The 243,793-nt window shown below is 38.9% G+C and overlaps 1 protein-coding gene and 2 pseudogenes across 1 annotated transcript; 2 read left to right on the top strand and 1 right to left on the bottom strand.

Moving 5' to 3' along the window:
• Positions 1-53,203: 53,203 nt before the first annotated feature.
• On the bottom strand, positions 53,204-55,084 carry LOC143658052 (N-acetyltransferase ESCO2 pseudogene; annotated as a pseudogene).
• Positions 55,085-101,330: 46,246 nt separating this feature from the next.
• On the top strand, positions 101,331-219,530 carry COL6A5 (collagen type VI alpha 5 chain). Its single transcript, XM_077130093.1, has 41 exons — positions 101,331-101,600; positions 121,523-121,617; positions 123,751-124,365; positions 130,609-131,241; positions 137,436-137,996; positions 141,186-141,740; positions 143,746-144,321; positions 147,355-147,930; positions 149,560-149,900; positions 150,006-150,087; positions 152,077-152,219; positions 152,482-152,574; positions 154,479-154,532; positions 156,210-156,281; positions 156,637-156,663; positions 156,775-156,819; positions 156,910-156,963; positions 158,808-158,870; positions 159,510-159,575; positions 160,137-160,190; positions 163,431-163,466; positions 163,969-164,031; positions 165,482-165,544; positions 166,593-166,655; positions 169,082-169,144; positions 170,763-170,813; positions 170,927-170,962; positions 173,585-173,647; positions 174,675-174,737; positions 176,967-177,002; positions 177,120-177,156; positions 180,750-180,761; positions 182,821-183,308; positions 190,137-190,230; positions 191,152-191,811; positions 194,074-194,161; positions 196,697-196,905; positions 208,751-209,440; positions 210,810-210,906; positions 211,611-211,840; positions 218,743-219,530. The coding sequence occupies exons 2-40, from the start codon at positions 121,551-121,553 to the stop codon at positions 211,828-211,830; spliced, it is 7,809 nt and encodes a 2,602-aa protein (XP_076986208.1). The 5' UTR covers positions 101,331-101,600; positions 121,523-121,550; the 3' UTR covers positions 211,831-211,840; positions 218,743-219,530.
• A 3,485-nt stretch (positions 219,531-223,015) lies between these two features.
• On the top strand, positions 223,016-223,530 carry LOC143658054 (mitochondrial import inner membrane translocase subunit Tim17-A pseudogene; annotated as a pseudogene).
• The last annotated feature ends 20,263 nt before the right edge of the window (positions 223,531-243,793 follow it).

Raw genomic sequence — 243,793 nt, forward strand, 5'->3', positions numbered from 1 at the left:
CTTGCTGCAGGGCACTGCCTTACTTAGATTCACACTCTTGCGTGGGCTGAGAGCATCTGGTGACTGATCAATATTGAGGTATAAAGGCCAAGCTTCCATGCCACAACTCAGATCAAGGCTAAAGGACCATCTTAGCTCTAGAACTGCCCGTGGGGTTGGCTGAGCCCTTCGTTGGGTCTGCATCACAGCTCAGCTTCTCTCTCTCTCTGCCAAATTCTGCATTCTTTCCTTCCTTCCCACAGGTATTGATCTGCAGGATATGCCTGCATGGTAATCTCCATTACAGAGACTACTTCCTGGCAAACCCAAACCTGTAGCCTTTTTGGGAAGGGAGATCCCTGGGACTGGAAAAGGGAACATGGGAGATTTTTAGAGTGCTCATAATGTTCTATTTTTGAATTTGAGCTGTGTTTTCATAGGTATTTACAACTTTTCATTAAAGTATACATTTATATTTTATGCAGATGCTTGATATTTTATACATCATGGTTGTGCTGGTTTGAAACTATTGTGTTCACTGGAAAAGCCATGTTCTTTAATCCTGATTTAATATTTTAGGGTGAGATATTTTTTGGATTGTTTCCATGGAGATGTGCCACACCCAATTGTGGGTGTGACCTTTATATTAGATGGAGATGTGACTCTGCCCATTCAAGGTGGTCTTGATTAGTTTACTAGAGTCTTTTGAAAGAAGAAAGATTTTGGAGAAAGCTGAGAGCTGACAGAGTTGCAGACATTTAAAGATGCTTCGAGTGTCAACAGAGAAAGCAGACACTAAACACAGATGTATGGAGATGTAAACCCCAGCAGATGTCGCCATGTACCTTTCTATAGGAGGCGAAGCAAGGCAGAACCCAGAGTTGTGTCCTGGAGGAGCTAAGTGAAGGCCCATAGATGCTTAGAGAGGAAACCACTGGCATCAGAAGCTGGAAGTAGTGGAACCAGGAACAAGGATCAGCAGATGCCAGACCCATGCCTTCCCATGTGACAGATATCAGCCTTTTTTGAGTGAAGGTATTAGTCTCTGGATGCCTTAGTGTTGACATTTTTATGGCCTTAGAACTGTAAGCTTATAACTTAATAAATTCCATTTTTAAAAAGCCATTCCATTTCTGGTATATCTCACTCTGGCAGCGTTTAGCTAACTAAAACAATGGTAATCCAGAAATTCTCCAGAAACACAAATCCATTACAGATGAGCTGATATAATCTTCCTCTGAACCTTAATTGAAGAAAATAAAATATATTCTATTTTTGTCTGAGGTAATATCCTTCCTTGGAAGTAGCAGCAGCAGGGGACTCTTCATTAAACATCTGTGAGTGTGCACACTTGAAAGAGATAATTTTTGTATTCCTTAGAAAAGGGCAATGTTAACCAGAATCTTTCTGTTTGTAAAGGAAAAGAAACTGGCCCCTGGTCTCAATTTCTTAATCACATTCCTTGGAGGAAACTAAAAATTGATATCAGAATGTTTGCACTTATTTTAATCCCAGTGCCTTTTAAGAAATAATTTGGTTTTGACTCTTAGAACTTGACAGGAACTTAGAAAGCAATTTATAAGAATAGATGTAGGAAATAATAATATTATCTGTTTATTCATTCAATAATTATTTACTGAGAACCTACTGTGTGCCAAGAAATCTTTTAGTAGCTTTGGAGTTATCAGTGAATAATGAGAAAATCCCTGCCCTTGCAACTTACATATTAAAATGGGTGATACAGAAACAGAGCCATAGTAAATAAACAGCTTATCTAGTGTGTAATAACATGAAAGTGCAATGGAGTAAAAAAACAAGAGTATAGCAGAATAAGAGTATCTGGAGTGCCGGGTTTAAATAAATTGCTGTATTTAAAAGGAGGCCATGGCATGCCTTAATGACAAGGTGATGTTTGAGCAAAGACTTGAAGGAGGCAAGGGAGATGGTCATGTAGATACCTGGGGCAAGGTCATTCCAGGCAGAGGCAACAGCGAACACAGCCCTTAAGCTAGAAATGTACCTGATGTCTTTAAGGAAGAGCAGCCATGATGCTTGAAGTGGTGTAGGCAGGAAGACAAGTAGAAGAAGATGAGGTCAGAGAGGAGGTGAGGGAGAGGGTCATATTGAATATGGCCTTATAGGGGATTATGCTTCACTTATCTACTGCTGTATAATATACCACCCCCAAATTAATAGTTTTAAACACCAACAACATCATTTTGCTTACAAATCTGTAATTTGGGCAGGAATCAGCAGGGGAAGTTCATCTCTACTTCACTTGACATCAGCTGGTGTCACTTCAAGGCTGGAACTGGAGTTGCCAACGATATTTCTCATGTGGCTGGGGTTGTCATTGGTTGGGACCTCCTTTGGCTGCAGCTGTGACCAGACCATTTACATATGGCTTCCTCACAAGGCGGTGGCTGAGTTTGAGGTGGAGGGAGAGAGGTAGAGGGAGAGGCAGAGGGAGAGGGAGGGAGGGAGGAAGAAAGAGAGAGCGAGACCTAGATTTGGAAGTCATGCAACCTCACTTTCTTCACAGTTTGGTTGTAAAAGTGAATTGCTAAGGCTGACTCCTGTGCATTTGGAAGGAACTTAGAACATCTTGGAAGGAGTGTCTAAAAATGTGCAGATATGTTTTAAAACTACTCCAATTTATAGAGTGTTTGGGTTAAATAGTCATTTGTTGCAGGATTTTAACAGAGGCATGTCATAATTTGATTTATGTTTTAAAAGTAATACGTTGTGAATAGAATATAGGAGTTCAAAGGTAAGTTGGGAAGATGAGTTAAGATGCAAGAAATAATGGTGGCCTGAACAAGGGTGGAAGCAGTGGAGTAGTGAGAAATGGCCAGGTTTTTATATATTTTGAGGGTTGATCAAAGGGAATTTACTGACAGGTGTATGATATGAAAGAAAGAGAAGACTCAAGCATGGTCCAAGAATTTTAGTATGGACAACTGAAAAGACAGAGATGAATCAACTGAGGTACAGATAACCATGAGGATAACTAATCTGGTTCAGCTTTGGAAAGGCTGACTTTGAAATGTGTGTTGGATATCCAACTAGAGATGTTGGAAACTTCTTCTTTGACACTCTGACTCTGAGTGATCAAAATTAGAATCTTTTCTGCCTGTTACTTTGATAGCCTCTTAATCCTGATTTCCCGTCAGAAAAGCATCTGCTTGCCAAGTGACTAATACCCTTTAAGAGGGGAGATTTGTTCTTTAAATATTATCGGCATATCTTAATAAAGTATAGACATTCCTAAAACTGCAGCTACATACCTAGAGAGAAGAGAAGAGAAGGAGGTTATTTCTCATGTGTCTCGCCTGCCCTTCCGCCCCCTCCCCTTACATTATGTGAGAATGTGGTTTTCTCAGGAAAGTCAAGCAATTTGTCATAATTTAAAGCCCTAGGGAGTTGATGAAAGTCATGTGAGTCATACCGATGATTTTTGGATTCTGGTCTGATTCAGGATAGGGAAAGAATGGTTGGCTTTCAAGAATTTCTCCACTGTTGATATTTATAGAATTGTGCCAAAGTAGAAAACCAAAAAGGAATGTTATACTACAAATTCACTAGAATTTATGAAATAAATACATTTATGTGAAAAAAAGTTGTGGAAGACTTCCAGTTAAATACGGTAGAATTAATATAATCCAACCTCATCCTCCTCCTTGAAATAATTGCAATGAAAAAATAACTGCCAGGTGCAATGAAAGTTAGACCTTTCTATTTAAAACTTCAAATTGCCTACCCCCAGTTAGGCACTGGGTCATTAAGAATTTCACAGAGACAGCGAGGCAAAGATTAACAGATTTATTGAAGGAATAAAGTATGGAGGAAGCAGGTGGGAGAGTGAAAAGGAGAAAGCAGGTAGGAGCCTAAAATTGGCTCCCACCTGGAGAGTCAGCAGGAAGAACAAGAAAATAGCTCTGGATCTTTGTTCCAGAGCTGTGTCTTAAAGTGACCAGGAGGGAAGGGTGCCCACTAGGTGGTGTGTTGTCCCTTGATTGCATGGGGGCCTGTTGACTTAGGGTATGATAGATTACTAAGGTATTCTCCTTTGATGTGCAGGTGCATGTGTCAGGCAGGGTGAGACACTGCCAGGGGAGGGTGTTAGCAGCAGCGCTGTCTGGAGGATGCCATACTAGCTAGTATGGCAGTTGGTTCATATCTGGGTCCTTGGACCTGCCAAGGATGCTGAGGAGGGGGCTCTGCACCAAGGGTTCCTTTTGCTCTTAGTCTGAAATCCAACATTCCTGCCTTTTTATTTTAATAAAATTGAATTAAGTTGGTGTTGGGTTTGGATTAGTGCCTTAGCTTAGCTCAAAGCAATTTTGAAGGAGTAGGGGTGTTGTGTTCTTTCATTGACTACTTCCTGCGGACAAAGGGGCATAGTTGGGGTGGGGGCAAGGGGGAGAGGGAGGAATTGCTTTGAGCCAAGCAAGGTGTGGTTGGGTTTTTTTGGCATCCCCTTTGGAACGGGTTGTTAGTGATGCTTTTGCTGTGACAGGAGCTGTAGCAGAAGTAGGTTTTCAGAATTCTGCTGGTTGGTCATGGCTGCTATTGACCTGTGAATAAATCTAGACCAATATTGTAAGAGGCAGGGGGCTAGGAGGAAAATTAATAGGAGGATAATTAAGGGTTTAATGAGGGGGAGTAGTATAACTCGTAAAGGGATAGAGAATGAAAGAAAATTTGAGAGAAAGGTAAAGGGATGAATGATGAAACTAGTTGTTATTTTTGGAGAGTTTTGCATTTCTGGGTTTCAGAACTGTTTTGGCATTGGAAAAATTCTGAAAAATAAACTTAATAAGTAAAATTTCATAGAGCACTAGATATTTTTAGGGTTTCTAGTTACACTGTTGGTTGGGGTTTGCCATATTGTGGTAGTTCGCAATATTTGGCTGAAGCTTGCATATGAGTAACCTTCCAAATTGATCTCTTGACTCGATTTAAAATTTTTTAGCCATTGAAATTCTAATTTTTCCCCCCATTTTGGTTAGTTCATCCGTGTCAGGGCCAGGCTCATAGTGCCAGGTCTAGTTGTGTCCTGTGATGCCAGGGCCATTCGTCATTTCATGTTGCCAGTGCCAGGCTTACAACCCTGGAAATTATGTCCCACATTGGCTTAGAGAGAGACCACATTTGAGCAACAGCAGAGATTTTCTGGAGGTGACCCTTAGGCACTAATTTTTTTTTTAACTTTTTTTATTGTATAGTATAATATATATACAAAGCAAAGAAATAGAAAAGCAATAGTTTTCAAAGCACTCCTCAAAAAGTGGTTACAGGACAGATCCTAGAGTTTGTCATGAGCTACCATATGATCCTCTCATATTTCTCCTTCCAGCTACTCCAGAACATAGGAGGCCAGAGGGTTTAAATATTTTTTAATCATTACAATCAACTTTTTTTTCCTTTTTTGTGAACAATGACATGTATACAAAAAAGCTATAAATTTCCAAGCACAGCACCACAATCAGTTGTAGAATATATTTCAGACTTTGACATGGGTTACAATTTCACAATTTTAGGTTTTTACTCCTAGCTGCTCTGAGATACTGGAGACTAAAAGAGATAACAATTAAATGATCCAGCAATCATATTCATTTGTTAAGTCCTATCTTCTGTGTATAATTCCACCATCACCTTTGATCTTTCCATACCCCTCATTGGGGTTGTTTGGGCTATGGCAATTCTAAATTTTTGATATTGAAAGGGTCTGTCACTAATGCGAGGTAGAGAAATGGAACTATCTATTGTTCTGGAGAGGGTGGGCTAGGTTTCAGGACTTATCTGGACCAGGGACCCATCTGTAGGTTGTAGGTTTCTGCTTAGGCACTAATTTTATGTAGTTTTAGTTTATCATTACAGAAATAAGTTTCATGAGGGTAAGCCTTAAAATTGAGGCCGTGGCTTGTTAAATTGGGAGCCCCTCTTGCTTAAGAAAAATGTCAGGAATTCCCCAGGTGGGGAAGCTTAATACTAGCTTTCCCAGTTCCTCAAGGAACTTTGCAAACACTTTTTCATTTTTTTGCCTAAAATACTTTGAAATGCATTATTGCATAATATTAACTTGTACACATTAAGATTTTGTGTTTTGTTCTAGGTTTTATATTAAATAAAGCTAAATTGGGTTGTTTAACTGACTAGACCAATTAAATTAGATAGTGTAAATTTTGGATAAAATAAACATTTTTTAATTTTACACAAAAGTTAAAGCTTTAAAATATAGACAATATTATTTTACCTTGTATATTGATTTACCTTGGTATTAACTAGATTAGTTTGATTACATTTTTAATTGGAGCTTGATTTTTTTCATTTTTTTACAATTGCTGTGTGGATTTTGTTAATTTTTAGAGCTGGAGAATTAAATTTGAGATTTAGGTGTTATACAGATACTTTAAGTTTTAGGGAGCTTTTAGGCTATATAAAAAGTAAAGCACCTTAGAATTTAAAGATAACAAAGTTTATAATATAAGCTTTAACCTTTATAAGCATTTTTAATGAAGTTATTTTTAGAAACAAATTATTAGACAGCTGTTTTATGTTAATAAATTGCAGCAGAAACCCTGCTCTGCTCCACTAGATGTATTAGAGCAGAGCAGTGCAACTGATAATTTGGCTTATTTTTTTTTTTATTTGTAGCCTTTTTAGAACAATTAAAACTATGACTAACAACATTATACTATTAATTAATACCACACAGATTAGTATTAGGATATAATATTGATAGTGAGACTGTAGAAAATCCCTTTCAACCATTGTAATATTTTCTAAACTTTTTTTTATGCAATAGGTTAAGTTATTTTAGCACCTTACTCATACAAAGTGAAAAAACAAAATATTTGTAACAGTTTTATCCTAACAGTAAGAAGACTTATTTTTGAAATAAAGGATAATGCCAACATAAACATTAATAAGGATATTATTCTGATGTGAAATATTTTAGACACAGTACTTGGATAATTAAGAAAAATTGTTTTTAAAGACATTTTACATTAAGAGCATGCTAATAATTTATTTTAATAGAACACAGAAAAAACTTAACCTTCTTTTTGTATGAATACTCAGCTTAACACAAAGGCTTTTCTTTTTTTAAAAATATATGATAAACAGACCTATTAAGTTTTGGTTAGCATTTACTATTAGACAAAATTTACTTTTTTTTTTTTGCGTGGGCAGGCACCGGGAATCGAACCCGAGTCTCCGGGTGGCAGGCAAGAATTCTGTCACTAAGCCTCTATCACACTGCCCATAATTTACTTTTATACAGATTTGGTTAAAAAAATTATTATATTGTTGTTCAATATTATGTAAAAAGATTAATTACTTACAGAAGGTTAGAAAAATTTTTAAGTTTTATAATCTTTTAAAGACATTTTATGCAAGTTAAAACATATTAAACAAAGTTTATTTTTAGCATTTCATTTTTATAAAGTTAAAGGACAAATGTGCATTTATTTGGAATAAAAGGATATTTTTAAGAGTTTGACCTTGAGAAAACAAAATGTTAAAAGTTATTAAGTTTAAAACAATATTTGGTTTTTATTTTAATTAAAGCTGAGAAAATAAAGTTAATCTTTTTAAACAGTGAGATGATTTATATTTCTTTACATCTCCAAGGACATGATGAAGTTAATATAAAGTACAAGAAGTTATTTTGATAAAACACAGACTTTTTGCTTTTTACACGGATTATTTAGAAAAAACTTTTATAACTTTTTAAGAAAACTCAGGCCAAGTTCAAGAAAAATTTATTACTTTAATAGAGAGGAAATTAAATCTTAGTTTTGCATCAGCATATTATTTAATATTGACGTTTTAAAAAAAATTGTAGATAAACCCATTAAATGTTTTTTGACTTTGACCATAATTTTCTTTCTCACAAACCGTCAGCAACTTACTATATCTATTCAGGCTTTGTCCTACATCCTCGTCATTTTGCAACAGCCGTCCATTTTATCCTAAGACAAAACTTCTCTCTCTTTTTTTTTTCCATTAAAAACACATCCTTTATATCCTTCATACTTAAGCCACTACTTTAAGCAAATATTTCACCACATACAATTACCATCAAAATTAAGTTAGTTAGAACAATGCCAAATACTTAAAATGCTTTAGTTAATGTACACTTGAAACATTAATATGCACTTCCTTGAAGCATTAGTGTATTTTTAATTTTATTAAATTTTATGTGTTATTATTACTTAATAATATTACTTATTTAAACTTAAGGAGAACACATTTAAGCAGAACACAACTGCATTTGTATAATTTAAAGATTTATTATTTAACTTCCACCATTGTTTTTATAATGTTTTAAATTATGAAGAATTTCAAAAGTATATTGACTATTAAGTTTTGGAAACTATACTGAGCTCATTGAATTTATCCCAAGTTTAAATTTAGGAAAACTTTTTAATTGGTTGCAGAGACAGAAAGACAACAGGCCTTTTGGTTTTGAAAGTTTTAGGTAAGGGCCATGGAACCCTGAGAGTTCCCATGCTTTTTTTTTTTTTTTAATTATTTTTAATTATTAGATTTAGTTTATTAAAAGTTGTGATCAGGGCCATCATTGGAAAAGTTTGTTGCTTTTTTCAGAGGCATTTTCCTGATAGCTTTTTGCTGCTTTAGGGAAATTTCAGGGGCGGGAGGGAAATTCCAGGGGCAGTTTTTAATGTTCCTATTTGTATACAGTAATAATAAGATTAAAGTTCTGAGTAGTTTAAATAGAGCTCATTAAGAATATTTTTTATTAATTTGCTTTTATTATCCAGAGGTATGAGACTATATATTGAAAATGCATACAGACACAAATAGGAAATTTATTACTTTAAAAGAAAGACAAGAACATACAAATATTTTTGAGAAGAACAAATAAAGGATTGGATATGTTATTTTATTCCATTCTTAGTTTTTGCAGGATGCTTTTAACTGTAATATTTTTAACTTTAATAGTCATGTTTTTATCTTAAATCATAGTGAGGCCAGATTATGTTACAGAAATAAAACTTTTTATAGACATAACCAAATTTTTAACACAGCCGAAAGCTTTTCTTTTTTAGTAACTAGTTATGAACATTTGATTAATATAAAAACAGGAACACACCAATTAATAATTAGACTGAACACACTAGCTAATAAATAGGCATTAACTGCTTAAAACAGACATCAATTTTCACAATAACCAGGTAACACACCAGCTAGCATTAAGACAGGTTTATTTAACTTTATTAAATGTTAATTAATTTTCACATTACTTATCTTTTAGTAGTATAGTTAACAGACAATTTTAGGCTAGGACTTTAAATCCTTTAAATACATTCGGAATGTATGCACCGAATACATTCATTAACAATTAAATAGACATAAAACACTTATCACATTAATTTAGCAATTAACCAATAATTTGTTAGGCTTCGTCGGGGGATGGTTAGTGGGATGGAAGGAGACATGACTGAAGGACAGCTCCGTAGGGGGAGGGGCAGAAGGCTTAGCAGGTTTTTTTCTGAAAGACTGCTCGGGGTTAAAGAGAGTAGTTGAGGGGGTTAATAGCCTCTGCAGGGATGGGGAGGGGAGTCGAACGTTTAGGAGGCCTTTTGTGGAGGAAGAGTATTTGATCTGCCATAAGACCGTGACACAGAGAAGGGGGAAGTTTAAAGGCCCAGAAGGCTCGGGCCTGGGGGATTTCAGACATTTACTGGTCCACTTTAAGGTCAGTGAGAATTTGCCAATTACATCTTAAGGTCAGTGAGAATTTGGCCCATCAAACGTGCCCTCTCCCGGCCAGCGGTTTTGCTGTTTTCAACAATATTGTGGCCAAACTGAATTGCAAAGCAGAATGAGTTTTATGTGGTTTTCTTTTCCCTTTTAATTTGAGTTTATTTAGATTACGGAGTACACACCCAAGAGGAGCCGACTGGTGGGGGAGAAAGGGAAGTTTTGGAGCCGCTGCGGAGTGAGTGATCGTTTCCCGGTTCCCGGGTTTAAGTGCCTGCTAAAGCAGCCTGAGGCAGGCCGGGGTGTTCCTGAGACCCCAGGCAAGATTAAGTGAAACTAACAACCAAGGTCCGTGATCCTAGGTGACAACAAAGCAGGCGTCCCGGTTTGTGGTCGGGGACGAGAAAGTGCCTGCAGTCTTTCATCTTTCCCTGAAGTTGCTTTGGCGGCTGCAAGGGAAAACGATGCTCCCTGAGCACCACGCTCCCTGACCATGAGAAAGTTTTGACTGAGCTCAGATTTTTACGCCGTCGCCTCCCTGAGGGCTGGTGTTCCCTGAACAGCAGTGTCCCCGTGACACCCCACAAAACCCTCGATTTTACCTAGGGCCGGATTAGTTCCAGCTGTTTGAATGCCGTGGCAGTGAGCCAGCACTGCATCGAGATGGTCTGAGCTGGTGAACTCAAGCAGTAAATCGCGTGGAAGCCTGAATGACTGTGTTGTTTTGGGGGGATGGAGTGACTGGGAGGCAGTTCCCATAGCCCCGAGGGGCCAGAAAGCTAAGCCTCCATGGGACCTCGGAACTGTCATGGCACCAAATGTCAGGCACCGGGTCTGTTAAGGATTCCACAGGAGACAGCGAGGCAAAGATTAACAGATTTATTGAAGGAATAAAGTATGGAGGAAGCAGGTGGGAGAGTGAAAAGGAGAAAGCAGGTAGGAGCCTAGAATTGGGTCCCACCTGGAGAGCCAGCAGGAAGAACAAGAAAATGGCTCTGGGTCTTTGTTCTGGAGCTGTGTCTTAAAGTGGCCAGGAGGGAAGGGTGCCCACTAGGTGGTGTGTTGTCCCTTGATTGGATGGGGGCCTGTTGACTTGGGGTATAATAGATTGCTGAGACATTCTCCTTCGATGTGCAGGTGCATGTGTCAGGCAGGGTGAGACACTGCCAGGGGAGGGTGTTATTAGCAGCGTCATCTGGAGGATGCCATACTAGCTAGTGTGGCAGTTGGTTCACAGCTGGGTCCTTGGACCTGCCAAGGATGCAGAGGAGGGTGCTCTGCACCAAGGGTTCCTTTTGCTCTTAGTCTGAAATCCAACACCCTCAATCATTCCAATTTCCCCTTTTGCCTTTTTACTCCAGAGTATTTACCTTTTATCATACCCTATAATTTATACCAATTTATAGCATTTTTTATTTTCTGTTGTCCCACCCTAAATAATGTAAGTTCCACAAAGGCAGGGATTTTTAAAATCAGAGAAGTTGTAGGTTTACAGAAAAATCATGCATAAAAGACAGAGTTCCTATACACCACCTATTATTAATGCCTTGCATTAGTGTGGTATATTTGTTACAATTGATGAAAGAACATTTTCATAATTGTACTATTAACTGTAGCCCATTGTTTACAATAGGTACACTGTTTGTGTTGTACAGTTCTATGTGTTTCTTTTAACTTGTATTCTAGCAACATATACACAACATAAAATTTCCTCTTTTGACAAGTTTCACACAAATAATCCAGTGCTGTTAATTATACTAACAATGTTGTGCTGCCATCAACACCATTCATTACCAAAAATTAACAATCAACCCTAATAGAAACTCTGTAAAATTTAAGCATTAACTCCTCATTCAAGAGCATGGATTTTTGCTTCACGATGTATTTCAAAGGCTTACAATAGTGCCTAAATATGGTGATCACTCAATAAATATTTGTTAATTGAATGAAAATATTTCTGCAGACTCTAGGCAAGACAGAAAATTCTCCATGAACATTACAATGAGGGTCCAAACTGGCAATCTCTGATCTTTGAGTATATGGCTTGCCAAATATCCCATTTGATGCTAAGGGGTAAAAAGAAAGCTAAGATTAAAGAGTAGCAGACATGCCATCTCATGAGAAGCAAGCTATTGAGTGGCAGGGTAGAGGAGAAATGCTGGGAGAACAAGGTCATTTAAAGAGAAGTAAGCACAAAATGATCACATGGAGTGTCTGTGATATTGGCTTCAACAAAAGTCCTGTATAACTCCTGGTAGCTGAGACAAGGGGCAGAGCACCGGAACAGACTGTTAGTGAGAAAATGTGTCAAGGCGATAGGTCTATGTGCTGGTTTGAAATTGCTATGTACTCCATAAAAGCCTTGTTCTTCTAATCCAGATTCAATATTGTAGGGTGGACCCTTTGATTAAATTGTTTCCATGGAGATATAATTCCCTCAATTGTGAGTATGGCCTTTTGATTAGATGGAGATGTGACTCCAAGCATTCAATGTGGGTATTGATTTGTTTACTGAGGTCATTTAAAAAAATAATACATTTTAGAAAAGCACAGTTGTTTTTGAGCTGACAGAGATGCAGACTGTTCTGTAAATGCACAATTTCTCTTATAAAGGAAGAAAAGCTTCTAAACTGGTTTCTATGCTACCCTTCTTACCCTTTTCAAGTCTATTTCCCCCACAAATGAGAGATATATTTGTAAAACATAATTCAGATCCTGTTAATTTCTTGCTTAAAAATCTTCATAGTTCCAATTGTACTTAAAAGAATACTGTAGCCCTCTCTCTCCGCCGGACCGCCGCGCGGCGCACGCGCCCCGCAGCAGCCGAGCCGCCCGACCTCCCTACCCCCTCTCTCTCTCGGCTGGACCGCCGCGCGGCGCACGCGCCCCGCAGCAGCCGAGCCGCCCGACCTCCCTACCCCCTCTCTCTCTCCGCCGGACCGCCGCGCGGCGCACGCGCCCCGCAGCAGCCGAGCCGCCCGACCTCCCTACCCCCTCTCTCTCTCCGCCGGACCGCCGCGCGGCGCACGCGCCCCGCAGCAGCCGAGCCGCCCGACCTCCCTACCCCCTCTCTCTCTCCGCCGGACCGCCGCGCGGCGCACGCGCCCCGCAGCAGCCGAGCCGCCCGTCCTCCCTACCCCCTCTCTCTCTCCGCCGGACCGCCGCGCGGCGCACGTGCCCCGCAGCAGCCGAGCCGCCCGACCTCCCTACCCCCTCTCTCTCTCCGCCGGACCGCCGCGCGGCGCACGCGCCCCGCAGCAGCCGAGCCGCCCGACCTCCCTACCCCCTCTCTCTCTCCGCCGGACCGCCGCGCGGCGCACGCGCCCCGCAGCAGCCGAGCCGCCCGACCTCCCTACCCCCCTCCTCCCCCTCCTGCTCCGGCTGCTCTCCAACCAACACGGTGCCCTCTTCCCCCGCCTTCACCGTGCTCCTCCGCCACCAGCCTCGACAGCCTTGCCGCCCTCACCTTTCCTCCTCCAGAACAACTACTGGGGGAGTGGAGATAATACAGAGCAGCTCCCGGAGCCACGAGGGAAATCAAAGGGACAGCGTACCCCATCCTGGAACGGCTGACTATCTGGGAGAACCAGCTCCGGTGAGATCACCAAGGGGCACGGGCTTTCCTGGGTGGGACAGCAAGCGACCGGAGTCCCTCCCTTCCACCTTCCCAGGCCAGCTGGTAGAATTGGACAGGCGATCCCCTTAGGCCGCGGCGGCTGGTGCCCCCACCACACGAGGCCCCCCGGAACAACTGAGATAGTTGGGTCGGAAATTCCCAGACTGCGGAGAACAGTGACCGGGGGATCCCTTCCAAACACGTGACTCCCCCGTCGGCTGGGAGCAGTGCACTCTCCCGGGCTGCGACAGCTGGCGCCCTCCCGCCACGCTTGGTGCCCCGGGCCGACTAGCTAATTTGGCCGGACGCTCTCCTGTGCTGCGACAGCCGGCGACCCTCCCCGCGTTTGGAACCCCGGGCCGGCTGGCATTCTTCCAAGACGCTTCGGTTGCCGAACCTCCCCTACGGCGAGAGTTTTCCAGAGTTGAGGGACCCACAGCAACCTTCGCTGGTGGAACCCACAGACAGGCGTGTGCCACGTGTGCCACCTACTGGGCAGGATAGGAAGAACAGAACCCAGAGACTGCGCAGAAAAATCTTTCAACCTGTGGGGTCGAACACCCGGGGAAATCTGACTAAATGCCCAGACGCCAGCAGAAGATAACGGATCACGCTCAGAAAATTGAACATATGGCCCAGTCAAACGAAGAAACCAATAGTTCAAATGAGATACAGGAGCTGAAACAACTAATGCTGAATATACGAACAGAAATGGAAAACCTCTTCAAAAACGAAATTGATAAATTGAGGGAGGACATGAAGAAGACATGGGCTGAACATAAAGAAGAAATAGAAAAACTAAAAAAACAAATCACAGAACTTATGGAAGTGAAAGATAAAGTAGAAAAGATGGAAAAAACAATGGATACCTACAATGACAGATTTAAAGAAACAGAAGATAGAATTAGTGATTTGGAGGATGAAACATCTGAACTCCAAAAAGAAACAGAAACTATCCGGAAAAGAATGGAAAAATTTGAACAAGGTATCAGGGAACTCAAGGACAATGTGAACCGTACAAATATACGTGTAGTGGGTATCCCAGAAGGAGAAGAGAAGGGAAAAGGAGGAGAAAAACTAATGGAAGAAATTATCACTGAAAATTTCCCAACTCTTATGAAAGACCTAAAATTACAGATCCAAGAAGTGCAGCGCACCCCAAAGAGATTAGACACAAATAGGCGTTCCCCAAGACACTTACTAGTTAGAATGTCAGAAGTCAAAGAGAAAGAGAGGATCTTGAAGGCAGCGAGAGAAAAACAATCCGTCACATACAAGGGAAACCCAATAAGACTATGTGTAGATTTCTCAGCAGAAACCATGGAAGCTAGAAGACAGTGGGATGATATATTTAAGTTACTAAAGAGAAAAACTGCCAGCCAAGACTCCTATATCCAGCAAAATTGTCCTTCAAAAATGAGGGAGAATTTAAAACATTCTCAGACAAAAAGTCACTAAGAGAATTTGTGACCAAGAGACCAGCTTTGCAAGAAATACTAAAGGAAGCACTAGAGTCAGATACAAAAAGACAGAAGAGAGAGACATGGAGAAAAGTGTAGAAAGAAGGAAAGACAGATATGATATATATAATACAAAAGGCAAAATGGTAGAGGAAAATATTATCCAAACAGTAATAACTCTAAATGTCAATGGACTGAATTCCCCAATTAAAAGACATAGACTGGCAGAATGGATTAAAAAACAGGATCCTTCTATATGATGTCTACAGGAAACACATCTTAGACCCAAAGATAAATATAGGTTGAAAGTGAAAGGTTGGGAAAAGATATTTCATGCAAACAACAACCAGAAAAGAGCAGGAGTGGCTATACTAATATCCAACAAATTAGACTTCAAATGTAAAACAGTTAAAAGAGACAAAGAAGGACACTATATACTAATAAAAGGAACAATTAAACAAGAAGACATAACAATCATAAATATTTACGCACCGAACCAGAATGCCCCAAAATACGTGAGGAATACACTACAAACACTGAAAAGGGAAATAGACACATATACCATAATAGTTGGAGACTTCAATTCACCACTCTCATCAATGGACAGAACATCTACACAGAGGATCAATAAAGAAATAGAGAACCTGAATATTACTATAAATGAACTTGACTTAACAGACATTTATAGGACATTACATCCCACAACAGCAGGATACACCTTTTTTTCAAGTGCTCATGGATCATTCTCAAAGATAGACCATATGCTGGGTCACAAAGCAAGTCTTAACAAATTTAAAAAGATTGAAATCATACACAACACTTTCTCGGATCATAAAGGAATGAAGTTGGAAATCAATAATAGGCGGAGTGCCAGAAAATTCATAAATACATGGAGGCTCAACAACACACTCTTAAACAACAAGTGGGTCAAAGAAGAAATTGCAAGAGAAATTAGTAAATACCTAGAGGCAAATGAAAATGAAGACACAACATATCAAAACTTATGGGACGCAGCAAAGGCAGTGCTAAGAGGGAAATTTATTGCCCTAAATGCCTTTATCAGAAAAGAAGAAAAGGCAAAAATGCAGGAATTAACTGTCCACTTGGAAGAACTGGAGAAAGAACAGCAAACTAATCCCAAAGCAAGCAAAAGGAAAGAAATAACAAAGATTAGAGCAGAAATAAATGAAATTGAAAACATGAAAACAATAGAGAAAATCAATAAGACCAGAAGTTGGTTCTATGAGAAAATCAACAAGATTGATGGGCCCTTAGCAAGATTGACAAAAAGAAGAAGAGAGAGGATGCAAATAAATAAGATTAGAAATGAAAGAGGAGACATAACTACTGACCTCACAGAAATAAAGGAGGTAATAACAGGATACTATGAACAACTTTACGCTAATAAATACAACAATTTAGAAGAAATGGACAGGTTCCTGGAAAGACATGAACAACCAACTTTGACTCAAGAAGAAATAGACGACCTCAACAAACCAATCACAAGTAAAGAGATTGAATTAGTTATTCAAAACCTCCCTAAAAAGAAAAGTCCAGGACCAGACGGCTTCACATGTGAATTCTATCAAACATTCCAGAAAGAATTAGTACCTACTCTCCTCAAACTCTTCAACATAATCGAAGTGGAGGGAAAACTACCTAATTCATTCTATGAAGCCAACATCACCCTCATACCAAAACCAGGCAAAGATATTACAAAAAAAGAAAACTACAGACCAATCTCTCTAATGAATACAGATGCAAAAATCCTCAATAAAATTCTAGCAAATCGTATCCAGCAACACATTAAAAGAATTATACATCATGACCAAGTAGGATTCATCCCAGGTATGCAAGGATGGTTCAACATAAGAAAATCAATTAATGTAATACACCATATCAACAAATCAAAGCAGAAAAATCACATGATCATCTCAATTGATGCAGAGAAGGCATTTGACAAGATTCAACATCCTTTCCTGCTGAAAACACTTCAAAAGATAGGAATACAAGGGAACTTCCTTAAAATGATAGAGGGAATATATGAAAAACCCACAGCTAATATCATCCTCAATGGGGAAAAATTGAAAACTTTCCCCCTAAGATCAGGAACAAGACAAGGATGTCCACTATCACCACTATTATTCAACATTGTGTTGGAAGTTCTAGCCAGAGCAATTAGGCAAGAAAAAGAAATACAAGGCATCAAAATTGGAAAGGAAGAAGTAAAACTATCACTGTTTGCAGACGATATGATACTATATGTAGAAAACCCAGAAAAATCCACAACAAAATTACTAGAGCTAATAAATGAGTACAGCAAAGTAGCAGGCTACAAGATCAACATTCAAAAATCTGTAGCTTTTCTATACACTAGTAATGAACAAGCTGAGGTAGAAATCAAGAAACGAATCCCATTTACAATCGCAACTAAAAGAATAAAATACCTAGGAATAAATTTAACCAAAGAGACAAAAAACCTATATAAAGAAAACTACAAAAAACTGTTAAAAGAAATCACAGAAGACCTAAATAGATGGAAGGGCATACCGTGTTCATGGATTGGAAGACTAAATATAGTTAAGATGTCAATCCTACCTAAATTGATTTACAGATTCAATGCAATACCAATCAAAATCCCAACAACATATTTTTCAGAAATAGAAAAACCAATAAGCAAATTTATCTGGAAGGGCAGGGTACCCCGAATTGCTAAAAACATCTTGAGGAAAAAAAACGAAGCTGGAGGTCTCGCGCTGCCTGACTTTAAGGCATATTATGAAGCCACAGTGGTCAAAACAGCATGGTATTGGCATAAAGATAGATATATCGACCAATGGAATCGAATAGAGTGCTCAGATATAGACCCTCTCATCTATGGACATTTGATCTTTGATAAGGCAGTCAAGCCAACTCACCTGGGACAGAACAGTCTCTTCAATAAATGGTGCCTAGAGAACTGGATATCCATATGCAAAAGAATGAAAGAAGACCCATCTCTCACACCCTATACAAAAGTTAACTCAAAATGGATCAAAGATCTAAACATTAGGTCTAAGACCATAAAACAGTTAGAGGAAAATGTTGGGAGATATCTTATGGATCTTACAACTGGAGGTGGTTTTATGGACCTTAAACCTAAAGCAAGAACACTGAAGAAGGAAATAAATAAATGGGAGCTTCTCAAAATTAAACACTTTTGTGCATCAGAGAACTTCATCAAGAAAGTAGAAAGACAGCCTACACAATGGGAGACAATATTTGGAAATGACATATCAGATAAGGGTCTAGTATCCAGAATTTATAAAGAGATTCTTCAACTCAACAACAAAAAGACAGCCAACCCAATTACAAAATGGGAAAAAGACTTAAACAGACACCTACCAGAAGAAGAAATACGGATGGCCAAGAGGCACATGAAGAGATGCTCAATGTCCCTGGCCATTAGAGAAATGCAAATCAAAACCACAATGAGATATCATCTCACACCCACCAGAATGGCCATTATCAACAAAACAGAAAATGACAAGTGCTGGAGAGGATGCGGAGAAAGAGGCACACTTATTCACTGTTGGTGGGAATGTCAAAGGGTGCAACCACTGTGGAAGGCAGTTTGGCGGTTCCTCAAAAAGCTGAATATAGAATTGCCATACGACCCAGCAATACCATTGCTAGGTATCTACTCAAAGGACTTAAGGGCAAAGACACAAACGGACATTTGCACACCAATGTTTATAGCAGCGTTATTTACAATTGCAAAGAGATGGAAACAGCCAAAATCTCCATCAACAGAAGAGTGGCTAAACAAACTGTGGTATATACATACGATGGAATATTATGCAGCTTTAAGACAAGATAAACTTGTGAACCATGTAATAACATGGATGGACCTAGAGAATATTATGCTGAGTGAATCCAGCCAAAAACTAAAGGACAAATGCTGTATGGTCCCACTGTTGTGAACGGACATTCGAGAATAAACTTGAAATATGTCATTGGTAACAGAGTTCAGCAGGAGTTAGAAACAGGGTAAGACAATGGGTAATTGAAGCTGAAGGGATACAGATTGTGCAACAGGACTAGATACAAAAACTCAAAAATGGACAGCACAATAATACCTAATTGTAAAGTAATCATGTTAAAATACTGAATGAAGCTGCATCTGAGCTATAGGGTTTTTTTTTGTTTTTGTTTGCTTGTTGGTTTGTTTGTTGTTGTTGTTTTTTACTATTACTACTACTTTTATTTCTTTTCTTTATATTGACATTTTATATCTTTTTCTGTTGTGTTGCTAGTTCCTCTAAACTGATGCAAATGTACTAAGAAACAATGATCATGCATCTATGTGATGATGTTAAGAATTACTGAGTGCATATGTAGAATGGTATGATTTCTAAATGTTGTGTTAATTTCTTTTTTTTCTTTCCGTTAATAAAAAAAAAAAAAAAAAAAAAAGATATTAAATTAGGAAAAAAAAAAAAAAAAAAAAAAAAAGAATGAAAGAGCATCCCAACATCTTCTCCACCACTCCCCTGCTCTACTTTTTCAACACACCAACTCACATGTTTTCTTTTTTATAATGTCTTCTCTTCTTGATATCTAACTCTGGATGTTTTTATTATGTAGAGTGTCCAAAGTAATTGATTTAAGAAAAGCATGAATGGGATGTGTTTTAAATCTGTACTGTTCCAATGTAATGAAGGTATATTACATGATATAATCTATTCTCAAAAAAAAAAAAAAAAAAAAAAAAGAATACTGTAGGGCGGGCCGCGGTGGCTCAGCGGGCAAAGTGCTTGCCTGCTATGCCGGAGGACCTCGGTTCGATTCCCGGCCCCAGCCCATGTAACAAAAACGGAAAAACAAAAAATACAATAAAGCAAGAAAATGTTTGGAGATGTTTCCCTTTCTTCCTTCCTTCCTTCCTTCTCTCTGTCTTTCCTTTAAAAAAAAAAAAAAAAAAAAAAAAAAGAATACTGTAGACTCTTTAACAGTCCATTTTCATCTCTGTCACTATTCTTCCTAAAGCACTCATTTTTGCTACATATGAACTTCTATTTATACTTTTCAATATATATTTTAAAAATTTTTAGAATTGCTTTAGCTTTACAGAAAAATTGTAACAATGGTACAGAAAGTTGCCATGTAACTCACACCCAATTTCTCCTATTATTAACATTTTACATTAGTGTGGTACATTTGTCACAAGTAATGAATCAATATTGGTGCACTATTATTAATGTCCTTACTTTATCAATATGTCCTCAGGTTTTCCTTATATTCTTTTTCTCATCTAGCATTCTATCTAGAGTAACAGTAATCATTCATTTATCATGTCTCCTTAGGCTGATAAAGATTTAAGATTCTGCTTCTTAAGAACCACTCTTGGTACCAAGTTGCATTAGTTAGGGTTCTCTAGAGAAACAGAATCAGCAGGAAACACTCACAAATATAAAATTTCTAAAAGTGTCTCACATAACCATCGGAATGCAGAGTCCAAAATCCACAGGGCAGGCTGTGAAGCTGACAATTCTCTTGGCTGTGGCAGTGTCTCAGACTTTCCTTGTGTTTGATGACCTGAACAATTTTAAGGAGTACTGCTCAGGGATTTAGTGTAATGTCCCTCGATTGGATCCATCTCATATTTTTCTCATGGTTAGACTGGAATTATGTGTTTTGGGGAGGAAGATCCCAGAGATGACGTGTCTTTCTCATCATATCATATCTAGGGTATATGCTTTCAACATGACATAACTGCTGATGTTAAGCTTCATCACTTGGCTGAGGTAATGCTTGCCAAATTTCTCTCCCCTAAAGTTACTCTTTTTTTTCCCCCTTTCCATTTTGTACTCCTTGAAAAGAAGTCACTGTGGGCATATTTCATTCTTTTCTTTTCTTTTTGCTAGTTATTCCTCTTTCTCTATTACTTCATTTATTTGTCCTTGACCACTCTACCTTTCTTCATTGTAGATCCAAATTTCTGACCTATATAATTTTCTTTTCATCTGAGAAACTTTTTTTTTTTTTTAACATTTCTTGCAAGGCAGATCTATTAACAACCAAGTCCCTAGTTTTTGTTTGTCTGAGAAAGTCTATTTCTCCTTTACTCTTTTAAAAACTCTTAAATTGTAAAATATAACGTATATACAAAATAAAGAAAGAAAAAAGCAATGATATTATTTTCCCCTCCTTCAGACTCTCAAGGAATTCTGCCAATATTTTTTAATTATCAGCTCACCATTCTCTGAGATGTATCCTGGTATTGCATTAAGCTATAGAGAATTACAAGACCTCGTTTCCTTTCTGGACTCCAGGAGCTTGGGTTGTTTAAATAAGCTATCCAGACAAGTTAATTTAGATTGTGTGTTACAGAAAATTTAGGTTCAATAATAAACATCTCTGCCTTTGGTCTCATACAATAGGTGAAGGTCTAGAGTATGTACACTATTATCTTTTATATTATATCCTAATTTACCATAGACCCAGCCAGATTGGCTTCGTTTTAAACTCTAATTGAGGCCCAATCTCTTTTTTGGTTATTTAAACTGTTATTATATATAGCTATGCTAACTTTCAGGGCTGAAGCACTCCATTTCTGGGTCTTAAGTGTCACAGAGTGTTCTAGTTTGCTAGCTGCCAGAATGCAATATACCAATAATGGAATGGCTTTTAAAAAGGGGAATTTAATAAGTTGCCAGTTTACAGTTCTAAGGCTGAGAAAATACCCCAATTAAGTCTGTAGAAGTGTCCATTCTAAGGCATCCAGGGAAAGATGCCTAAGTTCAGAAAGGCTCATGACGCTCAGGGTTTCTCTCTTGGCTGGAAGAAGATTTCGTGGTGAAATCTACTAGTTTTCTCTTCCGGCTTCTTGTTTCATGAAGCTCCCCCAGGAATGGCATGGGCTCTGGCTTTTGTCATTTTCTGCTTTGTCAGAATCCCCAAAGGTTGCTGGCTGGTGGACTCTGTGGTTTATGAAATGGAATTTTGATTAAAACATGGCTTTGCTACGGCACATACATCCTTTCAACCAGCCCACAGAGTTACTCAAAGTTCTAGGGAAAAACCAACTGATTCATGCATAGCTCAGTGTCTCAGAATCTAGAAATACATTTACAACTTCAGACTAAATGTGTCTGCTAGAAGAACTTACAATCTAAGCTTCCATTTTCTTATCAGTATTTTCTGCGAGAGACCTCAGCATATTTGTTCTTTTGTTTCTGGCTTATTTTGCACAACCCATTGTCCCCAAGGTTGATTTAGCTTATTGTATTCCTCTCAATGTCCTCCTTCCTTTTTGTAACCGCACCATATTCCATCATATAAATGTATTACAATTCTCCATCCCACTCCCTCCATCTATTGGACATCATGGATAATGTCCAAAATAAACAAACCTTGACTTACAGTACCCTCACTTGGTTACTATCAGCAGCACTGTCAATTTTAGACAGTTTCATCAGTCCATAATGACAAAGAACTGACAAACAGCATTACCAACTATCAAATTAAAATTACTCCTTATCACTTGTGTCTCCCCCCCCCCCAATTAGTTGCCCCTGGTAGTGTTGTAGTAGTGTTGATGCCTTCCTGTTAACCACTGGCCATAGCATGCAGTTTTAGTTTGCCCCCTAAACCCCTCCACTATTGACTCTGTCCACTATCAAACCTTTGAAATAGTTCATGTGAGAACTTATTTATAATTATAGAGTTAATCCATGGGATACGTGACACTATACATCCCCTTTCAATCATATTCACCTTCAGTATTGCAATGTAACTTATAACCCCACTATTTAGTTACCACAACTTAAGTCAATTCCCTGGCATTTAGGTTCAACCTCTTTGGGTAGCCTTTCCTGCATCATTAGCTTTTTTGTACCTCTAGGTCTATAATATTAACAGTATAACCTCTGAGATTACCTTTACCAGAGTTGTTCATCTTTTGTGTCTGATTTATTTCACTCAGCATTATGTCCTCAAGGTTCATCCACATTGTCATATGCTTCAGGACCTCATTTCATCTTACTGCTGCATAATATTCAATCATATGTTGTCATGGTCAGGTTCATGTGTCAACTTGGCCAAGTGGTGGTACCTGTTTGTCTGGTTGGGCAAGTGCTGGCCTGTCTGTTGTGATGAGGACATTTCATAGAATTAAATCATGATCACATCATCTGCATCCACAGCTGATTCCATTTGTAATCAGCCAAGGGGAGTGTCTTCTGCAATGAGTGATGCTTAATCTAATCACTGGAAGACTTTTAAGGAGGATTCAGAAGAGACAGGCTCTCTTCCTGCTTTGACTGGCGAGCCTCTCCTGTGGACTTCTTCCAGACCCTCCATCAGAATTGTCAGCTTCACAGCCTGCCCTGTGGATTTTGGACTCTGCATTCCGATGGTTATGTGAGACACTTTTAGAAATTTTATATTTGTGAGTGTTTCCTGCTGATTCTGTTTCTCTAGAGAACCCTAACTAATGCAACTTGGTACCAAGAGTGGTTCTTAAGAAGCAGAATCTTAAAAATGGGTTTTTATGAATGGTTTTCTACTCTAACTGGACTCAAAGGCACTAAGGACTCTGATTCCCATAATCAGAATGACACTCCCAATCAATGGAGTGAGTTGGCAAGAGAGATAGTCAAAATATCACCATTCAATTCTCCTAATGCTTCGCTTGTATGGAGCCAGGCTCTGGGGGATAAGGTTTTTGACACCTCTACAGAGTTTTGTGAAAATAAGAGGTATAGAGATGTTGGCTGGTTGTTGCTAGATACACTGGATACATTAAGGAGTGAAAGGATGGGCTTAAGGCTTCAAACGAGATACTTAAGCATCATCTGATAGATGTAGAAGTTTCTATGAATATCCTGAAGGAAAATCTTGTTTCCTGCAGCCATAGACTTGAGATCTCTGAAAATCAGACTCAGAATCTTATTGTTAGAGTGGCAACTTTACAACATAAACTGAAATCTCAACGTTGCATGGTGTCTGCCATTAAAATGAGGGCATTGATTGGAAAGGAGTGGGACCCTGAAAAATGGGATGGTGACATATGGATTGATAATGATGTCGGGGATGAGGTTGAAACTCTAGGTCGTGGTGAGTCTTCTCTAGATAACCCTGTAATAGTTTGCCCTGAGGACACAGCTGCCCCACCTCCAGCCTGCCTTGAGGAGTTGGCCACCGAACTCCTCTTGAAGGGATTAGCCCTAGAGTGATTAATCCTGTTTCACCAGATGAAACCGCAAATGACTTGGAAGATATTTCTAATTCTTTTCATGACCCACCCCCACCACCCCTCATTTCTTCCAGACCTATAACTAGACTAAAGTCCCAATAGGCTCCTAAAGATGAAGTACAAAGTATCACACATGAGGAGGTACATTATACTCCAAAAGAACTGTGTGAGTTTTCCAATTCGTATGTGTGGCAATGGATTTTAAAGGTGTGGAATAATGGTGGGAGGAATATCAGGCTGGATCAGGCTGAATTTATTGATATGGGCCCACTGCAGAGATTCTGCATACAATGTTATAGCTTGCGAAGTTAGAAAAGGTATTAGCAGTTTGTTTGGATGGTTGGTTGAAACATGGTCAAAAGGCGGCTGACATTACCTGAGGTTGAAATGCCAGAGCTGCCCTAGGATAATGTAGATGAGGTGATCCAGAGGTTTAGAGAGATTGGAATGTTAGAGTGGATTTATCATGGAAAATCTGCTCTTACACTCCAGGAATGTCTGAAGGATGCACATTTTACCAGAACAGTGAGAAATAAATTTGTGAGACTAGTGCCATCATCCCTGAAGAGCTCTGTAGTTGTACTTATCTGTAGCTCAGATATTATTGTGGGAACTGCTGTCACTGAGCGGGAATCCTTAAACACAATGGGGATGACTGGATCCTGAGTTGGCAGAAGCCAGGTGGCAGCACTTAATCACCAAAGACAGGGTAGACATGGCTATTATAATAAACAGCAAACTCAAAGCAGGAGTCAAAATTATATGACTCGCAGAGATTTGTGGCATTGGCTAGTAAATCATGTGGTACCTAGAAATACAATAGAAAGGCAATCTACTACATTTTGTTTGAGCTGTATGAACAGAAGTGTTCTAGGTCAAGTGAACAGAAGTCTAACCTGAATTACAAAAACATGGCCCCTTAACCAATTTCCAGACTTGAGACAGTTTAAAGACCCAGAGCCCCTTGAATGAAGGGAAATCTTCCTCCAAGCCTTCCCCAAGGATATCAACGGCCTTTTACCAGGGTAACTGTGCACTGGGGAAAAGGAAATGGTAGATATTTCGGGGATTACTAGACACTGGTTCAGAAGTGACATTAATTCCAAGGGACCCAAAACATCACTCTGGTCCATCAGTCGGAGTGGGGGCTTATGGAGGCCAGGTGATCAATGGACTTTTAGCACAGGTCCATCTCACAGTGGGTCATTTGGGCCCCCGGACCCATTCTGTAGTTATTTCCCCAGTTCCAGAATGTATCATTGGTATAGACATACTGAGCAACTGGCAGAATCCCCACATTGGCTCTCTAACTTGTGCAGTGAGGGCTATTATGGTGGGAAAAGCCAAGTGGAAGCCACTAGAACTGCCCCTACTGAGCACAGTAGTAAGTCAGAAGCAATACCAGATTCCTGGAGGGATTGCAGAGATTACTGCCACTCTTAAAGACTTGAAGGATGCAGGGGTCGTGATTCCCACCACATCCCCATTCAACTCTCCTATTTGGCCTGTGCAGAAAACAGATGGGTCTTGTAGGATGACAGTGTGTTGTCATAAGCTCAACCAGATGATAACTGCAATTGCAGTTCCAGTTGTGGTATCATTGCTTGAGCAAATCAATACATCCCCTGGTACCTGTTATGCAGCTATTGATCTGGCACATGCTTTTATTTTCAATAGCTGGTCATAAGGACTACCAGAAACAGTTTGCTTTCAGCTGGTAAGGTCAGCAACATACTTTCACTGTCCTACCTCAGGGGTATATCAGTTCTCCAGCCCTTTGTCATAATCTTGTCCGCAAGGACCTTGATTGTTTCTCCCTTCCACAAGACATCACACTGGTCCATTATATTGATGATATCATGTTGATTGGACCTAGTGAGCAAGAAGTAGCAACTACTCTAGACTTACTGGTAAGGCGTTTGCATATCAGAGGATGGGAGATAAATCCAACAAAAACACAGGGGCCTCTACCTCATTGAAATTTCTAGGTGTCCAGTGGTGTGGGAAATGTTGAGATATCCCTTTTAAGGTAAAGTTTAAGTTGCCACATCTGGTCCCTCCTATGACCAAAAAAGAGGCACAATGCCTAGTTGACCTCTTTGGATTTTGGCAGCAACATATTCCTCATTTGGGTGTGCTACTGCGACCCATTTATCGAGTGACCAGAAAAGCTGCTAATTTTGAGTGGGGACCTGAACAAGAGGAGGCTCTGTGACAGGTCCAGGCTGCTGTGCAAGCTGCTCTGCCTGCCACTTGGCCGTATGATCCAGCAGATTCAACGGTGCGGGAAGTTTCAGTGGCAAATAGAGATGCTGTTTGGAGCCTTTGGCAGGCCCCTATAGGAGAATCACAACGCAGACCCTTAGGAGTTTGGAGCAAAGCCTTACCGTCTGCTGCAGGTAACTACTCCCCTTTTAAGAAACAGCTTTTGGCCTGCTACTGGGCCTTAGTAGAGACTGAACGCTTAACCATGGACCACCAAGTTACCATGAGACCTGAGTTGCCTATCATGAGCTGGGTGTTGTCTGACCCACCAAGCCATAAAGTTGGGTGTGTGCAGCAGCACTCTATTGTAAAATGGAAATGGTATATATGAGATAGAGCAGGTCCTGAAGGCACAAGCAAGTTACATGAGGAAGTGGCCCAAATGCCCATGGTCTCCATTCCTGCCACATTACCTTCTCTTTCCCAGACCAGAGCTATGGCCTCTTAGGGAGTTCCTTACAGGGAATTGACTGAGGAGGAGAAAACTTGGGCCTGATTTATAGATGGTTCAGCATGATATGTAGGTACCACCCGAAAGTGGACAGTTGCAGCACTCTAACCCCTTTCAAGGATGTCCTTGAAAGACAGTGGTGAGGGGAAATCCTCCCAGTGGGCAGAAATTCGAGCAGTCCACCTGGTTGTCCATTTTGCTTGGAAGGAAAACTGACCAGGGGTGAGTTTGTATACTAACTCATGGGCTGTTGCTAAGGGTTTGGCTGAATGGTCAGGGACTTGGAAAGACCATAATTGGAAAATTGGTGACAGAAGGGTCTGGGGAACAAGTATGTGGATAGACCTTTCTGTGTGGGCTAAAAACATGAAGATATTTGTGTCCTATGTGGATGTGCACCAGAGGGTGACTTCAGCAGAGGAAGGTTTTAATAATCAAGTGGATAAGATGACCTATTCTGTGGATACTGGTCAGCCCCTTTCCCCAACAACTCCTGTCATTGCCCAATGGGCTCATGAACAAAGTGGTCATGGTGGTAGGGATGGAGGTTATGCATGGGCTTAGCAGCATAGACTGCCACTCACCAAGGCTGACTTGGCTACAACCACTGCTGACTGTCCAGTCTGCCAGCAGCAGAGACCCACACTCAGCCTCCTATATGGCACAATTCCCCGAGGTGACCTTCCAGCTACATGGTGGCAGGTTGATTACATTGGACCAGTCCCTTCATGGAAAGGGCACTGATTTGTTCTAACTGGAATAGACACATATTCTGGATATGGGTTTGTTTTCCCTGCATGCCATGCTTCTGCCAAAACTACCATCCGTGGGCTTACAGAATGCCTTATCCATCATCATGGTATTCCACACAGCATTGCTTCTGAGCAAGGAACACATTTCATAGCAAATGAAGTGTGGGAATGGGCACATGCTCATAGAATTCTCTGGTCATGCCATGTCATGGTCAGCTTCACATGTCAACTTGGCCAAGTGGTGGTACCTGTTTGTCTGGTTGGACAATGCTGGCCTGTCTGTTGCAATGAGGACATTTCATAGAATTAGATCATGATCATGTCAGCTGCATCCACAGCTGATTCCATTTGTAATCAGCCAAGGGGAGTGTCTTCTGCAATGAGTGATGCTGAATCTAATCACTGGAAGCCTTTTAAGGAGGATTCAGAAGAGACAGGCTCTCTTCCTGCTTCAGCCTGTGAGCCTCTCCTGTGGAGTTTGTCCAGACCCTCCATTGGAATCGTTGGCTTCACAGCCTGCCCTGCAGATTTTGGACTCTGTGTTCCTGTGGTCACGTGAGACACTTAAATCAATTTTATATTTGCGAGTGTTCCCTATTGATTCTGTTTCTCTAGAGAACCCTAACTAATACATACCGTGTTCCCCATCATCAAGAAGCAGCTGGATTGATAGAATGGCAGAATGGCCTTTTGAAAACTCAGTTATGGTGCCAGCTAGGTGGCAGTGCCTTGAAGGGCTGGAGTAATGTTCTCCAGGAAGCTATATATGCTCTGAATCAGCGTCTGCTGTATGGTGCCGTTTCTCCCACAGCCAGGATCCATCAGTCCAGGAACTAAGGGGTTGAAATGGGAATGGTACCACTCACTATTACCCCTAGTGATCTACTATGAAAATTTTTGCTTCCTGTCCCTGTGACACTGAGCTCTGCTGGTCTATAGGTTTTAGTTCCAAAAGGGGGAGTGCTTCCACCAGGAGAAACAACAATGATTCCATTGAGCTGGAATCTAAGACTGCCACCTGGTCACTTTGGGCTATTCATGCCCCTGGATCAACAAGCCAAGAAGGGGATTGCATTATTGTCTTGGGTGATTGACCCTGACTATCAAGGGTAAATAGGACTGCAACTACACAATGGAGGTAAAGAAGAGTTTTTTTTGAATATAGGACATCCCCTAGGACATCTTTTAGTGCTACCATGCCCTGTGATTAAAGTCAATGGGAAACTGCAACAACCCAATCCAGGCAGGACTACCAATGAGTCTGAAACTTCAGGAATGAAGGTTTGGGTTACCCCACCAGACAAAGAACCATGGCCAGCCGAAGTGCTTGCTGAGGGTAAAGGGAACATGGAATGGGTAGTGGAAGAAGGTAATGACAAATATGAACTTCGACCACATGATCAGTTATAGAAACGAGGACTGTACTGCTGTTTTGTTCATGTTATACTATTTAAGTTGTAAGATATCAAGTTTAAGAATGAATATTACCCAAGGATTTGCACCCTATTCTGGAGAGATTTAATGTGTTTCCAGTTATATGCAGATAGTTGAATGTTGCTAGATGAAAGAAAAAATATGTGTTTTATTGCTTTTTGTTTAGAAATTAGGTATGGTTTAAGGTGATATGTATAGCTGCCAAGTTGACAAGGGGTGAGCTGTCATGGTCAGGTTCATGTGTCAACTTGGTCAAGTGGTGGTACCTGTTTGTTTGGTTGAGCAAGTGCTGGTCTGTCTGTTGCGATGAGGGCATTTCATAGAATTAAATCATGATCATGTCAGCTGCATCCACAGATGATTCCATTTGTAATCAGCCAAGGGGAGTGTCTTCTGCAATGAGTAATGCTTAATCTAATCACTGGAAGCCTTTTAAGGAGGATTCAGAAGAGACAGGCTCTCTTCCTGCTTTGGCCAGCAAGTGTCTCCTGTGGAATTCGTCCAGACCCTCCATCGGAATCATCAGCTTCACAGCCTGCCCTGAGGATTTTGGTCTCTACATTCCCATGGTTATGTGAGACACTTTTATAAATTTTATATTTGTGAGTGTTCCCTGTTGATTCTGTTTCTCTAGAGAACCCTAACTAATACATTTGTTCATCTACTCTTCTATTTGTGGGCACTTAGATTGTTTCCATCTTTTGAGAATTGTCGATAATGTTGTACGAACATAACATTTGCATAGGTGTGCAAATGTCTGTTCGCGTCACCGCTTTCATCTCTTCTGGGTATATACCGAGTATTGGTATTGCCAGATGACAGGGCAACTCAATATTTAGTTTCTGAAGAATAGACAAACTGTCTTCCTCAGTGGCTGCACCATTATATACTCTGTCCAATAGTGAATAACTTTCAATTTCTTCTAAAAAATTTGTAATTTCTTTTTTTTTTGCAGCCATTCTTGTAGGTGTGAAGTGTTATCTCATTGTTGCCTTGATTTGTATTCCCCTTATAACTAATGAAAATGAGTATCTCTTTGTGTGCTTTTCAGTCATCTGTATTTGCTCTTCAGAAAAATGTCTATTCAGGACTAAGGTAAATCAGTGTACAGCATAAAGGATGATATGGTCTATATTTTGTAACTTCAACTTCTGTGTGAAACCAAAGGAAAAGATGTGTATGTGGTGCAAAATTTATATATTTTTGGTAGTGCACTGTTTGGTTTGGCTTGTATGGTCACTTTATTTGAACCCCGTGATTGCATGGTATCTTGAATAGGGAGTGAGATCTTGTTGGTTTGTATAAGTAAGTAATTAAGTTTCAGTGGCTGAGAGATTTCAAACAGAATTGAGAGGTTATCCTAGAGGTTATTCTTATGCATTATATAGATATCCCTTTTTAATTTATTTTGTATTGGAGTGGCTAGAGGGAAGTATCTGATGCTGTTGAACTGTGTTCCAATAGCCTTGATTTTTAAAGATGATTGTGTAACTATATAGCTTTTATAGTGTCACCATGTGATTGTGAATACCTTGTGGCTGATGCTCCCTTTATCCAGGATATGGACAGATGAGTAAAAAAATAAGGACAAAAATAATCAAGTAATTGGGGGGGTGTGTGACAAGGGGTAAAAAAAAATTGGTTAGATTACAATACAATGGTCAATAAGAGGGAGGGGTAAGGAATATGAGATGCATGGTTTTTTTCTTTTTCTTTTTTTGGAGTGATGCAAATGTTCTAAAAATGATTGTGGTGATGAATACACAACAATGTGATTATAAAAAAATTGAATATGGTGATGAAATATGTGATAATATTGTGAACCTTTGATTGTAGACTTTGGATGGATTGTATGCTGTGTGAATATATCTTAATAAAACTGCATTTAAAAGAAAAGAAAAGTGTGGGTCCATTTTCTAATTAGATTATTCTTTTTTTGTTGAACTTGTATAATTTTCTTTATGTACACAGGATATCAAGCCTTTATCTGATATGTGGTTTCCAATATTTTCTCCCAATGAGTTGGCTGCCTCGTCAAAGTCCTTTGAGGCAAAGAAGCTCTTGATCTTAAGAAGTTCCCATTTATCTGTTTTTCTTTCACTGCTTGTGCTTTAGGTGTGAAGTTTAAGAAGCTACCTCCTATTACTAGATTTTGAAGATGTTTCCTTGCATTTTCTTCTAGAAGTTTTAAGGTACTGGCTCTTATATTTAGATCTTTAACCCATTTTGAATTAATTTTTGTATAGGATATAAAATAGGGGTCCTCTTTCATTCTTTTGGCTATTGATATCCAATTCTCTCATGCCCATTTATTGAAAAGACTATTCTGTCCCAGTTCACTAGATTTGGGGGACTTATCAAAGATAAATTGTCCATAGATTTGATGGTATATCTCTGTACTCTCAATTTAATTCCATTGGTTGGTATTTCTATCTTTGTGCCAGTACCATGCTGTTTTGACCACTGTGACTTTATAGTAAGCTTTAAAGCCAGAACGCGATAGTCCTCCCACTTTGCCTTCTTTTTCAGGATATCTTTAGCTATTCTGGGTCTCTTTCCCTTCCAAATAAATTTGATAATTATCTTTTCCAAGTCTTCAAAGTAGGCTGTTGGGATTACATTGAATCTGTAGATCAGTTTGGGTAGAATTGACATTTTAACAACGTTCAACCTTCCTATCCATGAACATGGAATGTCTCTGCTGTCTATTTAGGTCATTTAAAAATTTCTTTTAGCAATGTTATGTATCTTTCTGTGTACAAGTCCTTGACATCCCTGGTCAGGTTTATTCCTAGATACCTGATTCTTTTTTGTCATTGTTTTGAATGAAATTTTTTCCTTAATTGTCTCCTCCGATAAATCATTGCTTTTGTATAGAAACATTACTGATTTTTGTACATTAATCTTATATCCACCACTTGCTGAATTTGTTTATTAGCTCAAGTAGCTTTGTTGTAGATTTCTCGGGGTTTTCTTAGTATCATGTTGTCTGCAAATAATGAAAGTTTTACTTCTTCCTTTCCTATTTGAATGCCCTTTATTTCTTCCTCCTGTCTAATCACTCCAGCTTGGACCTCTAGTATAATGTTGAATAATAGTAATGACAATGGGCATCCGTGTCTTGTTACACCCGATTCTAAGGGAAATGCTTTCAGTCTCTCACCATTAAATATGATGCTGGCTGTGGGTTTTTCATAAATGCTCTTTATGATACTGAGAAAGTTTCCTTTGATTCTCATCTTTTGAAACGTTTTATCAGGAAAGATTATGGATTTTGTCAAATGCTCACTCAGCATCAATTGATATGATCATATGATTTTTCCCTTTCAATTTGTTAATATACCATATTACATCGATTGGTTTTCTTGTGTCAAACCACCCTTGTATTCTCTCCTTGTATAAACCCCACTTGGTCATGATGTATAATTCTTTTAATGTGTTATTGGATTCAATTTGCTAGTATTTTGCATCTATGTTGATTAGGGAGATTGGTCTGTAGCATCTTGTAGCATCTTTAACCAGTTTGGGTATTAGAGTGATATTGGCTTCATAAAATGAGTTAGAGAGCATTCCTTTTTCCTCAATTTCTTGGAAGAGTTTGAGCAGGATTGATGTTAGTTCTTTTTGCAATCTTTGATAAAATTCCCCTGTGAAGTCTTCTGGTTCTGGGCTTTTCTTTGTGAGAAGATTTTTGATGACTAATTAAATCTCTTTACTTATAATTGGTTTGTTGAAATCTTCTGTTTCTTCTCAAGTCAGTATAGGTAGTTCATGTGTTTCTAGGAATTTGTCCATTTTATCTAACTTGCCCAGTTTATAACTATAGTTGTTCATAGTATTCTCATATGAATTTAAAAATTTCTTCAGGATCCATGATAATGACACCCCTTTCATTTCTGATTTTGTTCATTTGCATCCTCTCTCTTTTTTTCTTTGTTATTCTAGCTAAGGATCCATCAATTTTATTGATTTTCTTGAAGAACCAACTTTTGGTTTTGTTGATTCTTTCTATTGTTTAATTGTCCTTCAGTTTGTTTATTTCTATTTTAATCTTTGCTATTTCTCTTCTTTTATTTGCTTTGGGATTAATTTGCTGTTCTTTCTCTAAATTCTCCAGGAGTGTTTAAGAGCTGTTAAGAACTCAACTTCTGTTCATTCTTATTTTTTAATATAGGCATTTACTGCTATAAATTTCCCTCTCAGCACTGCCTTTGCTGCATCCCACAAGTTTTGATATGTTGTATTTTCATTATTATTCATTTCCACATATTTACCAATTTCTCTAGCAATTTCTTTTTTGACCCACTGATTAAGAGTGTGGTTTTTGATCTTCATATGTTTATGAAAGTTCTTGTTGTTTGGCAATTATTAATTTCTGGCTTTCTTCTGTTGTGCTTGAAGAAAGTATTTGGGTAATTTCAAGCCTATTTTATTTGTAAGACTCAGTTTGTGTCCCAGCATATGACCTAACCTGGAGATCATTCCATGTGTGCTAGACAAGAATGTATATCCTGGTATTTGGGGGTGTAAGTAACTATATATGTCTATTAGGTCTAATTCTTTTATCCCATTGTTTAGGTTCTCTGTTTCCTTCTTGATCCTCTGTCCAGTTCTATCTATATCAGAGAGTGATGTATTGAAGTCTTCCACTGTTATTGTTGAAATATCTACAGCTTCCTTCAGTTTTGCCAATGTTCGCCTCATGTACTTTTGAGCTCCTTGATTGGGAGCACAAATATGTATGATTGCTATTTTCTTTTGGTGAATTGTCCTTTTTATTTATATGTCATGTCCTTCTTTGTCTCTTATGACATCATTACATTTAAAGTCCATTTTATCTGGTATTAGTATATCTACTCCTGCTTCTTTTTGGTTACAGCTTGCATAGAAGATCTTTTCTCTATCCTTTCACTTTCAATCTAATTGTGTCCTTGGGTCTAAGATGTGTCTCTTGTAAACAACATATAGATGGATTATATTTTTAAATCCATTCTGAAGTGAGGTGCTGAAGTCTATGACAACATGGATGAACCTAGAGGACATAATGGTGAGCAAACTAAGCCAGACACAAAAGAACAGATATCATATAATCTTGATATTATGACTCTGGTAAAAATGACAATGTCAAGGCTCAGGTGAGCCAAATGAGTTGCTCTGAATAATAGGCCAAGAAATGATCAGCTACTTCCTCTGACATTTTGCTCTAGTATGATCTGGATGAACATTTTGGAGACAGGTGGGGAAAGTGGTGCTCATCTCCCCACATTACCTCACTCCTGCCCCCTTCTTCTCTCCCTCCTTTCTCCTTTCTTCTTGCCTCTCTCTTTCTATCTCTTTATCTCTATTTCTCTTTTTCTTCCCTAAAATTAAAAAAAAGTGTGAAAAAAATATTGATGAAAACTGATGCCTCTGGGTTAAGTGGTTCTTAACCTGGATTGCACATTATATTTACCTGGGGGAGCTTTAGAAAAATATGCCAATGCCCCAACTCCATCACAGACCAACTAAATCATTATCTCTTATGTAAGGCTCTAGCTTAGAGTTGTTTTAAAACTCCACAGGTATTTATTGTGTAGCCTATTGAGGAACACTTGTGTAGAAACATCATGGAATTTAAGGGCTTCCATTGTATTTCTGTTATGTATGACTTTTGTCTAATTTTTAAAAAAAAGCTTGTCTAAAGTTCTAATTGTGTTTGCATTTTTACAACGGACTTTGTTTCAGCATCTTTTATGCTATTGAGTTGACCAACTGGGTTTTCTTCTTTTATCTATTAATATGGCAAATTATTTCATTAAATTTTCTAGTTTTGCATGATTCATACAAGGTGCATTGGATTTAAAGTGTTGTCCTTTAAATTAAATGCTGGACTCTTTTTGCAATTTTTATTTAAGTATTATTAACTATTAATGCTGAAAATATCAAATCGTAGTTTTCTTTTTTCTTTAGTATCTCTGTCAAGGTTTGAAGTAAGAACTATCTTGGAATCTTAACAAAGGACTTTTTTCACTGGGTCTGAAACAATTTAAGAAACATCAGTCCTCTATTCCATTTCTCCTAAAAATATGATTCATTAAAATAGCTGAGACTTTTGTTCTTTGTGGGGAGGGTAGTATAACTTTTTAATTTTATCAAATTAGAGGTTCTTAATATTTGTATTTTTCAAATCTGCCTTTTTTGGGGGGGAGGAGTGGTGGCGGTGCGTGGTCCGGGAATCAAACCCGGGTCTCCCACATGAAAGGCAAGCATTTAACCACTGAACCACCCGTGCACCCCATATCTGTCTTCTTTTTGATAGTACCTTCTGTCTATCAGATTTGTCATTCTTTCTTTTAAGTAATTACCCATTTTAAATATGCCTAACATTTTGTTCATACATGACAATTCCATTATCTGAAGTTTTGAGGCTCTAATTCTTATATTTGTTGTGACTTGATTTCCATTTGTATTTTCTATTTGATTTTTTTTGTCATTTTTTTGAAAGATGCTGATGGTTTATTTTTTTCAATGAAGTTTTATTGAGCTATATCCACACACCAGACAAACCATCCAAAGTGTAAAGTTGCTGGCTCACAGTATCATCACATAGTTGTGTATACAACCCTGTGCTGGTTTGAAAGTATTATGTACCCTAGAAAAGCAGTGTTTTAACCCTGACCCCTCTTGTGGATCTTTTAATCCCTATTCAGTACTGTAGGTTGGAAATGTGATTAGATTATCTCCACAGAAATAACTGTGGGTATTAACCTTTGATTAGACCAGGTGGGTATTAACCTTTGATTAGCCCAGGTGACCTTGATTGGTTTACTGAAATCCTTTAAAAGAAGATATATTTTGGGGAGAGCCACAAGAGCCAAGGCAGAGCCATGAGAGCTATGAGAGTCCACGCGGCCAGAGACCTTCAGAGATGAAGAAGAAACGCCCCCCCTGGGGGAACTTCATGAAACAAGAAGCCGAGAGTGGAAGCTAGCAGATTTTGCCATATGCCTTTCCAGTTGAGAGAGAAACCCTGAACTTCCTCAGCTTTCTTGAACCAAGCTATCTTTCCCTGATGCCTTCAATTGGACATTTCTATAAACTTGCTTTAATTAGGACATTTTCACAGTCCTACTTAATAAATCCCCCCTTTCAAAAGCCATCCTGTTTCTGGTGTTCTGCATTCTGGCAGCTAGCAAACTAGAACAAACACCATGATAAAATTTAGAACATTTTCATTACTCCAGGAAAGAAATAAAAATAAAAAAGGAAACACAAATCCTCCAATCTCCCTTATCCCCCCCTATTATTGACCCATAGGATTGCTGTAGTACACTTGTAACTGTTGATGAGAGAGTATTACTTTTAACTATAGTCAATAGTTTGCAGTAAGTACATTTTCCCCATATACACTTCTCTTATTAACTCCTTGTAGTAGTGTCATACATTTGTTTGAGTTCATGAGAAAACTTTGTAATATTTGTACAGCTAATTATGGACATTGTTCATCACAAGATTGTACTTCCCCATGTTTTAACCTTCAACTTTCCTTCTGCTGACATGCATAACTCTAATCTTCCTCCTTCATCACACTCACCATTCAACACTTTAATTATTTGCATAATAATGTGCTACCATCACCTCTGTCCATTTCCAAACTTTTAAGTTCAACCTACTTTAACATTCTGCACATATTAAGCAATCTCTCCCCACTCTATAGCCTCATTCTATCGCCTGGTAGCCGATAGTCTATATTTATGTCTGTGAGTTTGCATAATATAATTAATCCATGTGAGTGCAATCATATAATATTTGTCTTTTTTGTGTGTGTCTGACTTATTTCACTTAACAGAATGTCCTCAAGTTTCATCCATATTGTTGCACATTTTGGGGCTTCATTCTTTCTTACTGCTGAATAGCATTCCATCATATGTGTATACCACATTTTGTTTACCCAGTCAACTGTTGATGGACGCTTGGGTTTTTCCATCTTTTGGCAATTGTGAAAATGCCACTGTGGACATTGGTGTGCAAGTGTCTGTTCAGGTCCCTGATTTTAGATCTTCTGCGTATTTCCTGAGGAGTGGGAATGCTGGGTCATAAAGTAACTCTATATCTAGCTTCCTGAGGAAACACCAAACCATGCTCCATAGCAGCTGGACCATTTACTGTTCTGAAGTTATTTGCAATCCAACACTACCTTAGGTGATAATTTTTTTTTTTTTACTTGGGTTATCGAAGATCATGCATAGTACATTTGAACTCCTATCCACTATGAAAGTAGAACTTTGCCAATAAATTCTCGGGTGAGACACTTTTCCCTCTGGCTCAGATCCCAGGCCAAGACAGATACACCCCTTCTCATCTCTCTCTCTCATTTTTTTTCTGAATAAGAGATTCTTGTCTAAGACCTCCTTTGCTGAAAGAGTATCTCTTTGAGAGTCTTGGTATTATGCAGGATTCTCATTCCAAAACCTTGTTGTGTATCGGGTCAATGCCCTGTCTCTGGTACCTCATCCCAGAACAGAAGCACCACTAGGCTTTCAAGTATGTTTGTTTGTTTTGTTTCATTTTTTGCCTTGGAGAATTCTCCCTATTTTATTAAAACATAGATATATGTTTAAAAGGAAGTTAATATATTTCATCTGTTCTAGTTTGCTAGCTGCCAGAATGCAATATGCCAGAAACAGAATGGCTTTTAAAAGGGGGAATTTAATGAGTTGCTAGTTCACAGTTCTAAGGCCAAGAAAATGTTCCAATTAAAACAAGTCTATGGACATGTCCAATCTAAGGCATCCATCCAGGGAAAGATAACTTGGTTCAAGAAGGCCGACAAAGTTCAGGGTTTCTCTCTCAAGTGAGAAGGCACACATGGCGAACACAGTCAGGGCTTCTCTCTTGGCTGGAAGGGCACATGGCGGACACGGCATCATCTGCTAGCTTCTCTCCTGGCTTCTGGTTTCATAAAGTCCCTGGGGGGCATTTTCCTTCTTCATCTCCAAAGGTCTCTGGCTGGGGGACTCTCTGCTTCGTGGTGCTGCAGCATTCTCTGCTCTCTCCGAATCTCTTTCATTCTCCAAAATATTTCCTCTTTTATAGGACTCCAGTAAACCAATCAAGACCCACCCAAAGGGGTGGAGACATGTCTTCACCTAATCCAGTTTAACAACCACTCTCGACTAAATCACATCATCCAGGGAGATGATCTGATTACAGTTTCAAACATACAGTATTGAATAGGGATTCTTCTACCTTTATGAAACGGGATTTTGACTAAAACATGGCTTTTCTAAACCAGCACATCATCCAATATTTCTAGTTGTTTTCTAGTGAGATTTTTCCCCACAGATGTATCACACAGTATCAATAGAAATGGAAATCTGCCACACAGTATTTATTTTTTCTTTTATTTAAAATTCAACTTTAATTTTAAATAAGATTTTACATACACATACATTAAAAAGTTGGCTTACTAAGATTACTACCAAAAAATGGAATTTTCTTGCCCTTTTGCCTCCAATTCATGCTCTCCAAAGGCAGCTGCTTTCAACTCTTTCTTTTCTGTATAGCATTCCTACCCAACTCTTTCTTGATTTTTTCATTTTCAGAGATTCTATTGGCTTTCTGCTTCCTTAACCACTTAGCATTTCCCTTCTCTTCCTTCAAATAGTTACTTTTATTTAAACAAGACCACTGTTCATTATTTATATTACTGTGACTATGTAAATAATATTCCTAATGGAGCTTTGTGTTATGTATTTCATACAACTTCAACTTCTTGTGTTCTCTGAGAATAACAGTCACTTCTATTTTTATTTTAACTCCCTTTTCATATTAATCCAACAGTTTACTTATGCTCTCAGTTTTGTCTCTTTACCATATCTCTCCTGGTAAGATATGCCCTTTTGTTCTCACTGCCCTTTTGTTCTCACTGGGACTATTACTTTTTGCTGCATAGCTGTCACCCCAAGTTCTCCTTTCACCATCCTGTTGGGCATCCCTTTGACTCTCTCTAACATTAGTCTCTGTTTTCTGGATTCCGTGGTTTTCTCTTTGTTGATTTTCACCTTTGTTTTAATGGAACACATACTTCAGTAGATTCTTTTTTATCACTCTACTAATATTCATCGGATTTACTTCTGTGCTCTATAGCATAGCATTTCTATGGCATTTCTATTTACAGGCAGTGCCCCAACTTGTTTTGAAATAACAACTTTGTTGACACACAACTTACATACCATTCAATTCACCTATTTAAAGTGTATGATTCAATGGATTTTAATATATTCACATTTATGCCATTCTCACCACTGTCAATCATCTCAAAAAGAAGCCTGTATCCATTAGCAGTCATTCACCATGATCCCATAAGCTGCACACTCCACAATCCTAGGGAGCCACTAATGCATTTTCTGACTCTTTGCATTTGCCTAAACTGGACATTTAATACGAATGGAATCATACAATAGTGGCCTTTTCTTACTGGCCTCTTCACTTAGCATGTTTCCAAAGTTCAACTATGCTGTAATACGTATCAGTACTTCACTACTTTTTATGGTGGAATAATGCTCCATTGTATGATTATACCTCATTTTGTTTATCCATTCATCAGTTGATGGACATTTGTATTGTTTCCACTCTTTGGATATTATAAATAATGCTGCAATGAACATTAATAAATGGGCATTAATTTGTATGTGGAGATATGTTTTAGTTTCACTTGTGTGTCTGTCTAGGGGTGGAATTCTGGGTCATATGGAAACTCTGGGCTTAACCTTTTGAGGAACTGCCAGAACGTTTTCCAAATCAGCTGCACCCTTACACAATCCCAAGTGCATGAGGCTTCTAACGTCTCCATATCTCCACCAACCCATCTTTTTTATTAGCTATCCTAGTGAGTGTAAAGTGATATCTCATGGTTTTGATTTGAATTTCCCTGATGGCTAATGATGTTGAGCATCTTTTCATGAGTTTATCGGTGATTTGTATGTCTTCTTTGAAGAGCTCTCTATTCAAATTCTTTGCCCATTTTTGATTGGGTTATTTGTCTTTTTATTATCGATTTGTAAGAGTTCCTTATATATTGTAGATATAGAAAATATGATTTGCAAATATTTCCTCCTTTTTTGTAGGCATGTTTTCACATTATTGATGGTATCCTTTGCTGCCCAAAAGTTTTTAATTTTGATGAAGTACAATTTATCTAATTTTTCTTTTGTTTCTTGTAATTTTTGTGTCCTATGTAAGAAATCACCTTTGTCCAAGGTCATGAAGATTTATCCCTATATTTTCATCTAGGAGTTTTATAGTTTTGCTCTTTCATTAGGTCACTGATTTAGCTTCAGTTAATTTTAGCATTTGATGTGAGGTAGGGGTAATCCCTACTGCTGGATTATATTTTAGTGTTAGTTTCTTCAGGTCTATTAAATCCACTTCCACTAATCATCTACTAGTTTCCAAATGTTGTGGCTATTATCTGCTCTAAAATACTGTTTTTAGTCTTGTAGTTTTATGCTTAAAACTTTATCTTTTGGGGGTTGCTTGAATATTCAACTGTAAAAATTACCCCTTGAGACTGAAGCCATAAACAGAACAAAACAAAACCGATTCCAACTGGATCAGAGATATAAACCTAAAAGTAAAACATGAAAATTTCAGAAGAAAACAAAGGAAAATATTTTTATAGTCTAGGGGTAGACAAAGATTAAAATATTAATACAGTAAAAATATGGAAACATAAAAGAGGTATAGATAAGTATAAGTGAATATTTAAATGCATTACACAAAAAGGAAAATTAAAAAGGAAAATATTGATCAATTTGACATGTGAAAATTTTTGACATTTCAAAATATAGCACAAAGAAAATCTCAAATCAAATATTAACAGTTTTTAGGAAAAGATAGAATTTTATTATATTATTTTTGTGCTTTTATACTGTTTTGTAAAATTCTTAAACTAAAGAAAGCCAAATTACTCATTCAGAAAGTACATCTGCAACTTAAATTGCAATAGAAAAACTTTATATTTTAGTAAATTATTTTATTAAAAAAATTAATATTCAAAAGACCAACATATCCATGGAAAAACAAAGACGTAAATGATATGTAAAACAGAAGTACAAAAACTGATAAAACATTGAAAAGTCACAATTGTTCTAAGCAATTAATATAAATTATGATAAAAAATAAACAATCCAATATCACCACTATCCCCATATCCACCCCCAGTTTTTTCAATATCCCCTGGGATATTTATAAAATGCTATAGTAAGTGGAAATTGGTATAACATCTCTGGAAGACAGACTATTAATTCTGTAAACTTTAGACCAGTGGTTCTCACCTGGGAGTGATTTAGATTGCACGGGGCATTTGACAGTATCTGGAGATTTTTTTTGTCATGAGTGGGGGAAGGGTGATACTGGCAAATAGTGGGTAGAATCCAAGAACCCTGCTAAATATCCTCAATGTACAGGGCAGCCTCCCACAACAAAAAATTGCCCTGGCCAAAATGTCAATAGTGTTGAGGTTAAGAAGCTCTGTTTTTGACCCAGAAATCCCACTTTACACACTTTGAGAGTGTGTAAAGATAGATGTACAAAAACTTTAATTTTTATAATCTCTATCTTTTCTTTTCTTCTTTCCCTTCTTTCTTCTTCCAATATTCTGTTGTCCTTCTACCTAAGTACCATGATAAATGTGAGATAAGTAAAATAAAATAGAACACTCTTTATATCCTGAAGGAACTTAAAACCTTATAGAAAATAAAGACATATAAAAATGATACCATGAAAGAAGAACTGTTATCAGGCACACACACACACACGTACACACACTCAGCACAGTGATGATACAGAAAATTGAGGTATTAATATATGTCTTGAAATAGGACTTTACTGGCTGGATCACAGGTAAAGGAATTTGGCTAAAGGGAACAGCAGATGCATTCACAGACTTAGAAAATATCATGACTTTCTTTGGATATCTCTCCAGGTCTATAGGGCGGGACATGAAGGATGCAAAGAGACATAAGATGAAGCTTCAAGGGCATAAAATGACATCAAGAGATAAAGAGGATTGATCACTTCTCTCCTTTAAGGGTCTCTCCATGTTCCAGGTAGTGAACAGTGGGGACCAGTGGCTGCCCCCCAGCCTCTGCCGAAAAGGTCTAGTGATGCTGTTAGTACTGGGCAGCTGCATTCTGAGTACTGTATGAAACTCCCCTGAGAAGCTGGTGCCTAAACTTTGACTGCTTTTTCCCTTTGGTTTCCATGCTACTTTCACTAGAGCAAAGCAGCTTGTGAATCAGGTCCCTCTCCATCTGTTGGGGCCCTTGCCAGAGTGATGGAAGAATGAGAGATCACATACCTACAACAATATGATGCCTCTGGACCTGAATGTAGTGAGCATCACCAACTGCACAAAAGAGTTTGACATAAATCCCTTAAATGTTGGAGGTCCATTGTAGGATTTTCAGTAGGGAAATGACTTGATAACAATTGCATTTAGGAAGGGCACTCTGGCAGCAGTGTGGAGAATGAATTGTAGGGGTGAAATTGAAGAGTGGTGATGGTCAAGAAAGAAGGTTGTGATAGGGGTTTGGATCATACACGTATATGTATTTATCAAAGCTCAGAAAGTGTACAAATAAAATTTGTGCATTTAATTGTCTTTATACCAAAAGGATAAAAACAAGAAAATTATACTTTTATGTTATGCAGGCTGTAGTATTTAGGGGGAAGTGCACTGATGTATGGAACTTTGAAATACAGCAAAAAGTAAGATAGAATAGTGGATGGATGGGTGAAAGGATGGGTAGATAATGTGATACAACAAATAGAGTAAAATGTTAATGGTAGAATCTAAGTGGAGAGTATACTGTAAAATTCACTGTAAAGTTTTTTCAACTTTTCTGTGTATCAGTTTTATAATTAAATGTTGGAAGAAAACAGAGTAGAGACAGCGTGGTAGTTAGATTCAGTTGTCAACTTGGCCAGGTGAAGGCACCTAGTTCTGTTGCTGTGAATCTGAGCCAATGGTGTGTGAACCTCACCTGTTGCGGATTACATCTGAAGTTGGCTAGGAGGCGTGCCTACTGCAATGAATGATGTTTGACGTCATTGGCTGGTGCTTAAATGAGAGAGCTCAACGTAGCACAGCCCAAGCAGCTCAGCATACCTCATCTCAGCACTCACAGCCCAGCCCAGGCCTTTGGAGATGCAAAAAGAAAACATCCCAGGGAAGGTTGTTGGAACCCAGAGGCCTGGAGAGAAGGCCAGCAGAGATCACCCTGTGCCTTCCCACGTAAGGAAGAACCTCAGTTGAAAGTTAGCTGCCTTTCCTCTGAAGAACTAATGAAATAAATCCCCTTTTATTAAAAGCCAATCTGTCTCTGGTGTGTTGCATTCCAGCAGCTAGCAAACTAGAACAGACAATAAAATATGAGTTTGTATAATAGTTCACACAGGAGCTCATGATGAAAGTGTCAACTAAGTGGTGTTGGTGAGGAACTAATAATAAATGAAAAACACTGAATTGAAAGGTAAACTCAGCCTCTTGCCTTTAGAGTACAGTTTTTCAGTATTGTGTCTCAAATATATGCCACATCCAAAAGAACTGATTAATTTGTCTGCTTCTCTTTCCGGGTAAAGTCAACAGAGCTGTAAGGGAACAGGAATTATACATCTTGGAGACAGAAGTGCTTTGTGGACACCAGTGCACGCACAGGAAACACTTCTACCCAACACTGTCAGCACCTCTGAGGATCAGAGCTTTATCTGGCCTCAGGGATGAAGAGCCTTTGAGTTATGGAAATTGTCACACTGGTAGCTTTATTTTTACCAAAGACATGGGTAGTCATAGACTTAATCGTACGAAAAAAGCAGTGTTCAGAAGACAATCAGAGGGTTCTGGATTGCCATGGTGACAGACCAGCCAGTCAGACTTAATATACCTCCTTCCAACTTCCTATTAAAATATCCCTTAAAAAGATAAATATAAAACTGGAAAATGCACTAAAAAACAAAGGCAAGAAATGTCCAAAACAGAGTGGGATTTCTTCTGAATACATCATTTTGGGATGAATCAAGGAACATCATCTTAGACCATTCACCTTATTGCCCACCCTTTGCAAATAAACAGCTCAGAGCCCCTCAAAGAATTAAGGAAGACTCTGAGTGACCCCATTTCTAAATCTGCAATATAGAGATTCACTGGTAGTAAAACAGTGAGCCTCGCTTCTACAACCAGAGGTTTTCTTCCTTCCTGTCTTCCTTCTCCTTGCCCACTAACATCTTTCTTCCTATATTCATTATGTCTTAGGATTCTTCATCATTGAAAAAAGTCATCAATCAATTTCAGAGGCAGGAAGAGTTCTGGGACCAATGTTCACTTAGGATATAATGACCCCGTGTAATGTAGTTTAATGAAGCGCAAACAATGGACTCAGAATTAGAAATCTCTAATTGAGATCTCAAAAGAACATTTGATCTTGGTCCAGCACACTCCTAGTTAATGAATACTGTTAACCTTTACTAATTAAATTAGGGGCTATTCAGGTTTGTCTGAAATGAGGAGGATGCATTCTCAAGGAGAAGACAGTGAGAGGAATGAAGGACCTTCCATATTATTGCCAAATTCCAAGTGGATCTCTCTCTCTGTTCAAAAGTAAGTAAACAGAAGACTCCATGTGTGCTCTGTAAGATAATGCAACACTGGGGAAAGGGAATTGGGTTGGCTTGGAGCTGTGTACCTCAGAAAAACATATCTTAAAACTTGATTCATTTCTGTGGGTGTGAAAATTTCTAAGTAGGACCTTTTGATGAGGTTGCTTCAGTTAAAGTGTGGCCCAACTCAATCAAGATGAGTTTTAATCCTCTTTCTGAAGGCCTTACAAAGAAGGTCAGAGAGAGAGACAGAGATGGAGGCAGAAACACAGGGAGCAGCCAGGAGCTGGAAGTTGATGGAACTGAGATGCCAGGAAAGGCTTCCGTGTGCATTATGATATGACAAAAAAAGCCAAGGACCAAGGATTGCTAGGAGCCAGCCTCAGAATGCCATAGCCATCTGGGAGAAAGCATCACCTTGATTTTGAACTTCTACCCTCAAAACCATGAGCTAATAAATTACCATCGTCTAAACCAACCCCGTCGCATGCCATTTTGGGAAACTAAAGCAGCACTATTTCCCTGAAGACTCAGAGAAGAGTAAATACCTGAAAATTATATTTTTTTTTCACAAAAGGAACATGTTCCCCTCCCTGCCAAAAGATGAAAAAGATAAAACCTCTACAATACAAAAGTAGTCACTATAAGGAAAGAAGTTCAGGGGAAGGTAGCACTGCAAGTGAGCTGTCTTATGTAAGGAACTAATGCAAGGAAATCCAAAATATGGGTAGTTTTATAGTGGTAGAGTAAAAGGCAGAAATTTCTGTTATGATAAAGAGAACAAATGGGAAACCCTTCTAGAATATGGAGAGGAAAAATGAAGACAATAAAATGGTAGGGGATGATAGATGTAAGAAATGCAGAGATTTTGTTTCAATAAATGAAATGAGAAAAATAGGGCATATAGCATTGGCTGACAATGAGGAAAAGGCATTCAGATCTAAACAAAACCTTGAATTTAAAATTTGAAAGGGCCCTGATTTTTTCTTGGCAAGATTAGTAAAATAGGCTCAACATCCCTTTGCATGTCCTGGAAAAATTTGTAATACCAAGAAAGAAGAAAAAATTCTCTACATATCCAGTTTGAAAAGGAAAGTTAGATGCAAAAATGAAAGTATTAGGTAGTCATCAAATTATTCTTCTACAATATTTAATGCCAGAAGACAATTGAATAATATCTACAAAGTTTTAAGGGGAAAAAGAAATGACCCGACTATTCTAAACGTCCACTTTTGAGGGCTCTGTGTTGTAAATTGTGATTTACACTTTACAGACAAAAGCACAATAAAACGGGTCAGTACTGAAGCACAGGGAAATGAAGCACTCTGGAGGGGAAAGGACAAGGACTTGCCATTCCCTTCAATAAAGGGTTGCAAAGATTTAGGATAGCATGACTAATGAGAATTTTTAAGCAGTTTGCTTTGTGGTATGTTACACAAATCCTATTCTGCATCCCTGGAAAAAAAATCTTCAGCAAAATGCTACATTGCTCATTAATGCTTTCGGTATGAGGGAATTCTTTTTAAGGAATGCAACCAGTGTTGAGGTTTGGGTGAGATAGTGAAGAGGAAAAACAGAGACTTCTTTTGGGGATATCTGATTTCTGGTTACATTATTCTTTAAGAGGGGTAATTTAAAATTATTTCCATAGAGATGATGATGACCGCTAGATGTTTCCAGCTTCTTTAATACCAAACTAGAGACAATGGTTTAATTATAAAGTAATCTGAAGTGTAAACTGAATTAAGAATTTCCCAACAGTGGACTGCTGAATGTTGATACGGTTTCCAAAAGTGCTTTCAAGCATCAAGTGGGCACAGAGGTGCAATTAGATGTTTAAAATATGTCATAGAATCATCAAAGCAATACTTCCAGGAAAGGTTCTTTTTTTCTATTTTTTCCAAGTTAAGCCTCCTTTTGAAGATCTATTTTCAACTGACCAAGAGGGGAATTATGGCTCCCTACCCCAGTCTCTTACCATTAAAAACTGCACAGTGACTGCATCCTGGCTCTCTTCTCCCCACCCCAGCTTGGAAGGTCACAGGTATAGTAGCTCCCACTCCACTAGGCAGTGGGGTTATAAAGTGGTCATTATACTGTTTACACAAAGGCTAAGTTACTTTCAATCTTTCCCACATGTGGTCCTCTTCTCCCCTCAATTTCTCCCATTATATTCAGCTATTTAACTTGCACTCAGCTATCTCAATCTCACATAGTCACATCTACTAAATAATACTGTTTCCCAAGTATGTGAAAACTTTCATGTTGAAGATGATGCCTTTGTTTGGTTTAAGAAAACACAAACATCCTCCCATTTTAATCATCCACTTTTCTTAAGAAGTTATAAGGAATTGTGGTTAATAAACAACTTTTTTTCTCATCCCACCCATCTTGTGAAAAGGTTGTCAACCAACTGGTGCTCAAACCAGAAACCGAGGGGCTATCTCTAACACTTTCTCCTCTTCAGATCCCTCATCAGCTCTATCATCAGACCAGGGTAATTCTATTTTCAAATTACAGTGAAACTTGGCCATTTCCCTCCATTTTTACTGTCACCACCTGTTCTAGTTTGCTAGCTACTGGAATATGATATACGAGAAGTAGAACGGCTTTTTAAGAGGGAATCTAATAAGTTGCTAGTTTACAGCTCTAAGGCTGAGAAAATGTCCCAATTAAAACAAGTCTATAGAATTGTCCAATCTAAGGCATCCAGGGAAAGATACCTAAGTTCAGAAAGGCTGATGACGTTCAGGGTTTCTCTCTTGGCTAGAAGGGCACGTGGCGAAATCTACTAGCTTTCTCTTCCGGCTTCTTGTTTCATGAAACTCCCCCGGGGGGGGGGTGGCGTGGGCTCCGGCTTTTGACATTTTCTGCTTTCTCAGAATCTCCAAAGGTTGCTGGCTGGTGGACTCTGGTTCTCTCGGCTTGTGGCTCTGCTCGGCTCTGCTGTGGCTTTCTCATCATTGTCAAAAGGCCGCTGCTTGGTGGCCTCTCTGCTTCATTGTTCTGCAGAGTTCTCTGGTGTGGCTTTTTCATGGCTCTGTTGTTCTGCAGCTTTCTCCAAAAGCTTCCTCTTTTATAGGATTCCAGTAAACTAATCAAGTCCCAGGTAGAGTGGGTGGAGACACATGTCCGCCTAATCAAGTTTAATACCCACACTTGATTGAGTCACATCTCCACGAACATAATCTAATCAGAGTTTCCAACATACAGTACTGAATAGGTATTAGGAGAAATGGCTGTCTTTATAAACTGGGGTTAAGATTAAAACATGGCTTTTCTGGGGTACATAAATCTTTTCAAACCAGCACACCACCCTAATCCAAACCCCCATCATCTCTTATCTGGACTACTAAAATATGTGTAGTGGCATCTTATTGCGGTTTTCATTTACATTTGCTGAATGACTAATGATGTTGAGCATTTTTCATGTGCTTATTCTTCTTGTTCATATATATTCTTAGTGGAATGTCTGTTGAAATCCTTTGCCAAGTTTTTAATTGGATTTCTTTGTTTTATTACTGAGCTGAAAATGTTCTTTTTATTCTGGAGACATATCTTTTATCAGATAGATGATTTGCAAATATTTTCTCTGTTTGTGCTTTTCTTTTCATTTTCTTTATGATACCCGTGAAGAGCAAAAGTTGTTAAATTTGATGAAAACCAATTTATTTGTTTTTTCTCTTATGGGTTGTGCTTGATGTCATGGCTAATACTTGCCTTACCCAAAAGGTCACAAACATTTTCTTCTTCTTCTTCTTTTTTTTTTTACATGCAGAAGTTTAACGTGATAAGCATTTATTATTAAACATATATTCTGGAGGTCTGGAATTTGGGAGTAGTTCAGCTGGATGATTCTGGTTTAGGGTCTCTGATGAGACTGCAGTCAAGGTATTGGACAGAGCCACAGTTACCTGAAAACTTGAGTAGGCTGGAAGATCCACTTCCAAGATGGCTCACTCACACTGCTGGCGAGTTTGTGCTAGCTGCTGACAGGAGAACTCAATTCCTTGACATGTGGAGCTCTCCATGGGACTGATTTAGTTACCCAATGACACAGTGGCTGGCTTTTTCTGAGTCAAGTAATCCAAAAGGTAAAGCAAGAAGGAAAGCCACAATACTTCTTATGACCTACTTTCAGAAGACACACACTGTCACTTACAGAACATTCTATTTTAGAAGCAAGTCACTAAGTCCAGCCCACACTTAAAGATAAGGAGATTAGGATCCACTTTTCAAGGAAGGATTGTCAAAGAATTTGTGAACATATTTTAAAGTTATGGTGACAAATTATTTATTTTTCCCTCATAGGCAAAATATATTCACCCATTCCTAATACTCCCAAAAAATTTTATCCAGTTACAGCATTAGCTTGAAGTCCAAGATGTCATCATCTAAATCAGGTTAAAGATCCTCTTATATTGTCTTTCTTGACCTGAAGACCATTGAACTGAAGAGATGAGTTATCGGCCTCACGAACACCCAACACGCAATGTTGGGACAAACCTACGATAGCTACCATAGACACTCAAGTTCAAAAGAGGGGTTCAAAACGGGAGGTACACTGGAGTCCGTGTGTGACTGTGGGCTTTACAGCCCAAATAATGCTGGACTCCTTCAGGCCACATGTTGGCAGCTTTTCCATTAGGGCTCAAGTCTTGGGAATAATTTCTTTATGGCTCTTGAATCTACCTTCTAAACTCTTGATTCTGCCCTCTGAGCCATCATCCTCTTTTCCATGAAAGTAGCCTGTGATTGTAGCTAACAAGATTTGAAAGTATATAAAAACCATCATAAAAATACTCAAATGTTTCAAAATAAGGTATAAAATAGGACAAGTAATACAAAAAGCAGATGTAAAAAAAATAGAAAGCAAATAGCAAGGATGGTTGATTTAAACCCAGTTATATTAATAACTGCATGAATATAAATGGCTTAAACATTTCAATTTAAAGGCTGATGGTCCGACTGTATTTTTTAAAAAACTAGACCCTAATACATGCTATCTATAGGAAATGAACTTTAAATATAAAGACAAAAACAGGTTAAAACTAAAAGGATAGAAAAGATACAGACTGCTAACACTAATCAAAAGGAAGCTGGAGTGGCCTTAGTAATATTTAAAGTAGATTTCAGAGAATATTGTAAGGGATAAAGAAAGTCATTTGATAGTGGTAGAAGAGTCAAGAAAATATAGAAGTCTTAGGAGTTAATTAATCAAGAAAACATAGAAGTCTTAGATGTTTATGCACCCAAGAGCAGAATCTCAAAATATTTTAATGAAAAACTGATGTAACTGCAAAGAGAAATAGACAAATCCACAACTAGAGTCAGAGATATCAACCACCTCTCCCTTGATAATTGATAGGATAAGTAGATATCAAATCACTAAGAATATAGAAGACTTGAATAACACTATCAACCAATTTGAATTAATTGAATTATGGAATATTCCATCCAATGATACCAGAGAACACATGCAGGTGCACATGGGGCATTTTCCAGGATAGGCTTTATTCTGAACCATAACCATAATGGAATTAAGTTAGAAATCAACAGCCTAATGTTATCTGGAAAATCCCCTAATATTTAAAAATTAAATCACACACTCCTAAATAAGTCATGAATCAAGGAAAAATTTAAAAAAGAAATTAGGAAGTATATTGAACACAGTGAAAATGAAAGTATTTAGGAGGAAATTTAGAGCACCAAACCTAAATTAAAAAGGAAGAAAGGTCTCAAATCAATGAACTCAGCTTCTACCTTAAGAAAATAGAAAAAAAAAAAAGATGAAATAAAAGCCAAAGTAAGCAGAACCAATGAAATGGAAAACAGAAACATAATTGAGAAAAATCAATGGACGCATATCTGATTATTCAGAAGATTGAAAACACGTCTAAACCTCTAGCTAGCCTGGTGGGAAACAACAACAGAGGAAAAACTGACAGTATAAAGATGAGTGGTGGCTCAGATTCTACATTTGAAAAGGATAATGAGGAACTATTATGCATAACTTTTTGCCTCTAAATTAAACATATTAGGTGAAATAGACAAATTCCTTGTGATGTCAAACTGCCAAAGCTCATTCAAGAAGAAATAGATAACTTACTTGTGCAGCACTATACCTATTAAAGAAATTTAATTCATAATTCAAAACTTTCCTGTAAGAAAAACCCAGGCCCAGATGACTTTGTAATTGAATATGACACTAAATAAAAAGAATAATACATCATGACAGATTGGAATTCATCGAGGAATACAATGTCAATTTAACAAGCAAAACCCAATCAATATTATTCACCATATCACCACAGACAACCATATGACTTGTAATAACTATATCATTGTATCAATAAGTCAGAAAAAGCATTTTACAAAACCTAACATCCTGATAAAACTTCCAGAAAACTAGAATAAGAAAGGAACTTTCTCAAATTGATTAAGGATGTTTATGAGAAAACTATAGCTAACCTCAGACCCAGTGGATGAAAACTAAATTTGTTGCCCTTAAGATCAGGAAAAAAGGCAAGGGTGCTTGCTCTCATCACTTCTTTTCAACATTGTCTTCGATGTTCTGGCCAGTGCAATAAGACAAAATAAATAAACAAATGAAAAATAAATAGTCATTCAGATTTGAAAGTAAAAAATAATACAGATATTCACAGATTACATAATCATCTGTGTAAAAATCTGATGGAACCTACAAAAAAGCTACCAGAATTAAATGAGATTAACAAGGTTGCAGGATACAAGATCAATATAAAAATCAATTGCATATCTATAGTAACAAACAAATGGGAATTGATTTAAAAATCATTTATAGTAGCTTCAAAAGTGTGAAATTCTTAGAAATAAATCTGATAAAAGATGTGCAAGACCCATATTTGATTATACAACAGTGTGAGAGAAATTAAAGATCTAAACAAGTAGTGAGATAACTGTATTTATGGAGCAAAAGACTCATTTATTTTTTATTTTTTATTTTTTAAGACTCAATATTTTTAAGATGTTAATTCTTTTCAAGTTGGTCCACAGATTTTATGGATCATTCCCAACAGGGTTTTTTTGTTTTTTGTTTTTTTTAGTAGAAATGGATAAGCTGGTTTTATATGGAAATGCAAAAAAATCTTGAATAGCTTTGAAAAAGAACGTAGTTGGAGGACTTATAACTGAACTTAAGTTATATTACAAAGTTATGAAAATCAAAACAGTGTGATCTTGGTGTAAAGATAAACAAAGCAATGTAACAGAATAAAGTGTCCAGGAATATTTGATCAATGGATTTGTTTTTCAATAATGGAAAGAACTTTAATCACATCATCACAAAAGCATTAATAAAATTTTTTAAATAAACTATTTTAAACAATTTCTTAAAAACATGTCAGTACAGAAAACACCATTAAAATGTTTGCATAAGTGCACGTTTTTTAATATTTCCCTATTATTTTTGGAACCTAGGCTTTTAAATTTTGGACCCAAGTTAACCTAAAAGCAAATAAAAATTACAGATGAACAGATTCTACATAGTTACAACCCTGAAAACTATTTGCTTAGAACTAGCTTCCAGGGGGTAGTTAAGTGATTTTTTTAAATCAAAACAATCTGAATAGTTCTTTACTTTTCAAAGTATCCAAGAATTATACTAGGAAAATGTGGACACCCTGAGGCTTCTTTACATAATGTCATCATGCTCTCTGTCCACTGCCTAGACATATTTACTAATTTTAGTTTTGTTGAACATTTTCTCAGGACTTTTGTCAGATGCCTCAGAACAAGTGAAGCGGATTTTAAACAAGCAAAAACTTAAAATGAAATCAAATAAATCATATAATCCAACATGGTATCCATTTTGTTGATGACATCAATTATCAGCAACAATTTCACTAAAGATAAGTAGCACAGGCATTTTCACACAACACAAATTAATGAAATGACAATTGTGCACTAAATTTAATTTTAGTTAAATGTAATGACAGGTATGCATTTGAGGAATTTGATTTTTAAGATTAAAACATTAAACTTTAAAATTTGTTCTAAATAAAAGACTATGAATATCTCACTCATTCCTTCCCCCTTTTCTTGTTACGAATTAGAAATTCAAAACACTTTCTAAATATATTCCAATTGAGTTGCTTCAGCGAAGTGCCCATAAAGCGAATACTTTGTACATAGAATTTAGGAATTACTTTAAAAATTGGGCATGTAAATTATTTGCCTGGGTTTAAATTTGCCTGATCACTTCTGATGGGACAGGATGTAATCTGGTTCATATGTGCTTTGAAAAAAAAAAATAAATGGTCACATTTCTGTGGAAAACCACTTTGTTTTGTCGATGTTCTTAAATGAGGCAAGTTATTTTCTACAATTACAGCCACAGAATTTCCTAATTAGGGACTCAGAGTGCTAGTCAGTACATATTATGCAAAGATTTTCCTTTCTTTGAATGCTCAGATAATTTATTGAAAAATTTAGCCCTGACTTTTCAATCCATGGGTAACAAAAACTGGAAGTTGGGGTGGGAGTGGGTGAAAGGGGCTGTCTTAGTATTTTTATTTTGTTTAACTTGCTCCTACTGTGTGATAAAGGGCCATGTGTACTTATCCACGAGGTCACTGTTTTATAGTGAAATTGGCTTTAACTATTAAAATTATATGCAAGGTAATTAGGGGTATTGCAATACTTGGTTGTGAATAATTTGCCATGTGGTGTTAGGGCAGAACATGCTATTTCATCAGTGCTGAGAAGACATCCAAACATGAAGCAATTCCTTAGAGTATCTACCAGTCATTTTGCAATGTGCTTTCTTCTCTTCAACCCGAAGACCCAGATTCTACTTATCCCACACACTGCGGGTTCTGGTAAGTTTGGACACTGCCAAGCCCTGTGACATTCTTTAGAGCTTTGGGATTCTGGGTCAGTTGGTTCAGACAGTACAGGAAGGCCTGTGTGATGGGCTTTGCAATAAACACCCAACTACTCTCTTTTCATCAGATATAGAGAGCAATGTTTTGGTTTTGTTGACACCAGGAAATAACTTGCTGGAATCCTAATTCGTTATCAACAAGTTCTGGGACATCTTCAAACTTTCTGATAACATAATTTGGATCTTGTGGCAGGACCAACACAATTTTCCCATCCCCAGACTCTGGTACTAGACGTTCTTTCTTCCAACCTGCATATTTTATTCCTTCCAGAAGTCTCTGGTGATGCTGAACATGCTGTAGTTCATCTTCAGGGTTGGAAGCAGTATGGATCGTGCCACAAGACATACGCAAAGTAGCCCCCAAATATTTCTGACCCGCATCAATGATGAACTTGGTCTTTACTTTCTTTGTGTCTTGAGTATTTTTCTGTGTTGGTCTGTTTCAAGAAGTTAGTAGATATGGTGCGTCCTGTAGAAGACTGCTCTTCAGCTAGAGATCATTTGTATTGACTGAAGACCTGAAGATGGGATAGACAATGAACTCAGAAGAAACTGCATTCTTGTTCTCACTAAGAGAATCCTCTGAAAGAAAATGCTTATTTTCAACAGTTTACATTCTCTTGAAGAAACTACTCTACCTAATGAATTCTTTGTTTATGTCCCTTCATTTTTACTTCTTGAACTTGGTAGCTCAGTGTTCAGTTCCTTTCCTTGTACCAAGCACTTTGGTACTTGCCTTGTCTCCAAAGTTTTTCTTTCACCAACAATTTCTACATAAGAATCTTCAGTCACTTTTGATTTATTTTTTTGGGTGAATTCCAGTAATGGTTTATTTTCCAGAGACAATTTCTTACAAGAGGATTTTTTTCTACTAACAAAAAAAGCTTCTCCACCTTGGTTTTTTCTTGCAACCTGTGGTTTTATTTTTTGGCTTAGAACCTGAAAAGCATTCAGATTATCAGCTGAATAACAATTATTCTCTTTTCTCCACAACTGGCTTATCGGCCACTGTAGTTTGCATGTGATTTTTAGAATTTCTTAACACACATTTGATGCACTTATAGCTTGGTTGATACTTAACAGTTATACTCTTCTGTAGTTTTTTTGTTCATATTCTCGGAGCAGACAAGTTTTCCTGTTTTTTTTTTGTTGTTGTTGTTTGTTTGCTTTTTTTTTGTTGTTCACGTTGAGAAAAGGCTTACCTTCATTAGTAGGTTTAGACAAGTGCATCTACTCTTTTTCCAGCTTTCTCTTGAAAAGGATTGGGGTACCACTTAACTTTGTCGTAGAAGAATAGAGCGGACACAGCAGATTTAAATGGTTAACCTTGATTTGCAGATGGCATTCTATATATATATTTTTTTTAGTTATTAGAAATGTGGGTGTATTAATTGGACTGGAAAGGAAGTAGCCTTGTTGAAAACAATGCACCTCTTCTTCATTCTTATCACTGCTTTGGAGAATGTGCTTTTTATAGGTCGTGGAAATATATTTTTGGTCAAGTCCAATATTAATGTCTTTGATGGAATGTCTGATAATAGGTTTTCGCACTTCAAGGGATGTTGTTTCCTTTTCCTTGGAAAAACTGCCATCTGCTAAGTTGAATATCTGCATCTCAGAGCCAAGCAACCACTCCTCAGCTGAGCCTAATCAACTGATTTTTTTTTCATTGAAAAATCTTCACGCTCATACTTTCTATTCATGGTGTACAATCAATGGCTTACAATATCATAACGTAGTTGTACTACCCATACTTTTTTAAAACTTTTTATTGTGCAATATAGCATGTATGCAAAGCAAAGAAAAAAGCAATAGTTTTCAAAGCACTCTTCAACAGGTAGTTACAGGACAGATCCCAGAGCTTGTCATAGGCTACTATACAATCCTCTCGGATTATTCCCTCTAGTTGCTCCTGAACATAGAAGGCTAGAAGGTTTAAATATTTTTTTATCGTTACAATCGACTTTTCTTCCTTCCTTTTTTTGTGAAAAATAACATATATACAAAAAAGCAATACATTTCAAAGCACAGTACCACAATTAGTTGTAGAACATATTTCAGAGTTTGACATGGGTTACAATTCCACAATTTTAGCTTTTTATTTGTAGCTGCTCTAAGATACTGGAGACTAAAAGAGATATCAATTTAATGATTCAGCATTCATATTCATTTCTTAAATTCTACCTTCACTGTATAACTCCACCATCACCTTTGATCTTTCCATTCTAATTTTTTCATATTGGAAGGGCCTGTCACTAATATGGGGTACGAAGATAGGAAGTATTTGATGTTCTGGAGAAGCTGGGCCCTCTAGGTTTCACGACTTATCTGGTCCAGGGACCCATCTGGAGGTTTTAGGTTTCTGGAAAGTTACTTTAATGCATAGAACCCTTGTGAAGTCTTATATATTGCCCTAGGTGTTCTTTAGGATTGGCTGGAATGGTCTTGGTTGGGGTTTGGCATAGGTAGCAATGTCTAACTGAAGCTTGAGTAAGAGCAACAGCCAGAGTAGCCTCTCGAATCTATTTGAATGCTCTCTGCCACTGATACTTTATTACTTACACCTCTTTCCACCCTTTTGTTCAGGATGGAATTGTTGATCCCATTGTGGCAGGGCCAGATTCATCCATGGGAGTCATCTCCCACGTCATCAGGCAGACTTTCACCCCTAGGTGTCACGTCCCACATAGGGGGGAGGGTAATGATTTCACTTGCAGAGTTGGGTTTAGATAGAGTGAGGTCACATCTGGGCAACAAAAGAGGTCCTCCAGAAGTAACACTTAGGCATGCCTATAGGTAGTTTAAGCTTCTCCACTAGCTACATAAACTTCACAAGAGTAAACCTCAGGATAGAGGGCATGGCCTATTGATTTGGGTGGCCCTAAAGTTTGACACAGTATCAGGGGATTCCCTGATGTTAAGGTTTAATAGTTCCCTATTCTTTCTCCCATCCCTCAAGTGACTTTGCCAATACTTTTTGATTATCTGCTTAATATACTGTAGGATGTATCCAGGCATTATAGTAATCTATACAGGATTAAAGGACCTCTTTCATGTTTTGGGTTCCTTGTGTTTTAATTGTTCAAATTAGTTATATAGATAGGCTGAGTTAGATTATGCACTACAGAAAATTTCAGTTCCAGACCAACTAAACCTTTCTTTCTTTGGTCTCAAAAAGTATGTGTGGTTCTAAAACATAGGCACTGTCTTCCTTATCCCTGTGTTCTGAATTACTTTAACCCCACCTGATCTGCTTCATTCTTATCTCTAAATATCAGGATATACATATATATATTTATATAAGACAGCCTCTCAAAATCCAGAAATAATAATCACCACTCTGGACTTAATGTGTCTGCTCTGAAAGCTTACAATCTAGGCCCCTGTTTTCTTATAAGCATTTTCAAAAGGTGACCATACCATTGTTGTTCTTTTGCTTCTGGCTTATTTTGCTTCATCAAATGTCCCACATGTTCATTCACATCATTGCATGCCTCATGACATTGTTCCTTTTTTGTAGCAACACAACCTTCGTTCATAAGTATACCCCATCATTCACCAATCTACTTCTCCATCAGTTCATCCTTCAGCCACCTGCATTCATCAGGCATCACGTAGAGGGCCCAAAGTCCACAGTCCATCAACATTCTCAATTTTAGATAATTTCATTGCTCCCAAGAGAAAGAGAACCAATAAACACACCCTCACCAAATAGAAAATCTAAACCTTCTCTTAACTCTTGTTCCTCACCTCATTATTTACGTCTGCTGTTGCTGTGATAGTGCTATTTTCATTTTGAACATAGCCCATAGCATACAATAGCAGTTTTCCCCCTGGACTTAAACACTCTTTGTACGTGAGTTATATCTTTGAAGTAATTCTTGTGAGATCTAATTCATATTTCTAGTGTTAATCAATGGGACAACTCATTTCAATCTGGTTCATCTTCAATATGGTAATATTACTTATAGATCAACTAGAGAGATACCTTCACTTCTATCTATTCCCTTACATCGGTGTTCAACATCATTATCTAACAGTTCACCCATCTCTAGTTTGTGTGCATCCCTAAGTCCCCTGTATTCTGTATTATAAGCCTCTGATTATACTTTTGTGCTGGTCATAAAAGTGGAATCATACAGTATCTATCTTTTTGTGTCTGGTTTATTTTACTCAGCATTATTTCCTCAAGGCACATCCATCTTGTCATGTGCTTCAGGGCATCATTTTGTCTTGCTGTTGCATAGTATTTCATCATATGTATGTACCACATTTTGTTGATCCACTTGTCAGTTGATGGGCATTTGGTTTGTTTCCATCTTCTGGCAATTGTGAATAATGCTGCTATGAACATTGGTGTGCAAATGTCTGTTCGTGTCATTGCACCAAGTAATGCTATTGCTGGGTCATAGGACAACTCGATATTTAGTTTCCCAAGGAACCACCAAACTGTCTTCCATAGTGGCTGCACCATTATATATTCCCACCAGCAGTGCATAAGTGTTCAAGTTTCTCCACATCCTCTCCAACATGTATAGTTTCCTGTTCATTTAATAGCAGCCATTCTTATAGATGGGAGGTGTTATCTCATTGTTGTCTTTGATCTACATTTCCCTTATAGCCAATGAAAATGAGCATCTCTTCATGTGCTTTTGAGCCATCTGTATTTGCTCTTCAGAAAAATGCCTACTCATATCTTTAGCCTATTTTACAATTTGGTTGTTTGTTCTTTTGTTGTTGAGTTGCGTGATTTCTTTCTGTATGCAGGAAATCAAACCTCTGTCTGATATATAATTTCCAAATATTTTCTCCCACTGAATTGGCTGCCTCTTCACCTTTTTGACAAAGTGTTTTGAGGTACAGAAGCATTTGATTTTGAGGAGTTCACATTTATCTATTTTTTCTTTTGTTACTTGTGCTTTGTGTGTAAAGTCTGGGAAGCTACCTTCTGTTACTAGGTCTTAAAGATGTTTCCCTACATTTTCTTCTAGAAGCTTTATGGTACTAGTTCTTATATTTAAGTGTTTGATCCACTTTGAGTTAATTTTTGTGTAGTGTGTAAGATAGGGGTCCTCTTTCATTCTTTTGGCTATTGTTATCCAGCTCTTTCATGCCAATTTATTGAAAAGGCTATTTTGTCTTAGTTCAGAGGATTTTGGGGCCTTGTCAAAAATCAGTTTATCATAGATTTGGTAGTCTATTTCTGCACTCTTGATTCCATTCCATTGATCAATGCTTTTATCTCTGTGCCAGTAACATACTGTTTTGATCACTGTGGCTTTATAATAGGTTTTAAAGTCAGGGAGTGTTAATCCTCCTGCTTCATTCTTCTTTTTTTAGGATGCTTTTAGTTATTTGTCATCTCTTTCCCTTCCAGATGAATTTGGTAATTAGCTTTTCCAAGTCTTCAAAGTAGATTGTTGGAATTTTGATTGGTACTGTGTTGAATCAAGTTGGTAGACTTGACATCTTAACTCTATTTGGCCTTACTATCCATGAGCAGGGAATGTCTTTCCACCTATTTAGATATCCTTTGATTTCTTTTGTCCGCAGCCGTCTCGTTCGGCTTCTGATCCCCGGCCGGCGAAGGGAACAGGAGGGGAGAAAGAGACGGACGCAGGCAAACCAACTTAAGTGACAAACACGGGTTCGAGGCACGCAGCGGTTGTAAGCACAGACCTTTACTGGAGTTAAGCTTGCATTCTCTGTTACAGGTTCCGCGCGGGACAAAATACCCCGCGGGGGAACAACCTCTATGCGGCCGTCAGGTACGGCTCCCTGTGGGTCGTCTCCACCCACCCTGTCCGGGTAACCTCTTATATACTGTGCCCAAACCCAATAGGTTAGTGCCACGTATACAGAGGTGATTGGAAGATAGGGTTGGTGGGCGCGTGCGTCATACGCGGAAACAGGATGCGGGCGCCATCTTGGCTCACTCGATGGGCGGGGGGAACTCTAGAGCAGGCTGCAGCGCGACCACTAGGCCTGACCCGGGAGGCGGCTCTCCACATCTCCCCCTTTTTTATTTTTTTGGTCCGTAGACCCTTTCTTAGACCCAGTGTCTCCATTGATGAGTGAGCTCCCGTGAGCTTGATTAGCCCACTACTTGTTTTGGTGCTTTGGGGAGTCTGGACTAGGCTTGCTAGGCACCAACCAGAATGCCTCCTCATATAGAGACCGGAGAGCCCGTGAACTGGAAACCACGTGACTCTCCCTGCAGTGCTTCGCCTCGCAACTGGGCTAAGCGGGGCTCAGGAGAGCGGCAACCAGAGTCGAGAGTGTCACTAGATGTCTCTGTGCAATGGCCGGAGTCTAGTCTGGCCAGGACCGTGACTCTGCCTTAGAGATCATCCTTTAGACAAAAATTATGACTTCTGGTGCCGCCTTTTACACCCGGGACACGGCCATGGGCTTTGCAGCAGATCCTGTTTTCGAGCGCCCCGCCCTGAGTGGCCGGGACGGGTCATACAGTGAGGGGGGAGCTGGTTCGTTACCAGGAGCATCAGGGGCGAGTGACATAGCCAACATGGTAGTGACACGTAATTGCTGCTGTGTCTGGAACAAGCGTTCTAACAAACATTTAACAGTGACTAAGCCCACTAATAGTCCCACCGCTACGAGAATCAAATTGGGCCAAGAGAACCATGAGGTGACTCGGTTCCACAGACTTTGTACAGTCTCGCCCAGTTTGGAAAGGTCGAAGGCAACGGGGGTTAACTTGATCTTCCCAAGCACTTTAAGGTCTGATTCCACCTGTTGGGAGAGCGGGGGGTATTAAAACTGGTCCCCCTTCTAAACAATCGAAGGGTGACCGGCGTTTTCGTTGCCATCTCGTCAGTCGCTGCCGTCATCAGCAGAGTTGGAGACCGGATCTGGTGGCTCTGGTTGGAGGCTTATCAATTTTCTGGGCAACAGTTCCTTGGCGTCCTCGGGCGACGTCACGGTTCTCACCAGTCTTTCCGGAACCCACACTGGTTGACGTCCTGGCTCCTGGGGAAAAACACAAACAGAGCCTCTGGCCCAGCTGAGCACTGGGTCAGGGCCTTGCCATTGTCCTGACAGGACATCCTTCCAACGGACTAGACCTCTATGTGGAGGACTCGGAGTAGTGTGCTGAAGAGCAGGTGTCATTCCTAGTGAATTTTCATTTAAAAAATTATATGTAAATAAGGCTATAGACAGTTGAGCCTTTGGGGACAGGCCGTGACCTATTCCCCCTTTCTGTTTCTTTAGTAAGTCTTTGATGTCTAAGATGAAAATAGACCAATGCTCTGGCAGAGCTGAGAGAAGGGGCAACCCCATCTGAACAGGTCCTAAGGACTCCATGCAATTATTAATGGCTCTTAAATCATGTAACAATCTCCATCTGCCTGATTTTTTCTTTATGACAAATACGGGTGTGTTCCAAGGCGATGTGGAGGGAATGATATGGCTCTCTTTTAGCTGTATAGACACTAGAGTATGCAATGCTGACAGCTTTTTCTTTTGGTAAGGGCCACTGAGGCACCCACACCGGGGTACTGGTCTTCTACTTTAGTTTTATAGGTGTGGGTGGGAGTCTCTCCTCAGTGGCCCCTAGGAAAAACCCAGGCCTCGTCTGTCAGAATTGGAGACAGCTTGTATAGGCCTTGCGCGCCCGTGCAATGAGGCTCCTAAGCCTTTGCCGGGGATATATCCCATTCCTTTTAACAAGCGCTTAGAAGTTGGAGAGCAGCCACTGTAATTACCTGATTCGGCCACCAGAGGGAGCCCGTGGTGAGGGTTTTTGGCGAGATCACCAAAACCATTCACCGGAAGCCGCCGCGTCCCTGCAGCAGGCGCTGGCGGGGCGGAAGGCTGCGTGGGTGAGACAGGGGGCCTCCCCCAATCGATCAGCGGAGGCGCGTCTGCACCCTCGGTCTCATCACCATCTGACTCTGAGTCAGAGGTGTCTGAACTAGCGCCAGACTCTGGCGGCTTACAAGTGGGCGGCTCACTTTCACAGGAGCCGTCCGCTAAAAGGGTCTTTAAGGGAGCTAACAAAGGTAAACTTCCGGACTGCCCCATGTTTGCAGTCGGCACTGTACTTTAATCACTCGGAGAGCTCTTCCGAGTCCCCGGGGCTACCTGAAAGCCCGCGGGCCTTAACTCTCACGTAATAAGAAGTACTCACCTTCTCGCGGTGATCAGGCGCGGGAAGTCCGCTGCGAACTCAAGAAGCACGTCCTCACCAGCTCGGGGAAAGGCAGCAGAAGGGTTCCCCGTACGGGCCACCACTTGTCCGCGACTTCTCGCTCAGCGTCAAGCCCCCGGCCGGCGGGTGAGACAATGAGGAGAGACAGAGAGACGCAGACAAATCCGCGCTGGTGAGAAACACAGATCCAAGACACGTAGCAGTTGTGAGCACAGACCTTTACTGGAGTTAAGCTTGCATTCTCTGTTACAGGTTCCGCGCGGGACAAAATACCCCGCGGGGGAACAACCTCTATGCGGCCGTCAGGTACGGCTCCCTGTGGGTCGTCTCCACCCACCCTGTCCGGGTAACCTCTTATATACTGTGCCCAAACCCAATAGGTTAGTGCCACGTATACAGAGGTGATTGGAAGATAGGGTTGGTGGGCGCGTGCGTCATACGCGGAAACAGGATGCGGGCGCCATCTTGGCTCACTCGATGGGCGGGGGGAACTCTAGAGCAGGCTGCAGCGCGACCACTAGGCCTGACCCGGGAGGCGGCTCTCCACATTCTTTTAGCAATATTATAGTAGTTTTCTGTGTATAAGTCCTTTATGTCCCTAGTTAAGTGCATTCCTAAGTACTTGATTCTTTTAGCTGCTATTTTGAAAGGATTTTTTCTCTAATTGACTCTGCAGCTATGTCATTGCTTGTGTATAGAAACGTTACTAATTTCTGCACATTAATTTTATGTCCCATCACTTTTCTGAATTTGTTCGTTAGCTCAAGTAACTTTGCTGTAGATTCCTCAGGATCTTCCAAGTATAATATCATACCATCTGCAAATAATGAGAGTTTTACTTCTTCCTTTCCAATTTGGATGCCTTTTATTTATTTGTCCTGCCTTATTATTCTAGCTAGAACTTATAGCACAATGTTGAATAATAGTGGTGACAGTGGGCATCCTTGTCTCATTTCTGATCTTAGGGGAAAAGCTTTTGGTCTCTCTCCATTGAGTATGCTGTTGGCTTCCAATTTTTCATATATTTCTTTTATCATATTGAGGAAGTTACCTTTGATTCCTATCTTTTGGAGTGTTTTTTATCAGAAAAGGATGTTGAATTTTGTTGAATGCTTTTTCAGCATCAATTGCGATGATCATATGATTTTCCCCTTTCAATTTGTTAATGTGCTGTATTACAGTAATTGATTTTCTTGTGTTGAATCATCCTTGCATTCCTGGTATAAGCCCCACTTGGTTGTGGTGTATAATTTCTTAAATATGTTGTTGGATTCAATTTGATAATATTTTATTGAGAATTTTCCCATCTATTTTCATTAGGGAGATTGGCCTGTAGCCTTCCTTTCTTATAGCATCTTTACCCAGTTTTGGGTTGGGCTGCACTTGGAGTGTGGGTGTGGGGTGGGCACATGTGCTGGGGGCTGGTGGGGTGGAGGTGCTTGGAGCATGGGGAATGGGAGCAGGTGATTGGTTTGGGTGCATGGGGGTGTGGGATGAGTCATGGGTCACGAGGTTATGCTGGTGAGGATAGCACATTCAAGGAACATGGCCTGGCTTTCTTCCTAGTCCCTGGCTCCCGTCCATGCACTCCCACAAGCTCCACACCTCTATGCCAGACTCTAGGTTTTTACTTCTCAGTTCATTGGCCTCTGCAACCATGTGTTACAGAAGGCTTGCCCAGGTCAGTTGCACTCTTGAATTGCTGTCACAGTCACCCTTCCTTCTCTATTTTTTCCGTGGAGTAGGGCTGCACTCAAGCTACTCTATTTGGCCATCTTCCTGGAAGTCTGATCAATTGATTTTTGACACAGGTGCAAAAGTGACATATTTGAGAAGGGATAGTCTTTTTTACAATAAATTGTGCTGGAACAATTAGATATCCATATGCAAAAAAGTAAACTTTGATCCATACTCACACTGTATATAACTAACTCAAAATAGATGATAGACCTAAGGGTAGAACCTAAAACTATAAAACTTCTAGAGAAAATCTTTATGATCTTGCATTAGGCAAAGATTTAAAAAATAGAATCACAAAAGCACAATCATAAAAAAATTGATAAATTGGACTTGGTCAAAATTAAGAACTTTTGCTTTTTTAGAGGTACTGCTAGAGAGTGAAAAGATAAGAAGCAGCCTGGAAAAAAATACTTGCAAATCACTTAAATGAGAAAGTGGGAGAAGATATTGCTGTGTTTTTTTTTATTACTAAATGGAAATGTCTGTAATTTTTCAGATTTATTGAGTATTGCTATTTGTTCTTGATAAACACTGAATTATGTTAAGCAAATTTATTATATTCAAGTTTTAAATAGAGGTTTTATCAAAACAACTGCTAAATTCTATGAAATCCTTTTTTTTTTTTTTTTTTTTAGTATGTTTTGATGATGCTTTTGAAAATCCATTCCTGTCCAGCTGCACTGGTTATTTATCCTTCTGGAAGATTAAGTTTTATTATTTGTTTCTTTTGCAGTTCATAAATAACCTAATTCTGCACCAAAGCAAACTTTAAATTTTGTTTTCTTGTTGATAGAAGACAGAGATCATGTGAATGAGCTCTTTTGTATATTGCAGATCTTGAAGAAAGTGGTTTTTGATATCCCAAAGGTTGCAAAGCTTTTTTGTTATGAGTATCTTCTTACTTGAAGAGAAATTATCCTTTGATTCTCATCTGAGTTAACACTCTGTGGCTTGTGCTTAGTCTTCTGAACAAAGAAACCTGGTTCCTGAAGGGACCTAAATCTGCTTGGCGATGGGCAAGGTGAAGTTTCAACTAGTATTTTGATTTCCCAGGCAAAGCAAAACCGAGTGTCCCAGTGGAGAAACCACTCTGCTTCTATGGGATCCATCATAATTGAAATGATTGTCAACCACATATTGGCCCCAAACAGTTCCTCACGGGTGATGGGGGATCATAGGCTGTGCATGTACCTCTCTGATGATGTGAGCTGATGATTTTTCAGTTACAGAGCAGAATCTTTCTCTAGCCTTTGGGGAGAGAAGGTACTCATGAAATGTTTGCTCAAAAACCAAGTGAACTTATTGCTTTCCCAAAATGAGTGCTTTCTGAAGCTGAAATAATCATGACCTTGCTGTCTGTTGGTGGATGAGGAGGATATTAAGAGATTAGAATTGTTAAAGATGTCATTTTCTACTCTAGGCATGTCAAAATGTGACTCCTATTAATTTGGATTCTCCCCTCTTCTTGTGAAGGAATAAATAATTATTGAATAAATTCAGTAGAAGCGTTCTTTGCTAATTCTTATTGGGCATACACTGTGGGTGGCAATGGAGATTTAAAACATATGGATAAACAAGATTCCACTTTCTTTCTCAAAAAACTCAGAACTTAGTGAAATAGACTATGACTGGCTTAAGGTCTCCCCATAAAAGGATATGATGATAGGAACAGTGGAATTGCCAACAGACTCTTGCTCCTCCTGGTCTCAGTTTGCTCATCCATTTTTCCAATGAAATTATTTCCAATGAAATTGGAAAAATAAGCTTATATATTTAAAACAAGGTAGCTGTAATTTCAATATTCTTTTTTCAGCCTCTCTTAGTTATATGAAATGGAAGAATTACATCCAATGGCTTTTATTCTTTTTTTTTTCAACCTGGCAAGAACATCAAGTTGAAAAGACACATAGAACATGAATTTTGGATCTAAGTCCTGCATTTGAACCTGACCTTTCACATTAACCAGCTGCTGCTGTGGGAAAGTTACTTAACCTTTTTTTAAACCATATCAGTTTTTGGGAACAGTAATATTTACCTCTTAGGGTTTCTGGGAGAATTAAATGACATAAAATATTTTAATTATCTAGTGTAAATGCCTCACACATAAAATATACTTGATAAGTGTTAGTTATTATGATGAACACCAAAAGATGCCTAAAAAACAAGATACATTTTCTAGATACAAAAATAGTAGTAAAGATGATAATTGTTCTAGGAGTTTGGGCTAATTGGAACCTGTCGTGTACCCTAAAAAAGCCAAGTTCTTTAATCCTCATTCAGTATTGCTGGGTGGGATCTTTCTGATTGTTTCCATGGAGATGTGACCCACCCAATTGTGGGTGGTAACTTTTCATTAGATGGTTTCCATGGAGATGTGTCTTGAATGGGTCCTTTAAGAGGGGACCATTTTGGGAAAAGCTTTAGAGCCACCAGAGCCAACAGAACCCATACAGCCAGAGGCCATTGGAGATGAAGAAAGAAAACACCTCTGGGAAAGCCTTTGAAGAAACCTGGAGAGAAAGCTAGCAGATGTCACTTGTGCCTGTCCAACTGAGAGAGAAACCCCAAACATCATTGACCTTCTTGAACCAAGATAACTTTCCCTGGATGCCTTAATTTGGACATTTTCACAGTCTTAAAACTGGAAACTTCGCAACTTAATAAATTCCCCTTTTTAAAAGCCATTCCATTTCTGGTATATTGCATTCTGACACCTTACAAACTATAACAGTTTTTCTTCTGTGATATTTTTGCGTGATGTTTAAAACAACAAACATTTAGTTCTTGCTCATAAGTTTTAAATCCCACTGTAGTTCAGCTTTTTTAGATGCAGTTGGGTGGGGCTAGCCTTGAGGCTTCCAGTTGGTTTCAAGTGTGTTCCATAGATTTTCATTCAGCTACCTGAATTATACACTTTTCAGAGCAAAGATCAGAAGTTCTAAGAGGGGTGGTGGAAGCTCTATACCTTTTTAAAAAGTATCTAGAAGCAGGCACTGTCACTTTTGTCCATATTCCATTGTCCAGTGCAAGTTGCAAAGCCAAGCCTAAATTAAATAGGGTGGGAAAATGTACATCTCTCACAGTGAACCATGGCAAAGTAATAGATGGAAAGAAAAATTATTTACAGCCTACCACTCCAAAAAGCCTCCAAAAGGAGATATGATCTGAACTCTGCATTTGGAAAAGAACATTAATAAATAAGTAGAATGGGTGGAAAAAACTTTCAGGCAGGGAAAACAATGTAAGTAAAGACTCAGATATGAATTTTTATGAATTTTAAGGAAAAAAATAGAAAACAAGTTTAGTGAAAGCAGAAGATTCATAGTTGTAAAAAATGGAAGAAGTTTGAAAGGACAGTGTGGTGGCTTGGAGTTATATAACCCCAGAAAAATATACTCTTAAACTTAATCCATTCCTGTGGGTATGAACCCATTGTAAATAGGACCTATTGACGAGATTACTTTAATTAAAGTGTGTCACAACTGAATCAATTTGGGCTTAATTTGGATTACTGGAGACCTTTATAAGCAGAGTGAAAGGCAGACAGGGAAAGACCCACAGAGAGAAGCCAAAAGTCTATGGAACCCTGGGAGAAAAGGAGAAGAAATGGGTATGTTGCAGAAAAGTCAAGAAACAAGGATCCTAACAGCCACCTCCAGAACACCACAGTCTTTGGGGAGAAAGCATCACCTTGCTGATGCCTTGACTTTGGACTTTTTCTAGCCTCAAAGCTGTGAACCAATAAATCCCTGTTGTTTAAGCCAGCCCATTGCGTGGTATTTGTTTTAGCAGCCAGGAAGTATGTAGTATGAGTCCAGTTGTTAAAGATCTTGCATAGCCGGTTATGCAAAGTACTAGTCAACATTGAACTATATTGAATTAAACAGGCACTTGGGATCTATGGAAGGAGATTTTTGAGAATGAGGAAAGTATATGTAAAGCAATATTTTAAAAGGTTAACCTTTATTTAGAAGCATGGAGTGCAGCTAAAAGCCAACTCTTGCAGAGATTTAGGAAATGAGAACCTGTGGTAGGTGTTAAGAAAATGGAAAGACAATGACTAACATTTCAAAGAAATGATCAAAAAGATCTACTGATTATGTCTTTTTTTATTGCAGGTAGCTGAAACTAACTTATGAAATGAAAAGTTTTAATTGTAAAGATTTGATGATTCCTCATATACTATAAATTGGGGATTGGAGCTGGGGGGTATCAGAAGCAAAGATTTGGTGCTGCCTCATATACTATAACTGGGGGATTGGAGCTGGGGGGTATCAGAAACAAACTAAGACATGTTTAAACTCCATCAGATGTTGTCTTGATTTCTCATTTCTACTCTTCTCTTCATGTTTGCTAATTCTTCTTCTCACTCTCTTTAGTCAGCCTTCCTCAACTTCTCCAACCATATGGTAGAAAACCTGGTCATTAACAGATCCCAGATGTCAGTGCAGGCACCTGAAAGGAGTGAACCAAGTTTGCAGTTCTCAGGGACAGATCATGATTGGCTTAGCTCTTGTCAGGCCCCCACCTCTGGGCTAATGAACAGTGAACAGGAGGCATAACTTCTTGAATGACATAGCAGCTCGAGTAGCAACCACATGAGTGGAGACAGAGGGCAAGTCATAAAAAGGGATGCCAGCTCGGGAGAAGATGGCGGCTTAGTAAGACGCGTGGGTCTTAGTTCCTCCTCCAGAAAAGCAACTAAAGAAACAGAAACAATACGAAACAGCTCCCGGAGTCACGACAGATACCAAAAAGACAGCGTACCCCATTCTGGAACAGCTGAACAGGCAGGGAGAATCTGCTGCGGTGAGATACCCAAGGGGCGCGCGTTTTCCCGGCCGGGGCGGCTGGCGACTGGGGTCCCCTCCACGCACGTGGGTCCCCGGTCTGACTGGGAACATTGGATAGCGGGGCCCTCCCGTCACGCTTGGCGTTTCGGACCAGCTGGGCAGTTGGGACCGGCACTCCCCCAAGCCAGCGGCCGGCGACCCCCCCTCTACGCGCGGTTTCCCAGGCCGACTGCCGTGCAGACAGACGAGCGCCACGAGCGCCACCTACTGGGCAGGAAAAGAAAAACAGAGCCCAGAGATTTCACAGAAAAAGCTTTCAACCAGCTGGGTCCCACACCCAGGGAAATCTGATCAAATGCCCAGACACCAGCAGAAAATAATGGATGACGCTCGGAAAATTGAAGATATGGCCCAGTCAAAGGAACAAACCAATAGTTCAAATGAGATACAGGAGCTGAGACAACTAATGCTGAATATACGAACAGAAATGGAAAAATTCTTCAAAAACCAAATCAATAAATTGAGGGAGGACATGAAGAAGACATGCGCTGAACAAAAAGAAGAAATAGAAAATCTGAAAAAACAAATCACAGAACTTATGGGAGTGAAGGACAAAGAAGAAAAAATGGAAAAAACAATGGATACCTACAATGGTAGATCTAAAGAGACAGAAGCTACAATTAGTGAACTGGAGGATGGAACATCTGAATCCCAAAAAGAAACAGAAACTATAGGGAAAAGAATGGAAAAACTTGAGCAGGGGATCAGGGAACTGAATGACAATATGAAGTGCACAAATATACGTGTTGTGGGTGTCCCAGAAGGAGAAGAGAAGGGAAAAGGAGGAGAAAAACTAATGGAAGAAATTATCACTGAAAATTTCCCAACTCTTATGAAAGACCTAAATTTGCAGATCCAAGAAGTGCAGCACACCCCAAAGAGAATAGACCCAAATAGGCGTTCTCCAAGACACTTACTAGTTAGAATGTCAGAGGTCAAAGAGAAAGAGAGGATCTTGAAAGCAGCAAGAGAAAAACAATCCGTCACATACAAGGGAAACCCAATAAGACTATGTGTAGATTTCTCAGCAGAAACCATGGAAGCTAGAAGACAGTGGGATGATATATTTAAATTACTAAAAGAGAAAAACTGCCAACCAAGACTCCTATATCCAGCAAAATTGTCCTTCAAAAATGAAGGAGAAATTAAAACATTTATAGACAAAAAGTCACTGAGAGAATTTGTGACCAAGAGACCAGCTCTGCAAGAAATACTAAAGGGAGCACTAGAGTCAGATATGAAAAGACAGAAGAGAGAGGTATGGAGTAAAGTGTAGAAAGAAGGAAAATCAGATATGATATATATAATACAAAAACCAAAATGGTAGAGGAAAATATTATCCAAACAGTAATAATACTAAAAGTTAATGGACTGAATTTCCCAATCAAAAGACATAGAATGGCAGAATGGATTACGACCCAGCAATACCACTGCTAGGTATCTACTCAAGGGACTTAAGGGCAAAGACACAGACGGACATTTGCACACCAGTGTTTATAGCAGCATTATCTACAATTGCAAAGAGATGGAAACAGCCAAAATGTTCATCAACAGACGAGTGGCTAAACAAACTGTGGCGTATACCTATGATGGAATATTATGCAGCTTTAAGACAGAATAAACTTATGAAGCATGTAATAACATGGATGGACCTAGAGAACATTATGCTGAGTGAGTCTAGCCCAAAACTAAAGGACAAATACTGTAAGGTCCCACTGATGTGAACCGACATTCGAGAATCAGCTTGGAATATATCATTGGTAACAGAGACCAGCAGGAGTTAGAAACAGGGTAAGATAATGGGTAATTGGAGCTGAAGGGATACAGACTGTGCAACAGGACTAGATACAAAAACTCAAAAATGGACAGCACAATAATACCTAAGTGTAATGTAACTAGGTTGGAACACTGAATGAAGCTGCACCTGAAATATGGTTTTTTGTTTGTTTGTGTGTGTGTTTGTATCTTTTGTTTTTGTTTTTTTCTTTTTCCTTTTATATATATATATATTAGTAGTATTATTATTTTAATTCTCTTCTCTATATTAACATTCTATATCTTTTTCTGCTGTTTTGCTAGTTCTTTTCCTAAATCGATGCAAATGTACTAAGAAATGATGATCATACATCTATGTGATGATACTAAGAATTACTGAGTGCATTTGTAGAATGGAATGATTTCTAAATGTTGTGTTAATTTCTTTTCTTTTTTTTGATTAATAAAAAAATTAAAAAAAAAAAAAAGGGATGCCAGACAGTTCTGAATATTCTCTTTATTTTTGCTGACTGCTTACCTTTAAAGGGAGCAGAGGGCAGCACAATAAAAAATGACTGCAGTGTTTTGTTTCTGGAGGAGTGTGGAAGCACTGAGAGAACCACAGAGTCTTTTGATGTTTTTGAGCTTTGGAAATAAAGATTTGTCAATACTGAGATGGTCACGGAGGACAGCTTGGCAGAACTGTCCAGCAAACAGTGTGACTAAAGTTGAGAAGAATCTTGGAGTTGTGGTGTTAAATTTCCCATGCTCAGAGTTGAAAGATTAAGCCATGGGAATGCAGGGAAAGGAGAAGAGGTTAGGCATGGAATTTTGTTTGATATGACTACTGTTCATATCAAACTGTGTGAACTATTTGAGGGATGCTGAGGGAGGACATGGAATCAAAGAAGAAATGCCATGAGCTATAGGAAGAAAACCTTGAATGTTTGGTCTCCCCAAAGATAAGGGAGAAAAGTTTCAACAGTGAAGTCAACAGAACTCAACACTGTATAAAAATTCAGGAGAATGAAACCTAAGATTTCGGAATTTAAGCACATTTAGCAGTTTAAGCAAAGGCAGTAGCAAAGTATTTGTTCAGGTGATCTCAGCAACAATTCATAGAAAACTCTGATTTCTTTGGCTTATTTAATAAGGATATTTATTGTCTTAGAAAAAAGAAGTCTTTGGGAAGGATAGCCATGGGCTCTATTTGCAGGAATCACAATCACTGAAGTTTCTGACAGTAGAAAAGGTAAAAATCAGGTGCAATGGACCTTTCTCGAGTGCCCATAAAAGTGTATCTTGTTTATTCAGTTAAGATGGCTTGGATAAAACCCTCATTTGTTATGACTCATGAATTTAACACAATATTATTATCTAACTCATTAGAAATCAAAAGATTGCAGAGAGTTTGAAGTGCATCGTGGCAAGATGGAAAGTAATGTTACTTTATTGTGGTACCTCACGTGAACATGAAGAATTAACATTTTCTGATATGTAACTTTTCTCCAAAGAGACATTACCAACACAGTCAAAATGCCCTTGATATCTTCCACGTGGTCACTGTATATGCCATACATGCAGAATCAGGTATCATTTTCTTTAAATAAATCTCCTTGGATGGTGAAGCCAGTAGTCAAGATGTACCTGCCCAACAGAGAGAGTGTAAAAAAAATTTTAGAATTATCTCTAAAATTCAATAGGACTTCACCTGTTTTGAAATATAAAATATAAACTTTAACCTTGGCTGTTAAAATGTTCTTGTTTTTAAAATTCTGTCCCAAGCTGCTTACTTAGTGATATGAATTAGAATCATAGGAACTTCGGGATGATATGAACATAAATATCATGTGTTACATTTCCTAACCTTCTGGATTTGGGAAGCATCTGGAATCCTTCTGTAAAATCTATTCTAACAACAGTAACAACATTAAAAAGTCTACACATTGGACTAGAGACAGACATCTTGAAGATTTATGTGACGGTCAAAATATCAAGATTCATATATTTTTACACATGCCCCTTTCCAGTTGCTTGTTGCCTTGCTTGGTTGTATTGTTTTCCATTTGGGACACTAATTCAGCAGAGCAATTTCAGATGTATACAGCTGGAATAATTACAGTGACTACCAATTTAGGATACTCTGCAATTGTCTGATTTGGTAATTTGACTTGGCACAATAAAATTACCATGTAGGGTTTGACACTTCTCATTACTTTGTTCCTTCAGGGACATGTTTATACAATTGTCATGCTTATGACAGTTGTTTGGCAGTTCAGGAATGGATGTTTCAACATTCAGATATGTAAACAGGGATCTGAGACACTCAAGAAATCAGACAGGAAATAAGCTTCCCAAGAGAATCAAGTAAAACGAGCAGAAAAGGATCCAGAGCATTTGGCATGTTTTAAGCCTTATACTTGCTTCCTCTCGTGTCTGTGTAGGTTTCTTTAGATTTTTGGCATTCAGACCAGTGTTTTTTATTTTTTGCCTTGTTTATTATTTATTTTTTGCATGGACAGGCATCAGGAATTGAACCCTGGTCTCCAGCATAGCAAGCAAGAACTCTGCCTGCTGAGACACCGGGGCCTTCCCCATTTGTTTATTTTTTGCAGTGCAGCAATAAAAAAAAAAAAATTCAGGATCTTTTTCAAAGGCAGAAGTAGCAGTTACAGGATTCACATGATGGAATCCATGTCAAGATAGTGGAAAGCGCCCATGCTGCTTCTTTTGCACAAAAACTTGTGCTATCTTTTGCACAAAAACTCTAGAAATAATAGAAAACTAAACATTAAACACACATCTATTAATCTCTCCACTTTCAAAAAGGAATAGAAACTCTTGAAGAGCCAGAGGTTATGAAGAATTTGCTAAAGATGAAAATATATGAGTCAAGATTGAGGAGGAAAATCATGGCTCAGTCTATATTACAGTGAATGATAGAAGGATTCAGAGTGATCTGGAGAGAGAAAGAGATACCTTATTTATCTAAGATAACCTTAGGTAAACTCATTTTAAAAAGATGGCAAAAATGGGTATTTGTTGAAGCCAAGACACTGAAAATAGTAAAAAGGAAGAAACAATAAATGTAAATCAGAAATGACTAAAATAGAAAAAAAATTACATTTGATTAAATGTGGCATTATTATTATTATTTAGAAATTGACACGAAAATGCTATGTTAAACTTTATGCCAATTATTCTAAAACATAGACTGAAAGTATAGTTTTATAGGGAAATACAAAATATCAAAACTGACTGAAAAAGTAAGAAAACCAAAATGGAAGTCAAAGATTTAATGCCTCACTCCCCAAGTGTCCCCGGGTCTAATTAGGAAAGCTATACTAAATTTTTAAGGAATACGTCATTCCCATTTAATAACCCTTCCAGAACAAGAGAAAGATTATAAACTACTAACCAATTTCATTTAGCTAAGGGAACACTGTTAGCAAATATAACAGAACAAAAAAGAATAGGAAAAGGATAAGAGAATAATATAATATAACCAAATATTGTTTATTCAGGAATGCAAGGATAGTTCCACAAAAAAACAAAAACAAAAACAAAAACAAAAGAATGAAAGAAAGAAAGAAAGAAAGAGAGAAAGAGAGAAAGAGAGAAAGAGAGAAAGAAAGAAAGAAAGAAAGAAAGAAAGAAAGAAAGAAAGAAAGAAAGAAAGAAAGAAAGAAAGAAAGAAAGAAAGAAAGAAAGAAAGAAAAGAAAGAAAAATTTTCATGGTATCAATTGAGGTCAAGGGTGTAAGGAACCAGATTCTCCACTTTTTGGAGAGTCAGTTGGTGCAGCTAGGTTGGAGAGCAATTTGTTCATGTCTATTAAATTGAAAGGTCCATGCCCTATACACCCTAGAGACTTGGCAATTCCTCTGCTTCATAGCGAAATGATCAATTTCACTTATGATCTCCAGAATTCAAGTACCTTAGTTGTAATGGTGAAAAACTGGAAGCAGCTCAAATGTCCATATGGAGAGGAATAATCAAATAAATGATGGTACATTTGCACTATGAAATGTTATATAGTAATAAAGATGAATGAGGGGAATCATGTACTGATATGGGAAGATACTAAGAAAAAAGAGTGAGTGAAAAAAAGTTGCTAATTGACAGTACTGATGTAAAGACAGACAAAACAACACACTGTATTTCCACAGCCACATATTATGAATGTAATGCGTAGACAAAAGCCTGATGTAGTGCTATCCAATAAAAATATACTGAAAGCCACAGATATAAGTGTACATATCTCAGTGGCCACATTTAAAAATGCAAAAAGAAACAGGCAAAATTAATTTTCATAATATACATTATTCAATACAATACAGCCAAAGTATTATCCTTTCAATATATAATCAATATAAAATTAATGAGATAATTTATATTCTTAATTTACATGCTTCCTAATTTACATACTAAGATTTTAAGTTCCAGTATGTACTTTACATTTACCCATCTCAGTTCAGAATGGCCACATTTCAAGTGCACAACAGCCATGGAGGTTCGTGGCTACCACGTTGGACACCACAGGCTTCAAAAATTCACACCAACCTGATAACTGTGTTTTCTCTGAAGAAGAAGGTGGTCTAGGTTGACATTCCCTCCATCTTCAGGGTTGGAATGTTTTTCTGCCAAAAAACATTCACATGTCAGTTGTTTAGTTTAAAAGAAACACATTTTTAAAAGGGAAAAAATTGTTAAATGGTCACTTATTAAATAAATGGTGGTATTACATGGTATAGAATATTATTCAGCTGTTCAAAAGAATGAGATAAATCTACTTCTACTTACATGGAAAGGTGTCCAAAATATATTGTTCAGTTAAAAAAAACTTGCAGAAACACATATAGCATGCTACTACTTGTGTAATAAATATACATACATACATTTCTGTGGGGTGGAGGTTCAGGGCCCAGGCTTCCCCTTCATATTGAGAGCAGGTCATTGCACGTAGCCACCTACACGATCAGGAAAGACCTTAAAGGTCATCAGTCATCCTCAGGGGAAAGAATGTAGATATGGTATAGTAAACAAGGCATTGAAACTCCCCTCTCCTAATCACTGCTGACAGTCACTGCTGACAACAAACCTCCAACCCCCCATGTCATGAGAGCCTGCTGAAACTCTGTTGTCACATGCTATGGAATTTCTTTGTCCTGAATCCTTATAAGCTGCCCTCTGGCACTCTCCGCCCTTTGCTGAGCTCTAACCTTCATTTTCCATAGCCACCACCATGGCAGATCTTCTCCTGTCCATAAGTGCTAATAAAATAGATGTCTAACTTCATGTCTGACATTTTCTTTGGTCTTGGGGCTGCCCCAACCCATGCTCTTCAAGACCTGGGTTGGAACAATTGGCAAGCCAACCAGGAGACCAAGTTGCTGCTGCCATAGCTGGCTTGAGTTCTGGGAAGGGAGAATCCATAGGGAAATCCCAAATTGGCCTCTATTATCCATGTGGGGAGGGATGGCTGCCCTCCTAGATGAATGGGTACTGCTGCAAGAGTATGGGTAGTACAGAGTACAAAAACTCCAGTGAGGTTGCTAACTGTTTTGCAACAGATAGTAAGACAACTAAACTTGAGTAAACTTTTTTTTTTACTCCTGTTAGGACTCCTGTGACTGGCTAAAAAGGCAGGACAAATGGCAAAAGCCACTGCATGCTGTTTAAAGGTGGAATTAGAACTAGAAAGAGATATGCACCTTGTCCTGGTGGAAATGAACTCTCGCTGATAGCCTGCACCAAATGGCCGGCCAGTTAGAGATTCTGGCATGCTGATATGCCAAATTCCAAGGTCATAATTTGTCTTGGGCTTGAGTCTGGAGGATTTTAGCTACTCCTGGATGAGACACAAAAGCCTGGGACCCCATCAACTTCACCTTAGAAGAGGAAGGGGAGGGGAAATGGGGGGTGGAGGAGGATGAAGTGCCCTAAAATATGTACCCCATAATACAACAGAAGTGGAAGATGTCACAAGATCAATCCCCTGGGGTTCAGCAGCTCCAACTTCCTGAACAGATATTATACTTGCTATGAGAGATTATTGACCACTACCAAATTGAGTGATTTGGGGCAATGGAATAGACAAAAAATGTAGGGAGTCCCTACCCAAGTGGTTTCTGAGGTTATGGGACACAAAAGCAGAGGGAGTAGTGCTTTCTGGAGTGGAGATGAATAAACTGGCATGTATCACAACCCACCCATCACTACAGTAATGCTTGCAAGCTACCTCAACTGTTGCAAAAACTGCCTTCTTGCTGGTATGGTTGATTGATGGGTCTAAGTCTGTATGGCCTAATGAGGGGGATATACCACAAAATACCTCCCACTGGCAAAATATAGAGAGGCTACAAGATTTTTTATCAGGGCTGGGAATGAAACGCATCATTTATACCTCAGACTTTGTAGGTCCTGACACTGAAGCTTTGACCACAGGAATGAAAAGTATGGTATTGCACACTGCCCCTGACCATTACTATGGGCCTTTTGTGTCTATCCTAAGCCCACTAGTAGAACAGCCCAGTTCCTTTGCCCCTCAGGCCACAGCCAACCTCAGAGAGGTGGAAAGGCTGTAGAAAAACAGACAGTAGTAAGGGAAATGGAAAGGCTCCCTGGGGTATGACAGCCCTAATCAGGTATTCTGCAAGCAGGTGTGGGTGGATCTGATTGCTTTAGGCACAGAAATAAAGACAATAAATAGGCAACGCAATGCATTCCTGGCAGCACTACAGAGCAAACTGCTGAAGAACCAAAGATTTACTGAAGTAAGCCCCCAAGCCTCTGAGGGAAAAAGGAAGTCAGGAAAGAAGCCACCATTTGAAGCATGAGCTCCACTCCCCCAGAATATGCAAGTGGCAACCCCCTTTCCATCTCTCATGGTAAGGAGGTTGAGATCCCTGGGTGCAAACACCAGCTGGGGACCCTAGGGACCAGAGGCCACATGTAGAATGAACCATTCACTGATTCCCTACTAACCAACAGCAAGTGTTAGCATTAGTAGACACAGGAGTAAATGCACTCTAATTTATGGAAATGTGGCCTGAGTTAATGGACCCATGCTGGATATAGATGGTTATGAGAGAAATCTCTCATAACCAAAATTGAGAGCCAAAATTGAGAGATTGTCACCACCACCCCAAGTGTATATGGTATCTATTTCTCCTATACTGGAATACATTTTAGGAATTATTGATCTATAAAATGCCACGTTGCAGACCACAATAGGGGAATTCCGCCTCCTGTGTAAGAGTGATCAAAGCAGTCTTTAAAGGGCAGGCAAAAATGGGTCCCTGTAAAAGTAATCCAGCCTCGGAAGGTTGTGACTTCAAAACAATATAAACTTTCAAGAGGGCACCAAGAAATCTCAGCCATATCAAAGAGTTGGAGTGTGTGGGGATAATAATAGCCTTTTCAATAGTCTTTTATGGCCATTATGAAAACCTGATGGAATGTGGCACATGACAGTAGATTATCAGGAGTTAAACAAAGCAACACAACCATTGTATGTCTCAGACCTGAACATTGCTGGTTTATTACAAGAACTTAGTACTCAATTGTGCAAATATCATTTTGTTTTAGATCTTGCTAATGCTTTTTTTTAGTATCTCCCTAGGAAAATCAAGCCAGTCTGCATCCATCTTCACTTGGGGATGCCAACAATGTACCTTTATTGTGCTTCCCCAAGGCTATATCTTCTGCTGAAACTGTAAAGTGTGATGTTTTCCCCATGCTTCAAAGGCCAAAACAAATAATGGGTTTCTTAAGGTTGTTGGGGTATTGGAGACTTTTTGTTCCTCCTTAGGCCAAATGTTAAAACCTCTGTATGTTTTGAGTAGGAAAGGCCATCCCTGGAAATGGAATACCTCCCAACAAGCTGCTTTTAAAAAGGCAAAAAAAAAAAAGCAATAGCACAGGTCCAAGCGCTGGGAGGTGTAGATCCAGACCTATCCTATGAATTGGATGTAGCCAGCACTAATATTGGCTTTGGGTGGGATTTGCAGCAGAGGCAACATTCTAATTGTGATATTGTTTAGGTCACAACTATGGAAAGGGGCAGAACTGAGATACAGCACCCTGGAAAAGTACTTGTGCACTGCATATAATGCCTTATTGCAAGTAGAGGAATTGATTCAAGGATGCATAGTCACTTTGAAAATGGCCATCCCTATTCAGGGGTGGATAACTGACTTGGCTTCTAAGCCAATCTCTGGCAGTGTCCAAATGAGCACACGGAAAAATGGAAACCCTACCTGCTACAGTACAGCTTTTTCAATATCAGTCCTCAGTGCAGAAAAGCATGAAATTCTCAGACCAATGTCCTATATGGAGGATGCAACAGTTAAAGCTGATGCACCTGAATTAGCTGTTCAAATGCCTACTACAGAAGGCACAGGTACCATTCCTGAATCTGCTTGGTACACTGATGGTTCCACTAATGGGCAGCCCCCAACCTGGACAGCTATGGTGATGTAACCCAGTACTGACACTCTATGGTGGGAGACAAGTGCTATGCAAAGTAGTCAATGGGCTGAGTTAAGAGCAGTATGGATGGAAACAGTACATGAACCAGGGAATGTACTGACTGCCTGTACCAATAGTTGGGCTGTTTACAAAGGCCTTACAACCTGGATGGTAACCTAGAAGCTGGAACAATGGACAGTCATAGGTCACACTCTCTGGACACAAGAATTGTGGAAAGACATCTGGGATGCTGGCTAACAATGAAAGGTAATTGTTATCACATCCTTGCCCACACTCACAACATGTTACCAGGAATGTGGAAGCAGTTGCACTTTCATGGGTTCATAGCAGCATAGCTGAAACCAGGGAAGTGCTGAAATGGCTTCATTGGAAAAGCAGATACCAAGGGTCTCAAACCCTATGATGTCTGGCCCAGCAGTTCCAGCTGCCAGTCACCTGCCAGCATCTAGAGAATATCACTAGAGAGTGTCCTTCTAGCTCCCTGTGTCAACTATGTAGGCTACTACATCAGATGGGAGAGATTGGCTGGTCAAAAATCCTGGTGACCCAGTGGCAAGTGGACTGCATAGGTCCCCTTCCATTCCTGGAGGAGGCAGGGTATGAATTTACTGCCATGGACATGGCTACAAGAATTTTTGTTCGTTTTCCTGGTGGGGAAAGCTAACCAGAAGGCCACCATTAGATGTTTGGAAAAGATGGGTGCTCTGTATGGAGTACCTACACAGATAAACAGTGATTATGGGACCCCTTTCACTGGGCTGATAGCCCAATCCTGACCCGTGGATGAGGATATCATGTGGATGTTCCATCTACCCTATAATCTCACAGGTGTAGGCCTTATTGAAAGAATGAATGGTTTGTTAAATGAACAGCTAAAAGAGGATAAGAGGTTCTTGCAGCAGTGGACTAAAAGACTCCATTCAGGCTTTAACTCCCCTGAATGCAATGCCCCATGGGCTACTGCACCCATCCTGTTGAAATGCTAATGGTGGCACCAATGCGAGCATTGAGAATCCAAGTTAAAGGGCTAGCTGCCTTACAGCCTAAGGGGGGAAAATAGTTCTAACTTGTTGCCTCTGACTCAGACCGTACAAAATTTGCAAAACAAGTTAATTGGCCTTTGGTGCTGGCCTATGCAGCTGCATTGGTTAGGAATCCTAAATTCCTGGGAAATAGGAGTTACCTAAAATATTGTACTAAGACCACAATTTATTCAGAAAATAACTGTTAAAATCTTTATTTTTGATCTTTGGGACCTCTTTTTCCTGTGAGAACTTTTTGTATGACTACGTGGATACTTCTAATGCCAAGATTAACAATTGATGTAACTGTGGAGGACTTTTAAGATTTGCAGGGGGAAAATATCTGGTATTTAAAACCTCCCCATAATGTTCCTTTGCCTGGTAGCTTGTTGTCAATGAATGGACCTCTAGCATGTATATTGTCCGAGTAGGAGAAATTATCCCCATTGTTCCCCGTAAACATCTTTCTTTTCACCCATAGTGCCCTAGCAAACAGCTTCCTACAGTGGGCTTCAGTGGTAACCCATGCCCACAGTTGAACCCAATGTTGGATTTGCACAGACTTGCCATCTTTATGTGCTACCCACCTTTCTTGCACTGTGACCCTTGCAAATTGGACTACACAGAATATCCTGCTGGCAGGGCAGAATTCATCGCACTGGAAAATCTGGAAAAGAATCTTCTCATTTAAGACTGAAATCCACCTACCATCCTATAATGAGACCATCTCCTTCCTCATACTGCAACAGGTGAACAAGCCCCAACTTGTTTTGGGGTATGTGGTATATGATGGTTTAGGGTGGCTGTCCCTGTTTTTATGGAATGACTTGGTAGAATTCATGATGGGGGTAGTTATCCCCTGAATTGTGTAATTTTACCATTAAACTACAAAATAATAGTCTTTTCCACTGGCAAAATATCTCCAACCAACATGGGGCATAGTTTTCCCCTAAGGGATAGTTATGGACCTGTGGGAAATAATGGTTAGCCCTATCTACCCTATAACTGGATAGGACATTGCATCCTCACTACCTTATATGACTCTTTACCCCATACTCCCAGTAATTGGGAAACAGTTAAAGCTAGATATAAAATAAAACATACTCCCTGGTGGTATTATCCTTTAGCCATTCTTACATCAGGTGAAGCTGCAATAGTTACTGAAAAGCATGTGGCAGTTTTAGCCAACCACTTAATGATTCCAAAATAGTCATATCCTTGCTAAATGAAGAAACTAGAAAGTAGTTTTACAAAATAGAATGGCCTTAGACAGCCTCACTGCAGCACAGGATGGCACCTGTGCCTTAATTAATGTGTATTGCTGCATATGTATTCCTGGTCATGTGCACAATGTTATACAAGTCTTAAATCACATTCAAGAGCACATACATCATACTGATCAATTATCAGCAGATCCCCTATCTAAATGGTTTAATTCTCTTTCTTGGCCATAGTGGTATCTCTTTGTAGGATTGGTGTATTAGTTAGAGTTCTCTGAAGAAACAGAAAATATTCATAAATATAAAATTTATAATAGCATCTCATGTAACCATGGGAACGTAAAGTCCAAAATCTGTAGGGCAGGCTGTGAAGCTGACAATTCCAATGGAGATTCTGAACAAGTTCCACAGGAGAGGCTCACAGGCTGAAGAGAGGCTGTCTCTTCTGAATCTTTCTTTAAAGGCTTCCAGTGATTAGATTAAGCATCACTCATTGCAGAAGGCACTCCCCTTGGCTGATTACAAATGGAATCAGCTGTGGATACAGCTGACGTGATCATGATTTAATTCTATGAAATGTCCTCATAGCAACAGACAGGCCAGCACTTGCCCAACAAGACAAACAGGTACTACCACTTGGCCAAGTTGATACATGAACCTGACCATGACAATTGGTATCTCTGTGTGTGCATGGTGAGGGGGGTACTCCTCGTGTTTGGTTGTCTCTTATACTATTATTGTGGAGTATGGATGCAATATCTTCTGCAAGGGATCCAGCTGTGGGAATCCAGGGCCCAGGATTCCCCTTGATATTGAGAACATTCCCTTCAATATTGAGAGCATGTCATTGCACATAGCAGCCTAAATGACTGGAACAGACATTAAAGGTCATCAGACCTCCTTGAGGGGAAAGAATGTACAAATGGTATAGTAAGCAAAGCACTGAAACTCCCCTCCCTTGATCACTGCTGAGAGCAAACTTCCTAACCCCTGTTGTCTCATGCTATGAAATTTCTTTGTCTGAACCCTTATAAGCCACCCTCTGCACTCCCCACCCTTTGCTGAGTGCTAACCTTCATTTTCCATGGCTGTCACCATGGAAGATCTTCTCCTGTCTGTAAGTCCTAATAAAATTTACATCTAATTCCATGCCCGATGTGTTCTTTGGTTTTGGGGCTGCCCCAACCTGTTCTCTTCAAGAGCTGGGTTTAAAAAGTGTGTATGTATATATACATTGTTTTAGTTACTTAGGCGGCTTAAAGCAGATACCATGAAATGAGTTGACTTTGAACAGTGGGAATTCATTAGCTTACGGTTTGAGGCTGTGTGAATATCCAAATAAAGTCATCATCAACATGATGCTTTCTTCCTGAAGACCAGCTGCTGGTGATCTTTGGTTCCTCTTAGCCACATGGCACAGCATGTTGTGGCATCTGTTGATTTCTTCCTTCTCTTCTGGATTCCATTGATTTCAGCATCTTGCTCTGGTGGCTTTCCTTCTTTGTCTGCATTTTATTGTTTTATAAAGGAATCCAGTAATAGGATTAAGTCCCATTCTGAATCAGGAGGGACACACCTTAACTGAAGTAGTCTCATCAAAAGACCCAATTTACAATGAATTTACACCCACAGGAATAGATTAGTAAAGAACATGCTTTTCTGGGGATTCATACAGTTTCAAACCACCACCAAATGTATCTATTTGTGAGTGTGTGTGGAAAGATATATGATAGATGGAGATGATAGATGGATAGATAAATGATAGATAGATAGAAGGAATTTGGAAAGGGATACAGAAAACCATTAACAGTGATTGACTCAGGAATAAAAATAAGGGATGAATAGGAGAGAAGGATTGAGTTTTCATGTTTAACATCTTTCAGTCTTGTAACATGTAAAATTTTAAACCAAGCAAGCATGTGTTATTTTTGGAATTTATAGAAATAAGGTAAATTAGGAAAAGAAATTGGATGGAAATAAACCAAATCTTAAAAAAAAAATTATTGCCTGAAGGATAGAGTTGCTTCAGGCAGGTATGGATGAGAAAAGGGTAAAAGATATTGTGTGAAAGTATGTATGCCAGGCAGGTGTGGTGTGGATTATAGTTTAAATTAAATATTATTAGTTATAAACAGAACCTGTTCTTTGCCTTGAGGCTGTTGCCCTGGGGCTCTTTCCAGGCACCAACAATGTGAGTCCCTGGCAACTTAAGACATGTTTTCTGGAAGCAAGGTTAGGGTTCATTAATAAAATGGGACATGGAGATGGTCTGATAACTGCTAAATGCTCCACTGTTGGAGTCTAGCCAAAACATGGCACTGAGCCTCAAGGTGAGCATATAGTCATAAACAAAAATCTTCTGGTAGGTCCTTTACATCTAACCTGACTTTCAAAAGTAGCTGATAAACTCATTCAAAAGAAGAATGATTGACAAGAATTAGAAAGACATGGGAGGTACCTACGCTTGCACTTAACAGGAGAAAATGGCAGAGGAATGGCATGACATTTTAAAGCAGAAAGGAAGAGACCATAGTGGACCTAGGTTTGGTGTTTACCAGGCTTCTTTTTGAAGCAGACGCTCCTCCCCCCTTCGCGGTGCATGTTGAGCATGTGGGCCTTACCCATCATCTATTCCAAGGAGGAACATGCAGCCATGGTCGGTCAATCATGGTTCTCCTTCTTTCCGGTCATGTTGATTGGTTCAGATATGGACAGGCGATTCAAACTGGGCAAATGAGAGGCATCCTCAGGTTTTTAATGGGATATGAGAATCATTCACAAACCTACTACTAGAACCAAAAGAAAGAGGGGTCCTCTAATCTCTAGAATTGCCACTGTTTACACAAACCTAGAGCTGCCTATGACCATCTTTACACCTAGGTCAACTAGGTGCCAACTTGATACCAAAGTCAACACTGCTGATCCAGAGTCAAAGATGGAGAAAATAAGACAATTTATTATAATATTAATTGAAACCCTAGATACAGTTAGGTCTGAAGCCCTTCAATTCACCCTTTGAAACTTCCCAAGTATGGGAATGTTTGACATAAGTCAAAACATTTTCTTTTTTGTTTCAACTTTAATTTGGGTTTTGTCACTTACCGTCCAGCATCTTACAATACACAAGCCTTATGCTGGAAATCCCTAGTATCACCCACATCTTACATACTAAGAAAACACGATCCAGAAAGTATAAGTAATTAAACCGGTCAGAGCTGCTGACTCCTAGGCCATACTCTTTTCTTATCAATCATGTTTCATGAAATCATAAAGCCAGCAGTTGACAACAGATGCATCCTTTATACTTAAAATGTAATCCTCAGTTTGGTTATCCATATGAGTGGTGATGGATTGGATCATTGTTCTCACTTCATCATTCTCCCTCTTTCTGTATCCATACCCTTTGTTGTGCAACTTGCTGTGTCATTTCCCCAGAGTAAAAGGGGCATATTTCTCCACTCTATTAATATTGGTTTTGTCCATGTGACTAGGTAACCATTGGTCCAAGGGGAATACGGAGACATGGCAAGAGCTACACTAATCTAAATCCTGGAGCCAAGCCCACCTTACCCTGAGCCTGAAGCAGAGACCCTCAGACAACCTATACACCCATATCTAAGAAAATGAAAGGCTTGATGTTATAAGCCTCTGAGTTATGGAGTGTTTTGTTATGCATAATTATTACAGTGCTAGATGAATAACTCATGAACCATAGTAGTGGAAATGAGCCTGTAAATCGGACAGAAGTTTCAAACTAAATTCCTAATAGGAATAAGCTGGATGTAAAAGATAGATGGATAAGATAAAAATGTGGAAGGGTATTTTTATAGAAGCCTTTGTAAACAGAGGGAATCTTCATAATTTCTCTAAATCATTTAGTGACAATTTTACTTCAAAAAAATACTTATTGAGTATTACCAGAGCCAGACAATTTCCTGGGTTCCCAGGAAAACAGCAATAAGAAAGATAAACATAGTCCTTTATCTTAGGAGCTTGCAATCTGGTGGAGGGTCTAATATTGAGCTAAATAATCCAGTATTTAATATTCTGCATATATAAAATAAAACAAACACACTAAAAAAAAACTTGGATATGCAATTTCCCATTAAAAAATGAGACACTTCTATTAATCCCCACACAGTGGTTGTAAACATCTGTTTCTTGCAGCCCTCTACATGTAAGCTCTTCTACCAGAGTTTTGAAAAACTCATCTGATGAGGATAAGGCACTTTATAAAAATAGAACCAGTAAATGATAGATTTTGCTGTTGACAAATGTTCTGTAAACTTGTGAAATTGAATTTATTATGGACACATGCTTAAATGAAGAATGCTAATAAGTGCAAATAGAAAACGGAAGGGAGATGGTTATTGAGGAGTATGCAACAACGAGATCTGGCCAAGTAAGCCTTGAATAATTTTTACAACCAGCTTCATTTATGGGAAAGAGATACTGCATCGACTATTCATAAACACAGAGAAAAGATTCCTATTGTTGGGATTACCCAACAATAATACTGACATCCAGAAAACTGAAATGATTCTCCATTCTAATTTACCGCATTAAAACTGGGGTGCTCTAGCAACCTCTATACAGACCTTTCTCTTCTTCTACTTGATGAACTTATACACATCCCTCAAATCTTTGATCTTGAGTTATCTCCCCCTTTGGCCTTTCCTGACCTCCACAAATGGTATGAATTGTTCCTTCCATTTAGTCTTGTAGCACTTAGGTATATATTCTTTCAGGGACTATCACAATGAATTATAGTTGTTTGCTTAGATATGTAACCCCTCTCCTCACCTTACCAAATGAAGACTTTCTTCTGAACTAGAGTTTCATAATACCTAGTTGTTACTGCCTAGACCACACTACAGCTTTATTTGCTCTTGCTTTAGTCCTCTAGCCACTATATTAAAATGTTTGGCTCCTCGAATCCTGGTTTTTAGGAAGTGTGGGTGGAGGCCATTTATATTTGGGCCAGTGGAAAGGCCTACTTACAAGAGCAGGAAAACAAATGGGCATCAGAGTTGTAAACGGGTTCTTATGAATTTGAGTATGTGAATGAATTCCTTGGCTTGGTAGTGCTAATAATGAGAATCAACATTTTTTTTAACATTTTTTAAATTGTTATATATATATATATAAAACAAAAAAAGAAAAAAGCAATTATTTTCAAAGCACACTTCAACAAGTAGTTACAGAATAGATCCCAGGATTTCTTATCCCATTCCACCATCTCAGATTTTTCCTTCTCATCTCTCCAAATCACAAGCCTAGAAGGAATATTAATATAATGATTCAGCAGCTGTAATCAATTGTTAAATCCCATTTTCTCTGTTATAACCCCTCCTTCCCCTTTAATCCATCTCCCAATCTATAGGATTTTTGGGCAATGCCCACTCTGATTTTTTCATGTTGAGAAAGGGTATAAATACTTAAGTATAGGGGGATGTAATTAGTTGATAATCTTGGAGAGTCTGGTTCCTCTGGGTTTCAGGATCCATCTGACCTAGGAACCCTCTAGGAATTATATGTTCCAGGAAGGCAAACCTAGTGCATAAAACCTTTATAGACTCTCAGTTTGAGCCCTAGGTGTTCTTAAGAGCCAACAGAAGTGACATTGGTTGGAGTCCAGCAAACCATAGCAATTAGCACTATCTAACTGAAGCTTGCTTAAGATAGCGTCCAGAATAGCCTCTTGACTCTATTTAAATGCTTTTAGCCACTGATGCATTATTTTATTATACATCTTTCCCCCCTTTTGGTCAGGAAGGCATTGTCAATCCCACAGTTCCAGGGCCAGACTGATCCCAGGGAATCATGCCCTATATTGTTAGGGAGATCTCTACCCTTGGATGTCATGTCCCCTGTAGGGGGGAAGGAAATGATTTTCCTCTCAGATTTGGGCTTAGAGAGAGAGAAGCCATGTCTGAGCAACAAAAGAGGTTTCTTGGAAGCAACTCTTAGGCCTCAGTATAGGTAGCCTTAGCTTCTCTACCACAAAAATGTTTCATAAGGGTAAGCCTCAAAATCAAGGACTTGGCCTACTTTCTTGGGAGTCCTGAATGGTTGAGACGGTACTTGGGGTTTTCCAGATGGGAATGTTTAGTAAACTACTAACATATATATATGTTAAAATATATATATATTTCCCTGTGGACGCTCAGGGGACTCTACAAAAACTGTTTAACTATAAACCCACCATAGTGTGGGATATATCCTGGTATTACATTAATAATTACAAGGCCTTAATCTTATTCTGGACTCCAGGAGTTTGGGTTATTTAAATGAGCTATCCAGACAGGTTGATTTAGATTCTGTGTTACAGAAAATTTAGGTTCTCGACATAATAAGTCTCACTGCCTTTAATCTCATACAGTAGATGTCATACAGACTCTGAAAGTCTAGAGTGCATACAGTATCATCTTTTACCCTGTCTTCTAATTTACCTTTGACCCAGACAGATTGGCTTCATTTTAAACTCTAATTGAGGGTTGATCTCTTTTTCAGTTACTGTAACTGTTATTATATATAGCTATTAACATAGAGCACTCAAAGTAATTACTGTAAAAGTGGTTCTTTAATCTACCATCTTATCCTTTAATTTTTATTTGTCAGATCTATATATTCTTTTCCTTCTTTCTCTTTATATCCTTTAAATTACTGTTACTGGTAATCTTCAATTTTGTGCCCTCCTCCAGACCTTCCTCTTCTATTTTTTTTTTTTTCCGACTGATGGGACTCCCTCTAGTATTTCATGTAGGGCAGGTCTCTTATTGACTCGTTCTCGCAATTTTGTTTTGTCTTCAAAGGTTTTAATCCCTCCCTCAATTTTGAAGGATAACTTGGTTGGATAAAGAAATCCTTGTTGAAAGCCTTTCTCATTCAGGATCTTAAGTATATCATACCACTGCCTTCTTGCTTGCATGGTGCCAGTTGTGTAGTCCAAAGTTAGTCTTATGTGTTTCCCTTGTATATAGTAGATCACTTATCTCATTCTGTTTTCAGGACTTTCTGTTTCTTTTCAACATTTGACAGTTTGATTAGTATGTACCTTGGAGTAGACCTATTTGGATTTATTGTATGTAGAGGTCTTTGGACATCTTTGATTTGCATATTTATGTCTTTTGTAAGTGTTTGGAAGTTTTCCCTGATTTTATCTTCAAATAACTTTCCCAGCCCTTTACTCTTCTCTTTTCCTTCTGGGACACCAATGATTCTTAGTTTTGTGCACTTCTTGTTGTCCATCAGTTCCCTAAGATCTAGTTCCATTTTTTCCATCTTTCTTACCATTTGTTCTTTTGTGTGTTCTAGTTCAATTGTTCTTTCTTCTGGTGCACTTATTCTTCCTTCTGCTTCTTTTAATCTGCTATCATGTGTATCTAGTGAATTTCTAATATGGCCTACTGTACCATTTCTTTGAGATCTGCCATTTGTATACTTAATCTTTCAAATTCTTCTTTTTGCTCTCCTACTATCTTCCTAATATCCTTTATTTCTTTATAGATATTCTTGAGCAGTTGTTCTATATTCTATGTTCCCTCTGGAGTTTTGATTTGATTGTTTGGCTGGGCCATTTCTGCTTGGATCTTCATGTGATTTTTGATTTTCTGTTGTGTTTGGGGCAGTTGATTATCTTAATAAGGTTATATTGCAAGTGGGTTTCCTTCATTCATCTAAAATTTTGTATTTACTTGCTTGGTTTTGCCTTGAAGGTTTCTTTTGCACTTGTTCTGTCAGTTATTCCCTGCCAAACCAAGGGCCAGATCTCATGTAGGGGATACAGTTCAATTTGAGGGTGTATTAAAAGTTAGGCTGAGGAAGAGAATAAACTTTTGAGCCTTAAAATATCCATATGCCCAGGATTCTGATTCAATAGACCATATGTATGGAGTTCATGCCTGTGAACTTTTATACTTCCCCCATTGATTTTTTTTTTTTTTTAAGCATGGGCAAGTACTGGGAATGTCTCCAGAATCACAGGTGAGAATTCTACCACTGAGACAACATTGCACTGCCTTCGAAGGTTTAACTTCTACCAGTGAATTGACATTAACCACTTCATACACCAACGGTTTAATTTCAAAACAGCATTGGTTTTGGCGGTTGCATGTTATATGTAATTTGAAGGAATGTGAGTTGAGCTACCCTTAAAAATCTAACCTGGTGACTTGACATTCTGGGAACTTGACCACCTGCTTAGCATTAGTTGCTGAACTTTATATAGGTGTGTACTTAACACATATGGTTTTGTCATTAAATGGAATATATGATGTTCTGAAATTTCCTGTAGTTAGTTCTTTCCTGTAGTTAGTTCAAATGGAATATGGGACATCACTTTTGATTTATCCTGCTATGGTGCTCTTCTATTTTTAAGTTCTATCAGGACAGTTCCAAGTTACCAAAATGAGTAACATATTTTTTCAGTAATCAAATGCATACAAGACCAGTGGGTGAATAAGTCATTACATTAGCCAGGATTATTTATTGAGAGAGACATGACTCAACAAGTTTATGCAAAAAGGGCTAATTACTGACCAGCCAATGTGCATAACATATTCACATTAACTGGCTCATCTTTAAGAGAGAGGCTCTCGTGCTCTCTTCTCTGCACGTCACCTCTAATCTTAAACAGACTTCCTTCACAATGACTAGAAGTGTGGCTTCCAGCAGTCTTCAGACTTACATCTCCTCTGCTGAGAAAAAGAAATTCAGTCCCTCTGGACCCAAGATTCCAGGCTCACTGACATACTGGGATCAGGAGCCCATCTCCAGACCAAGAACAGTGACTGGGACATAAGTCCCTGAGAAAAACAGAAACTTTCTTGGGAATCATAAAGAAAGAAGCATGATCTTCCAGTAATTCAAAACAAATGATTTCCAGTACAGACAGGAAAGTTAATATAACAATTACCATATTGTGATTTGCAATTCCGTACATACAAATATATAATTTGCTACAGATAATGGAACAGCTAATACTGGATGGATGCTGATGGAGATGAGAGCTTCACAGAGAAGACATCTGAGTAAATTTTGGGGGCTTGCTAGGATTTTACTGGGCAGTCAGATAGAATGAAAGCATGGAACTGCATAGTCTGTGTGGGTGAAAGCAATATAGTATCAATTTTGGCTTAAGTTAGAAAAGTAGACCACTAAGGAACTTTCATGCTTTGATATAAATTTAAATTCACTATTTAGATATAAGATTAAATTAGATGTGTCACATATTTAATGATTATGTCTAATAACAGAGTGTGCAGCATACAGTTGATGCACAATAAATATTAGTTTCATGAGAGATAAGGAATGTAATCATTAATTATTTCTTAGCACACATGCAGTAAAAGGATTATTGAAAGAGGGGCCACAAGGATTGAGGACATCGCCTTGAAGATAATGAAGGGACATATACCCCTGACCTAGTTGAGTGGCAGATGGCCTCAGATAGGAAAATACATAACTTTGTTGATGCTTTCTCATCATTTGTAATATACATACTGGATGGTAGGCATCTTTCTTGGTAAAGGCAAATGTAGCATCTTGTCATAGCTAAAATACTCCTGTGCCCTCCCATGCATGGAAGGCTTTGCTTTAAGTTTGTATCTATTATTTGGTATGAAATAATTAATAACTAAATTCCACATGTCTTGTGAAATATGCCATTTCTGCCAAGTAGGGAAAAAATGCTGTAATAAATGACTTTAAGTGCAAGACTTCAAATGAGCAGAAGGGAAGAAATTAATATTTATTGAGCATCAACTATATGCTATACACTGTGCTACTAGACATAAGCATTAGACAGAGGTGAGAAATCTAATCTTTGTGGCAACCTGCAGAATAAATATTATCCATGGTTACCAGATGGAGAAACTGAGACCTACAGAGATTGAGTAATTTAGCCGATAAAAAGAAGAGCTGAGTTTCAAACCCAGGCCGGCTTTGTTCCAAAGATTAAGCTTTCAGCCACAATGCTAAGAAAACTTTTACAAATGAGGTATTTCATTTCATTCTCATGATATTATTGTTTGGAAAACACAATTATTACCAGTTTGCAGATGTGCTAACAAAAAGGTTGATTTCCTAGAGTCATCACCTTACTCTTTATATAGACTGAAAATCTAAGTCATCTTAGGATCTGTGATGATTGGGTTCAGGTGTTTACTTGGCCAGGTGATGGTGCCAGGATGTCTAGTTAAGCATCCTGGTTGAACTGTTAGTGCAAGGATGTTTTGTGGCTGGTTGATAAACCAGAAGGCTGGTTTATTAAATCACTGGTCATTTGCTTGCAGCTGTGATTGATCACGTCTATGATCAACTAAGGGTGTGTTCCCCACAAATAAGATAACCCAATCAGTTGAAGACTTTTAAGGGGGAAGAGAGAATTTTCATTGCTTCTTCAACAGGGAGACTCTCCTGTGAAGTTCATCAAGCCCCTTCATTGGAGTTGCCAATCTTGCAGCCTGCCGTATGGATTTGGGACTCTTGTATTCTATGATTACCTGAAGACTTTTATAAATCTTATATTACAGATATCTCCTATTGGTTCGGCTTCACTAGAGAACCCTGACTAATACAGTTTCAAAAGTTATCTTAGTTGGCATGATAGCTCATGTTTCCTACAACAGCTTGGAAATACATAATGAGATTTGTTATTCTTGCTCAACAGTGTTTTTAAAAGAATTTTATTATGTTTTTGTTATATTAAAATGAAGAAGGAGAAACAAAAGTAAAATTAGTTTTGGGATGCTTAGAAAAGCTCATAGTATTATACTTGCTGGTTCCATCAAGGGGACTCCTGCTTTGAGGTTTTCATTCCAGCCCATCCTGGTGACCCCTGTCCTGTTTTTTTTTGTTTTTTTAACCTTCCTTGTAACATGATATAGGAAACCTTTATTATTGTCTGCCTGAGTTGTCAACCATTGAGTTCCAGAAATTTCTACAAGGAAAACTTGTTGATCAGCAAAGCCAAGTTAGTCAGACTTACTGCAGTAAGGGAGGACAGCACATTGACAGAGACTCAGCAGAGTCTTAGAAAGGAAATCAGGGGAAGATATTTATGGGGTTTAGGTCCAAGAAATGTGTGGGGTTTAGATCCTAGCTGGGTGAATTATAAGTGAGTTTTGCAAATGGGAGAACTGGTTGGATTGGCAGAATTTGTGTCATCACAGCTTTAGATTGGTGGGCAAAAGGAGCTGAAAGAGTTACAAGTCTTATTAAGCAAGTGTTAGTATGATAAATAACCTATTTAGGTTGGTCACAGTCTTGTCTTTTAGGATCAGGTATTTCTTGGAGCAAGTAGCTAAGTCGATTTTTGCTTGATCTCAGTATTTCTTAGCACAGAGAAAGGAAGGAACACCAGAGTCCAATAGTGTTTAATTCAGGGATAGGAAATAAGTGGATTTGGGTTATTAATACTGTATTTTAATTATTAATTTTTCTGTCTATCTGTATACAGGCTTGACAAAATAATAATGAGTCACATTGTGAGAAAAATGTCTTCTTTTAATAATTTTGATTGTATCAAGGAGAAAGTCAATCATATTCCATTTAAATCATCTCCCATTCAAAATCATCTTGCATATTTCTGGTAGCTTGGGCTTCACATTTTCAGAAGTACCACCAACAATACCCATTAGGAATTAATTATTATAGGGAAGCAGTTTGGCATGTTTCATTCTGAAGTTATTTCCTTATTTAAAATAGCTGCAGAAACAAACAAAAACAAAACCCTGACTGGGTGAAGGCTGGGTTAATGAAAAGAACATATAAATAATTCTGGAATAAAATTGAATAAGCTTTCTACAATTTTGAAACTCTGGATTTCTTTTCTTTTATTTAATAATTTTTCTAGAGGACGTGGTAAGTAAAGCCAAAGTGAGACAAATATTATAAATCCAATAGGGTTATTTTCAGCGTTATGAAATTGAAAACTTGGCACTTTTAGTGCCTGAATTCCTTTAGATGTTCAATTCCAAACTCCTAATTTCTGAAATAAATTAAATTAAATTAATGTATACTTAATAGAATAAATGTAATTTTCAAAAGAGGACAAATTCTGCATCACAATTTCTTTGGGGAAAAACTCGCTTCAATTTTATAATCAGAAGAAAGAAAAACAAAGTTGAATTCTGTAGAAAAGGTTGTTGACTCCAACAGCCAACTCTATTGCATATGGTGATTATAAAAACTAAGTTGCAATTGTATTACAAGTAAAAAAAAAAATCCTATAATAGTGCTTACTTTCCCAACCCCTACACCCAACTTCCTTTTGATTCCAATGCTATTTGAATATTGCCCTAATTGTGAAGAAAAAAACTCCACCTTTCTCCCTTGTAGCATGACTCTTGATTGGAGGAGAAAATCTCAATAAATAAATAATTGCTTTTTAGCATCAGCACACGGAGGTTATGTGGACACAACAGAAGTAAAGCCCAGGGATCAATGTGAAATAGAGGAAACTGATTTTTGGGCCCTGGGCTCCAGCTTCCTGACTTTCCAGCCCTCAGCAGAGCTGTCTGTGTTTCCTCTGGTGGCCGGTGGCACAGTCTCCATTAAAACCTGGACAGAGGCTGGACAGAGTCTGGAACTCCTCATTACTCAGGAGCCGTCTTAGAGGCTACGGGAGTGACTCTCCATGGGGAATCATTCTCTGCATTACTCAGCATTTCTCTGACCATGGCTTTGAAGGGAGGCTCAGTGGCATTGTCCAACCAGCACCGCCTTTCCATTGAACAGCACTGCATTCAAATCGGGGATTTCAGGCTGTGCTTTGCAGAACACCATGTACTCTTGGCTGCACTGAGTAGGGTGTTGGCCTGGAGCAAACACAGTTTCTTCTGAGGAAAACCATTTCTCCACTGTATCCACATGGTTTCCTTATTAACATGTAAACCAACAAGAAAAACTTATTTGTTTACACACGTTTGTATGCTTTCTGTGAAACAAAACAAAATAATCCAGGGGAAGAGTTGACAGCCTGCATTCAACCTTCCCCTCTCCATCCTTCCAATCTCATTTCCTCTGAGGAAACTTTTTATTTATTTTTATTTTGGCAGGGGCAGGCACTGGGAATCGAACATGGGTCACCGGCATGGCAGATGACAATTCTGTTTGCTGAGCCACTGTGGCCCATCCTGGAAACTTTTTTTTTTTTTATTAATTAAAAAAAGAATTAACAAAACAATTAGAAAACATTCCATTCTACATGTACAATCAGTAATTCTTAATATCATCACATAGTTGCATATTCATCATTTCTTAGTACATTTGCATCAATTTAGAAAAAGAAATAAAAAGACAACAGAATAAGAATTAAAACGATAATAGAAAGAAAAAGAAAAAAAAAACCTATACCTCACATGCAGCTTCATTCAGTGTCTTAACATAATTGCATTACAATTAGGTAGTATTGTGCTGTCCATTTCTGAGTTTTTATATCCAGTCCCGTTGTACAGTCTGTATCCCTTCAGCTCCAATTACCCCTTCTCTTTTTTTTTTTTTTTTGATTAACGGAAAAAAAGAAATTAACCCAACATTTAGAAATCATACCATTCTACATATGCAATCAGTAATTCTTAACATCATCACATAGATGCATGATCATCATTTCTTAGTACATTTGCATCGGTTTAGAAGAACTAGCAACATAACCGAAAAAGATATAGAATGTTAATATAGAGAAAAAAATAAAAGTAATAATAGTAAAATCAAAACAAAACAAAACAAAAACCTATAGCTCAGATGCAGCTTCATTCAGTGTTTTAACATGATTACTTTACAATTAGGTATTATTGTGCTGTCCATTTTTGAGTTTTTGTATCTAGTCCTGTTACACCGTCTGCATCCCTTCAACTCCAATTACCCATTATCTTACCCTGTTTCTACCTCCTGCTGGACTCTGTTACCAATGACATATTCCAAATTTATTCTCGAATGTCTGTTCACATCAGTGGGACCATACAGTATTTGTCCTTTAGTTTTTGGCTAGACTCACTCAGCATAATGTTCTCTAGGTCCATCCATGTTATTACATGCTTCATAAGTTTATCCTGTCTTAAAGCTGCATAGTATTCCATCGTATGTATATACCACAGTTTGTTTAGCCACTCTTCTGTTGATGGAGATTTCGGCTGTTTCCATCTCTTTGCAATTGTAAATAACGCTGCTATAAACATTGGTGTGCAAATGTCCGTTTGTGTCTTTGCCCTTAAGTCCTTTGAGTAGATTCCCAGCAATGGTATTGCTGGGTCGTATGGCAATTCTATATTCAGCTTTTTGAGGAACCGCCAAACTGCCTTCCACAGTGGTTGCACCATTTGACATTCCCACCAACAGTGGATAAGTGTGCCTCTTTCTCCACATCCTCTCCAGCACTTGTCATTTTCTGTTTTGTTGATAATGGCCATTCTGGTGGGTGTGAGATGATATCTCATTGTGGTTTTGATTTGCATTTCTCTAATGGTCAGGGACATTGAGCATCTCTGCATGTGCCTTTTGGCCATTTGTATTTCCTCTTCTGAGAGGTGTCTGTTCAAGTCTTTTTCCCATTTTGTAATTGGGTTGGCTGTCTTTTTGTTGTTGAGATGAACAATCTCTTTATAAATTCTGGATACTAGACCTTTATCTGATATATCATTTCCAAATATTGTCTCCCATTGTGTAGGCTGTCTTTCTACTTTCTTGATGAAGTTCTTTGATGCACAAAAGTGTTTAATTTTGAGGAGCTCCCATTTATTTATTTCCTTCTTCAGTGTTCTTGCTTTAGGTTTAAGGTCCATAAAACTGCCTCCAGTTGTAAGATACATAAGATATCTCCCAACATTTTCCTCTAACTGTTTTATGGTCTTAGACATAATGTTTAGATCTTTGATCCATTTTGAGTTAACTTTTGTATAGGGTGTGAGACATGGGTCTTCTTTCATTCTTTTGCATATGGATATCCAGTTCTCTAGGCACCATTTATTGAAGAGACTGTTCTGTCCCAGGTGACTTGGCTTGACTGCCTTATCAAAGATCAAATGTCCATAGATGAGAGGGTCTATATCTGAGCGCTCTATTCAATTCCATTGGTCGATATATCTATCTTTATGCCAATACCATGCTGTTTTGACCACTGTGGCTTCATAATATGCCTTAAAGTCAGGCAGCGCGAGACCTCCAGCTTTGTTTTTTTTTCCTCAAGATGTTTTTAGCAATTCAGGGCACCCTGCCCTTCCAGATAAATTTGCTTATTGGTTTTTCTATTTCTGAAAAATAAGTTGTTGGGATTTTGATTGGTATTGCATTGAATCTGTAAATCAATTTAGGTAGGATTGACATCTTAACTATATTTAGTCTTCCAATCCATGAACATGGTATGCCCTTCCATCTATTTAGGTCTTCTGTGATTTCTTTTAATAGTTTTTTGTAGTTTTCTTTATATAGGTTTTTTGTCTCTTTAGTTAAATTTATTCCTAGGTATTTTATTCTTTTAGTTGCAATTGTAAATGGGATTCGTTTCTTGATTTCCCCCTCAGCTTGTTCATTATTAGTGTATAGAAATGCTACAGATTTTTGAATGTTGATCTTGTAACCTGCTACTTTGCTGTACTCATTTATTAGCTCTAGTAGTTTTGTTGTGGATTTTTCCGGGTTTTCGACGTATAGTATCATATCGTCTGCAAACAGTGATAGTTTTACTTCTTCCTTTCCAATTTTGATGCCTTGTATTTCTTTTTCTTGTCTAATTGCTCTGGCTAGAACTTCCAACACGATCTTGAATAACAGTGGTGACAGTGGACATCCTTGTCTTGTTCCTGATCTTAGGGGGAAAGTTTTCAATTTTTCCCCATTGAGGATGATATTAGCTGTGGGTTTTTCATATATTCCCTCTATCATTTTAAGGAAGTTCCCTTGTATTCCTATCTTTTGAAGTGTTTTCAACAGGAAAGGATGTTGAATCTTGTCAAATGCCTTCTCTGCATCAATTGAGATGATCATGTGATTTTCCTGCTTTGATTTGTTGATATGGTATATTACATTAATTGATTTTCTTATGTTGAAGCATCCTTGCATACCTGGGATGAATCCTACTTGGTCATGATGTATAATTCTTTTAATGTGTTGTTGGATATGATTTGCTAGAATTTTATTGAGGATTTTTGCATCTATATTCATTAGAGAGATTGGTCTGTAGTTTTCTTTTTTTGTAATATCTTTGCCTGATTTTGGTATGAGGGTGATGTTGGCTTCATAGAATGAATTAGGTAGTTTTCCCTCCACTTCGATTTTTTTGAAGAGTTGGTACTAATTCTTTCTGGAACGTTTGGTAGAATTCACATGTGAAGCCATCTGGTCCTGGACTTTTCTTTTTAGGAAGATTTTGAATGACTAATTCAATTTCTTTACTTGTGATTGGTTTGTTGAGGTCATCTATTTCTTCTTGAGTCAAAGTTGGTTGTTCATGTCTTTCCAGGAACCCATCCATTTCATCTAAGTTGTTGTATTTATTGGCGTAAAGTTGTTCATAGTATCCTGTTATTACCTCCTTTATTTCTGTGAGGTCAGTAGTTATGTCTCCTCTTCCATTTCTGATCTTATTTATTTGCATCCTCTCTCTTCTTCTTTTTGTCAATCTTGATAAGGGCCCATCAATCTTATTGATTTTCTCATAGAACCAACTTCTGGTCTTATTGATTTTCTCTATTCTTTTCATGTTTTCAATTTCATTTATTTCTGCTCTGATCTTTGTTATTTCTTTCCTTTTGCTTGTTTTGGGATTAGTTTGCTGTTCTTTCTCCAGTTCTTCCAAGTGAACAGTTAATTCCTGCATTTTTGCCTTTTCTTCTTTTCTGATATAGGCATTTAGGGCAATAAATTTCCCTCTTAGCACTGCCTTTGCTGCATCCCATAGTTTTGATATGTTGTGTTTTCATTTTCATTTGCCTCGAGGTATTTACTAATTTCTCTTGCAATTTCTTCTTTGACCCACTTGTTGTTTAAGAGTGTGTTGTTGAGCCTCCACGTATTTGTGAATTTTCTGGCATTCCGCCTATTATTGATTTCCAACTTCATTCCTTTATGATCCGAGAAAGTGTTGTGTATGATTTCAATCTTTTTAAATTTGTTAAGACTTGCTTTGTGACCCAGCATATGGTCTATCTTTGAGAATGATCCATGAGCACATGAGAAAAAGGTGTATCCTGCTGCTGTGGGATTTAATGTCCTATAAATGTCTGTTAAGTCTAGCTCATTTATAGTAATATTCAGATTCTCTATTTATTTATTGATCCTCTGTCTAGATGTTCTGTCCATTGATGAGAGTGGGGAATTGAAGTCTCCAACTATTATGGTATTTGTGTCTATTTCCCTTTTCAGTGTTTGCAGTGTATTCCTCATGTATTTTGGGGCATTCTGGTTCGGTGCATAAATATTTATGATTGTTATGTCTTCTTGTTTAATTGTTCCTTTTATTAGTATATAGTGTCCTTCTTTGTCTCTTTTAACTGTTTTACATTTGAAGTCTAACTTGTTGGATATTAGTATAGCCACTCCTGCTATTTTCTGGTTGTTATTTGCATGAAATATCTTTTCCCAACCTTTCACTTTCAACCTATGTTTATCTTTGGGTCTAAGATGTGTTTCCTGTAGACAGCATATAGAAGGATCCTGTTTTTTAATCCATTCTGCCATTCTATGTCTTTTGATTGGGGAATTCAGTCCATTAACATTTAGTGTTATTACTGTTTGGATAATATTTTCCTCTACCATTTTGCCTTTTGTATTATATATATCATATCTGACTTTCCTTCTTTCTATACTCTTCTCCATACCTCTCTCTTCTGTCTTTTCGGTTCTGACTCTAGTGCTCCCTTTAGTATTTCTTGCAGAGCTGGTCTCTTGGTCACAAATTCTCTCAGTGACTTTTTGTCTGAGAATGTTTTAATTTCTCCCTCATTTTTGAAGGACAATTTTGCTGGATATAGGAGTCTTGGTTGGCAGTTTTTCTCTTTTAGTAATTTAAATATATCATCCCACTGTCTTCTAGCCTCCATGGTTTCTGCTGAGAAATCTACACATAGTCTTATTGGGTTTCCCTTGTATGTGATGGATTGTTTTTCTCTTGCTGCTTTCAAGATCCTCTCTTTCTCTTTGACCTCTGACATTCTAACTAGTAAGTGTCTTGGAGAATGCCTATTTGGGTCTAATCTCTTTGGGGTGCGCTGCACTTCTTGGATCTGTAATTTTAGGTCTTTCATAAGAGTTGGGAAATTTTCAGTGAAAATTTCTTCCATTAGTTTTTCTCCTCCTTTTCCCTTCTCTTCTCCTTCTGGGACACCTACACATGTATATTTGTGCGGTTCATATTGTCCTTGAGTTCCCTGATACCCTGTTCAAATTTTTCCATTCTTTTCCCGATAGTTTCTGTTTGTTTTTGGAATTCAGATGTTCCATCCTCCAAATCACTAATTCTATCTTCTGTCTCTTTGAATCTATCATTGTAGGTATCCATTGTTTTTTCTATCTTTTCTACTTTGTCCTTCACTTCCATAAGTTCTGTGATTTGTTTTTTCAGTTTTTCTATTTCTTCCTTATGTTCAGCCCATGTCTTCTTCATGTCCTCCCTCAATTTATCGATTTCGTTTTTGAAGAGGTTTTCCATTTCTGTTCGTATATTCAGCATTAGTTGTCTCAGCTCCTGTATCTCATTTGAACTATTGGTTTGTTCCTTTGACTGGGTCATATTTTCAATTATTTGAACGTGATCCGTTATCTTCTGTTGGCGTTTGCGCATTTAGACAGATTTCCCTAGGTATTGGATCCAAAAGTTTGGAAGATTTTTCTGTGAAATCTCTGGGTTCTGTTTTTCTTATCCTGCCCAGTAGGTGGCGCTCGTGGCACACGTTTGTCTGCGGGTCCCACCAGTAAAAGGTGCTGTAGGTCCTTTAACTTTGGAAAACTCTCGCCGTCCGGGAGGTTCGCTAGCCGAAGCGGCTTGGAAGAGTGCGAGCCGGCCCGGAGTCCAAACGTGGGGAGGGTCGCTGGCCGCCGCAGCCCGAATTTCCTAGTCGGCCCGGGGCGACAAGCGTGGCGGGAGGGCGCCAGCGGCAGTAGCCCGCCCGGGAGAGTGCACGTTCCCGGGGAGTCACGGGTTTGGAAGGGGCCTCCCCCACCCGTCACCGTTCTTCGTGGCCTGGGGATTTCCGATCCAATTCTCTCAGTTGGTCCGGGGGGCCGCGCGTGGTGTGGGCGCCAGCTGCCGCAGTTTGAGGGGACCGCCTGTCCCATTCTCCCAGCCGGCCCGGGAAGGGGGAAGGGAGTGACTCCGGCCGCTTGCCACCCCACCCGGTGAAGACTGCGCCCCTCGGCGATCTCACCCGAGCGGCTTCTCTCAGCCAGCCAGCCATTCCAGGATGGGGTAGGCTGTCTTTTTTATCTCTGTCGTGGCTCCGGGAGCTGTTCTGTATCGTTTCTACTCCCCTAGTAGCTGTCCTGGAGAAGAAACTAAGATCCGCGCGTCTTAGTAAGCCGCCATCTTCTCCGGAAGTCTTCCATCATGGTGGCAGAATTGCATTCCTTAATTTCCAAGGAGTCTGGAAAAAAAAAAAAACACAGGAGGATAGGATTCCACTTCCCAGCTAAGTCCTCACAGTGCCGCTCCGGAGGTTTGCTCTGTCCGCATATAGTTTTAGTTTTCTGTACATTTCTTAAGTCCTACATGTGGAAACAGCCAATGAAGAAGTCCTTTTTGTCACATTTCCTCTAACATCAGCTGGAAACCCCTACTATGTTCCTCTGAGACCTAGCCGCCGGCACAGATCTCTCTTCCGCCTGCTCCGTGCCCTCCTCGTAGCCACCGCCCCCCGGGCCGCTGTCGTCGCCGTCACTGCCGCTGCCGCCGCAGCCCATCCTGGAAACTTTTAATTAACTTCCAAAGCTAGGTGACCCTGAGGGCCTTACTGGGCATGATGGTTTCCATCTCTTATGTGTTCCCTTGGCCTTTTAATAAACTTTCATCAGTGTAAGCAGTTTCAGCCCAACTCAGCAGGTTGAAGCAGTGCACTGATAGATTTAATTCAACCACACAAGCTAGGAACACATTGACCAACAGGTGTTATATAATCTGCAATCTAAAATATTCAATTGTGAGTATATGTCCATGAAAAAACAATATATAAACATCAAAATTGAACTAGAAATAGCCAAAGCTTTCTAAATTCTTCATTATGATCTACCTGCTAAATCACATCTTCATTTTTACCTGTTCATTCTAACTCTGCTCTTCCTGGAAACTCCTGGACAAAACTCCTGCCACATTAGCCCTCGGGGGTGACAGCTACTTTCTCTTCTACCCTAGCTACTCCAAGGATTTTTCTGTGGTTCTCTGAGTGCTTGTAAACAACTGGAGCCAAATGGTGAGTCCTCAGCCCAAGTAGCAGTGGTGACCTCAGCTCAGTAGTGGGCAGATAAAATTTGCCCTCGGTTTCTGAGAAAGTCTGCCTTTTGGTATCCATTTGGCAGCCCATGGCTTCCCTGAAACTCATGTTTGGAGGGTGTGGAGAGAGGCCAACAGCTGGAGTGTCTCTAGACACTCATTTAAAACTGCAAAGAGCTAAAAGTTGCAGCCGGCAGGGAGAGCTAGGCCAAGGGCAGTATTCAGCACGGGCTTAAAAGAGCTGCCTGCTGCACGCGCCTGCACTCTGTACCCACCCGCAGCGGTGCAGCAGGGACCAGGGTTACTACGGGCTTCATCCAGCTGCATGGCTGGTGGCCAAGAGGCTCCAGACTTTTGGGGCTCGGTGTAGCTGCTCTGGAGAGCTGGAGACAATCTTCAGGGTGCTGAATATCCCCAGAACCCGGGAAAACTGGGTGAGTGACTGGTGCACGGGTTGCGGGCCTGAGGCTGATGGGGAAAGGAGCAGGGGCCAGATATGTAAGTGCAAGTAGAATTCTTCCTACTGGTGATTTTGTAGAAGTTGGGTGCCCTAAAATCCAGACTCTACAGGAACTTGGCAAATGAGGGAAACTGAGGTTCTGAAAGGTTCTGAAAACTCTTAGAGTTGGAAAGGATTTCAGAGCAGGGCTATTGCTATTGTGACCCAAGGACCAGCAACATTGCCCATCACCTGGGAATTTGTTGCAAATGCATTCATGGGCCCCTCTCAAACCTGCTGATCCAGAATCTCTCCCAGATGATACTGATTCAACTACAGCCTGAGCCCCACTGCCTTAGAGGTCATTTAATCTAACATTTGCACCCGAACCCCAACACAGGAATCCCAAATAAACAGCGAATAGGTATGTGGGCAATAAACCATAAGGCATTAGATTACTGGGGTGCAACTTTGAAACACTCATTGTTTGTGGGAAATTATCATTCCATTTCTGTGATCTGTGATCTTAAAGATTTCCTTCAACAGCATTCATTCATGGATTTAACAAATATTTCTGGGTTATCACTGTGTGCAAGACTCCAAGCAGGATTCTTTCAAAGTGAAATAGGGAGTTGTGTACTCTCAGAATCTCCAAACCAGTGGCACACTGCTTCTTAAACCAGGACCTTAGTCATTTGGTATAGTGCTTTCTACCTCAAAATCATTTTGATTTTCATTATTCAAACGCTTCTTCTGAAGTTAATTTTTATTCTTGTCGTGTAACCCAGAATGTCAGATGATTATATATTTGGAAAGAGGTGTATTTATTGTCATGAGTATTATTATTATTAGTTTTTGCATGGGCAGGCATGGGGAATTGAATATTGTCATGATATTGAACAAGAATCCCTAAGAATAATTTACACTGGCAAGACACATTTTTCAATTTTTGTGTTGAAGTCTATGGTGCTACAATTTACGAGTAGAACAAATAGAGATCTTGAGCATTCTTATGAATCAAGGTGGAAAAGACAATGTCTCACCTTGTCTGATGAGTACAGTGTCAGATACAAACCTCATACACACTCCAAGAAGAAATGCGTTGCTCTTGGAAACAGATGTGGATATAGTATAGTTCTAAGCTACACTGTTGCCCACTCTCCCAGGTTCTGAACTATTCCTGCTGATGAGGTAGGCTTTTCATCACTGCTGAGAATCTGACAAGAAATATTTGTTGATGAAGGTTCTATGCATGGTTTGCTGTCAGTTATTTTGTTGTTATTATTATTATTCTTTCCGTTTAGTGGCTTAACTTAAATATTAGGTCTAAATCTGCTACTAACTTCTGAGTATTGGATATTTCTCAGTTCTCCCCTGTCTTCATGGGTGGATATAGTTTTGATATCACACCTGCCAGTATTCATTCCAATGCTTTTCTCCAGACTTCCCTATATGCTGCATGATTACAATGTTGGATGTTCAGTGATGTGTTAAGGCAGAGAAAGTATTCAATACAATAAACATATACTTAATTATGTTTGTAGGTTTTAAATTAGAACATTGAATAAACTTATTCACAGATTTCAAAGGCTAACCATCTTGTATTTGAAACAACTTTGGGAAAGTCAGTAAAATTGGGAGCTGTTGTTAGGAATGTCATATGGTGTAAAAATAAAGTTTGCCACTGTAGGAATGTCTCATCCTGAGTCAAAGGTGCAGACAGAGCATGTTCAATTGGCATATGCTCAGCATCCTTCTATAACAAAGTATAAAGTTTATACCATATGTTTTGGTTTCATGGAATTCCATTTTGTACTTTTCCTTCTTCAAAGTCAAATTGCTTTCCAAAAGGGAAAAATTTTCAGCCCTGGAATATTTACTCAGAACTGTCTAGCTCTGAAAGTGTGGCAGGAATTCACTTGATATGTGTACTTTTCTTGGCATTGCAGTTTGCCTTTAGGATGTCCTTGTCAATCGCATAGGATCTCTGACCCAGGTCCTCTCCAGGCAGGTACAGACAAGGAGGAGATGGGCACTGGGCACACCTGGGACCTAAATGCAAACCAGAGGGAGGGCCAGCTGGTGGTGCATGTGGTGGCTGCCAGCATTTTTATCATTACCCCTATCAATCCCTAGTGCTCTGGGCCCTGCCCTAAACCCCTCTCATCTGTTTGAATTCTTGCCCTTGAAATCTGTCTTTAGGGGACAGACTGTGATTCAAGGCTTGGCCTTTAAAAGGGCACTATAAAATTCCACATGATGGGATGGCCCCAGGTGATACCTTGAGCCTTCTCCCTTAGGATTGAATAATTCACTTGGCTAACTAATTATTATCTTGGGAAGATAATGAGGGACACCACAGGACAAGAACAGTGGAATTAGAACTTCAGGAAGGCTATGTGTGCAGTGGAAAAAACATCACCTTTGTAGTCAGAGAGACCGTAAGCCTTTTGGGTCAGCCATGCTACCACTACAAGCCTCAGTTTCTTCATCTGCGGAGTGGGCATAATGATAGTGAGCTTGCAGAATTGATGTGAGAAGTAGAGATTGTTGTGTAAAATGCTTTGGCACATCCTGAATATGTATTGAACATATGTTAGCAATTATCATAATTTTAGAGTTAATCTCTCACCCCAGTCCTTCTGTTTAACAATCAGAAAACTGAAATATAGACCTAAACAAATAATAGAGTAATATTAGAATTATATACAGAAAGATTGCCAAAGAATGGTCTTGCTAAATCTCCTATATCAATACATAAGCATAATTTAAATTTTTCTTATATTTTGTTCACCAATTATTTATTTGTACAAGGATGTTGCCAGGTGCTTTAAATATATATTCTTATACATATTAAATATCACATTATACTAATATCCTATCAATTATTATTCGATTCAGTTGCAATAATAATAAACTTAAATAGTAGTAACTTAATCTTATGACTTAATTTCCTTGTGTAAAAAGTCCAGAGGTGGGCGGTACAGGCTGATAGAGGGCATAATAATTATTAGTGGCCTAGACTTCTTTCTATCCTTATGTCCTACCTTCTTAGCATATAGCTCATATCTACAAGATTGCCTTATGGTCCAAAGTTGGCTATTTGATTCATGAAGTTGTCCATGATCCATTAGGAATTAAGGAAGGGGGATAGTGCAAAAAGACCTATATTCCAATTGGGTCAGTCACCTTCTGTACTTATTTCATTGGCCTCCCCTAGCTACAAAGGTTTGGATACCTCTTTCTATAGGTGAGCACATTGACCCATCCATGAATATAGGATATTGTGTGCGGGGGGTGGGGGGTGGGGGGGTGTGTGTTGGGGAAAGTGGATGGTGGAGAGAATTTGTTAATAAGAAATTTCTAGGCAACTACTCTGACCAAGAAAATAGGCTCTAAAATGGAAGTAGTCTGGGTGTGAACTTAGAGTAATAATGATCTCTCTGTATAAATCTTGAAGTAGTTTATATCAATGGTTACAATTGAATACCACAGTAATCCTGAAGAGGTAAAGGGAGTAGATGTGTTTATTACTACCTCATTGATAAGAAAGTTGAAACTCAGAATTATTAGAGCCTTGCCCAAGACTATTTGCCCAGTTAGTATAGAACTACGATAGAACTTACCTCTTCTGACATCAAATCTATCTTTCCAATGGAGAGGGGGAGGTTTGTAGAAGAAATGAAGGAATGAAGACAAATTTGTAAATTTCATTTTAATCATTGCAATAAGGTAAGAAAAAATATTTGGAAAGGAGGAGATAACAGTCAAAATTTGCAAACAACTGTGCAACATTTTAAGAACCCATCTTCTCAGGCTAAAAGAGTATTTCACCACTTACTAGCTTTGTAATCTTGGGTAAGATAGTAAACATCACTTTTGTTTTCTGTTTTATGGACTAATAGTAGTGCTCACTTCATAGGGATGTTGTAAGGATGAAGGATGTAAGTGCTTGCTGGTCTGGATAGACCATAGCTAAGAGAATCAATTGAAATTTATTGCACCTATTTACTGAGTTAAGATAGCTGACTACAAAAGAAATCCAGAAAGTAATTGCTTTTCTATAAACGGGCAACAACCAGTTAAAAGTGTAGCAAGAGGAAAATTTCCGTTCTCAATAGCAACAAATTACAAAATAACAGAACTATGAATGTGAATTGTGTAGGGCTAACACCTGTTGGATCCCTGCTGCCTCCCCATCTCATATCCAAAGGCTGCACCATAAACCCAAATTACCAACACAGGTTTTATGCAAAAAGACTTCCAATTAAAAGGGAAACATATGTTACATGCAAAACAAAGACCAAGAATTATTCCAGGAAACAGAAGATCATTTGATCCAATCTCTCAAAGGCTCTATAAATCAAGGACTCCACGAAGAAACACAAGAGAGAGATAAGGCAAAGACCTTGAGGAAAGGGAGGGTAGCAAAGCCAAAGCACAGAGAGAAAAGAAAACCAATTAAAAACCAAAATTAGAAGCAGCTAGATGTCACACTTATGGAAAACAGATTTTTGACTTGGAAGTAAGTTTGTGAAAAATCTCGCATATTGCAAAGGAGAAGGACAAAGAGAGAAATGTGGTTAGAAAGAATAACAGTAATGGAAAACAGACAATGGAGAGAAAGCATATGTACAAGCGAACTTCTTAAAAAACAAGAACTAAAGGAATTGATAAATAAGTTTAACCTATACTGTATTTCTTTAATCTTAAACTATAGAATTATTTTAAAGATGCACAACTGATTTAAAATAGCTTTGGAGGAATAAAACTTTCTCAAAATAAAAGAACACCTGAATTGGCAGATCAGGAGCCTCATGATGTTCCAAAAACATTATAACTAATGATTAACAGAGTGATTAACATGGTGATATTTAAGGATAAAGGATAAAATATCCAGCTAGGAAAAGACAAATTAGCCTAATCGGCCTAATTGTATAATTTATATCAGCAACATCAGATTCCAGAAAACATTGACTCAAAGATAAAGGGTAAAGGAAAGGAATGGGAACCTAGAATTCTTTTGCCAACCAAGTTGGAAAGGTATAAGAAAGACATTCTCAATTATGCAAATCTCAGGATATATAGGCAAATCCCTTGTCATTCAAAATGTTTTCTGAGGACCAGCATCCTCTAGGAGCTTGTTACAAAAACACAATCTCAGGGCAGACTACAGAGCTAATGAATCAAAGTCTGCATTTGAACAAGATGCTCAGGTGATCCTTATGCACATTGAAACATGAGAAACACTGCTTTATTTAACCACTTCCTCAAAGGTAGAACTTTAAGTCTTCAAACTCAGAGCTTCCCCCACTGGTAAGTCTTGCAAGAACTAATGGATTCGGGGTAGAGGAGTGGGGGAGGGGGGCAGAGCTCTTACCTGCCATGCCATAGACACGGGTTCGATTCCTGGTGCCTGCCCATTCTCCACCCCTACCCCCCCCCCCAAAAAAAACCAACGGACAATTCCCAGTCTATGCACTTCCCAAAAAACAAACAAACAAAAAATTCAACAAAATGATGCTGCAATAATGGGATACTCACATGGAAAAATAAAGAAATATGACCCAGCCATACAGCAAAAAAAAAAAAAAAAGAACTTATGGAATGTGCTGAGACATTGATCTCCTGGAAGTGAGGGGTGGAAGGCTCTGGTCTGATTACCTAAAGAACACTCATTTTCTGTGTGTACCTTAATTTCTAGTTGTGCTATACAAAAAGGCAGCCACTCACCACATGCAGCTGTCAAACTCTTGAAATGTGGCTAGTCTGAATCGAGATGTGCAATAAGAGTAAAATGCACACCAGATTTTGAAGAGTTAGTATGAAAAAAGGATGTAAAATACCTCAATAATATTTATATTGATTACACATTGAAATGACAATACTTTGGGTTAAGAAATATATACCATTAAATTGATTTTTTGGGGGGGAGTGCATGGTATGGAAATTGAACCCAGGTCTACCGCATGGAAGGCAAACATTCTACCGCTGAACCATCTGTGCACCCTTATTAAATTGATTTTATCTGCCTCTTTTTATTTCTGTTAAGTGGCTACTAAAAAGTTTTAACTGCATACCTAATCTGCATTCTATTTCTATTGAACAGTGCTGATCTAAATTGTTCTGGACAGCAAAAAGCAGAATCAAAATAAAGGACTGAAGAATTGATACACACTTGCAGGCACATTAAATCTATTTAAACATGGGATTAAAATTGAAATAACCTTGGAGCTATGTTCTCAAACCATGAATTATTAGACTTCTTGAAAGTAATGCAGCAGCCTAAAAATTTAAAGTTTCAAAGGTAATTTCATGATATTAAATTGGGAGGATCTCTTTGCACCTATAAGATGCAAACAAAAAGTTGGAGAAGAGGAAGGAAAAGTAAGCAGACTGATTTTCTTACCTTTTGTAGGGGGAAGTAAAGACATTATTTCTAAAGTTGATGAATTTGGAAATTTGAGTAAAAGGACTGTATTTGTAAATAATTTTACTTAGCTCCTTCTCTCATTAATAGAAAAAGTATATATATATATATAAAATCTTCCAAATTAATGGAGGGAAAACAGAAGGAAAAAAGTAAACAAAAGAAATGGTAGGAGAAAAATAAAGAATCATAAGGATGACACATAAAATAGAGATAGCAGAAGTAAGACCAAATAAATATAATATTAAATGAAAAGAGCTTAAAACCCTCTCTTAAAAAAAGGATTTAAGATTGGGTCAAAAGCTGAATATAGTCAAATGTCACCTATAAGAGATACATTTAAAACAGAGTGACTTGTATAATTGACATAAAAAAAAAAGATTGCCAATGGCATGCCACCTAGTAGAAAGCAGGGATTATGATATTATATCAGATAACATTGAGGGCAATGAAAAATGTATTAAATAAGGCATAGTGCATGGTCTTTTACTTCCCCTCCATATCCCTCTGTATTTTGCTTTTATTGCCCCAAGTAATATAAGTGCTAACTACCGACATGGCATCCATACAACCTGGGTATATAAGGGTGAGTCAAAACAGACAGTCTTTCTCTGATGAAGCTTCTGATCTAGTGGGGGCCCAAACTATATCCAAAGGTTACATAATAACAGTAAAAAAGGATGTATATGGTGCATAAAAAGGCTATAACTGTAGCAAATCTTGTGAAATAACTAATGCACGGTATAGATATAAATAAAGCAAAAACTGCAGGAAGGAAAGGAGAACCAATGGAAATGAAGCTGAAGAGAAAAATGTTGATGCACTTATGTAAGTCCTTGAAAGTGTACAAGGTGGTACTTTGTTATGGCTGATCTAGGAATGTAATCCACTAGCCTATAATAATGATAAGTATAATTGCATATCAAAGCCAATGTTGTATATAGCTATCGCTATTTTTAGGAAAACGTGTGGCCTCAAAAAGCCTCATTACTAAATAAGAAATAGAAATAAATGAATGAATCGTTTTTGTTATTCAAGAAGTTAGGGGGAAAACAAAACAAACCTAAGTAGAATGAAGTAAAGATAAAGTCAGGAAATTGAGAATTAAAGACAAAGCAAAACAGTCGATTTGATTAATAACTGCAAAATGTCTTTTGGAGAAACACCCCCAGCAAATGGATAATCTATGAGTTGCCCCAATTCATAAAAAAAAAAGAAAGAAAACAAATGCATACTATTAGGAATTAGAAAAAACCCTAGAGAGTAAAGAATAATGAGAATAGTTTCTCTGATTTTATGATGAACACTTTGAAACCAGGATAAAAAGGAAAATTGTGGAATCAAGCATGAATAATAATTTCAAAATCTAACTAAAGAAGCAACAGAAAAACCTAAATAGTCCACAATGTTGGAAGAAATCAAGAATTTCTGAAAGCCAACTCTCTGGCTCTGCTAATGACATAGATACATCTTTCCAAAATTTCCAACAACCGATAATTCCTCTGCCATTAAAAAAAGGTTTAATAATAAAGAGAAAGAAGAAAAGCCCCCAAATCATTTTTTTCAAATCCAGCATAATTGGTGAAGAACTTGACATCATTTCTGCCCTTTTGTTACTCCAGATATCCTTTGAGTTTAATCCAAATGTCTCCTCTTCCTTGAAGCTATTCCTGCAATTCTGCTTTGTTTCCATTGCATTTTGTTCATCTTCTCACTAGAGATGACCCCTTACTGCATCTTATATTATGAATATTTGCATAAGTATTTGCCTTCCAGCTCTCCCTTACTTCCTTCCCTTCTTTCTTACTGAGTACTCACTCTGTACCAAGCATTGGAGATATGAAGGTATGTATGTCTGCTGTGCTCCAGAGAAGTTTATAGTTCAAAGGAGAAGGCAGACTTGTAAATGACCAGGATGCAAACTTCATGTAAGCAAAGATTTTTATCTATTTTATTCACAACTGAGTCCCAACTGCCTAAAACAGTGCCTAGAACTTTAGAAATGTCTCTGGAGTGAATAAATAAGTAATCTAGTTAGAAGGGCGCAGCACTTGTGTGTACACATATACATATATGCATATAAATGTAAACATATGCAAATGATATGAATGAAGTACAGTAAAACTACAGAGAAGAGGAAAGACTTCATAAATCAAGTTCCAAGTCATAAATTGGTCTTTTCTGGCAAAAATTCTACTCTTGCTATAAACAGGATATCCCTATGTTGATTTCCCTATGTTGTCTGCACTGGGCATGGAACTGAAGCTGTTTTTGGACAGACTGGAATTCTAGATCCTCACTTCTCAGGTCGTCTGCCCAGCCTGTGCTAAAAAAACCACTCTGTCTTTAGTAATGCCACCAATTTCTTCTTCATCCCACATCTACTCTTTCCCTGGGCTGGCTCCAGAGAACTTTGGGGAAATCCACTTTTTTATAAAGGTGAACTAGGATTGTCCACACAGTGTGGCCTCCTGTGACAGAGCAGACTGTGCAGACCAGGCCAATATGGCAGCATAACTTTACCACATAATTGCTCCAACTAATGGAGTTTGCTTCCCATGCATAGGACATTCCTTCATCAGTCCCAGGAGACACCCTTAATTCTGCGTTATGCTTCTAGAAATACCAGAAAATGCTCTTGTGTGATGTCCATTGGGCAGTTTAGTGGCAATGGCTGTATTGATAGGGTTTCTCAGCACCTCCTAAGGAATGAACTCAATTTGACCAGTATTTTTTGAGATCCCATCACAGAACAGGTACTGTCCTAGCAAGTGGGACCTTCAATGGTGAGGGGTGAAGATCCAAGCCTTCCTGCCCCAAGCAAGCTTTTAGGTGTGTGTGTGTTAGTGAGTGGTGGGAAAAGATGGGGGATTACAAAATGTATTTCAGCAACTACAAAGCAAGGCAAAAATGCCAAAGAAGAGGATGGACTTGGCAATAGCAGCTAGAGTAGGTGTCAGGGTGTGCAGATAGATTTATGGGTGTGGCACAGATAGCACATTCTCTCTGAGGAGCAATGCTGTGGAAGAAACAAGGGAAGCAGGACAGCCAAGAGAAGCAGGGCTATGTGGCTCCCACAGAGAGAAAAGCCAGCACAGGAAGATAAGGCTGGGTAATTATCTGGCATGATCATCCCTACCGACAGAAAAATACAACGTGTTTTCCAGATGCTCTCAGAAATGGACCAGAGCCCCACGGAGACCAAGGCCTGGGCTTTAAGTCTCAGCTCTGCTGGGGACTAGCTGTGTGACCTCGGACATGCCATACATCCTCTCTGGACCTCAGATCCTCAGCTGGAAATGAGGGGGTGGCACATATGCACTCTGAGGCCCTTTCCAGCTGGAGAATGTGGTTTCTAAATTGTATCCTTCCTCTACTGAAGTTCCATACCCTGGTCAGAGCCTGTTCTCGACCTGTTGGTTGGTCTTGCATCTGATCAGACATCCTGAATGAGAGATGATTAACCAGAGAGAATGGAGGGTAGGCACAGGGAGGAAGAAAACAGGGCGGAATTCAGAAGGAGAGATGACCTAATATTTATTTGTTACCTCTTTCAGGATCTTTTGCTTCTTTGTCTGCAAAAGGAGAGAAAGAAATTAGGCTTGGTGCTGGTTTGAAATGATGTATGTACCCTAGAAAAGCCATGTTTTAATCCTAATCCCATTTTGTAAAGGCAGCCATTTCTTCTAATCCCTATTCAGCATTGGATGTTTGAGACTGTAATTAGATCATCTCCCTGGAGATGTGATGTGATCAAGAGTGGTTGTTAAACTGGATTAGGTGAGTACATATCTCCACCCATTCGGGTGGGTCTTGATTAGTTTCTGAAGTCCTATAAAAAAGGAAACATTTTGGAGAATGAGAGATTCAAAGAGAGCGGAGCAGAACGACATAGCCACGAGAAGCAGAGTCCACCAGCCAGCAACCTTTGGAGATGAAGAAGAAAAATGCCTCCCGGGGAGCTTCATGAAACAGGAAGCCAGGAGAAGAAGCTGGCAGATGACACCATGTTCACCATGTGCCTTTCCAGATGAGAGAGTAACCCTGACCGTGTTCACCATGTGCCCTTCCAGCTGAGAGAGAAACCCTGAGCTTCATCGGCCTTCTTGAACCAAGGTATCTTTCACTGGATGGATGCCTTAGATTGGACATTTCTATAGACTTATTTTATTTGGGGCATTTTCTCAGCCTTAGAACTGTAAACTAGCATCTGATTAAATTCCCGTTTTTAATAGCCATTCTGTTTCTGGTGTATTGCATTCTGGCAGCTAGCAAACTAGAACAGGCTTGGTGCCAAAAAAAAACAAAAAGTACCATTTGTACAGTGTTTGATGCACAATTTATCAGTGCAAACTTCCAATAAACTGTTTACATACTTATTTCCAATTCAGCAGGCTCAATACTTACACCAATGTCTTTGCTGTGCTTTTATAACTTCCTAAATAATTGCTGTTTTCCTTCAGTTTCTGAATCTGTCAGAGGGTTGCAAATTTTACCATGCTTGCATCCTTGCATTCTGTCAAATTAAGTGTTTTTTTTGTTTCCCCTCCTCCTCGAGTCACTTCAAGATCTTAATGCTGAAAAACAGATGGCCTCTTAGAAAGTACTGCTTACTCTTCAGAATGAGTAAGATGCATCTTCAGACATTTCTGACCAAAGGAATGTAATCAAAAGAAGTGGGGTAATTATTCATTATTACATTAGTACACTCCTACTTTGATACCTGGCAATGGCTGGGGAATTTCATTCCTTATCTCTATGGAGCTGATTTGGAGTGCTGAACATCTCCACAGGAAATAGCTGGTGGCTGTCTTGTATTCAATGTGTGAAACGTTCTCTCCAGATGTGCAGTTTCAGCTGTTGATTCCCCTTGAAGTGGGCTTAGGGTACACTCCCCTCAGAGTTGATGCTGGCTTTGAATTCTCAATCATCCTCAGAGAGTTTGAGCATTTGAATATGAAAATGGGTAAGTTGTTCACTAAACAGTTATTCAAGCCTGAATAACTGTTTCTTTGTGTTCCAAGTCTGGATTGGGTTATATCTCCTCCAAAATTACTGGAAAATTTTCCCAAAAGTATGATTTGTTCATTCCGCTTTCTGTTTGAATGATCTTTTATCATAGTATCATGGGATCAGTGAATTTTAAAGTTAGGAGAAATCTCAGAAATTATGCAATACAATCCTTTCCTAGGTGCTGGGATCTCACTCTGCTATCGTGGAACATCTATAGCCCCAATCTTTCTTTTTCCTTTTCTCTTAGTACAGAAGTCTTTTAATTTTTAACAAGTTGGCAATTTAGCACTGGCTGATGGCTTCCTCTACCAACTCCAAATGTCAAGATGCCAGAGGGGATATAAAGAAGTTGAGCCTTCTAAGAACTAAGAAACATGGATAAATAACAATAAATCGATGGTGGCTGCCCTGAAGGACCACAGAGTGTGAGGAAAAAGTACTTGGATAAGGAGTGGGGCTGGGACAGGAGATTGGAGTGGTGGAGCTTAGATTACAACACTGGAGCTTCTCTTTTTCTGAGGCTGCCCTCTTTCCCCATCTCATCAGGAGGAGCAAAAGCTTTTGCCTTTTCCAAAGGGATACATTACTACTCTGGAGAAATAAAAATAAGCTTATACAAATAACTATACTCATCTAAAAAACACAAGCAATATGAAAGATAGACAAATTAGAACAACCTATACCAAAGGAAGAGGAAATCATTGGAAAGGCAAAATAAAAATGTGAAGTGTGAATAATGAAACAGGATATGTTGGATAGGTGTGGCAAATCTCTGGTTGGAATGTTATTGGGTACAACCCAATAGGTAGCAATTTAGAAATATCCATAAAAACTTAAACATACCTTCGACCCAGCAATTCCACCTCTACATCTCTGGTTGACCTTGAGGCTCTGTACAAGAAGAAAGTGAAGAGTAACCCAGAGTTGTTAACTGCCTATTCTGACCTGTACACCAAGTCCGTTGGCAAAGAACAGGAAACTTATTGGTTCCCAGTGCTTAAGGAAATCTATGCTCAATAATTATCTAGCCACGACTCTAAAGAAGCAGAGACTTCAGTAGCCATACTCAATGAAGAAGACAGATTTTATATAACTAGTCCAGAAAAGTCACTAAACAAACAAACAACAAGGAGGGAAATGAAGACTTCCAGAGTTATCGCATATTATTTAGATTTTTCCTTCTAGCTGCTCCAAAACACTGGAGGCTAGAATGTCATGTTATTTAAAATGTCCAGTTTTCAACAAAAATTATGAAACATGAAAGAAACAAGAATGTTTACACAGAGACAAAAAGCAACCAATAGAAAGTGCTCGTTTCTAAGCCCAAATATCAGGCTTTTCAGGCAAAGACTTTAAATCAGCTATTATAAATATGTTCAAAGAACTGAAGAAAGTTATGTCTGAAGAACTAAAGGAAAATATGAGAAAATGTGTCACCAAATAGAAAATATCAATAAAAAGATAGAAAATATAAAAAGAACCAAACAGAAATTCTGGACTTAAAAGTATGGTAGTTGAAATGTAAAAATCACTACAGGGCTTCTTTGAGTAAGAAAAAGAAGTAATCAGTGAACTTTAAGATAGGTTGAGATTGTCCAGTCTGAGGAACAGAAAGAAAAAGGAATGAAGAAAAATTAATAGAGCCTCAAAAATCTGTGGGGCATATCAGGCATTCCAACATTCACATTGTGATGATTTGAAGCAGTTAAGTATCCCAGAAAAGATCATGTTCTTAAATCTACTCTATTCCTGTGGGGGTAAACCTATCATGGGTGTGGATCCATTTAAATGGGGTCTTTTGGTGAATATGCTCTTAAGTTGAGATGTGACCCACCTCATTTAAGGTGAGTCTTAATTTTCTTACCAAGGTCCTTTATAAGAGGATAAAAAACAGAGAGAAGATACCAGAGAAGCCCAGAGAGAAAAGCCAGAGAAGCTGAGAGAAGACATATAGAAAGTGAGAAAAACAGAGAGGAAGCAACCAGAAACTGAAAGCCTGAAACCCAGATGAGAAGGACCAGCAGATGCCACCATGTGCCTTCCCATGTGATAAAGGAGACCTGTATCACCAGTAGCCTTTTCTTCAGGAAGAAGGTATCATCTGTTGATGCCCTGATTTCGACATTTTCATGGCTTCAGAACTTGTAAATTAATAAATCCCCATTCTAAAAACTAACACATTTCTGGTATATTGCATTTCATTAGTTTTAGAAAACTAAAATACACATATTAGGATTCTAAGAAGGATGAGAGAGAAAGAGAGTGAGAGAGAGAGAGAGAGAGAAAAGAATGTATAGGTGAGGAGAAAATGGCTGAAAACTTTCAAATTTGTTGAGAATTTTTAATATATGCATCTAAGAATCCCAATGAATTCCAAATAGGATAAACTCAACGAATTCCACACATAGACACATAGAAATCAAACTGTTGAAAGGCAAAGGGTCAAGAAGGATCTTGAAGGCAGTGAGAGAGAAGTTATTCATGACAAATAAGAGATACTGAGTAAGACTAACAGCTGATTTCTCATTGGAAACCATGGATGCCAAAAGGCTGATGGATGACATATTTTAAGTGCTGGAAAAAAAAGATTATATCCAGCAAAACTATTCTTCAGAAGTGAAGGAATGTTTTAATCTAACTCAATTTGTCTGGACAGATCATTTAAACAATACAAAGTCAGGGAGCCCAGAATAAGAATGAGGGCCTTTAATCCTGTATAGCTTAATGTAATTCCTGGATACATCCCAGAGTATATTAAACAGATAATCAAAAAGTATTGACAGAATCCGTTGAGGGATGGGATAAAAATTATGGAACTATTAAACTTTACCACTGGGGAAACCCAGATATTGTGCCAAACATTAGGGACACCCAAATCAATAGGCCAAGCCCTTGATCTGGAGGTTTGCTCTTATGAAGCTTATGTATGTAGCAGAGAAGCTTAGCCTACCTATAGCTATGCCTAAGAGTCACCTCCAGAGGATCTCTTTTGTTACTCAGATATGGCCTTTCTCTCTCTAAGCCCAACTCTGCAAGTGAAACCATTGCCCTCCCCCCTATGTGGGACATGACATCCAGGGATGAAAGACTCCCTGGCAGCATGGGAGATGACCCCCCAGGAATGAGCTTGGCCCTGCCACCATGGGATCAACAATGCCATCCTGACCAAAAGGGAGAACAGGAGTATAGCAAATAAGGTATTAGTGGCTGAGAGAGTTCAAATAGAGTTGAGAGGCTATTCTGGAGGTCACTCTTATTCATGCTTCATTTAGACGTTGCTACCTATCATAACTTGCCCACCCCCAACCAAAACCATTCCTGCCAATCCTAAAGAATACCTAGGGCATTATATAAGATTCTACAAAGTTTCCATGCACTAGAGTAACTCTCCAAAACCTACAACCTCCAGATAGGTCCCTGGATCAGAGAATACCTGAAATGCAGAGTTGCCAGTCCTTCCAGAACATCACCTTGTTCCATCCTCCTATTCCATATTATTGACAGCCCCTTCCAACATGAAAATGTTAGAATGGCCATAGGCCAAATACCCCTAAAGAGGGAGAAAGATCAAAAGTGAAGGTGGAGTTATACAGAGAAGGTCGGGTTTAACAAATGAGTATGAGTGCTGAATCATTACACTGATAATTCTTTTAGCCTCTAGTACCTTAGAGCATATAGAAATAAAAAGCTAAAATTATAGCACTGTAACCCATACCAAGCTCTGAAACCTGTTCTACAACTAATTGTTGCAATGTACTTTGAAATGTATTGCTTTTATGCATATATGTTATTAAAAGAGAAGGAGGTTATCTATCAGGGAAGATAGGATTGAACAAATGAGTCTGACTGATGAAACATTATATTGATATTTTTGTTGGTCTCCAGCATCTTACAGCAGCTAGAAGAAATAAATGAAAAATTGTGGAACTGTAAGTCATACCAAACTTTAAAATCTGTTCTACAACTACTTGTTAAAATGTACTTGGAAATTTACTGCTTTTTTGTATATATGTTATATTTTACAATAACAAATGTTTTTAAAAATGAAGGAATGTTTAAGACACTACTTCTTACAAATTGAGAACTAGATAGTAACTTGAATTCTAATGAAGAAATAAAGAGTATCAGTAACGGTAACTTTGTAGGTAAAAATAAGACAGTAGGGTAAATTTTTTTGTTTATAACTTTTTATTGTCCTATGTAATTGAAAAGACAACTGTATGAAGTAATAACTATAAATATATGTTGATGGGTACAAAATATATAAATGTTGCAATTTGTATGACAACTGCATACAAGAATGGGAGGGAATGAAGCTATGTATGAGCAAAATATTTGCATTGGAATTGAAATTAATTTGTTATTAATCCAAACTAGACTGGTATAAATTAAGATGTTAATTGTAACCCAAGGGCAACCACTAAGAAAATAACTTCAAAAATATACTAAAAGAGAGGAACTGAGAATTAAAATGGCATACTAGCAGGTTATCTATCCAGCACAAAAGAAGGTCATAATGAAGAATAGAAAAACAGAAGGACATAAATATTGATTGCAAATAGCAGAATGACAAATTAAAGCCTATCTTATCAATAATTATGTTAAAGGTAAATGTATTAAATGATCCAATTAAGACACAGAGATAGGAACAATGGTTTAAAAATACCATGATCTAACTATAAGTTGACTACAAGATTCAAAGACACAAATAAGTTGAAAGGAAAAGTATGGAAAGAGATATACCATAGAAATAGTAACCAAGTAAGAGCTGAAACAGTTATGTAAATATACAACATCAGGCAAGAATAACAAGTAAAGGGATTGAATTCATAATTAAAAAAACTTTCCACAAAGAAAATCCCATGACCAGATAGATGGTTTCACTGGTGAATTCTACCAGTCACTTAAAGAAGAATTAACACTCATCGATAACAAACTCTCCCAAAAAATATAAAAGGAAGGAACACTTTCCAACACATTCTATAAGCCCAGTATTACCCTGACACAAAAACCAGCTGAAGATATCAGAAGATACAAACCAATAACTTTTATGAATATAGGCACAAAAATCCTTTGTAAAATACTATCAAAATGAATATAGCCTCAAAAACCCTCAATAAAATATTATCAAACTGAATCCAGCCATGTACACAAATATTAGACACCATGACTAAGTGGGACCAACAGTGGTTCAACAGATACAAATCAATCAATGTGTAATACACATTATTAATAGAATAAGTACAAGAACCACATGGTCCTCTCGATGGAGACAGAAAAATATTTGACAAAATTCAACACCCTTTCATGATAAAAATACTCAATAAACTAGGAAGGAATTAAACTTCTTCAGTCCAATAAAGGGCAGCTACAAAAAAACCCAAGCCATGCTTCCTGGTGAAAGACTGGGAGCTTTTCCCCCCCCAAAAAATATGAGACAAATATTTAGCTCTTTCCATTCCTGTTCAACATTGTACTGGAGTTTCTAGCTAGAACAATTAGGCAAGAAAGATAAATAAAAGCCTACCATACTGGAAAGAAAGAAGTAAAACTGTACTGCAGATGACATGACCTTGTATATAGAAAATCCGAAGCAATACTCACTCACACACACACACACACACACACACACACACACATTAGAGCTAATAAATAAGTTCCTAGAAAGGTTACTGATTTGAGATCAATATCCAAAACTCAGTTATATTTTATATATTAGCAAAGAACAATCCGAAATGAAATGAGGACAATTCCATTTACAATAGCATCAAAAATAAATGACTTAGAAATAAATTTTACAAAATAATTGCAGGGCTTATACACTGAAAAATACAAATGATCATTGAAAGAAATTAAAGAAGACTAGGTAAATGGAAAGGCATAATATTGTTAAGATGGCAACACTCTAGGTACCCTGCTGATACCTTTGTTTCAGACTTTGTCTTCAGAACTATAAGAGAATAAACTTCTGATGTTATAAGCCACTCAGTTTGTGGTAATTTATGTCAGATCTAGGAAACTAACAGAGGTGCCAAGACAATTCAATGATGAAAGAATAATCTTTCAAAAAGTGTCATGGGACAACTGAATACTCACATGCAAAAGAAGGAAATTGTATCCCTACTTCACTCCATGTACAGAAATAAACTCCAAACAAGCCAAATATCTGAATTGAAAGGTCTATAAAACTATAAAACTCCTAGGAAAAAATCATAGGAACAATTTTTTTTTATTTTGGATTTGGCAGTGGTTTTTAGATATGGCACCATAAGCAGAGACAATTTTTACTTCTGAAATTGAAACTTTGGCTTTTCAAAGAACACTGTAAACACAGTGAAAATGCAATCCCAGAAATAGGAAAAACTATTGGTAAATCGTATATCTGATAACTACCTCATATACCAGATATATAAACTCTTACCAATTCAGTAATGAAAAGACAGCCCAATTAAAAATGGGCAAAGGATTTGGATAGATGTTTATCCAAAGAAGGTATACATATGGCCAATAATTAGATGAAAAGATATCCAATGTCATTCATCATTAGGGAAATGTAAATCAAAACTATAAACGTGAGACCATTCATTATACCCACTAGAATGCCTGTAATAAAAAAGAAAGACACTAATGAAGTTGGCAAAAATGTAGAGGAAATTGGAGCCTTGGTATATTGCTGGTAGAGATGTAAAATGGTGCAACCACTTTGGAAACAGTTGACAGTTTCTAAAAATTTAAACACAGAGCCACCAATAAGACCAAAAATTCCAATTCTAGGTATGTACCCAAGAGAAATGAAGACATACATCAATGCAAAAATTTGTATGCACATGTTTATAGCAGCAATCATAATAATCCCAATATTGAAACAATCCAAATTTCCATTCATATGATGAATAGATTGAACAAATGCAGTATATTCATGCAGTGGAAAATTACTCAACAATGAAAATAATGAAGTACTGATATATGCTACAACATGGAAGAAATGTGAGAACATCATGCTAAGTGAAATAAGCCAGATACATGATTCTGTTTACATTAAAAGCTCAAAATAGGCAAAGCTATAGAAACAGAAAGTAGATAAGTAGTTGCAAGCATCTCAGGGAGGGAGGAATGGCAAATAACTACTAATGAGTGTGGGTTTCATTTGGGGGTGATGAATATATTCTAGAATTAGGTAGAATGGTTGCACATCCTTGTGACTATCCTAAAAACCACTGAACTGCATACTTTAAAAGTGGGAATTTTATATTATGCGAGTTACATCTGAATAATAAATAAATGAATAAAATATATATGGTATATTAGAATACTATGAATATAGATTTGAAAGTCTCTCAGTGTTGACATAATTCAGCTACTGATTACCTGTGTTCCCTGCTGTGCAAAATAGAGATTTAGTCTAAATGATCTATAGGATCTTTTTCAACTCTAGTTTCTAATGATTCTGTGTTTCTTCCTGCTTGATCAGCAATTTCAAAACAACTGTTGGAAAGTTCAACTCTAGACCAAAAATCAGGCCTGAAACTTTTGATATTTCATTTAAGGCAACTCCATTTTGAGTAAAGTTGATTTGGGTCTATTTCCTTTTTTATAAAGAACAACATTGATTTAGTGGAGTTTCTATGAGATTGTAATTTTTCATGAAGATTTCTGATTGACTGTGAGATGTGTGGAGAGAAATGCCAAAGTTAAGAGTAACTTGTAAGACCAGCTATAACTGTAAGTGAGAGAGCAGTCTTCACAAGAATTTAATGGGAAAAAAAATGGGTAGTCTGTTGGTTTTTTGAGCCATATTATGACCATGTATACAGCAATCACTGTTGGCATAACATAAGAGGGTAAAGAATAGTGATGGCATAAAATTCATGAGGGTATGTATTTTGTATAAGGTTTATAGCAAATTGGTTAAGAGTTTGGGCTTTGCAACACATTGTTTGGTTAGTGTCCTGCTTTCTCCACTTACCAAGCCTCTCTGTACGAAAGTTTCCTCATCTGTGACATAGTTATATTAATAGTACCTACTTTTGGGCGGGCCACAGTGGCTCCGCAGGCAAGAATGCTTGACTGCCATGCCAGAGGACCTGGGTTTGATTCCCGGTGCCTGCCCATGTTAAAAAAAAAAAAAAAAAAAAAAAAAAAGTACCTACTTTTAAGACTCTTTTGAAGATTATATTAGATTATATTTGTAAAGCACTGGAAAAAGTTCCCAAGCCTTAGCAAGGGCTCACCAAACATTAGCATTAACTATCTTCAACAAATACTCCACATACTTTCATGAATGTTTTCAAACACACTTGGGACTGCCCTAGAAACACTCATTTACAGTATACAGTACTGTTTACAGTATACTGTTTACAGTATACAGTATATACTAACTAACCCAATTTACAGTGCACTAACCCAATTTTCTCAGTAGTTATTTCCTGGCATATGATAAATTTTTCACATTGTGAACAAAAAATATTTTTCAGAATAAAAGCAAGGAATCTTCACGACAAAATGAAGATGCTGCTGATTATATTTGTCCTAATCCCTTGGCCTCAAGCATTGGCAGATCAGAGCCCAGGTATCAGTATATTTCATGTTTATTATTATTTAGGAAAGCAAATATTTTTATGCCTCAACAAATGTTTATCTTAATAAAACAGAGAGAAAGATTTTATTTATTTTTTGAAAAATCAAAGTAGACAGCATTTAGTAGTACTTGTAAGTATATAAGTTCAAGCAAACTCAATCTGACAAAGATGACAGAAAGCTATGGGAAAATCATGAATTATGCTATACCTGGTGAAAAAACCTCAGGTGATTCACTGATTTTCTTAAATCCCAATGTTCTCCAAGTCTCTATGAATAGTCAATCCATTTACACTTAGGCTATTTGCATCTTGACCTTAATAAATGGTGGGAAAAGGGAAAAAGGAACTCTACATTGAAAACAAATTCTAGGTCTCTGTGTAGCTAAACCTTACTTTTCCTTTATGAACATGAAATATATATTATTTTTATGGGGAAGAGAGTATGAAAGATACTGTGTTGGTTTGCAAGATGCTGATAAAGCAGAACTGGGATGGCTTTTAAAAAGGGGAATTTAATAAGTTGCAAGTTTACAGTTCTAACCCTATAAAATTGTCCAAACTAAGACATCCAGGGAAAGATACCTTAAATCAAGAAAGGCCATTGTGTCAGGAACACCTGTCATCTGGGTAGTCACACGGCTGGCATCTGCTGGTCCCTTGCTCCTGGGCTCCATTGCTTTCAGCCTTTATTCCTGTGGGGGTTCCTCACTTTGCTTCTCCAGGGCTGTCTTTCATCTCTTGGCTTCCCTTGTTTCTCTCAGGTTCTGACTTGCTTAATATCTCATGGCAATGTCTGCTGGGCTCCAAACATCTCTCAACGTCCGTGTCTCTGTTCACGAAGTGTTGGCATCTGTGTCAGCTCTGCTCTGAAGTTTCTGTCAGCTCTATTGTTTCTAAGCTCTCTCCCAAATGTTTCCTCTTTTAAAGGATTCCAGTAAACTAATCAAGACCCATCCTGAATGGGCAGAGTTAAATCTCCATCTAATCATAAGGTCACACCCACAATTGGGCGCACCTCATCTCCCTGGGGATAATTTAATCAAAGTTTCTGCCTTACCACATTGGATTAGGATTAAAAGAAAAAGCTGCTCCCATAAGATTGGCTCAGGATTAAAGCCATAAAAACATGGCTTTTCTGGGATAGATAATAGATCCAAACCGGCACAAACAGGTTTAGGTAATTACTAGACATAATTCAGAAAAGTATTTTTTAACTCTGCACTGTGTAACCACAGGAACTTATGACAAATTTATGAGTTGCTTTGAAGGAAAGAGCCAGTCGTTAGACATTTAGCAGCACGTTACTACAGATGTACACACTGTTCGTACCTTTTCTTGCCCAGATGCTCCGTAGCCACAGGTGCACATATCCCCCAGGTGCTATGAATATTGCTTGGAACCACTCACAGTTGCCCTCCATTTTCTCAGGAGCCCTGATCTCAGCTAGGGAGTCACCTTACCCAGGTGGCTAACTGAAAACCCTCCTCATATCCAATTCCTGGTATTGTCTGTAGCCAATGACTAACTCATAAGAGAATATAAAAATCCTGGCCTTCTGACTAAAATAAGGAACAATGCTGGTACAATTTAGGCCAAGGCTACTTTATCTGAAAATACATCATTCTTTGTTCCCTCCCCTGCTCTATCCTGCCTCCTGTACAATCCCTATCTTGCCTCAGTCAAGCCCATGCATCTAAATCCCTGTCTCAGGCTCTGCTTTTAGGGTTTCCAAACCTAAGACAGCTGATTATTCTATGCAGTTTCTGAAAGTTAGACATTAGTCCACAGATGACTTCAGAACTTTTAGGGGGTGATGTCATGCTGTCTTTTTTTTTAGTTCAAGACCAGAGTTTGGGGTTCCAAAGACAATACTCATACTGTTTCTGTTATAGAGTTGAGAAAAAAAATCTGTTGGCTAACTTTACTAATGTCCTATTGTTTCACATTTTAGCAAAAACAATTACAATTCCATCAATTTAAACTTCATAAGATGCTTTCCTTGGGATGCCAAGTTACCCCTAACACCAAGACATAGTCTCCAACGAGTATGGTACTCTAAAATGCAAAGGCTAAATTGGATTTTGTTGTGTTTTGTTTTTGCTTATTGTCCTTTTGTTTTGCAGGACCTGAATATGCAGATGTCGTGTTTCTGATGGACAGCTCTGATCACCTGGGAGTCAAGGCCTTCCCATTCGTGAAAATGTTCATCAACAAGATGGTCAACGATCTCCCCATAGAGGCCAACAAATACCGGGTGGGCCTGGCCCAGTACAGTGACCAGCTCCACAGCGAGTTCTACCTGGGCACCTTCAAGGGCAGGAACCCCATGCTGAACCACCTCAGGAAGAACTTCGCGTTCATCGGCGGGTCCCTGCGCCTTGGTCATGCTCTCAGGGAGGTGCACAGGACTTACTTCTCTGGACCTGCAACCCAGAGAGACAAGAAGGAGTTCCCCCCGATTCTGGTGGTCCTGGCTTCAGCTGAGTCTGAGGATGATGTGGAAACAGCTTCTGAGGCCCTGCGTAAAGATGGGGTGAAAATCATCTCCGTGGGGGTGCAGAAAGCTTCCGAGGAGAACCTGAGGTCCATGGCCACGTCTCAGTTTCACTTCAACCTCCGGACGGTCAGAGACCTCAGCACATTTTCCCAGAACATGACGCGGATTATCAAGGACGTGACTCAGTACAAAGAAGGAACAGTTGATGCTGGTGTAAAAGATGAGGAAGACTTGGTTGAAGGTGTGTAATTGCATGGGGCTCTGCATCTCTCAACCCTTCTGTCTTGCAACTCACATCTGGTTTTCATGATTAGCCATATTGTATTACTGAAAGTTTCCACACATGATGCTCTTCCTTGTCTCTACCTTCGCTTATGCCATAATCTCTTACAGGAACCCTCTTGTGCTCCTTTGCCTCCTTACAGCCTAAATGTTCCCTAACATCTTTCAAATCTTAACCCTAGAATTGTGTCTTCTTGTAAGCTTTTCTTCCAAGTTTCTTCTGGGGTCTCACAGCTGCAAGTGTACACCTGAGGAGTTATCCATTTCTGCCCCTGCCCCCCACTCATGAAACCATAGCACCAGGAAGGCAGAATTGGCAACTTATATTTCTGTATTCCTAGTGCCTGATAATGAGCCAGTGCTCAATTTCTTAATGAGTGAATCAGTGAAAGTCTACAGATAAAGAAATAAGTTCCTTATCTGTTCTCTTCCCCTGATATTCCTGGCACAGTGAAGCGCATAGTAAATACTCAGTTAATGCGTATTGATTAATCAGTTAAAATATAAAGACACTAACTGGGAATGATAACCTGAGTATGTGACCCATTAGCACATGTTCATACTTTGTGTTCATCAGGACAGACAATGGGATACCCTCAGCTTTACAATAGAGCAATGCATATTTGAGGCCATGAATGGGCTACAGTCTTGAACCCTACATATGCTGCGTTGCACAGTCTTTAATGCACCACTTTTCTCCTTAGAGGTAAACTCTCTCTAATCAGCGTGATGAGCTGGTAAAGCCAGAGGTTTGACTTATTACCCTCCCCAACCACATAGTCAGTGTCTACTTAAATTTTCTTATATCTAAGGTACATGTTCGTCCACATTTTAATATGTTTAAAGTTAGGGTGTATCTTTCAGTAGTGCATTTTCATTTCTGTAGAGCTACTGTTAAATTTGGTATATCTTACAATAGACTGGATCTTTGAGTTGATGAAATATTAGAAATATTTCTAGAAGCTTCCGGGTATAAATGAGTTCAAGATAAAAGTTGCTAAATTGAACTGACTCAGTACCCTCACTGTATAATTTAAGACTTCAGCTACCACAATGCCTTCATATGAAGCTCTCCCCCTACTTCTTTTCTGAGAACCCCAAGGGTATCTCATGTGACCTCACAAACCCTTCCCCTCAGACTCCATCATCCTAGTCCATGTTTGTCATGTGCAAAGCTACTTGAGAGCAGCACTTTACCACTGCCATTGCAGCTGGGTCCCATTGGGAGAATGAAAGTTCCCAGGTCACAAAACTATCTTCCAGTATTTCTAATGGTAATCCCCTAGGTGCCAGGACTGCCTTCCTTTAAGCCCCTGGAAGCCCCTGTAGCCATGCAGAATCCCTCCTTCTTAGCAAATTTCATTCTTGATTCCCTAGGCCAGAAGGAGGATCATGTGTGCCCTCATGATTCAGAACTTCTCACTTAAAGAATTGTTTTAGTTCTCTCTTATGTGGGTTCTCCATGAAGACTGTACACAGAATACCTTGAATGAAAGTAGTTTACTTTGGAGGTGTTCCCAGGAAGCACCAGTAAGGAATGGGGGATATGAGACCATAGACTACACATGTAGTGTTAATGAGTTGGCAATACAGGCCCATATAAATCTCTTGGGAAGTGCTCAATAAGTGTGCTATATTGATGAGAGGCCCCAGCCATTCTATCCAGAGTAAGGTAGGGAATCTCTACAATAATAGATTTTCTGGCTGCCTCTATACTCAGTTGTTGATGGTGAGCCATTCTGAGCAGGTGTTAGATAGTTTTAGGACCCAAGGAAGCCACCTGATATGGTACAAAGTCAAGATCCAAAGATCCAGACAAGGCAACTAACTGACCACGTGATCTTGAGAAAGTGACATCATCCTTCTGGGACACAAATCAGAATGCTCATTTGTAAAATAATGGGATTTGGGATGATCTTAAAGCTTTCTGCCCTACCATTCTATGATTCCTTAGCTATAGTTATGGGCTGATTTCTTAATCAGGCCAAATTAGGCTACAAGAAAAGTAGACCCTCCACCAAATAATAAGTTTCTTTTGTAATACAGTATAGGGCCAGTGCTCAGGGTAACCAGTTGGCTCTCCTCCATTTAGGGACTCAGGTTGATGCTGGTTCTTCTATTTCCATACATGACTTCCAAAGTACCCTTGGAATTGGCATAATGTTAGTAGAAAGGGAAGAAGATGGAAAATTGCTTGTGGAAGGGTTATGGCCAAACATGAGAGAGACACCACCACTTCTGCTCACATTTCATTGGTCATATCTTAGTCATATGGCCATACCTAACTGCAAGTGAGGTTGGGGAATCAGATTTAGCTCTATGTCCAGCAAGAGGAGATAGGTTTTGGTGAGCAGTGAGCAGGTTCTGCCACAGCTATGGTTGCCCCAGAGGCACCAGGAAGTCCCTTTCCCCCTATTCTCCTCATCTTTCACTCCTCTGCCTTGGAGGAACTACAGGTGCCAAAGCCAATACTTGTGGCATATGTGCTGCTTCCAAGAAAGGACATATCCTGTGACCCTTTATTCTGGAAAACTTGGAGATCCTCCAGTCCTGTAGGCAGCCACTTAGCCTGAGCTTTCCAGATCAATGGGACTTTACCACCTTCTTAGAGGGCTCTACATGCTAGATATGCTTTTCTTACTCTTTCTAGTTTACCTCCCAGTGGTAGTACAGCAAGTTATTGCTAGTCAGGACCCTGACCTTGCCTTGTAGAAGTTAAGAGCAAGAATTTTGGAGTCAGGAAGACTCAAATCCTGGCTTGGCCACTTTGACCTTGTATAAATTAATTAACCTCTGAACTTCAGTTTCTTTACCTGTAAAGTAGGGATAATAATGCCTACCTTATAATATGTGTATAGTGACTTGGATGACATTTGGCACATAGTTCACTATTATTAACAGTAACACCAATTTGCAAGTAACTACTAACTCAGGCAGGCCATGCTGGGCATTACCTAACTATGGGGTTCAAAGTGGAGTGGTAGATTTTTGAGAGTTCTTTTTAATTTGATAAACATTTTGAGCTCCCATAAGGTGCCAGGAACTGGAGAGAGATATATAAGATGTAGACTTCTGCCTTCAAAGGGCAGCACACAGTTCTAATAGGTAGTTATCAGCAAGATTAAGTCCAGCTCTTGGATAATTTTTATAGTTGTAGTTCATTTACCTGTTCTTAGAGTAGATCTTTTTTTTGGCATGGGCAGTCTCCAGGAATCTGAGTAGGTCTTTTATGTGAACTTGCTATACTCTCCCCTAGGTACCAGATTCATATAGACAACTGATTACATCTCCTTTTAAATATTCAATAGTATCTCAAACTTAATATATACAAAATGAAGTCAAATCTCCCTGTAACCTGTTCTTCCTACCATCTTCCCCATCTTGGAAAATGATATTATCATTCACTCAGTTGTTTGGACCGAAATCTAGTTTTCCTTGCTTTCTCTTTTTTCCCTCAACACTCATATCCAAGTTATCATCAAATCCTGTCTGTTTTGGCTCTACATCATGCATCAAAATCATCTTTGTTGCCCCATCTTGGCTGCTGTAAATCTTGTCCAGGCAGCATTATCTCTTTCCTGGTTTAAGACAATGTTTTATAAATTGATCCCCCTGAATTCATTCTTTCTCCTTAGCAATTGGAGTGATCTCTAAAAGGCTTAGACCGTGTGACCCCCTTATGGTCTGGGCTCTGACTCCCTCTGACCTCAGCAGTGTTCTTCTCACTCCCTGGCTTCAGCTACACTGGGATCTTTGCTGTTCAGCTTGTTCCTACCTGTTGCTATCCTTTCTGCCAAAATCACTCTCCCTTCAGATCTCAAAATGGCTGGATCCTTCTCTTCATTTGTATCTCAGCCCAAAAGTGATCCCTAACGTCTTCTTTTTTTTTTAAACCAAAAGCAAAATTTAATAATTGGAAAATTTTTGATTGCATAACTGAATGTAAATATTAAAATCTCATTTAAATAGAAATAATACGAAATGCATAATAGGAAGTAGGGTGAGGAGAGAAGAATATATAGTAATGATAATCACCTCATTTCTTCAGTAGAGATCAATCAACAAATAGTTAAAAATCAGAATAGTTTCCTCTTCCTAACCTCTGAAATATATTTTCAGTAGCTATTAACTCATGAATAAGAACATTATCTGAACTTTAGAATTATATTGTTTCCCTCTACTTTTGCTTTCTTGAAATACAATTAAGAATAAAATTTAGCAGGATGCAACTTAAAAATAGGAGATATAGCATTAACACATTCTTCCCAAATCATTCCTTTCTTCTACCTCATTTAGCATGTACAGATAGAGAAAACTTTTGTATAATGTTCAACATAGCTTCAAGGTGGTTTTAAATCTGAGTATTTTGAATGACTTGTTATTTTTTTCCTTTATGACTTGAATTTCTGCCTTTCAAAAAAGGTAGTCTAATTTTCTAAAAGCTGTTACTAAAAAAAAAAAGCAGTATGTACTCCATGTATACAATGAGAAATTTGAAAAAGGAGAAAAACTACTCATTACATTATACAAAGACTCTGCTATTAATATTGTGGTATGTGGTATTGTGGTATTGTGGAATAATAATAAATCTGCATGTATAGAAATTCCTGTGAATTGGGGGGAAAAAGGTAGAAAAAAATCCAGCAAATATCCCTAACTTCTTTATGTTCCAGTTAAGTTAGTTCCCATCCAACACCCTGAACACAGTCACCTGATTGAGTCACCTGTTTCATTTCCTTTCTAGTACTAATTAGTGTCTGAAATAATATAATCTAACTATATGCCCACCCCATAGAATATGAGCTCTGAGAGATTTTTGTTTACTAATCTCTGCATCCCAACACTTAAAAGGGTGGTGGTGGTGGTGGTGAGACACTGGTGGTGTTTTAGTTTCCTTGGTTGCTCAAGCAAATACCATGCAGTGGGTTGGCCTAAACAATGGAGATTCATTAGCTCATGGTTTTGAGACTAGGAAAAAGTCCAAATCAAGACATCATCAAGGCAATGCTTTCTTCTCAAAACCCTGACACTCTGGGGTTGGCTGTAGAGTTACTTAGTCCTCGGCTCCCGGATTGTCACATGGCAATGCACATGATGGCCTTTTCTAGCCTCTCCCTTTTCTTCCAGATTCCATTGACCTTCAGCTTCTTGCTTCCCATGTCTTTCTCTTTCTGTATCTGAATTTCCTTCCACTTATAAAAGACTCCAGTAATAGGATTAAGACCTATCTTGATTGTGGTGGGCACACCTTAACTGAAGTAACCTCATCAAAAGGTCCTAGTTACAATGGGTTCATACCCATAGGTGTGATTAGGTTTAAGAACATGTTTTTCTGGGCTACATAATAGCTCCAAATCACCATATGGCCATGGAGTTGATGTTGTGGTGATTGTGGTGGGATGGTGGTGGTACAGGTCAGAGATGGTGGTGAGAGCGGTCAAGGAGTCGTTGCTGAGATAGTGGTGAGATGCAGTAGAAACACGGGTATGAAGAACTCTTCATACAGAGGGAACAGCATGTGTAAAGCCTTTGAAGTTTATGACCTTAGAGGCCTAGTTAAATCATCTTTTGTTCTAGTTCTGCTAAAAGAAACCAATGCTAACTTCCCCTGTCATGTTTACATGAGGGGGAACAGAGGTTCCACTAGTGAATTTTGACAATATGTAAAATATCTTTCTCACTCAGTGTTCTAGTTTGCTAGCTGCCAGAATGCGACATACCAGGAGATGAATTGGTTTTTAATAAAAGGGGATTTATTTCATTAGTTCTTCAGAGGAAAGGCAGCCAACTTTCAACTGAGGTTCTTTCTTACATGGGAGGGCACAGGGTAATCTCTGCTGGCCTTCTCTTCAGGCCTCTTGGTTCCAACAACCTTTCCTGGGGTGATCCCTTTCTGCATCTCCAAAGACCTGAGCTGAGCTGCCAGTGTGGAGATGAGGTATGCTGAGCTGCTTGGGCTGTGCTACATTGCACTCTCTCATTTAAGCACCAACCAATTAACTCAAACATCATTCATTGCAGCAGGCACGCCTCCTAGCTGACTGCAGATGTAATGAGCAACAGGTGAGGTTCATGTACCATTGGCTCATGTCCACAGCAATAGATCTAGGCACCTTCACCTGGCCCAAGTTGACACATGAACCTAACTACCACACTCAGGGTCATTGACATATTAATCCTCACACTTTTTCTCTCTCCATAGTTCCAATCCCCATGGCCTGTGAGAGAGATTCACTTGCTGACCTTATATTCCTATTGGATGAATCAGTTGGTACCAGAGAAAATTTGCACCACCTGCAGAAATTCCTGGAGAATATCATCACCTCTGTGGACCGGAAGGATGACTGCATGCGGCTTGCACTAATGAGTTACAGCACTAGCACTGAGACCATGTTTTTCCTGAACTCAAACGCAACGAAATCTGAATTTCAGCAGCAAATCCAGAAGCTTTCTCTCCAGGCTGGGAAGTCCAATGCTGGAGCTGCCATTGAGAAGATGAGGACTGAAGGCTTCTCGGAGATGAGTGGCAGTAGAAGGGCACAAGGGGTGCCTCAGATCGCAGTTCTGGTCACCAACAGACCGTCGGATGATGAGGTGCGTGAGGCCGCACTGAGGCTTCGGCTGGATGACGTGACCATGTTTTCCATGGGCATCCAAGGAGCTAACAATACCCAGCTAGAAGAAATAGTGTCCTACCCTCCAGGACAGATGATTACCACACTGAATTCCTATGCAGAGCTGGAAACTTATAGTAAGACCTTCCAGAAAAAGCTCCGGAATGAAATATGGGCTCAGATTTCTACCCGTGCTGAACAGATAGACCTTGATAAAACTGGTATGTTTTTAAGATTTTTTTTTTATTTATATAAAAGGCATGAGTGGTTGCCTAGGGCTGCAAGTGGATTATGGAACTTTTTGCAGTATGGAACTGTTCTAAATTGGATTTGGGTGGTGGTTGTATAACTCTATAAATTGACTAACGATTACTACGCGATACACTTTAAATGGATGAATTTGAGATATATGTTATACCTCAAAAAAACTGTTAATGAGTAAAATGTGTTAATTGTAGAGTATCTTAATATTGTGAACATAAAGAAAAAAATTTCCTGCACGCTTTCTCTCAGATAAAGCCAATATTAATATTTCTTTTATCTTCCAGTCTCTTCTCTTGTCTCTCTCCATCCCCCCTTTCTCTCCCTCCCCTCCCCCTCTGCCTTTCTCCCCCTCCCCCTCCCTCCCACCCCCGTCAGCACTGTCTAACGAAACTTTCTGTGATGATGGAAATGTTATACAATTGTGCGTTCAATATGGTGGTCACTAGATACATTTGACTGTCAAGCCTGGAAATGTGGCTAATGTAACTGAAGAACTGAATTTTACATTTTATTTCATTTCAGTTCATTTTCCTCTTCATAATCATGTGTGCCTAGTGGCTATTTAATTGGCCAGCACAGGGGTATACAGCTGGGTAACTTTTTGTCATCAGTTAAAATTATATTTGGCCATGCCTAAGAGAAGAAACCAAAATAACAGTGACTTACACAAGATAGAATTCTTTTATCTTTTCACAAACAAGTCCAGAGTTAAGCAGACTGAGCTGGTAATGGTGTACCATGGCACCAGGGACCTCCTCTAATGCATTCTCTGCTAATGACCTCATGATCCAAAGTAACTTGTCCAGCTATCATATTCACATCCAGCTTGTGAGAAAGATGAAAGAGAAGGGAAAGGGCATGCCTCAGGATGCTCCTCAGAAGTCACACACACCATTTCTGCCTCCATCCCATCGGCCAGAACTTAGTAGCATGTCACACCTAGTTGGAAAAATCAGAGCTGAGAAAGGTACTATTTACTTGGGCCAGTTCAATGCACAGATAAAACTTGGAGATCCAATTAGTAAAAGAAGGAGAGAGTGTTTACTGAAGATAGTCCATATTTATCTGCCTTACCTGCTTTTCCAGCAACCATACAGCATGAAGTTCTGTCTACTTCATTAAATATTCTCTTACAACATTCTTTTTAGGTTGGGAATAAGATTTAATTTTATGTATGTACCATAATTTGTTGAATCTATCCTGAATTATAGGTCATATAGGTCATTTCCGGTGTTTTGCTGTTATAAAATTCGGGCAGGTATCATCCTGTACCCATGTCTTTTTGTCCAACCATGCTTGCTTCCTCACATTTTGATCGGGGTTTTTTTGTTTGTTTTGTTTCTGTTATTTTCTCCCCATCATTCTAGTGATAGCTACCTAGTTAAGGTACTTTACGAATCTGTAATAATTTTACTGAGCTCTTTTCAAAACTACATGCCGAGAGATGCTTGATGTGCCTCTGTGCTTACCTAATTCTGAGAAATCTGCTACCTTTGCATATTTCCTCTGCAGATAAAATGCTTTCAAGGAATTAGAACTGGGATTCAGCAGCATTCACATGGAGAGGAATTGGGCTCTTCCACTGATATTAAGGGCTGATGTCAAAGTCATACCAATCAACTGCAGGCAGGTTCAAGGTGCAGCCTGGGGCAGCCCTGGATTTCATGTGGCATGCACACTTTGCAGGGCAGCAGCCAGAAACAAGCCACCCATTTCCTTCCAAGTGGTAGGGAGGGGCGAGTGGGAGCTGGCAGCCACCTTGGTCTGGTACCAACTACGTGTGTCTCTCTCAGGGAGTTTACAAAGATGTGACAAAAAGCTGTCATTATCATCATAGAAATTCAGAATGGGCAGGTATTGGACCAAGGCTGGGACAAGAGTCAGCCAAGAGGGACGGCCCTCTTCCCAAAGGCCTCACTGTGTGGTTCCTCATTACTTCAGTGACTCTCAAATGTTGGTGCCTGTCTAAGGTTGGTGTTCTAGTTTGCTAGCTCCTGGAATGCAATATACCAGAATTGGAATGGCTGTTAAAAAGGGGAATTTAATAAGTTGCTAGTTTACAGTTCAAAGGCCGAGAAAATGTCCCAATTAAAGCAAGTCTATGGAAATGTCTAATCCATGGCATCCAGGGAAAGATACCTTGGTTCAAGAAAGCTGATGAAGTTCAGGGTTTCTCTCTCAAGTGAGAAGGCACATGGTGAACACAGTCAGGGCTTCTCTCTCTCAGCTGGAAGGGCACATGTGAACACAGCATCATCTGCTAGTTTTCTCTCCTGCTTCTGGTTTCATGGAGCTCCCTGGGAGGCATTTTCCTTCTTTATCTCCAAAGGTCGCTGGCTTGTAGACTCTCTGCTTTTGGTGCTGCAGCATTTTCTGCTCTTTCCGAATCTCCTTCATTCTCCAGAATGTTTCCTCTTTTATAGGACTTCAGAAACTTATCAAGACCCACCCAAATGCGTGAAGACATGTCGTTACCAAATTCAGTTTAACAACCACTCTTGATTAAATCCCATCTCCAGGGAGATGATCTGATTATAGTTTCAAACATACAGTATTGAATAGGGATTATTCTGCCTCTTCAAAATTGGATTTAGTTTAAAACTTGGCTTTTCTAGGGAACATACATCCCTTCAAGCCAGCACATTTGGGTTCCTCTGAAGCAGATGCCAGACAAGGAGTCATATGAAATTTATATATTAGGAAGTTTTCCCAGGAAAAACAGGAAAGCTGTAGGGAAGTAAGGAAGTGTAACCAGGAAGGGAAGGATGATAAGCAAAGTCCATGGAGAGTAAAATTGGCTTTATATCAGGGGGCAATCTAGAGGCAGTAGAGGTCAGATCTTAGAGTTGTCTTGGTCAGGGTCAATATAGCTGAAGAGTTTATGGTCCAGCACACATGGAGGAATATAAATTTCCAGACACTTCTGGTTCTTCAAGTACCAGAGGGTACCAGCAATCCAAGAGCAGCCTGCCACAAAAAGACAGGTGCTAGCCTTGGGGGAGAAAGCACTCAGAGCTGGCATGCACAAAAATGGAAATGGATTCAAGGGGGTATGGACAGAGCACTGACAGAGTATCCTGAGGAGCTTCTTAATAATTGAGAGGCCATGCCGTATTCTAAACCTGATGAGTCAGTCTCTGAGGGCATGTCTAGTTTGCTAGCTGGTGGAATGCAATATACAAAAAAAAGGGGGGGGGCTTTTAAAAGGGGTATTTAATAAGTTGCAAGTTTACAGTTCTAAAACCATGAAAATGTCCCAATTAAAACAAGTCTATAGAAATGTCCATTCTAAGGCATCCAGGGAAAGATTCCTTGATTCAAGAAGGCCGATGAAGTTTAGGGTTTCTCTTTCAAGTGGAGAGGCACATGGCAAACACAGTCAGGGTTTCTCTCTCATCTGGAAAGGCACATGGCGAACATGGCAGCATCTGCTAGCTTCTCTCCAGGCCTCTTGTTTCATGAAGCTCCATGGGAGGTGTTTTCCTTCTTCATCTCCAAAGGTCACTGGCTGGTGGACTCTCTGCTTCTTGTGGCTATGTCATTCTGAAGCTTTCTCCAAAATGCTTCCTCTTTTAAAGAATACCAGTAAAGTAATCAAGACCCACTTGGAATGGGTGGAGACACGTCTCCACCTAATTAAGTTTAATACCCATACTTGATTGAGTCACATCTCCATGGGGATGATCTAATTAAAGTTTCCAACATATATTACTGAATAGGAATTAGAAGAAATGGCTGTCTTTACAAAATGGAATTAGGATTAAAACATGGCTTTTCTAGGGTACATAAATCTTTCTAAACCAGCACAGAGCATCTGCATTTTTATAAACTCCTCAACCAGCTCATGCCAGTAATACTTTAGAACCACTACCTTAATAAATTTGCCATGCTCATGAGTCAGGTTGCCAGATTTGCATTTTCAGAATGAACAAAGCACAGAGAACCAGTCTGTATCTGACTTAGTTACTGTTGCATCTGCTACATCTATCATTTAGTAAGTGATCAATGTAATAAATAAAATTTCATTAAGTCAAGGGGAGACTCACATTAACCTAACTCAAGACACTGATATATAGAAAAATAATGACAATTATTTTTGTAACAGCAATGAGAACCACCAGTGCCCAGAGGCCTGGAAACTCATGTCCTCTACCTAGCACATTTTCTCCCTGTAGATATGCCAAGTGAGAAGCTAAATCTCAAAAGACTATTGGGAGTGTGTAGGGTCAGAGCAAAAGAGTTAGTGTTATGATAGAAATGTCTAGTGGCATCCAATTCCAATGGGTGGATGCCTCTTTTTAAAAATTAGTCATATACAAAAAATAACAACAAAAAATTAACCATATGCATCTGTAGCTCTAGCTCTCTCTATATAATCGTGCAGGTAAGGCCTTGGGCCAGGGGACACACCCTTATTCAGTATTATCCAGTAGATGTTTTTGTAATGAAAGAAATGTTCTCCATGGATGCTGTCCCATATGGTAATTAAGCACTAGCTGCATGAGGCTGTTAAGCACTTGAAATAGGGTTAGTGTGATGGAGAAGCTGAATTTTTAATTTCAAGTCATTTACATTTACACTTAAACAGCATGTAGCTGACAGGCTGGTTAGCATTTTGGCAGCACAGCTCTAATCAAGGCTGAATGAACACTGCCATGGTTGCCTACTGTGGGTCACGTTTTTTTTCTCTCCTTTATTGCTAACCATCACTACCTTCCTTCTGACAAACATCTCTTTTTTCTGTAAGTCACATCATTCTGTTCCGTTCGGGTTTTGCTGGCCTGAGATCAACCCTGTCTTTTGCAGATAACTTTGCTTATCTTTGCCCTAATCTTTTATGCATTGCTTTTATAGTTCCATTCTCAGGGTCAAACTTATTTCCAATATTTCTCCCTTCTTAAGGAACATTTACCCTCAGCCTGAAGCAGTGTTAATAGCTACAAATTGCTTAAAACTGTCAAGAAAGAAAGAAAATAATTCTGAAATGACTAAATTGTCTTGAATTTTAAAGATTCATTCATGCACTCAGCCAGATAATGGTACACATAAACTAAGTTTTAAAAATATGGTCCTACCCTGCAGTTTTGGATAAATGTCTAGATGGAGTAGTAAATAGGTTATTAAAATTTGAGTACATTTTTATAGAACCTGCTTTTATAGAACATGATTAAGGGACACTGAGGGATCTTTTGTTTAAGATGTATAGATTTATATCGTACAATATACCAGCACTGTTCTAGGTAGGTCCTGGGCAAAAGGGGAGAATTAGATGAAGTTTCTGTTGTCATGTGCCTGACATTCTATGGTGGGAGAAAAGCTTTGCTCATAAACAAATGAATTATATAATATCAGAAAGGAAAATATTAGAAAGCAAAATAAATAGGGTAATAACACAGATAACTACTGAAATGCCTTTGTCAAAGAATAAGGAACGGTCTTTTTGAAGAGCTGAAATTTTAGTTGCTACATTCGTGATAGTGAGTAATCAGCCCTGTGAATGTTTGAGGGGAAGAATATTCCAGAAAGAAAGGAGGGCAAGTGCAACAGCCCTGGAGCATGTTCAAAGAGCAGAGAGAACCTCATGTGGTTGGAGAACAGTGAGCAAGAATTGCACAAAATCGAGTCAGAGAGAAAAGCAGGGGAGCACGTTCAGACCAATTTTAGATTTTTTTATTTTAAATTCAATGATAAATCATGTAAGTAGGAGAGTCATATGATCTGATTTTAGTTTCAAACATATTACTCTGGCTGCTCTGGGAGGAAGAGATTGTTGAGAAAATCAGAATGAAAGTGGATGTATCCCATCCCATTTCTCAGGAAATGATAAGGCCAATGTCAATATTAGAAAAACTACTTAACAAAGCCTGGGGACCTGGGAATCTGGTCCTCACTCTTTAACTTACTGACTGTGTGACCTTAGACAAACCATTACAGTTTGCCCTGTTTCAGTTGCCTTACAAGGTCATGTAAATATCATAAGAGAAAACGGTCAAGAACATACCTGATGAACTGTACAGGGTTTTTGCAGAGTCCTCACTGTTCAGAGCCGCCACAGCCTCAAGTTCCTCTGCAAACCCACAACTTGAGCTCTCTCCAGATACTCTATTATTAACAGAGAATGCATTTTCTACTTTCTGTTCTCTTTTTGCAGGCTGTGTGGACACACATGAGGCTGATCTTTATTTCCTTATTGATGGCTCATCCAGCATCCAGACAACACAGTTTGATCAAATCAAGAAATTCATGTTAGCAGTGATAGAAATGTTTAACATTGGCCCAGACAAAGTCCGAGTTGGAGCTGTGCAGTATTCACATGAGCTGAAAGAGGAAATTCCTATCAGTGTCTATTCTAATGACGCTGACTTAAGAAAGGCTGTTTTGAACATCGAACAGCTCTACGGTAACACTTATACTGGGGCCGCCCTGAATTTTACGCTGTCAAAAATAAAAGTGGGAAGGATGCATTGGACAAGTAAGGTTCCCTGTTACCTCATCGTGCTGACTGATGGAAAGTCTATGGACAATGTCCTGGAACCTGCAGAGAAACTGAGGGCTGAAGGAGTCATCATTCATGCCATTGGCATTGGCAATGCTAATAAAGCAGAACTGCAACAAATTGCTGGGGGAGAAGAAAGGGTCAGCTTTGGGCAGAACTTTGATTCTTTAAAAGGCATAAAAAATGAAGTGGTTCACAGCATCTGTACTGAAAAAGGTAAGCAAAACAAACCAGGCATTGTTCTCTATATTTCTTCACCATTTGCTTCAGGCAGACGAGTGGCCATGATGTGACCTGCTGTCTGGCTGGCTCTCCTGCAGCTTACTTCCTTTATCACCATGGAGGGATTGAGCCTCCTATTTGAAAACCAGCTACCAAGACTGGAGAATCCCTCTAGAAATTTGTGCAGAGACCATCTCAGAAGTCATAAATAGGGAAGGTTGCTAAGAAAGTGATGGCCTTGACAAAGCCCATGGCTCTGGGCTGTAAAAGGCTATGAACCATGTGTGAGTTGTGTGTGTGTGTGTGTATGTGTGTATACATACGTGTTCACACATGAGCTGAAGGCAGATTTAGGTAAAAGGCTCAAAACGTACTTTTCTGCCTGAGCCTCAAACTTCCATGAAACAAGGATAATATCTACATTACAGGGTCCTTATGGGCTTAGCATAATAAACACCAACCACTATTTTTCTAGTATGAATGCATATCTTGTACAATGTACCAATTGTCCATTTTCATTTATAATGGAAGCACATTCACAGTTTTGTTCTGACTAAAGATTGAGTGCCAAAGTTAGGAAGAGCGACTTGCTAATTCCTGTATCTGGTTGTTATCTTATTAACCTAGTGACTTACTAATTTAATATTGTATGTGTTGATTGCTAGTATTAGCACAAGAAAATGTTGCCTGCTGAGAGTTGTGTTAACTTACTGGTTGAGAAAAGGGAAGAACCAAGGATCAAGTGCCAGCTTCATGTCTTATTAGTTGTGGACCTTGAATAAGTTACTGCCTTGACTTCCTTGTTTGTAGGGTTATTGTGAAATGTAGAGTTGATGATGCATGCAGAGCACTTAGAAGAGTGCAAGGCACATAATGTTATGTAATAATAAGCTATCGAATAATTTGCTTAAGGTGTTTACCAATGAGGAAACGTTTAACATTGGCCCAGACACAGTCCGAGTTGGAGCTGTGCAGTATTCACACGAGCTGAAAGAGGAAAGGAAGAGTATCCAAAATTATTTGGACTCACTATAAAATGGAAATGTGTTCTAATTTTCTCTGAGTCACTATAAGAACAACAAAAATGAAAAAGAAAAAAAGGTAGTATTGGAAATAAAATCCTAAATCACAATTTTGTTCATTTGCCTTGTTATGGGCAGTATTTGAGTTTGGTTTTCAGGATGTCTTATAAAGAATGCAAGAGTTACATGTCCCCAATGTTTCCTGGGGTCAGTGCCAATAAGAGTGGAAAGTTTTCAGGAAGCACAACGTAGATTGTATTTCAGGTTCATTCAAGGCCCTAGACCAATCTGCAGAATTGCAATATCTGTTTTGCAGGTCAGGTAACTGAACACTGCCATACCTGGATGGGGAGACAAACTATGGACAAGGAAGTGAGCCATAAGAGAAGCAGGAAAACCAAGCAACCAAAGTTTGAAGAGCTAGGACAAGATGACTAGCCTCAGATATAGATAGAGTGAGGCACAGTGTATTGGTTAGGGGACAGGTTAAGCAGTTGTTAATAAGAAAAACCTAAACTACAAGTTACGGAGTATTGTTTCTCTCTTATATAATATCCCAGAGGTGAGCAGTCCAGGGCTAGTAGAGAGGCTGGTCCACCCGGAACACAGAGCTTCCATTTTTAGGTCAGAATTGAAGGTACAGTTCTTAAACCATCCAGCAGAAAGAGAGAAAGTTCAGGGGAGTCCACCACATTAGGGTTTTTTATCTTATTGGGAAGTCCCATAAGTGGCCAAATTATTCCTGCTCACATCTATTGGCCAAAACGTAGTCACGTGGTCACATCTAGCTTCAAGGGAGGAAATAGAGTCTCCAGCTGCATCCAGACCATTAGTAGAGAAGAATGGGGGAACAGAAAGTAGGAGCTAAGAGGCTCTTTCTGCCACCAAGATGTGAAGAGGTAGAGCCTGTGAAAGCTAAACTGCCTGTTCAAGTCCATTCCTTTTACATGTGTTCCATGGAAGACAGTATTCCACACCACCCAACAGGGAGGCTTTGCCAAGACTGCAAACATCCTCAGCCACGTCCTACTTAGGACTTTCAAGGTGGCTCCAGGCATCTTGGGTTTTAAAGTGGCAGTTTCAATCCCTCCTGGTAGAGCAGAGGGATGGCTTTACATGATACAAGTTATTACAAAAATTATTAATGTCTCTTTATACTTTGATGGTCAATGCTAATTTTTTACTTTACAGTAGTAGGGGATGGGTAACATGCGAGAAGTTGAGTGTTGAGAAAAGGACTAGTAAGAAGGTTGGCAGAAATAACAGATAGACAGATGGACAAAGGGGATAAGAATAAAGAGATACATGTTAACAATTATATATTTACTATTATATATGTACATATATAAATATATACAACAAATGTGCCATGAATTAATAACACTGTTTTTTCCTGTGATGTGTAAAACTTGGTCTTATATGTGAGTATATATGAACATATGTGTGTGTCCACTTCCATATGGATATATGTCCAAATACACATATGTGTCAATTTCTGATCACTGGACTATATACAGATTTTATGTATAAATGAGAGAATAGTCCATGTTGAATATATACATGCTTACTCAAACAGTTATCTCTAATAAGAGCTTTTCACCCTAATTTCTAATGTCAATTTATAGTGTTTATGAAATCACTTTAAATTATCCTAGAAAAAATTCGACTTAAAGAGTGCCAGGAATATTGCTTTTCAAGAGCATACACAAAACTCTGGATTAGTAATCCTATGAGTAGAATTCATTATGTTAGTCCTATGAGTACAGGAAATTGATTACCTTGGCCTGGTTTCTTTTTTGGTCACCATTGCATCCTAACTTATAGCCTGGCGCTTGACATTTTGTTCACTGACAAGAATTGTGAATTAATATATAATGAATGAATGAATGATTGATGAATGAACACACACTTTGTAAGTTGCATTTTTCTCTTTACTGTTCCTTGGTTAATCTTTGATGCATTTCTGATTCAGTGTGCTAGTGAGCCAGCTACTGCTAAAGAAGCAAATAACATTTTCAAAGGCAAAGCAGTTGCTTAAGTCAATTTTCAGTGTTTTCTGATTAGTGCATTTATTTCTGCTTTACTGTTTCTACTTATTCTGAACACCATGCCAACCCAGTTTTTTCTTTCTTTTCTTCTTCTTTTTTTTAATAACATGCAGGGTGTGAAGACGTGAAGGCTGACATCATGTTTTTGGTGGATAGTTCTGGCAGTATAGGAACTGAAAATTTTGAGAAAATAAAAAACTTCATGAAAAACCTTCTAGCTAGGATTCAAATTGGTCCTGACGAAACTCGAATTGGTGTCGTTCAGTTCAGTACTGATCCCAGGGAAGAGTTCCAGCTTAATACATACTTAACACTAAAAGACATTTCTGATGCAATAGAAAGAATGCCTTTCATGAGTCAAAAGACTAACACTGGACAAGCGCTGGCCTTTGTGGCACAATACTTCACGTTCCCCAGGGGAGCCCGTCCCGGTGTCAAAAAGTTTCTCATCCTTATCACGGATGGAGAATCCCGGGATGACGTGCGAGATCCTGCTATACAACTTCAGAACAAAGACGTGACCATCTTCTCGGTGGGGTTGTATGGTGCCAATAGAACTCAGCTAGAGGAGATCAGTGGAGATGGCAACCTGGTTTTCCAGGTTGAGAACTATGATCATCTAAAGGCAATAGAAAGTAAACTCGTCTTTCGTGTGTGTACTCTCTACGGTAAGTGATTCTGTTATCCTTTAAGATTCAAGGCTATGAGCTATTGACTTGATCGGGGAGTGAATTATGTATTTTATTCTGGGTTTTGCCCCTTACCTGAACTTCAGTGTTAAGTTTGGTCTTGTGAATGCTATATAAAAACACCTATGAATTCTAGGGATTTTCCAGATTAATACTTTTGGCAGCTAGTCTTCATAGGAAACAAAAAGGTCAGCTTTGGTGACTTTGAATATATTCCAAGAAAGTCACCAAGTACATTCAACTTCCAACTTTTTAAAACCTGCATGCCTGGACTTTCCAGAGCCATTTAATCCCAAATGATTTCCCAGATTTTTTTCTTAGCTACCTATAACTATTGTTAAACAATAAATAATTAGAAATACAAATTTATTTTCCTCTCAGTTAAATTAAATTGAGGACTGTGACCTCCCCCTCCCCCACACCTTGTGTATCTAAAAGACATGGTGTGTATTTTCATTATTTCACATTGTTCTTCTTAACCTCTGCCAATTAGGTATTTTAGATTTGCCTACATATGTATCTATTCCTTTGGAAATTTTTTATTTGTTTTTTTTTTATTTGATTGCTTGAAATCCTCATTTTTATCTCTTGAATTATAGAACTTTTCAAATCAAACTAAGCAAACTTCAGTTTGATGCTATCAATGATTAATAGCTCTTGAATGCCAACTTGCTATGAATCTACACATAGAATTAAAACTTTGAAATCTGTTATCTGTGCTTTGAATAAGCTAAGAGAACAAACTGAAGTTACTAATAAGTTTGTTGTATATTTCTTTCGTTGACCTTATTCTTCAGAATTATGGGTGTGAAGTTTTCAGAAATCATTGTGATCTCTGAGTTTTAGCTCTAACATTTCCCTCAGAGCAGCTTAATTAGAGCTTGTTCTTCCTCCAGAAGGGGCAGTGATTCCAAAACTCTTGGGAATGTCCAGACATTCTAAGAAAGGCATACTTTAGTTATGGCTGCACCTTTAAAATCAGGGATCTTCCAGGCATTTCTTAATTTTGACAAATGTAGTATTTGTGGAGGCCCTGTCTTTAGCACAAGTGTTATCTGAGGAAAAAGTGAAATTTCAGCTGATTCATACACTAAATCAATTCTTAAGTATTTACCAAGTCCTGACTAGTAATTGAATCTCAGTTGTTCATCTCCCCAGCTTTATCTAAAGATATATCTGGGACTCAATCAATTCAGAGTGTCTGAGACTGAAAATTTATGATATCATAGTCAGATATAAGGATTGGAGGCCAAATAGGCAGGGTGGAGAGTAGAGAAAGAAAAACTTTGATAAGCATGTGCTTAAGTGATTGAGATAAGGGAAGGTGGTGGGGAGGGCCATTCTTTGGAAACCCAACCAGATTAGCAGCTTGGCTTCTAATGTGGAGAAGGGTTTGGGACTAGGGAAAAGGTGATAGGTGCCATAGCAGTCCCTTAGGGTCAATCTTTCTGAGTTCTGATTTAGGAGGTCAGGGCATGGTACACTTAGAAAGGTAAGTCCTACCAGGAACTCAGAAGACAGCTGAAAACAGAGGGAATAAGGTCAAAGCCCCAGCTTATCCAAAGAGCCCCTGAGCTCTATAAAACAGCAGACCAGTTTGGTAAACATCAGTCATGTCTTCTCAAAATATTGGCATTGAACCAGCTTCTGACATTTCCTTTCAATTGAAAGCATGATTAGCAAAAAGCATGACATGTTCTAATGAGATTTAGCAGTACAAAGTGGTCTGATGTAAGGACCACCAACTGTGGAGTCATATAGATAAAGGTACAAAGGTTCTTGGAATCATGATCCTAGACCAGTTGCACTCCTCTAAGCCTTAGCTTCTATCAGAAAAATGGCAACAGCTACTCCTGAGAACTAAATGCAATGCAGTGTCTAACTCATAGTAGACTCACGGCAAATATTAGTTTGTTCCCTATCTCAGTAGCCTTTGTAGAATGAGCTGCAGAAAGTGTGTAATCCCACTTTCTTTTTCTTTCAGATTGTAAAAGGATTCAACAGTTAGACATTGTATTTGTGCTGGATCACTCCGGCAGCATCAATTCTCAACAGCAAGAAAGCATGATTAACCTAACTGTCCATTTAGTGAAGAAATCAGATGTTGGCCCGGACCGAGTTCAGTTTGGAGCTCTCAAATACTCTAATTATCCTGAGATTCTTTTCTACCTTAAAGACTACTCAAAAAAATCAGCAATCATTGAGAATCTGAGAAGACCCAGGGTCACCGGTGGGGATACCTACACCGCCAGGGCTCTTAACCATGCAGACAATCTGTTCAAGGAGGAACATGGCAGCCGCATCAAGCAAAATATAAAACAGATGCTGATTATCATCACTGATGGGGAATCACATGACCGAAATCAGCTCAATGACACAGCACTGAAATTAAGAGAGAAGGGCATCATCATCTATGCAGTGGGTGTTGGAAAGGCCAACAAAGATGAACTTGAGTCTATGGCAGGGAATAAAGAGAATACTATCCATGTAGATGACTTTGACAAACTAAAAGATATTTACCAGCCTATACAAGAAAGTCTGTGTGCCAATGCACGAGAGGGTAAGTTATTTGTCAATTTTCTATGGGGGTAAGAATAAAAGTTTAATAAAAACATAAATAAAAAGTGTTGACTTCCCATTCCCTGGGAGTCACAGGCTGAACATGTAATTGCTCAGTCTGCCAGTTTTCTCATCTCTGTAAAGAAATGAGTTGAATGAGGTCCCTTCCCATTGCACAGCATGCATTGCAAAGATATACAGGAAGGTTTCAGAAGCACTCCTTGTTGTCTTACCAAACTGTTGACTTTTTCTTGACAGAAAGGAACTCTTCTTAGGGTCATATTTGCCCTACACCACTTAATGGCTACTAATGCTGCTCAATTTGCTTAATGCTTTCAATGTAGCTGGCCAGAGTCAGTTTCAAGCCAAACTCAAGTGGAGCCTTTCATAGTTTAAACAGATAGACTTTTGCCTTCCAGGATCCAGGGCCCTCTAAATGGGGTTATAGGCAACCTATATGGCTACAGGAAGTTCAAGTGGTCTCATGTCGGGATAGTAGTAGGAGGGACATGGGAATTGAACATGGGATAATCAAGACTGACTGCTAGGGCCAGGGAGGGAAGGACACTGAGCTGAGTATGTGAGATAATAGTGGGGTAAGGTAGACTGGAGGCATCCATCTGGGTGAGGAAAGGGTGAGAATTGCCATTTGATCTCAGAAGCATCAGAGATTGATAAGAAGTCATCTATGGATGGCTGATGTGCCTCTTTGGATAATCTGAATCCTTGCCCTATATTGGCCCAGTCCTCCTAACCTCACAAATGAATCAGTTAACTGACTTCCCTTCTTCATTCCCATTCTCACTCCTTCTTACTCTTCTTCCTTTCCTCCTTTCCTTCTTACTTTCTACCCTCTAACCAACCTAAAACCTGCTGTCGTACCCAACACAAATCATACCTCTAAGACTGATGCTAACCCGTCCCAATCTCTGTAACCAGTCCAAGCCCAAACAAACTCTTCCCCCAAATCCTGTGTCAGATCAGCATTTGCTCTGCTCAGTGAACTATGCCTGACCACCAAGGACTCTACCTTCTTTAATTAAGCTCTTTGGTTTGAGATTTTGAATGGTGGGCTCATCTTTAGCTAAGTAAAAGTTATGATCTTTCCCAAGGCAGCAGAACTAGACTCAATTCTTCTGCCAGTTCTGGTCTATTCCTGGACTCCCACTTTGAAACCTGGCCTTCCTATCATCTTTGTTGCCACCTTCCAGTCCATTCTCAACACTGTGACCTGAACAAGCTTTCTAACACACACTGAACTTTGTCATCCTCTATGTATAGTTTTTTGGGAGGCTTTCCTCTGCCCTCAGGACAAATTCCAAACTTCTGAGCTCCACCTTGTCTTTGCCCATCTCATCAGCCTCATCTCTTACCTCTCTCCTTCTTATAATCTATTATGTCCTTTTGAAATTCCATCACATCTTTGCACACACTGTTATATCCTCTTAGAACCCTCTAGCCCTTCACTTCATTGAACTGTATCTAACTTGTCTGTCAAGTTTCAGTCTCTGCTTGGAAGCTTTCCTGACCCATTACCTCTATATCCCCCAACTCATTGCACCTTTTATTTCTTCTGGTGGCAACACTTAACACATTTTACTGTATTTACTGGTTGTTTTTTTTTCTGTGTCTGTCACAAGACTATGAGGTCCTTGGGAAAATTTGACTTCTTATTCATCATTGGGTCCCCACCAAATCTGATACATTATGAAGATGAGAGTCTTTTCCAAGGAGTAGGGGGATGTTTTATTCTCATGTCCCATACCTGCCTTCAAAAAGTTGAAGCTGAGATGGTGTTTGGGCAATGAAGATTTATTACAGATTAATTAGAGATTTATTAGATTTATTAGAGATCCATAGCTATAAAAGAAAGGAGGAAAGCAGGTGAGGAGGAAGTCAAACACATTGCAGTCTGACAAAACTCCAAATATTGCCAATCTGAGTTGCCCAGCATCAGACTAAAATGGCTTCCCTTTATTACTTTAGCCACTGGATATGGACTGCCCTGAAGGGAAGGACCTTTGCAAGGGTTCTCTCTACAATAAGACAGACACTGAAGGAGCAGATATCTGGAGGCCGTCTGCTGACCACTTTCCCCAAGCTGGGCAGCAAGTTTTTCCTTGAAGATCTATCTTTCCTTAAAGACCATCCTGCGTCTGCCATGCTACATTTACAAAGAATTGTCTGACAGTGCCAAACCATTGCCTCAATTATCTTCAGCATTCACTTTAGTTCTTTTCCTATCCCAATCATATGTTTGACTGGAAACTAAGTGTAGAAGGAGGTTTCACATTGGACCTCCTGGAAATGACCCAATGCTCTGTTTACTGGTCATCAGTATTTTGCCCATAAATGTTTAATATTTGTAGTATGATATTCTAAAGACAGTGAAAAATCCAGCAGTGGAAAAAAGTGCCAAATTGAAGGGCAAAAAAAGGTCTCAAGGTCTAGGGGTCAGCTCTACCACCTATTAATTTTGTATTCTTAGGCAAGTCACTTAAGCTCTGGATTCCATTTCTGCACTTACAAAATTAGCATAATTCCTCATAAGGTGGTTGTGAATATTAATTGCTATTATATGCCAAAAATTTTTTAAATTATACTTCTCAACACAAAGGTCAAGTAGTAACGTTAATAGTAAAAAGAGTGCTAAGAGTAGGACTTCGATTCTATTACTTTGACTTGAGTGAACGTTCCATTCTGGGTGTGTCGAGGGGCTTCTACCCTTTGCAATTAGCTTTTAGTGAATAGATTCAATCTATTCAAGTTTCTTTCTTTCTCTGAGTGGCATTCAGTGTCTTTTGAAATGAATCATGCAAATTACTAAAGTTTGAAGCAAGCTATATTAATCTTTCCCCTTCCTGCTATTTTTTGTTCTCTTTGAGGACCAATCAGTGATTCTCTTTTCTGTTAGCTCATCTCAATTTGCTACTAATAAGGGGATTTAGCAAAGCAATTTAAGTATTTTGAATAAAGTGATGGTTTAAAAGGATTCATGAGGAAAATAATTTCTGTGTTTTTTTTTCTATTGCAGTCTGTAACCTTCCCGAAGCTGATGTGATTTTCCTTTTTGATGGCTCTGATATGGTATCTGATTCAGAGTTTGTTACCATGACAACTTTTTTGTCAGACTTAATTGATAATTTCGACACCCAGTCTCAAAGAATGAAAATTGGGGTGGCTCAATTTGGGAGCCGCTACCAGGAAATTATTGCGTTGCAAAACTCTCTGAATAAAACTCAGCTGAAAACTCAAATTCAAACTATTGACAAGAGCAAAGGGCGTCCGCGAATGGCTTTTGCCCTTAAACGTGTGAGCAGTATGTTTGATGCATCTGCTGGTGGGAGAAGAAATGCTGGTGTCCCTCAGACTTTGCTCATTATCACATCTGGGGATCCCCGAAGTAATGTAGCAAATGAAGTGAAAAGACTGAAAGGTCTTGGAATTTGTGTCCTGGCTTTGGGCATAGGAGATGTTCATAAAGAACGGCTTCTGCCGATAACAGGCAATTCTGAAAAAATAATAACTTTTCGAGACTTTAATAAATTGAAAGATGTGGATGTGAAAAAAAGAATGATCCGTGAAATCTGCCAGAGCTGTGGGAAAACCAGTAAGTGCTCCCTTGCTCGTTCTTTGAGTTTATTCAATTGCAACTTCCCTTTCACCATTTCCCCAGGGTGTTTTATGTGCAAGCTACAGCAGAACATATATTTGGAATAGTGTGAAGTGAGAGTAGACCTCTCCTGGGCTTCCGGGAAGTTTAGGACCAGTAAGCTGCCCTCAGAAATAAGGACAGGGTGCAGAAGCTGGGCGAGGAGTGGACTGTGTTCTCTGGTCTGCCCTGCCTCCTCACTGCAATTCAGCGTTTATGCTCCTCTTAGCACCTGAGACTCAGTCTCCTATTTCTACTATTTCCACTACTAGGAAGGCCTAGGACAATGTCTTTCACCCAGTAGTAAGTGAGATAAATATATGCTGATCAGAAATTTTGCTTTTTACATTTTAATAAATCGTCCCATAAGGGACTTAGTGAATATGTGTTTATACACGTGTTACTGTGTGTATGCACACACATTTTTCTTCTTTTAATGATGATATTCATATTATCATAAATATTAAGGAATTGAATTGTCTTTAGGGATTATTTAATCCAGAGTTTACAAACTCAAATGGTCCCAGAGCCAGGCGAATAATGAAAACATGCCGATGGGCAGATGTAAGGGAAAGGCACTGGGGAGCAATAAGCCACCTTAAGGAGATGTCACTATTCAGCTCCAGCTGAGAATAGCCATGCGGGACTCAGTTTCTGTAACTTTGGAACTGGGAGTTAGGAGAACCATGCATCAAGAAAGCAGCAGTGAATCATAACATTTTGTGGCATTTGCACAAAATGCTTATGTTTCCAGAGTTTCCATGGTTGGAGTTACTTTTTTTCACAAAATGCGTTGGTCTTGCAAAGCTTCCCAGATTATTTATGTCTTATTCGGAGTGCTTAAGTGAAGGCAGTATACAGTGGCAGAAACAATATAAGGGCCCTCGAATTGGAAATCCGGAGTTCTAACTCTGGTTCAGCCATGACAACCTCTATGAATCACTGTCTTCTCATGTATGAAATGGCAGCTTGCAGATGAATTCTATTTACCCTGTCCAACGTTGACAATTTGTTAGATTAGCTGACATCTTTTGGCAACTGATAGATTTTTCATAAAATGTAGATCTCTGGCTTCCCTTTGTAAGATCAGAAGAACTGACAGTACTCGGGTCCCCCATGGCTACTTTCTACTGGAGCTTGGAGATGGGCCTTTCCTCCCCAATTCACTTCCTTTACACATGCCCATTGACTTATTTACATTACCCACCTGGACTATGCATTCATTTGAGTTTGCAATCTCTGGATTAATCTCCAAAGATAATTCAAATCTTTAATATTTTATGATTATATGAATTTTATCATTTGAAGAAGAAAAATGCACATACGCACACATGAACACATACGAAGCCAATCACTCGGAATGAGACTAAATCATAGTTTGAACTTGAAATACTTCTTGGAACTTGTGTTATTTGCAAGAGGAAGCACCTATGTGCTGGTAGAACAACCAATATCTTACTTTCTGACACAGTTTGGGTAACAGAGGCCCTAGTCCTCGGTCATGACCTCTCTCCTTTTCCCTCTCCATTCTGTCTTTCCTTGTTCGCATCTGTTCACTAATCTGGCCTTGTTTCCCTTGGTCTCCAGACTGCTTCGTGGATGTAGTGGTTGGGTTCGACATTTCCACTCATGTGCTGGGGCAGACTTTGTTCCAGCATCACCCCCGACTGGAATCATACCTCCCAGGCATCTTAGAAGACATCAGCTCCATCAGGGGGGTGAGCTGTGGGGCAGGTGCAGAGACTCAGGTGAGCGTGGCTTTTCAGGTGAACAGTGTCGAAGAATTCCCTGAGAAATTCCACATCTACCAGAAAGTGGTATTTGACAGGCTGTCGCAGGTCACCATCAAAGGACCAACTCATCTAAATGTAAAGTTATTGGAGTCCCTGTGGAACACATATGAGAATAAATCTGCATCCCGGGGACAGGTAACCCATGCACATCCTATTTCCATTCTCCATATTCTTTCACTTGTTCCTCCCTCCCCAATCATATTTCACATCATCCCTTTCTCTGCTTTCTTCTTTCTCCAGGTACTGCTCATCTTCTCGGATGGTCTCGATGGTGATAGCATCACAATGCTTGAAAATGAGTCAGAAAGGCTTAGAGAAGCAGGTACTGAGTTGAAAATTTCAACAATGAAGCATGGAATATACTGAACAAATGTCTGACTTTATGCAGGTGTTCTAGAGTTTGGCCACTTGTAGGAGATGCTGTTGGTACCCCTGCTCAGGTCTCCGACACCAGCCAACACACTCATCCCCCAAATGCCAAGAATGCTATGATGAAGGTTTTTACACTGGTGACTTTCTTCAGACATTTGCCCTTGGCTAATCTCAGCCATGTAGTCTGGACATGCCTGAGGGTAAGAGGGCAGTAATACCATGTCTCATTTCGGGGAGAGGAGTCAATGATAAGAGGATCACAAAAGCCACCCCTCTTACCTCAGGTAGCCAAGTCTGGTGCAATTTACCCTCTTGAGTTCTTCTGAATCAGGCCAAGGCTAAGGCTTCACAGAGACATATCCTTGCTCACAGAGTCCCCATTCTGCTTCTCTCTCTCCCTCAATAAATCACTTATCCCCAAATTCCTTTCTCAGATTCTGCTTCTAAGGAACTGACCTAACACCCCTCCTATTGTTTCTGATTTTCCATGTGAAAGATAGCTACTTGGATTGGGAAAACACTCTTCACTATATATGCCCCTTTCATTGTCTTAACTTCGGACTCAGCTAGCAACTAAATGCAGAAGTTGAAAGTAATATGTAGTGACTGGAGACTTCCTTAATTGTCAGGCGGAATGCACTGTTTGCAGCCTTTTTGGTGGAACTGCAGACTGGCTCCTAGGGCTCAGCTTCACAGGCATCCTCCGTAGAAGGAAAAAATTCCACGTTATTGCTGGGTTGTGTTACCTCCCCTACTCAGAACCCTTCAATACGCACACCCCCCCCCCCCCCCGTTCCTGGGATATATATTAAACACTTATTATGGCCCATGAGGTTTTTCAGATCTGGCCCCTGCTCACCAGTCCAGCCTTATCTCACTTTTCACACCCAGGTTCCAGGTGTTCAGAATTTTTTCCACTCCTCCTAAAATGTACTTCATAGCTTCTTTCCTTGGCATCCCTGCTATGCTCTTTTTCTTATGCCTAAAACTCTCCCCACTGCACCTCTTACCCAATTCTTTCCACCTTCCATTTCTGGTTCTTTCCCTTGACCAACTTCCACTCATCCTTTAGGGTCAGCTTAAGACATTGGTTCTTTCCAGAAACCTTCCATGATCTTCCAAGACTGAGTAAGGGGCTTCTCCTTTAGCTCCCAACGCATCCTGACTTACCCTCTCAGAGCATTTACCACTTCTCAGAGCAACTATCTAGAGCAACTAACTCTTCCATTAGACCATAACCTTTGTGAAGAGAAGGAGAATGTCTATGCTGTCCTCCTTGTCTCCCTGGTACAATGATTAGCACATAATAGGCTCCTAATAAACAAACAATCGTTTAATGAACGGGTGGAGTAAATGAACAAACAAATAAATGAATGAGTGAGTAATGGAGGAATGAGTGAATACATGAACGAATGAACTGTTGGTTGTGACCAGAAGTTAACTGAGCGTGCAATCATGCTGAGCTTTCTTTCTGGAGATCTGGTCTCGAGGGGTGGTTGGCAGCAGGAATGACTTGGAAACTATCATTAATTTATATTCAGGAAATTTCAAAAAAAAAAGCCTGAAGGTGAATGAGGCCTTTTCTTAAAAGCTGCTTTCAAATGCCCAAGAATTGCATTGAATTTGGTGGTGAGGTATTGAACACAGTTTTCTGCTACAGTTTTTCTGTAAGATTTGTAGATAGTTTCTCTTCAATACTTTTCCTAGGCTGGTTTCTTGCTAAAATGGAGTACCAGAGCCTTGAGTATGTACAGAAAATATAGTCAAGGCTGCTTTTGGGTTCTTCTTCTGTTAGGTGCACTATTTGCTCTCCCTCCCCACCCCCACTCCCAGCTTTCTGAATAACTGAATAACATTCACTGAGTGGAAATATGATGGGTTTTTCTTCTTTTTCATGTACAACCCCTTTGGCTTCATATCAGTTATTTTCACTGAATAGGACTGGATGCTCTGCTGGTGGTGTCCCTCAATCCAACTGTTCACCATGACTTTTCGAGCTTTGAATTTGGAAAAGGGTTTGATTACAGGACTCACCTGACCATTGGAATGAGAGAACTGGGCAAAACGCTATCACAGTACCTGGTGAGTTATTGAGCAAAAAATTCATATTATTCAAAACCAAGTTGCCATGGGAACTAAGTTAGAAACTTTACAGTATTTCCAAAGATTGCCTTAGTTTACCCATGAAGCCAAATGCCTGGTCTTTCGTATATGAAAAAGTATGAAGGTCGACTTGTAGGCGATAGATTAGGGTTTGTGGTCTTGAATATGGTTCTTATGACAACAGTTGCTTACTCAGACACATCCTTGCTCACAGTGTCCCTATCCTGCTTTTTGTTTCCAGGGAAATATTGCAGAGAGGACTTGCTGCTGTACATTCTGCAAGTGCTCAGGAGCTCCAGGAACCCCTGGGCCACGAGGACTGCGATCCTCAAAGGTGCCATTTACTTGTGATATCATTTTGCATAATGTGCTTTACTTGGTGTGGGTAGGGTTGAGGCTGCTTGAATTTACAACCTTTGCTTGAGGCTGATGTAATTGGGCATTTCGTGTAACTTCTCTGGTGTAGGACCCGGTTCAGAAAGGCTCAATTTTGATGCTGCAGCTAAGAATAGTAACCTGTTCTCTCATATATCCTTGGCGATGGTGCTTCTCAGTTTTTGCAACTTATGCTTTTTACCTCTTTTTGACAGTTTGAAAGATGGCAGGAGGCTTTAGAAATAATGAGGAGAGTTGTACTTGATCAGCAATGGAACAGGATTGAGCTGCAGAAACAATGTAGCATTGCAGAGTAATAGACGTTTAAAGAAAATGAATCATAAATGATTAGTTGCATAACGATACGAGGGATAAATATGTCATGTCGTTTTCATTCAAGGGAATATTTTAAGCAATGAAAGTGAATGAACTACAGCCACACACAACATGAATATGTTTCAAACACAACAATGAACCAGAAAGCAAAACACAGAGGAATATATGTGGTGTGACTGCATTTATAAAACGTTTGAAAACAGGCAAAACTAACCTAATGTGCTTGGGGCTGAATAATTAAGTAGTTTAAAATTTAAAATGCAAGGAAGCTGGAGTGGCTAGAGGCAAGTACCTGAAACTGTAGAGCTATGTTCCAGTAGCCTAGATTTTTTAAGGCAATTGTATAAAGATTTAATTTTTACAATGTGGCTGTGGGATGGTGAAAACCTGTGTCTGATGCTCCTTATATTCAGGGTATGGACAGATGAGCAAAAAGTATAGATAAATAAACAAACAAGTAAATAGTAGGGGGGCCAAAGAGTAAAATAAATTGGATAGATGGAAGCACTAGTGGTCAATGAGAGTGAAGGGTAAGGGGTATAGTATGTTTGAGTTTTTTCTTTCTATTTCTTTTTTCTGGAGTGATGCAGATGTTCTACAAACATGATTATGGTGATGAATACACAACTGTGTGATGATATTGTGAGCCATTGATTATACACCATGTATAGAATATGTGTGTGAAGATTTTCAATTAAAAAAATTTTTTTTTAATTTTTTGGTTATACAGCTGTTTGCTGTATTATAACTGAGTTGCATTTTGTGTTTGGTGCACTTTAATGCACATTTTCAAATAGGTGGTGAATATCACAAAAAAAGTTGTTTTTTTTTAAAAAAGAGTGAGATCAAATACCAGCTCATGAGTTCTGCATCATTCACCTTTTGGGAAGGAAAATTTGTATTTGGCTTTTTAATGCATTACAATGTTTTGCTCAGCCCAGTTTCCTCTCTCATTAATTTGCTCAGGTCAATATTAGAATTATATTCCATGAGCACAACTCACCTCGGTGTACTGAGCAGAGAGCGAGCCCCTGCAGTAGAGGAAGCGGGGGGCACGAATCAGCCACAAAGCAGTTAAATCTCACAGTGGCCGATGGAGAAAAGATCACAATTTAAATATACATGAACTGGCTTTTGAAAGATGTGCTTATTCTTCCTTGAGTGCTCAAAGAAGCAGAAGGAAATAAAATGATCCCTCAGGAAACCGACTGACATGCCTGCTAAAGGCACATGGAGGCAGCAGGCATGGAATAGACACGGAGTCCTGGGCTGCAGCGGGCTCCCAGCCTGCTCCCCAGGAGAAGCTGCTGCGGCTGGAGCAGCCGACCTCCAGGGCTCCAGGAGAACCTCCTTCTGCAGAGGGTTTCAGATACTGACCACCTCTTCCCAAATTCCCAGCTGCAGTTGCAGAAGCTACCCTGTCATCGGAGGGAGGGACTTCCCTCAAGTACCTGATGGTTGCGCAAGTGTGAACAGGGATGGGAGATGGAGATGGCTTCAGATTGCTTTTCCTGTTTCTTTTCCCAGGGCTCTCCAGGTCTGAAAGGCAGCAGAGGACACACGGGAGAGGAAGGAGGCCCTGTAAGTTTTGCATGACCTCCCACAATTTACTGATTTTCTTTCTCATGAAAAACTTTATTTTTCAACAGAAGGGACTGTGAGTTTTGTTGCTATGTTTCTTTTTATGTACTTATTTATCTTCAGAAAGGAGTTGTTTTTCTTTTCCATTTTCCTTGTCTGAATCATGAGGCACTGGCTAAACCTACTTTTGGGGGAAAGAGGGAACAGACTTACCTAAATTTTCTGGGCATGCTTTTATCAGTGGCAGGGAGCAGGGCATACCTCCTGCTTTGGACCTGAAACCCAGGGCTTTGGACATGGCTCTAGGCCAGAGCTGGAGCCCATATTCCTGCATGGAAAGGGAAGCAGGCAAAGCATTCCCCAAGGCATGGGGAAAAAAAAACCCTTACTGGGTTCATTTTTTGAGTTATGAGGATAGATTTGGAGGAACTGAAACCAGTTGAGTAGTTCCGTCTGGGATGGGAAATATCCAGGATGGTTCCAGCTCATGACTCCATCCCATTAAAATCAAGGCCAATTTCTATCTGGGGCAGCAAGTCACAATGATTAAAGACACGTGCTCTGGAGTCTGACTGCCAAGGGTTGAACAAGAAATGAGAGCTTGAACAGCATATTAAACTTCTTAACCTTCAGTTTCCTCATCTGTAAACATTTATAAATTCCTCCAAAGCCCTGGGGCTGAACTTGTTTACAAAACTACCACAAAGGGAAGTGCCTTAAGTCAGGCCTCTGGACGCTCAGAGGAGTCGTGGGGAAAGGTGCCATCAAAGGGACTGGCTGTGACCCCACCAGCTGGCTGAGTGGTTTTAGATATCGCTCAGCCACCCCAGCTATGGGCAAGGCCTCTTGCTTTTACTTGGAATAATCTTTGGAATAAAGAACGCAAAATAAGAAAAAAAGTCACTTTTCCTTATGTACCAGGAAGGAAAGAATAAAGCTCGCTGCTAAAAAAAGTCGGTATTCATCAAAGTGAACTCTGAGCATTTGCCTGACCCAGGCCTGCACCAGGCACAGGGGTACAATGGTGGAAGAGACAGCTGGGGACCCTGCCCTCTAGAGGCATAAGATTGCTCTCCTTTCGAGATGTCTTTTACTCTAACATTTACCTGTATTAAAATATTTCCTAGGTGCATCAGGATTGGTGGGAAGTGCATATGGCATTGACCTTGATCACTCTTTCCTGCACAGACCATGTGACTCGGAGGGTCTTTAACCTGGTGACCCTTCCCATGAGGATTGGCTTGTCCTCACCTTGGCATGCTTGCAGTGTGTCACTTCCCATCAATTGTTTCTCCTCAGCTCTAGTCCCCTGGCACTGACTGACTTTTGTCCTGTCCTCAATGCTGACTTTTCCAAAGCAGGCCCTACTGTGTCACTGGAGCACTCGAGTGTGGTTGGAAAATGAGGAGACTTCTGAGCCTTGGGCTGTGCTGTCTGATGAGGGCAGTGAAGCCCTGTGATCTTGCATCTCTAAGGAAGCCCTGAGGGTTGACAGGGGGTAATGTTTGAATGTAGGGAAAAGAAAAAGCAGATTAAAATGAATGAGTCCTTAGGAGGATTTGCTTTGTCTATAGCCTGGAATCCCCATGTGGTTCAGCTTAATTGTCTGAAAGTGAACAAGAGGCAACTTCTGACAGAAGATTTACTTTGGATACCAGTTTGGGTTACTTTTTTTAGGGAACGCGAGGAGATATTGGACCCCAAGGAGAGAGAGGGAATGCAGGATGTTCAGGGGAGCGAGGTCAAAAGGTAAGGCTCTGTTGGAAATGTTATGTTAGATTCAACTTTGACATCCTCTCCCTTTCTCTTCCATTCCTTCCCTCCCTCATTTTCCCCTCTTCAATCAGCTTTCCCTCTCTCCTTTTCTCCAATTAGATTTATTAGCTTCCTTATCTGCAGATTAATTCTGTTTCTTAAAAATCTCAAGGAGTGTGTGAGCATTAATTAAATTCCACTTATAATCTTTTTGTGGTTGTATAGCCAGAAGCAACCAAAGAGATACAGAATAATTCACTTTAAGGTGACAGCCCCTTCCTGTTCTAGCAGTCTGTGAATCCATATTCTGTATTTGATATGTCAGTGAGTGATATTAAATCTCTTCCAGGGACTCAAAGGATTTTCTGGAGCTAAGGTATTGTAGTTTCTTCTCAGTCAAATTTTATTTCCTGATGGGATTGGTTTCCTAATAAACATGTAGCAGTGATCTCTTTACACCTGATTTCTGTCCATTATCATCTCTCAGGGAGAACATGGAGATGATGGGATTGAAGGAATAGATGGGGAAGAGGTAAGTTATTCTTCTTTGAGCACCATAGAATTGTCACAAGGTTGGTGGTAAATAAATAAAGGGTGTTTTGTTTTCCTTGTCTTCTTTTAGGGCTTTCATGGATTTCCTGGAAACAAGGGAGAAAAAGGTGACCCAGGATCCCAGGTAGCACTTTTCAATACATAAAAGTAGGAAATTTTGGTTACAGAGTCAGTTCTAATTGCTGCATGTCAGTGGTTATTGGGGATCAACTTGACAGCTAACTCAACCAAATAATGGAAGCCTTTTACCACTGAATAGATGCTGCTTTCCTGTTTGAAGCAAGAGGGTATGCGTGTAATTTTCAAGAATCTCCAGCTGGAAAGATTCAGAGCATGTAGTCTCCTTGTATAGCCATGTTTTTCAGAAGTCTGATGATGAATGCTTTTGCCTGGCAATAGCTTCTGTGTTCCTTCGCTTTCATCCCTCTCCCTACCCACTCCCCCCCAAAAAAAACTAAAAAGCAAGAGAAAGGGACAAAATTATTTTATTGTAGCAAAACCCAGAGAAGCCCTTTCTCTTTTAAATTCATTTCAACACACATTAATATGTACCTACTTGTTTGTAAACATCTCTATTTTTATGTTCTGATCCATTTATTTATCAAATCGTTTTTGAGTACCTGGCATGTTCCAAGCACTGAGTTATATGTTAAAGAATCAGCGCTGAAGCACAGAGTTCTTATCTTCAAGGAGTCTCAGTCTAACTGCAGAGACAGACAGATCCACAACTATACCACCCCGATTATGATGGGGGCAATGACATAGGAGTATGCGGGACCTGGGGCATCTAAGTCAGGCTGGTGGGAGGGGGGGTTGTTTAGGAAATCTTCCTGGAGGAAATGTTCCCTTAGCTGAAGATGGGTAAGAATTAGCAAGGCAAAGATGTGAAGGAAGGGCATTCTGGATAGAGAGAACAGCACAGATCTGGAAAGCACTCATGAGCCTTGCAAAGAAGTTTGGCTTTCAGCCATTAGGCAGTGGGGAACCTTCGAAGAATTTTAAACTGCAGGATCACAACCAAATTTGCATTTTGGAAAGATGACTTGGCAATAGTGTGGAGGATGTGTTAGAGATGACATAGAGGCAAGGCAGGAGTGAGAGGCAGGTCTGCAGGAATCAAGGCGAGAAGTGAGGAAGTCTCCCAAGTAAAGCACAGTCAGAACAGATGCAATCCATACTAAGCATATAGCAAGACCAGGACTTGAGTGAAGCAAACAAGTCATCTAGAGTACAAAATTTAAGCAAGCGCACACTGTTAGGTAATGCAAAGCATGAACACCTCCTTAAATTTTGCACCCTAGGTGCCCCGCTGCTCTCACCCTAATCCTGGCCCCGGGGCATAAGATTTCCCAGTCTTAGTGACCAGAGGAACCATAAATGGGGAGACAATCAGATTGACCATGAGGATCCTGGCTAGGGCAAGTTCAGTGGGGACCAGTTGGGTTTGAGATGACAATGGGGTATCCCTGTAGAGGTTTCCAGTGCATAAGTTAATTATAGATGTCCGAAGTTGCTGGATTGGGTGGTCTGTTGAATATGTTAGCCATTAGACACACATGGCTAATTAAACATAAATTAATTAAAATTAAATGAAATAAAAATTCAGGTTCTCAGCTGCACTAGCCATATTTCAAGTGACCAATAGACACAGCTGACTAATGTCTACACTATTGGACAGTATGTAGAACATTTCTGATGTTGTAGAAGGTTCTATTGGACAGCACTGTGCCAAACCGTGAGAAGTTTTCCAATTTCTCAACCACAGAAGATAATCCTGACCATAGACATAAACCAAACTAAAGATTGCATGAGAAGTCTGGAGGAAGCTGGCTTTGCTGGGAAAATGTAGTGTTTTTTTCTGATTGATTTCACATATGCACATACACATACAGACTCTCACATGACATTTTAACACTATTATGAAATCCTCCTACAAGTTAACTAAGAAGCTCATTTTATTTTTTTCAGGGCAGCCCGGGTTCCAAAGGCCCCCCTGGGACTCGTGGGGAGAAGGGCTTCCCAGGGGATCCCGTAAGTTATTGGGGCCCATTTGGCTCTGAATTGCATTGTTGCTGCACAGTTCCCACCTCCTTTCCCTTTGTGTCTCTTGCAAACCTCTAGAAAACATTGTCTTGGGAGTGGGGGTGGTAAATATTCCTGAGGCTTAAATGTTTGGGGAAAATCTGGGTGTATATCATCTGGGATGATTATTAGAGAATACTGTTAAAGATCTAAGACTGGGAATTATGTTTCCATTTTATTATTACTTAGGTATCTTGAGACTTTTAAGTTCCTTCAATGGAGAATTACCATGGTTTTAGATAATGGGCTTCTGATCTTACAGAGCTGCAGATTTCCTATTTGCAGAGTAGATTACAGGGGATTCTTATTATACATGTGAGGAAGTGGCATGGAATATTTGGTGAGGCTGGGACACAACAGAGAAAGGAAAACCACTATGGCCCAGGAAGCACCTTTGCAAGTCTTCATTTATCACCAAATCTCCTTCAAGCTTGAGAAAATAGTACTTTCATTTTTTCTAAAAGCCCCATGAATTTCAAAGACGGATAATTTTTTTATACCCCTTTTCCGTTCCAAGTGAGTTTAGATCCTTTGGTGAAAATCCTTTTGTGGCTTAATTCTGAAATGCTTTTTTCATTCTTCCTCTAGGGTAATCCAGGACAAAATAATAACATCAGAGGACAAAAGGGCTCCAAAGGAGGACAGGGAAGACAAGTAATTGGATTTATTTTACATACATAAGTGATAAATTGTGTTATTGAATTTAGGCTTCATAAAGTCTGAGTGAAATTAATTATTTAGTGAAATACATAATACTTCTATAAATAAGCAAAAAAAATACCTCCCTAAATCCACATTAATAAGATCCTTATTGGGTGGGCAGTGGTCACTCAGTGGCACAATTCTCCCCTGCCATGCTGGACACCCAGGTTTGATTCTCGGAGTCTGCCCATGCAAAAAAAAAGGGCCTTTTTTTTTTAAAAAAAAAAGTAAGCCATTTTGCAATAGGCTACACTTTTGTGAAAAAAATTATTCAGTTTCTGCAAGAGATATATGTGGGAAAATGTATAATAGCGATTCATGTTGTTTTTCCGTTTCAATGGATATATTTAATGTGCATTAGCATATTTGTGTTATTTTAACAGTGCATCAGGGTTTTTGTGAGGGTTTTTTGTGAGGGTTTTTTTGGTGTGCATGAGGTTTTGAAGCTTATGCTATTATAAATGATTCTGAATCTTTTGCTTTATGATCTTGAATAAACTGTTGCATTTCTAGGGTAGTACTGGACAAAAAGGGACACCAGGCACCCCCAGTCCCATAGGAAGCAGGGTAAGTCTTTCCGCAGATATTTATTTCTCCTGCTTATCACCTAACAATGCCAAAGAGGGATTTCTGGGCCACCATGGGATCTGATACATTCGTAGGGTTCCTCGATCTTGGCACTATTGATATTATGGGCTGGAAATTTCTTTGTAGGGAGAGGCTGTCCTGTGCCCTGTAGGAGGTTAGCTGTATCCCTGGCAGTCTCTGACCACTAGATGTTAGTAGCATGCCCTTGTTCCTGACCCCCACTCCCCAAATTGTGACAATCAAAAATGTCTCCAGAGACTGCCAGATGAGCTGGGGCAGCAAAATCACCCCTGCTTGAGAAGCTATGACACGGTCTGCCCTCCCCTTTCCACTTTCCTTATGCTGTTGAAATGCCTTTGAAGAGAGTCTATAACTCTCCCCCAGGAGCTTAGCATCTCTGAGCTTATATAAGAATATTATGAAGCGGGTAAACACACTCTCTTCCTCATCCTATACTATCAAAGAAAAGAAAAATCCCAGATGCATTCTTCCTTAACAAGCCCAAATCCTGGAGATTGGGGCCAACCCGGTAGCAACCCTAGGGATCCTAGGGTAACTTTGTAGCGTCCCAGGTGATATCAAGCCTAGCGCAACCAAAGGCAGGGCTGTTGTCATTCCCCCCAATTTTTAAGGAATAACTAAGAAATCGCTTTCTGTGTGTGGACTATTGAAGTTCGAGATGCTATCTTGACTGCGTTAGAAACTGCTCTAGCGCTCACTCAGCATGGAGACCATAAAAAGAGAGGAGTGTTATGAGGACTTAGATTTGACCCTTAGTTTTGTTCAGGAGGGAACTCAAAATACTCGGCTTTCTGGTGGAATCTTCTCATCACTTTGGAAACGGTGGCTGATCACCCTTCCCCTATGAGAGATTGTGAAGAAATGTGTTTTGATTCCTCTTGTCTGTGTTTATCTTGAATCACGGTTCTTAAGGGAAAGGATTTGCAATTGGATGTATTAGGTTTCCCGGTGGCGTCTGGTAAAATCGTTTGGGGCTTTGCCCTCATCTCCCCACAAGAGAATTAAAATGTCATCAGAAGAGGGAGTAGAGCGGCAAGATGAACTAAATGCTATACATTTTTAAGAAAAACATTTGTCTATTTTTGTTGGTTTAAGAGAAAATTCCTTTAGTTTGTAATAGCTTTGTAACTGTCCTGTTGATCAGACACTTTTTAAAAAGAGATGTCAGGAGTGGGGTAAGGGGAGGCTAATACTTGGGTAATCGGATCCCTTATATTTAAACCACACCAAGGACAAAATCTCACAACCCTTTCTCCGCCATCTTGACTCCCTCCTCTACTGATTTCTTTCTTCGTAATCACATTTCTCCTGGATTAAACAAAGCAACGTATATATAAAACAACATCTACACTTTTCTACTCGCTTTCCCCACCTTTCCAATGAAGGATAGAATTCTCCATCAGGGTCAGAGGATCTTAAGAAGAGGACAAATTCTGAACACTATAACCAAACCGAGGACATGGCCTCCTGCATGACCGAATTCAATTTATATAAATTGTTTCGCCAGCTAGTGCCAAAGAAATATATCAACATACTAAAAAACAGAGCCCTTGAAATCGCATTCTGGGTCCTTTGCTCTTGCCTACCACACACAGAGAATATGTGTGAATTATAAAATTTATACTTCTATTGCAGCTATTTTATACCAGGTCCTGATTAAATCATTTTGTAATATTAATTAATTTAATCCCCATAACCAATCAGTGAGATAGAGACTTTTATATCCACTTTGCAGGTGAGATAATCAAGGGAACTTAAACAATTGCCCAAGGTCACAATAGCTCGTAAATGGCAGAGCTGGCTCTTAACTTGGATTATCTTACACCCAAGTCCATGGCCCCAACCATCCTGGCTAATGTTTATGGCACTATTGCTCTGTTTCATCCAGGGTTTACATGGCAGAGTTGAGCTTGAGATGGCCTGATTTCTAAGGACATGCCCCCAACCCGAGTGCTTACTGTCCATTACACAGAATAAACATTATTTTATTCTTGCTTTTCAATGGAGACAGAATTGTGATGACATGGAAACAGTGGCTTAAATCTTTGTTTATCATATCTTCTCTATTTTCATACAGTCAGGAGAGCTGATAAACTAGTCACATCAAGGTACAATCAACTGACAAGTTATATTGGGTAACTTCTCCCAAAGAAGAGTTCCATGTTAAAAGCAAGTTGTACCTTAAATCAAGGGGCAGGATCTCAGTGGAAGAATTCTTCACCTTACCTGATGGAGATGCTACTTGGTTAGGTAGACTGAGGAACTTCAGAAAGTAGGCAGTTGAAAGAAAACAGTGGTTCTTAAATAACAATGTCCATGGCTACCTTTCTGAATGAAAGAAAAATTTCAAAGTATTTGTCTTTGAACCTAAAGTAATCATAGTTGTTTATCACAACACAAAGTGAACATGTGAGTTGAGATGACCCACGACTCTCTTAAAGAGGGGAGATGGGTCAGATTTTATCACTGCTGTTTAGGGAAAAAGAAGCTAGAACCATCTAGCTGCTTTTTCCTGCATGGCTGCCTTCTGGAAAGCAGAGGGTATGGCAAAGACAGCCACTAGATGGAGAGCCGGAGCTGACAATGTGAAATTGCTTCTGGACAGATGCACAGAGTGAGGCTTCAGGATCAATCTAACTTTTCTCAGATGAACCTGTTGGTGGTATATGCATTGTCATATAGTTCGCAGACCCCATCAGCCATTTCCTCCTCATAGAATTTCATCAAGACAAACCCCATTGGCTCTGTATAAAGAATTCTTTATTCTCCTCTGAGGTGCGAGTCAGGGAACCAGATCAAAGTAGTGGATATAACACAGCTGGCTCTCATGCAGGAAGCCTCTGATTAGCAGACTACTTTTACGGGATTTGCCAGACAGGGAAAGGTAGAAGGCAGGTTCTTCCAATTGATTTGATTCTTCAAACAGTCTCAAGGATAATTGTCAGAGGTCATTAGACTTTGAGATGGGTCTGTAATGACTTTTTGATTGGTTTGCCATCAATCCCCCAAATGTTAGGTTGTAATTAAGTGCCCAGTGTGGAAACTCGTCTGTGGAAATTGCCTCAGGGGACCCCTTTCTGTGAGCTGCTCATTACTTATGTCAATCAGATGTGTTAGGGAATGAGCGATGCTGGTTTGCTTCTAAGCAACCCTCTCCATTAGGACCCTACACGTTGACATTTGCATTTTCTGTTCCAGGGAAGAGAAGGCCAAAGGGGGTCCCAAGGTGTCCCAGTAAGTATCCTTTACTTCCTAGCCCCTGTGGCAGCTGGGAAGAAGATTTCTCACCTGCAAATGGTGGTGGTATTGAATGAGCATTTGAAAAGGAAGTGGTAGGAAATGCCAAGCACTGGACATGATCCCCCTTGACTGGTGGGGGGCACAGCTCTCCCTCAGTTCAGCTGCCAAGACCAGGACAGGCTTGATCTAAGTCAAAGCCTCCCTCACAGATACCTTGGAGACAAGCAGAGCCTGTATACTTCTAAATGTTCCTGCATTTAACTGCTTTTCATGTGCGTTTGGAATTGACTGCGAGAGAATACAATTCTATACTAGAATGAAAAACAAAGATGTATTCATTCCTTAGGTAGCAGGGGAAAGTAAAATCCTAAGCAAAGTATGGGGTGACTTTGAGCCCAAGAACCATGCGTTAGAATCGTATCTAGGTGCCATGTAGGGAAATCCATATGGAAACTGTGTAGAGGAAATCCTAACACTGAAAACTCTCATCCATCAGGGGGAACCAGGCGATCCAGGGCCTGAAGGTGTACCAGGAATTGAAGGATTACAAGGACCACAGGTGTGTTGGAATATTGGATAAATATTGAGAGAATAATATTGGGTTATTCTGATGAGAAGTACTTAGGTAGTTTTGCCTCCCCCCTCCTCCATGGTACATATCTCTGAAATTTTGCATTTCCCATAATGGGTAGTTGATTTTGCTCCATCAAACCTGCTCCCATATTTGTAGCTCACTGGTAAACCTTTTGGAAAGATATGCTCTTGTGTTCACCTGGTATTGTATCTGCATGTTAGCAATAATGAGATATTAATACCTTAATGTTATATTAGTAATTAATATCAAGATCAACGCATTCGTTTTCCTTACCTGAGATCCTGAGCACAGATTCCCATAGAGGAAAGTTGGGAGTTGGAAACTGTTTTCTGACTCACTCAAAGCTTATTCCACAGGGAGTGGCAGTGTTTCTGGAAAACCACTGATAGGGTTTCCTGTGAGCCATTGCATTTTGTCATGGTCATATCATTATCAATACTGGCATCAGAGGCCAGGACTTCTCTGTCTTGTTCCTTTCCATGCCAGAAAGATCCAGGGTCATTGCTAGATAATGGCTTTGTAGCACATGGGTACTTAGTCACCTTGTGGAGCCCACTTCTGTGAAACCTCCTTTAAGCTTAAACTTGAAGGGTCTGTACAAGTGACTGTTTTAAGACCTTCCCAGGAATTAGTTTTCTTCTAGGAACTTCCATATGGTTTGTACTACCCAGGGATTTGAAATTCTCTTAAGTATTTCTGGGATACCTGAACAAAGCCACCAGCTAGTAGGTTCTCTAGACTGAGTAACCATGGGTCAGCCTAGATCCATTCCTGGTCTTTCAGGGGGGGTGACAGGTCCTTCTGATACTCAGGCTCTGAACCAAGACTAGACCAGTGGCTCCATCTGCCATTTGACCTGGGCCTCCAGGGAGAATTTCACATCTGGAATAGTAGAGAAAACATTGCAGGCACCTCTAGTTATTCCTTCTATGTGAGAGAACCATGGATTTTATTGCAAATATGGCAGAAAAATAAACTCTGATTCCTTTGCTAGGGGCCTGCTGCCAAAATGTCCTTTGTCCTCACTTGAAACAACTTTGGCCGAGGTAACCTGCCCATTAAGAATTCTGCCTGAGCTTTGTATATTTTACTTCCCCATCTAAATGAGTTTTATGTTTCCCTTTAGTCTTTCTTTTTCATTTATCCTTGTAAGAGAGGGATGAAGGTTTTATACACAGGCAGGGCATTCCTTAAAAAGATCTGTGCCACTGAGTCCAATTCTGCCTGATTCCTTTCCTCGAAAACTGGATTCGTCTCACGGTTCCATTTCCACTTTTTAACTTTTAAGCAAGGGGCTGCTTAAATGGTTGGATCATTTCTTTCCCATGGGGGTGTTTCAAAAGTGCTGACCAATCAAATAAGATGTTCATTAACACCTGTCATTGCATTTTTGTTCCTTTTATTAACACAAAAGGGAATAAATGGAAGTCCTGGCCTTAAAGGAGAAAAGGGAAGCCCAGGCTATAAAGGACCTCAGGTGAGTGACTCAGAGACATGGTGATAAATGGCTCACAACCTTCATTTTCCCTTTACTTCATACACAATTTATTTTACATTATCCACATATGGATTCTTTCATTTTTAGATTAGCAGGGGGCACATTTTTAACACAGCTCAGATTCCTGGTTGATGGCATAATCATTCTTCTTTCTCCTTCGTGTGGCTTTTACTCAGAAAGCGTAGACCCATTTCATCAGTCTAAAGAAAGCATTTGGAGGAATATGAATATTGCTGAATCATAACCATTTCCTCCAGAACCTGATACATTATTCTGGCTTTTCTAACTTTAAAACATTATCTCTGCCGCCCATCTCTCCACTAATGGTAGATATTGCAAATTGACTCTACAAAGGTCCCTCACTCTCCAAATTTATTGGTTTCCTTTGTTCATCACTTGAACTCCCCACCTTAATCGACTTGGTCCCTGAATTTCTGACAGTAAGTAATGAAACTTTGGATGGTGAGACATTCACATGAAAGTTGTTCAGAATCTATTCAATTCTTCAGCTTGTGTAGCCAGAGTTCAGAAGGCAAGGGATATTGCGTTTCCTCAGTTAATTATCCTCCTAGCATGCTTGTGAAAGATACTTTTTCCCATTTTCAGACTTGGAAATAGAAATAAATTCCACATACCATTAAATATGTGCATGTAGTACAGCACACAAAGGGAGAGGTGGCGGCAGAATGTCTTGTTCTAACAAAATCAGTGCATTATGACAAATTTCCCAAATTTGGAAATAAAGCATGTTGAGTAAAGAACATATTTTCAACTCTCACAAAGCCACCATTATGGACTAGTGCTGGCGATGACCCTGCTGTAGAAAGCCTGTCCTCTAAAAGGACAGTAACCTGAGTCAGTTGGTTTTCAGCCCAGCTGTCTCTCTCCCCTGGTGGCTGTGTCCTTTTTTAAGGAAGCATCGAGGAGGGGTTGGAACTGACCTGATAAGAAAGTCAAATGTTTCTAATGGACTTTCTGAGAACTGCTGCAGCATCAACATTCATTTGTATCTCCCATTTCCTTTCAGGGTCTTCCTGGGCTACAGGGACTTAAGGGAAACTTCGGAAGACCTGGACTTTTAGGGAAAAAAGTAAGTGTTATTTTTTAACGATTTAAAATTCTGAGAGCAACTATCTCCACTCTTTTCCTAATTTTCTTGTTAATCCCTCACATGGGTTGAATCCAGACACTATCAGTAGGCCACCAGTGCTTTCGCTAATATGTTGTCTTCCTTCGCTGAGCAAAGGAAGCTGTAGACTTCTTCCTACTGTCTGGCTGTATACTTGCTCCGGGAAACTTCCCCCATCACACTAGAAGTGACAAGCTGATCTCATCCATCATGAAACAGCTGAAAGTCTCTTCAATTTCCTGGTTTTCTGAATGCATGAAAGCAGTTGGTAGCAGGCAGGCAGGCAGAACCCAAATCTTCTGTTTGTGCATATGGAGTTCTCTAACTTGACATGCCATTTCTGAGGGGGCTCCTTTGGAGGTTATTGGAGGGCAAACCATCCCATCGGCCTATTCACATCTCACTTCCCTGCTTGAAGCTTTCAGTGCTTCCTCCCCCAAGCCCAGCTTCATAGGCAGGTGATCTGAGCAGTCATCCAGAACCCTGAGCTTTGAAGGGCCCCATGCTTGTTTAATGCTAGGCTGTCACCTTCTGGAAGTTCTTAGTACTTTCTAAACAACAGACCCCTGTGTTCATTTTACAATATGTCACACAAATCATGTAGTCAGTGTGGCTTTCCTCTTTGCCCTCAGGTGAGTCTCCAGACTATAAGGGAGCTTGTAAGCCCCTTTGTGATTTGGCTGTGTTTAATTCTAGCACTTCACAGCTCTTTTCCCTCTGCTCTCCCCACCCTGTAGGACAGACAGGATTTTCTCAGGTTCTAGAATGTGCCTGCCCCAGGCTTTTCATCAGCACCTTTCCTCCACCTGGCTCATTCTCACCCCTCTCTTCCCCTTTCCCCTACTCACATCTCATCCCTCAGGCCTCAGTTTCCCTGCTCCTTTCCTTTAGGCAGCCTCTCTGGTCCACTGAATCTCATTTGGTTTCCTCTTGTCTTTGCTCCCGTAGCATCCTGACCTTTATCACTCAGTATTACAATTGCTTGTCTAACAGTCTTTCTTCCCAACAAGCCTATGCTCTGTGGCAGGACCCTGGCTATCATGTTTAACATTGTCCATTTTTCAGGACGATAAATAAATTGTTGAATGATCCAATGAATCAGCTTTCTTTCTTTTTTTTTTTAACTCAACATAACAACATACAAACACAAACATTCTTACCATATGATCATTCCATTCTCAAAATATCATTAATAACTCACAATACATAGCTGTATGTTCATCACCATGATCATTTCTTAGAAAATTTGCATCAATTCAGAAAAAGAAATAAAAAGAAAACAGAAAAAAATTCATACATACCATACCCCTTACCCATCCCTTTCATTGATCACTAGCATTTCAATCTACTAAATTTATTTTAACATTTGTTCCCCCTATTATTTATTTATTTTTAATCCATATGTTTTACTCATCTATCGATAAGATAGATAAACGGAGCATTAGATAAAAGGTTTTCACAATCGCATAGTCACATTGTGAAAGCTGTATCATTACACAATCATCTTCAAGAAGCATGGCTACTGGAACACAGCTCTACATTTTCAGGCAGTGCCCTCCAGCCGTTCTGTTATGCCTTAACTAAAAAGGTGATATCTATTTAATGCGTAAGAATGACGTCCAGGATAACCTCTCTACTCTGTTTGGAATCTCTCAGCCATTGATACTTTATTTATTTCACACTTCCCCCTTTTGGTTGAGAAGGTGTTCTCAATCCCTTGGTGCTGAGTCTCAGCTCATTCCAGGATTTCTGTCCCACATTGCCAGTAAGATCCACACCCCTGGGAATCATGTCCCACCTAGAGAGGGGGAGGGTAGTGAGTTTGCTTGTCATATTGCTTGTCACATCTGAACAATAGAAGAGGTTCTATTGGGGGTGACTCTTAGGCCAAGTTTTAAGTAGGTTTAGCTGTGCTTTGTGGGATTAAGTTCCATATGAACAACCCCCCAGATTGAGGGCTCTGCCTATTGCTTTGGTTGACCCTACTGCTTGTGAGAATATCAAGAATTCTCCACCTGGGGAAATTGAATTTTCCCCCTTTCTCACCATTTCCCCAAGGAGGCTTTGCAAATACTTTTTTATTCACTGTTCAAATCACTCTGGGTGAATCAGCTTTCTTTGGAATAAATTTCCTACCCTGGACCTTCGCCTTCAGTCATTTTATGACATTAAGAGGCCATATTTGGGTCCAGTCCCAGCCTATGCTAGAGAAGGTGTTTTCTTTTTGCCTTAGGGAAGATTATTCTTTCTTCCCTGCCCTCCCTCCCTCACTAAGCATGCATCTTCACCATAAACCTTGAGTCTCCCCATCTGTTGGGTAGAACATCCTACAGTGGGAGCCTGGTCTTGATTTTACTGATCTGAAGCTCTCTGGTCTCGCTTTTTAGGGAGAACCTGGAATTCTTGGAGACCCGGGGCCTGTGGGGCAAGCTGGACAGCGAGGAAAACAGGTATGAGGTGCTGGGACCCTTAGCTCTCCCAGCTCCAAGTACTCAGATCTGAGGTCAGGAGACAGGCACTGAACATTAGCCTAAGCGTCTGAGTTTCAAAGGCATTTCAGCATCTGAGAAGATGTGGGCATTTCTCCTACCCCTCTTCTCCCACCCCCACCCCCTATACCTCCATCCCCACCTACCCCCAGCCAGCTCTTTTTCTATAGCAGGGCTGTCTGTTAAAGTAAGAGAGACCAGGAAAGGGGAGGAGAATGCAGAGGATTGTGGATGTCTTAGAACAGAACATTTCAATACCCTTACGAGCCAGTTTGGCTATATATTCATGCCAGATGAAAAATAGCACCACTCATTTCTCTCCCCATTTTGCAAAACCCCACAGTAGCAACAAGTAATAAGAGATTAGGGCCAAGAAACGTGGCAACACTTCTTCAAGCTTGTGCTCTGTTCTGGAGAGTCTGGCTGTACCAATATCTCAGCCAACAGAGTTGCCATTAAAGGAACAGTTTGTTTTTGTTTTGTTTTTTTATCCCTTTTAAAAAAAGTTTTTGTTACAAAAATTAGCCATAGATATTATAGAAAATTTCCCAAGCACACAAAAAAGGAGAAAGGAACAAGAAGAATTAGCCATAGTTTGGCCTCTTGTAGTATTTATCATTAATATTTAGATATACCAAAAATAAGATCATTGCAGTATACTCTTTGTAGTTGATTTTTCTGTCTTAATAATAATGCACCATGAACATATTTCCATGTCATTGAATTTTTTCCCTCAACATTCCTTTCAATAGCATCAAGATATTCTACTGAATGTATGTTTCTTAGTTTATTTGACCCACATCTTTTACTGGATATTGAGTTTGTTTCTAGTTTTTCACTGTCTTAAATAGCAGGGCAGTGAACATTCTTGTATCCAACTAAATCTTTGAGGAAAACCATAATTAATTTCTACATAGGACTTTCTAGAAGTAGCGTAGTTGGATCAAAAACCATGCGCATATTCAATTTAGGCTTTTGACCCCTATTGTAAAGTGCCCTTAGGAAGATCTGAACCAGCATGCACATGCACATGCACATACACACACACACACTCGTGTGTTGTGCAAAAGAGTTGCTTACTTCAGGGCATCCACACCAGCAATGGATATTGCCACCTTTTTGGTTTTTTCATCTTTTTCATCTTTATTGATTTGATATAAATAAATCAGTATCTCGTTATACTTTCATACTGCATTTCTTTGGTTGCCAGTGAGGATGAATGTTTTCATGTGTCTATTGGCCATTTTTTATTCTCCTTTTGGGAATTACACACTCATATCCTTTGGCCCAGCTCCCAACTTTCTGGGCAAGTAACCCTGCCACTGACTCCATGAATTCTGAACAACCATCTCTCTGCCTTGTGCAGTGTCTCAGCAAAGCTGGCCAAGGAGGTGCCAGGGAGGTACCAGGAAGGGAGAAAAAGTCAGCAACATGCATATTCCCAGGGGTCAAGGCTACTGATAAAACCCCTGCCACCAGGAAGTCCCCTGTGCTTTTCTCCTAACATCACAATCTCCCCATTAGAGATGACAGTTAATTCTCAATTTTAAGAAATTGAAATGGAATCATGTGTTCACAGGGAGATCATGGTATCCCAGGCTATGGTCGTATGGGACAAAAAGGAGTCAAGGTAAATATAGAAAAGAATGATTTTTTAAATTGATGAATCAAATCTATATAATTCAAGAAAAAAAATGATGTGGATGTGTTGTGTTGATTTATCTTCTCTGCTATAAATTATAGGGTCCAAGAGGATTTTCTGGAGATATGGGGCAAAAGGTACTGTGCAATGGTCTTCTCTTGAAATGACCATGATCATAATCTTCTATTTGACAATTGAGATAACCCTGTAAGCCTGAATGAAAGAGAAAAAAAAATCAGGGCAGGTGTTTTCCCAGGCTTTATGTGGAAAGAACTACACTAACTCCTATGAAATCTTTCAACTGGAAAAGACTGTCCTATCTTAAACAGCCTGGTGTCCAGTGTCTTGTAAATTGTTGTTTTGAATATTTGGTTAATTGTTTGGTTGTGTTAATTAAGGTGGTAAATCCAATCTCTGTTATTCTATGGTGGCCAGAAGTAGAAGTGCAGTAATGACTATTTAATCCATGCAGTAGAAGTATGAAAAGAGAGGAGAACTCTAAAATAATATATTTGGTCTGGAGTATTGAATCTTTTAATAATTAAGGTTTTTGGTTAAATAGTGAATGGGTTTAAGGGATGAAGGTAGTGCATATTATATTTATGCACTCATCCATTTACTCAACCTACATTATTGTCTGATTACCATGAGCAAGACCCTGGAGTTACAAAGAGCAGTAAGGCATAATTCATACCCTCAAAGAGCAAATCATCTAGCTCTTTCTGTCCAAATGGATGATGCTCCTCATTTTACAATTCAAGGATGAGACAGTCATCTTTTCTAAAGACCACATTGCTGAAATAGCCTGATCGTGAAGAAATCGCCATCTTCCAAAGGATAGGAGACCCCCAAGTAACTTTTTAAATGTATGGTATAAGAAATTGGACCCCTTTGTGTCTTTCACTATACCTCCTTCTTCCTATCAAAGTAGAACTGATTCTGCTGGGGATTTAAACACTTTAGTGATTTTTTTTTTAATGGCATAATGTGCCTTTTCTCTTCTCATTCCCAACTCCTCAAATGACGCTCTAAATGAGTAGACTATATGTGAGGAATTTTTGACAAACTTGTTCCCCAAACTTGACTTGTGGAGGATATGATATAATTGTGTTGTTAGGACAAAAGAAAACCTCCTGGCATAAACTTTGCCCTTCCTCACTCCATTCCAAAACTTTGTATGTTCTTTCTTCTCTCCCAGGTAGGAGGAAGAACTGTCCCTCCCAGCACCTGAATCATCTCCCTCCCAGCACCTGAATCATGGGTCAACGTATTTTAGGCCCATCTTATATTCCTTCTTCAGGGTAACCTTTCCTGTTCCCCATCACAGTTCCTTAATTCCTTTGACTTAGGTCTACGTAGACTTCTCCAGATGAGGACCAAATACGTTCAATCTTCAGCATCCTCAGTCTTCAATCTACACAAAGTATTCACCATACTTAGTCCCCCTTCTTAAATTAACCCTCTTAGCCTAAATTAGTTCCCCTTAGCCTACTTACATGGCATATTTCTCTCCTTCTCTCTCTCTCCTTCCCTCTCACTCTCTCTTTCACTCTATTCTAGGTCTTCTCTTCCCTTCCCTGTGTTCAGGTTTCCTTTCAAGTTCAGTCCTTTGTCTCTCCGTTGGTCTCTCTGCCTTGGTGATCTCTTTCAATACTATTGGCTTCCACTGTCTATTGCTCTCTGTAACTCCTTAATGTGGCCTTTCACTTCCTCTTACTTGAAAGATTACAATATTTTTCTTATTCATCTCCTACTTCCACTTTTTCCCTGCTTGAGTTAATCCCATTGCTTAAAAAATCCCTTGATTTTTTTTTTCCCTAAACACATCCATGATTATACACAACTTTCCTGCTCAAATATCTTCCAGAATTCCTTGTTGGTGACCAAACTGAAATCCATTTCCATACTCTAGAATCAGTCATACCTTCCATTTCAACCAGAGTAGCTCACATTATATATTTTGCATATTGGAATTCTGTGTAGTATTTCCTTTTTACAGAAAAGTTGTCTAGAATAATGTCTTCCAAATATTTAATGTTCAAATTAAAATACAAAATATGGTTAAAATAATGGGATTCCTGATTAATCACACTGACTGTATGAAAATAGCCCATTTTTACTTCATTTTTAGAGTAGTAATTTCCATTGATGAATTACCAAAAAAATAAATAAATAAAAAGGTTCTTTCTTTGGGTAGAGAATGGGGCAAGTAACTCTTAGGATAAAAATTTTCATTCTAGAAGATCAATTTTCTAATTTACTGATAATGGGAGGGTGGCAACATTTTTCAATGTACTGAAAAAAATCAACTTTAACATATTGATAAATAACTACTAAAATTAGGTTTCCCACCAAAGTGAGAGTAATTTATTTTTTACTTTCAATTTTTTCAGAAACGATTTCTTAATTTAGGAAGTAATTCATTGTGTAGCTTTGCTATAATTAATACTCCATAAGTTTTCCTTAGTTTTCATCTTTTCTCATGGGGTATTTTTGATAACTGGGTAGTCATTATATTGATATTTATGCATAAACATTTGTATTATTAAAAAAATTAAAAATAGTTCAGAGAATGTCTAAGTGTATTGATGACTTAGTTCCAAATGACAGGATGTGATATTTAATGTTGTTTTGGCCTTCATTAATATATAGCATTGTCGTTATAAGATCAATTAAGTTTTTGATTTGTAGAGAATTATCTTTTTACTCCTTTGTAGCAACTATTTTATCATCTTAGTTTCTTACATGTGAATCTTCAGGGTATTGACGGTGATCCTGGAACTCCTGGGGCATCTGGACCCAAAGGATTTAAAGGACTGACAGTAAGTAGCCTAAAATTTCAGAAAAAATAAATGTGTTTTTGGAAGACTCTGGCTTTTGTGTTCTAATGGTAACACATGTAAATTATCAGTCCAACCAGGGGCATCCGAATTGCCGCCTGCTAGCTGTGTCACCTTCAACACACTTTTACCCACCTCCATGTCTATAACATGACAGGTGAACTAAGTGACACATAGGACCACTTTCAGCTGTACAAGTCTATGGTTCCGTGAATCTGAACTTTTTAAAGATTTACACACTGATTATTGGCTGTTCCAAGCCTTCCAAGAAAGTCTGCCTTCCAGTCTTTTCCAAGGACATATTAAAGCCCACAATATTTATCCTGAGAGTGGAAATGAAGCTGCTATCTTCCCCCTGTCGCTCAGGTTTGTCTGATGGTTCCACTATCCAGAATCTAGGTCATATGGGGTGTTTGTTTTAAGGAAGGCTCTTGAGATCTTCTGATCAGCAGAGTAGACTATTACGCTTACTTAAAACTAAAATGCACCCACAAGCCTTTCATTTTAAAATTCAAGTGCGATATCAGTGGTCATTACCAGTGTGAAAGATATGAGAGTCAATAGATACTTTCCATCTGGCTGGATGAATTTAATTCTCATTTATATCCATCCCCTTGAAGTGTGGAAATGATACAGTCCACCGTGTCCTCTTATATGTATGGGAAATAGTTTTCCTTATTTGATCTTTGGCAGGTGGGAGGTTTTCAGTGAGGTTTCTGTGGCCCTAGTATACTTGTTTATCTAGTTAGAACGAATCACAGTTTATGACTAATTTAGGTTTAAATGCACAGCCAGTGCCAAAGCAAAGTATGTCACTAAATGAAGAGGCTCAGAGGAAAATGGATATTTACCAGTACTTAAGAATGGCTAATTGACATTACAAGTAAGCAGTTTACTTGATTTTAATGAATAGTTTCATTTTTATTTTTTTAATTTTAAAGTTTCATTAGAACTGAGGTGGTCCTCATGGATAGACCATGTGGTAACTAACACAAGTTCCCTTCTGCAGCTCACTGCAGGCTTGAAAGGGGAAAAAGGACTTCGGGGACCCCCAGGCCCTCCTGGACAGAAAGTAAGTATGCCTATGAGAAATGAATAGTGCATATTGGCTTCTAGGGTGTTCAGTGGGAAGGGCACAGAAGTTAAAGTTAGAAGCACTGGGTTCGAGTCCAGTTTCTGCTTTTCACCATTCCGAATCAGTTTCTCTCTAAAATGGGGATCATATAACCTGTCCTAGCCATCTCAAAATGTAGCCATGAGGATCAGAGAATAGAACGTGAACAATCTTTGAGCACTGTAGAAAATGCAATGTAAAGATTACCTGTTACTGTTATTTATTACAGAAGCTTTAAAAATAGGGATGAGATTGTATAAGCTTCACACAGGTGTTCCAGCAAAGTCCCATCCCCGCTAGCAAGTTGACAGGAATCCCCATAGGCTACTGCTATTGTCTTCCTATCCTCAAAACTTACATTCACAGAGATTTGGAAATACACTCGTGACTTTCAACGATGACTCTATCCTCTCTAAGAGAAATGTGACCTCTTGTGTTCCCAGGCAGACGCAGGCACATCTTCCACTGACCAAATACCCATATCTCTATTTTAGTGCCTTTTTTGTTGTTGTGATGATTTATTTGCACGTCCTTCTCCTCTAACAAGCAGAGTCAGGTGAGAACTAAATGTTACCAGCACTAGTGTTTTGTGTAGGAGACCCAGACCGCACTGTGTAAGGAGTGGAGAATTAGCTTTTTACCTTGCCTTGTGCATTGTGGAGGGTCTTTCACTTGGGGCCTTACCAGGAGAATGAACAGCATAGTTTTGTGGGCGAGTAAATCCATTGTAAAATGAGAATCAACTTGCTGTAAAGAACACTCTGATACAAGCTTTTCTTTCTCTCCCGTTAAAGAACTTGTGAATATTCTTAGTCACGTGGGTGAAAATCAAGTCTGGATTTATCTCCTGTCCAGTCCTCCTGTCCACTCCCATTTGGGGATCTTGCCTCTTCTTGGGCTTGTACTTGGCCCCTGCTGGTCTGGACTGGAATGTGTCTTCTCTGAGTCGGGCCCTTTGTCCTCAGCCTCTGCTTTGGAACACATTCAAAGTTATTCTTAACCTCCGACTTTTCAGAACATACTCCTCTGAATATGGGTCCTCTTAAAAATGTGGGCTGCCTGCTCTGTTCTTTCTGCTTAAATGGCATCACTATCTTTTCTGTCTTAGCTATAACTTGAAAAAGAAAGGATAAGACTCTACATCTTTTAGTGAGATTTATAGTTTCCCATTTAGGATCAAAAAGAAAAGATCCCCCAATGGATAGAGTCACGGAGGCCATAAAATTTCTGTCTAACATCAGCAGCACAAAAGTATTCCTATATATATATTTATTATATATTATATATGTAATATATTTATTATATATTTTATACAATATATTTAATATATATTTATTATATATTTTATATAATATGTTTAATATATAATATTTATTATATATTTTATATATAAAACCATTTTATATAAAAATGGTTACATCTTTATAGGCCTACCCAGCATTCAGCAGATATTTAATGTTTATTGGATGGATAGTGGATGAATGGGTGGGTGGGTGGATGGAGTGAAATTGCGTGTCAAAACATGTCTGAGTGGGAGTATTTTTGTGAAGAAATCATCTCGTTTTCATCAGTTTTCTGAGGGATCCAGGTATGCAAACATATTAAGAACCACTGCCTAGTGTTCTATCTGTATTCATTTGCCCCATAACCTCTTGGCATTTGAGTTTAATGTATATTCTCTTTTGTGTCATGTCCATTTTGCTACATGATTATCTTTGAATCTTTCACATATGTGGGGGAGATATCATTTCTCATGCATTTTAAACTCCTTGATTTGTGATGTAACTGTATCTCTGAATTCTCAATAAATTCCTCTCTTTTGCACTGCTCTTTGGAAGGTCTGCTGGTTACAATTTTAAGATTATAGGCTTTCTTAAGAGAAATGCCTTTTTCTAAGTATTATATATTTAGTACAAATATCTATATTTGTTTTTTTGTTTCATATCATCCTAGAAAAATAATTCAATTCTCTCTGGGTAGACTAGCTTCAATTGCTCTAACAGTAAAACAAAAATAAGGTTACAATTGATACGAATGAGAAAAGTGCATTGGCTCTACCAGTCCAGGAATACTTTAACTGCTCTCTCTCAGCTGTGCTTTTATGAATTAAGGTTTTTGGTTTTCTTTTGTTTTTCCACGAAGACTCTCGTTCACATACCAATAACTTTCTCTGTTTTGTTTTCCTAGGGCATTAAAGGCATGGCAGGACAGCCTGCATATTCTGTATGTATTTTCTTATTCACATTAGCAAACCCAACCGGTCTACTGGGAAATAAACAGGGCCAGTGAGAATTCTCTGTGCTCATGTTTCTTCTCTCTCTCTCTTTTTTCCCCCGACAGCAATGTGATCTGATCCAGTTCATAAGGGAGAAGAGTCGTGAGTATCTCTCAATGTGTCATGCAGCAAGAGCATCAGTGGTGGGTGAGGTGTTTAGGATGAACTCATTGTGGGCAGGCACATTCACCAGGCCCCAGTGGGTGGTGGAGCCTGGTGAAGGCGGGGAAACTGGGGTCCTCAGTCACAGGCGTGTCCTGAGTGCCTACTGTAGGGACATCTCATATCAAAGGTGGGAGGGAAGGGATAAAAATAAAGACTGTGCTTTAGTCAAGAGGCGTGATTCATCAAGGAGAGAAAACATGCACATGTGAAACAATTCGAGCCCAGCCAAAAGAGTGTGAGTTAGCTCACACTGACATAACAATCATGTGCAAAAGGATCGAGGGGACATATGTTAAAGGGATAAACATGGACGTTTGGTCTGTGTGTTTGTGTGTTAGTTGGTTGGTTAGTTATTAAGGAAAACTCTTTGGAGAGAGGTGGTTGAGTCTGGTTATGGAGAGTGATGGAAAGCAGCAAGAAAAGTGTTTCAGCAAAGGAATAAAGCTATTATTGACAGCTAGGTTGTCTTTGATTATGAGGAAGAGGGAAGATGATATAGAAAAGGAGCAGTGATCTCATTTCTGAACATTTATCCTAAGGATTTAAGGCAAAAGATGGAAAACATATATGTAAGCATATTTGATGAGGTATTATTTATTAGAGAAAAATGGTCATGCATTTAGGCTATTTACAATTGTAGAATAATTAAGTTATGGGACATGGTCTATTTGAAATATAAGCAGCTATGGTTTTTGTAAAGACTCAGTCAGAATATGGAAATTATTGGCATTAAAAAATAAAAATCAAATTGAATTCTCATTATGATTGCATGAGGAAATATACATATATACACAAATAGAAACAACTGCTAGAAGGAAAAGTGGAAGAAAATTTGTTGTATTAGGTGGTGGAATTTTAGGTAATTTGTCTTTCTTCTCATGTTTTCATTTCCAACACGTAGTTTATACATGTACAGTCTCATTCAGACAGACACAAAATAGGAAATTCTGAGAGACTTAATTGATGAAGAACGGATAAAAATGTAATGACTGCAATTGTGTGGCAAGTAAAGGACCCACCCCAAAAGAGTTTTTAAAGAACTGTAAAACAGGAGGGGAACAGGCTCATCACTGTGGGCTGAGGGAGGAGTGGAGGAATTATGAAAGGAAAAGATGAATTTCAACATTTTAGAGGTCGGGGACTGTTGTATCAGCCCTAAATTGAAGCAATTTGCATGCAGCTGATGAAATGAGGCTCTAATGGTGCAGGGTCAGACAGGGAGACTCAGATGCCAAGGTCACTCAAATGCTGGTGGGCCTTAAGATGACATGGATGGAGGAGGCTCTTAAGGTTGTGAAACTAGAGACTCAGAAACAGAAGCTCAAAGGATGAATTCAGGAAGTCATCTTGTCAAAAAAAAAATAGGACCAGGGTGCAGAAACATGGTATTCCAGAGATGGGAATTCCCACCAAAAGTGAAAACATGGACAGCTTGAAAGGAAGCAAAAAGAAGCCAATTGAGAGAAGCCTCAAAGGAGGAATACAAGTGAAAGATAGAAAGGTTTCTACTCCTGAGCACATAGGAGGAGGTGAGAACCAGGGTCTGGTACCACAGCCAGAGAGAGCCCTTGAAGGTTGGTTTAGTGTGGGGATCAGACTTCTTCAAGATATTTCCAGTCTTCTCAGTAAAATCAAGTGATGTCTTCTGTTTTCATATCATAGAGCTGCTGTAACAAATCACCACAAACTGGGTGGCTTAAAACAACAGCCCTTTATTCCGTCACACTTCTGGAGTTCTTTCCTTCTGGGGGCTCTGAAGGAAAATCTGCCCCATGCCTCTCTCATAGCTTCTGGTGGTGGCTGGCAGTCCTTGACAGTCCTTGCTTGTGGCAGCATAAGTCCAATCTCTGTGTGCATTCACATAACATTCTCCTTATGTGTCTCTCTGTGTCTTCACATGACCTTGTAAGATGACCTTGTAAGAACACCAGTCATTGGCTTTAGGTTCCACTTTAATCCGGTAGGATCTCATCTTAACTAATCACATCTGCAAAGACCCTATGTCCAAAAGATCGCATTCTGAGGTTCCCTGTGGATGTGAACTTGTGAGGAACATTATTCAACCCAGTAAAGTCTTCACAAGGAAGACCATGGGTAGATAGAAGGGGCTAGGAGGTGAGGACTGGTCCTTGGAGGCTTTGAGATTTGCAGAGAGGTGTTTCCCAACACTAAATGAAAGAGAATGGCAGGAAATTGGGAACAGAAGAGTTCTATAACTGGACATGATACTGGTTGGAGAACATCGCACTCCAGACCACAGAACCAAGATCAAGGCTGTTAGGCCCTTAGAGCTAATTCAGATGGCCTCACTTTATAGGTCAGGTCACCAAGGTGCAGTAAGAGGGGACCCCTGGCCTAATATCATTCACTCATAACCTCTGCAGCAGTTCTCTGCCACACAGGTTTAAGGGCTGGTGGCTGGGTGTTTAAGAATAAAACAGGAGGACTCGATGGATTACAGTTTTGGAGAGACAGACTTAAGTAAAGGGGATTTTTAGGAAAAATACCTAAAATGAGAAACACACTAGAAGAAGTCATGAAATTTACCCCGAGTCACCCCAGCATTTCCAAACTCAAACCCAGAATGTGCCGACTTCCAGAGCCTGGGCTTCTAAGCTTGTGGCTGGCTTTGAGGGTCTCAGCCAGAATACAAGGATCTTAGTTAGGCCTTGAGATACCGTGGAGGCTGTGGCTTATGTGTGGGCCTGCTGGAAGTTAGCGTCTCATGGCTATGATTTAGTGGCAGGATTAATACGATCAAAAGGCAGTCGTAAGATTGATGAGAGGGGAGCATGTGCTGTGGGTCAAGAGGATGAGAGACCATTTTGTTGCCAGTGTTAATAAAATCTTTTATTATAGTGGAGTGACTCATTTATTTCCCGGTAATTCAGTAAAACGGACATGGAAATTGTCAGGTCTGGGCGTCTTAAGATTTATCAAGATTTCCCCTGTTTCATCACAGGCTTATAGAGTAAATCACTTAGAGAAACCAGATGCTGTTTGGCTCAGGAGGAGCCCTTGGGTTTTTCCCCTCCTCTCTGCATGGAGATTTACTCAGAGGATCTGTATTTGTAGCTGAGATAAAAGTTCATTTGAAAATCCCTGTAGTTTTGCAGGAAAATAGAGGTTCCCAATGTGTTCTTCAGGAAAGAAAATAAGACCCCATATTTTAGGCTTGCATTTCTGAATGACTCTCAGAAGGCCATGGGCAGAGAGACAAAACAAATTGAATGTCAGCTATCTTGCCATTTAATAGGGGCTCATCTATTCTGTTTCCAAGGCAAATGATCAGTGTTTCTTATTTCACCAAGAATCTACTAAAGTCTGCTGACCATGGCTCACAATTTAGGAAAATTCTCTGCATGTTTTTCTCAACATTTCAGCATTGGCTTCCTGTAATTTAGGACTTGACCTTATTTGCAATTTGAGCCAAATAAAATATTGTTTTGTTGAAATTTTGTTTTTTGGATTACTTTTAGTCTCTGTGCCAAAATAATAACTCACTTCTCTCTCTCTCTGTCCTTTTATAGCTTGTTGGAAAGGTGAGTATTCTTACTATTTCTTGCTGAAATAATTAATGCTCTCTGACAAGCCCATTTGAGAGAAGCCCAAGGGAAGGGCTTCATTCCATGCAAACCCTGATGTTTTTCGATGATGTCCATAACTGCTAATGTCATTGTTTGTTTGTGCTTTAGCCTGATTGTAAAATGTGAGCCCTAGTACCTTTACATTATGTTCTTTCTAGGTCCTGTCACAATTTCTTCACAAGGTGGGCTCTGTGTTCCTGGGAAATTCAATGAACAGGGTTTTCTCTGACTCCTCCACATTCTGTGGCTCTGTCTGCTGCTGACCCCATTGGCCCCAGCTTCTTGGATGCACAATGTTTCCTTTCCTCCCTCTGACCCACATTCATACCTTTCAGCTCACTAAGTTCAGCCTTATAAAGCTTACTCTGGCCCTGGATGATTTTCCAAGAATTATTCTAAAGTCAGTGTTCCATGGCACCTTAAATCCTTCCAATGGCATTGCTACTGAAGTCAGTTATGTCAACTTCAGGAGCTCCTGGTCTCCTAGAGGCTTGATGAAGTAGAGCCCCAAGGTCTTTGAGCTTGTTCTAAATAGGGAGTCATTTACTCTAACTCAGTAAAAACTGCCTCCTTGCATGTAAGTGCTCAATAAAACACCGCAGGCTTGAATTAATGGGTCAGGTACCCTCTGGGCACTGAGGGCAGGGAAGAATCAAAAGAATAGGTTTAAGTTCCTGCCATCCCAGAGAACTTGAGATGATGATGATAGTAGTTCATCTCAAACATTTTTCTTCTACTGTTTCACCCATGATTTTTAGCATAGGGCTAAGAAATAAGGAGTATTTCATTTTTCTGCTTCAAAAGTTCTTTATTAGCTTTTCCATTTTTTAATTTCTTTACAGTAAAATTCCTAGATTTTAAATACATGTTGATTTGGACATAATTCCTCTCCCATTTCTATTACTAAGAATAGTCATTGACCCACAGGATACTTTGAGTTTAAGGTGCTCTGGGATTTAGCCTATGTAGTTGGGGGTGTGTTGGTTTGTTAGTCCTTTTTGCTCTTCCTGTAGTTCAGAGTTTAACAGGAACACTCAAGAGTTAGTATGATACAGAGAGCAGATGCCCTTGAAATCCCTAAAGATCAGTCATGTTATTAGCATCGAGTTGGGGGAACTGTAGACAGTGCCTTGACCTGGGCTATTCCCTCCTCCTGGAAGAGGCTCTACTGCCCTGGCTTTCATTCCAAAGCTGACTTTCTTGAATCCCCAAGATAGTGGTGATTGGAAACAGCCTCTTTGTCCTCTGAAACCTCATTCAGACTAACAGTCACTTTAAACCTTATACTTTAAAGATCCTCCCCAAATGCTTCTTGAGGGCTGACCTGTACTTGTTTCATCTCTGCATAGATCTCGCAGAGTCACTCTCTGTTTCATATGCTGAATACTCAAGATACGTTGCAAAGTGGATGAAAATGTTCAACTGGCTTCATCATTACTACTAGAACATTTCTGAAGATTTTTGGGAGGAGTGGATTATCAAAATCCTCAATTAACTTTAATTTCCTTTTCTTAAATGAGCATACAGTAAATTTCTCTTTTCTCATATGTATTCTGTTCTGAATTTTAACAAAGGCATAGATTCAAGCAACCACTGGAACACTGAAACAATCAAGTCAGGATACTGAAAAGTTTTCCCATCCTCCAAAAAAAATTCCCTGCCATTTCCCTTTTTTTTTTTTGCATGGACAGGCACCAGGACCTGGCTCTCCAGCATGGCAGGCAAGCCTGCCTGCTGAGCCATTATCACACCACCCCTGCCATTTCCTTTTAAGTGGCAGACTGATCATGGGCTGTAAAGCCTGAGCATAATGCCCTATATTTATATAAATATTTTTAAGTGTGCCAAGCAGCGTCCTTTCCTTCCTTTGCATATGGGTCCCTCCAGTTTTAGAACTGCATGAAGCACTTGACACTTTCCTGGACCTCACTGAGCACCCCATAGGAGCAAAGAGTGTGGGAGAGGCCTTTGACACCATGAAATAACTTAATACTCTTGGTTTTCATTTTGGTAGAAAAGTGTCCAGTGTATCCAACAGAACTGGTATTTGCCCTGGATCAGTCCTCTGGTATCACAGAACAGAGATTTAATGAAACAAGAGACATCATCATTTCCATTGTCGATGACCTTAACATCAGGGAAAATAATTGCCCTTTGGGAGCAAGAGTTGCTGTAATTTCCTATGACTCAGACATCAGCTATCTCATACGTTGGTCTGACTATCATAGAAAGAAGCAACTCCTCCAGCTTCTTTCCCAGATAAAATATCAAGTCCCAACAAAGACTCAGGACATTGGGAACACCATGAGGTTTGTGGCCCGGAATGTTTTCAAGCGGACGTATGCAGGAGCTAACGTCAGGAGGGTCGCCGTGTTTTTTAGTGCTGGGCAAGCCACCAGTAAGTCTTCCATCATCACAGCCACCATGGAGTTCAGTGCCCTCGATATCAGCCCAGTGGTCTTTGCTTTTGATGAAAGGATCTTCCCTGATGAAGCTTTTGGGGTAAGAACTTCCTTTGGCAGCTTCTTGATTTTTAAGGTAGTGGTATCAATGGGGCAGGATGGGAGTTGTGGGGATTCGGGAGAGGCGTGTGGCCTCTTGATCCCTTTGGCAGCATACACGGCTGTTTTATTGCCAGTGTCCATGAACTCCAATAACAGCTGTCGGTAAGAAGAGCAGCCATATTTGCTCAGCTCCTGCCATGTGCCAGGCATTGGCCCAAGAGCTTTACATCCATATTCTTACATCTTCAAGCCCTCTGAAGTGAATGCAGTTATTATCTCCATTTTACAGATGAGCAAACTGAGACCCATAGAGTTAAAATGACCTATCCAATTTGGTATACCTACGAAGTGGCTAAATGAACATTTGAACTCAGATCTGTCTGACATAAAAGCCCTGGGTGTCATTCTCTACCAGCTGTCAGCTGACCTGGGGTTTCTCATTAAACAGGCTTAACTCATGATTAATGAAGTCAACAGAATCTTTGAACCCCTGCAGTTGTGCAAAATATTTGATGTGTATGAACATTTCTCCCCAAAGAGGTTCTCTTGCTCTTAGAGGCAGAGATTCTCAGAGTGATCTATGACCTTCCCACCAAAAAAGGTTAAGGATTTCTCCATTAATTCTTCTACTACTTTTTTTCTTTATTAGAGAAGTTCCAGGTTTACAGAACAGTTATGCACAAAATACAGGAGTCTCACATACTGCCCCACCATCAACACCTTCTATTGGCATGAGATATTTGTTATAATTGATAATAGTGCATTTTTATAGTGGTTCTATTAACTATAGTCCATGGCTTAACTTAGGGTTCACTGTTTGGACAGTTTAGATCCATGTGTTTTTTTTCATTATTTTTCTGTTGCCATGTATACAATCTGATATTTCTGCTTTTAAGCACATTCAGAAATGTATTTCGGTGCTGTTAATTACATTCACAGTACTGTGCTACCATCACCGCCATATATACCAAAACATTCCCATCATTACAAATAGGAATCCTGTGCATTTAAAACCTTATCATCCCATTCTCTATCCCTACCCCTTCCTCTGGTGAACTGTGTTCTCGATGCTGACTCTATGAGTTTGCTTATTCTAATTATTCCAAATAAGTGAGAGCACATAATATTTGTCCTTTTGCTTCTGGCTTATTTCACTCCACATGTTGTCTTCTAGGTTCATCCATGTTGTAGCGTGTATGAGGACTTCATTCCTTTTAATGATTGACTATTCCACTATATGTATATACCACAAATATTTATGCATTCATCAGTTGATAGTCACTTAGATTGCTTCCATCTTTTGGCAATTGTGAATAATACTGCTCTGAACATCCATGTGAAAATATCTGTTCATCTCCCTGCTTTTTATTCTTTAGTAAATGCTTAGTTGTGGGATTCCTGGATCATATGGTAGTTCTATACTTAGCTTTCCGAGAAAACACCAAACTCCTCCACAGCGGCTGCACCATTTTACGTTGCCACCAGCAGTAAATGATTATTCCTATTTCTACACATCCTCTCCAACACTTATCATTTTCCACTTTTTAAATAAACCCATTCTAATGGGTATGAAAGAGTATCTCATGGTTTTGTGGTTTTGATTTGCATTTCCCTGATGACTAATGATATTGAGCATCATTTCATGTGCCTTTTGAACATTTGTATATCTTCTTTGAAGAGATATCTGTTTAGATCTTTTGCCCACTTTTAACTTGGGTTTATCTTTTTGTTGTTAAATTGAAGGATTTTCTTATATATTCTGGATTTTAAACCTTTATCAAATATGTGGTTTCCAAATATTTACTCCCTTTGGTAAGGTTGTCATTTTACTTTCATGATAAAGTCCTTTGAACCCAATTTTTAAACATTTTTATGAAGTATCATTTCTCTTTTTTTTCTTTGCTTGTGCTTTAGGTTTAAAGTCTAAGGAACCATTGCCTAATACTGAAAATGCTTCCCTATATTTCCTTCTAGGAATCTGATACTTCTACCTCTTATATTTAGGTCTTTGATCCATTTTGAGTTGATTTTTGTATAAGATGTAAAGTAAGGGCCCTCTTTCCTTTTTGTGCAAATGGAGATCCAATTTTTCCCAGGACCACTGGTTGAAGAGATTATTCTATCTCAATTGAGTGGTCTTTGCCACCTTATCAAAAATCAGTCGGCCATAAATGTGACTGTTGGTTTCTGAGCTCTCAATTCTATTCCATTGGTCCATATGTCTGTCCTTGAGCCAATACCATACCATTTTGATTACTGTGACTTTATAATAAGTTTTAAGATCAGGAAGCATGAGTCCTAAAAATAGCCTGAATTTGATGATTGGCTTTCCCATTTCTGCAAACAATGTTGTTGGAATTTTATTGATATTATGTTGAATGTATAAATTGTTCTGGGTAGAACTGACATCTTAATAATATTTAGTCTTCTAATCCATGAACATGGAATGTCCTTCAAGATATTTAAGTCTTCTTTGGTTTCCTTTAGCAATATTTTGTAGTCTGTGTTCAAGTCCTTTAAATCCTTGTTAGATTTATTCCTAAATATTTTATTCTTTTACTTGCTGTTGTAAATGAAAAATGGATATTTTTCTTGATTTCTTCATCCAGTTGTTCATTGTTTGTATACATACACAGTGCTGATTTTTGGGTGTTGCTCTTGTACCTTGCCACTTTGCTGAATTCATTTCTTAGTTTAGGGAGTTTTGTTGTAGATTTTTTAGGATTTTCTGTGTGTAGGATCATGTCGTCTGCAAACAGAGAAAGTTTTACTTCTTCTTTTTCAATTAGGATACTTTTTTTTCTTCTTTTTCTTGCGTAATTGCTCTGGACAAGAACTTCCAGTACATTATTGAATAACAGTGGTGACAGTGAGCATCCTTGTCTTGTTCCTCATCTTAATGGGGAAACCTTTCAGTTTTCATCATTAAATGTGATGTTGGGTGTGGGTATTCATATATGCCCTTTATCATATTGAATAAGTTTCCTTCTATTCCTAGTGTCCTAAGTATTTTTTTCAAGAGAGGATGCTGGATTTTGTCAACTGCCTTTTCTGCAACAATTGAAATGAACATTTTTTTCCTTCATTGTGTTAATGTGGTGTTTTACATTAGTTGATTTCCTTATGTTGAAACAACCTTGCATACCAGGGATCAATCTCATTGATTGTGGTATGTAATACTTTTCATATGCTGTTGGATTCAATTTACTAGTACTTTGTTGATGATTTTTGCATCTATATTCGTAACAGATATTGGTCAGTAGTTTTCTTTTCTTGTGGTATTTTTATCTGGCTTTTGTATAAGCGTGGCCTCACAGAATGGATTAGGTGGTGTTCCCTCCTCTTCAAGTTTTTGGATGAGGTTGAGCAGAGTTGGAGTTAAGTCTTCATAGAATGTTTGTTAGATGTTTTAGTCTCCTAGGCTGCTCCAAGCAAATACCATGAAATAAGTTGGCTTAAACAATGGGAATTTATTAGCTTATGCTTTGAGGCTGTGGAGATATCCAAATTAAGGCATCTTTAATGGCAGTCTCTTTTTCAATGAGATTTGATGAAATCTCTTTTTTTCCCCCAAAAACAGGCTGCCAGTGATCCTGGTGCTCCTCTCCAACATGGCAAGGCACATGGTGACAAATGCTTGTCTCTCCCTTCTCTTCCAGGTTTCATTGCTTTCAGCTTCTTGCTTCCATGGCTTTTTCTCCTCTCTCTCTCTCTCTCTCTCTCTCTCTCTCTCTCTCTGTATTTCATTCTCTTATAAAGGTCTCCAATAATAGGATTAAGACCCATCCTAAATGAGGTGGGTCACACCTTAATTAAAATATACTCAACAAAAGGTCCTACTCACAATTGGTTCAACCAACAGAAATAGGTTAGATTTAAAAACATGTTTTTCTGGGGTACATATAGCTTCAAACCACCAAAGTAGATTTCTACTATGGAGCCCTTTGGTCCTGGACTTGTCTTTGTGGGAGATTTTTGATTGTTTATTCACTCTCCTTACTAATAATTGGTTTGGTGAAATTTTTAATTCTTGAGTCAATATAGATAATTTGTTGTATTTCTAAGAATTTATTTCATCAGTTGTTCATAGTGTCCTCTTATAATCCTTTTTCTATCAGCAGTGCTAGTGGTAATATCCCTCTTTTCATTTCTGATTTTCTTTCTTTATTTCTTCTTTCTCTTTTTCTTTGTCAGTCTAGCTAAAAGTTTGTCAGTTTTATTAATCTTTTCAAAGAGTCAACTTTTGGTTTTAGTGTTTCTCTCTTGTTTGTTTTTTTCTTTTTATTTCATTTATCTTCACTCTAATCTTCATTATTTCCTTCCTTCTCACTTTAGGTTTAGTTTGTCATTCTTTTTCTAGTTTGCCCAGTTTTGAGGTTAGGTCTGTGATTCGAAGTCATTTGCTTTTTAATTAAGCATTTAGAGCTATAAATTTCCCTCTCAGCACTGCCTTTGCAGTTTTGGTGTGTTGTAGTTTCAGTTTCATTCATCTCAAGATGTTTCCTAATTTTGCTTCTGATTTCCTCTTTAACCCATTGTTAACAGTATGTTATTTAATTTCCACATATACAGGAATTTTCCATTTTTCCCTTTGTTGTTGATTTCTAACTTTATTCCATTGTGGTTGGAGAATATACATTGTATGATTTCAATATTTTTTAATGTATTGCAAATTGTTTTGTGACCCAACATATAGTCTCTCCTGAAGAAATATGCATGTGCACTTGACAAGACCATATATTCTCTTTCATTGGGTGCAGTGTCCTATATGTCTGTTAGGTCTCTTTGGTTTAGTGTATCAGTCAAGTCCCTGTACTTTCTTACTAATCTTCTGACTAGATGCTCTATTTATTAGTGAGAGTGGTGTATTACAGTCTCCCACTATTAATGTAGATCTATCAATTTCTACCTTCAAAACTGTCAGTGCTTGCTTAATATATTTTGGGGCTCTCCTGTTAGGTGCATATATATTTATAATTGTTACATCTGCTTGTTGAATGTCTGCTTTATCAATATATAATGCCCCTCATACCTATTTTTTACTTAAAGTCTCCTTGGTCTGATATTATTATAGCTACCCCCAGCTCTTTTGGTTACTACTTGCATGATATATTTTTTCCATCATTTCACTTTCAACCTACATATTACCTTTGACTTTAAGGTGTATCTCTTGCAGACAGCATATAGTCGAGGCATTCCTTTTTAGTCCATTCTGCCGATCTCTGCCTATTGACTGGAGAGTTTAAGCAATTAACATTTAAAGTCACTATGGATAATATAGGACTTTCTTCTGTCATTTTGCTATTTAGCCTTTGTAGGTCTCATATCATTTTTGCTCCTCAATTTTTCCATTGATACCTACTTTTTATATTTATTTGCTTTTTTGTGTTGTACAATACTGAGTACATTCTCTTTTCTATCTGGATATATTCATCATCTATTTTACTTGTGGTTCCCATGGGGTCAAAATTTAACATCCAAAATATATAACAATCACGTTTGGTTTGATACCAATTTGACTTCAATAGCATAGGCACGTACTTTTCTATACCCCTCTGTTTCCTCACTATTTTTCTGTTCTTGTTATCACTTATATCTTTGTACATTGTATGCCCCAAATCATAGATTTGTCATTTGTGCATTTGCATTTTAGCATGTTTATTCCTGTGAGTAAACTCTGGCTTACCAAATCAGCATTTAATTTTTACCTGAGGACACAACAAGACCAAATCTAAAATAATACCTAAAGCATCCAATTCCATAAAAAGCAAGAGAATAGGAATGTAGTACATACTTTATTTAATCATAATGCTAGAATGATTATAAATATTCCCAATTGCTCACCCAGCACTTTACAGAAAAGCAAAAGGTCTGGATTCTCTAACCCCTTAACTTCCCAAGGGAGAAAGAGAAAAAGCATGAGCATGTTTGTGGATTGAGAGATAGCCTCAGGATCACCTGCGAATGATCACTTTCTTTCATTGTAATATAAAAGTGTCTGCCTTGCAAGGTGCCTCATATAGAGTAAATAAATACATAGTTATTGACTCACTGAATGAATGAATGGATGGATGAATGGATGGTTGGATGGATTTTATATGTATTGTCTATATCAGTGAGTATCAAAGCAAAAATATAATGAAGAAACAGATGAAATCAGGCAGTATGCTACCATGAATTTTAGAATAGACGGTATCTTCTGTCTGCTGACTTTAGAAATAGATTTGCATGGGCAGGCACCAGGAATCAAACCCAGGTCTCCATCATGGCAGGCCAGAACTCTGCCTGCTGAGCCACCGTGGCCCACCCTAGAAATACATTTAATGGGAATTGTGATTAGGAAGGTCCACTTAACATGTGAAAGAAATGCCTTCTAGATGATGTGACTGGAGTGGGAATAGGTACAGTCACCATTTAAAGAGGTCAAAGGAAACTTGTGAATATAAAATTTCTGCGGGGCTCAATTTCCAAAGCTGTTGTATAATCAGAAGCATGTTAAGATTCCATGCATAAGTGCAAGCTTGAAAATAAGAGTTAGGATTTTCATTCTCACTCCATTGAGTAAATCCAGTCAGGTTATCTTATAATATTTTCTCATGGTAAAATGGGGATGCTGAGACCTATTCTAATTACTTCTTTGGGTTATATTCAGGATAAAAAGGAGAGAGTGCAGGGAAAATGCCCTGAATAGAGCAAAGGGCTGTAATGGAAGGTAATAGTGATCAGTTGGGTGTTTTACAAGCTAATTTTAAAGTACACAATGGGTTCCTAATAATCACTAAAGAAAATGAGCAAACAAGTGTCTACTTTTTTTTTTTCATTGCAGTTTGACAACACTGGAACATTTCAGGTAATTCCAGTTCCTTCAAATGGGGAATATGAACCATTAGAAAGACTTCGGCGCTGTACACTTTGCTATGGTAAGACTAACAGGATGAACATAATTGTGGTGAAAAGCATAAATGCCTTGTGGGTGAGTTATTGGATCTGGCTTTTCAGAGATTTATATTTTTGATTGTTTGTTCCATCTTCAGTTTTATGGTTTTCCAACACCATATGTCAAGGTTTCCATCTCATAATGTTTGAGTTTCCTTAGAATGTGGAAATTGGCTTATTGACATAGCCTTTCTTAGGAGCAATTTGGTAGTTTGCATTAAAAGCCTCTAAAATATTGAAATTATTTCCTAAATGAGCTTGTAAATGACTTGTGGACTGCAGGGATACATGCTATGCTGCTTTCTGCTTTCGCCAATGTCAACCTAGAAATAACAAATTGAGCTGGGGGACAATAAAGGCATTTATTTAGAATTGCAGTTCCAGGAACATAGATTCAGGTAGCAATTTAAATCATGCCCTACGTTGACATTTCTGGGCCAGGTTTTAAAAGAAAAGAACATTATACAAGCTGTTTGTGGTTGGTGGCTATTTGGGATACTCTAATTGTCCTTTACATTAGATAATTAACTGATTTCTTTATCTGGTGTCTTTTTATGGTATCCAGTTGTCCTTAGGGTTTTGAGGAATATTGCTGCTTGAAGCTTTGGCAACTTGTGCTCTTTTCTAAAAGTAACCTCCAGAATGACTTCTCAACTCCATTTAAAATCTCTTAGCAATAGAAGCTCTATTTTGTTTTATTTGTTTTAACACCAAACACCTTCCCAAATTGTCTTTTAGTAACCAAAGAAATATTAGGATATTGAAAACTCCTTATTAATTTAAATGGTTGCAACTGGAGAAAAGCTGATCAAATTATTACTTATTGGCAAGAAGTCACTGAATCACTTGAAGATCTCAACACTGCTGATGTTGAACTGATAATGCGTCTCTCTGTGTGTTTTCAGATAAATGTTTTCCAAATGTTTGTGCTAAAGAGACTTATTTACCTGAAAATGCATACATGGATGTAGCCTTCGTCTTGGATAATTCTCAGAATGTAGCAAATGATGAATTTAAGGCCATGAAAGTCTTGGTGAGCTCAGTGATTGAAAACTTCAATATTTCTTCAGATCCTTTAACCTCAGACTCTGGTGATAGGATTGCCTTGTTGAGCTATTCTCCTTGGGATATTTCTGGGAGGAAGAAAGGTCACGTGAAAACAGAGTTCGACTTTACAGCTTATAATAACCACGTCCTAATGAAGAGATACATCCAGAATTCCCTCCACCAGCTAAATGGAGAAGCCACTATTGGCCATGCCCTACTGTGGGCTATGGAAAATCTCTTCTCAGAAACAAGTAACCTAAGAAAACACAAGGTCATCTTTGTGGTCTCAGCTGGAGAAAATCATGACAGAAAGGAATTCTTAGAGAAGATGGCTCTGATAGCCAAATGCCAAGGCTATGTCATATTTGTGATTTCCCTGGGCTCTACCCATAAGGAGGACATGGAAGAGTTAGCCAGCCACCCACTTGAACACCATCTGATACAGCTTGGGAGAATTCATAAACCAGATCTGGATTATATTGTGAAGTTTATTAAGCCATTCATATACTCAATCAGACGTAAGTCATCATTTAGCAGTTCCTCTTTATTTTAATAAGTTAATGTTTGCTACTAGTATTGATAATTTAACAAATGTTTGCTTCTGCAGATAATACAAATGCATAAATTAGGTGGTGAAATGGGGAGAGGTACGAAGCATATCCTGGTCATACCCTGTTTATACCCTGATAATAATGTGGTGAGACTTTTTTCATGGCCAAGTCCCCTAACCAAAATCTCAGCACTAGAAAGCAGGGTGACTGGAGGCCTCCTGAACTCACTCTTTCTTATAGAGTTCTTATTTGGTATCCAGGATGAGCAATTAAATACAATTTCTACCTGCCTCATTTCCAACCTTGGCACATGCTGGTGATCTTGTGTGATCGTATAAAGATGACACAGTCCTGTGATCCTCTTAAAGAGATGGAGCTTACCAATCACCACGAAACTTGTTGAAATGTAGTTCAGATGAAATTATGTTTTAGGGTGGAGCCTGAGATTCTGCATTTCTAATGGACTCGCCAGTGATGACAATGCTGCTGGTCCATACAGCATATTTTGAGTAGAAAGGCTCTAGGCCAGTGTAACACAAAGTACCATCTGTGGATGGATGCCAGTCCACAAATTGTTTTTTACTGATCTGTGAAGATATAAGTACAGAAATTGAGAGTAAGCATCTAGAAACTTTTAAAGCATCTGACATTGCTGCAACATACAAATGCAAGATGGTTGGACTCTCTATCTCTATCATTGAACAGGATATACATCATCTACAAAGGTAATAAAAACAGATTGTCCTTCACCACAAATATTTTGAGGAAGACTCTTCTAGAGCAATGATTCTCAGCCAGGGTCAATTTCCCCTCCAGGGGACACTTGACATTCATAGTTGTCAGAACTGGAGACTGCTATTGGCATCAAATAGATGTCGTTTAACATCCTACAATACACGGATCAGTCTCCCACTAACCTGAAATGACAATAGTACTGAGGTTGGGAAACTCTTTTCTAGAGGATCCCACAGAATTAAAGTTGAAGCTATTCTTTCTGTGAATCTAATAGGTTTAGAGCTGGATTCTTCTGGAACCAATTGCCCTTGTAGGAATTGCACTGTATTTCTTTAAATCTAAGATGCCCTCAAATGTAAAATGCAGTATTAATTTGTGTAGAAATGAAGGAAAAAAATGCTTCCAGTGAATTCTGATACAAGCTTTCCTGTTAGAGTTTTTATTTTATAGTAATTGAAAGACTTCTTTTGGATGTATGCTACCATATGTGACTCTTGTGCACACATAAAAAGGAAGATCTGTGTGAAATAGACTGGCCAAGGCATTCCTAAAACTTCTTCTTGTTTAGAATTTGACTCCTGTGAGCTACTCCATGACTCAGGCTCATCAACATCCATCTTTTTTCCATGTAATATTCTTCTTTGTTTCATTAAGATTGCTGGTTATGCAGCATTTTTAAAGACTCCATAAAATAACTCAAAGCTGGTGATACTGGGCTCTTAAGTGGCTTTGAAAATATGTAGAGCTAGCTTGCTTTTGACTCTCAGCTGAGGAATGCTGTTCAATACATCTGATTAACAGCCTTCTTTCCACTGCCTGGTTTGTAGGGGTGATTAGACTCTCCTACTAATACTACTGAGATTTTTTTCCAAGCTACTAACCCCAATTCAACAATTATTGGTGCTGGTACTTCTGATGCTGCTGCATGTACAGACAATGACAGTTATGTCACATTTCTTGCCTGGCCAATAGCCAGTGTCCGATGCTATTGATTAGAAAATGCTTTCATTTCAGGGAAATGGAAAACAGGGGGTGAAAAAAAAAGCTCATCTTAAAATCAGAGAAATGTGATCATTGGAAGGTCACAGAAATTTTCTGAGAATTTTGGCCTGAGTATGTGGAAATTATGTGCCCCTGCAACACTATTAACCCTTAAATGAACAATTTAAGGAGCACTGTTTCCATGACCTCACTAATTACTTGGCTGCTAAAACTTCCTAAAATCAAATTTTGAATGCTATTTCTAGTTGCTACTGTTTTCTGTTTTCACCTGGTCAATTTTTGCTGAAATATTTTAGTTATGGTTCCTGGGTACATGGGTGATGGAATGCTTGCTAGCCATGTGGGAGACTCTGGTTGGATTCCCGGCTGATGTACCGAAAAAAAAAAAAAAAAAAAAAAAAGAAGGTCCCTGTTAGATTCTCTTTACCTAGCAAACACAATTTCCAGTTTAAAATTCCAACAACTCCAACTCTAACTTTGCTTTCTCAATAGGAGAATTCAATCAGTACCCACCACCAATGCTTGAGAATGCCTGTGGACTTATAAATTCAGAAAAGCGTAATCAATATGGACTTTTCCAGTGAGTTGAAAAGCTCTTTTATTTATGACACTAAATTCACTGAAATGTGTATTACTGGTTGATGCAGATTGTTAGGTTGAAGAAACTAATGAGATCTCTGAATTATGTTCTTCATGTATTCCATTTGCTGTAGCAGAAGTTACATATCAAGCATGCTTTCTGGCTTGATGTTTTTCTGACATCCTCTTGAGCTTTATTACAATTTTGCCTTTAAAAGCATAATTTCCTCAGAAATTCCCATATTAAAATGTACCCCAGAATTGAACCCACAGTATAGCTGCAATGCATCTCAGCCTCATTTCCCACTTCTCTCCACGACGTTCCCTGAGTCCTGACCACACCGACTTTGTCTGCCCTGTATGAGCTATGCCATTTCACATTCTTGGGCCTCAGGTCAACACTTCCTGGGTCCTTTTCTCCTCTGTTCCTGCTTTTGAAACCCTAGCCATGTTTCATGGTCCAGAGTGAAGCTATCACCCCTTTGAAGCCCTTCCTTGTGCTCCCAGTCAAAATCCATCATTCTTCCTTCTTTATACCTCTGTGGAGACACTTACTACACCTCTTGTCTTTTTGAAGCCTGGAGCTGCATATGTTTCATTGTTTTGTCCTCAAAACATAGCGTAAAAAAACCTCACAACCTAGTTGCACATGTAAATAATTTTCCTTACTATAGGATCCTAAATAATAATACAAATCATTACTATAAGTGAATCTTGGACTTCAAGCAAAGTAAAAGTGGCCCATCTTGATTGAGGACCGCTTCTCTGTGGATGTCATTGGGCTTGGATTCCTGGCTCGAGCCTTGGTGAAAGTCCATATTTAGGCCCCGTAATTGCCCATCCTTACAGACTGGTAGCAAGCACAGATCATTCTCAGAACAGGTAAGACCTCTGAAATATATCCAGAAGCAAAATGACAAGATGAAGACCCCCCCAGAATACATGCAAGTAAAGCTTCTCCCCTGTCAGATTTCTTTCACTTGGTAGTTCATCAGGGAATGTGTCCAGCTGTCATCACCTTCTGAAGGACAATATGGTATTGATGTCATATGAACCAGAGTCTCCAAACCTTGTATAAGCCATAAACTCTAAAGGAAAATAATTCTTAGAAATGCAGACAAAATAGTATAATGTTAGTTAAACATGTCCAAACATAAATCTAGCTGCAAATACTATATGTCTATGGTTCTTCTGCAACTGTTAAACAAAAACAGATTTATACATCCAATCCAAACCACACAATAAAACTCTAGTTTAATGTTCTGGATAATTCTGTTTTGCCAAAGTCAAATTCCTGAAAACCACCAAATCATGGTACTGCTGCTTGCTGCACAGGGACATGTGTTTTTCAGCTTGCCTACATTGCTGTGTGATGACTTGATTCCCACCATTTATCTTCACCTGAACTGCAAATTATTGTACACACAAGGTGTCATGATACATTTGGTGCTCACTTGATGTGAATGTATCATGCCTGATTTTTTTTCTTTTCCCTGTTAGCCCACAAAACGTGTGTAGCATTGAGTGTCAACATGATAGCAGACATAAATGTAAAAACCAGTCAATGAAATCACATAAAATTGCATGGTCAACAATAAATTGATATTGACAGGTTTTCTATCACCTAAATTCAACGAGTAAACCTTGAATTTATCAGAATATAAATTTTAAGAAGCACTGATGTCAGTGGGATATGTTTTATTTATTTTTATTTTTCTCAGAGGAGTTCATTAATTAGATGATGGTTTTCTGTATTTTTCATATCATTGATATCAATCTGAAACATAATAAAGTTTTTCAAAGTAACCGATGATTGAGTTTCTTGTTATTTATCTAACATGCTGTGGGAAGATTTATACCAAAGTAGTAATCCATGATGTGGTGCGTCATCGTGGCCAGGTGATGGTGCCCAGTTGTTTGGTCAAGCAAGTACTGGCTTATCTATTGCTGTGAGAACATTCCATGGACTTAAGTCATCAGCACGTTGGTTGCATCTATGGCTGATTACCTCTGCAGTCGACTAAGGGGAGTGTCTCCTGCAATGAGTGATGCCTAATCCAATCACATGAAAACTTTTAAGGAGAATTCAGAAGAGAGAATCTCTCTCTCTCACCACTTCAACCAGCCAGTCTTTCCTGAAGAATTCATAGAGGACCTTCACTTCATTGAAGCTGTCAGCTTGCAACCTGCCCTACAGATTTTGGACTCTTGCATCCCCACGGTTGCATGAGACACTTTTATAAATCTCATCTTTACAGATATCTCCTCTTGGTTTTGTTTCCCTGAGGACTCTAACTAATACAATAGGTGTTAAGCAGATAGGAGAAAAGGAAGAATAAATGAAAATATTTTTTATTATCATTTACTAAGAAGTTTAGCTAACCTTAATGAATTATTTAATTGAAACTAATTTAGCATTTTACCCAAATTGTTTTTCTTTTAAGAAATAAATAATTACATGAAAGTATTGGTATATTTTATTTGCATGTCCCAAAGTTACCTAGATTCACCTAACACTTTCCTTTTTTCCTTCTAGATTTGCTTCTGAGCCTCATGAGCTTTCTTCAGGAGAGAATGACTTCTTTAGTGAGGAATTACTTGCTTGGAGAGACTCATCTCCTATTTTGGAGGACAGTGGAAATGACCATTTGGTTTATATTCCAAGCCAAATATTTGAGCCACAGAAATTAATGCTTAAATATGAGAAGGATCAAGAGTCCAAAGAAATGGCAAGTCTCACTTCTGGTAAGAAATGAAAACTCATGTCAGAAATTTTTGAATAAACTGAATCCTTGTCTTTTAACACTAGGAAAGACTCAAATAAATTAAGTCTTGTGTCCAAAGCAACTTTTTTTTCAAGTTCAAGATGGTAGCCACAACTACTGCATTTATTGAAATTGAGGAAGTAAATGGTGACAGGCACCACAAAGGAAGTCATTGATAATTGCTTTAAGAAATGTCCCTGATAGTCCATGAAACTTAAGATTTCTCTCAAAACCACAAATTAGAAGACAGTGTGATATAAAGGAGGCAATATGCAAAACATCAGAATAAAGTAAGGATTAAAATGACTTTTAGAAGTTGGTTCAGACAGTACCCCAGAATTTGTAATTCCACCAGAAGATATAAGTTTTTTTTTTTTAAAAAAAATCTCTATTGACAAATCTTCACACATATACAATCCATACATGGTGCACAATCAGTGGCTCACAATATCATCACACAGTTCTGTATTCATCACCAGGATCATTTTTGAACATTTGCATCACTCCAGAAAAAGAAAAAAGAAAAGTCATAAATCCCAAACCCCTTACCCCACCTCTCATTGACCACTAATATTTCCATCTATCCAATTTACCCCTTATCTCCCCTATTATTTATTTTTATATCTATATTTTTCACTCCTCTGTCCATATCCTGGCTAAAAGGGGCATCAAACATATGGCTTTTACAATCATGCAGTCACATTGTAAAAGTTATGTCTTCACACAATCATCTTCAAGAATCACGACTACTGGAACACAGCTCAACAGTTTCAGGTACTTCCTTCCAGCCACTCCAATATACCATAAACTAAAAAGAGATATCTATGTAATGCATAAGAATAACCTCCAGGATAACCTCTTGACTCTGTTTGAAATCTCTCAGCCACTGAAACTTTGTCTCATTTCTCCTCTTTTGGTCAAGAAGTCTTTCTCAATCCCATGACACTGGGTTATGGCTCATCAATATGGGATTTCTGTCCCATGTTGGCAGGAAGATTTACACCCCTAGGAGCCAGGTCCCAGATAGTAGAGAGGGTATGAGTTCACCTACTGAGTTGGCTTAGAGAGAGAGGCCACATCTGAGCAGCAAAAGAGGTTTTCTGGGGGTAACTGTTAGGCTTAATTTTAAGTAGACTTAGCTATTCTTTGCAGGAATAAGTTTCATAGGGTTGAACCCCAAGATTGAGGGCTTGACCTATTGATTTGGTTGTAGAAGATGTAAGTTTATGCTGGGGGTGACTGGAGATGAAAGAACATAAACTGTCCCCCTCCCCACCTCCTCTATACATTTTAGTATCAAATCAATAATGACTTGTCAGGATTTAATAGCTTTAAACAGATCAGTTACATGGGATTTTGCCTTTATTTTCATAAAAAAGGGTGAAACTCTCAACAGACTATTCAGCCATTACATCAATCTATTTAGAGTGCCCAAAATGATCATTTGGCAGGAACGCTAGCACTTTAAGCACTATGTCATAAGTATGATGCATATAGTTAGAATATGCAAGTGTAAAGAAAAAGAGGACCAATTTTATGCTATAATATTAATTCTTAGTAGCATCCTTTGATACATTTTCTTTTCCTTAGGTCCAACATTCACGTCCCCACTAACTCCTTCTGAAATATAAACATTTTAACTTTATTTTAAATTGGCCAAGCTTAAGAATTAAAAAAGCCAGTCAATAGTTAGTTGAAAAATAAGGCATCTTACCTTTAAAAAGGATGTAAAAAAAAAGAGAGAGAGATAATGCAGTATAACTTGAAGTATATAGTACTGAAGCATTAAAGCCTTTAAGTATGTGTATTTTTTTTAGTTAAATCATTTCTTTTATTGTCAAATACGCATAGTCTAAAGAAGAGAATTAAATGTTTTTCCTTTTAAAAGATGTTCATTTTGGGTATTCATTTTGGTGATAAGACCATTGAAACAGTCCTCAAAATGCAGGAATTTATTACAGTTTTGTTTAAAAAGAAGACAAACAAAAAAGAAGAGAAGGTGTTTTGGTAGCATGTTAAAGTGCAAAATCGTCTTTTGTGGTTGTCTTGTTAGAGACAAATTCTTGGAACTTAGATGTGTGAACCTTTTTGGAAAAGACAGATATGACTGAATCCTAAAAAAATAAAACATCTTTAAGCCATCTTTAATGACCATTGTTCACTAGTAAAAGAAAGACTTATCGTTTGGTTTTTCAAATGTCTGAGAATCAAGATGATACTCATAGTCAGAATAGGGTCCAGTTTGGCTGAAGAAATGATTGTATGGCTCTAAATGGGGAAAAATGTAAATTGTCAGTCACTCCCACCCCACCCTCTTTCTTTTGCAGTGGGTTGCTATGTGCTGGGAGCTCCAGGGAAATCAGGTGATAGCCTGGAAACTGGCTGAGACTGGGGGCTAATATAGATGCTTATGTGTGTTTAAAAGTCTGTTAAAATAAATTCGAGTCTTAGATCATAAGTGTTTTCTAGGGATTTTGTGCCATCCCTTTCTTTTTCTTTTTGGTCACTTTTAGCCAGCTGCCAAGAAGTTCTGAGAAATTTCTATGAAATGTGCCTTCCTTCTCAAGAGTAAATTGCGATTCATATGTTTTATTCAGTTGCTGAGAGACGAACTTTGATAAGTTCCAGATGTATTGCACAAATAAGGGGTGGATGACTTTCACAAGCACCTCTATACAGTGTTTATGTTACCCATTCATAACGCAATCCTTACAGCTAATGGCTGATGGCTGATCTTTCTGCCCTTGAACTGAGAGGCTTGGGGCAAGCCAGGAAACTGAACCATTGAAGAGATTTATAGAGCTCCCAGGGTCCTGTGCGATGAGTGGTGGGTGCATCACTCTCTTTTACAAGGGGTATGATCACTGCCTTCCTGCCTTTTCACCTCTCTCTGCTCCTATCTGCATTTCCAAGTTCATGTCCAGTTCCTTCACCTTTTCCTGGCTTCTCCACTCCCTAGAGTGGCCCAAGGAGAAACTGTTTTAGAATCATCTGAAAGTACTTAGTAAGCACAGCTTCCTGGAACCCCACTGAACTACTGCTTCGGATTTAGGGATGCGAATGGGAAGGAGAAAGCTACCAGCTTCTAAGCACTGTGGCTAATTTCTGTCTGCCCTCAAGTTTGAGATGGATTATCCCTGTGGTTGCATTGCAGAGCCTGGTTCCTATATCAGCAGCATCAGCACCACATGGCAACTCGTTAGAAATGCAGATTCTCAGCATCCATCCCAGAGCGACAGAATCAGAAACTCTGGGGGCGAGGCTCAGCAATATGGGTTTAGCAAGCAACAAAGATGATTTTGTGCTGCTTGGTTTGAGGCCGTCCTAGGACCTTGCTGTGCCCAACTGGCTCTGTGTTCCCAGTGGAGCTGGAAACAATTAGGTATCCAGTATCACAGAGCAGAGATGAGAGAATTCCTCCTTCCAAACAGTGCTAGGTTATAATTTTATTTTACTCATCCAAGAATGCTGAGTATCCATCTGTCCAACAGCAATATCAATAAACTTGTAGAAATTATCTGGAGATACTGTTATGCACTTTGACCACAATATCAGCACTACACAAATTCCCTGGAAAATGCAGTCCTCTGTAATTACTTACTAGTGAGGTACACTTTGTTCTTTGTAATTACATAATGAAGAACAGTGATTTAATTCTAATTAAATTGCAACTGTTGACCCAGTGGCAAGCCTAGCACCCATAGTACCCAATATTTAAGGTGCAGCTTTCATGATTAAAGAAGGATAGGATAAATTGTGATAAATACTAAGTACCAATCCAAACTCATTCTAAGGTCTCCTCAAAATTTTAAGCAGCACCAGACTTTAGGATAAGTTCAGCTGATGTTCTTCTTGATGAATTTCATTAAGAAATGAGAAGCATCGCTTCCCTCTTCAGATTAGACTGGCATTGTGCTCAAGGAATTTGCACAAGCTTTTTTGTTTTGTTCTCCTTTTCATTTTTTAACTTTAATCTGATTCTGATTTACAAATATGCTTTTTTTGAAAAAAAAATCAGTATTATCTTTTAACTTTGAGTCAATAATAGGATATTAGAGCCAGAAGGGAATTTAGCAGTCATCTAGTATAAGCTCAGCTGGGGCTGATTCCCTTCCTACCCCACCCCAGGACATTGGGCAGTATCTGGAGATGTTTTGAGTTGTCACAACTAGGGTTGGGGGTAGAGTGCTTCTGGCCTCTAGTGGGTAGAGGCCAGGGATGCTGCTAAATATCCTACAATATACATGACACACTCCCATAATAAAGAGTTATCTGTTCAAACTGTCTGTAGTGCCAAGGTTAAGAAACCTTGTTTTAGGAAAAAACCTCATTTCCCCAAGGTCATGGACACAGTGAACCCATGGGCACCTCAGGCCTCTCATACCTTGTCCACTGTTTCCCCATTGCATCTCCAGGATTCTACTAATTAGGCAAATACTACCATACCACATGAAATTAGAACACAGGGAGCCCCCAAATCAAATAATTTAGCAAACTGGACATTTTTGGTTTGGAATATGTCCTTTAGTTTTGCCATAGACATATAGGTTTCTATAGTTTTATGCCATTGTATATCCTACTTTTCATATAACGTTGTATCATAACATCTTCCATATAGCTATAAGCTTCCTGCCAATATTTCTAAATGTCCTCAGGCTATTTCTTTCAATGGAAGGATGCACTGAACCATTCCTCTCTTGTTGATACTTAGCTCGCTTTTATTTTTGGCTGTTGTATATTAAACTGCAACATGTATCTTTACTTCTGCTAGATTTAAGTCTGTACTGGAATTAAAGGCACCAGAATTTCTTCTGAGTTATCCCAAATGTAGAACACTTGGCTGCATGTTCTAATTTCGTATCAGCATGCCTTATAAAGAGGAGATCAGAAATAGAATTGCGGCCATGTCTGAATTTTAATAAGTATATCACAAAATCTTTAGAAAATCTCAATCATCTTTTTGCTTTTGGGGAATAAACTGAGTCTCCTGTTGCTTCCATTTTAACTGTAGCCTGAGATTGTTGCGTTTACCTTTATTTGAGAATTTTTTCAAAATATCATTCAGTTGTCTTCCTCAAAGGTTTCACAGGTGGACAAAACTGATGTGTACTGAGTTTCGGGGTATGTGGGCTATTTGAATTCAAATGTGCGTTGAGGGTGCTTCTGTATGTCTTGTGCAGTGATCTGTTGCAAGAAAGACAGAAATGTTCTAGATTTCTGGTAACATTTTATTTCCTTTTCTAATTGAATAAAATTTAGATACTTGTCATAGGAACTGGGTGGCAGTGGGGCTGGTTGTGTAGGAGTGAAGGCAACTGTAGTGAAGGCATTTGCCATTGTTGATGGCGGTACAGGTGGGTGGTAGAGATGGTGGTGGAAATGGTGGTGGTGGTGGTACAGGTGGTGGTGGTGGTGGTGGAGGTGGTGGAGGTAGACATACAGTGTGGGGTGGAGGTGATGGTAGAGGTGATGGTTAGATGGGTGGTGGTGGTGGTGGTGGAGGTGGTCATGGAGGTGGTGGAGGTGGTGGTGATGGAGGTGATGGAGGTAGACATACAGTGTGGGGTGGAGGTGATGGTAGAGGTGATGGTTAGATGGGTGGTGGAGGTGGTGGTGGTGGTGGTGGAAGGTGGTGGTGGTGGTGGTGGTGGTGGTGGTGGAGGTGGTGGAGGTAGACATACAGTGTGGGGTGGAGGTGATGGGAGAGGTGATGGTTAGATGGGTGGTGGAGGTGGTGGAGGTGGTGGTGGTGGCGGTGGAAGGTGGTGGTGATGGAGGTAGACATACATTGTGGGGTGGAGGTGATGGGAGAGGTGATGGTTAGATGGATGGTGGAGGTGGTGGTGGTGGTGGTGGAAGGTGGTGGTGATGGAGGTAGACGTACGGTGTGGGGTGGAGGTGATGGTAGAGGTGATGGCTAGATGAGTGGTGGAGGTGGTGGAAGGTGGTGGTGATGGAGGTGATGGAGGTAGACATACGGTGTGGGGTGGAGGTGATGGTAGAGGTGATGGTTAGATGGGTGGTGGAGGTCATGGAGGTGGTGGTGGTGGTGGAAGGTGGTGGTGATGGAGGTAGATGTACAGTGTGGGATGGAGGTGATGGTAGAGGTGATGGTTAGATGGCGATGTGGCAGTGATGGTGATGACAGTGGTGGGGCAGGTGGTCATGGTGGTGGCAGTGGCGGGGGCAGCCCTCACTGAGAGCTTGGTATATGAAAAGATTCTGTCATGCATTTACATGGATTTTTCCATGATACTTCAGACATTCCTCCATGTCACAAATATCTATTGGGCTCTTTGTTCTGAGGTAAGCCCTGAGCTCAACTTCTTTGGGGTACTGGGAAGATAAATTTTTTTTTTTAGATTAAAAAAAAGGGATTGAGATGTAGAACTGTCCTTCAAGGAGCTTGTAGTCTGACAGTGTATGCTGTGCTCACAAAAAAGCCCAGTGCAAGTCAGAAAACGTTCAGTTCAATAAAAAGTGCAGATGAAATGCTTTAGGGACCCCACAGTATAACTCTCAAGGCATATTTGCATGCACTATCTCATTTGATCATTGAGACAATGTATGAGGAATGGTAGCAACCACAGACCCTGATGCTAATTGAGTGCAACTATATGTAAGGCACCATGGAAAGCACTTTATATACATGATTTCATTAAATATTCACAATGTCTATTATTATTATTATTATTATTATTATTATTATTTCATTTTACAGATGAGAACACTGATGCAAAAGTTCAGAATCTCACGTGAAGTCACTTCATCAGTAAGTGGCAGAGTCAGGACTCAAACCCATGACCAGCAATGCTAACATGCTGACTTAACCATGTCTGCCACGTTGCCTGGTGCTGGCATAGTCCATATTTACAAGTGAGGGACCACATCCAATTGTCAAATTTGCAAATACATTGTCACATCACCATTTTGTAGAATTATTTTAAAATAATTTTTGGCTGTAGAATTCTACACTTAAATTTTAATTTAAAAAAAAACAAAAACCTCTGTTTATAAACCCATTCAGAGTCCAAGAAACACAGAACAGCTCCATTAGGACCAAACTGCCAGATCCAGGTGGTTTGGGTATAATGGACTCCAAAGGCATGCATCAGTTTTTCTCAATAATCTCATCCCTTTCTGCAGACTATCATTTCAGAGTGTGAAATGGCCCAAGACTCACTCTTGCTCTCTAAGTGCCAATTATGCACCTAAGAAGTAGTCTATCCACTAAAACAGTCTGCGCCAGGGAAGATGATTATTCTAAGTCTTCGGGAAAAGTATGAAATCCATTTTAAGACATTCACTTGTTCAGGTAAATGAGAGAAAGAGGACCTCAGACAGCAAAATAAGATAATTTAAAACATGTATGCATTTCCTTTTAACATGAAATCAATGACACACAGACATACACACTTGTGCCTGCCTTCCCTGCTGCCTGCTACCTCAGCTCATGCCCCTTAGAGCTTAACCAGTGATCTCGCTGAACAGGTCCTGAGTCAATGGTGTTTAATAGTCAGTGGTGTTTAATTAATGGTGTCAATTACTCCCAACTCCTCTGAAGGCAAGCATGCATAAACATGGCAGAATGAGTTTTCTCATTTCTTAAAGCTTGCATGCATTTGTGCATGTGTGTGTAAATTGCATTCCACTTATATCAGCTGCTTCTACATTTTTTCTTAAGGAAATTGTGATTTGCAAGATACAGTATCCTAGGCAGGAGTTTCAGATGACTGAGACTTCCGTTTGTTGATTTCTCCTAAAAATTATGTTTATTGAGCACTTAGACTCTGCTAGGCCCTATGCAAACTCTTCAAAATTTTCTCAATAGCCTTATAAGGTTGTAGTTTATGATTACCAAGTTTTAGATAATGGAACTGAAACATAGTGGGGTTAAGAGTAGCTCAAATGGCAGAGCCAAAACTCTAACTCCCGAGGATCTGCTCATCACCACTGTTCTACACTGCCTAGAAAGGAAACTAAATTACAAGCTTTATTGAATTCATATAGTCATCTACTATGGGAAGAAAACTTTCTCTAGTGGCTTCAAGCAGAAGGAATAGCTGAGAATCACATTCTTCAAAACAGATCCCAGAGCCTTTGGTGAGCCAGTTAATGTATTCTTATTAATAATGCCCCGTGCTTTTGCCTGATGACCAGTTCTTGTGAAGCAGTTTGTTCTAGTTTGCTAGCTGCCAGAATGCAATATACCAGAAATGGAATGGCTTTAAAAAAGGGGAATTTAGTAAGTTGCTAGTTTATGGTCCTAAGGCCAAGAAAATGTCCCAATTAAAACAAGTCTATAGAAATGTCCAATCAAAGGCATCCATCCAGCTAAAGATACCTTGGTTCAAGAAGACCACTGAAGTTCAGGGTTCCTCTCTCAAGTGAGAAGGCACATGGCGAACACAGTCAGGGATTCTCTCTCAGCTGGAAGAGCACATGGCAAACACGGCATCATCTACTAAGCTTTCTCTACTGGCTTCCTGTTTCATGGAGCTCCCCAGGAGGCATTTTCCTTCTTCATCTCCAAGGCGCTGGTTGATGGACTCTCTGCTTCGTGGTGCTGCAGCATTCTCTGCTCTCTCTTAATCTCTCATTCTCCGAAATATTCCCTCTTTTATAGGACTCCAGAAACTTCTCAAGACCCACCCAAATAGGTGGAGACATGTCATCACCTAATCCAGTTTAACAACCACTCTTGACTAAATTACATCATCCAGGGAGATGATCTGATTACAGTTTCAAACATACAGTACTGAATAGGGATTATTCTACCTTGATGAAATGGGATTTTGATTAAAACATGGCTGTTCTAGGGGACCTACATCCTTTCAAACCATCACACAGTTAGACAAAGCTGGGTTCAATTACTGCTCCCACCGTTTACTAGCTGTTTGTCCTTACCAAAGTCATTAACCCCCTCTAAACCTCAGTTCGCTCATCTATAAAACAGGAACAATGATACTTCTATTCTTATAGTGCTGCAAGAAAGTTTAGAGGAGAAGATACTTGCAAAATGCTGAGTATAAGGCATGAAGCAAACTGAGTGCTCAATTAAATAATCAGAAGGTAGAAAAGCAAAAAAAGAAAGCATTGCCAAGTATGTTTAAAAAAATAAATTTAACTTGAAAAATATCTGCTACAGTTTATGTGGACAGAATTTACTTACAGATAGAGTAGCCTCATTTGTAAATGTGGCTATCAAGAACTCATGACTAATTTTAATCCCTGGGAAAATTCTAGGGCAGACTATGGATAACACATTCATATCTTGAAATTTCCCACAAATGCCATGAAAGACAGCGCAGCTGCTTCACAGTACACAGTCCAAATGGCTCAAGTCCCTTAGAGTTTCCCTTCTCCCTAAATTTCTTTCTCACCCCTACTTTTCCATAAATTACTGGAGTACACTTGGCATTGTGGCTTTAACCCTTAGCCAAAATTAGGCTAATCTCTGGGAGCGCTTCTGTGGAAAAAGAGCTGGAACCCTTACTCCTTCCAAGTCTTGTCCACAATAAAGTAAGTCAATCCTTCCTCCTCTTCCATGCTAAGGGAATTTTCCAGCAAAATTAAAGATGGGAATTTGGCTTGACAACATTCCAGAAAATACACAGCATTATTGTGAGTAATGGACATATTTTATCAATATTTGATAAATATTTATCAAATTTAGAAATTTTGCAGAAGAAATATACTTCTTCAGAAATAGTTCCAATTGATACTTTGGAAAGGGATTGAGATTTGGCTCATTTATAAAGAGAAAATTGGAAGAAAAAAACAGGAAAATGTCTGGTATTGGTATGTGTGAAAAAAATATTCTGTTAACATGGTAAGTCAACTCTTTCTCTTTTATCAGAGCTTTAATGAAATAATTCCCTTATGCTGTAAAAAAAGTGTGTAAATCATCTTTTTAAAAAATTTGAAACACTGTGATGGAAAACCTAGAGATTCTGTAGCAGAATAGGGTAATCCATTCCAGGACTATAAACTCCAAAAAAGCAGAATCTCTAATTAAAATCCCTAACACACTATGATTCAGAACTGTAGAAATGTTTTTGGTCTTGATATGTTAGGACTAAAGTACATTATATAGTGGCAGTAATAATGAAGAGCATATAAAATATATGCTTTCATCTGCCCTTCTAGTTTCACGCTTAGGTAGTTTAATCAGGGGCCTCAATCTTGACAAAAATAATTCTAAGTTTGAAACTGGGTTCCTGGCAGGAAATGGGAGGGCCAATAAATTTCTAACATTCTTGTGAAATGCAAAATTCTGTACAATTACTACAAATGTACTAGTAAAGAAAGATTCTGCACATCAGTGACCTTTGTGAGAAGGAAAAGCACAGGGAAGCATCTGAAACAAGATGATCAGTTCTTATCTATGAGAGCTGCCCAAAATGGAGAAATAGGAACTGGATTTACCAGTCACCTGAAATTGACTATAAAAAAAAAGAGGAAAGAAAGAATAAGACAAAATATATGAAACACAGTTTACAAGACACTGGACATCAGAAAATGAAAGAGAGTGATCCCGGAGACACAGGAAATCAACAAGGTGAGACCTATGCTTATCCCTGCTTAATGCCATGAGAGAGTTTTCAGGCCAAGTTGCAGGAAGGGGGAATACAGGGGGAGCCCAGTAAATTCCCTGAAATAAGACAGAGATGAGAGTCCAGGGAGACAAGGCTGTTAGAGTTTATAGAACAGAATACCAGAAAGGAAAGAACTTCACGGAGAGAGAGGATTCCAGACATCTGCAGAGAATCCCCTTAGAGTAATTCAGCAGAATAATGATAAACATATGCATATGAGGAAATTAACTAAGACTGGGGGGAGCCATTTGAAAGGCTTACAGAAAAGTGCCAGTTGCTCATACAGGGCCAGGAATAACACTTTTCCCCATCAGCAAGACTGGAAAAACATATCATTCAAATGGGGAATTGGGTAAAACACTCAAGAAGTTCTTACCTAAGTAGTGGTAAAAAAAAAAAAAATCACTGCTCATGATTGTCTTAACAACTCATAAAAATGAGACCCAAAAGGATAAACTATTTCCATATGCTAAAACTACCTCCCCAAACAAAGCACATGATTATTTATAGAAATAAAAACTATTCCATACCCAACAAAAGTCAAATGAAGCTACCCTCCATTCCCGCCAAAAATGTAACTAAACTGCTCAGTGTGTTTAGTAATGCAGTGGACTTAAATAATAGTGCATGTTCCGTATCTTGTCATGGTGCAACGAAGCGGCTGAGAACTGGTACGAGATTTTAGATTATGTCATATCTTTACAGGGTCTAGATTCTAAAGTCAACACAATTATTCTGAGGACATTACCCCACATTCTGAAGGTGTGTAAAGGTGGATGTGTTGTGTGGTCAGTAAGTGTAATTTTGACATATATGCTTTTCTCTTGGGGTCCATTACACATGATTAAATCTCATGCAAATGGGTATTCCAGATTTTTTTTTTAACATTTAGATTGCACTAAAAATGACAAGTATGTTTCTCACCTGGCATATGGGAACTAATTAGAGGATAAAGAAATCCTTTGATGAAGGTCTATGATGAGGTAGCACATCGATTTCTTCTCATGAGAAAATACCCATAAAATTGTAATGGCCCCCAGTATACTATAGTGAGAAGAATTTGGAAAATGTATCTGGAAACAATGACTGTGATTGATTAGTGATCTCTGCCATGAGAATATAAATAGAGCATGGAAACACCCTATGCTATGTGTTTGCCGTTCTTGGATTAGGAGTTATTAGTTTCTCTTTCTACTAAAAAGAGTGACTTGAGTTATTCTATTGCAGGATATGAAAATGATGACAAAAAAGAAGAACTGAGTCCAATATATAAACCTGTAAATCCCTATCTTCAAGAATATTACATGGATGTGGCTTTCCTCATAGATGCTTCCCAAAGAGTCAAAAATGATGAATTTAAGGAAGTGATAGCTTTTATAACCTCAGTGCTTGATTACTTTCATATTGCCCCAGATCCGCTGACCTCTACCTTAGGAGATAGAGTGGCAGTCCTGAGCTACTCTCCCCTGGGCTATATGCCCAACACGGAAGAATGCCCGGTCTACCTGGAATTTGATTTGGTCACTTACAACAATGTAAACCAAATGAAACATCATCTCCAAGACTTTCTTCATCAGCTCAATGGAGACGTTTTTATTGGCCATGCCCTGCAATGGACAATTGACAATGTCTTTGTAGGAACCCCCAACCTCAAGAAAAACAAAGTTATCTTCATACTATCTGCTGGGGAAACCAACCCTCTAGATAAGGAAGTCTTAAGGAATGTATCTCTGAGAGCCAAATGTCAAGGCTATTCCATCTTTGTCTTTTCCTTTGGTCCTGTACACAATGACAAGGAATTAGAAGTGTTAGCCAGCCACCCAGTGGATCATCATTTAGTCCAGCTTGGTCGAATCCACAAGCCAGATTTGAAGTATATTGTCAAGTTTGTCAAGCCATTTGTCCATTCAATCAGACGTAAGTTATTAAAGCTTTTTTTTCTAATTCTATTGCCTTTGCAATACATCTAATGTCTCTGTGCACAATTCATCAGTAGATATGGCAAAACAAACCTGACTTCAGCCAAGTGTGGTAGAGTCTAAGGTTTGGGAAGAAGGTGGTGAGAAACACACAAAGAAAAATCCCCAGGTCTTACTGACCCTGAACTTCCTGCAGCCCTGTCAAGGTCTTTGCCAGGAAATCTAAAGATGGGTAGAAAGTATCTTTTAACTCTATAAGTGTTTACAATATGTCAGGCACTGTGATAAATTCCTTGCTTGGGTTATATCACTTCATCCTTAGTACGGGTCTCGAAGGGAAGTATTAGTGTCCCCATTCTAAAGATGAGAAAACTGAGGTTCAGAGACATTAAATAAATTACTCAAAGGCTTGTGATTAATAGGCTAGCAAATTCTAAACTCAGTCACATGCACTCGGACTCTACAACTGTGCTCTTATCCCGTAAGTTGTACTCCAAACACTAAATCCCTAACAAGGTATGCTTCTCTAATAAATAACATTCCATTACCATCACCCTTTATCTGCTCCAAGTAATTCTATTTTATCTTGTCATTGTAAATTAAGCTTGGTTCTGACTTGAATTCTTAAGAGCCAAGGGTGCAAATCTCTTCTAGAGTCTCTGTCCCAGATAATGAGCTCAGACACAGCCAGGTGTCTACAGAGTGGGGCTTTGAGGGTGGCTGCCCCAGCCTTTGCCCATACATTGTAATTTTAGGTGTGGATGTAGTAGCTAACCTAAGAGCTTATGGTGTCAAACAAGTCCAGGCCTGTGCTAGGGAATTAGGAATCAGGCAGAAGCCACATGAAACGGTTGTCTATAGGTCCTGTAAATTTAATAGCGAGTCACAGTGATGTAGATTTTCTGGGACCCACAAAGTCCCAGGGCTCATGTAAACCTCAAGAATTTTGGAATTCAGGAGTTATATTCAGTATCAGACTTGTCACCTGCGAAAAAATGGTGCTTTTTCCCAAACTCTAGATGGATAGAGCAGACAATTTAAATTGCTCATGGAGTCTTCTAGATGGATCTTCCTTTTAGAGGGAGAGAAACAGATGAGAGGAGAGATTGAGATGCCCTTGAACTATGTTACAAGCATGTAATAAAGAGAGCTATGGAAACTTTTGGCTGAAATTACTGCTATAACTCATTGACTTTGCCAACAACAAGGTATTTCAATGTCAGAGGATGCCTACTTTATCGAGTTCCTAAGAAAATTAACTTTCTCTTGAAAATATCTCCAACCACAGAAAAAGATGAACTGACTTTGGGTGACAGTTAGAATGTGGACAGGTGTAATTTAGACCAACCAGTTTGCTCTATTTCCAGATGCCGTCAACACATATCCCCCCACAGAACTGAGATCCAAGTGCGTTAACATCACCTCTCCCAACCCGGAGAATGTCAGCACAGAAGACACTGTATTGTGAGTTGAGAAATTCAGAGTTTGGGTAATAACAGCTGAAAATAGGCCCTCAGAAAATAATTTGAAATGAACGACACTTTAGTTTGCAAGTTTGGTACTATGTGTGTGTTTTAAATGACCCTGATTTATGATGACAGCGCAGGTCTGGGTTAATAACAAATAGAATATGATCTGGATAAGAAAGAAACGTTTCCATTTCTGTTGCTTTACCAAAAAAAAAAAAAAAAAAAAAAGCCCTTTGTTAGAAACTACCTAAAACCACATCGAACACTGATTACTCCCAAAACGGAAAACTTGCAATATCATCAAAGGTCATATGTGACCATTTTAGGTCAGAAGAAGATCATGAAAAAGAAAAGTCATAAAATAGCCACAAACATTTGCCATTTGGAAAACAGATCCCATATGAAGATTGGCAGGAAGGATTCCTTCAAGTTTGATTTTGCAAAGTATGAGCCTAATGCTCAATAAAAATTCAGTGACGAAAATAATATTGGTTTGCAGTTTTAAACCACTGAAACAAATGTCTAATTTCCCTTTGGAATATGAAAAATACTGCCCTTGAGTCAAATTTCATCCACAAACTGTATGTGGACTATTCATGCATAACATGGATTCATGTTGTACTATCTGCATGTATTTACATTTAATCCTGCAAGGGACTTGGCTAATGCATTTCTTGTCTCTTCTTTCTGTCCCTTCAGCCTTCTTCCTGAAGTGTATAGAATAGAGTCAGCAAACAATGGCCCGTTTGGAGAACAGCATTTCTTTGAATTAGGGAGCGATCACGGTGATGGTTTCAAGACCACTACTGATTTGATCCAGAAGTTATTCATGTTCTTTTCAACTGGGGAATCAACAGTCAAAGACCAAGAGGAGACACATTCAGAAGAAACGATGAAATCAGCGGATGAGAAACAGTAAGAAAAAAAAGGTAACCCTGAGTGCAACTGAGTTGAAGACCCTGAAGTGCCTTGGTTTGTTTGAATTCTTCCTTGGTGAAAACATGAGCTATGAGAATTCCTCAGGACAGATGGAGAAGGCAGGGCACGTATGGAAGAGAGGGTTTTCATGTTGGACTCTGTGGGGTCCCCAAAATTGGGGGACAAGGTAGGCAAAACTCCAGAAGGGCAAAGAAGAGAGTCAGTTATATTGACAAAACCAGAAATAAAAGTGCGTACAAAGCATTGGGGTGTGGAACAAGGGAACTGAGAGGTGAGAGGGACAGGAATGAGGACAATGAGTTCTGAAGAAGCAGGAAGAGTCCTTCACCCTTGTGCAGAGTGGGAGTAGGGAGGGACTGTACAGGAAGCCTCCAGAGTTTGAACATTCAAGTTCTGCTTTTTCCCCTAGCAACTAGGGCTTTCTTGGTTGGAGATGCAGGCTGACAGCTGGATGCCAGCCTCAGTGGGACCTGGAGAAGACAAGACCTGTGTGAGGCTGATGACAGCTCCTTAGGCTAGGTAGGGAAATGGCTGTGGATCTAGAGCTGAATAGAAAATAGGAGATGGAGCATGGGAACCTATAGACGGTTCTAGGGCAGCCATTCACAATCCTTACTGGGTACCAGATCAGGTCAGAAATTATTTTAAAAGAAAGAGTCGTGAGATTCTACTCAAGATGAAAAATATGCATATCCTATGGCCAAGTAATTTCACTCCGAAGTGTATGCCCAATGAAAACATGTAACTATATTCACCAAAAGTTATATACTAGAATGTTCATAGAAGCATTATTTTGTAGTAGTCCCACAGTGGGGACAAAAATGCCCAGCAGCAGTGGAATTGATGAACAGGCATTGGTATATTCATACAATTAAATAAAATATAATGATGAGAATAAATACATTGCAACTAACACAACATAGTTTTGGGCAAAAGAAGTCAGAAACAAAAGACATTATTATTTATATAAAGAAAAAAAAACAGGCAAAATGAATCTACAAGGTTAGAAATTGGGATACCAGCTGCGCTTGGGAGTAACTGAAAGGCAACCTGAGGGAAATGTGGGGTGCTGGTGGTGCTCTTTTTTGTGGTCCAGCTGCTGGTTACCTGACTATATCCAGTTTGTGAAGATTCACTAGACTGTATACTTGTCATATGTTCACTTCCTTTATTGTGCTAACTCTATAGAGAGTTAAAAATAGATGCAAAGACATAGATGTTTATAGCTTTACATATGGATATAAATATACATATGGCCATATATATATATATATATATATATATATATATATATATATATATTATATATAGACCAAAATCAGCAAAATGATGGGAAACAAGAGAGCTAAGGATGGGGAAAATTTGAAAAATATAGACCGAAGCCATGGAGGGCAGAAGACAGCAAAACAACATTTTTTCTTCATAGTGCTGAAAGAAAAGACATGTGAACACAGGCTTTTATATTCAGTGAAAATAACCCTCAGAAATGAAGGCAAAATGAAGTACTTTTCAACATTCTCAGATGAAGGAAAACTAAGAGAATATATTGCAAGCAGACCTCTTCCAAAAGAGAAATATGAGAAGACAATCGGGGAATTGGAATGAGGTCAGATGACCGCTAGCTGGGTGACTGGGAGAACGTGATTGGGCACTGGAACTGAGAAAGCGCACAAAGGAGTTATTAAGTAGGAAGACGGAAGGGATGCTGGCTGAGAGAAAGTGGCAGGCACCAGATGCAGCTTTTCCATATAAAGCACTATATGGTTTATAAAGTAATTTCATACACACGATCGCATTGGACTCCCACCAAAAGCCTGTGTGGGAAATGGGAATTAGTGTTCTATCCCTAATCTGCAGACAGAGGAACTGAGACTCAGAAGGGTTTAGTGCACAGCTGTGATTTGGCCCTGATTTGGCAACATCTGATTTGATGTGCTTTCCCAACATCTGGAGGAAGGGATTTGGGGATGGATCAAAGACAGGGAGGGTAGGTATAGAGGGGATACAACTAACAATGCAATCATAGGAAAGAAACCTATAAATCAGTGTTCCCAACTTAGCTTGATATTAGAATTGCCTGGGTATTTTTTGTTTCGTTTTGTTTTGTTTTGTTTTGTTTTGTTTTTGCATGGGCAGGCACTGGGAAGCAAACCCGGGTCTCCGGCATGGCAGGCAAGAACTCTGCCTGCTGAGCCACCGTGGCCCACCCTGCCTGGGTATTTATGAAAATTCCAAAGTTCAGACCACATCCCACACCCATTAAATCACGTTCTCTAAGGGTGAAACGCAAGAATCAGTAGTTTTTAAGGCTCCCCAAGTGATTCCAATGTGCATACAAATTTGGAAAACACTTATAAATCCTGATTTAAGGGGGGGGGGGGGGGCACAGTGGCTCAGCAGGCAGAATTCTCACCTACCATGCTGGAGACCTGGGTTTAATTCCCTATGCCTGCCCATGCAAAAAAAAAAGTCCTGATTAAATCAGTCTTGTTTGATACCTCAAGGGGATTTGCTTTCAAAAGTTGGGGGTGTGTGGGGGGGGTGGTAGGATTATAGTCAAAGGATAATAATGACAGGATTATTATCAAATGGGTATTACCAATATCTTTTTTCATTATCATTCTTCATAATTTCTTTCCTCCCAGAAGTTTTCTTCAATTTTCTATAGCAATTATTTATCATACATCTGGAAGTAGGTGATGTCTTTACTCTTTTTCCTCAGGGAGCTCTAACCAACCTCTTGCTTTGATAATGTTTGTCTAGCCCTGCTCCTTGCAGGAAGGCAGAAAATACCAGTTTGATTTTTTTCTTGAAATCTTGAAAACTTAGAATTTGAAATTTGGATTGACTTTAATAATCCGCGTTCTACTGTATCTTTTTTTTTACAGATAAAGAAATGGAAGCTAGAGACATCTGGGTTGTCTTACTGAAGAATATACACAGCCCCTAGTCCAATATTGTTATATCACAGTGATTCTTTTCTATAATTATGTTTGTGGAGCATAAGTTCACCTTCAAGTTATGCCATGACTAGAAGATAATAAAGTCTAGCTGTGAATTGTTGAAAGGTTGGAGAGGATACATATAAATCTCAAAGTACACATTATACCTGGCAAATAATCAACTAGTATTATCCTTTTATGACTTACTTAAGCCCAGCAATATATTTGGCAATTACAAATGAAAATCCACTGTCAAGGCTGATCAGCCTTTATATTGCTTTGCTCATCTTTTGTTTCCCAAAAGGGAATTGGCTTTTCTTTTTCCTGCCCATTTTTCTGATATTTTCATTTCATCGTCTACTTAATGTACAGGTTTTCTGTTTGCTTATTTAATATACATCTTCGAGGTTTTCATGTGCATTTTTTTCAACATAACTGCATCCCTTTTCCCTTCATGCCAGCCCAGGGTTATGTCTTTGTGTTTATTTTTCCAATATCAAGTGCGTTATTTCTCAAAGTGCTGTCCCTGGGTCAACAACGTCAGTATCCAGTATCGCTAGGAATTCATGAGAAATGCAGATTCTCAGATCCCACCCAGAACAACTGAGTCAGAAACTCTGGGGTTGCTACCCCGCCCCCCTCAGGTGATTCTAATGCAGACTAGGGTTTGAGAGAGAATCCTTGACCTAGTTTTAAAGCTACTTTGTCTTAATCAGTCTTCCTTAGTGGGAGTTCTCACTGAACATTAATAGATAGGTGGGCAAAAGATTATTTCCCTGGAAATCATTCATAAGCAGATGTCCTTTATGCAATATTCCTCCATGCTTTTAATAGGCTAAAGTTCATCGTGACATCAGAGAGGGGCTGGAGTCAAGCCAACCTGATCATAGATTCTTGTATGAGGGAGCATCTTATAGGGCAAGTGTTTTATGCAAATCATTTTGGGAAACAGTAGTAGGAAGAATGAATCCTGGGGCCAGACCAAAATTTGAATCCTATTTCTGCACTGGCTTGCCATGTTCTCTTAGACACATCATTTCATCTATTTGAGCCTCAGGTGCCTCATGTGTAAATAGGGATAATAATAGAGCTTACATTATAGGCTAATGTGAGCATTAAAGGAACGCAGAGTGCATGAAAGAGCACTTGACATAATGTAAGAGCTTCGCAAAGATGAGCTATTATTTAAAATGGGGAGGAAGAGAAAAATGATGATGATGACAAATGATATCGAGCTGATGACCGTGGTGGAAAGAATACTTTAGCCTGGGAATGAAGGGACCTGGGTGCCAATTTTGGTTCTGTTACCAACTCTGTGATCTCAGGAAGTCACCCATATCTCTGGGCCTTAACTTTCTTATTTGTATAATGAGGACATTGGATGAGGCCAGCGTTTTACACACTGTGGTACATGTATCTCTAGGGACACACAAGGAATTTCCAAGGCACGGATTTTTAAAAGCTAGCCTTAAAAGGACTCTACCTCAAAATGTGTTTGTACCTAAGGAATCCCATGTCCACTTCTACAAATGTCCCCACATCACATAAAAATTGGCCTATCTTTCAACCATTCTGAAACTTATCATGGTGCTTTGCCAGGGAAGAATAAGGGGTCTGTTTGTCAAACAAGGAGTCATTTTTTAAATGTTGGATTTGTAGGACTCCTTTAATCAAAGCGCCATAAACCCAGGGAAGGCTGCAAGTCTTTCCCATCTTGTACGTATTTCTGTTAAGAAGTATGTCACTAGATATTGAGGCATTTGAGTCCATATTGGAATGTTCTGAATTAAGATATATTATAGAGTGGAGGTGGTAGAAATGATGACAAATTTCATTTAATAATCTGGCCTGTCCCATCCCTATCTATTGTCAAAGAATGTGGTTCACCTGAGTGAGAATTCCAGTAGAACAGAGCAAAGAGAATATTAAAGAAATATCGATGGTGAGCAAGCATTGTTTCATGAGGCCAGAAAACCCATTTACCTATCTTAGAGTAGAATCTTAAGTAAGATGTCAGCATAGGAACCCCAATAGCATATTAATTGAAAAAGAAAATCAGATTCTTTCTAAGGCAGAGATGCTGATAAGCTTTACAAGAAGGATTAGTTTTGCCAGTTGGGCTGTAATATGAGGGACATTTTTCATAAATAGAATAAGCGAAGTTGAAGCTTCATATTTTTGAAGAAAAATATCTCAACAGATGATAAGAATTGTTTTATCAAAAAATAGTAATAGCACAGTGTGCTTTGAGTACTATGCAACTTTTCCAACTATTTTTTAGTTTTTCAAATTAAACAATGTGCCTCCTAGTAAAAGAATAACTTGTAAAATTAATGTAAGTTTTGGTAAACCTTTTTATGGTACATTTCCAAGAAATGAGAAAGCGAATAATTCTACTAACTGGGTGAAAGATTCTTTTGTCAAACCTTTTGTAAGATTTTAGGTGTTTTTTGACACATAACTCAGAAAGAATTCAAATAATTGTTTGACATTGTTATCATAAACTTGTTGAAACCCACCTATTTAATTCTTAAATCTATAACAATAATTATTAAATAAAAAATAGAATTGATAGTAAACTTTACATCACTTTAACAATAAATAAAAATAACAGGAAAAAACTATCAATCTCATTATGAAAATATTTACTTTTTGTGTTTATTGAATCACCATAATTTAAATATCTGTTCTGTTTTGATAAGTTCTGATCATAATCTACCTAGAACATTTAACACATTGAAATGTATAGTCACAGGAAATAAAAAACAGAAATTTCAATTTGTATACATATTTTCCATGCAGAGAATTATAATTAGGAAAAGAATAAAAATTTTGAAGCACATAAATATCTTATAGTTAGAATGAAATTCTATGGGAGAACTGGAAGGAAAAAATACAGTTTAAGGAAAGAAATGAACACTATAGAACAGACTTAAACATGAGCATGTTTGCATATTTTTAAAATGGTTAAAGGTGGGATAGAATCACTATGGTATGCAGATTCCATTGGGTAAATTAAGAGTGATGTGAACGCTTTATTTTACAATGTGTCATAAATTACATCCATTTCAGCTACTTAAACTCACAATGAAAAAACAAATTAGATGTTAACTTTGAAATATGCCAAAAATACATGTTTTGTTTTCCCTTGGAGGATGCAGCGTAAGCGAAAGTGAAGACAACTAAGCGGAAGCATCTGTAAGACTCTGTTTCAGGCCAGGTTCACCTGAAGCAGACCCTCAGATGAGGCTCTGTGTGCCTGTGACCCGGGAGGTAATCCCAGAAGAACTACCTAAGGGAATGCGGAAAGCAAAACAGGGAAGGGGTGGAAGCCAGACCAGGGTTTCCTACCAGGCAGCTTCAGCCTGATCCTTCAGGGTAACTTAGAAGTGTGATGCCTCAGAGATGTCCTGACGTGAAGCAAAGAAGGAGGGTTTTCTTATTCCCTCAGGGTTCACTCATTGCCCAAGAGAGGGGTGTAAACGCCCATTAGCTTGACAGTATACTCCTAAGAATAGAAGACGCTGGATGTTGGAAATGAAAGCTCATGTGGTGCTGGGGAGAGGAGAGACGACCTAGAAATTAATGCTAAAAAGAGATCAGAAAGGAATCGAGCAGAGCCCTGACATTGCCCTCTGCAGAGCCCTTCTAGCTCCAATTCAGTGATACCAGCCAAGCATGGACTTCCAGCTCCTGAATGCACCAATGTTTTCCCAGGAAGAGCTATAGTGATAGTTCTGCTCATATATTGTTCACTTGTTATAGCTAATTATCACATCACCCTGAATTAGGCGTTTGTTTTGGCTATTGAGAATGGTGAGAACTTCAAGGAGTAAAGGAGAGTAACTGTGTGTGTTTAATAAATGGCATATTGAAGTAGGCTCTAGACGAAGCATTTTAAATAAAAGCAGTGACATTAAGAGCAATGCATATTTTTTTCTGCCTTGCAGATAGTAAGAACAAAAGATCACAGCAGAAAGATAGCTCCGTGGGCAAAAAGTATGTCATCTCCTGGCAGTGGAGTGGTAGATGGCTGGTATTTATCACCAAAACGACTGGGTAATGATATGACAAATTGGTTCTTTGTCTCAAATCTGAGGGAAAGACTTGGCTGAATGAAGACACCACTGAACAGAACTGAGAAACCATGAATGACTTAATTTCTCCTGGGAATTAGGACAATGATCTTGAGTTAACTGAACTTTTTTTTTTTTTGACAGTTCAGGCATCAATTTTGGTGATGTATTTGCATAAACAAGATTTTCATCATAATTTTTATGACACAGCTATAGAAAATTGCACTTGTGTTAAAAGCATTTAGAATTAAAATTTTCTAGGAATGTCTTCTATCTAGTCATAGAATTAGAAATCCATTTCTTCAGTTCTGAGAAGACCCTAGGGTTTGCATCCTGCCCTAATTGCCTTGTAAAAACCACCTGTCAGGCTGCTACTACACACAGTCAATGCGTTCTCTGTACGTGGACATTTACAAAAGAATGGAATTAGTAACAAAGAAAAAAGTGAAAAGAGGCTATTTTACATTGTGGTTATTTGTTGTAAATTGTAACATGCTTTGCTTTGTACTTTTTGCTGCAAAAAAAAATTTGCAGAAAAGCCTGAAAACTATATATGATGAGATTTGTTCTTGGGAATTGCAATGTAACAAGTGACAATTTCTAAAATAAAATCAAGTCTGACCTGGAAGCTTTTTCTATTCATTATTATTTAGCTGTAGTTTAACTCTGACCAATTAAAACACCAGTTTAGGACTAAATATGTTTGGAAACTATATATAAAAGGTAAAGTCAGCCAACAGGGAATTAGTTTTAAAAATCATTCGATTTGGGTAAGGCAACAAATATTTTTCATGTCAATGAGTATGAATTGTATGTTAGGTAATACTATAGTAATTTTGTACTTTTTCCACATAAATGTCCTTAACATAACTGTTTGTTTAATTTTAAAATAACCAAATGAATTAATCCTAGGTCATCAAAATTTTTAAAATTGCCATTTATTGCTTCTGGAGGTTCTAAAGTAAACTCTATTCATTTAATAAATTAAAATTTTGGTTTTCCCTAAGAATACCGATGTGTGTGTGTGTGTGTATGTATGATGTTTGTGTGTGAAAATATATGCACAAAGAATATATGAAATCCCCAAATCTGAAAGTAACCTTAGTTATCAAGAATGTGAATCCACAAGAACTCTCACACTCTGCTGAAGGGAGCATAAATTGGTACAAAAATTTTTGAACAGCTCTGTATTTGTTTGGGTTCTCTAGAGAAACAGAATCAGCAGGAAAGTGTCTCATGTAACCGTGGGAACGTAGGGTCCAAAATCCGCAGGGCAGGCTGTGAAGCTGACAATTCCAATGGAGGGTCTGGACGAACTCCACAGGAGAGGCTCGCCGGCTGAAGCAGGAAGAGAGCCTGTCTCTTCTGAATCCTCCTTAAAAGGCTTCCAGTGATTAAATTGAGCATCACTCATTGCAGAAGACATGCCCCTTGGCTGATTACAAATGGAATCAGCTGTGGATGCAGCAGACGTGATCATGATATAATTCTATGAAATGTCCTCATAGCAACAGACGGGCCAGCACTTGCCCAACCAAACAGGTACCACCACCTGGCCAAGTTGACACATGAACCTGACCATGACAAGCATGTAGTTAGGTTTATGATGTATAAATCTTACACTCAACAATGCCACCACTAGAGCTATATATCCTATAGAAGCTCTCACACATGTATTTGAACTAAGTACAGACACATTCATTGCAGCATTATGTATTTTAAGAAAAGTAGAAAACAACCTACACGTCCTAAATGGGGTCTATTAATATAATGGAATATGACACAGCAGTTAAATTAATAAACTGCATCTATAAATATGGAAAAATCTCAAACATAATATTGAACCAAAATGAGTTGCAAAAGGATACATTAAGACATCATTTATACATTTTTAAACCTAAAAAACAATACCACATACTGTTTATGAATACCCACACTGTAATACAAGTGAAAAGACATATTTGGGGATGATATACATCAAACTTAAGATAATGGTTTCCCTTCAGTGGGAAGAGGTAAAACAGGGTCCAGTTGTCATTGCAATGTTTTATTTCTTAGACCAGGTGATGGAAATATACACATTTGTTATATTATTCTTTACACACTCTTGGATGCCTGAAATACCTCATAATTTAAAAATGAGTCAATTGTGAAAGAAATAAATGCAAAATTCAATTCAATCTTTATGCTACATTCAGAACCACGTTAGAAATTGAGAGGAACTTTTTAAAATAGATAACTGTCCCTGCCCTGGAGGAGTTTGTGATCAAGTTGAGGTCTCTAGAGTAAGGTAACATTGTAGAATAATGGGGCTCTTTGGACATTGAAGACCAGAGAATCTTGTCCCCTTCACTGGAGTGCCATGTAATTTTGATGAATGAATAAATTTAAATTATGTAACCATTGAATGTTCTCTATTTCCAAAAGCATTCACATTTAAAGAAGTCTGAGTGGGAAATTTGCAGCTGTGTAGAGCCTGGCACTATTTGATGCAAATAAGAGGTAAGTGGGGCAATTTAAATATTAAATGGTATTGTTTCACTGGAGGAGCACATACACAATAAATATCGGCATTTCAAATAAATATATTATGTATTTTGGACATTTGGGTCAAATATAATAAATACATTTTATAAATACAATAAATATATAAGTATAAATTGTGTACTGTGCATAAAAATATTGAGAATGAATGAATAGCAAAGAATAGGAGGATAAAAATACCGTGCACAGATTCAGAGTAAGGCTGTTAAGTAAAACCAGTAATTTGCTGTGGAAATCAAAGAAGGCTGAAATCATTTGGGATTTAAGTATATGAAGAAGACTTTAAGGGAAAAATATGATGCACACCAGGTCCTGACTTAAAGCTTATGCCAGTTTGAAGCTATTTTGTACCCCAGAAAAGCCATGTCCTTTAATCCTCATTCCATCTTGGTGGAATCTTTTTTATTGTTCCCATGGAGATGTGATCCACCCAATTGTGGGTGATAACTTTTGATTAGATGGTTTCCATGGAGATGTGTCTCTGCCCATTCAAGGCGGCATGGCTTACTGGAGTCTTTTAAGAGGGACCCATTTTAGGAAAAGCTAGAGAGTCACAGAGGCACCAGAATAACAGAGCCCCAGGAAAGCCATTGAAGAAGGCTTAAAAATGTGGGAGAAAGCTAGCAAATGTCGCCATGTGCCCTCCCAGCTGAGAGAGAAACCCTGAACTTCAGATGTCTTTCCATTGATGCCTTAACTTGGACATTTTCATGGCCTTAGAACTTATGCCCTTGCAGTTTAATAAATTCCCTTTTTAAAAGCCATTCCAGTTCTGGTGTATCACCTTCCAGAAGATTGTAAACTAAAGCAAAGCTCTTTAACCTTCTCCTTCTAGTTCCTTTAAGGTATCAGTACAAACTCCTTCTATGCTTTCAAGACCCTGTGTATCTGACCTTTACTCACTTTTCCAGCCTAATCTCTTCCCACTACAAGGGACCTCTCCCCTGGCCCTCTCCTATTCATCTTTCAGGCTGACTTCACCTGCTTGGGAAGACCTTCCATAAACTTCCCAAAACTGGGCAAGGTAACCACCGCCCTCTGTGTATTCTTCTAATACCTGGATATATCCTTCTGGGCCTTGCTGGGGAGGGTTATAATGGCCCATTTACTTGTTGATATCCCCAAGAGGCACTGATGTGTCAACCCCATCATGCTCACTACTGTGTCCCAAACCCCAAGATGGCACTAGCACTTAAAAGGCACCCAATAAATGGTTGAATGAATGAACCAACTCACCTTGAAGGATAAAAATTGTTTGGATTCATAGAAAGGAGGGGGCCTGGCATAAGCAATGACAAGGAACTAAAAGTTAGCAAGAGCTGTGGGTTTGTGGGTTTGTGTTGTGTGTCTAGTTGGGGAACTGGCAGTGTGAACAGAGCTTGTAAAGATGTCAACGTGACTGGATTGGAATTCTGGGTATTAGTAGAGGTTGAGGCCATAACCTCTCTAGAAATTGCAGTGAATTGTTGAAGAGCTTTTTTTAAAGCTTTAAAATAATAGGGAAAAGAGCAAATCTGAATCATTTTGCACCATTCCACATGTCCATCATGTTAAACTGATAAGCAGCAGTTTGCCCGGCACTGCTTGCATCCATGCAGTCAAGATGGAGGAGTTGGCATGGGAGCCTTGTCCCTGACGATTGTGTATGACTGTGGTGGGGCCTCTACAATGGGTACCAGCAGCAGTGGTATCTTTCAAGCTATCAAAGGTTTTCGCAATCCTCCAGTGGGAGCAAACCACAGACTATGAGGGAGTTGGACCGCTATTAAAACCAGGGCTCCACACTCGGGAGGTAGCTTTGTAGTTTGGGGAGATCTGTTTTCCATGATTGACTGCAGTATGGCTCAAGTCAGAGGAAAAGAAGATCCCTGGAATTCCGTCATAAGTGACGCCTTAAAGGACGCCACGCTGGCAGCAAGAAATGGACCAGTGGCCACGGTTGGGTCAGCTGTAATGGGAGGCATTCTCCTAGCTTTAATTGAAGGAGCTGGCATCTTGTTGACAAGATTTGCCTCTACACAGTTTCCCAATGATCCTCAGTTTGCTGAAGACCCCTCCCAGTTGCCTTCAACTTAGTTACCATTCTCACCTTTTGGAGACTATTGACAATATCAATAGAGCTGGTGCTCCAGAATTTCTTTAACAGAAGAAGCTGTATTTCAAGAAGGATTTCAGAAGACCTAGTTAGAGTCTCAGTTTTTAAAACCATTGCTGGGACAACTATGGCCAAATAGGCTATGATGAGACATTTAACATTTTTATCCTATTTAAAGGAAAATAGCAGGTTTTTTCTGGGGAAGAGCAGTTTAAAAGATAATACATTTAATTATTCAAAATTGGATTGCATATGTGATCAAAATAAGCATCTGATATCATAAAAAGGATATCAAATATGTACTTAGCAGATGAAGGACCAAAGGGCCAGTGAAACATTTCCTTGGGGGCACCTCTGCCTGGTTTTATGTGTTCTGTTATTCAAACAATAAGAACTTCTGGAACTTGCTCTTTCATTTAAGATAAGCTGTAGAATTCTACTGTTTCATCCTTGAATATTACCAATATTGCAAGGCCCATTCAAAATGGCATATTTTATAGTTAGCACCTCATTTCACTTGTGAATTGTGTGTGAAAAGAATTAAGCAGTCAACATGGATCATTCCAGAGGAACGTACTTTACTGATTAAAGGATATGGTAAAATATTTAATCTTTGCTTTGAAAGTAAAATATGTCTTGATTCTAAGCATGTTGGTTACAAAGCTGTTACCTTTAGGGCTACCGTGCCTTGATTCCCAATCATCAGAAACTCACTAGAAGCAACTTGCTTCCAACATACCAATTCTATATGATAAGAATTTAAAAAAGATACAGTTGCCATTGGAAGAGTTTGATAGTTTATTATGTGCTTGAAAATAAAATGTATGCTGTTTTTAATGTGTTCCAAAGAAATGATAAGCAGCCAATCTAACTGAATAAGGGGTGATCTATAAATCAGATTGCATGCTCCCCAGAAAGGAGCAATCACACATAGATTGAACACCCATTTTTCTAGAGGTTCTGTGCAGACATGTGGCATGGCTGAGCCACTGCAGCCTTACGTGACAAGACAATGCACTTCGGAACAGCTGGTCAGAATTACAGATGACTAAGAATCCTGTGATATTTCTGGAAATTTTCATTTGACAATTTAAATCTGATTCCTAAGTCTTTTATCTGAATACTAGCAGTGGAGGCGAGAATTTGAATAGTCACAATGGAGAGTTTGTAGAACCCTGCCTGATTTCCCTGAATTGGAATTTCTTTCCATCTCTCTAGAGTGACTTGTCTTTACTTTCAGAGCACTCCTCCTACTCTTAGCATATCAGAGACTCAGTCCCAGAATCCTGGAACATTCTTTAAGAGTAAATTTCTTCTCTGTCCCTGGAAACTTAATAGGGCTTAATCATTATTTATCTTCATGCAGGAAAGGATGAATGAATGAGCCCTCTCTTGCTGAACCTGAACAATAACCTATTAGTCATCTTCTTTCCAGCTTCTCCTTCCCAAACTGAATTCAGATTCTCTTTTGAAAAAAGTCTTACAACAGCTAGACATTTTCCTCTATACAAATGCCACTGATATGGAATTTCTCACCTGCTGTGTTGGGGAAAACAGCTGTGCAGAGACCTGGGTTACAAGAGAACTGTTCACAATCTCTTTCTAAATAGTATGTAAGGCTCCAGGAAGATGGATATCATGGGATAAACAGTACACACACAGATTATCTTTTATCCTCTCATTACTAGCACTTCTCCAAAGTAAAAAAGTTTTTCCTAGTGTGACAAAAATTGCTCTACAACTGCCTTGAGTTTCAGTGGCTTTGGATGACCCCAATCCTAGCTGCTCAAGGAGTATTTGGTGGCCCACAAACCACCAATATCAGTATCAACTGGGACCTTGTTAGAAATGCAGAATCTCTGGGCTCCCAATCCCAACCCACCCAAATCTAGTGGATTAGAATCTGTTGTTTAACAAGGTCTCCAGGTGATTTGTACGCACATTTAAATTTGAGAAGTGCTAGTTTAGAACTCATTTGCTGGAAGTTCTGCAAATGAGTGGATGCATTTTTACATTTTAAGTTCACGTTGGCATTGCACATGGAGTGCCTACTATGTGGCAAGTATTGTGCTAGGGGCAGAGGATATGGAGATAAATGAAATGTGCCATTTGCTTTAAACTCATAGTTCATCTAGGAAGATTGACCCAGAAAGAGTTCATTTCAAAGTAATGTGCTAGAGCTAAAGTGAAGGTATGCAGAGGGCACTATAAGAATATGGAGAAGGGCTCTGTAGCCTAGACTAGGGTCTGAGAGATACATCCAAGGAAGTCCTTTGGTCTGAATCAAAATGATTGGATGCAATTTATCCAGGCAAAAATGGGTTAGTCCATCCGGAAGGAAAGAAGGCTCTCTCCTGACTTGGCTTTAGAGTAGGTTTCTGTCTAAAACACAAAGCCTCTCTGTGTCCATGAGAAAGGAGAATGACTATATGAATTCTGTATTACTAAACTGAGTCAAGGAGCAATGGGAGATGAACAAATAGAAGTTAGAATGTACCAGCCATAGAGGGCTTATGCACCATGCTAAGGTGTTTAGATTCTATTCTATAGAATAAGGCACTAAGGTACCCTGAGAACAGGGAAAGTACATGGTTAAATTTATTAAAGACAGCTGGCATTAACTACTGAGGGAAGAAGAAATTGGAAGGGAGAGGACTAATCTCAATGTAATAGGTTAGTTATCCTGATAGATGGTAGTGGTCAAAATGGAAATGAGTAGACTTATAAGGAAAATGTTTAAAAGATAAAATCAGTAGGCTGTAGAAATTGACTCATCTGAACGGATGATAAGAGCGAGGGCTGGGTGTCTAGACCAGGGTGTGATGGTTTGGAGGCCTTATGGACCCAGAAGATCATTTTCTTAGAGTTAATCCATTCCTGTGGGTTTAAACCTATCGTGGGTGGGACCTTCTGATTAGGCTATTTCCACTGAGGCATGTCTCAGGTAGGACTTAATCCTCTAACTGGAGTCCTTTATAGGAGAATGAAATTCAGAGATGGACACAGAAGCTGAGAGAGAAGGACACAGAAACAGAGAGGAAGCCACTGAAGTAAGAAGCTGAAAGCAACGAAGCCCAGAGGAAAAGGTACCAGCAGATGCTGCCATGTGCCTTGCCATCTGATGAGAGGAGTACAGGTATGGTCCTGATGATGCCCGTAAGGTGGTAAACTAATAAATCCCCATTGTAAAAGCCTACATTTCACTGGACTTTTTTGCATGTCATCAGCTTTAGCAACTTAAAGCACAGGGATTCTTAAATTTGATGTGCACCAGAATCACCCTCAGTGCTGTTAACACACAAATTGCTGGACCCGACCCTCAGACAGTCTGATTAACTAGGTCTGGGCTGAGGCTTGAGAATTTGCATTTCTAACAAGTTCCTCAAGTGATTCTGAGGATCCAGGAACTGCATATTGAGGACTTCTCCAGGGTAGCTCAATGATCCCAACATTTAATAGTATGTTGGAATCACCTGAGGAATTTTTTAAACTGATGTCTGAGCCTTACCCCCAGGAATTCTGATTAAGTTGGTGTGGAGCCCAGCACGGACTATGGAATGTTTTAAGCTTCAGGTGTTTCTAATTTGCAGTTGAATACCAGCTAAAACCACTTAATTATATTAGGAACTCGGGCAAAGGAACCGTTTCAGAGTTTCTTAAAATTATTGGCATTATTTCTTGATATTCTTCTACTACTGTTCTCTCCAAATGTTTCATTATGTGTGTTCTCATATGTGTGTGGTGATGTAGTTCATTTGGAAGATCATTATAACTGATAGTGATTACAATCTAATAGGACAGATACTGAAAAACCCCCAAAATAGATACTATCTCCACTCAAAGGGAAGACTTTAGGGTGAATAAAAAAGAAAAGCACATTGTTTTAAGTTCTTACTTTATACTAGATGGCTTGGTAGACGCATTATTTCATCTCATGCTGACAAAGAAAAGCAAGAGCAATACATTGTTGAGGCTTGAATTATGTACCCCAGAAAAACACGTTCTTAATTTAATACATCTTGTAGGGGTGTGAACTCATTGTAAATAGGACCTTTTGAAGATATTATTTTATTTAAGGTGTGGCCAACTAAATCAGGTTGGGCTTTAATCCTACACTGGAGTCCTTTATAAATGAAATTCAGACACACAGAAAGCCACAGGGTGAAGACAGAAGTCAACAGGACCTAGAGGGGAAGGAAGACCTGCCATGTTCATTGCCATGTGACAGAAAAGCCAAGGAACCCCAGAGATTGTCAGTCAGCCAGAAGACACTAACCCTAGGAGGAAGCAAGTCTTCTAACCTCTGAAATTGAGAGCCAATAAAGTCCTATCGTTAAGCCAACCCTTTGTATGGTATTTGTTTTAGCTAAGAAAGTAAAACAGATATCATCTCCATTTAATGAATGAGAGATCCATATTCAGAAAGAGAAAGATGCATAATCCAAGCTAAAGTAGGATTTAAACTTGGATTTTCCTGGTTCTTCCAGAGACTATTCTTTACACACACTCCATGGAAAGAAAATTCAACTATAAAGTACAGAGAAAAATAGCTAGAATTTGAAATCAGGTGCTTGGACCCTAGTTCTAGCTCTTCTCCTAACTTAATGTGCCACCTAGAATGAATTACCATCTTCCTGGACCTTGATTTCTTCTTTCATAAATGGGAATAAAAATTGCACTTAGCTCATTAGATCAGATAATATAATACCTAGCATAATCCCAGCATATGGAAGATACTCAAATAATGTTAGCTAATACGTTCTCTTCATCATTATTAATAAAAGGTGATCAAACTGATATTCCATAAGATTCCTTCAGCTTATAAATTCTGTGATTAAGAATTTGTAACTTTCTTTGGCATCTTTAGCTACTTTCTGAAGCTTCAATCAGTAACTTTCTTGTAAGAATAGGTCTTAGCTTAAAATCATCTGTTCCCAACTTGTACACAAATGCTGATAGAAGCATTAGTCATAATAGCCAAAAGGTAGAAAAATTTGAAGTCTATCAACTGATGAATGAAAAAATAAAATATGGTACATCTATATAATGTAATATTATTCAGCCATAAAAAAAGAATGAATTACTGATACATGCTATAGCATGGATGAATCTTGAAAACAGTCACGAAGGACTGTATACTATATGTTTCTGTTCATATAAAAGCCCAGAATAGGGAAATCCATACAGACAAAAAGATTAATGGTTACTTAGATCAGAGAGTGACAGGGGGATGACAGCTAAATGGTATGGGCTTTCTTTTTAGAGTGAAGAAAATATTCTAAATTGACTATAGCGATAGCTGCACATATGTGAATATACTAAAAAACCATTGAATTGTATACTTTAATTGGGTGAATTGTATAGTGTGTAAATTATATCTCAGTAAAGCTGTTTTTAAAAGTCAACCATTCCTTTCCTATAGTCCTTCTGCCACCCCCACTCCTAGGATATCTGGGGGCAGTGGACATTTCCCGTTCATCCACAGCTGCACAGACACTTCCTTCATTGTTTTGGTGACTCTTGGGGGCCTTTCATTGGATCTCTTGTGCTTTATTGCTGTGCTTCAGCTCCCTCTGCAACGGCTGCCTGAGATTCTTCTCCCAGACCAGCAGAATTTCTATCCAGCGAATACATTTGCAGTGATAAGCAGAGCACACCCCACAGCCTCAATGAGAATGATCTTGTTCTGTTGTGTGATATTCCATAGGCTTATAGATGGTATCCAAGCTGCAGCTGGGAGTTATGGAAAGAGTAAGATTTGTTCTATCAGTTACTGGTTCTATGATGCTGAACTTGTGGCTTAACTTCTCAGAACCTCCATTTTTCCCATCTGTGAAATGGGTTTTCTGAGATTTGGCATGTGAAAAGTACGTTACACAGTATCTGGCTCATCGCAGGTAATCGGCAAAATAACCTTCCCTGTTGACTCTAGTTGGGAAGCTGGCAATAACCTTCAGGGTCAGCCAAGAAATGGGATTGTGTAGAATTTTGGAGAGGGCTGACCATGGTTTTGTAAACCTTTCGCAGTGTTACTGTGACACAGTTGTCATCATTTAAGTAGCAGATTTCAGCAAAAGCTTTCACTTCAACGTTTCTAATAGAAACATTTCTAAGGCTTTTCTCAACACAGGCTGCCATAGGTCTTCAGGCACCTTCAGACTCACAGTTATGCCATAGCAAATTGCTGAGGATAGGGCGGTGCAGAATCCATCCTCTCACTTCTTGCCATCAGCCTCAGCTAAACACCACAGTCACTGTCCTCAAGACTTCTCCCAATCTTCACAGCCTGCATGATTGGAAGACTCTTTCCGACATCTGAAAATGTTTCCTGACGTTGGTATCTAGGTCTCTTGTTTTGTCACTCATCCCTGGAGTTAGCATGACTTTTAATTAAATAGTTTTTAACTTGTAGCAGTATTTTACACCAATGCAAATAAGGAAAGGATGCTACTAACTTGCAGGATCAACTTGCTTTATATCTACCAAAAATTAACTGATGCTGATGTCCCAACAAAGTTTAGCTGTTTTCAAAACAAATGTTTCTTAAGTGGGGTCCAGGGCCACCTTCATCAGAATTTCAAAACCCTTACTAAAATGACGAGTTCCATGCTCCACTCTAGACCTACTAAATTAAAATCTCTGGATGTAAACAGAGAAGATACATCTTTAACAAGTTTTTCAGGGGAATTTTATGCACATCATAATTTTGTTTTTTGAGTCAGATATGGTTTATATAAATGAGTTAGCTTTGTCAAAATCCATGAAGCTGTATTTTTTTAACCAGCCATTTTTTTTTTGCATGCTGTATGGTGGGGGTCCTTTTTCCATGTGACTATCCCATTATTGTAGCACTATTTGTTGAATTTTGGGGTGGGGGCTGGGGGTGAAGGAATCTAATCTGGGTCTCCTGCATGGTAGGCAAGAATTCTACCACTGAACTACATTTGTACCCACCACACATCATACTTTTACATTTGTATTTCTATAGAAGTATTGCTTGTTCAGATTTTTTTTTAAATGAAATAATTCTAAAAGATTTATAATAAAAAACAGCCATTGGGTGGGCCATGGTGGCTCAGCAGGTTGAGTTCTCACCTGCCATGCCGGAGACTCGGGTTCAATTCCTGGTGCCTGCCCATGTGAAAAAAAAAAAAAGACAACCATTACTTCCCATTCCTTACTCAGCTCCATTTCCCAGAGGCAATATATATTTTAAATTTAAAGAAATTTTAAAATGTCTTCCAATTTTTTAACACCCTTATTTCTAATACTATAATATTTTAGCATATTAATTGTAGGCATTATCTGTTAGCTTCCTATTTCAATCAATAACTATTAAGCAATTTACCTGACATAGTTATGCTTCCTCACCTTCTTGACACAGTGCTACTGAAAGTTTTTGTCAAATCAGTGATTAGCATTAGCATTGCTATTTTATGAGTATGTAAATTTTGCTGAGTATTGAGCCAAGAGGGGACAATGAATGCATTCTTTCTTATTCAACTTCTGCTTTATCTTGGAGTGTCAGATCTGTCAAAAAACTGTCAATTTTATTTTCCAAACACTCAAATTTATCAGATACATAGCATTTCTTCCCCTTTCCCTAGGAGATTTCTCTCCCAGAATACTCCATTCTTCTGCTCTGGGATGGATTCTTAATTCTGCTTTCTTTGCTAGATTCTCTGTTACTTGGTCCCATGCCTTCCTCTTTATTAATTTACTCACTCAATTTAATAAAGTGTATCCTCCAGTAACATCCTTAAGAAACACTACATTGGAAGGATAATTTTTCAGTCCTTTACATGCCCCAAAATGTCTTTATTTTACCCCCATATTTCATTGGTGGTTTATCTGAGTATAAAATTCTATGTTGAGCATCAGTTGCCTCCAAATTGTGACAGCACTGCCTCATGCCATTCTAGCTTCTAGTGTTGATTTGAAATGTCTAATTCTGTCTTAATTCCCATTTCTTTGTATGTAAAATGCCTCTCCCTGCTCTCCTTCCCCACTGCCCTGTAAGCATATAGTATCTTTCCTTTATCCCTTATTCTAAAATTCATAAAGATCTAACTTAGAATAGGTCTTTTTTCATTAACTGAGATGGGCAAATGGAGAAGCTTGTCAATCTGGAAATGAATGTCTTCCAGTTCTGGGAAATTTTCCTATACTATTTCTTTGAGCAGTTCTTCTTTATTGGCTGAAGGTTAAATCTTCTGGATTGACCTCCCCAAATTTCCTATCCTTTATTTTCTCTTCTCTGTTTCCATTTTTGTTCTACTTTTCTCAGAGATTTCCTTGGCTCAATATCCTCCTCTCCATATGCTCCATATCTTCTTCTGTTTGTTTGGGTCTTTCTCATATTGGAAACTCTCCTCAATGTCCAGGGATTCTTGGCTGTCCATTCGTATGTAAGAGAGTGGTAGCAAGTAGCTGATTGGAAACTCTGTAAAGCAGCAACTTGTCAACCCACTCTGGAGGGTGGAGGAGAATACAAGACTACAATCACTTTGCATGAAATATTTCAATCTCTTGTCCTCTGCTTCATGCCTCATCCACCTCTTTTGCTGTAACTGTTGTTTTAATCTTGATCTTTTTCAATGCTCTATGGGAAAAATAAAATTGTTCCTTGGAAATCTCTCTCTCTGATCCCCATTGTTTGTAGCTGTCTCTACTTTCCTGAAGAGTTACTACTACCTGTTTTCCATATTTTTGAAAAAGATGTTACTAGTTCTTATTCATAGCTGTATCTTCTCCACTTTTCTTTGTACATCAATATTCTCTATTGTCTTCTTTTTTATTTAAAGGTATTTCTATAAGAAGAGATAAATATATGTGACCACCACCATATTGATCTAGAATCTCCTTCATTTTCAAATGAATGACACAGAAAATATTTCTATTAATAACATTTTATTTACTGGACCATTTCCAGTGGAAGAAGAACACTGGAATTGGAATTTGGGAAATGTGAGTAGACCCCAATTCTGCCATTTGCCAGACACTTAACCGCTTTGAAACCAAGCTCCTTGTCTTTAGAGAGATAGAACTACCAGTAGCCTCCCATGAGTAGTCAATGCTGGTACATAATAATCCATATTTTCCATTTTGAGGGATTACTTAAAGTTAGTGCTGGATCACAGGTAGGATGAAAGTTACAAACGGTTTGGGCTTGATTGCTGGAATCCCTGCAGACACTCAGCATTGGCCTGCAGTCTAGAATAAAAGACTGATGACTAGGAATGATCATTTAACTAACTCAACATTATCATTCCATTTCATTAGTCTTCTAGAGAACTTTCTCAAAGATAACTCATAAAAGGAAGGAAAAAAAAGTCAATGAAAACTGCAAAGTCTCTGTTCCTCGGGTTAAAGATTTCTGTACAGGATAAGGCTGATTGGAAATAAGTCCTGTACATAGTTTCCAAAGATAGTTTATCATTTCAAAATCTAACTATAAAATCCCCCAGGAATAAGGAAACAGTAACTTAGAATCATTGATAGTAACACATCTTTCATGGCTTAAGGAAAGAGTTCTCACAGAATTTGTTGAATAATTACATTTAAAATATCAAGAAATGTTCTCAAACTCCCACATGTAGAAGCAAACTGAGTTTTCTCTAATTTTAGGTACTGCCTATTGTTATTGCCTCAATATCCTAAAGATCCTTATTCCTGAAAACAATATTTGCACTATGAATGTCACCAAAGGCACAGTAGGAAATATTCTCATTATTTCTTGCTAAAGATGACCACATATTTTGTTTTTTTTGGATAATATTTCTGGTTACAAAGACAATATATGTCCATCACAGAAAATTTCAAAAATGTAACTCACTTTAAGAAAAATAAAGTTTGCTGAGAAACCCTTCCCCCAGAGATAATCATGGTTAGCATTTGCAGTGTTTCTTTCATGCTCTAGATCAGCACTGCCCAGTAGAAATGCGATGGGCATGCCACAAGTAATTTTACATTTTCTAGTAGCCACTTTTTTTAAAGGGTGAAATTCATTTTGTTTTGTTTTGTAGGCTCTATGGCAGGGTCACATTTCATTATTTTCCCATGTAAGTATCCGGTTATTGTAGCACATTTGTTGAATTTTCGTTTATTTTTCTTGTTTGGTTATTTTGGGGGGGAGGGGAAGTGCATGGATGGGGAATACAACTTAGGAGGAGTTGCATGGCAGGAGACCACCCCCCCGAATGACCCTTGCACCCCCCAAAATTAGTTTTAATGAAATATTTTACGTAATCCTAGATATTCATTATTTCAACTTGTACCTAATATTAAAAAGTTACTAATGAGCTACTTCACATTTTTAACTAAGCCTTCGGAATCTGGTGTGTATTTTGTAGTTATAGACTATCTCAATTCAGATGCTAAATTCTCATTGAAAAGCCCTTAATCTGGGGGTGTGCGAGGGTAGTTCAGTGGTAGGATTCTCACCTGCCATGCAGGAGACCCAGGTTCAATTCCTGGCCTATGCGCTTCCCCAAAACACAAACAAAAATTCAACAAATGGTGCTGCAATGACAGGATGCTCACCTGGAAAAAGGATGACATGTGGCTCCCACCATGCAGCATATGAAAAAAAAGCCCTTAATCTGTATTTAGAGTTTATAAAATGTAAAGTTAAAAAAGTAGGTCAAAACACCCAACTTGTCCCAAACATACTTGAAAGCTTCCTAATAACTGAATTGAGTATAAGTTTTTATTAATTTAAATTTAACTTAATTGAAATTAAATTAAAAATTGACTTCCTTGGTCTGACTATTTCGAACACTCAATAGCCACAGATGGCTAGTGGTTACTATATTGGGCAACATAGAAATAGATGGATAGACACATAGATAGAGATAGGGATATATATGTATATAGAAAATATAAGGGGTATATATTATATATACTACAAAGGAATATAGTATTATATATGTATATATATTATAAAAGAAGATAGGGATATATATGTATATATAAAATAGAGTATATATTATATATATATAACAGAGGAATATATTATTATATATATGTATATGCATATTACAAAAGAATATAGATAGGGATATATATAAAATATGAGTATATATTATATATTATATATATATTATAAAAGAATATATTATTATATATGTGTATATATATTACAAAAGAATATATATGTATACATATACATATATAATACATGTACTTTGTAATGTACTTTCTGCATATAATGTCATATATCAGCCTTCTCCCATATGAAATATTATTCCGCACATGATTTTCAGTGATTGCAGAATATATAATGTCTTCTATGAGTATAGTGGCATAATCTACCTATTTAATTATTCTCTAAGTTTGGAACATTGGTTTGTTAATTCTTTTTCTATGTAAGAATTTTAGTATATATCTGGTTAGTTCCTTAGGATAAATTCCTAGTAGTGGTATTACTAAATCTAAAGGTATGAATTATTTTTATGTCCTTACCAAATCATTGTAATAATTTACATTCCCTTCTGCAGTGTATGAGTGAACTCATACCAAGTCCTAGCTAGTAATCAATATTATCTATTTTCTATCTTTTCTAATTCTGTATGTAAAAACCTGTCATTTTAATTTGCCTACTTTCGAGTCCTACAAAGCTAAGCATTCTCTTCTCTGTTTATTTGGGCATTTGTACTTCTTATTCTGTTAGTTGTCTATTCATTATTTTTTGCCCTTTTTTTTCTAAACAAAGAGCAGCAAAATAAATCATGAGGGATGAAAGTTATTATATTCAATTCCAAAAAATTTTAAGAAAGTCTGGAGCTTATTTTTCAAAGATGGACAGGGAAAACTATTTGAACAAATATGATAAATATGTTTTACTGTCCAACAAAGTTTTGATAGGTAGTGAGCTTCCTTCCTAGGATGATATTCAAGCCACTGAGTAACTGATGTCAGGGGTGGTTCCAAATGGATTCCTAAATTAAGAATCCCTTAAAATATTTATCGAAAGTGTGTGACTACTCCTATGATACCCCTTTCTCCAACACTTGCTTGCAATACAAAGATCAATGAATATAACTGTAATGTTTCCTGAAATATCAACAAAACATAATTCTTTAGGGCAAGATCTTTCCAATAATAATAGCCAAGTACTTTCCTACGAGGTTTACATACTTATATAATATAAAATACCTAGGCACAGAATTAACAAGAAATGTAGAGAAACTGTAATATTGAACTGAGAAATATGAAAAGTAAATAAAAGGGCTGAGCAATATGAAAGAAAACAAAAGCAGACACATTCCATATTCTTAAGAGAGAATATGTAAAAATGTCATTCCTTCTCAAATTACTATATAATTTAGCATGCTGGAGAAAAGGGGCCTGGAACTTGCGAAGATTATTATACACTTCATCTGGAAGAATTCTGAAAAAGAATACTAATACAGGTGGACTTGCTTTATCATTTTGTCATATATTCAAATAAACCATGAAGCCATAATATTTTTTAAATGTGTTTGAGAAGACATGGGAAAAACAATGAAATAATATGAAGTGCCAAAAACAGACCTAAATAAGTATAGGATGTTCATGGACTCATGTTCCCAGCTGTTTCACTGAATTCTATGAATGAATGAGCTGTACCATATGGTGCTGACCCCTGGTCGCTGGTCAGGAGCAGATGGTCAGGATCACCCCAGTTTACCTGAAACAGGCTTGGTTTGCATGACTGTTCGTCGCATTCCTTTCACTCCCAATTTGTCCTCTTTGGATGATACATTATACGGTCACCCAGGTTTTTATAGCATGTCTAATTTTCCCCTGTTATAAACAACACTTTAATAAATGTCCTTGCAGCTAAGTCTTTACACAGAATTTTTATATGACTGGTGCACGTTTTAAGTTGTTTGATGCATAGATGCTCTGTATGAATAATATATGTATATATGTCACCTTGCCTTCCAGAAAGCTGGCACCAGTTTACAGCCCACCAACAATTACAAGAGGGACCACTTCTCCAAAACTTTAGCAAAAAACGGGTATTACGATTTGTTTTAGTTTGTAAAAGCTGCCAAAATGTGATATCCTGGAAACGGAATGACTTTTAAAAAGGGGAATTTATTAAGTTGCAAGTTTACAGTTCTAAGGCTGTGAAAATGTCCAAATTAAGGCCATGCCAAAATAATGTTCAAACCAACACATCCAGGGAAAGATAGGTAGGCTCAAGAAGGCTGTTGACATTCAGAGTTTCTCTTTCAGCTAGGAAGGCACACAGTAACACCTGCTAGCTTTCTCTCCTGGCTTCTCCTTTCATAAGAATTCCCCAGGGGCATTTTCTTTACGCATCTCCAAAGGTCTCTGGTTGTGCAGGCTTCGTTGGTTCTGAAGCTTTTTCCAAAATGGTTCCCCTTAAAGGCTCCAGTAAGCAACCCCACCTTGAATGGGTGGAGACACATCTCCAAGGAAACCATCCAATCATAAAGTGTCACCCACAATTGGGTGGGTCACATCCCTATGGAAACAATAAAAGATCCCATCTAGCAATATTGAATGAGGATGAAAGGGCATGACTTTTCTGAGCTTCAAACCGGCACAACATTAATTTTTAGAAATCTTTGCCAACAAAAGAAATTTTATCTAATTGCTTTAATATGTATTTATTTCAGTACTGCAGTGGGTGAAGATTTATATAGTGCTCTTTGCAAGCAACAGAAAACAATTGTGGGTAGGTTAAATAAAGAGGAATGCAGTGGAAAGATATCATAGGGTCACAAAATTATTCGCAGGGTGTGTGTATTAGCTTGTAAAGCTGCCAGAATGCAATAGATCAGAAATGGAATGGCATTTAAAAAGAGAATATAATAAGTTACACATTTATAGTTCTAGTTCCGAGAAAATGTCCAAACTAAGGCTTCCAGAGAAAGACACCTTGGCTCAAGCAAGGGTGATCTGGGAAGCATGTGGCTGGTGTCTGCTGGTCCTTGTTCCCAGTTCCACTGCTTCCAGCTTCTGATGCCAGTGGTTGCCTCTCTAAGCATCTGGGAGCCTTCACTTAGCTACTCTGGGACAAAACTCTGGGTTACATCTCTTAGCTTAGCATCTGGCGGGGCAGAGATTTCCTCTTTTTAGGTTCTGGCTATTTCTGTGAATCCTTGTTTAACGCCAGGGCTATTCTTGTCTCTATCTCCAAACATCTACATTGGCTCTTCCAAACAACTGTTTGCATCTGAGGTTTCTTTGAAATATTTCCCCTTTTAAAAGATTCTGGTAAACTAATCAAGAGCCACCTTGATGGGCGGAGTCACATCTCCATCTAATCAAAAGGTCACACCTACAATGGAGTGTGGCACATCTCTATGGAGATAATCTAACCAAAAGTTTCTGCCCTACATAGTGAATCAGGATTGAAAGAAATGGCTGTTCCCACAAGATTAGATCAAGATTAAAACTAGCAATGGACTCAATATAGAAGGTATCAGTTAAGGGCAAGGGGTGTGGTGGGAGGTCTGCTAAGGATATCATCACAAGAATGGAATGGATCTCCAACAGTTTGGGTCTTTTTATTCTTCTAGTGATATTCAAGTTCTGGTTGCCTAGCTTGGGCCACATGGCTGCCCTTAGGCTAGGAATGGGCAATACCCTAATTACAATCCCACTGAACCATAGCCAGAGAGAAAGTGATAACTTCTCAAGGGAAATCAGAGTGTAGCTAGAAAGGGAAAATGGATCTTAGGTGGCCAACCCAACAAATTACCATCAGTGTTCTTTTTCCATGAAAATTATCCTTTTTTCCTTCTTTAAGTTATCCATTCATAGTCTCTGCCTATTTTTTCTCTTGCAGTGTTCATCTTTTTCTTGCTGACTTATAAGAAATATGAAAAGTGCACATTAAAGCTGAATTCAGTAGGGCATGTCAGAAACCCCCTAAAGATCTCTTTGTTTTGTAATTAACAGAAGACAATGTCAAGGGTGCATGGGTGGTTCAGTGGTTAGAATGCCTGCCTTCCATGCAGAAGACCTGCGTTCGATTCTTGGACCAGGCACCCCCCCCCCCCCAAAAAAAAGGCAATGTCCCTTCTCTGAAGTTCTATTGTTGTTGTTTGCTTATTTGTTTGTTTTATTTTTGGGGGTGACATAATTGAAATATATAAGACTGTTTAGGAGCTAGCACTTTTTCATCTCTCTCACTGTAGTAGCTGTAACCATAACACTAGCTATTGTAACACATAACTCCAAAATCACAGTGGTTTAGGTGATGATTTTAAAACACGGCCTCAAGATTGTTCCACATTTTTCCCACCAAAAACTGGAGTCTGCATTCCATCCCCATTCTCTTGAATCTGAGCTCTATGACTAGTTGCTCAATAAAGTATGATGGAAGTGATACTGTTTTAGTTTCTGGGCCCAAACCTCAAAAAAATCATCATCTTCCACTTTTTGTGTCATTGGACATTTACTTTTGGAACCCAGCCACCATGCCATGAGGAAGCCAAGCAGCCTGTACCGAAGTGGAAATGGAGAGGAACTTGGGCCTCCACCCTTCAGCCCAGCTGAGCTCCTGGCCGACAGCCAGCTCTTACCTGCCAATCATGTGAGTAAGCCATCTTGCAAGGGATTCAGCAGCCCCCAGGGATCTGCCCCAGCTGATGCCATGTGGAGCAGGGGAATGGGCCCTGCAGAGCTCTGTCCAATTTAAAGTCTTGTGAGGAAATAAATGATTGCTGTTATTTTTTAGTCTTTAGGTTTTGGGGTTATTTGTCATGCAGCAATAGGTAACTGATACCTCTTAACACATTAGAAGTTTGTTTCTCATTTGTGGTCCTAGTACTGATGTTAACGTTAGCAAGTACTCTTCTATATGGTAATCGAGAGAATTCAAGGATACAAGCTTCTTTCATCTTCTGATTCTGCCCTCTTCTGGTTTCAGCTATTCTTTTATTCTATGGGGAAAGAGTAAGTAGGAAATTAAGTAGGAAAGGAAATTTTGCTTCTAAAGCTCCTTGTCCTGGAAATAACTCTTTACCTTTACTTGCATTTATATTGGCCAAAACTTGCTATATACCCACAGATGGATGCAAATCAGTATGAAAATTGCAGTTTCTAGCTTCCCAGTACAAAGCTCACACTATGGAAAGTGGAGCACAGATCTTTGGTGGACAGCCAGTTGTCTAACACAATCATTTCTCGAAGGAATTGAATTCTATTCTTCCTTGGGTAGCAAGAAAATAAGAGCACCAAGTGTTTCTGCTGAGGAATTTCATTGTTCACCATGCATTTTAGTCTCCTCCTGTAGCTTATTTATTGAGAAAATAGGTGAAAACATAGACACCCAATTGTGACTCATCATTTTTAAAATAAATATTTATAAGGGCAGGCCACAGTGGCTTATCAGGTAGAGTTCTCGCCTGACATGCCAAAGACCTGGGTTCGATTCCCGGTGCCTGCCCATGCAAAAAAAAAGAAGAAAAAATGCAACTCTTTAAAATAAATATTTACATACTTTCTTTCCTGGGGTGTGGATTTGCTTATAGGAAATTAAGTAATTTCCCAATAAGGAATCAATCATGGGAAATGCCAAGGGAAATTTCCCAGGAAAAGAAAATTGGTTTGGGGTGTATATATCAGTGTTTGACAGTTCATGAAGTAAGAGGCAGCAGGTCATAGTGGAAAGAGCAGGGAACAGCAGTTTGGACCCACTTGCCGTGTGGCTTTGTTTGCTCACCTTGTGCGTCCATTTCTTCAGGTGAAAAAGGGAGAAGTTGGATTGGAGAATCTTGACTTTTTTTTTCCCTGTTCATTAATCTGTGAATCTGAACACAAATATATAAAAAAAACTTCACTCATGGAATAATGAAAATGATACCGTGATAAATACTTCTGGCTGCTAAAGAATATCCTCCCCTGTTCCATAGTCCTTTTCTTAAAGGAGTTAGAGTTGGAACTGTAGATTTTGCCATCTTTGCATAGTGTGTCCTTTCCAACAGGAGCGACAGAAGCTGCTTTGAAACTTAGTAACAAGAAACAAAAAGACACGTCTTAAAGAATTCTTTTCCAGAATAGAAAATTACCACCACCCCAGCTTTGAATTCACGAGTCCCCAATTTCAACAGAAAAAAAATGTACCTATGACATTTCTTCCCCAGCTCCTGAATTTTAACTGAAAGGGATCAGCTTTAAATGTGAGAAGGTCTGTGTGTGCAGTGAGTGGGTGGAGGAGAGAGAAGAGTTATGTAAGCAAATTCTGCATCTGTTCTCAGAATTGTAATTTAAGGAGAGTTGGTGCACTGAGGCCCTGCTCTTCACAAAATGCTGATCAACTAAACCCCTGGCTTAAGTCATGGGAAATGAAGATTTGCTCCATGGATGCCTTTACTAAGCGTTCCATTTCTTTAAAAAAAAATTTTATTTCGTTACTGGCCATAACTGTTTTTTCCCGTTACTCTTGGGAAGTTTTGACCTCCAAATACTGCAGCCTCGGCAAATTGGGAAAATGTGTATAAAACACTGCATTGGACATGTGTGCGCATTTGTGTGGGTAGATGTGCCTGCGTGTGCATCTGAGTGTTTGTGCGTGTATATGTACATGTGTAATTCTCTGCCAGAGATCCTGGAGGGTGAGTGCCTAATCTAAAAATCTGAATTTCTTCGAAGCTTTGAAGGAAAAGACTAGGAAGACCGTATCTAATGGCCTGATAACAACAACAAAAAGTCTGGGCCAGGAGACCTTGGAATGGAAATAATATGCAAGTAAAGGCAAATTTTGTAAGAGTTTTGGGAGAAAATGCAAAGTATCTTTGAGGGGGCCTTCCTGAAATAAATAATAATTGAAATGTTCGTATGTACTTACTCAAAATACAGAAAAAATTACCAATAGGCATAATATCAATTGCAACTGCTCCTGTCATAAAGTTCATTGCAGTTTTTAAATATATTAATTGTCCCTCTTGGTTTTATTCCAATCTATTTTTATAGTATGCAAAGCTGCTAAAAATGTGAAATTGCTATTTCTACTTTATGCCAGAAGACTCAGAAATGACTCCTAATTAAAACTGTTCTTAAATGAATGATCATATCCCTCTGAAAGACTGCCTTTTTTTTTTTAACAAACGAGATTGCCTGCTTATCCACATGCATAGAATGAGACTTTAGTCAAGCAGTTCCAATGGCACAGTCCTGCTGAGCAAAACTTCAGAATAAGGCTTCCCCCACGTATTCCAAGAAAAACTTAAGATCAAATATTAGTAAAACGACTTATCTGAACTATTTTTACTATGTGCTTTCTTCCAAAAGCTGCCCTCTAAACCCAACACCTTTCTTTTCGTGCCTCTTAACTGCAAAGTTAGTGTGACTGGTTAGTGGGTCGACAATGCTCTCAAATATAATCAGTTGTGTTGCCTAAAAAACATTATAGCAGCTGTCCTGTTTCCTTAAATAATGGTTAAAATGCAGATGACATACTTGCAGATTGAGAGATTACACTCACTAGCTATATATTATTTCATTCTGAAAATGTTATTATTATTACTGTAAAACCTGTAACCTTAAAAAATTTTCTATTTGTGGTCCCCCTATAGGAACAGAATATGCCTTAGCTTAAACTCTAAATAATTGGAAGGTAATAAGAAATCTCAAATGCAATTTGCTTCCAAAGGGTATCATGTATCTTAGATCTTAGAAAGTTATTTTTTCACAAATTCCCTGAGGACCTCAGTATTATGTTTTAAATTTTAAATAGGAACACAGCATATTAGGGTTTCTTATTCCAAAAATGTACTGCAATACATTAACCCATTTCTTTGTGAAAAGAATACATATACATATGGTGAGTTCAAACCTCTCTCATAACTGATATGTTTTCCAATTTAGAGAGATTTCATCATCTAACTCAGGCACTCAGTCAATATATTGAATAATTCTAGATGTAGCCAAGAGGAACAATTATTGTCAGATAAAAGAAAAATCACATACTGAACCAACATTTTTTTTTTACATGGGCCGGCACCAGGAATCAAACCCGGGTCTCTGGCATGGCAGGCGAGGAATTCTGCCACTGAGCCACCTTTGCACCACCCTGAACGAACTTTTTTTTTTTTTTAATTAATTAACGGAAAAAAAGAAATTAACCCAACATTTAGAAATCACACCACTCTACACATGCAATCAGCAATTCTCAACATCATCATATAGATGCATGATCATCGTTTCTTAGTACATTTGCATCGGTTTAGAAGAACTAGCAACACAACAGAAAAAGATATAGAATGTTAATATAGAGAAAAGAAATAAAAGTAATAATAATAGTAAAAAAAAAAAACCTATAGCTCAGATGCAGCTTCATTCAGTGTTTTAACATGATTACTTTACAATTAGGTATTATTGTGCTGTCCATTTTTTAGTTTTTGTATCTAGTCCTGTTGCACAGTCTGTATCCCTTCAGCTCCAATTACCCATTATCTTACCCTGTTTCTAACTCCTGCTGGACTCTGTTACCAATGACATATTCCAAGTTTATTCTCGAATGTCCGTTCAAATCAGTGGGACCATACAGTATCTGTCCTTTAGTTTTTGGCTGGACTCACTCAGCATAATGTTCTCTAGGTCCATCCATGTTATTACATGCTTCATAAGTTTATCCTGTCTTAAAGCTGCATAATATTCCATCATATGTATATACCACAGTTTGTTTAGCCATTCTTCTGTTGATGGACATTTTGGCTGTTTCCATCTCTTTGCAATTGTAAATAACGCTGCTATAAACATTGGTGTGCAAATGTCCGTTTGTGTCTTTGCCCTTAAGTCCTTTGAGTAGATACCCAGCAATGGTATTGCTGGGTCGTATGGCAATTCTATATTCAGCTTTTTGAGGAACCGCCAAACTGCCTTCCACAGTGGTTGCACCATTTGACATTCCCACCAACAGTGGATAAGTGTGCCTCTTTCTCCGCATCCTCTCCAGCACTTGTCATTTTCTGTTTTGTTGATAATGGTCATTCTGGTGGGTGTGAGATGATATCTCATTGTGGTTTTGATTTGCATTTCTCTAATGGCCAGGGACATTGAGCATCTCTTCATGTGCCTTTTGGCCATTTGTATTTCCTCTTCTGAGAGGTGTCTGTTCAAGTCTTTTTCCCATTTTGTAATTGGGTTGGCTGTCTTTTTGTTGTTGAGTTGAACAATCTCTTTATAAATTCTGGATACTAGAACTTTATCTGATATGTCATTTCCAAATATTGTCTCCCATTGTGTAGGCTGTCTTTCTACTTTCTTGATGAAGTTCTTTGATGCACAAAAGTGTTTAATTTTGAGGAGATACCATTTATT

This window comes from Tamandua tetradactyla, chromosome 15, assembly GCF_023851605.1.
Source record: "Tamandua tetradactyla isolate mTamTet1 chromosome 15, mTamTet1.pri, whole genome shotgun sequence".
Lineage (NCBI taxonomy): Eukaryota > Metazoa > Chordata > Mammalia > Pilosa > Myrmecophagidae > Tamandua > Tamandua tetradactyla.

Bases quoted from the DNA above. Each gene is read 5' to 3' on its own strand.
- COL6A5 (XM_077130093.1), top strand. From the start codon at position 121,551: ATGAAGATGCTGCTGATTATATTTGTCCTAATCCCTTGGCCTCAAGCA. The intron at 152,575-154,478 runs GTGCCATTTACT...TTCTTTTCCCAG, and splicing joins GAGGACTGCGATCCTCAAAG to GGCTCTCCAGGTCTGAAAGG. The intron at 209,441-210,809 runs GTAAGTTATTAA...CTCTATTTCCAG, and splicing joins ATTTGTCCATTCAATCAGAC to ATGCCGTCAACACATATCCC.